This window comes from Oreochromis aureus, linkage group 9, assembly GCF_013358895.1.
Source record: "Oreochromis aureus strain Israel breed Guangdong linkage group 9, ZZ_aureus, whole genome shotgun sequence".
NCBI lineage: Eukaryota > Metazoa > Chordata > Actinopteri > Cichliformes > Cichlidae > Oreochromis > Oreochromis aureus.
In genome coordinates, this window is record NC_052950.1 from 38,077,908 (window position 1) to 38,364,870 (window position 286,963).

The 286,963-nt window shown below is 46.2% G+C and overlaps 7 protein-coding genes across 21 annotated transcripts in view; 3 read left to right on the plus strand and 4 right to left on the minus strand.

Moving 5' to 3' along the window:
• Positions 1-25,808: 25,808 nt before the first annotated feature.
• fars2 (phenylalanyl-tRNA synthetase 2, mitochondrial) lies at positions 25,809-153,020 on the minus strand. Of its 6 annotated transcripts, none has more exons than XM_039617460.1 (10): positions 152,890-153,020; positions 119,991-120,313; positions 118,641-118,727; positions 117,854-117,913; positions 117,606-117,774; positions 117,369-117,531; positions 117,167-117,298; positions 69,557-69,717; positions 63,668-63,843; positions 25,809-27,743 (listed from the first exon to the last, which is right to left on the minus strand). In XM_039617460.1, the coding sequence occupies exons 2-10, from the start codon at positions 120,293-120,295 to the stop codon at positions 27,605-27,607; spliced, it is 1,392 nt and encodes a 463-aa protein (XP_039473394.1). In that variant the 5' UTR covers positions 120,296-120,313; positions 152,890-153,020; the 3' UTR covers positions 25,809-27,604. The 6 variants fall into 6 exon arrangements, with proteins under 6 accessions (XP_039473394.1, XP_031615341.1, XP_039473393.1 ...); XM_031759481.2 differs by lacking the exon at positions 152,890-153,020 and adding an exon at positions 151,424-151,501; XM_039617459.1 differs by lacking the exon at positions 152,890-153,020 and adding an exon at positions 149,190-149,207.
• Positions 153,021-153,094: 74 nt separating this feature from the next.
• LOC116335720 (LYR motif-containing protein 4B) lies at positions 153,095-198,596 on the plus strand. Its single transcript, XM_031759472.2, has 3 exons — positions 153,095-153,251; positions 169,214-169,334; positions 198,205-198,596. Exons 1-3 carry the CDS (start codon positions 153,166-153,168, stop codon positions 198,250-198,252), a joined length of 255 nt encoding a protein of 84 aa, XP_031615332.1. The 5' UTR covers positions 153,095-153,165; the 3' UTR covers positions 198,253-198,596.
• A 4,361-nt stretch (positions 198,597-202,957) lies between these two features.
• ppp1r3g (protein phosphatase 1 regulatory subunit 3G) lies at positions 202,958-204,668 on the minus strand. The gene has a single exon (XM_031759471.2). It carries the CDS (start codon positions 204,488-204,490, stop codon positions 203,681-203,683), a length of 810 nt encoding a protein of 269 aa, XP_031615331.2. The 5' UTR covers positions 204,491-204,668; the 3' UTR covers positions 202,958-203,680.
• A 2,063-nt stretch (positions 204,669-206,731) lies between these two features.
• Positions 206,732-212,638, plus strand: LOC116335712 (protein phosphatase 1 regulatory subunit 3G-like). 3 transcript variants are annotated; one of them, XR_004200667.2, is made up of 3 exons: positions 206,732-208,625; positions 208,748-208,814; positions 210,988-212,638. XR_004200667.2 is itself a non-coding variant. In XM_031759464.2 (2 exons), the coding sequence occupies exon 1, from the start codon at positions 207,884-207,886 to the stop codon at positions 208,580-208,582; it is 699 nt and encodes a 232-aa protein (XP_031615324.2). In that variant the 5' UTR covers positions 206,736-207,883; the 3' UTR covers positions 208,583-208,625; positions 210,988-212,638. The 3 variants fall into 3 exon arrangements, 1 of the variants encoding a protein (XP_031615324.2); XR_005614387.1 differs by having other exon boundaries at positions 208,748-208,783; XM_031759464.2 differs by lacking the exon at positions 208,748-208,814 and having other exon boundaries at positions 206,736-208,625.
• A 1-nt stretch (position 212,639) lies between these two features.
• LOC116335713 (cytochrome b5) lies at positions 212,640-220,592 on the minus strand. The gene is made up of 5 exons (XM_031759465.2): positions 220,300-220,592; positions 215,355-215,483; positions 214,996-215,025; positions 214,459-214,493; positions 212,640-214,202 (listed from the first exon to the last, which is right to left on the minus strand). The coding sequence occupies exons 1-5, from the start codon at positions 220,432-220,434 to the stop codon at positions 214,124-214,126; spliced, it is 408 nt and encodes a 135-aa protein (XP_031615325.1). The 5' UTR covers positions 220,435-220,592; the 3' UTR covers positions 212,640-214,123.
• Positions 220,593-220,967: 375 nt separating this feature from the next.
• LOC116335717 (uncharacterized protein C18orf63) lies at positions 220,968-241,573 on the plus strand. 8 transcript variants are annotated; one of them, XM_039617018.1, is made up of 15 exons: positions 220,968-221,238; positions 222,433-222,568; positions 222,776-222,854; positions 228,564-228,620; positions 228,737-228,848; positions 229,879-229,920; positions 230,011-230,087; positions 230,381-230,493; positions 231,365-231,461; positions 232,569-232,654; positions 232,923-233,109; positions 235,594-235,780; positions 235,868-236,538; positions 236,808-236,891; positions 240,875-241,573. In XM_039617018.1, exons 2-15 carry the CDS (start codon positions 222,444-222,446, stop codon positions 240,995-240,997), a joined length of 2,040 nt encoding a protein of 679 aa, XP_039472952.1. In that variant the 5' UTR covers positions 220,968-221,238; positions 222,433-222,443; the 3' UTR covers positions 240,998-241,573. The 8 variants fall into 8 exon arrangements, with proteins under 8 accessions (XP_039472952.1, XP_039472946.1, XP_039472948.1 ...); XM_039617012.1 differs by having other exon boundaries at positions 220,973-221,238; positions 235,594-236,538; XM_039617014.1 differs by having other exon boundaries at positions 220,973-221,214; positions 235,594-236,538.
• Positions 241,574-279,862: 38,289 nt separating this feature from the next.
• The window catches only part of dipk1c (divergent protein kinase domain 1C), a 40,340-nt gene continuing 33,239 nt past the window's right edge, over positions 279,863-286,963 (minus strand). The window contains exons 8-10 of the mRNA XM_031753195.2: positions 283,847-284,011; positions 281,178-281,252; positions 279,863-280,669 (exon numbers count right to left, since the gene is read on the minus strand). Of these exons, the coding sequence (XP_031609055.1) occupies positions 280,448-280,669; positions 281,178-281,252; positions 283,847-284,011 (462 nt within the window). The 3' untranslated portion in view covers positions 279,863-280,447. The remainder of the gene's footprint in view (positions 280,670-281,177; positions 281,253-283,846; positions 284,012-286,963) is intronic.

A 286,963-nucleotide genomic window follows, 5' to 3' on the forward strand; every position in this document is an offset into this window, starting at 1 on the left:
CTGAGACGAGCCAGCTGTGCAGGCTGCTGCTGAACATTACTGTGCGTGTGACAGGCTCCAGAGAGGCCACGCCCACAGCGGTCTCATTCACACGTGTGACGAGGCTGCGGTCACGTCCTCTGAACATCGCAGATCCTCCTCTCACAGACGATGGCTTCAGCTTCAGGTTGTTAAAGCTCAAAACTATGAGGAAAATGCTCTTTGTGTGAAAATACATATTAGCACAGAGGGGCGTGTCCTGAAACCTCAGCTGGAAACAGGAACCCGGCGTTCCCTGCTGAGGTCACGCCTGAGGTCACGCCTGAGGCAGGGAGCTCCTGGAAGGTGAGAGCAGGGATCCTGTTCATTCAGAAGTGCTGATTTTAGACTAATTCTACATTTATACACACTAAGCGATGCTGCTGCTCGCCTACAGTCACAAACATGCAGTTTGGAAACGCCTCTGGACCACGTGTGGAACATCTTTAATGACATCATGTGACCAATAACACGGCTGCTGTGAGGTCACTGCACCAACAGCCCGTCAGAGAGGTGTGGTGAATTCAAACACACCTGCAGGTACAACAGGACTGCAGTGCAGCATTACGCAGACCTAGAATAACATCTTTAGTACCAGGGGCACGATGTGAGCGGTCCGACGGCGGCGATGGGCTCAGGATGGCGGTCTGCGGAGAATCACTCTGGGACGTTGTAAAAACAGACATTTAATCTGTGAAATTCAAAGCAGGCCGGCAGCTCGGCCTCTGTGAAGCCGGAGGACTAAAATAACCTCCTCTCTCTTCTTTGGGATTTCAGCTGGTGGCGTAAATGGGGCGCATATCGGCCCGTTCCCCCCGGAGCAGCACCGACTCCAGAAGACTATTATGTGGGAATCAGCGGGGACCTGAATCGAGGTTGTGAGCCGTGGCTGTTGGGCAGAAAAGGCCAACCGACGTAAACGTGTCCGGCTGCTGGTCACAGCAGACGAGGCTAAAACTGAGTTTGCTGATGTTTAAATGGGTCGTCGGCCACACTTCATCCCGAGGACGAGCTGCAGAAGTGGATTAGTGGGTTGGTGGAGAGTTTCTGACAGCAGAGAGTCACACAAACTCTTCACGGCGACTTTTAGGAACAAAACAAGTTGATTTCTGCAGATTTACATTCACCAGGTTACAGGAGATGGTCTCGGGTCAGGTTGATGAAGCCTTTAAGTTTGGAATTACAGATCAGGCTGCTGATGGACGAACCCTGGATCAGCACTACCCGGGGGCATGTTAAGGGTTTAATCTTATCAAAGAAAATTCTTACAGAACATCAGAATTTTAAGATTTTGCCTATAATTTCATGGCTTTTAATGCTGGGAGGCTTTGTGAATACAGGCCCAGGAAGCTGCTGGTCCCAGCCCGAGAACAAACAGAATACGAGTGTTTCCCCCAGATGTCAGACTCTTCCTTTAAACTCCAGATTACTGAAACCTGCACGGAGCAGACAGCCGACACATGACAGCCGTCTCCTCCGACGTAACGTATCAGACTCTGACAGGAAGAAAACCAGACGACGTCTTCGCTTCTGCTGCTTCCATTTCAAAACTGTCCATCATCCGTCTGACAGCCCCGCGGGAGTGCGGCGATAAATCTGCAGACGACTCCTTAAATGGTGATGATTCAGGGGTCAGACCGCAGAGGAAACAGAAGCTCTGTCTGATTACACTGATTTGTTCCCCGGTCCAGCAGGAACCAGCGCTCGCCCCTGCCAGCGCACTTTAGAACTGGGTCATTGCTAAATATATTAGTGCTCCAGCCGCCTGCACCAGCTCGGGGCGCCACTTTGAATGCAGAGCATGAACACACGGGCCGGGCCGGCTCTACGGGACCGCTGCAGCATCTCGGCTCCCTTCCAGCATCCCCACGTGAGCCGCACAGACCCGTCACGTGACGTCTATTGATAGAACTGCAGAGAGCAAAAAATAATCTGGGCAGCAAACAAAGCAGACATCCAAAAATCAGGCAGCCAGCTGGCAGGAAGGAGAAGCTTCACTGCGTCCCCTCGAAAAGGAACCAACCAAGACGCTCAGGCCTCCCCAGTTTACTTCGTACTGTGGGATTTCTGCCTTAGAAGAACTACGACTGCACCCTCTGCAGCTGCCAGCACTTCAACTCTAATATTCCAGCCATAAATTTAGGAATAAAACGATTTCCAGACTCAAACCCAGCAGAAGTGGTGAAGCAACAACACGAGCAGCACCTCCTTTTAGCCGACTCGCCAGGTTGTGGTGACTGATGGGTTCAGATTATTATGTAGTGTATGGACTGTGTAGGTTTCTGTTTCGTGCAACTTGGGCAACATCAGACAAACACACAATTTATGGAAGCACAACTGAAAATTATTCATAATAAAGTTTGAGTGCTGGGCGAAGACAGATGGTCTTAAAGTGAAAACTGGAGGAACCGGAGTGCTGGCAGGTAAGGAGGTGGTCGTGCAGGTGTCCTCGGGACAAAACAGGAAAAAGTGAGGAATAACAGCAGGTACAGGTTTGCATTCCTCTACACTGACTGTGCAGTTGTGCCTGCAGCTTATGTGCATGTTCCTGAGAGTCTCCAGTCAGGATGCACTGAGCTGGCAGCCAACACCAGCCTAACCAGCAGTCCTCACCAACCAGGCCTAACCAAGCAGTTTGTAGAGTCTAAAACTCTGAGAGATTACATCTCCTGGCTGGTTTGGGAACACCAAACCTTCCGGCACATCGGTATATACCAATGAAGACGTGGTTTGACGGCCATTAGAACAGGTTCCAGGTCTGATGTCTGATGCACACCCAGTTACTTTATTCTGACCTGAAATTAAACAGAAATGAGGGGAAAAGAGTTAAAGTTATTCTACGTGCATCAAAAACTATTTTTATCCAGAGATGCTCTTTGCTTTTCTCTAAATCACAGCGTTAGCGTCATGAGTGAAACAGGGTTGATGAGTTCGAGGACCTGCTTCTGTGGAACAGCTTCTGTCCTGCAGACAGTCGCTCATTAGTTGCTAAACTGCTGCAGAGAGCCTGCAGACTCTTTGGCTCCATTAGGAAACTTATGAGTTTGTCCTCAGTGAATAAACGAAGGCTGAGCTTTAAAAGATGATTTCAGTCCAGACGAACAGTTAGAAACAGACTCCTGTGAACGCATCAGCAGCAACTTTGGCATACAGACTGGAGCAGTCAGGGATTGAACCACCAACTTTCCAGTCAGTGGATGATCTGCTCTGCAGCCACAACTAAAAAATAAACTCTAACCTGTCAGTTTTAATGTCATTTTGTAACTTTTGTGATCTTTTTAGATGTTTTTTAAACGTTCTGTCATTTTTTATGATCCATTAAAAACTTTATTGGTGGTCTTGAACATTTTATGTGTTAATATTTTGTTTGTTTATGTCTTTGAATAGCTGTTTGTCTTTGCTGTCTTTTCTAAATTCAGCCCAAACCCGTGAGGCAGACGTAGTCACATATATTACTCATCACTGCTCAGCTGCATCGACGTGATCGTTCTCCTGACTGAATCTGCTCGACCTTAAAGGTCGGGGGGCTTCGTTTTGAATCTAAATTCCTAAATTGTTGAAGCCTGTTGGACCTCAGACTCATAAAAACTTTGGCTGTGACGCGACGACCAGCCGAGTTCAGTCAAAGAAAACAGGACGGGCCGACTCACCCCGGAGAGAAGAAAACCGCCATTAATCAGCTGACAGAGACGGTGAGAGATGAAGCCGGACACTGTAGGTCATATAGGACCACACACTCACACACACACACACACACACACACACACACACACACACACACACACACACTCTGGGAGTGTGCTAATGAGTTTATTACATTCAGCCCTCAGACAATAAATGAAGCAATCAATCACAGGGGGAACATCTGTGGAGCTCCTCTTAATTGCACAACAGCCTCATCAGCACTTTAACATAGCGAGGAAGAGGAGGAGGAGAAGGAAGAGGAGGCAACATTTGTACTCCATGACTAAAAGACAAGACGGAGGAAATGAATGGCTGCTCGATTTTCACACATTTTCACAGGAGGAGGAGGGGTGGTGTTAGAGAGGGAGGCAACATCTGCGGAACATTTTAATCACACAGCAGCTTCATCAGCACTCGAGGAAGAGGAGGAGGAAGAGGAGTAATATTAGAGAATATGTATTGCACCTCTGTAAGGCTGCACACAAGTCATTAGGGCTCCAACACATGATGAAGAGGACGAGGAAACATCTGTGCCACACTGTCCTAATCCCCCAGCAGGCCTGTCAGGACTGCAGTGCTGAGGAGGAGGAGGGGGAGGTGTGATAGAGACATCAGGTCACAGTTTAAGGGACGAGGAGGGGGGAGAGTGATGGTCCAATGTGAGGTGATGGTGGTGCTCAGTGTATTTGAGCCTCCACGTTCTCCCCAAAATGAGTAAAAATCCACCTGTGACCTCCGACTTGAGCCACAATTAGCGCCTCCGAGTGTGAGGCTGTGAAAGGGCCTGCTCCTGCTGAGGGAGGGCTTCAAGCACCTTGGGCTCCTTCAGGTGGTGGAGGAGGTGTGATAAAGACATCAGAGAGGAGCAGGACTGGCTCTGTGGTGAGTGAGGAGGAAAGTTTCCTGCTCTGTTATGGTGAAGACAGCGATGGCAAGCATGATGATCTGCGTTCCCACCCTCACCTGGAAACACCTCGTGGTCCTCCCTGTAGAGCAGGAGACGGTTGCCGTGGAGATGGAGGTCTGAGTCTGCTCTGAGACCAGATGCATGGATGGGTATGTGAACCTTGAATCATGCTGTTTCCGAGTTTTCTCCAGAACAGAGGGTTAGGATGACGAGCGAGACGTGACGGCGTTATTTAGAGGTGTAAAGTTACTTTCTGGAAACATCTGGAGCCCATCTGCAGAGAGTTTGTCAGCTAGCTTGATTACTAAGCTTCGTTTATAGATGTTAAATATTTCAAAATGCATAAAACAAGTAAAACCCCAGGCAGCTGTTATAAAGGAGGAAATTATCTCTAGAGACCAGTTTGTGTATGAGGCTGTGAACGTGGAGTCTGTAACTGTGCTGGAGCCCCTGCTGGACGTCAGAGGAACTGCAGCTTTTAGCGCTTCCACGCGTCATGTTTCAGACAAACTGTTGTGGACACTGAATAAGTCAGACATGATTTTTTTCATGAATCTGTCCAAACTGAGGTCCCGATGAGTCTGCAGGTTTCTCCTCCTCGTCCTCCTCGCCCCAGCTCTCATGTTTGGTGAAGCTGATTTCCACGTGTTCCACACGGCTCTGAGTCATACATGATATTTCCCTGTTCACACACTTAGCCCGGTTGGAAGGTGCTCACGGTACACGCAGTCCACCTCCTCATCGCGTGTTATTGGGTTACAGCGGCGCTAACTGAGTTAGGGGCGGTCTATACGGCGCTCATCCCTGCAGCTGCGCCAAACTGAGTTAAGGAGTATCTAAGAGTGCAGTGATATCTCAGGAAGCGTCTGCCTTTATGCACACATCAGCGAGGCCATAAATGAGTTAGGATCTCCGTCTTATGCTGCAGTTTTGTTTCCAATCGAGTTAGGGAGCGTCCACTCCCGTACAGCACATTAACGAGGAGATAAATGGTTTAGGAGGTGGTGACAACGGGGCAAAGAAGGGAAAAAGGTCCCCTTGAATGTATCTACGTGCAGGAATTTTATAAGTATAAAGATGATTTTGGCTGAGTCTGCTGGAGGCTCGGATCTGTGGTCCTGGAGTTAGCCTACGTGTGAGTAAAGTTGCTAGTTAACAAAAGTCAGTGCTCAGGAAAACTATGGAAACCGTCACGAACTGTTTACACCTGAGAACTGAAGAAGCAACAGCACGCCAACCTAACAACGTTAGCCGGTGGACGCTAAAGACCAGCAGGAGCCCCACAAAATCACCCCCCCGAGTTTCTGCCCAGACTGTCAGACTGAGGCTCAGGTGAGCTCACCTGTTTAAATGTAGGCTTAATGTTAGCATTATTAGGGGTGTGGCCTCTCTGACACAGGCGGCTGTAGCTGCCAGCTGTCTGCTAGCTTCACCTCAGCTAGCCTGAAATGGAGCTCTCGTGTTTGTGCTGTTGGAGCATTTTCAGTTACATCATCTGACCAATAATATGACAGGAGGAAGAGAAATCACAAGGTTCGATCCCCGGCTCCTCCAACCTTCATGTCCGAGTATGTTTGGCTACACAGTGTGAACATCAGGTCAAACACAGCACATTCAGTCTATGGATGCAGCTTCATAAGCTTCATAAGCACCTTATGGCTGCTCACAGTACGATGACCTCTAACCTTCACAGCGTTCACGAGCTGCTGATGAATCCTCTGCCTGCTGCTCTGTCTGCAGCTTTTTATACGTAGACCTGCTGAATGCAGTCCCACCTTTACACTCATCACACAAAACCTTGAATCATTCATTTATTATTTTCCCTGTAAGGAACCGCAGGACGACCGGTGGATAAAGATATCTGCTAAACCCTCCTTTTAATCTCAGCCCTCAGCAGCACTGGAGACCGGAGGTGGTTCATCTCTGACGTCTGTAGATTTTCTATAACTAACAAAAAAAGATGAGATGAAGCTCAGGTGGAGACAAAACCTGAGAGTCGTCGTTGGTTTATTTCATTAACTGTGAGTCTGTGACGCTTCTCGTGTCTTTAACCTGCATTTTTCATGTTTTTCTCTTTAATGAATTAATCTTTCATGTATTTATTAGTCACTAAGTGGAGAGGAGTCACAGCAGAGGAGTGCATGTCCAGTCACGAGTCTGCAGCTCAGTTACGCCTGGTTACGGCTCATTTGTTGATAATTAAAGGTTTAGGATTAAAAGTCGTGCTCCTCGGTAACGCCACTTCATTTAAGAGAACAGATCAGACCGCAGGTCGGCCACGGCTTCCTGCAGATGGTCTGCGACGCACTCGACAGTTTGTAGAAATGTTCTCGTGGCATTTTTGAAGCCCAGCCTGTGATTTCCCTCCAAACGTGACTTTTCCCCGGGTTCCCTCTCGCCATCCGTCAGACCGCTTCCCGCTCACATCAGCGGATAACATTTACCTCATCATCAGCGGCACGGGTGTAGCATTTACAGCTGACATTTAGCCATGTGGCCCACATGCCCACTCGCTGCCCACAGAGGAAACTCCAGCTGAACATTACAGGCAACTAATTGCGAGGTTAAAGGTCACAGTAGGATATGGCCTGCGCAGAGGTGTGGCAATTAGTCCCGTGGCAGGAGATCTTAGCGGCTGCTGTTGAAGTGAGGGAGGAGCTCTTCAGAAAGCGTCGAGCCGCCCGGGGAGGACTTCAAACAAAAACGACGAGTGGAAAAGTCAGAGCGTCGCGTCTGAGGGCGGCCTGACCTCAGACGTGAAACAAACCTCTTTGTCTCAGCAAAAAGGACTCGGTTTCCATGACAACAGAGTGCACCTCACCTGATCCCGGCCGCAGGTGAACCCGGGGTAGTCGCAGGCCTTTTGCATTCTCGCTCATGATTTTAAATCTCTGAGCAAAGACGTGAAGCAGGAAGACGTCCTGAGGATTTCACACCTGCGCTGAATGTATCTGAAACAGGTGAAACTGTTAGCCTGTGGAGGAAGGAGGATGTGAGCACTCAGCACTCCACCCTTTAGTCCTTATAAGGCCACTCGTGGTTCCCAAAATCAGAGATGTGGGACCTAAATGCAAACTCTGAAGCTTCTAAGGCTGATGGATAAACTGGATGTTAGTGCAAGAGTGAGACTGGCTGTGCTACGTCAGCACACACCATCATTTCAAGGCAGGGAATAAACCAATAAATGAGTGTGTGTGTGTGTCTGTGTGTGTCTGTGTGGTGTGTGTGTGTGTGTCTGTGTGGTGTGTCTGTGTGTGTCTGTGTGGTGTGTGTGTGTGTGTGTGTGTGTGTGTGTGTGTGTGTGTGTGTGTGTGTGTGTGTGTGTGTGTGTGTGTGTGTGTGTGTGTGTGTGTGTGTGTGTGTGTGTGTGTGTGTCTGTGTGTGTGTGTGTGTGTGTGTGTGTGTGTGTGTGTGTGTGTGTGTGTGTGTGTGTCTGTGTGTGTGTGTGTGTGTGTGTGTGTGTGTGTGTGTGTGTGTGTGTGTGTGTGTGTGTGTGTGTGTGTGTGTGTGTGTGTGTGTGTGTGTGTGTGTGTGTCTGTGTGTGTGTGTGTGTGTGTCTGTGTGGTGTGTGTGTCTGTGTGTGTGTGTGTGTCTGTGTGTGTGTGTGTGTGTGTGTGTGTGTGTGTGTGTGTGTGTGTGTGTGTGTGTGTGTGTGTGTGTGTGTGTGTGTGTGTGTGTGTGTGTGTGTGTGTGTGTGTGTGTGTGTGTGTGTGTGTGTGTGTGTGTGTGTGTGTGTGTGTGTGTGTGTGTGTGTGTGTGTGTGTGTGTGTGTGTGTGTGTGTGTGTGTGTGTGTGTGTGTGTGTGTGTGTGTGTGTGTGTGTGTGTGTGTGTGTGTGTGTGTGTGTGTGTGTGTCTGTGTGTGTGTGTGTGTGTGTGTGTGTGTGTGTGTGGTGTGTGTGTGTGTGTGTGTGTGTGTGTGTGTGTGTGTGTCTGTGTGGTGTGTGTGTGCACTCAGTTTGCATCTGCTTTTATTGCTTCTCACTCCAGGAGACTCCAGCGACGAGCCAGAAGACTGGCAGCATGCTGCAAACACGAGTCTTTCCCGTCATCTCCTCATCTCCCACATGACTCGAACGCAGCACCGCTCCGCCCGTGTGTCTCCTAATGGATGCAGCGAGGACTCCGCCTCCTCTCTGCAGCCGCTACATCGCACGGATTCCTCAGGAGCTTTGCTTCGCCTCCATGGCTAAAACGTCTTCATCACAACCCGTGTGTGTGTGTGTGTGTGTGTGTGTGTGTGTGTGTGTGTGTGTGTGTGTGTGTGTGTGTGTGTGTGTGTGTGTGTGTGTGTGTGTGTGTGCAGTACTCGGATGTGAGCAGGTATGCAGTGTGCAGATCATTTCTTACTGTAAAATACACGCTGAGGAGAACGTGAGAGTAAAAGCAGGGAGAGGGAAAAAAAATGACAACCCAGTTCAATTACCATGGCAACCACTCCTCATCCTCCCTCCTAACCACACTCAGTGATGTGTGGGGCCGCCCTTCCAAGATTTCCCAGCAGCTGTTTTCCTGTCAGCGAGGAGAGGAGGGCTGCAACGAAGGAGTACGAGTTCCTTCAAACCCACGGACGCGAGCGGGGCGTTTTATTTTGAAAGTGCTCTAGATGGGGTTTCTGGTGATGACAGCAGGCTGGATCAGAGAGGACAGGAAGTGCCTATTATTAGAAACTATTCTAATAGATTCTATTTGTCTTCTTTCATTTTTCTATTAATTCTTGTCAGTGCAGTAAACGTGTCATAGCTCGCTGAGCCTCAGCGCTCCGTCCTTTTGTTCGTGTCTGGGACGAGACCAGAGACAGACTCTGGCCTGTGCACTGACTTTTACAGGTCCACAGAAAAAGCTTGTTTCATTTATGAATCCATAATAATGCAGCATCATTTATTAGTAGCTGTGCATTTTATATTCAAAATAATTATTAAAGCTTCCAAAAAGCAGACCTGTCATCTGCCCAGCCAGGCCAGATAAACTTTACACGTCATAATGAGACTTCTTTCCTGTCTCTGTCAGTCTCTGCATCCTTAAATGTCTCCAGTTGTCCCGAGTTCTCTCTGACTGTCTCCTTGGTGCATTTAAACCTGTTCCTCCCTGTCCTCATCCTCTGTTGTCTTCGTCTCTGTTATCAGTCATCATAATTTTACCATCTCTGTGCAAGTCTGCAAATTTCTTTATTAAATCATAAGATTCTTAAATTCATCAAGTCTCTCTGTGCCTGGGTCCTCGTCACAAAACATGACATCACTGTTTTGTACATTTTAACACAATTTAATCCCCACATCTGTGAAAGAAAAACAAAACACTTTTTTGAAAAGTCTGTAACAAAATCATCAAATCTGATAAAGTTTATTTAAATGCTGCAAAAGAAGAATGGATTGGAATAAAGAAAATACATATCCTAACCTTAATTACTGCGGGAGAATAATGAATGATGCTCATAGTGAGTAAGAAGTAAACTGAGCGCATTATTTGGACAGAGATTCACTTTTAATGTGTGCGTATAATACAATACAGATACATAAAAAACACTCCCAAAACAGAATAAATTATTACAAATAAAAATCTTTACTGCAGATACTAATTTAACTAATTTAATAATACTAATTTTGTGTTGTAAGATTTATGAGTTTCATGCTTTCATAGTGGTACTTGGGAGACTTGACATTTTTATCAGGTGGTACACTGTAAAAGGTTTGAGAAACACTGATAAGTGTATGTGTGCTTTTGGAAAACATTTAAAGCTGCTGTACAGAATCTTTGAAACAAGCTTAAAACATGTTTAGAATATAAACAGAGCATCTGCTTCTCTTTACAGCTCCTCACTCCACCAGGGCTGTTTGGCACTTTCTGATACTGTACTGTGGCAGTCATACAGACAACTGGACAGTCCAAAAGTTGGCCTACGTATTACTGGCTGAGGTTGTAGTAGAGTTGTGGCTGAACCACATAAAAATATATCATTAATTTTAATCTCCCCAATCAATGATAATGTTATGTTGGAATGTTGTTAAAGAGGGTCAAAATGTTTCAACCCAGTTTGTTTTGCAGATTCTGTATAGCAGCTTTAATATAGGGAGAACACAACTTCCTGACTGTCTGAGTAAAATCAGGTTTTTTCTCTTTGTCAGTTTAACAGTTTCTGTTGTGCCTGTCACTATTCCCTGTCTGTTTTCTTACCTGCTTCTTCCTGACCTTGTACTTTCTCCTCATGTTCCCTCTTTCCTCTCTCCCTCTTTGGACTGACAATCATATACAAATAGATTGGATTCAATTAGATGAAAAATTACATTAATATGAAAAAACAAATTATTAAGATCACTAACAAAAAGTCCTCTCTCAGTGTACTTTCAACCAAAAGGCAAATAACCAAACCACATGAACATCTAATAAAAGATATAAATATGGAAACACTGATCCAACATTATCCTTTATTAACGGATCATTTGATTTTACACTTTTACCTGAATGTGGCTCCTTTTTTTGAAAAAACTTCCTTATATCCATTATGAACCTGGCTGTCTCTCTGTACACACACACACACACACACACACACACACACACACACACCACACAACAGGAGTTATAAGGTTAATGGGCATTCAGTCAGTTAGCTAGTTAGTATCCATTTCAAACAGGACAGTGGTAACAACAGAAGTTACGGACAATTTTAAGTTTTAGATTTTAAATAGGCTGTATACATTTCAGTGGGAGCAACAGGACGGTCAAATGTCGCTGATTTTACTACAGAGTAGGACGGATTGTAGGGTAGCAAACATCATTGGAAAACACGTTTTCAACCCAGCAGGTTACCTGGAGTAATGTTTTTCATCCATCCATCCATCCTCATCCGCTTTATCCGAGGTCGGGTCGCGGGGGCAGCAGCCTAAGCAGAGAAGCCCAGACCTCCCTCTCCCCAGCCACCTCCTCCAGCTCATCCGGGGAACACCAAGGCGTTCCCAGGCCAGCCGAGAGATATAATCTCTCCAGCGGCGTCCTGGGTCTGCCCGGGCCTCCTCCCGGTGGGACATGCCCGAACACCTCACCCAGGAGGCGCCCAGGGGCATCCTTGTCAGATGCCCGAACCACCTCAACTGGCTCTTTCGATGTGGAGGAGCAGCGGCTCTACTCTGAGCCCCTCCCGGATGGCCGAACTTCTCACCCTATCTCTAAGGGAGAGGCCAGCCACCCTTCGGAGGAAGCTCATTTCTGCCGCTTGTATCCGCGATCTCGTTCTTTCGGTCACTACCCACAGCTCGTGGCCATAGGTGAGGGTCGGGACGTAGATCGACCGGTAAATTGAGAGCTTCGCTTTTACACTCAGCTCCCTCTTCACCACAATGGACCGGTGCAGCGTCCGCATCACTGCAGCCGCAGCACCAATCCGTCTGTCGATCTCTGGCTCCCTTCTCCCATCACTCCCGAACAAGACCCCGAGATACTTAAACTCCTCCACTTGGGGCAGGAACTCATCCCCGACCCGGAGTGGGCACTCCACCCTTTTCCGGCTGAGAACCATGGCCTCAGATTTGGAGGTGCTGATCCTCATTCCCGCTGCTTCACACTCGGCTGCGAACCGTTCCAGTGCGAGCTGGAGGCCCCCACCCGATGAAGCCATCAGAACCACATCATCCGCAAAAAGCAGAGATGAGATTCTGAGGCCACCGAAGTGAAAGCCCTCCGCCACTTGGCTGCGCCTAGAAATCCTGTCCATAAAAATTATGAACAGAACAAAGGGCAGCCCTGGCGGAGCCCATCACCCACCGGAAACGAGTCCGACTTATTGCCGGCAATGCGAACCAAACTCTTGCAACGGTTGTATAGGGATCGAATGGCCCGTAGCAATGGGCCAGACACCCCATACTCCCGCAACACCTCCCACAGGACACCCCGAGGGACACGGTCGAATGCCTTCTCCAAGTCCACAAAACACATGTAGACTGGTTGGGCAAACTCCCATGCACCCTCAAGTATCCTCGAGAGGATGAAGAGCTGGTCCAGTGTTCCGAGACCAGGACGAAAACCGCATTGTTCCTCCTGTATCCGAGGTTCGACTAGCGGACGAACTCTCCTTTCCAGCACCCTGGCATAGACTTTCCCAGGGAGGCTGAGGAGTGTGATCCCCCTGTAGTTGGAACACACCCTCCGGTCTCCCTTCTTAAAGATGGGGACCACCACCCCGGTCTGCCAGTCCAGGGGTACTGCCCCTGATCTCCACGCAACATTGTAGAGGCGTGTCAACCAGGACAGCCCTACAACGTCCAGAGCCTTCAGGAACTCGGGGCGGACCTCATCAACACCAGGGGCTCTGCCACTGAGGAGTTGTTTAACTGCCTCAGTGACCTCGACCCCAGAAATTGGCGGGTCATTCCCCTCATCCCCAGACTCTGCTTCCTCCTTGGAAGACGTGTCAGTGGGATGTAATGTGTAATGTTTTTCAGCTAAAAAGAAACATGGTCTGACTCCTACCTAACTATATAAAGAGTAACTGAAGGTTAAATGCAGCTAATATGTCCTGTTTTAAGCCAGGCACTCCACCTCCGCTCCACTGCGTCTCAGAGTAGGGGAGAGGCGAGCTGGAACAAACCATTTTGCGAGGGGGGTTATCTATACTTTTGTTGTTAAAATGTTCTGTCTCAACCAAGTACTGTATGTTTTTTATATTTTTAGCAGTGTGTCACACAGACAGCAAATATTGTCCAAAAAAGTAAGAAATCTTTGGGGGTGCTTTGATTCATTTTGGTGCTGAAGCACCCCCCAAAAATGGGCTAAAATCGCCCCTGCCTGTCACATCACAGCGTTGCAGCGTCCTCATCACTGTGACGCTGCAACAATGCATCCGTCAGTCTCCTGCTTCCTGTCAACAAACCCCGAGACACTAAACACACTTTATTTTTTTATTTTTAGAACGACATCACCCAGAACACCTCCTCTGAAAATGAATAATTATGTCAGACTTAACAAGCAGATGTGAACACACACACACACACACACACACACACACACACACACACACACACACACACACACACACACACACACACACACACAGCTCTGTTGCTCCCTGCAGGTGCTGATGCGAACTGTCACCTGTCATCTGTAAGCCAATCGGCCGCTCGCTGCTTCTCACCACAAACAAACCTTTTAATTTATCGCCTCGTAATTCTGCTGTAATCACTCTGACAGAAAAGCGGTTGTAGCTTCTGCCAGGGAGGTGCGTGCGTTTGATTCCCAAAGCCTCGTTTAGACTCCGTCTCCCTCTCAGTTCTCCAGCTGTGAACATGACACGCTCCCAGCTCGCTCCACATCTGTCAAAGATATAAATATCACGTCTGTGCCCGTCACCTGGAAGTAAGTGCATCCACAGAGGAAGTGATGGGAGCAGACCTCCATCAACAAACCAAGGACAAACAAACGGTGTCATCAGCGAAAAAGCTGAACTTTAGCCAGTGCAAATCCTGTGATGCTGATACTTTTTCCCGCTTATACGAGCAGTTCAGCCAAAGATGAGATGCTCTCTGCCATAACAACCGTCCTGACTGCCTCTGTCACTGGAGCTTCACACTCAGTCCCTGAACTCTGGATCAGATGTTGTGCCTCTCTCTCACTTCTTATGTATTAGTAGAAAATCTATTATTATTTGAATGAATTTACTTAAACCGGACATGCTTGGTTTTACTTTTCTTTTAAAGCCGATGATGAAGCTGTTACAGTTGGACGTTTTTTGTATATTGTTATATTTCTGAGCTCCATCAGACTGGATTTATAGATCAAACGTCACCGTGTGACTGACAGACTCTCAGATTTAATTCAAAATGTTTAACAACAAAATATTTTAACTGTTTACGAATTTCAGTTATACCCAGTCCTCAGATGATCAATAGTAACTGGACAGGTTACTGACAGGTGAGGCCAAACACATACAGAGCTGCTTTTGCTGTCCCTGATCTGCTAATTACTCCTGAAAACTGGGAAAGCTGAAAGATGACAGTTCTGTGCCTATCAACACTTTCACCTCCACTGCTGATGAGGAGTTCATATACGATACATCGTATCACTTATTTTGAGGAGATGAAACACAATCTGTGTTCATCAAACCCTTAAGATTCATTACCTGTGCAGCAGGACGTCCAAGGACACAATGAAACCCTCTGCAGAAGGAATGTAAACAGGAACCCTAAACTCAAACCGAGGCTCAAAGCTCCAAACAGAAATCTCAGCTCTCCATGCAGAAAAAGGAATTTGATGAATGTTGCATCTGCAGCAACGAAGCATCCTGAATGATCTCTGTGCGGCCCCTGTGCATGCTTACTCTGTCAGAGGGAACAAAGCAGTTTCAGTTTGAACCTGACGATGATCCAAAGAATTAGCCACGAAAAGCAGATTTATTCTTGCTAGGACTCATGAAGTTAGTTGGAGGGATATGGTTTGTTTTTCTGCAGGGCGCCTCCATGCATGCGTCTGCAGTTGCTGCAGCCTAGGCTTGGCGCCACATCTGCAGAAATGCAGCTGTTGTTTCAGGCCGCTGTGGGAAGAGAGATCGGAGCTTGAGGTCGAGCTTCCTCCATTTCAGCCTTTACTCAGTTAATGCCACCATTAACAAAACAACCCTTAATGCAACATCATCTGCAGACGACTGTTATCCACAAAGATTATGCATCACACGGCTCAGCTTCCGTTTGGTTTGTAGGTCACACTCTGACCTTTCCTGAAGCGCCACCCTCAGGCCAGGTTTACAGATGTGACCCCAGAATGAAGAACTGGACAGTTCGAATGTTTGCTGTGTTTGACTCAGAGCCCTCACATGTAGAGATGACGATGACATGCAGAGCTTTAAATGCGGCACAGTTTGCAGGACAGTTGGGATTCAGCAGCAGCTTTTGTTATTTGTGTTTGCTCAAAGAAACGTTACGGCGGCAAAAAGACGGAAGAATAAAAATAAACCTCGTCTGTGGACAGAGATGAAGCCAGTCTTAGTGGGATTCTAAATAAAAACACACGTGACACCAAAATAGAAAAAGGAAAATGCGAAGAAAGAGAAACGATCAGATATCACGTTAGTTTCTTCCTTCCTCTCCTCCTCTTTGTCTCATGCTGTTTGAAGTGGAATGAATCGTCCACAGTTTCAGTCACGATGAATATGAAGCGAACCTGATGCCCCAACTGTGTGTGTGTGTGTGTGTGTGTGTGTGTGTGTGTGTGTGTGTGTTATAAGGTTTTGACTTGATCTTTGCAAATCCACCAAATGCATGCATCCACACACCCACTCGCTGTCTCCAGCGTCTGCTTCTGTGTGTGTGTGTGTGGGAGGGTTGGAGGGCCAGTGACTACACCCATCTGTCACAGCCACCACCCTCTCTCCCCCTCGTCGCCTCCATATGAGACAATAAGAACATGAGCTCAAAGTGTCTGGAATGAAAAATAAGAAGCCGCAGAGGCTGAGGTCGACTTAAAAGAACATCATGATGGTTTATGGTGTTTTGAGACTGAAAAACTTCACCAAAGCTAAAAATTCCCTCTACGCCGAGCGCGCACTGAGCTCCAGGATTCAGACGGATGTCTGGATCAGGTTTAATTTGTGGTATTTTCTTCAGAATGTCAAAACATTGTCTCAAGTTTTCTTTTTTCTTCAGTGTGGTGTGAATTTTTACACCAAATGTCTTCACAAGAAAATTCCACAAAAGTCCACGAGTTAATCACTTTTAGTCCAAATCCACCCGTAACATCCTAAATAATCCTTGTAACAACAGCAGTGCTCTCTTCCCTGGAGTGCCAGTTAATGTAGTTTTGTCAAAATCTGTTAATTAATGCTCGAGGTGTCCTGTGGCGTTATGACAAACTCCTCATTTATCAGTGAGCAGGGTGACTGCTGGGACATGCTGCTCCTGGTCCTTAAATTTAACCAAGTCATTGAAGGAAAATGAAATACAGGAACGCTAAAACATCAGGAACTCCAGGCAGGTTTGGAAAAGTGATGAAGAGTATGCAACGCACTTAAAGCCTGGAGAAATGCTGCACTAACCAGCACACCTGGAGGCCAAAGATAAGCATGCACACCTGCGGTCAATGAAGCTGTAACTGTTCTGTTTGGATATTTTCTACCTCTGCATCCTGAAGAAGGCACGAGCTGATATGCACGGGTGTAATTTTATGCCTTTAGCAATCTAAGAAAAAACCCCTTTTATTACTTTTGAAAATGTCGCTCGAGGGCCTGAACTTTTTTTAGTCACGTTTTCTACATTTTTGTTGAACTGAGCAGTTTCCAGTTCCTAAACCTAAAAAACAAAGGAAGGAATAAATGGGAGTGATAAAAACATCCATCCTAGGGATGGGTATCGAAACCCGGTTCTTGTTGAGAACCGGTTCCCACTGTTTCAATTCCTTGGAATTGTTTGCCACTTTTGCAAACGATTCCCTTATCGATTCCAGTCACCCCGAAAGACGTCACCACGTTGCGGAGCGTCATTTACCTGGCAGGGCGCCTAAGCGGCTCAAACGCTCAAAAGTTTGGTTATACTTTACGAGAACGGATGACAACGGGGCAACTTGCAATACTTGCAAAGTAGATATTTCATTTAAAGGAGGAAACACTACGAATATGCAAAAGCATTTGCTCACAAAACACACGATAACCTTAAATGAATGTCGTGTTTTTAATTCCACTCCGGACTCGTGAATCTCAACCCAGCAGCAGCGGTAACGTTTGCACGTCCTCTCCCGTTAATGCGGCAGGTAAATAATCAGCTAACAGTGCATATTATGTTAGCGCGATCTGCCTTATTACAAACCTGCCATTGCTGTGCATTTAGGTGACCATGATGAGACAGACAGAGTCTGGCTGGCAGTTCTCGCTGCAGTCTACCGGTAGCGTCTCCTTTCAGGCCAGGATAGACGAATGTCACCGAGCAGTGACTAAGTTTGTGGTCAAAGGCTTGCACCCATTTGCCACAGCAGATGCCCCCGATTTTCGGTAAGTGAATGTGTTTAATTGTAGGCAGGGACATTACTGGATATTCTTGTGTAATTGCTACAGAATAATTTATGTTATACTTTGTTATTGCTACAGAAGAATATTTATTTTATTGTTTTACATTTACAATTTTTTCCCTGGGGACCCTGTGACACCCCATTGAAGAGCCGTAGGCTGTGGATCTCTTAAGATCTCACTGTTGGGTTTGTAAGGCATTAACATGTTGGTGTACCTCAAGGCTCACCTTTGGGTCCTCTGCTGTTTAGTTTAGTTCAGAAACAGAACACTAGATCGACTAACGTGAAGAGAATGTTTGGTTTTTTAAAGAAAGCATTATTAACTTCAGCGGGTAGCAAACACAACAGGCGTACCTTAAAACAAAACATCATCCACCCAACTTAGACCACAAAAAGGTTACCAACTACACCTCAACTCTCCAGCAAGGAAAAAAGACGACATCATAATAAGGGCAGTGCCGCCCTCCAACCTTTCTCTGGGAGCAAAGAAACACATGAACTGTAACCGGATCATGAAGCAAAGACCAACAGAGAGCTCGCTGAAGGACCTGGAGTGCAGCTTCAGACAGCTTATTTAGGCCCTGGAGGTCGTCCATTGGATAGAAGACTCAGACCTCAGCCAATGACATGAAAGGCAGGAACATAAGAGGGAAGGGCGGAGCCAGGACCTGGACCCTCATGCTAAACATTAACTTAACGCCTCGCTTCTACTTAAGGATAAATGGAAAGGAATGGATGGATGTCTGGATAGATGTAAGGATGGATGAGTGAATGAATGAATGAGTGTAATCATGTACGGATGGATGAAGGTACAGATGGATGGATGGTGTTTGTTTCCTGGTTTTGTGTATCAACACTGGACTTTTGGGGTTTTTTGGTGTCACTTCTGTTTCTCAGAGTCCTGAATACGATTAAATATGACAGAAATCCATATTAAAGAAAACCAAATGTGTTTTCTTTAACTGGGAGAACAGGATCAGGATCAGACATTTAACAACTTCCATAAACATGATGACATCAACATTTTTACAAGAAGAGGTGCTTTATGTCAGTCAGTGTTTTCTTCTTGAGCAGATTAAACCCACAGGGCTGAATCCAACTTTCTGGATCATCAAACACGCTGTCCTATCAGATGTGACGGGTTTGTAAATGTGTCCAGGTGCTTTTTCCTACTGATCTTTGATTTTTTTAATCTTATGCGGTCTCTGTTTCATCGTTTTATATGCTTATTATCTCAGCTAACAAGCTTTGGCTTTCTGTTGCTGTTTATAAATGCCGTCAGCTTGGCAGTGACTGCAGGGGAAAATTAGCCTGTGTGGCTAAATCTTTCACACTTATGTGATGGACCCGCGCGCTCATGTTAATTAATCTGTACTGTCCCTATTTTTAAAAGAAGCAAACATGCAGAGAACCAGACAAACTGAACCAACTACAGAGCCTCCTTGGAAGAGGTTATCGATAGAAACGTCAGATTTAATAATATCTTGCTGGTCGCTTCAGAGTACAGTCAGCACGACTACAGTAAGCTAAAAGAGTTCAAATGAATGTTCTCACTCCTATAAACGGCCTCCATCAGCTATCGTCAAGCAGAGATGTGGCTAGCAGGAGCTCTCCTTCACCTCCTAATTGGCTCAGTGGGCCGTTAGCGCCTCATTAAATATCGCCTGTGGCACGATCACAAATAGAAATGTGACTGAAATAGAGGAAAACTCTGCTGGTGTTTGCTGGACTTTCACACAGAAATCACTTCCTGTGTTTAAATGCCTGCTTGGTAACTGGAGTCCACATTTAAACATCAACGCTATCATTGATTACTGAAGCCAGAAACAAACATATTTGGAGCCAACTCGCTCATCAAGCTGCATCCACAGACGTCTGTTAGTACAATGACCCCACAGCAGCCATATTATCGGTCAGACGTTGTCATCAAAACACTTTAAAACGCTCCATCGAGGTCCAGAATTCAAGTTCAGGGACTCCAGCTAGCTGAGGTGAAGCCTATGTCACCATCTACCTGTTAACAAGGCCACGCCCCTAAATTTAAAAAAAACCCTAAATAGCTAAAAACTGACAGCTGGCAGTTGATATGATGGAGGCTCTAAACATGTTTATTTAGGGGTCTGTGGGGACTGACTGGAGCCTCTGCTGGACATTAGAGGAACTGCAGGCTGGGACCTGCTTTAAGTGAAGAGTTAACTGGAGACTTGTCTTCCTTTTGGAGACATTTTTAGCCTGTAAAGAACCAAATGTCTCCAGTCAGGCCACAGCTGGTCTGATATTAATGTAAAAATATGAAAAGATAAATTGAAACTTGAGGCTGAGTTTCTTTTGTTATTTCAGGATCAGCTGACAGGCTGTGAACTGAAACTGAAAGGTCTCCTTGCTCACATGCAGAGTGTGTGTGTGTGTTTTGCCTTCATTGGGATGGAAATGATGCAGTCAGCCGTTTCTGTAACTAAGAACACTCTGTGACTCGTCCCTGCTGGAGTAATTCATTCACAACACTTTCAGGCGCACAATCAGACTTCTGTTGGTTTATTCAGAGAAGCAGCGGACCAGACGCTCCGCAGAAAGATCCACATGAACCAAAGCAAACAGAACAAATCCCAACATGCACGGGGGAAGTCATCGGGTTAGAAACATGGCAGCGTATTAGAGATTCATTTGCAGTGAGCTCGGTCGAGGCTGGAGTGGATATAACCAACCAAGTGTCCCGTGTTTCCTGCGCGAGCAGCGGGATCATGCGTCGGACCGTTTCACACATGTATTTGTGTGAATCTGGTTTTTATGAGCCAGAACCTCAGCTCAGCTCGTTACCTGCAGCACTCTGCAGCTGTTAAACAACTGCCTCAGATTTATTTACCGACTGCATGCAGCAACCGAGCCTGAGTCGTGTCAAGTATTCTTTTAGCCGCCCACAATTTCCTCAAATGTTTCTGGATGTCCATGAAATGCCCTTAAATCTCTCTGACGTGTCCTCAGATCTCCTCTAAAAATTAAGGCTCTGAAAATGTTTTCAGTGATTTACTGTAAATCCCATTTAAACAGGAACCATTAAATTGTTCCAGTGTTTGGGTCTGGTTAAACTCCACTGAATCATCTGAGACAAAAACATCTTCAAATCTGCCAGAGAGGCTTGTGGTATATGTTAAACTGCCGGATATCCTTAAATCATCCAGAAAGAGTCCCTAAAATCTCCTTGAATCAACTAAAAGAATTTAAATAAAATTCATTTGAGTAGTCTGAAAACTGTTTGAATAGTTTGAAATGTTCCTAAATCTCCTTAGAAGTTCAACATATCATCATCAGACAGAGGTGAGCTTCTGCGACTCGATCACAAACACGTGGACACTGATAAGCAGCAGGTGCACCTCAACTGTGACTTTAAATGAAACATCTTTGAAACCTACAGTTAGTGTTGAATGGCACTAACTAACTGAAATCTCCCAAAAGGTTCAAAACTCTCTAAGGGAGAGGCAGCCACCCTTCAGAGGAAGCCCATTACCATCGCTTGTATCCGCGATCTCGTTCTTTCGGTCACTACCCACAGCTCGTGGCCATAGGTGAGGGTAGGGACGTAGATCGACCGGTAAATTGAGAGCTTTGCTTTTACACTCAGCTCTCTCTTCACCACAAAAGACAGGTGCAGCATCTCCATCACTGCAGCCGCTGCACCGATCCATCTGTCGATCTCCCGCTCCCTTCTCCCATCACTTATGAACAAGACCCCGAGACACTTAAACTCCTCCACTTGGGGCAGGAACTCGTCCCTGACCCAGAGTGGGCACTCCACCCTTTTCTGGCTGAGGACCATGGCTTCAGATTTGGAGGTGCTGATTCTCATTCCCACCGCTTCACACGGCCACAGCCATGAAACGTTCCAGTGCGAGCTGGAGGCCGTCACCCAACGAAGCCAACAGAACCACATCATCTGCTAAAAGCAGACATGAGATCCTGAGATCACCCAGCTGAATTCTCCTGACGTGCTAAAATATTTTCTAAATCACTTGAAATATTCTTTAAACTGCCTCAAATTTCATCTTCAAAGATCCAAATCTGTCTGAATTTCCAGATCAACTGAAACTTACATGAATCACCTAAATGTCCTTTAACCATCGGATCGATTTCCTTTATCTGTTTGAATCTGCTGAAATTCCCATAGTTTTGGATAAATCTTCAAACATAAAAATGATCCTTGAATCAGCTTAAATGAAATCAGGAATGGTCAACTCTCTGGAATCAGCTTCTTCCTGAATCGCCTGAAAAACCTGAAATATCAGAATTTCCCATAAACCTTCTTATGTCCTTAATCTTCAAGCATCTCCCAGAAACAACCTTGAATCTCCCTGAAGTCACTCCGGGGAATCAGAGGAGGCCTCGGACGCATCAGCCTGCAAGCAGAGAATGAATGTGGACACAGAGTCAGTCAGTCTGCAAAGGTCACAGCGCGTCTGTGCGAGATGCAACCCAAGCTCTGAGCAGACACCAGAGGGAGAACCTCGCAGGGCAGAGGACAGGTGTGTGTGTGTGTGTGTGTGTGTGTGTGAGTGTGTGTGTGTGAGATTAAAGCGTGAAGGTGTCTTTAAAGCAATCCGCCCCTCCGCCCTGATGTGAAGGACGCAGGAGTGAGTCAGTGTGCTCCAAATACAAACCTGAAGATCAACGCAGACGCTGAATTCAATCATTAAAGTCTTCTCACTGTAATTACTGCAAATCCCATTTAAGCAGGAGGCTGTAATGGAGGGAGCTTCACACACACACACGCACAGACACACATGCACACATACACACACACACACACAGACACACACACACAGAGGAAACAATGATAGCACACCGGGCGCGACGCCTCCATCACGTAATGAGCTGTTTACTCACTTGATTACCTCTCACTCTCTTGAGCGTGCGCGCACACACACACACACACACACACACACACACACACACACACACACACACACACACACCATCCGTCGCTTGCTCTGGGAGTGGTGGGCGGGTCACTGGCTGACACATCGGTACCGTCCGAGTTTCAGCAGGACTGTGAGACGGCGTCTGAGTTCCTTTGGAGCCCTTTTTCACTCACACAGCCAACATCTGGACAGGAGTGGGCGTGGCCGTGTTGTAACAGCTGTATCTGAGATGGTAACGCATTAAATGTGTTTACACACAAACTCAGGAGCTGCTGTAAGCTGTTTCAGCTCGTTACACCTCCCCTCAGCCGCCTCCTCCTCTCTGAGTCCACTCCTCTGTGTCTTGGTTAGGCTACATGTTAACCATCACTCCTCATAAGCTTCCAGGAATGCAGAAGCAGGCTGGAATCACCATGGAAACCCTGAAAGTTTCCTCACGACACAGTCCTGCATCGACCCTCATTAAATCATCATGACACAACCTAATAAACTGAAGCATGTTTGAAACTTCACATTCACAGCTGTATCACCTCAGACCAGCTGAGAATTCCTTAAATCAGCCCGAGCTGCTGAAACATCCTCCATCCTTGAATCAGGAGAAGGAATACCTGGAAGTCTTTCAATGCAGTGAAACATCCTAACTCTTATAATTACTGTAGAATCATCTGAAACTGTGGGTCTACCATTAAACCTTTCCAAATCATCTAAAATCTTTTGAATCAACGAAGCATCGATGTCGCTCCCACAGTTCCTCTTAAATCTCTTTGAATTATCACCAAATTCCAATAAAGAGTCTTTATTCTCCTTGAATCATCTGAGATCATTTCAAATAATCTTTAATTACATTGAATTGCTCGAGATATATTTAAAACCTCCTGAAATCAGCTTAAATCTCCTTTAAAAATAATCCTTTTAGATATGTGAAACCAGCTTAAACAGTTACTGTTGAATCCTCTTGAATCATCAGGAATAAATGCCTTGAATTGCTTAAAAGTCTTTAAATCCCCTGAAATAGCCTTAAATCTCATTGAATCATCTGAAACCATTCCAGAGATTTATTCTTTCATCCCTAAAACTCACTGAAATGTTCAGTTCCTGAATTCTTTGGGTAACAAACTCAGTGACTCGTCCTTAAATCACTTTAATCACATAAAATTATTCCTAAATTATCCTCGAAGCTTCCAGTTCATCAAAAATCTCTGTGAGCCATCCAGGAATCCTGGATGTATTTAACTGAAGCGACACCTTCCTGCTGAATTTCAATAAACCGTCTGAGGAGAAAAATAATCCAGTCATATATGCTGGAATTAATGGTAGAAATATGAATGCAGGGTGTAACTCGTGCTTTTCCCTCGGTGTCATTGATGCTCTTCCCGAGCTGCTGAAGCAGAGAGCTGGTTAAAAATTCCAGTGTGTGTTTTCCTGTGTCCAAACTGTGAGCCTGGCCTCAAACTGTCAGAGCTCAGCTTTAACTCGACCGGAGTGACGAGCACAGCCATCGAAGGCAGACAGCCTCCGACGGCATGATTGGCAGAGTGGCATTTGCCTCTACACGTGTGTGTGTGTGTGTGTGTGCGAAGTTTCTGTGTGGCAGTGTATGATTGTAGCAGCCTAAGCCAGCGTATCGCCTCAGCACGCTGACAGAGCGCTGTCTGGTTGGGATGCTGTGTGTGAACGAGGGTGTAGGAGTGTGTTTTCTAATGAGCCCATTTAAATGAGTGTGTGTGTGTACTTGTATATCTGTCTTTGTGAGGACCAACGTGAGGTGGTGAGGACAGACCTTCAGAGGACCGTTTAAGGGATCAGAACCAGGTTAAAGTTAGACCAAGCTTAGAAAAACCCAGCTTTACAGCAGGAGACCATCTCAGACTGCTAACCTTGTTTTTTTTCTTTACGGTCTCTGTTTGGTGCAGGGACCAAAAACTAAGACGAAAACATCTGTTAAAAGACAAACTGCTGTCTCACCAGGCTTCTTGGCTACCATAATGAGCTGAAGAGTCTCGTAGAAGGATCGCTGGAGGAGTTCTCGAGCTGCTGTGTGGTGGTAGGAGGCGACCAAGTCAGAAACAGGAGCCTGAGCTCATGGAGTCAGACGCTCCCCTCTGAACTGTGCGCTCTTCAGAAACACTCCCTGAACCGCCAACGGCAGCGATGGAAGAGCCTCTGAGAGTAATGTCACCAGTCAGTGGTAACTTCTACACTGTGTTGTACTGGTTTGTGCATCTGAATGTTCACAGCTTTCATATCAGAAGCAGAGTTTGATTTCAGCTCCTCTCAGAGTTCGTCCGAAGGACCAGTCGCTGTGTAACGCCACGTTTTCAGGCGCCTCCTTCATCGCCACGTCTCTGCAGAACAGATGTCGATCTCAATGGGACTTCAGGTGAAATGAAAGAAGACATTTAAAGATTCTTTAAATATATTTGACTTATGTTATATTTTGCACAGCCTGGCGTTGCTCCACTGTGGGGACCTCCTCCAGCCTTACTTTGCCACCTCAGCATAACAGGGAGACAGGCGTGCAGTGAGGGTCCTCACAAAGACACAAGTATGAGTCTGTGTGTGTGTGTGTGTGCAGCTCCCAGAATTCATTGCATTGCTAAGTAGAGTGACAGGCAAAGCCATTTAATGCCTCGGCGCCGGCACAGAGGAAATGACAGAGTGGCATTTGGACAGCGGCGGGCGTGCATGATGTTTCTGTGTGGGACGTGAGGAGGAAGACCTCCGTCGGGCTGCGCGTGTCCATCGATCAGATTTTAGTGTAAAATTAATGAAACTCTCGAATGTCAGCGACCGGCCGTCCACTCTGACCTCATTAAGCTCCGTCCTGCGAGGCCTGATCGGAAAGGCTCAGAGGAGATGAAGCATCGTGTGAGGCGTCCTCAGCTCGCTGCTCTGATGTGTGTTTGGGTTCATCGCCGCCAGCAGGAGTCCAGCCTGCTCCGTGATTCGGCGTGGGCTCACTGGGATTCATCAGCGAGGAGACGCTTCGTCCTCGTTTCCTCTTCTGTTTAACTGGATTCAACCCATCAAATCTTTATTTTGACCATAAAAACACACGAGCAGGAAGTCAAAGAGAGCCATGAAAATACTGACCATTCTCAGTTTGAATGGAAGTGGGAGGAGCCAAGTGCTCATGACTTCCTGTATTTGGAGATGCTCTTCATCCTCGTCTTTACTTATAGTAAATCAACCAGTTGATTAACAGTTTTTATGTTTAGGAGTTTTTAATGTAAATATAATTATTATTTCTATCTGATCTGTCTGCTGTGAAAGATGCAGATGTGAAATAACAACACTCTCGAACAACAACGTGACCAAAAACTTTTAATGTTTGTATCTAAACTCAGACAGCGGCTCGTTAAAGCTCTCGTACATGAAGGAAAGAAAGACGGAAACTTTGGTTTGTAAATATCAAACTCATCGTTCGCTGAGACGCAGAGAGAGTCCGTCGGACTTTGGAAAGCATCCCGACGTTCCCGGTGGTGATGCTGGATTTCATGTTCTGAAGCTGTGAACGGGATTACACGTGTGACCTGATCCAGTGGGAGGTTTCATATTCTAACTAAACCTGGAGCACGATCAGCGTTTGATGGAAACGTGCTCATTACAGGATCACACTGTAATGTCAGGGAGTTCTGCAGATGCTGAACGCATCAGTGAAATCTGACGTGAGCAGATGAAGCACCATGAAGCTGTTCGAGTCTCCAGGAACGCTCCTCTGAAACGAAGCTCCTGTTACTGAGCTCGCCCATAAACACCGGCTGCACAGCAGGAGCTGAGAACACGTTTATTTTCATTTCACATCAGCTTTCTTCAGTTGAGCAGAAGCAGCAGATACGCAGATGATCTGACCTCCTCACAGTAACACTGATCCTACATGTTGCCTGTGGTTGGAGGGTTAGGGATGCGTCTTATCACATGACCACCTGTGGTTTTGCTCTCGACCTTTTCACCTTCGAACATCCTCAAACATCAGCACAGTGGACTTCAGAGAGTTTCTGGCTGCTCGCCCACAGGTCCAGATGTTGACATCTGTTTATAGAGATTACTGTTTGGACGAGGATGACACGAAGACCTGCCGACGTCCATGTCGCCTCATCTCGAGTTAGATTATGGTTCCTTTTGCTAAACAGGTAAACTCTTCAGAGACTAGAAGATGGAACCTCAGGCACTCATTTTGAAAAGCATCTGTCAAACAGGCGAACGTTACCCCAGCCCAAACCTGAACCCCTGGAAGTGAGGTCTGCGTCAAAGGTCAGTGCGGTCCCTGTTCGGTCCAGCTAACTTAAACCAGAACAGGCCCACCCCCCACGCTGCTGAAGCCTTCCTGAAGTTGCTGAAACTTTTGCAGGTGCAGAGTTTCCCCTGCATCCGTCTGCTGCTGATTTATTTCTGTATCTACACATCATGTTCTTGCAAACTTAAAAATAAGAAGCCAAAAGCTGAATTTGCAGGCTGCATCTCAGAATATCATTGTCACAATAACGATGGAAACACAAATCACTGAAAGTGACTCATTCTCATGTGCTGCAGAGGCCGTCACGTCTCAACGCGGCGAGGTGTTTCTGCGTCCGCCCGGCGAGCACCACCTCGTTATTAACGACGGAACAAACCGGAAAACATCCGAAGGATGTGCAGACGGCGCTCGGCTCAGTCTGATGGATTTATTATCCGAGGCAGGGATGATAAAGATGCTCTGATGTTCTCTGTAGTCCGAGCAGCTGCCGAGGTCCAAACGGCTGACCAGGTTTTTGGGAAATTAAAAGTGACACAAGTGAATGTTTCAGCCTTGGGAGGAGCCGGCAAAGGATGATATGTGTGTGTGTGTGTGTGTGTGTGTGTGTGTGTGTGTGTGTGTGTGTGTGTGTGTGTGTGTGTGTGTGCGCAGCATCAAAGACGGTGACGTCTTTATTGAAATCAACGTGTTTCCCCTCACAGTGAAATCTCACAGCTACGGGGATGTGACGAAGCTGCTTAACAGCTCTGAGGTATATAAATACATTTATGTGTGTGTGTGTGTGTGTGTGTGTGTGCGTGTGTGTGTGCGTGTGTGTGTGCGTGCGTGTGCGTGTGCGTGTGTGTGCGTGTGCGTGTGCGCGTGTGTCAGAATCGGCCCTGCACGCCCAGCTCGCTCTCAGCAGCTTGTTCGATTTGCTGGTGGACGAGTCGGACCTCCTGCTGGGTCAGAGTTCGCTCCATGTGGCGGTAGATGATGCGGTAACACTGACTCCGCCTCCCGGTCCTGAAAGACACACAGACACACACACACACACACACACACACACACACAGAGTGAGGTTTCCGGTAACAGAGTGTATGTGATTATGTTTAAACCGTGCTCGAGAGCGAGTTTCCGACTCTTTCGTCATGTTTCTGTGAGCTGCTGTTCCGGCTCGGCTAAAAGCTGTGAGGTGGATTTCTGGGATGTTTTCCCACCTTTCACACTTTCCTGCTTTAACAGTGGAGATCCGGGTCGCTCCAATCAAACGGATCAATCTCAGGAATCACTGTTATTATTAACTGTGCTGCAGTTATCTGTGCACGAGCGAGCAGACCGACGATGTTTCTGCATCGTTATTCTGCACAGCTAAACACAGACTGTATCCAAAAGATGGAGGCCGTCAATCTGAAGCCTCTAACTGAGCTTCATGGCAGACGGCGGCAGCTCGTTAGTCACCCCCAAGTCACCCGTTTTATTGTTTGACTGTAATGAAGCCATAAAACTGAGCATCATGTTTTATTCAGACCTGACAGTAAAACCGACACCATGAAACCATCAGTCCAAACTTGTTGGATCTTATTGGATGTCAATCGATGCCGAGGAGCAACAGACTGTGTTTGTAGTGAGAATTTGATTGGTTAAGAAAACAGGAAGGAAAAACATGCAGGAGAGTTCTCCAGAAACAGGAAGTTACATCAGAAGACAAACCAGCAGTGCTGTGTTCTCACGTCAGCTTCATCCATCTTTACAATCACTTCCTCCTCTGCTGCTCCGCCTCCCACTACTCTGATTACAGTTAAACGTTGGTCATATTTATGACATCATCGTTTTATCGTCCAAAGCAAACAGAGAGAAACGAGGCTCAGCGCTGCGATTCACCGTGAACCCCCCGAGACCCACGCCAGGTGTGAACAAGGCCACAGACACCTGTGAGTCACATGACATTAAATCACAGTCAAAGGGACTAAACCCAACACTCTCTCTCTCCATTCATTCTCTGTATCGCTCGCCCGCTCTCGCTCTGTGGCTCGTGAATAATTGATCATCGATACGTTTGGAGGAAATGTCACAGAGAAGAGACACAAACACAATTACACATTATATTTGTGTACACACACACACACACACACACACACACACACACACACACACACACACACACACACACACACACACAGAGTGAATGGTATTTCATGTGATAGACTGTGTCGCTGCTGAATAATTGATGTCTCCATTATCCAGTCACAGAGTGGGAGAGAGAGGGAGGGCGATCGATACAGTGACACCTGGACACACACACACACACACACACACACACACACACAGCAAAGTAAACAGGAGCAGTGTGATAAATATGCATGTTACATTAAAGATGAAAAACAAGCGTGTAGTTTGCTGCCACACGTGTGGAAACAGACACACAAAGATTTATGACAGAATATAGAAAACACGAGTCCAGCAGAGACGGAGCATGTTTACAGTCTGCATCAGGTCTGAAGGATCAGGTTCAAAGAGACTCGTGAGGCTCAGGCGCTGCTGTCTTTAAAACAAACACCAGTGTGAGCAGCAATGCAGACTTCACAAAAATGAACACTGTTTGGGACTAAACGTGTCTGAGTCAGCATCAGGATTTCATGTGTTGCAAATGTGAGGCTCATGTTGTAAATCAGCACCAAATAAAATGTTTCATGGAGACACGAGAAGAGACAGCAGCAGCTCCGTGGAGAGCAGAGTTTAGATATCTGTGAGAAACACCGGCTCAGTGTCCTTATTATTCAGCCCCACACAGGAACTCCTGCTACGCTAGGCCCACCCAGCACCCCCCATCACAGAGCAGGGAAACACCTCAGAGGCAAAACACTGACGTGCAGCTTTTTGCAGATGAGCTTTTTCCACAGCATGTCTTTATCCTGTCTTCCTTCTCTCACCCCAACTAGTCGCAGCAGATGGCCCCGCCCCTCCCTGAGCCTGGTTCTGCCGGAGGTTTCTTCCTGTTAAAAGGGAGTTTTTCCTTCCCACTGTCGCCAAAGTGCTTGCTCATAGGGGGTCATATGATTGTTGGGTTTTTCTCTGTATGTATTATTGTGCGATCTACTGTACAATATAAAGCGCCTTGAGGCGACTTTTGTTGTGATTTGGCGCTATATAAATAAAATTGAATTGAAATTGAATTGAATGATATAGTTCTGTTCATTTAGTCAGACACGGGGACGCCATTTTCAGCACCATGGACCTTACCGTAGCTTTGCATGACTCACAGCTCAAAATAATCCTTCTTTACTTTCTACTGGGCCTTTGTTCAGTCACTTAGCTCATCCTCCTTCTGAACATTTAAACCCCCTTTCCACCAACTGCATGCCATAAACTGAACGTTTGAACCCAGTGGGTGGGGCTTGTGCATTTGATATTGCCATTTAAGGGTCTCTGCTCTCTATGACATCATACAGATCTAAGAGTAGAGAAAACTGCATGAAACAGAGAGTTTATCAGATCAGTCTGCAGCCACGTGGCTCACTTGACCTCATAATTTTAAACTTTGGTCATGTTTGACGTGAGCACCTATAGATCCAGTTTGAAGGAACAAACTGCAACTCTTCCAAAAGTACTTCACTGGGAGCAGCTGTCAGTCACAGCTATGAATTATAATCACATAGAGCTGCCCACAAAGTACTTCAGCCAGTGAAAATCTGAATCCTGCCCGAAAAACAAGCCTTTAAAATCACAGCCCCAAAACATAAACATGGTGTGAAGACGTAGAGTTATCTGTTGGACTCAGACAGGACTGTGGCTGAACCAATCAGTGTGAGTGAGAAGAAAAAGAGAAGATCAGCTTTCCTGGAACCCACAGGACCCCTGTGTGAAGTCCTCCTCCGTCATATTTATAGGCACACACACACACACACACACACACACACACACACACACACACACACACACACACACACACACACACACACACACAGATGTGTGATGTGGGGGATGGAAAAAGAAAAGTTGAGCTGTTCTGTTTCAGTTGTGTTTTAATTGCAGCATCGAGTTATTCATAGGATTTTAATTGCTGGAGGTGAAGATCCCCCCACTCTGTGTTTGCCTTTCTTTCACATGGACACACTCATTCACACCACCACGCTTTCATCCCGTTACCTTTTGAAACGCTCCTCCTCTCTCCATGCTACTGAGTTTTGTTAGTGACAGATTTAATCATGTAAGCGTGTTCACGAACACACGGTACGCAGCTACACGCCTCACACGGCTGGATGTGCTCTTTGTAAACGTGTCCTCTGTAACTTTAAACAAACCGACTCTGGTTTGTGTCGATAGACTAAAAACCTCCTCGTGTTTGGAGAAGTACGCACTAAATAAATAAGGTCAGAGAAATCTAAGCGATAACAAGGAGTGGAGATGGCGAGGGAGGCTCGTTAAAGGGGACCTACCATATTTCTGTCACACGCACATACAGTTACAATGCTGGATGCACACATTACACAAATAATGAGGTCAGTTTATGTGAAAGCAATCGCACTGAGCCAAAAGCTCTACACTCGCTCTACTCACAGAGAGGGGACATCCCTGCTGTCTGAAGCTATCACAGCGGCCCCGCCCACCTGCTGTGCAAACCTTTCATTTATGAGGGGCAGCCAATCAGAAAACAAGCTCTATTAAGGGGACTGTGGCTTTAAAGGAGGAAGGGAGCTTCAGATCCACAGGGAGAAATACTGATCATGTTATCACTGAGTGTGGGAACAGAGAGGCAAGCGAGGAAAGTGAAGGGTCGCTGATTCAGTGAAATCAGGGCGGGGCAAACGGTCACAGAAGAGGAAGCAAAACACGGACTTTCAAATTAAAACAGGAAACAAACAAAACACCAGAGGCAGGAAATCAGACAGACGCTAGCAGCTACAGTCACCTGTGTCAGGTTAGTGGCCACGCCCCCTAAACTCCAAGGCTTGGTAAACTTTAAATTAATGAGTTACTAAATACTTTACGACTGTACAGATGTTATGATGGGGAGAAATAATCCACAGAGACCAAAACAGTTTTTGTATCAGGCTGTAAACATGTTTATTTCTACTGTAAAGTTTTAACACAGCGGTCTGTGGACTCACTGCTGGAGCCTCTACTGGACATTAGAGGAACTGCAGCTTCTGTTCTATCCTGGCTTTGAGGAGTCATTTTCAAACTTGGAGGTTTTTGGTTTCGCTTCATGTCCCGTCAGAAACTTTTATTCAAAAAATGATTTGTAAGACTCTACTTGTACTTTTAAATGTTTTTAAATCCTCAAACTTTCTAATTATTTTCCAGGTCCACATGATAATAAGGCAGATTTTCAGTACTGACCCCTGAAATCTGGTCGTAGTCTCAGGCTTGTTTACTTTCTCTTTCAACAGAAATGAGTGATTTCATTCAAAAGTCTGTAAAAGTGAAGTCATTGAATTGCAGCATTTGACAGTGGAGACCTTTAGCTTTCTTTAAAAAACAAAAGACGCTTCGTAGAAAAACATGTTTATATTCCACAAATGGAGGCGCGAGCACCGAAGAATAAAATCAAACGGTAACGAGCATCATCGGTGTGCCGTCTTGAACCTGCGTTGGAATTGTTTATTCATGCCAGCAGTAATGAGAAGGAGGAAACCGGGAAGCCTGGGCGAGGTCAGAGGAGGACAGCAAACATGGCCGACGGCATCACAGCCCAAACATTAACAAAAAGACAAAAACATGATCGATTTGATGTCAGGCTTCAGCAGATGGTGGGATGGAGAGACAGAGAGATGGAGGAGAGGGACTGAACTTCAAAGAGGAGTGTAATGTTTCACTGGGGGGAGGGCGAGAGACACCGGAAGTGAGTGAGAAACAGAGAGAGAGAGTGGATGATGATGGACACGCTTGAAAGAGGAGAGCTGGGTTTCATTCAGATGGAGAGAAAAACGAAGGGAAGCAGTGGGGAGGGCGAGCGAGATAGAGATAAACAGAGAGAGAGGGATCGATAGATGGAGGGGGGTGAAGATGAGAGGAAACTGAAGCAGCTGCCAACGCCCTTGAAAGCACCGTGCTGCCTTCACAGAGACACGGGAAAACCAGGAGATCTGACACTGTAAAAACCCCCAAGGAGGGAGGAGGGGCGATGAAGAGAGGAATTAAGGAAAGAAGTAAAGGGAGAAAGGAAGGACGGCTCTCCCTCTCCTCCCACACCCCCCCCTCTCTTTAATCCTCCTCATCTCTCGGTTTGATGCAGATCTGAGTTTTTATCTTTGACACTTTTTTGTTTCTGCCGTGAAGAGAAACAAACCCTCCGAGGTTTATCCGCCCTCCTCAAACAGATCCCACTTTGTTCGTCTCTTCTTTAAATAAAGTGAATGTGTGTAAATACAAGCAGACCTGAGAACAGATGCCCTGCAGGAAGACGGCTGCAGCGTTTATGTAACATCATTGTGTCTGATGGATATTATAGCCTCAGATCGTCTGCTAATTACACAGATTCTTGAGCGCTGCGAGAGCGATCGCTAAAACTTCTCGCCGTGACACTTAATTTGTTGTCGTGTTCAAATGTGGGGCTTAATGTGCCACCCTTTGCAACGCTGGCTCTGAGAAGTCATCTTCATACATCACCAACTCCTCCCGCTGATGCTATCGTCGCCCGCTGGATCATGTTCACAGGCAATGTGGACGAATCAGAGCGGGAGGAGGTCGGGGCAGTGGAGGCAGGGGCGGATGGAGGTCGGGGCGGTGGAGGCAGGGGCGGTGGAGGCAGGGGCGGATGGAGGTCGGGGCAGTGGAGGTCGGGCGGTGGAGGTAGGCGGATGGAGGTGGGTGGAGGTCGGGCGGTGGAGGTCAGGGTGGGTGGAGGTCGGGCGGTGGGGGTCGGGGCGGTGGAGGTCGGGGTGGGTGGAGGTCGGGGCGGTGGAGGTCGGGGCAGATGGAGGTCGGGCGGTGGAGGTCGGGGTGGGTGGAGGTGGGTGTAGGTCGGGCGGTGGGGGTCGGGCGGTGGAGGTCAGGGTGGGTGGAGGTCGGGCGGTGGGGGTCGGGCGGTGGAGGTCGGGGTGGGTGGAGGTCGGGGTGGTGGAGGTCGGGGCAGATGGAGGTCGGGCGGTGGAGGTCGGGGTGGGTGGAGGTGGGTGGAGGTCGGGCGGTGGGGGTCGGGCGGTGGAGGTCGGGCGGGTGGAGGTCGGGGCAGATGGAGGTCGGGGTGGGTGGAGGTGGGTGGAGGTCGGGCGGTGGGGGTCGGGCGGTGGAGGTCGGGGCGGATGAAGGTCGGGGCGGATGAAGGTCGAGGTGGTGGAGGTTGGGGCAGTGGAGGTCGGGGCGGTGGAGGTAGGGGCAGATGGAGGTCGGGGTGGGTGGAGGTGGGTGGAGGTCGGGGCAGTGGAGGTCGGGGTGGCTGGAGGTGGGTGGAGGTCGGGGTGGTGGAGGTCGGGGTGGCTGGAGGTGGGTGGAGGTCGGGGCAGTGGGGATCGGGGCGGTGGAGGTCGGGGTGGGTGGAGGTATGGACGGGTGGAGGTCAGGTGACCAAAAGCAGAAGAGCTCAAAGTGTGCTTACTTCCTGCCTCGGGTCCCTGTGTGCTCAGCCATCTCACAGAGAGTATCTGATGCCACAAACTTGTTTTATGACATAAAGACTGAACCAGGCTGGTTCCTCCTCAGACATCAGGCACAACTACAAGTCTGACACCAGCTGAGGGCGTAGGCATGGACTCTTCAGGTGGGGGTTTAAATCAGAGTCAGGGTGTCAGAGGTTTAGGGTCATCAAGGTTACACCACTGCACCTATGAGCACATTACTTAGACTGAAGGCAAAGCTGTTGAATCATAAATCACAAAAAAGTCCAGTTACCTTCATTTCCAGAGCTTAACACCTGAACGACTGACAACCTGACAATCTAAAATCTAAACAGGTAAAACTCACACCTGTCCAGTTGCCATGGAGAAGGAGATCAGGTGGAATAAACTTCCTTCCTGCTGTAAAGTCGGACTTTTTGACACAGTTTTGGCACAGGCCTCTGGTGGACATAAGAGGTACTGCAGTTTTTGGCTATTTTCAGCCTGATTGGACGAGCTTCATCCATTAAAAAGTTCCTCAGAACACGAGTCATTGATTTTGTTTCCACCCTACATAACATGAGACGGGCTGTTACCGAGGAAAAGAATTAGGTCTGAATATCGACCTGCCCTTTAAACCTAACAGATTCACCATAATGGGATAAACTCACTCACAAGGAAGCCAATTCCAAAAAATCTGTCTTTTCAGTTTTTTTAATATTCACAGAGTTTTCTTCCTGGCAAACGCTTCAGCTCTGATCTGATTTATGCAGCTTTATGAAGTCGTTTTATTGGATTTATCTGCTTTTAAAGGTGAACTCGTGATACGTTACTGAAAGAAAGCAAAGACACCCTCTGCTCTCTCTCACTGTTAAAAATGGCTTTCAAGTATCTTCAGTGTTTCTAGATGTCTGTGTAAACGTGTATGTGATTAGTCTGGAGCTGGAAATGAGCCATTTATAATGAATAAATACTGATTCTCGGGGCTTCTGTGACTATATTATGGTGACAGTTTGGGGAAGATCAGCACCTGAAACCAAAGCTGAAGGAAATCAGACTTTTAAAGATCAATCTGAGATTTCTGAGAAAGAAGCAGCGAGGACGGAGAGAAGCGAACAGAGTTAAATGAAACCGTGTGGGGAGCGTCGGGCTGCTGTTTGCTCTGGATTCGCCTCGTTTGTCTGATTAAACTAAACAAAATTAAACCTGGATTTTAAACGCTCATTGAGAGCAGCTGTCACAGGTTTTCATCACACCTGTGAACACCTCTGCTCTCTTTCAGTCGTTTCCTGGTTTGAGCGAGTGGATTAAACGCTCGTCCTCCTGATTCTTCCTTCAAAGACCTCCCATCCCGCTCTCCTCCTCCACCCGTCCATCCCCTCCGCCGGGCCAGCACAGAGCAGAAATCAATTAGTATTCTATTAAGTGGCTGTGATGTGTGTGAGTGTGAACCGGAGGCTCTCCGCTCTCGTTAATCTCACCATTTAGATCCTTCCTAATTGGGACGGACAGTCAGATGGAGGACGGGAGGAAAACCGGAGGGCAGGAAGGAAGAGGAGCTTTGAACCACCGTCGTAAACACAAACACGCCGAGAATGAAACGTAACGCCGCTAACGACACAATATTCATGAGAAAGTCTAAATAAATGTTGATATGAATAGTAATCGGCTCAGCTGTCATCTGCATGCGCTGCAGAAAACACTCACAAGTCTTCAGTGTCAAGCTGCCAAGTAGTTCACATCTCAGACGTCATAAAAGACAAAGCTGGATATTTAAAGGGACATTACTCCGGATGCATGTGCAGATTTAATGAAAAGCCTTCATGGTTTATGGCTTTTGGCCCAGCGTGAGGACAATCAGCGTGAGAGTGCACACAGGTCACACAGATTTACCAGCAGTTTTATCTGGAGCGGTTCAACAAAAGCAGACTGCAAACCTCCGTCAGGTTTTAAAATTCCTCCCACATTTACCGGGTCCACAGATCCAGAAGGATGTCTGGATCCGGGCTGGTTCGTGACAGTTTCTACGTTTCCCAGTTTGAACATAAGACAAAGAAAGGAAAGAGTTTTCCACAAACTCCTGGATCCAGATCCACGTCCAAGCCCAGCCTTTCCATCCAAACCAGTCACGTAACATCACATCCAACAGACACTAAATATCTCGTGTTGTCATCACTGCATGCTGTATTAGAGCCGGGTGGATGTTTCAAACAGTGTCAACACTGTCCTCCAGATTAGTGCCTGAGTGGTTTCCTTCAATGATCAGCTGACTGAAACCAGAGGACAGAACGAGGACTTCTTTAAGTTTATGATCCAGGAGACTTCATCCATCCTACAAACAAACAGACAGGTATTTAACCTCTAGTAGTGAGGAGTAATTTTCAGTACTGACCATGCAGCAACCTTTAATGAAGCCCCAAACACTGCAGTTCCTCTAACGTCCACTGATTACAGTCGCTGCAGATCAGTAAAGTGACACCGAGTCGAGCACGAGTTTGTTTCTTGATTCACATGAAAAATAAACTTCAGTTTTTAAACCAGCTCTGAAAAATGTTCATGTTCAACAAAGAAAAAACAGACGTGAGCCAGAAAACATCTTCCAGCTGTAGGAGGACAGCCTGCCCTCAAACCCTAACTGTGACCTCTGACCTCTGTCCTGGAGGACTGGTAGAGATGGTGCGAGCATGGCACTGAGTTGCCGCCACCTCCCTTTGTCAGCACCAGATTGCGGACAGAATCCTGGTGGATTTTCCAGACTAGAGCCAGAGCTCCTGCACAGCCGGCTAACTGCTACAGAGCGGCTCTGACTAATTTATGCATATGTATTAATAGATCAGAGGCAGCTCTCTCCAGGCCGCCGTGCCTCTTCTCCTCAGAAAAAAAGGCCAAATAAACAACTGAAGCAGAGCTGAGCTTCCACTCTGCACACTAAAAGGCCGGCTTCAGAAGCAGGCAGTCGTTTTGCATTTCCGCCTGCTGGATTTGTTTGATTTTCTTTGGATTCATTTCTTTCCACACGACCAGCACACATCTTCAAATACCGTCACTGCTCCCATGATAATAAGAGCGTCATCACCAAACATGGGCAAAAATGAAGCACATTAAAGGAGAAACTGAACCAAAACCTGCAGCAAACAAAGACGTCACAGTGCCACATCCAGATGTTTCCTCCTGCCCGGTGATCCACCAACAGTCACGAATGCCTCGAATCAAAGATCAAAGGCTTTTTAGGATGATTTTAAATATTAAAATCCGATATTATAAAAGTTATTGTGCTAGAAAAATTATGAGTAAAAGATGAAAGTAGTTTCTGGTTAAACGCAGGTCTAAGAAGTGATTAGCAGCCAGTAAGCTACAAACATGTGAAGTGTAGATCTGAATATCACTAAACAAAGTTATTTGCTACAAACAGTTTGATTGGAAACGACTAGAAAAGGAGAAGGTTGTAAATACCTGCTCATACCTTCTGCTACCATGACCCAGTTTTAAATAAGCAGAAGAAAACGGCAGCATTGGTGGATGACACCTGTGGAGCTTCACCCTTTTTTACTCATTTTGCAGCTGTGAATGTTTGTAACTACCTCCAAGAAATGATCTGTTTAAACTGGTTGGAGAACAGGAAGCCCTGCTGTACTCTCTGCTCCTCCATGTTGAAAGAAACCAGTTGAGGTGGTTTTGAAAAAGCTACATCCAGATGTACAGAATCCACTTTTTGAATGGATCGATGAATGGATGAATGTGCAGATGGGTGGATGTCAGGATGGATGGATGGATGGATGGATGGATGGATGGTTATGGTTGGATGGATGAATGGATGGTTACGGACGGACGGACGGACGGACGGATGGATGAACGGACGGACGGACGGATGGACAGTTGGATGGATGGATGGATGGATGGATGGATGGATGGATGGAGGATGATGGATGGATGGATGGATGGATGGATGGATTGACGGATGGATGGATGGATGGATGATGGATGGACGGATGGACGGACGGATGGATGGATGATGGATGGATGGATGGATGGTTGGATGGATGGTTACGGACGGACGGACGGATGGATGAACGGACGGACGGACGGATGGACGGTTGGATGGATGGATGGATGGTTATGGTTGGATGGATGGATGGTTGGATGGATGGTTACGGACTGATCTGGCGGACAGGAGGATCAGATCTGATGGATGAATGAAGGACGGATCAGACGGATGGGCGGTTGGATGGATGGATGGATGGATGGATGGATGGATGGAGGATGATAGATGGATGGATGGATGGATGGATGGATGGATGGATGGATGGATGATGGATGGACGGACGGATGGATGGATGATGGATGGATGGATGATGGATGGTTGGATGGATGGACGGATGGACGGATGGATGATGGATGGATGGATGATGGATGGTTGGATTGATGGATTGATGGATGGATTGATGGATGGATGGATTGATGGATGATGGATGGATGGATGGATGATGGATGGACGGACGGATGGATGGATGATGGATGGTTGGATGGACGGACGGACGGACGGATGGATGATGGATGGATGGATGGATGGTTGGATGGATGGATGATGGATGGATGGATGATGGATGGACTTGTGACACACCATCTTGTGTAAAATCTGCTGTTCGTAATCGTTCTGTTTCAGACTGAACTGTCAAACTTGCTGCTTGCAGCCTTTTCTATTCACACAAAATGTTTCTCAGCAGATTCACTGTCATATAAAAATGTCCTATATTTGCCAACATAGAAGAAAAAGAAAACGTTCATTTATTAACCCGACTAAATGAAACTGAATCAAACTTTGATGGAGTTCTCTGCTCTTTAATCAGAGAACATTGAAAGATGATCTAATTTAATTTCACGTCTTTAGTGGAACGAGTGTTGTGGAGTTTACACGAGAAGTCATGAAACAGGGAGGACGTGACATCAGGCGGTAACAGAGTCCTAACAAACTGCAGTATGTGGTTTCCACTGCGAGGGACAGTAAAGGATGGAAGGACAGAAGGAGGGATGGGTGTTTCCTCCTGGTTCTCTCTTGCCTCTGGGCATCCTGCACTTCAACCTCCAGAGAGAGGCAGAGACAGAGGGACGAGGAAGAGGAGGACGAGGAGTGTGAATTATTAACAGCTCTGTCACTGCAGCAGGGTCTGTCAGAGCAGGTAATAATAGACACGCACACAGGCTGGAGTCTGATCACCTTATCAATGCTTCAATACGAGAGGAGCCAAACTGAGCTCGTTAATTATTCACGAGTCTGGAACCAGGGTCCAGGAGGACGCTCAGAGATTACTTTTGCTTTCTGTTTCAGTCGTCTTATCTGATCCTGAGCAGCTGACTGTCTTCTGTCTTTCTTTGGGTTTTGAACTGAGAAACTTTTATTTTGGTGACTAAAACTAACGAAAAGCACGTGACCAACATTTGATTACAACTCAGCTGACTCCGTTTGACCCTGCTGGGTCGCACTCTCCTCTTCAAACATCACGCTAACACCGACCAAACGGCTCGAGCGCCTTTTCACTGGTCCGAGTGTGTCTGTGCCTTTGTACTGTATATATACAGTGTGTGTGTCGCCTACTGTCCATCTGTTGGAGCTCCAGCAGACACGATGAGTGTTCACCATGACTCACGCACACCGTCCCCCTCCTCCTGGAGTCTTACAGCAGGTTTTCTTGATCCATCAATCAGTTTATCAGAAAGAGGCGAACATGAATCACGAGGAAGCAGATGTGAGGCAGAAAACAAAACACACTTATTCCTCCCATCAGAGGCCAATCAATCTCCAAACCGGTGGCTCACATGAGTCATTCGAACAACAAAGTGCCCCGGTGGCACCGAAGATGAAGAACTGTGTTAGAAAATATCTGATTTGTTGGTTAAAAAAAAAAAAATCAAAGAAGCCTTTGTAGAAAATAAATGAAGCGAGCGCGTCTGTGAAGGTGCATTTCACCAACAAACATCCAAAGAAACCTTCAGACGCTGCTTTGTTGCTAATTTTCATCATGTTTTGATTTCTCGGTGAAATGATCACAGCAGCTCCGGCTGCTTCAAAGTGAGAATGATGGATTTATGTGATTCATTTTACAAACTGTTTCAACTGTTTAAACATTCAACAGTAAAAAGTTTATGAGAAAACGAGATAATGGATCCGCAGCCTAGCTGTCGACCTTTACAAACCACCGCCAGTCAAACTGGAAATGCATAATACCAGGGGGACACTGTCTTTACCCATGATTCCCAGCTCTCAATAACGCAAACCCACTTGACATTAGCGGCGTGCGATTGGCTGCTCAGAGCGTATGGGCTCCACTTCCTCTCTGTTATCGTACTGAATAATTCAGGCGGCTGCTTAGCTGACGGCCGCGCTGGCATTTCCCCTCCGCTAATTGCTCGTTAAGTGTTCCACTTGACCTTTAGCAGGAGAATAAAATTTTGAGAGGTTCTGTCACAGGCGTCAGTGATTCGAGCCACCCTCCGCGTGTTAAACTCTGACTGAGCTACGTCTCCGCTCAGGTCCGAGGGGTGGAGGGACATTCCCGCTGGATTACCATCTGGTTCAAACTCCAGCTTTAATAAAAAGACTATTTAAAATTGCTGTAACGGAGTGAGTGCATAATGGACCTTTTTGTCTTCTTGAGTTGTGGGATTATCAGATTAAAACGTCTCGACTGCTCTCCCAGCCTCCGTGACGGAGGCGTAAGTGAAACAGCAGTCGATCGCTACGTTAACACATGAAGGTCAGTCACTCCAGAGAATGTCAAGGGTCTTAAAAAGTGTTGAGATGAAACTGACCCTCAAACGTGAAGACCAGCAGCTTATGGTTTAAACCCACCAGCCAATGGGAGCAAGGACCAGAAGAACTGCAGGGACTCAGGGAGAGGACGTTAGACCAGAGAAACCCTGGACTGATGTGATGAGTCCAGATGTGACAGTTCTGGTTGAAGCTGCAGAGTCTTTATGAAACGAAGGAGGAAGAGCTGTGATGGAAATTCACCTGCATGGATACCGAACATCCCAACTAGCTTGAGTTTAGCGGATCCATCACTGATTTTCAGTCGAGCCAGATCACCTCCAGGAGGTTCAGGGATGGAGCGCTGTATCAGACCCAAACCCAGCAGAGCTGCTGGGACCAGCGAGGAAAGACGGGGCAAAGCTGCAGTTCGGTTACTCTGGTCTGAATCAGTTGATGAGTTTGCGAACTTGAACTTTTCCTCGTGGTTTGTTTCGTTTTCACAGAGAAAAATCCAAGCAAACCAAAATACGTCACTACAGACCAGGTGATAATGTCCTGCCCGCTCACTGGCCAGATGTGTCTGGGGTGGAGCAACAAAGTAAATACAGGAAGACGGTGCTGTAACGTCTTGGCAAATTTAGGGTCACATCATAGCTAACTGCTAGCCTGTACAGATGTTTGCACATCTGTAGTATCTTCCCCTGATGAGGATACAAAGCATACGCTGCTATGGGATGGTTTTTACCTCAAACTCACACTAAAAGGCAAAATATGCATATTAATGATTAAGGAACTGACCTCACAGCCCATTGTTCCTTCAGTGGGCTGGTTTCAGTCATTGTGCAAATGTACTGTTTATAAGATTGAGGAAACCTGCAGTCAGCTGAGACTGAAGAAGTCACTTGGACGTGTGACGAAACGTTTCTCCCACTGAAGACGTCCAGATGAACAGAATCAACCTTTTGGGATTAGTGTGTTCACCAAGGAACCAGAGGCGGTTCAAACAGAGTAAATGCTGCAGGTGTGAAAACACCTTCAGAGAATCCTGCAGGTGGTTTTGTCCCAGTGCCAGCCTGCTGAGCCACATAAATCTGTGGGAACACGGCCGTGCTGCAGAGGAGACACCGGGACAAGTCTTTACTGCTCCATCCTCTCCTCTCATATTACACCTCTAAATTTACACCAGCTCGTGGAAAAGAAACTGACTCCTTCCTTCACTGCTAAAAAGTGACTTTCTGCAAACTAGATTTTGTCCGGAGGCGGCAATGAAAATTTAACAACAACACATGCAGCTGTGGGCACACACACACACACACACACACACACACACACACACACACACACACACACACACACACACACACACACAGAGTACAGTGGAGAAACCCATCACTGCCACAGAGCTGCCATTAAACACAGCATCTGTCACTTCCCGTAGCCGTGGTCAGGAGAGAGTACACATAAAACTGCTGCCTTTGTGTCTCGCTCGCACTAAATGATGAATATTTAATGTGAAGGTGGCACTGCACTGAAACCAGCAGCAGCTACTGCTGACAGCTTGTTTGTGTTTCCTGTGCTTTACTTCCTGCTCGTACCTGAGTGAAGCCGCGTCGCAGTGAAATGTAATTAAATCAAACCCAGCGCGTTGGGCTTGTTTGGCGTGTTTGACCTGACGCGACACGCTGATGTTTGCGCGGCCCCGTGAATGTGACACGGCTAACTTGGACCTGACAACAACGCTGCACAAGCTGTGAATGATGGAGATTTAAATACCAACGTGTCTAAATGATTGTTTTTAAGTTCAGGTTACAGCTGATGCTGCGCGCTGCTGTTTGCAGGGGCGGATACTTGGATCCTTCTGCTGCATCGTTCTACACAGGTGCTCCACGTCAGAGGATGTGTCCATCTGAGGAGCTGTCCAAGGTCTCAGGAGCTGTCCAAGGTTGAGATGCAGTTTATCGTCTCTTGGGGGAATTTGTTTGGGACTCAGAGTTACTGCCACACAGATCCTTGGGCTTTAGCCAAAAATAAGACTTCAGGTTTGTCTACGACTGATTTAGCTACTCGCAGACCGGTGCTGAGAGCAGAGGTGCTTCATGAGGTGATTCACCCACCCAGGTGTACGGCAACATGAGCGCACAAAGTCAGCTTAAAGCTCAAACAACTGAACAAAGCCACATCAGCTCAGGTGAGAGCTCACAGGTGGAGCTCCTCTGCAGACTAACGGTGCCTCCACTGCTTCGCTCAGGCGAGGAGGGTGGTGACCCTGAGAGGTTACCAGAGCTCTTTGAGTCCATCGGCTGCAGCTTCAGCCTGTAGCCACTGAGTACTACTCGGTTAGGAGTATTTGTGGTACATGTAAAAACACACTCCTAAATAACGACCTGGGAGCGACAGCATCTTAATCCTCTCCAACGAATGCATCACACGTACCTAAGAAATCATGTGATACCTCAGGAATGAGAATGGCACAGATATTTGGGCACAGAGGCGACAAAAGGTATCCTGCAAACGTCACGGTGCAGGATAAACATCCACGCGATCATAACGAGGCCGAGGAAACCAAAGCATGCAGGGTGACGCTCCAGCGCGAGGATATTTTCTTATTCTGAGAACTCTCACAGGAAGTAAACAAGCTCTCTCTCTCATTCATACATTTTCTCTCATGCTCACTTTCATTCAAAGCCACTTCACTTACTGCAGATGTGTGTGTGTGTGTGTGTGTGTGTGTGTGTGTGTGCGTGCGCGTATCTGTGTGTGTGTGTGTGTGTGTGTGTGCGTGCGCGTATCTGTGTGTGTGTGTGTGTGTGTGTGTGTGTGTGTGCTGTGGGTCGATACAAGTTGAAAGACAAACAGGAAGCTACTTGAGTGAGTTTGTGTGTGTGTGTGTGTGTGTGTGTGTGTGTGTGTGTGTGTGTGTGTGTGTCTGTCTATTATTTATATTAGGATGGAGGGAAAGCAGGGAGAGAGTATCATCATCAGGAAAATGGAAGCTGCGTTTTCCCACAAACACTAAAGCCCGGCTGAGAGTTTCTGAGTTTGTGAGGACACATTTCAAGGTTTGAACCTGAAACCTCTGCAGCAGGAGTAGAGATGGGAATCGACAACTGGTTCCCAGTAGTCCAATTCCTTGGAATCATTAGTCTGCCTGCCTATCGATCACTTTTTACACTCAGCTGATTGCACTACAATCAGCTGATTTCAGTTCACGTGTCAGAGGAAAACAGTGATGCAGTCTAGAGCGTGGATGTGGACATCGATTTTATTTTTACTGAACAGAAGGACGAGATAAACGGTAAAGTGAAAAACTGCATCCACGATGCACAAGACAAGACAGTATGCTAACGCTAAGCTAACCAGCCAGCATGCTAATGCTAAGCTAGCCAGACAGCATGCTAATGCTAAGCTAGTCAGACAGCATGCTGTCTAGCTTAGCGTTAGCATGCTGTCTAATGCTAAGCTAGCCACACAACATGCTAATGCTCAGCTAACAATAAACCAAGAGTGAAAGCTAAACGTCCACCCCAGCCCAGACAGACCCCGAACTTCAACACTTGAAGTGTTGAAGTTTCTAAAGCAGAATCACCATGGTGATCGTTGTGCCACTTCTAATGTTTTCTTTGTGCCGTCAGCTTTGTGTCTTAGTTAATGTCCTCATTAGGAATCAGTGTTGGTGTGTGTGGCTGCAGCCTCAGGTTTATAGTGTTAAATGGTGATAATGAGACTGTGTTTAAGCTACTTTCATGTTACTCTGTAAAATAATGTAATATGTAGTGCAACAAATTACTTTCTCCTGGCAGTAATTCAGTAATGTACTGCATTACTTTTAGAAAAGTGTTCTGTGTAACAATTACTTTCTTTGAGTAATGACTCCACACTGATCACAACAAAGAGCAGATATACCTCCACAAACACGCACTGACATTTGACCCACAGCGTAACATTAATGTGCATGAATGTGAGAATCGATATGTGATATTGATAATCACTAAATTCTTATTAATTCCCATCCCTGGTGAGGACGCTCCGGGTTTGGGTTCAACCTTCAGACTAGATTCAGGATCAGGGAAATGTCACTGAAGTCCTCAGAGTGCAATATAGACCAGTGTGTGTGTGTGTGTGTGTGTGTGTGTGTGTGTGTGTGTGTGTGTGTGTGTGTGTGTGGTAGGGTTGGGCGATTGGACGAATACATCGATGATAGGCTGAGCCCATCGTCGATCATTTTTACACGGGTGATTTATTTATTTATTTGCCCATGAGTAAGTTTGCTAATAATGATGGAGTTAATAGAAGCAGTCAGGAGAAAAAAAATGATAGCGCTGTTTTAACAGCACCCTCTTTCATGTGCGAGCAAATGCCCCCTCCTCAGAGAGCGCCCAGATGCTTGCTGCTGCAGAAGCTGGTGATAGCCTAGCATACTCAGCCGGATGGTGGACACGTGCATGGTCATGCATGTTAGTCGTGTTTGAGTACTTTGTTCGCACTATACGTCTGCACAAGCTGCTTCGGTTACATCCTTAGGTTTACCTCCTTCATCCCAAATTGGCAATTTTATATATTTTTTTAGTGCTGTGAGCGTCAACGCTCCGTCATCACGACTAACACGATTACCAATTAACCCATCTGGAGCGCAGACTGAGTCTAAATCCCTGAAATGTCGCTGTCAACGCATTTCAGCAGTTTGTCCAAAGTTTGGTCATTCTGCGCTCCAGATGGGTCGAGCACGCTAAAAGTTTTAATCGCGTTAAAGCCGCATTAACACGTTAACGCTGTGAGCTGTAATTTTTTGGGGAAATTAGTTTGTCCATGTTTGTTCTTCTGGGTTGTAAATGTGCAAATCAGTGCATGATTACATTGCTCCGCCCATCAAAAAATCTGTGCATACATGAATATATCGCCCATCGTAGATTTTTGGACTGACGATTGTCGGTTGGAAAATTTTACATATCGCCCTCTGTGTGTGTGTGTGTGTGTGTGTGTGTGTGTGTGTGTGTGTGTCCGTTTGCCACCAGTGGGATCATTTATAATACATTTTCACAATCTCTTCAGTAACATGAGCTCTCTCTGTGTGCGTGTGTGTGTGTGTTTGTTCAGTCTCAGTACGTGGACCTGTCTCTGTTTTAGGGGCACACAGTCCTCACACGGTAAATGATGTAATGTTAGAGTGCAGAGTTTGTTTAAGGCCACAGATGTCCTCAGAAACATGACTCTGTGTGTGTGTGTGTGTGTGTGTGTGTGTGTGTGTGTGTGTGTGTGTGTGGAGCAGAAACAAATCTTCCCGGATTCAAACCCACATCTCATCAGATTAAAGAGCAAACATGAAACAGGAAACAGGTAAGCATCATCGATTGGCGATGACTCAGCCTGTCCCCCGGACCAATCACATCCATTATTTCCACAACATTTGTCAGCATCCAATCAGGAGCCCCGACATGAAACGCCCCGACACAATCGATTCACCTTGCAGCTTCACTAACCTGCAGCTGGAGGTTCGACTCTCAGCGTCTCCTGACTCGTCTGAGAATCAGCAGGTTTGCAGAGACTTTGACCTGCGGTGAGCGAACACAGAGACCTGAGAGGATCCATGCACGAGGAGATGCTACCTGTGGACCACCTGCTCACCTGTGCATGCCCTCACCTCAGCGTCCAGCTCTAGGATTCATTCTCTGATGCTTTAATAGAAACGTTCATCTTACACGACTCCCGGGTTTGGACGTCACCCCTCCCTCTGCGCTCTGATTGAACTCAGATTTCACTTTTGTACACGAGCGTCCCCGAATACCTTGTGGGTTTCACCCGTGCGGCCCGGGTGGATGATCACATGATCTACAGAGAAAACAGAAACTTAAAGCTCATTTGAAAGGAGCTGAGTCCACAGAGTGACGTCTGTGGACTCTCAGCATCAATCAAAGCCCAGCAGAGGTTAGGAGTATACATCAGCTGTGAGGAGCTTATTTTTGGCCCTGACAACACAGAGCTCAGCTTTAACTGCACCGGCCTGGTGCCCCGCCTGTAGGAACAGCGGTCTGCTCCTGTCTTTGACTTATTATGAAACGTGAGTGCAAACGTGTTGCTGCTGCAGCGTTCACCAACTTAAACCAGCCACTTTACGACCCACATGAGTCGCAGTGAGCTTGGAAAGCAGCAGAGTCAGCTGCCTCTGTGGGGTCACTCTGCCTCTGCTGCGCCTCTCTGGGGGGATGTGGGTTACTCGGGTGGGGGACAGCAGGTCTGATAGAGTCCAGAGCCGACGCTCAGAGTCTCGGTGTCTCTCTGCATCAGACCCGAGGTTAGTGTTGCGAGACTCCGAACGCTGGAGCAAACAAAGCGAGCGGGAAACGAGAGAAGATTCATGTTTCTATCTGTGCGTCTGACCGTTAGCACGCCACACGGGCTCTGCTTTTCAATTACCCACTGCCTCGCTCGCCTGCTCGCTCTCTCTCTCACACACACACAAAGAAACAAACACTTTTATTGTAGACTTCCCTTCGGCGAGTGACTCATCCCAAACAACTCTCTGACACTCGCTGTGTGTGTGTGTGTGTGTGTGTGTGTGTGTGTGTTTTTAAGCTAAATTATGACTGAGGCAGAAACTAACATTCAAAGCGAGTGTGTGAGCGTTGGAGCAGCTGTGGTGGTTAGCGTCTCCGTGTGCTCTGAACCGCCGTGGACATCACGACGTTCCCACTGATGTGTGCGGCACCAGATTCCTCCCCCAGCTTTATGTTTCAGAAGTGATTTGGACTCGGAGTACTAAGCTGTTCACTAACGCCCGCCACTGTTTCAATGTGCACCACAGCTGGAGCTCCGCCTTCTTGGACAGTCTGTTACCACAGTAACCTCACAGCAGCCATATTATTGGTCACATGATGTCATTAAAAATGCTCCAAAAGGCTCCAACAGCACAAACACGTCCAGAGGTCCAGTTCAGGTGAAGCTAGCAGACAGCTAGCAGCTACAGCCGCCTGTGTCACTATCCACCTGCCTCACAGAGGCCACGCCCCTAATAATGCAAAGTGTTCATACAGTTTAAACAGGTGAGTTTTAAAGCTGTGAACAGGTTTATTTCTGCTGTGAAGTTTTAACATGGGGACTGACTCTGTGCTGGAGCCCCTGCTGGACACCAGAGGAACTGCAGCTTCTGTTCAGCAGAAGAAAACATAAAAACAGGAAGTTATAGATTGAAAGGACATCAGAGATAATGATCTCCTCAGGAAGTGTGAATCTGCATGACCCAGGGTGTGTTTGTTGTCCGTGCGCTCTGAAGTATTCCTCCCACCTCACACAGGATCATGTCCTCTGATGATTGGCCGCTAACACATGATCAAAACCTCAGAAAATGCTGCCTTTGGATTTAGAGCCCAGTGTTTGTAAAAGCTGCAGTGCTGCTCAGGTCCTTTCATCCTCCTCCTCACCTCGGCCCCTCTGGAGCTTTGACCTTTGACTGAGATGATCTGCACTCAGAGGTCAGCAGAGGAAGCTGAGTGTTGGTGTCTGAGGACTCTGTCGCTGTCAGTTTGTGCTGAGAGAAGGAAAAACCAGGGACAGCGAGTCCTGGTGCAGACGCTCTCTGGGGTCTTTAGCATTCACTGTTTTATTTATCGTCTGCTTTGACCTCGTCTCCGACCTCAGACTGCAGCTTCAGAGCACGTTTGTCAGCTTTATATAAAACATCCACATTTAGCCTGTAACACCACTTCCTGTTTTATTTTGTAATTCCTGCTGGTCTTCCCCTTTTGGGACCATCTGTCCGCCCTTAATTAGCATCACCTGGTTTCAATCAGCCTTCAAGTAGTGGAGCAGTACTCTCGTCTATCATCCAGTGCTTGCTGGGCTCGTCGAACTTTTATCTTCCTGCTGCCAGTTTTTAGGCCCCGCCTTTATCGCATCCCCTGTACCTGACTGCCTTTCTATGTATAAATGGACAGGTACCTTCCCCGCCTCCTGGTGTCTCTGTTTGGGTCTTCTTCCTCTGTACCATCCACAGGCCTGCCATACACCATCCCTGTTTCTCCTCCTTTGAGATGTGCATTGATTTCATTTACGAGGCAGAGATGATGTAGCGTGAGTGCAGAGGAGGAGAAATACCTGCACACACACTTCGATAAGCGGGACAAACCCATCGATGCTTCTCGTTCATAGCGACAGTCGACCTCTATGTCTACGGGTGGAGGACGTGGGAGCAGGGTGGAGGACGTGGGGGCGTCTGAGAGCTTCGTTGCATCTGTCAGCATTTCACGTGGGAGAATTCCCAGATGTCAGGAGAACCCAAGCTGTGCTGAGCCTCAGCTTTGTGCAGGCTCGCTGGGATTCAGAGGATGATGTAACGATGAAACAGCTCTCACAGCGAGCAGGTGTGTGTGCCCAAGCTCTGAACTCCATCGCAGTACGAAAGACGCTGGAAGCACTGAGGTGCTGAAAGTTACGTCTCACTGAAGCAGGAATACAGCCTCATCAAAGATCCTGCTCTGAGCTCCAGACTCGCTGCCTCGGCCTGGAAGCCAGTGCTGTTTACACGCCCGTACATCTGTCCCGCCTGCAGCGCCGCACGTCTCACTCCTCGGATTTATCAGCTTTAATTGACTCGTCCAACCTGACCTACATCTGCTCACCGAACCTCTGGTCAAAGGTCAGATGCCAAGTTGCTGCATCCTCATCGTAAAACTGCTGCTGTGAAAGGTTACGAGCGAGGAAAGGCGCAGAACGCTGAGCGTCTTTATCCTGAGTGTAGTTACGCCATCGCTCACGATCAGGTCATGTCAGGTCTCAGGGCCCAGGATAGGCTTCACTCGCTGTCAGCTCCAAACCAAACGACAGCAGCTCCAAGCCGTCAGCGTGGCTGCTTTTAATAGAGTCAAGGCAAAACAGCGACGCCTCAAAGTGCTGCAGAGACCCCCACACACCCTCAGTGCATGATGGGAAATCCCCCAGCAGCTGGAGCCTATAGCATCACAGCTCAGAGATGGTTCAGGGTCAGTTTCTCGTCATGTGACCCAGCACTGTGTATGCATCAGGTTTTCAGAGACGATCAGTGGTTTTGGTGCCAAATCAGCGGCTCAGATGTTTCCCACATGTCTGAATACGAGTCTGCTGCTCCTGCTTCACTTACAATAACCAAGGCAAATATATTTAGAAGGCCACAAACACTAACTCTGTGTGATCATCTATAATTCACCGAGGCCAACAGCACCAGATTTACTCAAACAACCAGTCGATGGACTGATGATGTTAGCGCCCCGAGGGTCTCTGTGATTAACAGCGTCCTGCTTGTTGTTCTGTGGGGTCTGAAAACATTTCTGCCCCACAGTGACAACGAATCTGAGAAACTGCAGCGGCCAAATGCTCCACTCGCTCACCTCGAGTGACCGCCGCAAAGCTGCTGGCGGTATGATTCACCAGGGCAGGACAGAAGGCGTGTGTGTGTGTGCTGGATCTGGCAGACGACGCAGGCACGACCCTCTCACCGGCGTGTTCTCGGTTGGTCCATATGTGTGTCAGCTGCGGCGGCCTTGGCTCAGAGCGCCACGTCAGAGCGTAAAAATAAAGCGAGGCCTGAGACGAATCAGCGTCCTGCTGGGTTACAAACACGAGCGCACCTCCACACGTCAGGAGCACTTCCTGTGATGAAGAACGTCTGCTGCTGTTATTTTGTCTCTTCCACTCATCGTCTCAGCAGAAGCTGCCAAAGTTAAACCGGGTCAACCGAAACACCTCCAGGGCTGAGCGAGTGTAGAGGCGCGTGATCGTCGCCTCGCCTGTCAGGACGGCAGCCTCCGTGTGACAGGAAGGATCTGTGGCTGCATTCCAACAGGTTGTGGAAACTAATTTTAATTACAAGGTGAATGAACAGGTCTGCTGCAGGGAGGCAACCTGTCTCCAACCAATCACCTCTGCCTGCAGCCTGCACCAGCAGACTGATGGAGGTTTGCACATAGTTGCAGTCTAATTGCCAACATGTTGCAAGCAATCTGAGTCAGTCTTCAGAGACTTCAGTGGCTTCAGATCCACAGACAGGGAAGGACGCGAGAGCACGAACACACAGGTGAAGACAGACAGGAAGTAAAACCCAAGAGGAAACCTGACTACCAAAGTAAAAAGGAAAGAACCCAAAAAACACAAATTAAATCCACAAAGATGTGACGGAGATAAACAAATAAAATCCAAGAACTCAAACACAAACCAGCGGAACCGACTAAACAAGAACCGAACGTGGAACAAAGAACGACGCAGACTCACAGGAAAGCTTCAGACCCGCTCGAGGATGGTCACACTGAGCTACGACCACCAGCAACACACGCAAGAGACAGCTGCCTTTCAAAATAAAACAGGAAGGTGGGGTTTATGCTTTACGTTAAATCTGCACTGTAACCTGCCTAACAGCACAATCGTGTCAGAGGAGCCGGTATCCAGGAAACATTAGTTTCTGTGTCCTTTTATATTTATTTTGTTTGATTGCTTTGTTGTCTATTGCATGCATGTTGCTATGACAACCCAGTTTCCCTCTGGGATTAATAAAGTTTCCCTGTTTGTTTGTTCTTAATTGTTCTTCTGCTAATGTTTTTCAAATCGACTGCAAGAGGATGGATCCTCTCAGTGAGAGAAACTCCACCTAGTGTTTGAACAGTGGAACTGCAGAGCCACGCCGTCAGCTCAGGATACACAGACATAGACCTGTCATGGCGGCCTCAGGGCTCGCAGCCTCGTCCGATGACAGCCGGGCTGTGGCCGACCCACACACTTTGGTAGTTCTTATTTATAGTTCAGTCCCGAGTGTGTTTTTCCCGCCCTGCCGCGTTCTCTGTGTCAGCTACTTCCTGTTCCGTCTCTCATGCTTTGTGCTCACATGTCTTGTTTCCCAGGCTCGGCTCTCCTCTCAGGTGTCTCCTGTTTGGCCTTCTGTAGTTGTTCCTCAGTGTGTCAGTGCCGCGTCCTCCCTCACGTTTGTGTCTTTACGCTCTTGTTGTTGTTTAGTGTTTTGTCGAGAGCACTGTTCAAGCTGTTTTTGGGATTATCCTGGTTTCCCACGTCCTGTCACTCAGGTGAGACAGGAACCAGGACCCCACAAAGACAGAAAAACCAGCACAGCGTCCTGTTGGTTTGTCTCATTTATATTTCTTGTGTTTGTTTTCAGCGTCGATGCGCGACACGAAGACCTCTCAGTGTTTACACCTGCGCTGTGTTTGCCGTCTGTGCGTACCAGCACGTGGAGGAGTTTGATGTGTTTATTATCTTTGTTTGTGTGTGTGTGTGTGTGTGTGTGTGTGTGTGTGTGTGTGTGTTTGCCACCGTAACCTCCATGCTCAATTACACCCAGATTACCCAGAGGCCCTTGGGGCTGTGGCAGCCGGTGAGCTGGCTGACATAAATCTGGCGTGTTGTTGTTGATACACCAGCTCTCTAATGCCCATAAAACATTACTGCTGCACACACACACACACACACTCCTAAACTAACTCCGATCTGGTGCACAAACACACAGGATACTGGGACACTCCCGGGAGCGAGTGCTGCAGTAAGCGAATATGCTAACACTGCAAGGTAACCCAGATAGGAGGAGTAGGAGGAGGAGGGAGGAAGCATATAGACAAGGAAAAGAAGGAGGTGAGGAGAGGAGGAGGCGACATTTTGAAAAGGTGAACAGGATGATGTTGGCATTTAGAGAAAAGCGAGATAAAGTGAAACCTAGATCCCATTTAGAAAACATGGAGGTTCGAGCACCCCGGAGACACGTGTGCGTGTGTGTGTGTGTGTGCGTGCGTGCACGTGTGTGTGTGTGCGTGCATGCGTGCACGTGTGTGTGTGTGCGTGCACGTGTGTGTGTGTGTGTGTGTGTGCACGTGCGTGTGTGTGTGCGTGCACGTGCGTGTGTGTGTGTGTGCATGTGCGTGTGTGTGTGTGTGTGTGTGTGTGTGTGTGTGTGCCACACAGAGTCCATTACCACTATTGACAGCAGGGAATCCAAAGTTATTGTTGCGGTTTCTTTTAATTTAGTGGCGATGGCGGATCCTCTGAGGAGCGAGCTCTGAGACAAAGAGCTGTTGTGCTTTTTAGCTTCATGAAGTAAATTATATTCCACACATCGATTCCACGGGAGGGCAGGGCCAGAAAGCTGCGCCGCGTGAGCGCCGTGATTGATGAGAGATTACTTCTCGCGCTTTTAAAGACAAACCTTGAGCTGCGTTTTCAGAGCAAGCCTTTCATGTGGCTAATTTCCTTTGTTGAATTTAATTTAATGCTTCCAGCGCTCGCAGGAGCCTTACAAAATAAACAACGGCTTCGAGAACCAGCAACACTTTCACAGCTCGGTCCTAAAACTACAACTGCAGCACATACACAAACGCACACGTGTGGGATGGGAGGGTTTATTCCATGTTAGCTGATCCCTGGACAGCTGAACTCACCTCGCTGCGTCTCCTCTAATTTAAACCCAGTCCAGAGTCACAGTCAAGAAACTTTGTGTGAAAATGGAGGAAATAACCGTGGAGCCGGTTTGGAACCAACAGGAGAAGCTGCTGATGTTGACCTGGAAATATCAGAGTTTTAATAAGAGCCTGGTTTCTTTATCTCACTGACACCGGCTGCTCGAGCTGCTGAGCACAGTTAGGATCAAATGAAAGCTCAGCTGCTGATTAAAGAACAGTCGGAAAATCCTGCATCCAATCAAACGACTGATGCTGCAGGTAAATCATTTTTAATCAGGTTTTGATTCTTTCAGTGGACTCGGACCTGAACCCTCAGGAGGCAAAACCACCAACACACGATGACATTTAATCAGCTGTTAGATCCACTCGCTCGTTCGCTCCGAGGGACTCTGCAGTGTAAAAGCACACCGACTATTTATACGGTGCAGAAATGCAGCTAAATATGAATTATATCTCAGTCAGGGGTCGAATGATCACGTAAACCTGTAAATCCAACACGACTAACACGAAGCACACAAACACGCTCGGCTGGGATTTTAAGGGTTTTGGTAACAAATCAGAGATTAAAGGGAACAAAATGCAGGCGTGTCACACAGGTATGATCCATACTGCGCCCCGGCAGCGTAATACTGCGTATTTATGATGTAAGAGGGAGAAATGTAGTTTTCCTGCTAAGTTTCCAGGAAATTACACAGTGTACAAATTATTTCGTTTATTTAAAAACGCGTCTCTTTCCTGTCAGACACACAGAGCTGAAGCAGTCCTTACATGTACTCACAGTACAGGGTCACGCACTGTGATTACCTCTGTTGTATTTGTAGTAATGATACTGTGAATTACAGCCTCGGTCACGACTGTGTGATGAAGAGTTTCCCTAAATGTTCACCTGTGTGAAGCTGAAGCTCTGTGACATCACAGACACATTTATGGACTGTAAATATGTTAATAATTGTGGGCGGGGCTTTAGTTTAACACACTTTTATTAGTCCTGCTTCCAGGACTCGCAGACCACAGCGTGGGAGTGGGGGGGAAGGCCGGACCCCTGTGGGAGCATCACGACTGACCGCTTGATGCATCGTGCAGAGGTGCAGTGAGGGGAGATGGGCGGAGACGGCGGTCCCTGTCTCTCTCCATCAGGCTGATTGGTTGTAGGAACAGAAAACAATCCTGCATAATTCAGTGGCAGCTCTCTCTCTCTCCCACTTTCCCCCCACAGGTAACAGCACTCACTCTACCGCTCCCCCCTCCCATCCTCCTTTTTGTCATCCGCCTCCTCCCCCTCTCCCTCCCTCTGAGGCATCACTCTCTTTCCTCCTTCATCTTTTTTGGGGAGAGGGTTCGTCTCTCTCTGTTAAATCATTGATGGAGCTGTGGTGGGCGGCTGCCTCTCCGTCTCCTGCTGAGCCGGCAGAGAGGGAGAGGCAGCGATGACAGGATGACAGGTGAAGGGAGAGGAAGGTGGAGGGAGAGGAAGGTGTACGGAGCGCTCTGCACTGCAGCTACAGCTGGCGCTCTCACGTCCGTTTGCGACAGATTTACAGTCTAAACCGACGCTTTTTAGTACCAGCCAGCTGTTAACCCTCCACCCACCTCCACCCACCTCTGAAACCTGTTTACTGAACTTTACAGTGTAAGCTGTGAGAAAATCAGCCTTTCATACCTTTAAATAAAGTCACTGCTCCTGTGGACCTTTTACTTTGCTCATCTACTCGTCTACGCCTGCAGGGGTACAATAACAGTCGTCACCATCGTCAGCGTCTCGGTTCATGAACCCTCAGGGTCAGGCTGCACTTTAACACGTCATAAACAGGCGTGTTTGAGAAACACGTTTTCCTAACCCCACCATCGATGGATCGTTGATGTCCTCGTGGATTTTAGAAGGTTAGTTAAAGTTTTCTTGCGCTCTTGAACGGCACCTAAAGATGGCGCTGCTTTTCCTGTTGCATTGAGCTGGACTGTTTTCAGATCACGTCTCCACGGCCGTGACCCGTGAGGTCACCGGGTCCGGACCCCAGTATTTGTTTTCCAAAACAAGGCAGTCAAAACTGACCCAAATCAATATTTAACGATCTGAAACACACAATAACTGTGTGAGAGAAACTGAAGCCGTAACAAACCCGTTACCATTCTGATCCATCACAGACACATATCTGATAATTAGAGCTCAGCAACATCCAACTGGAGCTCAGACCTCACAGGAATCTCTATGATTCGGATAAATACAGGAAGTGTAACATGAGGAATATGGATCATTGGGGTGTGTTGGACTGATGATGGCTGCTTGGAAACATATTGATCCACTTCATGTTCAGCTCACATGCACTGAGCCGGGAGACTGGCCTCTGAGTCCACCTGGAAACATATTTTTAGCCTAAGTTTAGTTTTCACTGTTTTGTTTTGTTTGTATTATAAACATATTCACTGAGATCTCAAGTTCATGGGTGATGGAGAGCTGGACTGCAGGAGGAGTTGTGGTTAACACAGAGCTGCTGAAAGGCCAAGCTCTGAGTTACTGGTGGATGTCGGTGTTCCTGCCTTCACCTGTGGACACAAACTCCGGAGCGAAAGAACGAGGTCGTGGATACAAACAGTCAAACACATTTCCTCTGCAGGGTGTGTGAGCTCAAAGCAGAGACACGGCTCCTTCACTCCTTCACAGGATATGTGAACTGATCAGGGTTTTCCAGCCAAGCGCAACATCATCATCATCAGGAGGAACTGGGAAGTGTCCTTTGGGGAAAAAAGATGCTGGAATTCCCGGCTGAGCCTGCTGAGACAATGATGGGCAGAGTGGGGCGTTTGCACAGCGCTACCACTCCGACTAAAGCAGGAGATTACTCCACAGCATCTGTCTAAACTACCACAGTCAATCTTCACCTCACCCGCCTCCTCTCCCTCTCTCCCCTGAGTGTGGAGGGGGAGGGCACTGTCAACTTGACTGACAGCTCTGTCGGCTTATCAAATTAGTCCCGGCCCGGTCGCGGCTGACAGTGTTACCGGCCGATAAATGCAGATTTGTGGGGGATCATCGCGAGCCATCAGCTTTGATTTGCTACTACACGAGACGTTTATGGCGCAGGAGAGAGAGCCACTCTGTTTCCTCTCCCCTCGCTCTCTCATTCGATTAACTTTGGAAGTACTTTGGAGGAGAAATATATTTGAGAGGCTGCAGTTTCCGGCAGCTTTAGAGGGTTTTAGATCAATTTGCAGCCATAATGCACATTATGGTTTGTTTGGAGATGAGTCTCACATCGACACTCGTCCAGACTGCAGTGGCCACTTATGAAGTCAGACTTTAGCACTCGACACCGACTGCACTTTCCCCTGATTTAAAAAGTACTGAGCAAAAACACGAGCACCTAAATGATGATTAAACATCCACAGCAATGATCAATAATGAATCCATAAGTCTTTGTGTAATACAAACAAATAGAAACTGACATCAAGCCTCAGGATCTAAGGACTTAGTACAGAAAATGTGGCATAAATTAATATTTAAATTTTAAGTTTTGCACCACTCAGAGGATCTCTACCTTTCGTGGTGGAGGGGTTTGTGTGCCCCGGGGATCCCAGGAGTTATGTTGTCAGGGGGTTTTTGCCCCCTGGTGGGGTCTCCAAAGGCAAACTGGTCCTGGGTGAGGGACCAGACAAAGAGCGATTCATGGGGCTCGGCCTGAAAAGGGACATGAGTCCGTCCCCCTGTAGGCCCACCACCCACAGGAGGCGACGCAGGGGTCGGGTGCAAAGCGTGTCGGGTTGCAGCCAGGAGGGGGGCCCTGTCAGACCGCTCCCCGGCTACCGAGACTGGATTTTAAATTTAAAAGAGAAATAATTAATACGGTGGTCCCTCGCTATAACGCCGTTCACTTTTCGCGGCCTCGATGTTTCACAGATTGTTTTTGTACAAGAATGCGAAATGCGTCCACCTTGTCAAATTTACATAAATCTTTGATCCCAGCAGTGTGACTCTGAAGTGCTGTATGTTTGTAAGTTTATCCCCAACAAACACAACGTTTTACACCGTCAAAGGCACCTGTGGGTTGGTTTCATTCTATAATACTGGACTTATTTTTCTACGAAGGTTTGAACTGTGAGTTTAAACAAGAGAGAAAAGTGTGAAAATGTTCATGCCTGTCTTAGAAAAGTGTATAAAGCATGTAGTGAGGGGTTTTACAGCCTTAAAACATCTATAATAATTGTAAAAAATAAAGTAGGCTACTTCGCGGATTTCACCTATCACAGGTTTTTTTTTCCACCCATTTGTTAACTTTCCTATTTAAGTTTTAATTTTATTAATTTATCATTTAGTTTTACACTCATTTCTGTATTTTTACAAAATAAAAACAGTTTAAAAATCATATCTATCTAATAGACTCCAATTTGTACATGTAAATGGAGAGTCCTCTTCACACACTAAGGTCAATTATGGTGTTCCACAGGGTTCAGTGCTAGGACCAATTCTGTTTACATTATACATGCTTCCCTTAGGCAGCATCATTAGAAGACATAGCATAAATTTTCACTGCTATGCAGATGACACGCAGCTCTATCTATCCATGAAGCCAGGTAACACACACCAATTAGTTAAACTGCAGGAATGTCTTAAAGACATAAAGACCTGGATGGCCGCTAACTTTCTGCTTCTTAATTCAGATCAAACTGAGGTTATTGTACTCGGCCCTGAAAATCTTAGAAATATGGTATCTAAGCAGATTCTTACTCTGGATGGCATTACCCTGGCCTCCAGTAACATGAACCTGTCTCTGGCTTCTTCCTATTAAAAGGGAGTTCTTCCTCCCCACTGTAACCAAGTGCTGCTCTCGGGGATCGTCTGATGTTGGGGTCTTCTCTTTACCATTGTGGGGTCTTTAAAATAAATAAAAAGCTTCAGACCAATGTTGTTGTGAAGCAATGACAGATAAATAAAATTTAACTGAAAAATAAATAACAGAAAGATTGGATAAAAAGAAATAAAGGTAAATAAACATTTGCATTAAGTGTGTACAACAGAATTCCTAATATACTATTTACTAATGTAATATTTTAAATATTAGGAGCATTAAACAGCATTTTAAGTGTAATAATGAAAGGATGTGTGTTCATATCCTCACACTGGAAAAAATAAAGTCAGTAAAGGTAAAGCTCCTCCTGGGAGAGTCGACCCTCTCAGCTCAGCGTCACAGACCTTTATTGTAAATCACTGCGACAGACGAGCATCGATCAGCGGGGGCACTTACTAAACGCCGATTGGTTTGAGGTGATGCAGGCGGAGACGGCGGCGCGGCGGGGTTAAAGCGAGTCTCTGACGGCCGTTTCGTGTTTCTGACAAGAACAAACAGTCTCGGCTTCCTCATCACTTTTTCTGGATCCAGTTCAGGCTGTTAGCAAAATTTAATATGCTGACTAATGACAGGCGAGGCGGAGCAGCGATCTGTCACAGCAGGGCGAGCAGAGAGGGAGGGAGCCGGGGTTGGAAAGGGTGAATACGTTAACACGGAATAAATGTTCAGTTTGTCTTTCGGAGACTTTACTCTGGGAAAAGAATAAAAGCTCAATAAATCACCGAACGTCTGGGAGCAAATAGACGGCTCACTTTTTCCACCTTTGCATCCAAATTGAGCTTTTCCCTCCCATATTTATGCTCCTCTGGGACACCTTTCTACCCACTCACACACCTGCAGTGGTTTGATCATCAGTATCATTAATGCACCTGTACAGGTGTGAGGACTGGGGGCGCAGACCGACTTCAGGTGTTTTTGATGGCTGAACTTGAACAAAGGCAAAAAAGTAGTTGGTGGATGTTGAAATATGGAAATGATCACGTATCCATCTAATGATGTGAGAAACATCTGAGCAGCTGACCGTCTTCATCCAATCATCGTCAGGCTCGGCAGGTGTGTTGGTCGCCGTCTTTGACACCTCGCCGTCTTTGACACCTCGCCGTCTTCCTCACGTGTCTGACGCACGATGATGTAATGGGTTTAATGGCGTAGCTGTCGACTCCGAGCACAGAAGTGAGGTTTTTAATGCTGCGTTCACCGTCCAGCCAAACGGAGGCGATCAGTCTGTGCAGCGTCGCGTACGTCCTGACGGCATGCAGAGGCTGCGAAGATGACATTTGGTAGCATCATGTGACACCAGGAAGCCGATGTGTTTGGTATTCAGAGTACATCGATCATACTGGAAAAATACCAGTCCATCCGTGGACTGTGGGACCTCCTATGATGACAGAACGTGTTCGTCTGAAGAGCTCTTAGATTTGAATCTTGAGCCTCATAAAACTGAAATATGCATCATTGGAGGTAAAACCCTGAAACATTTTTAAAATCACTACCAATCAAATTTCTTTAAAGGGAAAATCAGCTGATCGTTTAAACTAATTTAAATGTTTATATTTCTATAATTATTATAAACTACAAACACAATCAGGCATTATTGGGACACACTGGAGGGAAATGAGTCCTTCCTGGTGGTTTTTAAACGTCGGGCGGTAAAGTCGCTGTCCACATACTTTTGGTTTTTGGATTGTCTCCTTAAATTAGTGCTGCACGAAACACCTGCATTGCACCTTTCCTCCTCCCTAACCTCCCCCCTCTCCCCCACACGCTGTCATTTTCTCTGCTGATGGCTCACGCTCGTGTCTCCCGCCTCCACCCGTAGACAATCTGGTCGCCGGCCTCACAGCCTAATGATGATGATGATGATGATGATGGCGGAGGGAAAGTTTCACGTTCTTAATTGCAGTTATCAGCTCGCTGATTAGTGCTGCATAAAACACCTGCATTGCACCTGTTTTTCCCCCAAAACCTCTTCCTGCCGCTCGCTCCCTTTGTCTCCCAGCCTCACTCTGACTCCGCTCACTTTATCTGCCTGTCCCAAACAGGAGCCCCAGCTCCTTCAAAATAAAAGCTTTTCTCTAGAAAACCCTTGACTTGTGTGCTACACCTTTATTTTCTGGATTATTTAAGCAAACGTGCATCAAGATAGCGGACCGCTCATCCTACAGAGAAAATAAGTCCCTGAAATGCTCAATACAAACTGCAGCTGTGTGTTTGTGAATAAATGAAGAGTCTGAGAGTGACCTGGCTGAGAGGCAACAATGTTGTGGCAACATCCAGAGCAACCACACCAACAACCAGGACAACTTTTACAGTCGACTCGAACTCCCGCACTAACGAGCTCCAACAGTTTCAGCTCCGACTCTGGGAAAAATATCGTGAGAGTGAAGCTGCACAGATGATCATTTTTTTAGATAAGAAAGAAAATGTATATAGAAACCAGCCAATGGGAGAGTCTGTAGGCAAACAGAGAGCTTTCCCTGGAAACTTGATTGTTAGCATAACTAGCAGGGGTGTTGGATTAGTGTGGCGAGCAGTATGAGCCAAGTCAAAATTAAAGTCTCCAACGATCTCGGGATGCCGACTGCGTTACAGAAGCTTCGTTTGGGCCGAGCTTGGATTCATGGACACTTTACGTCAGTCCACATCTGAAGTGGAAACGCTTTCAGCAGAAAACCCGCCCACAGGAATGTGAGGCCTCGATCACCAGGCCTACAGACAAGGACCCCGGAGACACCAGTTGGCGAGTGTTTGCAGACAAGTTGGCGTCTCCGTGCAAACTGCAGGCGACAGCATCAAAGCTAACACAGGGAGGTTTCTGGTGCAGCCTTCTGTTCATTCTGTTCATCATTTTCCCTAGCAACTAGTGGTTGTTGGGAGGTTGCAAACCAGTCTCTGTCACTGTCAGGGTTTGGTGTGCTTCAGCCACCTGCTGAACACACACATTTTTAGACCCAAGAAGTTATTTATCACGTGCAGTCATACACCTGAAGGCTGGTGAGCCGGTCAGCATGCAGAGGAAACACTGTGGTGGAAGTCGACGGGGCTAGCAGGTTAGCAGCAACTTGTATTGGAAATAACAGCGAGGACATTACAGATTGATTATAGATTATAGATTATAGATTTCTTCCAGAACGATTAACGTTCACGCCGGTGTAGATGTTAATTCACATGTGAAAAAGAAGAAAAGGTTTCTACAGTTTCTTTAGAGCAAAGCTGTCGTCTGCACGTCTGCTGTGGAGGTTAAACAAACCTGGACGCTGCAGCTAATTGAAACGCTTCATCTATTTGCAGCGCTCCAGCAAAGGTCAGCTCTTTCCGGACGTTTTGGCACCAAATGTTCGGATCTGTCTGTGAAAGTTCACTGCAGCTGTAAGTTAATCCACTGTCTGCAGTGATTTAGCTGAACTCTGAAATCTTACTGTGAAACGCTGCTCTGGCTTCAGCTTCGGGCCTCTCACCTCTCTGCCCATTAGCTGCAACGCAAGAGTCACTGGGTATTAATGTAAGAGTGTGTGTGTGTGTGTGTGTGTGTGTGTGCACGCTCTGTGGGGGAAAAGGTCGCTATTTAAAAGACATTAAAATGCTGAAAGATGAATAGTGTAGGACATTTTTACGCACTGCAGGGCCCTCGCTGCACACACACCAACACAAGGTCGGGCGAGTGTGTGTGTGTGTGTGTGTGTGTGTGTGTGTGTGTGTGTGTGTGTGTTACAGTGATGTGGATTAGGAGTTCTCAGCCATAAGGTACCAACCTCCCACTGCTGCCTTTACACACACACACACACACACACACACACACACACACACACACACACTTGTACTTCCTAAAAAATGAGATGTCAACAGCAGGCACTGCAGACTCGAAGGTGCACGCCAAGGACAGCTGTGTGTGTGTGTGTGTGTGTGTGTGTGTGTGTGACTCTGCCATCAGTCACCAGCCTTCAGCACCACAGAGAGGATGACCTTTGCTCCTGTTTCTCTGCTTTTGTTACTTTTTCCTTCTTATTTTCCGGTTTTCATTTTTTTTCCTGCAGTTTTTGTTTTTCCATCGTTGGTTTCTGATCCTATATTTACTTTACGATAAGTACTTTACTGCTGACTCTAAGCCTCTGAGGTGTAGAGGCTCTATAGTCCCTCTGGGCCACGCAGTGCAGGTGACTCGCTGATAGTAACTCCATAGACTGTAAATAAAAGATGTAGCCCATTGGTTAGTGGCTCCTGAGTGTTTTGAAAAGGCCGTGATGAGTGAGGGGCAGATATGACTGATTTCACTCCAATGGGACCAAATTTAAAAAAGGAACTTGGCTTTGGATTCACAAAGATAAACTGATAGCTGTGAATATGAACTCATCATGAGGTCATAAAGTTAGGGCTATTTTTCCATGCAAGTTTGTACATTCGCCCCCTGCTGGCCAGTAAATGCAATGCAGGTTTGAAGCACTTCTGCCTCAGCGTCACCTGCATCAGTTCCATGTAACAGAGTCTGTGGGAGCAGCACAGCGGTGCAGTGGTTAGCACTGTTCTCTGGGCTGTAGGTGTGAACCTGTCCAGGTGTAACCTCACCTCAACCATGTGATCGCTGTGATAGACTCCAGCGCCCTGAATCGGATAGGCAGTTAAAGATGAATGAACAGTGAATAGGAACTGCCCACTTACTGGTTTACACTTTTAGCACAATGCTAACATGATGCATTAGCCAGCTAGCAGTTAGCATAACAATAACTGGACTACAACCACAGCAATAAGCAGCAGGATGCTGGTTGCTTGATGTATTTTGTGCATTTCATGATAAGTGATGTGCAGTTAAAAGCACCTGTTGCACTATTAATATTTAAAATTTTAATATTATATAAGGAGCTACTAAACTCAGAGTGGACTGCAGCTCCTGGTGCCAGCTAGCTTAGAAACCCGACTAAAGCTCAGAGCTAGCATCACAGTAAGAGGCTTTAATGCTAAAATGGCATATCAATAATGGCATAGTAATTCTTTGATAGTCTCTAGCTGTGGTAAATACAGATCTGCTCCACCAGCAAATACCCTCAAATATTTGTTATATCACAAATGAACCAAAGTAACACAAGCATCGAGTTCATCGAACCTCCTGGTCCCTCACAACCAAACAGCTTGTTAATCACTCTTAACCTGGGATATCAATAAAGCCAGTCACCCCAGCCGCCACTGATGTTTGCTTAATCACAGGGTGTACCAGCAGCACTCTGAGCAGGAGGAGGAAATTTAGCCAATAGCACCATAATGACCTGTGCAAAAAGAGCCAGCAGTTACTGACCCTCCTTCTCTCATTGGGACATAAAAAGATGAACCACTGCACTTATTTCCTGGGTTAAAGGGCAACTGCGTTGTAATCCAATCAAACTTGGATGATGTGGATGGGTTTTCTTACTTTGGGTGTGTAAAATTGTCCACGAGAGACACTTTCTCCACCAGGTCTCCTCCAATGGAGCGCACCAGCTCGTAGAAGTCGTTCTCCGTGAAGCTCTCTCTGCCTGCCTCGCTCTCTTTGTCATCCGGCAGCCAGAAGGAGATGTCGTTATGGAGAGGTGGGTACTTACTGAGCGGCTGAAAAACAAATGTATAAAATAACACTGACTGACAGCTCAACTTAAAAATGTTCACTGTAAGCAATGGTGGAAATATTAACTGATAAATTCTCTTTATAAAAAAGTCCCTGAAAAACAGAGCTAGGCACACGATTGGTTCATCGTGTCGATAGGTAGTTGGTTGCTTAGGTAAGTAACTGATTAGCCATGGAGGTAAGTAGGTAGGTGGTTGAATGAGCATCCAGGTAGCTGGGCACTTGATTGGTTCATTAAATACTGGTTAGTTATCTAGGCAGGCAATTATTTAGTCGTATAGGTGAGTAATTGATTACCCCAAACAGGAAGGTAGAGAACTGGTTGATTGCATAGGCTGGTAATCACATGATTGGTTAGTCATGTACATAGGTGGGTGGGAAAGCAATTAGTTGGTTGCGTAGTAAAGCAAAGGAAAGGAATTGGTTGTTTAGATTGGTAGTTAATTAATTACTTAATTAGTTAGCCATACAAGTATGTAGCTAGGTAGTTGGTTAAGTGTCTACGTGGGTGGGTACTTAACTGGTTAGTTATCAAAGTAAGTAAGCAGGCAAGGAATTGGTTGGTTGTGTAGTTAAGTGATGAGCCATGCTGGCAGGTACACAGATTGGTTGGTTGCATAGGTGGTAGATGAATGTAGGTGAGTCCTTAATTGACAGGCACGCAGTTGGTTGTTGGCACAGGTAGACTGGCAGGTATGTAACTGGTTAGCCATGCTAGCAGAGAGGCTGGCTGGCAGGCTGGTTGTGTAAGCAGTTAGGAGGGTGGATGGGTAGCTAGGTCGTAGGGAGCTGTTTGCTCAGCATTAATATATCTTAACTAAATAATGCAATGATAATTAATGTACCCACTTACTAGTTGCAAACTATATGATGGATTATATTTGTAATAGTTTTATGTTTAATTGATTCAGTGCTAATGTGGCATAACGCTGTTGTTTTTCTGCTGGTTCGCTGTGGTTTTAGTTTTGTAACGTCTTCATCTGGATTCATTTATTATGTGCAGACGCGTGGCTGAGGTTATCTGTGGCTGATGTTTAGGCCCTGAAGAATAGTTTAATTTCACAATAACACATTATGAGTTATTAATGATCCTCAAAGATGTTGAAATTTTACTTTGTGCTCCACATTGACTAGTTTTGCGTACATGTACATTTATGGGATATTTGGACTGGAGACTCATTAGAATTTCAAAGGAAACCAAGCATAAACACAAAGATGTAAGGACTGAAGGGGTAATCAGCACATCAGCTGCAGAGATTGAGAGATGAGGTGAATAAAAATGAGCTGAAAGTGCAGATTCAAGCAACAAAAAAGAACTCAAGAATAACAGAAGAAGAAATGTGACAGAAAGTGGAGAAGAGAAACAGCCCGACTGTAGGAAGACAGAGGAGAAAGTGCAACAGCGAGTAAAACACAAAGACAATAACACATTAAAACTTTATCGAGACGACAGAATAAATGTGATGTTTTATGCAGCGACAGACTGAAGGAGAGATTCCTATCATCTGTCACTTGTTTAATATGCTCAGAATAACTTACACAGAGTGAGAGAAGCGGGCGAAGCTGCTGTTATTCCTGCTCCTCAGTGATATTTTCTTAATTTTCTCTCCATCTTAATGCTGTTCATTCATTGAGACACATCAATCTGCGTGACACTGTTTTTTCCATCTTTGAAACAAAAGTCAGAACAAAACAAGGAAAGGCGAAATATGCCAACTTAATGTTATTTAGTTATCTTCTCTTAGCTCAATTCAAAGGTGGAGGTAAAGAACAGCAAGGTGATCAGTTGGTTGGTTTGTTTGATACGTTATCAAAGACTAGTTTACTTTAGGTAACTGCAGGAGGAAGGCAGGTGGTTCAGTGATGGATCAGTTAGCTGCTGTTTGGTTTTTTTGTCAGTGAAGGCTTGTCATTGGTTGGACAGTCAGTTGGTGGTTGGTAGATTTCTGGTTGGTTACCCAGGATGAAAGGTATCACCAGTTAGCTGTAAGTTGTTGGTTTAGGCAGTGGTTGGTTAGTTGCCGACACATGTAGGTGATTAGTTAGACAAAAAAGTCAATTAGTGGTTAGTTTGTTGGTTGGCTGGTTTGCAAGGTAGATGGCTGGTTGCAAAGGAACAGACAACAACTGGTTAGCTGTGTAGGTAGACAGGCAGGTAGGTAAATGGTTGGTTACACAGGCAGGCAACTGCTTGGTTAGGTAACTAGGAAGGTAGGTAGATGAAGGGTTGGCTGGTTAGCAAGAAAGGGGCCTATTGGGCAGTTAGTTGGCAGGTAAAAGTTGGTTGGTTTGCTGGGTATACAGGTTTGAGAAAAAGATCAACTGGTGATTAACGTGTTAGTGACGTGTTAAAGTAGGTGGTTGGCTGGTTAGATAGGTTAGTTGTTTGGGTTGCTGGTTGGGCAAGCAGAGAAGTAACTGATTGGCTGATTTGCTAAGTGTTAGTTAATTATAAATGAACTGGAAACCTAACTTTATTTATTCATCTATTTGTAAAGTAGTAACATTTATTTATTAAGTGCTTTTCGTAGACAGGCAGTCACAAAGCGCTGCACACGAAGGTTAAAATAAACCATTCATAAATATTTGAGTAAAGGACAGAAGTAAAACTGGCAGGCACACAGAGAAGAACGAGTCTCATTTCATATTTTTATACTCAGTCGAGCGTCAGTGAAAGACTTTGGCACAGCAGGTGGTAGGTGAGGAGAGAGGAGTATCCACATATTTCTGACCATACTGTGCAGACGTATGGAGGGAGGTGAGCCGTCTGTCTACACTATAATAGTTTAGTGGCACTGCACAGCTCCCTGAAGCCATTTGTGTGTGTGCGTATACAAACATACACACCGACGCCCAAGCAGTCTATTTCCTGTTAGGCCCTGGGCGGTCACAGTTCATTACCTGTGAATGTGGGGGCCAGCAAAGGCTTTAGGGGGGAGAGGTGGAGAGCCTCGGCCCAGGAGAGGTGAACTGACCCTGGGCAGGAGATGAGCCATGCTCCCCTGGCCCCTCTGGAGAAACAGAGTTCATCAATAAAACTTACAGGACTGTGAGGAGGACAGCAGGGTCGCTCCTCACTCCCTCACTCCTCACGTCTTCAACTTATTGATTATGTGTTTATTGTAATTTGTCAGATACAGTTAAACCTTTATTGAATGCACTCACTGTGGGCTGTTTCAAATGCATTTGCTATTTACAATTTATTTCCTCCCGTTTCCTTCAGTTTGTTCAGATCAAAAGAAAATGAATTAAGATTATAAATAAAGTTTGGGAAAAGATACCAGCCGACTCATTCAGAGGACGACATAAACTCAGTTTAAGAGTAAAATTTTGTTGATTCTGTCACAAAAGCACAAAAAAGTAGTGGGCCAGATAAGTTCTGAAAGTACCGTGCACGTGATTTCAGCCATCACTTGTACTTTGGAAGGCGGTAGTTCAGGAATCAACTGGTTGTTTGGTTTGTTTGCTAGTTTGGCGGTTGTTGGATAAAGAGGTCAGTTGGTCTTTCGTTGCATGTTTCATTGGTGCTAAAAGTAGAAGATTGGTCCGCCCGCTAGAAAGAAAGGTCATCAGGGTCAGGTGGTAGGAAGGTAAGGTTAAACAGGGACGTGATTGGGCTGCCAGGTACGTGACGATAGGTTGTACTTTGGGAGGCAGCGGTTCTTCTCATCAAATGTTTGATTGGTTTGTTGGGTATTAAGGTAAGTTGGTAGACTTCCTTGCTCGGTAGGTGGTTGTTGGATAATGAAGTTAGTTGGTCATCAGCTGCTCTTTTTCATTGTTGGTGAAGGGATGGGATTGGTTGAAAGAAAGATTGTGTAGGTCAGCTGGTAGTTAGGTGGGGTAGATACAGATATTAGCTGTACATTGGAGGGAGGTGGTTCTCTGCTCGGTTGAGTTTTTTGGTTTGTTGGTTGGATTTTAAAGAAGTTGGGTGACTTCTTTGCTAGCTAGGCAAGTGGTTTGATTGGACAGCGGTGATTGGCTGCTTTTCATTGTTAATGAAGGTTTAGCATTGGTTGGCTGAGTGAGTTGAACACTTGTTGTGAAATGGTTCATGTCGTTGTTTTCACAAACCACCCTTCCAGCGTCTCCTCTCTCTCTTTCCTCGTCTCTTCTTCATTCTTACTAAAGTATCTTTGGACACTTTGTTTCTTGCATTTAATCGTTGCTCCTCCACTTTCCCCTCTCAAACTTTGGTGCCTCTTTAGTCATTGAAATGTTCCTTTGTTGCCTGTTTTCCTGACACACTTTAATCTGTTTTCCCTCTTTTTCCTTTTTCCCCACTTTATTTCTTTTATTTATTTCAAGCATTTCTTTTTTTAATCACTTCCTCAAACTCGCTTCAGTATATTTTTTTCCATTAAAGCTGTGTTTTGTCTCTCATTTTTCCTCACTAATGTCACTCCCTACTTTCTCTCACCTTACGTTTCACTCAATCCTTTTATTTTTTTTACATCTAAAAATCTTTTATTCAAATAACGGCATTTAGTCAGATTCTGCATCTATTCTTATCCTCTTCTTTCCTCTGTCCTACCTCTCGCCTCATTTATTCCTCATTCCCTGCTTCCTCCCTCTATCCGTTTTCTGCCTCATCCGCCCCCACCATCCCTCCTCTTCATCTTCCTCCTCTCTTTTCTCCTCTTTGCCCTCCAACAGTCAGTTGAAATGTTCTTCATTAGTGAAGACGAGAGTCGACAAAAAGCACCTTTAGTGGGGACGGAGTAACCGCTGTGTGAACCTGCACACACCCCACAGTGTGTGTGTGTGTGTGTGTGTGTGTGTGTGTGTGATGATGGTGGTGGGGTCAGTGGAAGTGACTGGTGCCGGCTGATGTGAGCCCCCACTGTCAAAATGTTTTATGCAAGAACACACACACACACACACACACACACACACACACACACACACACACACACACACACACACAGGGAGCGAGGGTGTGGAGTGTGGTTACAGGTAGGTGGGCTGCTGCTTTGTCATTGGCTGGTAGGAAGTATGTGTGACTCTCGATCACCACGGCCCACAAATAAGAAACAATCTGTTTGCAGCTTTTTTAAACGGTGGCTGTGTAACAAGGAGAATGTTGTTAACGGCAAATTAATTTCTGCATTTGTGAATTAATTCACAACGGTAGCAGATTGTTTTTATTACGAGAGACTCGGGCTTGTTATTGCATCTGAAGGTAAACTAACCGAGCGAGCAGTTATTACAGGTTAGTGATGAACACACAAACACAGACACGGTGATGTATCTGAAGAGAGACATGACTGAACACTCAGTGAAGCAGAGACACAATAAGACTGCACGGACGGTAAACAGGAAGCAGAGGAGGACAAAGGAAATGAAACGAATGGAAGAAGGGAAATGAGGAGAGAAGAGAAGAGGGAAGAAAAGATAAGGTGACGAAAGCAAAATAATGGGACTGAAACAAAAGGAAACAAGATCAAACTAAGGGCAAGGGGAGGAACTTTCATTACTGAATGAAAGGAAACAAGAAGTGAAAGGAAAGGACAAAGGAGAGGAAGGGAAGTAAACAGAAGAGGAAAGAAAAGAAGACAAGGATGGAGAAGAAAGAGAATACAAAACAGACTTTAGCTCTTTCATTCTGCAGTCGGTACATTCATCCGTCTTTGGGATGGGATCGTGTTTGTTTGTGAAAATCTGCTTCCACTCAGGTGTGATGTTTGTGTCTACCTGGAAGCAGATGGGTTGGTGGATGTCCTGAACTCTGAACTGTTTGAGGAATCGCTCGTCCTGACTCCAGAACAGCCGGATATCCGGGATGCTGTAGAGGACCATCGCCAGCCTCTCCAGGCCCAGACCGAACGCCCAGCCCAGCTTGTCCTCCGCCCCCGCTGCACAAACACAGAACACAGGAAACAGCCGTCAACAGACAAGCTAACGAATCACTTTAGTCAGTCAGGCAGAGGAAGTGCTCTGTGGAAAATACATACAAAATAAAAGCATCACACTTCTCAGTCTAGCACCTCGCTTTCATCTGACCTGAATGAATGAGTGCTGATGAACAGCGCTACAATAAAACAGTTTAAGACCAACAAAGAAGCACTTGGTGGAGCATTTCACCAAAAACCCAAACAGACCAGCAGCTCTCGGGTTGTCTGGGGTAAAATCTACTGGTTTTATCAAAGCAGTCTTACAGCTTTGAATATAGGATGGCAAAAATATTCCAGCCACTGTCAGCCCAACAGCACATGTTTAAGAACTGACGAAGACGTAAGGTTCACCATCAAATAAGCAAAGGACCCTCACTGATCACTTATAGTCTAAATATGCATCCAATCACCCGAAGCCTTCAGTCTGTGAAACTCTAAACTCGCAACGAAACACAAACCTAGAATTATTCATTTCTATTCTAGTCCTTCTTTATAATAATGTGTCAAACACATCTGACCTCGTCCAAAGAGAGGCCATGCTGACCCCATCTACATCACCTTTAGGTAAAACATGGACTACCGATGAACCACCACACCATCCTAAATCAAACACGACGCAGCGGGTCTGTCATCAGAGTCTGAGAGGACAAAGGAGGAAGCAGAGCGTCTGAGCACGTCTCGCTCAATTTACAGGAAGAACAGATCTCAGCACCGAGGGTATTTTTAGAAACGGGGACATTTTGACCAGTCAAAACGATCTGTGAGGCTTAAAAACCTCAAAGATTTGACAGCTCGAATCATAATAGCAAATTTTATCCAATTATCAGAAATTGTAAAAGTATACCATAAAACCCAGGATGTCTCATTGTTCCTTCTAATCCACATATTTATGCTGAAAGTTGGGTTAGCTTCTTCTTTAGGACTTCCTTTGGCCTCAGTGGAGACTGGTTGGTGACCCCAGGCGGTTGGCCGAAATCATTCATAAAGAGGGGACCGCACCAAAAACCTTCCTGTTATTGGATTGGTCATGAGCAGATTGTTGGAGTTGCCACGGTTTCCATGGAAGACGCTGCAAACTTTCCAATTACTCATCAATTAGTAACAAAACGTAAAAACACACTCCTCTTCATTACCACTCCGACCAACAGGGTTCAAAAAGCTGAACCTTTACTTTCGAAGCGAATGGTTTCTGTTTTTTTAGTTTGTGTGGCACTTTTCACAGTTTCACTGCTGCTCCATGAGTAGTCGGCAACTTCCATACAAACCATGGGCGACCGGAGCAATCCGACATGGACCAAAGACACTGCAGGGAAGCTTTTGGTGCAGCACCACCTTTGCACCCACTTGCCGACCCGTTGCGGAATTTAACCGTATAGTGACCGGTGGTTGCTCGGGGGTCTCAGGTCTGTGAGACTGTCCTGTTTTTATTTTCAGTGGCATTTGTTAGGACACGTGATGTCTGTGAGGTTTTCTGATACTTTGGTTCAGGAATTGTGAGGACATTTTGTTTGGTCCTCACCATAACAGGAAGGCATACGTGTGTGTGTGTGTGTGTGTGTGTGTGTCTGTGTGTGTGTGTGTGTGTGATACTTCAGTGGACTCCTCTCTATTATTCAAGACTTCAACTTAATCCTGTCAATAAATCTTTACAACCTTTTGTGACCGCCTACAACACACACACTTGTGCTCTCACACACAAACCTGTGCTCTCTCTCTCTCTCTCTCTCTCTCTCACACACACACACACACACACACACACACACACACACACACACACACACTTTCCTCAGTTATTTTTGATACTTCATTGATCGAAGGGGAAAGCTCTCCTCCGGTCTCTCTGTGTGATTCCCTGAAGGCAGCAGATGGACTAAAGCTGCTGTTTGTGGCTTTGCAGCACTTCAGCAGGTATGACCGCCTCCTCCTGTGTGTAAACTAAGCCACGTGTAGACAAAATGCCCAACAAGAGTTTGGGCAACTCAGCCCGACTCCTCAGACTCCTTTAGGCTTATCTTCACAGAGCAGAGCATGGATGAAATCAGCACGGTGGTATATAACAGTAACAGATACAGTCATCATCGTTTTGATCAGGATTAATCAGGCGATAACTTGACCTCTGGATGTCTTCTCATGTCCTCGTTAATCAAAGTGTCCTCCTGTCAGCAGACTATGAGCTGAACTAAACCTGCTCCTCGTGACAGCAGAGAGTTTAGAGGAGCACAAAATCAGGAGGCCAATGAGAGCTGCACTGAAAAAAGGAATGCAGAGAAATAATTGCTCTATCTTGATTATGTTGCTTCCATAATTGCTGTAAGCCATAATTGTAACTGAAAATAAATTTCCATGGATTGCACAGTAATAAGCGGGGGTAGAGACCGAGTCCAGCAGGACTGCACTCTGAGACTAGAGAGCAGGCTGCCGGCCAAAACAGCTTTAGTGCTGCTTAATATTGATTCTGCAAGTCTGTGAAACTCTGCTGGAGAGACGGACAGCGTTCCTCCTAAAAACATTCCCACATTTGATGTTTCGCGAGTCAGAGGTGGACCGCACCGGCCCCGAATCTCTCACAGGTGTTTGTTTGGGTGGAAGACACATCCCAATAAAATCCTGGAATTTCAATCCTCAGAGCCGGAGCTCAGACGGGAACACACTCCACGGGTCAAGTTCAGGAACTCCAGTTACCACAGGTGAGTCAGAGAGGCCACGCCCCCAAACATCAAGTGGTAAGAGAGACACAGAAGCCCAAACTGTTTTTCTATCAGGGTGTAAACATGTTTATTTCTGCTGTAAGGCTTTAACATGGGAGTGTGGGGGGACGGACTCGCTGCTGGAGCCCCTGCTGGACGTCAGAGGAACTGCAGCACTGGCTGCTGTAAACATGAGACCGTTCAGGTGTGTCAGTCGGAGCGCTGTCATCAGGTACTTTTTTCTTTTATAAATCGAACGTCTGACATTTATTATTATTGAAAACCTGAGCTAGAGCAAAAACTCAGAGCAAAGTGAGTCGATTAAATAGTTCAAATGTTCATACTGATGTTTTCTACATGAACACTCCGATATCTAAAATGACCTGAAATGATCTCTGAGCCAGACGCTGTCAGTCAAAGAGCGCTCCGTCTCCACTTCCTGTCAGTCACGGTGCTCGAGATGCTTTTCAAACAGCTGATTTCTCGTTTCAGAACAAAACTCTTCAGCAGCTTCGAGGCAGGTCAAAGCAAAGGGCGAAAACGCTCGGTGGAATAAAGGATTATGGGTAAACCCGAGGATTTCAGGCGTTTCGGCCTGGGACCCAGATGAGAGGGAAGGCGTTCCTCTCCCTGGGATGGAGACTAATTGAGACAAACCTGTTTCCTTTCTGAAGCACAGACCTTCCAGAAATAGAGTCTATGACCCCGTCAGGGTCGAAATCCACAGTTTAAGAAACAAAGAGCGGAAAATTTTCATCCAGAGAGAGGAAAACATCCGGGATTTAACTCCGAGGAGAAGAAGAATCCGGCTCTGCGCTCATCACTTAAGCTACAGAGTTTGTACTGAAGATATAGAAACAACATAAAATAAAGCATCCACGGATCTGGGTAAAAACAGCGGGAAGCAGGAAACAGATAACAGCTGCTTCATAATAAAAGCCTCGTCTCCAGAGGATAAAACAAATTAGAGTCCCTTATGATGTCACAGAGGGCACTTCCTCACACGTCACAAAGATACAGAACTGAAAACAATCAGTCTGAATCTGTTAAACGCAGTGACCACAGGGTGGCACGGAGGCTGATGGGCGGGCCTTTGGACGTTTGCAGGTATTTAGCATAGAGTTAGTTTAATCCAGCGGCCCCCAGCTCCCGGGCCACGGACTGGTACTGGTCTGTGAGTCGTTTGGTACCGGCCCGCGAGAGTTGAGGCTCGGATGTGAAATTTATGGTTTTCATGGTTTTTATTGTTAACTCGGTTTCCCTGGGTCTTTTCCTGTGTTGTAGTTGTGTGTCTTATTTTGAAAGAAATGCTTACACGTTACCGTAGCGACCAGAGAGCATTAAGGAGCAGAGGGAAGGATGTTACTCTCAAGGTTGTTTGTGCATTTCAGGAGGACGCTGCGAGTAAAGTTACACAATCACACAGTGAATTCATGTTTATTATTATATTTACAAAACACCACAGTTTGTGTCTCAGTCGTATCGTTTTATTTTGTTGGATTTATCCGCGACGCCTTAAAGGCCGGTCCGCTGGGGACCGCTGTGTTAAGGAACTGGACACGATGGCTTCACTGGTGTAATTTTACCAGTAACAGTGGTTTAAATGAAAAAAACCCCACAGACACCAACCAGGTTCACCAGCTCAGCTGAATCATTCATTACTGTATGTTAACCAGGTGAACAGTATTATGACTGCAGCATCTTTACTATATAAAGTGCTCGAGGTAGCCGTCAGTGTATAAGTGAATAAATCCCTTTAAAACCCGTCTCCAGTCTGAATTCTGTCTTTGCTCCATTAGACCAAACTCAACATTAGAGCAAAGATAAAAGCTCCTCATCGATTCATCCTGAAGGTTTGCCGGTGAATCGAGCTTCAGATCGGCGCGTCCACCTTCAGGAACACTCGTCTCCACTTTAATCCCATCTTGTAGGTCCGTGTTTCACATGTGAAGGCTTCAAATCCCTCTGAGCCGCCGCCTCCTCCTCCGCGTGGCTGAAGAGGATTTAAGCAGTGAAACCGGCTCACGGCTTTTAACTGGATTAGACCGGCCGCTGTGTCACATGGAGCCAGAAGGTAATCAGCCAATCAGACGTTGTTAATAAAAGCTAAAAGGTAAAAGCTTGTTGCCTTCGGGACTTCGGTCAGAGGAAAAAGGTTGAAATACTGAACGATGAGATTTACTGTTCGTGCTCCAGTTTGGAGTCCATTTGTGGATTTTGTTTGATGTTTTCACACAGTGTTCCCGAGGACACGGAGTTCCACCGGAGTTTCATAAATGGGAAATACTCAAATAAAGCACTCGAGCATGCACTGCTTTAATGTGCGTCACTAAACCTCCTGGCGCCACTTCCAGGGTGCTGTGGTGGCTGTAAAGTGAAACTGGAGTGAAAGATTGCAACTCCCAGCTCATTAGACCAGGACCGGGACCGGGTTCTTCCTCTGGTCTTCATCAAACAGCCGGAGCTGCCAAAAATTTTAACCTTCGCAGACGCAAAACAACAGACCAACCAGCTCCACCTGCACGAAAACAGGTTGTTATCAGTCCCACTGAGTCCGTGAAGAAACTCAAAGAACACGCAGCACCGGCCGACCGGGAGAGATTAGATTCTTATCAGTTCTGCATAAATCTGCAAAAACAATTAGCAGTGTGGCGGCGGTGGCGGCGGCGTGGCCTCAGGATGTTATTCGGCTTTCAGACTCATTTTCTGAGGTCAGCCGCTCGGCGAGAAGTGGGCGGAGAGGCTCGGGATGTAATCCCGCTATTTTTCTAAACATTTGTGAGTGGCGGCATTCAAATAGCTGTCTGTTAATGGAAAACACACCCACGGGTACACACACACAAACGCACGCACGCACGCACGCACGCATGCACAGGTGGGTGGACGCAGAGCGAGCTGGAGAAGAATTACCTGCTTTGATTGGAAATGTTTCTGCTTATTATGATGATGTGTAACCTTCCTGAACCCCCGTGGGTGCGTGAACGAGTGCACGCCGCGCCTGTGCACGCCAACACGCAAACACATTTCCTCCTTTACATCCTGGTCCCGTCAGTCCCGGTCCAATCAGCAGTCAGGGAACGTGGTTTCTATGCTAATGAGCGCGGGATCATGGGGTCGAAGAGGATGAGGGACCGCACTGGAATAAATCTCCACTTCATGATAGCGTGCGATCAATCAGACTCACGACACTTCTCCTCCTCATCTCTGCGTTTCTTTTTCTTCTGCCTGCTCCTCCTTCACCTCCCATCTCTGTCTCCTCTGCATGCTTCCTCCCTTTTATTCGTTCACTAGTTTTCCTTCTCATAAAACTCTCCAGCATCTTTCCTCTCACGTCTTTTTACTCCATGTCAGATTGAAGATCTTTCATCTCGTCCTCTTGTCTCTATCTGCCTGCAGTTTTGATTTAATGAGCAGAAACCGATTAAAATCCTGACTGACGACTCTTATTCCACAAAGAAAACAAGACAACATCAGAGCTCCTACTAAGACAGGCAGGACGCATCATCAGGTGCACTGCATGGACTCCATTATTCACTGATAATTCACCGATGAACTCCCATCATCTCCAGAGAGCCCAAAGATGATATCTGGCTGCCCTGCAGTCCAGATGTTATCTTTCCTCTCCGCCTGCAGCCAGTTGTAGTCTTTTCCTGGAGCTTGTCAAAGTAGTAAAACAGCCCTTTAAAGGGTCTGTCCACAGAGTGCCGTTTATTTCAGATGCCTTGTAGTCGATGCTTCTTCATCTTGCATTCATAGATGTGGTTTTGCTTGGTTTATTGAGCGATGAGCTCCAAGTTGTCCTGAGGTAGTTTGGAGTGCAAATGCTTTAGGATGGAATGAGAAACCTTCCAAGTCTGAAGCTGGATAAAGCTGGAGGGACCACTCTTACTGGGAATGAGCTGCTGCCTCAGTTTGAATGGTTCAAGTATCTCAGGAGGTCTTACTCACGAGTGGAGGAAGAGTGAAAGTGATGATTGCCAGATTGATTGGTTTAATGGTCTGCTGTGGTGAAGAGAGGTCTGAACACCAAGGTGACACCAAAGTCCCGAGCTGCAGGTACTGATCAAAAGGATAAGATCCAGGATACAGGAGGCAGAAATGAGCTTCCTCTGAAGACTGAACTCTCTCATAGACATAGGCTGAGGAGCTCGGTCACCCAGCAGGAGATCAGAGTAAAGACACATCGACAGGAATCTGACTGGGATGGATCCTGAGTGACGGGTTTCATGTATGACCAGCCAGGAAGAGAACCTGATGCAGATGCTGGTGGCCGGAAAAGTGTCATGTATGTATGTGGACGGATGGATTGATTTTACTGTGACTCAGGATATTTGACTGAGTTCAGCTCAGTGAACAGTTTGTGAACTTTTGGTTCCTTCTTTAATTTTATTGATGTTCTTTCTTGTGGTCCTGATGTTCTCGTCTTCTCTGTGATACCTTCAGTGTTCCCCTCTGACTCTTATCATGTTTCTGTCGAGCTTCATGTCTCCCTGTTTATTTCTTTTTCTATTTCCTGTTTTACTTTCATAATCACTTTTCTCACATGTCTTTGTACTCTGTCCCTGTTTACAGTTGGATTTTGGCTCATTTTGGTCTGTTTGTGACAATAAAAAACTAATTTTCCTCAGTTTTTTCTTTTAGTCCTGTATTTGGTCATCTCCACACCTCATCCAAACAGTCCTGAGCTCCATCACAGTAGCCTCTGTTGCACAGGTAACCTTCCATGTTCTTGTCTCCAGGTGGAGGTGGTGTTTGGTAGCTGGATCCTCGATGGTGGAGAGCGTCATGCGTCGGTGGGACACTGTAAGATTTCGTGCTGCTTCAGCAGGTTCAGCTGTGCCGACTCCCTCGTATGTTTTCCCACGCCTCCGGTTGCGGCACTCTTTAGGTTTCTGGTAAACCTACGCCTCCTTTTTCCTTATTGTTGCCCTCCAACAGTTTTACTCCAAAGAGCTGATTTTGCAGAGCACACTGCTCCGGGTGGGGTGGGGGGTCCGGCAGCAGCTGTTCCCACGGCGACTCCTTCAGATTCAGTTAAGGTCGCGTCCAAGGTTGTCTTTGTACTTCCAGACTCTTCTGTGCTGACGGTCGGGTCCAGATGTGTGATAAGTACTCTGACCTTATTATAAAGACCTAATAACTAATAAGTAACTGTAAATAATCTGCATACTTGCATACAGACAAAATTAAGTACTTTTCCATCTTGTCTTTAATCTGTTCTGTATGTTTTTCTATGCTCTCCCCTCCTCCTCGCACCTCTTCTTCCTCCCCCTGTCTGGTATCAGTTCCTCCTCCTCTCTCCTCATCTGTCTCCATTCCCTCCTAATTATATTTGCCATGAATATATTTATGACTGCATTATTAGAGACTGTGCAGCGGTGGTTGTGGTTTTAAGCTGCAGGATCTTGATTAAGCGTAATGATTACACAGGCCGCCGTGACAGAAAACACCACTTGTAATTGGACAGGGTGACTGCAGGTTTGTGCAGATGAAATCTGAGACTTCTTAATGGCTGCTGAAATGACTGTAAAACCAGATTCGCCCAATAAAGCCAGAGAAAATAAAGCAAATAAAAAATAAGGGGATTTTTCAGTGAGGAGTGAAATGCTTCCTAACAAGAAGAGCATTTCTCTCATGGAGAAATATCGACCTTTCCGAAACCTCTGAAATATAATTCAGCATTATAATGCTGCATTAAAAGAAATAAGTGCTTTTATCTACAATAAAAACATCCTCTTGAACCAAGGAGTTTCTTTGAACACACACACTCTTTGTGAAAGAAAGAAACTCAAATATAAACCCCTGAGGCTTAGAAGAAAACCAGCCTGAGTGATGTCAAAATCTGGGATTGTTTTCAGTTCGAGCTGGACAGAAATGCCAAACTATGGGACCTAAATGCAGTTTATAAAAGAACAAACAGGTGGGAATAATGTGCTTTTACATGTTATTTAAATATTAAATAGTAAGAGTTCATTATTTACAAAGTTCAATCCTCAACAAAGTCTCAAAAACCAGCTGGTGATGAAACTGCAGATATCCAATATTTATTCAATCGCCCTGCAAGCAACATCTGACCCAAACAGTCCACAGGTGACTGTAGGACTTTCACGCTGTTTCACATCGAGGTCTGCAGCATTCATTTATGCACAGCTCTCTGAGCTCTGGACTGTTGCAGCAGTTTTTGCTCTCTCAGCCGTTCTGTTGCAGATTTGCTGCTGTGTTTGGACCATCGTCCTGTTGATGACCCAGTTTGGTCCAAGCTTCAGCTGTGGGACAGACAGCCTCAGCCTTTAATGGCCTCAGTATCAGCAAAGTGATCTGCAGTGTGTACGGTATTTGTGAAATATAGAAAAGCTTTGTAAAGTTAACATAAATCCTAAGGACCTCTTGTGTGTTCCATTCCCTTTACACCAACCATCTGTGTGTTTATGTGTTTTTTTAGTTTAGTTTTAATAAATTACCTTTTATGTTTTGTCATTACTCAGTCTTTATCACTTACTTTGAACCAATTTGTGACAAACGGGGGGCCTGTCCGGGATTCAGAACGGGGGACTTATCATCCTGAAGAGAAATAAGCATATATCTATCTGATTAATAACTTTCACAGAAACCTACACTGTATTTATACCTCATTAGTCATCATGGTGTGAAGAGCTGTGCTGTTCTGTTTGTCAAGGGTTGAATCTCATCCATAAATTTTAGATGAGTGGAGGCTTGCAGATGTTGAAGCGGTTTATCAAAGAGGTTTAGGGTGTGCTGCCTGCATCAGCGGAGTTCAGAGTTGGATTTGGCAAAGAACCAGCTGTCAGGGGCTTTAGTGCAGATTTATATACTGGAGGTTCGAGGTGCAGGACGGGTCTACGAGCTGGAGTCCTGTAGGCGGGTGATAGATCTGAACTGGGGGGTTAGAGGTTTATGATTGGTCGATAAATGGCAGTGCTGCAGGTTAACTCGCTGCATACATTTAAGGGTGCACAACTGATCGGCTGACTGATAATCTGAGATGCAAATACAGCCTCTAATCTGGGGTTAAAGGGGTGTGAGGCTGTTTTTAAAAAAAGCATTTTGGTGTTTTACGACCAATCTTAAATAGACTGACCTTAACCCAACCATGTTATTCCACTGGGTGTTTGGAGTCTATCAGGTTCAGGTTGATCTATAAAGTAGGAAATCATAAACTAACAGAGCTGGTTTATAAGCAGTGCTTAAGGGGAAATTTGGGTTTCTATAAAGTGAAGGTTACACTGTTATAGGAATGATTTATGAATCTGAGGTTTTACGCTGTGGACTGGTCCATAAAGTGAGCTTTTATGTTGGTATAAACTGGAGATTTTGGGATATAAGGCTGTCTGTACACCTGAAGTTTCAGGCTGGTGGACTTGTTTACAACCCGAAGTGTCACAGAGGTCAATAAGATGCAGATTCCGGCTCTAGACTCCTCCTCAGCCCCGTGGAGGGTTTTTGAACTCAGCGAGTTTGTATTCATCGGGTTTGGAGTGTCGACGAGGGGAGTCTTTGCCTTTTTGCCGCATCAGATCTGAGGTTCTTGAGCCTGTCAGCTTGTCTGGATCATTTCAACCACAGGGATCAACAGCGAGAGCCTGAGAGATGCTGCACATCACCCAGAGCTGCCAGCAGATTAACTGACGCTGCGGCTAATGAAGAGCTTTCAACATGAGAAGAATCACACATCTGAACCACGAGACAGCCAAGCAGCCGAGGAGAGTGACGGCAAAGACGCTCGACTGACGCTCAAGAGCCAGTCTGAGTGTGTGTGGGCGGAGCATCACTGAACTAAGCTGCAGTGTGGTGCAGACGTCAGCCAAAACAGATTGCACGACACCCATCGAAGATAGATGGCCCGAGAGCAAATATCAGTGTGTGTGTGTGTGTGTGTGTGTGTGAGATGAGACAACCCTCTCCCCTCCCTCCTTCTACTCACACACAGCTCTGCAATGCCAGACCTGCTCCCTCAGCCAATCAGGAAGGCTATACAAAAGAGCGGCGAGGGGTGGGTGCACTTGTGTGTAGCTGTATCGCCGTCTGTGGATGACGTCATTGTTTTATGATCACATGACCCCAGCACTGACGCGTTGGCGTGAGTAATGTGGCATCTGTATGCAGACTGATGTGTTTATGGGGATTTGTCATCAGTAAACAAGAACATGTCAGTATAAAGTAACATCATGTCATCACTCTGACGACAAACCACGACTCAAACATCTAAAGCATCAGAAACTACTCAACCAATGAGCATCTGAGACACCTGAGACACCTGAGGACACCGGGCTAAACCACCATGAAGGTCTTTCTCTCTCCTGTGTTTCGTTCACTCTGCTCTGAATCAGCTGATGAGTTTGTAAATGTGCATTTTCCCAGCGTTTCGGTTTCTTTTTACACACAAAACTCAAAGTGAACTCCAACCAACTGTGAACCACATGAGGCCGTTCGGTCCACATGCTGCAAAAAACGCAAATACAGGAAGAAGCTGAGGCTACACACATGCAGTGAGGACGCGGTTAGCTGGTATTATGTACTCTGCAGATCTGTGGTCATCTGCAACATCCCAGAATACAAAGCTAGAGGCTACAGGAAGCCATTTAGCTCAAACTTGTAGCAGTCGAGTCGAATGAAAGTCAAATTTAAACAGACTGAACAGTGAAGGTGTGGAAACGCCTGAAAAAGACCCTAAAATCCCAAAGAGTGGAACCAAACATGGCCTCAAAGAACCAAACTGCCTGAAACACAAGAAAACAAATCAAATCGAATTGAAAAGTTAGAAAAAGAGGACTAAAGCATTAGAGAAGAAATGTGTGCGTCTATATCAGAAACACTAAAACCAGCCATTAGAGCCAAAACACAGAAACTCAGGTACTGAACCAAACGGGCTAATAATACAGACAACATTAAACTTAAACATGAGTGAATGTGTTTCATTTGGTGAGAAGACCAGCACTGCAGAAAACTATAGCAGCGTTTAATTATCAGTAAATACTGAAACCCGGTGGGATTCCCAGAGTCCAGAAAAAGCTCGGCATGAACACCAAACAGAGCAGACAGCAGATGCACTTTGGTAAACGAGGAGAGACGGCGCCAAATGGATCCCATGATGGGCACCAAAGACACCAGTAACACCGTTAATAACACCAGAGTCCAAAATAAAGCACCGAACCTGGAGAATACTGGACCAGAGCAGGGCAAAACCACAAGTTTTTAAAAAACCACGAGAATATCTGAACTCGGACGAAACAAACCAAAAACTGGAGCAAATCACAAGGTTGTGAAAAAAATCCAACCCCCCCAAAAATAACAACGAATATCTGAGAAGCTAATAAAACTCCAGCGAGTGGCCGTGCAGCCTCACTCGTCCTGCAGTCTCACAGAAGAACCTCGGAGTAATTACATGAAAACTTGATGGATTATCATTGAAACTTGTGCTGATTGTGATGTTATTTAATATGCACTCGCTGCGTTTATGTGCATATATTTTGTTCTTTGCTTCCCACAATCTCATTTGCTATTTGTCAAACTCCATTCCAACACGCCCTCATTTTTCATTCACTTCATATCTTCCCTCCTGCTCTTTGGCATTCGATCACTCCACACTTTCAATTATAGTTTCTGTCCCTCTTCACCTCCATCACTTCCTCCTCTCTACACCTCCCCTCTCCGACCTCTCTCCTCTTTGCTCTCCATTTACATTTTTCAACCACCTTTTTGTCGCGCTTTTATCCCCCCGTCCTCTTCCCATTCATCACTCTTCTTCCTAAACTGATCCCTGCTAGTTCTTCTTTCCCTTCGGCACATTTCCACCATCAATCCTTTCGTCTCTTTTGATTCGACCTCAGCTCGCTCTCTCAATCCATCATTCTCCTCCTTTATCCCTCTGTTCGCCGATCCTTTCCACGTTGCTGCTGCTGTTGTTCAGCTGATGGTTAACGTTCAGATTAATCCTGAATTCAGTTAAAAAAAAAGAATCACCTGCAGAACTCAGCGTTTCATTGGCCATCATCCACCCCGAGCTCCTCTCTTTATGTGGCTGTTTTCCGCATCTGTCGGTAAGTGAAACATTTCAGATTGTTGCAGATAATTACAAATAATCCCTGTCTGCATTTCAAAATAAAAGCCTGGTGCCAAGAATAAATAGAAAATTGGTTCTTCCATCAGCCCCAGTTTCAGACAGCTACTGTATTGGACCAGTTAGAAAAACAAGTTAATGTGAAGGCCTCGGAGGCTCGTCTTTTCACCTCCCCACGTCTCACTCAGCCACACTCTCATCCGTCACCATTAGCAGTCCTAAATAGACTATTGGCAGCCTCCACCAGTCTCCCAACGCTATGATTTATAGATGGAAACTCTGGCTGGCAGCTCTCGAGGAAGGAAATATGACTGCAGTGTAACATGGGAGTCAGACAGGCAGAAAAAAAAAGGGCAAATGGACCTTTGCTCGTTAAATAACTGAACTCAAAATGATCATCTGCTCCACAAATGTTGCTGTTTTGCTTTTTTATATTTATGACTTTGTGCTGTTGGACATATTTAGGCTTTAGGCTCTGCACACATAAAAAAACTAACTGTAAAGCACAAAAATACTGTTTAATGAATTATTCATGTATAAGGATGTTAGCTACAAACAGAAAAGTGGAACATGTTGAAGTTTTTTCTAACTGAATCTCCAAACATTAACTTTTCATGAAGAAAAGAAAGGCTGCCTTCATGGTGGCAAAACTGGGATTAGATAATCCAGTGGGTGCTGGAGCACCTTCACTTCATCCACAGCTACAGACAGACTATAAGAGACCACGTATGGAAGGTGCACACAGCCAGCGCTTGGTTAGCAAACATGAACGCAGTCCAGTCGTCCAGTTAGCTGAGGTGAAGGCTAGCAGACAGCTAGCACCTACGGACATTTAAACATGGGCGTCTACAGGGACGGACCCACTGCTGGAGCCTCTGCTGGATGTTAGAGGAACTGCAGCTTTTCAGGCCCAGAGGTCACTGCATGATGAACGTCCAGAATCTGCCAGTCAAAGATGACACTTCTGATACTGGAAGCTTTCTGGTTTCCACTTGTAGTTTGAAACCAGACCAATCATCTTCCATTGGGCGTTCGCTGCATGCAGTACGTGAACAGACCACACAGAACAGAAAAAGCTGGCTAGAACTTTAGAGCTCCAGATTAACACTTTAAGGCCTACAACAAAAAACCCTACAATAACATAAGGATAGGAAGGTCAGTCGGTGGGGAAAGGTGTGTATACCCCAACTGGTTAGCAGGTGGTTGGTGTCACTGGGTGAAATCAGTCAACCAGCAAGTTTCAAAGAGCACAACCTTTACTTTGAAGGTCTCCGTTCCAAGTTTATGTGGTGCTTTTTCAGTTTCACTACCACTCGGCGAGCAGACGGCGAGTTCCAGATATGAAAAAGAATGGTCGCCTTCAAAGTAAAAGATGCGAGGAATGTCCATCCACAGAACTAATCAGTGGTTATGTTATCCGTCACTTTAGGACAAAGAGCTTCAGACGGCGTGCTGGACCGGAGCACGCCGTCCAGTGTTTGCTCGTCCGTGACAGGAGAAGCTGAGTCCGTATGACTCATCCCTCCTTCATTAAAGTTTCCTTCACAAAGTTGCAAAGTGCTGATTGTACCAACACAGATGGATAAATTTCATTCTGCGTGGCAGAGTGTCACTCTGGATCCAACCGCAGACGACGTGTCTGAACTCTCAAGCGTGAGCTCTCCCAGCGGCGCCCGACTCGGCCTCCAGTAATGAATATGGATCACGGAAACAATATATGAAAACAGTCTGCAGTGGCCGCCTGTTATTGAGCCTCGCTCTTGAATTAGTAATGAGGGCGGCATAAATTATGCAGCGTGATTAGTAACCAGGCAATGTCCAGGTTTACCTCGCCGTTTATAGATCAGTGGGGTGGGAGGGGCGGGGGCGAGAGACGGATCTAGAGGTCCGAGAGGGAAAAACTGTGCGAGATCAATTAAATCAGCCCAAAGCAGGCGGCGTTAAAATGGATGTCAGAGTGTTTCAGATTCAGTTTTCAGTTCTGGATGCAACGCTCGCAGCATGGCGATGAAACTCGGGCGCTAATTAAAGACCCCTGAGAGCACCCTGCACAAGTCCCTGTGACCTTTATCTCTGAGAGTGAAACACCACCTTAAGAAGTTTTTGATCACATTGGCGTACGGGTGCAACCATGCTGTGTTTACCTGTGGAATATTTCCAGGGTATAAACAGATAAATATGTGGAACGTGGAGGGACGGATCCTTGGAGTCAGACGGCCACGACCGAGCTCGATCGAGACGGCTCTGCGTGGAGGGAAATCGTACTCATGGAAAGAAAACGTGTGAGCTGACTTATTAATATCCACCATCAGCAACACCTGAAGCTCCACCTTCTGGTCCCTGACCTCTAACCTCGTGTTTGTGCTTTTGGAGCATTTTTACTGACCAATAACATGGCTGCTGTGAGGTTAGCTCACAGCTAACTGTACCAGCATGGACCCTGAATAATCACTTCCTGTTTTATTTTGAAACGACCAACGAACATTTTCCACAGTTTGACTTAGTTTGTTGGAATGTTTTAGTTTTTTCTGGATTTCTGACTTTTATTTTCCGTGTTTTTCCTTTGTTTGCCACACGGACCTCCTACCCGAGTGTTTCATCAAACTGAGAAAAGGAGCCGGTGTCAACGGGCTGCTGTCGTGATGGTTCGACACCACGAGGAGGAAATGAAACTAAAAGAAACACCACCCAACACAAAGAGCTGCACGTTTGTGGCTCCTCAGAATAAAACGGACAACCACACCATCATCACTTTGTTTTTACCTCAGTCATCGTCTTCCTTCCTGAGTGGGCGACGCACACAAACGTGACTCATGAGTCCACAAATACTGCAGTTGTTCTTTTTCACCACGATACCCACTCCACGTTAACACAGACACTCAGGTACGTGACGCTGCTTCCCACTGCTTTCCAAAAATTCACCTCCTCCTCTCACTCCGTTTGTTTTCCTGTTGATTTCACCCGTGCACGCACACACACACACGCACGCACACACACACACTCTGCAGGTGTGTGAGGCGATCGGTGGCGCCGCAGAGATCAGGCTGTAATTACAGGTGGATTACTGCGAAATGGCCGGGCTTTGGCGAGGTTAGGTGGCGAGATGTTCACACAGCTTATCTGCCTGATCCTCTGTTTAGTGGAGGTTAAGACACTTTGCCATCTACACGGCGATAATCAACAGTCCCCGAACACCCGGCGAGGTTTCAGACGGACTAATGAGACAGGCCGAGAGCTGCGCAGGTTAGACAGAGGAGGAGGAAACGCGAAGACGGGAGAATTTCTGCAGTGAAAAACGAGAAAGTCACGACAAACAGACGGTGACGGACGTCTTGGGTCTTTGTTCCGTCCCAGGAGGCAGGTTTCAAAGAAGGCGCCATCAGTCAGTCAGCTGATTCCTGGATGTCACGATGCTGCACACAGCTCTGAAACACGTGTTTGACATTAACAGCTACAAATACTCAAAAAGGAAGTTTGTCGATATTTAACGGAGCGCCTCTTTTAACCTCCTGCCCGTCCTGCTACACTCAACTAAGAAATCAAAATAAATCCTACACCTAATTATGACAGAGTTTTTAAAAACCACGTGATCCTCCAACCAGAGCAAGTTATTGTGGGAAATAATGACTTTATAACCAAGACGTGATTCATGATCCTGTAGGGTCTCTATGACTTTATGAGCTCTGGGTCGGCTGTGACGGCCTGTGGAGTGATTTTTATGTGAAGGATGAAGTTTCAGCGATGATTTAGCTACAATGCTATTTTGTTAGCTTGATACGTTACCCATCACCAGCTGATATGAGCCATGACTCCAGCTTGCGTCCTGGTTTTACTCTAACTAATGAACCACAGCAGTGCTGCTGTTTCCTACAGTTTCCATCCTGCTGCCACTGAGCTCGTCCGTGAAGGAGGGGCGTGGCCTCTGTGACTGACAGCTGGATGGTGACACAGGTGGCTGTAGCTGCTAGCTTCACCTGAGCTGGACCTCTGGACCGTGTTTGTGCTGTTGAACATGTGACCACTAACATGGCTGCTGTGAGGTCACTGTACTAACAGGCCACGTCTCACTGCATGGCTGCAGGACTGAGACGCCACCTGCTGGTCAGTTTCACACATACGCTGTAGCGCCTTCGCTAAGCAGCGGCTTCTTGTATGGCTCTCGTTGCCCTTTGACCTCCCTCGGCAGCAGCCACTCCTCCAGCTCTGATCGTGCTTGTTCTCTGCCTGAACTCGTCCTCATCACTGCTCAGATTTAACCCTTCGTCGTCCACGCCGACTCCGTGTTTTTCATTAAAAAGCGAGACCATACGGGGGATAAACTGCGTCCTCTCTGGACCACAAACTGGCTAATGAGACTCCGCAACGTCGCCAGCAGGAGGAGGGAAATCCCCTCAACTCCAACACACCTCCACACACACATGCACACACACACACAGCACAGAGTGTGTGCTTGCTCGCCAACATTTCTGTGTGTGCGTCTCCCTCATGCAGATCTAAGTGTGTGTCTGCCTCTCCATCTGTCTCCCTGCAGCACAGTTGGGAATGTTGGGGTGAAAACAGTTTTCCTGCTCACGCTGATGGCAGACCTCGTATCTGTGCTAAAAGACGTTTTTTGTGGCGTGTACGTTTGGATTGGCTGAGGAAGGCTGGCGTCTGCAGGGAGCGACGTCAGGAGTGCTGGTGGTGCCGAGGCGTGCTCCGGTTAAACTCAGGGATGGCTTCCTTCACGCCTCTCGTGAACCATCTGTCTCCTCTGTCCTGACCGGTTGCTTTTTTCAGAGGAGAGTCCCTCACGCTTCACAGAGCAGGAGGACTGCTGAGCTCGCTCTCCTGCCTTTGTCTGCTCTGCCCTGTAAACACTGCAGCTCTGTTTAACTGCAACCGTCCAAAGGTGCTTTATACAGTCAGGAGGACACACCCCGGTGTTAGAGACGAACCCCAGCTGGCTTATGGCCTCCTGTGAGTGGGGACGAAGAACTTCCTCTCAACAGGAAGAGACTTCCAACAGAACGAGACTCAGTGAAGGGCGACCATCTGCCTCGACCGGTTGGAAGGTGAAGGGAAAGAGAAAGTGTCATCCAACACCAACGTTCCCAGCTGATCCTCAGAATCAGCCGACCTTTAATCCACAATAACAAAGCTCATTTAATCCAGAGTTTCACCTCCAGACTAAGAATAATCTCAGAGTTACGGCCTCAGAGTGCAGGAGACATCCACAGGTAACTCTCAGGGCTGAAGAGACGACATGAACCATGAAGCTTTACCCACAATGCACTATGATCAGAAACAGATCAAACGTTTTGCAGACGCTGCAGTTTACTGGGACTGTATCCCAGGATACTGACGTGCAAAGCTCAAAGAGAAAGCAGATGTTTTCAGTCTTTAGACGGTGAAACAGAGTGGGCGTGGAACGATTCAGCCGCAGGTTTTAAATCTGATGTTTTTAGAGGTGAAACTTTCACATGAACGTCTCACTCTAAAAACCTCTACCAACCACAGAGCGAGCAAAGCGCTCCGCTGAGGTAATGAGATACTGCGAGCTCTTTAAGAGATGACGGGTTTGATCATTCAACACTTTTTATGAGAGGAGAAGGATTTTAAATCAATTCTGGATTTAACAGGAAACCAGTTTGCTCCGTGTGCCTGTCGAGTACTCTCGCTGCAGCGTTTTGGACTTCCTGTTCGCCGTCCAGGGTTTCTGCCTTTGAATTCAGTTCAGTTTTATTTATACAGCAGCAAATCACAATAACTTTATATTGTAAGGTCGACAATAATACATACAGAGAAAAACCCAACAATCATATGACCCCCTATGAGCACTTTGGCGACAGTGGGAAGGAAAAACTCCCTTTTAACAGGAAGAAACATCCGGCAGAACCAGGCTCAGGGAGGGGCGGGGCCATCTGCTGCGACTGGTTGGGGTGAGAGAAGGAAGACAGGATAGAAGACTTTGGGCTTCTGAATCCTTGTTTATTTAATATTCTCAGTTGTACTTCCAGGCCTCGGATTGTGTTCAGTCCCGAGTCCTGGATCCTGTTTGGTTCTCTCCAGGTTTAGTATTTATATTCCCAGTTTGGTTCTCTGGGTTCTGCTTTGGTTAGAGCATCTTATCTCTTGGTATCAGACATCCCCTGTCCCTTATTGTCGAGTCTTTGTCTGTAAGTGAATCCTTGTTTAGTTACTTCCTGTTTTATTTTGGTAGTCTCTCGTCTTTTGTGCGCTGTGTTTAGTTTTTAAAAGCTGCCGTTTGAGGTTAAGTCCTAGATTTGGATCCACTTCCTGCCTGCCTCACTGCTGATCCGTGACAGACATGACGGATTACAACAGTCCAGCCTGGAATTGATGAATGCATGAAGTAGTTGTTCAGCATCGCTCTGAGACCGGACACGTCTAATTATTGAGTTATAATTATAATGATTGCATCTATACTGAGCACGTCTATTGAATGTGCAGATTAAAGGACGCTCAAGTGTTTCTCCATTTCCTCCCATCAAGCAGCCGCTGTATGAGCAGGAACTCAGGGTAAATATGAGATTCTTTTTCAAAATAAAAGTCTCAAAATAAAACCATGAAACAATACAGGACATTGTTAAAACACAGAGACAACACAGTGAGAGTGAAAGTGGGTTTACTCCAGTGAGCTCGTTTCTGTCCAGCACAAATGGAAGTTTGTGTCCAACGAGCTTTACGGGGATGTTCAGGTTAACATGGCAGCCAGAGCACTGAGCAGGAAATCAGCTGCTCCTAGTTTACCTTCGTAGCTCCGCCTCCATCTTGGACCAGAGAGGAAAATCAAACAGTTTGTAAAAGATGAGATTATTTTATAAATTTAGAGTCGAGTCCAGCGGCCTGGGCGGTGCGTGGGGGTGATGAGGGGTTCAAACGTGTGGCTTAATGCCGACGGTTTGGTGCTCGGCCTGAACGCTCGCTGTGACGCCACGTTCTCCGGTCGGAGCAGGTTTCCCGTGTGTACACAGGTGGCGTTACAGCTAAACTTGTTCCAGGGTTCGTCTCCCGAGACGTCACCGGCGTCCAGCTGAACCCTTCATGTTTTATCTCCTGTTACCGACTCCTCCTCCATATTTGTTTTAATTACTCTGGCTCGCTTTGACCTCTCCTTGTCATTTACTCCCACCAATATCAAACTCCTCGACCCCTCCTCTCTCTCCACGCCGATTACAGCGACACCTCGCCGACCTTTCCTCATTTTCTCCCCGTGTGATGACAGCTATGAAAAAAAAGAAATAAGACGACACGTCTAATGGCGTCAGGCGTGATTAATCGCTGGCAGAGAGGTGAAGTGATTCCAAACAGTGATTCAACCTGAGCGCTGTGTAATGAGAAAAGAGCCTGGCTGCCTATTACCTTAATAAAGATGTCTTCCATGTTAATTAGACAGACAGAGCGGAGTGAAAGATGTGTGTGCGTCTCTGAGGACTCGCTGCTAAATAACGGCACGCTGCACACGCTCCCTCTGCAGGTCCGGAAAAATACGGAGTAATAATTAATATCGCAGATTGGCGGCTAACAGGGCCCAGCCTCCCTCTGAAGAGGTAAAAGCGCCGCCCCACACGAGGCTCGGCGGGACAGGAAGTCCTGGACAAACGGGACGCCCCAGATTCGCTCTCCATGATCTCCGTCACACCTAATGTAGGTGCACAGGTGCATCACAGTGAACACCTGAGGCACGGCTGGGTGTGCATCACTGCAGACAAGATTAAAGCTCAGAGAAGATTCATGGAGGTGGTGAAGCAGCACATGCAGAGGGCTGGTGGGACAGAGGAGGATGCTGGGACAGGAGGAGGTGCAGGAAGGTTAGCGAGCTGTGTCCGTAGACTGTATGGCTGTACTGACACACACACCTGTGTCACCATCCACCTGTCAGTCAAAGAGGCCACGCCCCTAATACAGCTATAAAATATTCCACCCACGGAGAAACAGTTTGTGTGTGGAGCTGTAAACGTGTCTATTTTAACATGGGAGTCTGTGGGGACTGCCTCACTGCTGCCTCTGCTGGACGTCAGAGGAACTGCAGCTCTGTCTTATTCAGATATCGATGCTCAGCCCGTTTTTCTTTTTCCTTTCAGCGAATGAAGGCAGAGGGAAAACCAAATAACTAAGACTTTTATTACTTTATTCCAAATATTGGCCTCCATCCAGCAGAGCTACATGGATCGTGGATGCAGGTGGAGAGCAGAATGAATGATCATAAGTTTGTCCAAAGAGTGATCAGTAAGGAGAGTGCTCTGTGATGTCATCGTCCTGCAGGGTGACTGTTCAGCAGCAGGCGTCCAGGGATTCGCTGAGATGGTTTATGTCACACGTCCCATCCATGCTGGAGTCTACACGGAGAGCTCGGAGCTCAGATTTCCCTCCAGTTTCATTAAGTGAAAAGCCGATCTCTCCTCAGCAGAAGTCGACTGTGTTGTGCTGCTGTTTCCAGCGCTCTGGTTAATGACAGCTGGCTCTGCATTGCAGCACTTCATCGCTGCATGTAAGAGTGAAAATGAGTGTCTGGATGTGAAAAACGACGCGTTCACACCGAGGTATCACTACAGCACATACTCCACTTCAATGAGGGAAACGGCTTCAAAGCTGGTGAATCATTTTAGATTAATGGAATTTCAGGGAAACTTTCCAAAAGGACAAATCCCAAAGTGTTTCCCGTTCTCAGAAAGACTTTCTCCCCATCAAATACTGGAAAGAGGCAGATGGAGAATAACTCGGCCCGAGAGCTCAGCACAGTTCATGCTGAACTTGCTGACCTAAAGATCTGGATCGACAGACAGCGTTAGCAGGAAATGCTCCCATTTAGCATTTTTGAGGTGTTACAAGCACTCTGATTGGTTGAAATGTAAACATGTATCACTGTTATCTGATCTCTGATCAGGTCAAAGTCAGCGCTCTTCAGGAGTCAGTGAGGATCGTCACGTCAGAGGAACATTTAATAAACTTCTAAAAAGAGGAGTTGCTGTTAGCTGCCATTAAGAGACGGCTAACAGGGGATCTAACTAGGACACCTCCTGGGTGAGGTGTCCTGGGCATGTCCCACGGTGTGGAGGCCCCACAGGAGACCCAGGACGTGCTGCAGAGATTATAACCTTCCGCTTGTTTGGGAACGTCAGCGGTTCCCCCTGGAAGAACGGGAGGAAGTGGATGTGAAGAGGAAGGTGTGGTCTGCTAAGACTTTGCCCCATGACCTGGATAAGAGGCAACTGATGGATGAACGGACTAAGAGATGGATGACACCATCAAATGAGGACTTTTATTGGTCCGCTATTGACAAGACAACACTGAGAGACAACTGGAGTAGGAGAGCTTCCAAGGTTGTTCAGTATTTTCCTTTTTGGGATCCCTCCTCACCCTGATATTGAATGTTTGGTCCAAATAAAGCTGCATCTGCAGTTTTCTTTAAGCCACATCTGGTCTGGACTGCCTCACCCACAGATACAACACAGGCCAGAGGCCAGTTGTGTGGGGACATCTGGGCTACACATAACATGGACCACGTCTCATGTTGATCAAGACCTTTGGGCTACATGTGGCTCAAACACACTGATTGAGAAATAAGTGCCAAAGTTATTCCAGATGAGTCTGCCACCAAAGCGTGGAAGTATTTGTCCGTTGAAAGGTGTCAGATAATCAGGAGTGCGTGTGCTTATTCACACGTCTCACCGAGCGCTGCTGCCAAACGGGAAAACTCACCCCTCAACAAACACAACTCTCAAATAATCTGCATAAATATCGACAGAGAAAAGCAGAGACGCAACGAAGGAGGTGAGAAAGACGTTTTTCTTCCAGGGATCAGATAAAAATTACTTTCACATTACAGTTAAATCCTTTCATGACGTCAGTGCAGGTTTTTATCACGACACGTGCACTCTGCAGACGTTACCTACAGAGACGTGAAACACCTTCATGACGTCAGAGGAAACTAGTAATTGATTCGTTGAGATGAGGAAGGTGCTTTTCCAATGTGTCTCTGTGGGAGGAAGCCCTGCGTACAGGTTCAAGTCCTGATGAGGTCTGAATCTGTAAGCATGATGGTCAGCTGACAGCCAACATGACCTAATGTAAAGCTGTGAGTCATGTGTGATTCATGAGCTCTAATTGTTTTTGTGGCACTTTACTTGTCAGTGACATTTGCTTAAAAGCATCATCCATATAACGTTATGGCCATCAGCACATTAAATGCATCATCGGTGTCTGATTCACAGATTATTCACGGTGATTTATCTCTGCAGCCTGCCTCGCCGTAATGACCAACCAATCAGCTTCTGTGTTCCAGCGGACATTATGAATAACCAGTCGGGTCTGTTGTTTGTCTGTGTGAAACACCTGGGGCCCTCATCCTCGTCATCCTCGTCTACTTCCTGTTTTTCCTGGGTTGAACTTCTCAGTTCCAGTGAAGTAAATCTTTAATGATGACGACTCTGACCAACATGTCAAAATCCATGAACAGAAAAAACACTTTTGTTCCCCCGACCTTCACTCAGACCAGAACCCAGCAGCTTCTGGGAGAACTGGAAGGACATGGAACCATTATGTGACAACCAAGAACTCATTGACTGAAAACCACTGACAGCGAAACATCTCCACTGATGCAAAAGTGTTCACTGCACAGAGGTTTCACTGGTGAACAGTTGAGCTCAACTTCCTGCATACAACATCCACACTGGTTGGCAGGAGCCCGGTGGTATGTGGAACCAGAGAGTCTGAGCAGCCCCTCGGCCCCGGGGTCGGTGGGCGGCTCCATAATAAGCCACACAAAGCGCCTCCATGACGGTGCAAACGTCACGTATTCAGCTGTATTGTTAGTTACACAGGGATGGCGAGGAAGTAAAAAACTCTGTTTTTCATGGGTTTTTTTCGACTTCCTGTCATGAGTGACATCACTTCCAAGTTACCTGAGGTAACTGGAACGTGTCACAGGTTACTGACTGCTGTCGTTCTTCTACTTTCATACTGTGGCTGTGTTCAGCTGTAAAACTAACGTGTTAACGTGTTACTGTAATCTGATTACATTTTTCAAGTAACGAGTAATGTAAGGGATTACTATTGCAAAAAAAGTAATTAGATTACTGTTACATTCCTGTAAGCATGCTGTGTTACTCTGTTACTAAACTGTGATTTTGTGAGAGTGTCTCATGATGATGACGTAAGCGTGCGACGTCCGTGGTAACACACGTGTGCAGATCAACAACGGATAACATGACCATGCAGCGTTTAAAGTGTGGAAGTAATCACATTACTTTGAGTTTGATTCTGTAAAAAGTGACACAAACATCAGCGTCTGCTGTTCACTCTGCGTGGGAAGAAAACTTCAGCTCAGAGTGAGCAGCGAGCACGCCGCCACGGGAATGTGACATTCACAGAGGAACCCCCGGATCCCCCCCCTGACATGACCGCTGTGGGCAAACCTCCACCCGCCCCACTCCTGCTAAACAGCTGACAATAGATTTAAGAGCGACAGGAGCTGCTGAGGCTGTGATTTTATTTATTTTCTGCTGTGTTTTACTCGCATCTATTTGAAAGAGTGTAAACACAAAACATTTTGTTGATATGCTGGAATACGCAGACAACAGGTTTAAATGTTAAACAATTTCTTCAAGTCAAAGATAATTTCACTTTTGATGCAATGTGCAAAACTAATAAAACTAATTTTTAAAACAGACTTTTTATTTGATTCAATTTTATATGATGCAGAAAAATAGATCTGAGCTTTATTACGTATTCAGGTTGTGTGTCATGTTTTTAAAAAGAAAGTAACTAAGTATTAAAGTAACTAATAACTTTGAAAAATTAGTAATCAGTCAAGTAACGGGATTACTTTCCTGGAGAAGTAATCAGAAGTTAGTAACTAATTACCTTTTTGACCAACACTGTTCACCAGCCTCTGCTGACACCTTGCTGGAAGTTTTCACAGATCTCTGTTATTTATTACTTACTGGGTCAGTACCAGTCTACCCTGATCTTCACCAGCATCTTCGTCACCTTGAAGCTGACAGCTGGTTGCTTGCTCCGGTTGCTAGGTAACCCTCTAATGTTTTTACTACCAGGTCAATCAGCGGTGCCCTGGAGCCTCGTGTTTGTGTTTCATCGCCTGTAGTCTAAATAAAAACGTTCCAGACTTAATTTAATAAGCCGAGTCTTTCTGACATAATAAAAGCTTCGTATGTGATGTGGCAGATACGACCCTGCCAGGGATTTCCGTCTCCTCCGGTCTCAGACTGAGGATCAGGGGGTTGGGATGTGTTAATCACCACACTGGATCCAGAGCCAGGGAGAAATATTCCCTGCATCCCGGATCGATGGCTGGAGGATTCCCTCGTCCTGCCGAGGTGAAACTGACTGTTTAAACCTCAGACTTCCACGTGTTCTCTTCGTGACCCATCAGGAGCACCACGCTGATGTTGAATATTTCACAACAATCGGATGAAACGAGCACAGACGTGCAGGAGCAGAGATTAAAACTCAGGGCGTGCGAGGCTGCAATTACGATACAAACGTTTGCGATGATCAGCCAGAATCTGATGGAAGCAGAGGGAGGAGTATGAAACAGTCCTGAGGGGAGCTCGTCTGTTCGGGCCTTTAAACTCAGCGTGAGCCGAAGGGTCGGCGCGCTCACTCGTGCTGCTCTTAGCTTCATAACCTGATCTGTGGGAGCTTCCTGTGAACAGCTTCATTGTTTCTCAGTCGCTGCTTTCCACAGTGTAGCGGGTGGTGTTCTGAACCCCACCCCCGCGCTGCACAGCGGGACGCGTTTTATCGTCAGCGTGGAATAACTCTGCCTCCCTGATCGCCTCTTTGCTCTGCAGCACCGCCTCTAATAAAGTGTTCCTGTTGTTTTTGGGTATCTCCCCCGGGGTGAGTCAGCACTCGTACGCGTCTTCAGCCTGTCACAGGCCGAAGCTGCTGCTTTGTTTCAGGTGAGCAGGAAAAGCAGGAAGTGACAGGACCAGACGGCAGGTACAGACTCCTACCTGGGAATAACTCTGACAGTTACAGCGAGTCATGATGGGATATTAAGACTTTCAGGAGGTCGTTATTATAAAGCAGTTAATGAAGTCTTCAGGTAGTTAAGCAGCAGGATCAATGATGCACGCTTCGTTACGCTGCAGACATCACGTAAGAGTGACATCATCTCTGCAGGTCCTCACGTATTCCACAGCATCAGTCAGACCGTCGCTTACAAAGATCAACGATTCATTACTGACTGATCGTTACGTCGTTTTTAAACACACTAACATGTGACTGTCAGTAGGTTTGATCACTGCAAACACAGACTACAATTACTCGAAGCTGATGTCTTTAAATATAAAGGTTACGTTTATCTGCATGATTTAATCTGAAGGTGGACTCAAACAACACAAACCGGGTCACTACAAACTGGGTCACATGGTTCATCCAAACGAGCCCTGCGAGGTCACAACTTTGAATTTAGAACCTTTGGATCTTTCAGCTCAACAAGTCGCCAGAAAAATGAGATTTTTTTTACTGGGTAACCATGAAAATTCATTCTCAAGTGACCAAATTCAGCCAATGAGAGGGCAGCGAGTCCAAACTAACTCAAACACTAAAGCATCTTTTTCGATGTTTGGCGAGCATTCAGTCAGATCCAACAAACAGCACCACCAACCACAGACGATCTCTCTAGAACCAGACAACTCTGAACACGGTCACTGGTTTCGGCCTTTTGAGGCCTCAGTGTTGTCACCACTGGGTTGTTTCTGACGTGACCATATTTGGAGAAAACAGAGGAAGCTAAAGAAAGCTAACGACGCCTCGTTAGCTTGTTCTGAAAGCAGCATCTATAAAGTGTAAAAACCACAGACACACCTGCTGATCACAGCTCAGTAATCCTACAGTTTCACTGTGGACCACAACTCTCGCTCCGTTACTACAGTAACCTCACAGCAGCCATGTTATTGGTCAGAGAGCAGATTTGTTAGTATCATCAGAAACTGCTTCACATCTAAGACTCTGCACAAACACTGCAGACGTAAGGTCGGCCTGAGGAACCAGATGAGGGCTCGTTGGTGTCAGTGAGCACTCTGGCTGCTTGCTAAACGTAAGGTCCTCCCTGCTGTGTGAATAAACATCGCTTCCTCGAGCTCCACCATCAGAGTGGGTGTGGATGCAGATCGAGTGAAGCCTCCACGGTGAGCTCGGCGGGGCCGTCTGAACGTGGAGTCAGAGGATATTCGTCTCCTGCTGAGCAGCTGCTGCAGCCGTGAGTTAATCATGGCAGAGAGTTTCAGTCCTGTAGCCGCTCATATCCTGATTCCAGGTATCGATCACCTGCTTCCCTTCCTCCTGCTCTTCCTCCTGCTCTTCCTCCCAGCTCGCTCACTTCATGCCTCCATCTTCATTTCAGCCTTGCACCCCTTCAGAGGCCGGCCAGCAATGAACTAACTCTAATTACTTTAAGCTTGTTATTTAGCTTGTTAACACGCATTAATTAAGCCCAAATAAAAAAAGGCGGCGTGTGGAAAAATAAATCCTCTCCACGCATCATTTATTCATTTGTTCCTGAGCGCTATTACCTCATTACGCCTGCTGAGAAATGACCAGGAAGAGCTCCTCGCGGCGGCTGGTCAGGTGTCTCACCTGAGCCCTCAGAGCTGCTGCTCACGCTCTCACCTGTGCAGGTACTGCTCGTGCTCGGTTTGTGCTTGTGTATTTGCTCCTCTCTCTGTCGCCTCCTCTTTCTGCACTTCCTGTTTGTTCTGCTCTCCAGTCTTTGTTTGCGTTCTTTGAGCTCGTTGTGTGTTTTTACTAATTTGTTTGCTGATTGTTCCGAAGCTTCTCTCTCCGCCCTGGAAACTGAAAACATTCCAGACCCACAGAAACAAGTCGGAATATTTTTACTTCACATTCCTTGTTTACTTTGTTCTGGTTGGACGGTTTTGTTTGTTTGTTTACTTGAATGCAAATATTTTTGTTCCTTTATGGTCGTTGTTTATTCGTGGTTTCTGTTGTTTGTTTATTAGGTTGTTTTGTTTGTATATTTGTGCCTTTGCGCTTGTTGTTGTCTCTGTCTGAAGCTCGTCATCAGCTGACAGAGACGTGAAAGTCGTGGCTGACAGGACGAAGTGGACGTGGTCATGTGACCTGTGGTATAATGTCCCTGAGGCGATGAAGAGCGTCGCTGCGTGACAGGATCATGGAGCCGTTGAAGGTTTTTGTCGTAAATATTAAAGCTGCGTTACGTATTCCTAATCTAAACGCAGGTGTGATTAAAACGAGCTCGGGAGGCTTTTGCGTGTGTCGGAGCTCTCTGGACGAAGATGAAGACGTCCTGAGCCTCACGGGTGTGTTAAGGTGGAAACATGAAGTCAAACAGCCCGAGCAGACACATCATTAAGCCCCTCTCGACTTCATCCGAGCTCTTTCTCCTGTCACAGGGAGGAGAAGCTACATCCGTGACCTTCCTCTTCCTCTGAACCTGACAGTGAACATGTTCCTCCTCCCAGGCCTGACCGCTGCAGGCAGACGTGCCAAACGCCAAACACAAATGAGCCGAAAAGGTGAAACAGCGATTCACCCGAGCGGGATTTACTGTTCCTGCTCATCCACCTGCTGCTGAGGAAGCGTCCGGCTCCCAGACTCCTGATGATTCGATCCCGTCACACGCACCCACATTACAAAATCAACAAATGACTCGACTGGCAGAGACGTCCAGAGTGGCGCCCACACCGAGGGTAAAGCCGGCGTGAACACGTCCACGAGAGCTGAGCGAATCATGCCGCTCTCCCCGTCTGCCTCGTTATGTTTTATCTCATAAAAAGAGGAAGTTCGTATAAAAAGACATTCAGGCTGATGTGAAATGTCTCCATCTGGGTGCTTAATGGTTTTACTGGTGCGGCGGGCTTTAACAGCCGTCCTTACAGCAAGGTAAACGCCCAGAGGCAAACAGGCAGCGCGGTTAATGGGCTCATTACAACCTGCAACAGCCAAGGTGTAAATACTTTAACGTCAGCAACCTTCACTCAAACCGAAGCCCTCAGGACGGACAGACGAGGAGACGAGGACCGAGGAAACCCAGGACGGCTTCAGTCTGCATGCTGCAGGACCTGATCTCTGAGGTCACAAGGACACAAGGTCACAAGGTCACAAGTCTGTGGACTCTCCCTGACATGTCTGAGAAACCTGATACCATAAAGAGGGAAACTACTTAAAAAGCACCAAGTGAAGAGCTTAGGGTGAGGATGAGCTTCAGAGCACGAAGCTAACGAAGCTAATGCTAGAGCACCTGCAGTTCCTCTGACGTCCAGCAGGGGCAGCAGTGAGTCAGTCCCCATAGACTCCCATGTTAAAACTTTACAAATGTGCCTTCAGCTCTTTTATGTGTTACCATTATCCTCATCCCCCTCCCAGAGCTGATTGTGCTGAAGGTTTCTTCCTGTTAAAAGGGAGTTTTTCCTTCCCACAGTCGCCAAGCACTCGCCTGACTGGTGGTTTTCTAATAACGTAGAGTCTTCAATATAAAGCAACTGCTGTTTGATCCATATCTATAAATGACTCTGAATTTAACTGAATTTGAAGCATATCCAACAGTAAACCTGTGCAAGGATCCATAAACAGACTACTGCTGACACTGCAGCACCACATACTGAAGTACAGACTTGTTCCTGTGAGGATGCTCCGCCTCAGCCTGCTCTGAGTTTCCCACACAGACGTTGTTCGGTTACACTAACTGTATATTCTCTGGACCAATCAGCCGGCGTTCCCACGTTATGCTTCCTCATCAAATCACGTACTAGCACATACGGTGTTTGTGCGAGGTGGATGGGTTTGTGTTTATGTGATCAGGCGCTTCAGGTGTTTTCTCACAGAACCAGGACTCATAAATAACTCGTTGCCTCCTCAGACGAGCGGCTGAGTTCGACCTCCAGCTGATTCCTATTTTTCCCAGCAGCCTCTCTGTCTCTCAGACATGGACGTGTACAGTAATTGTACTTTACGGTATCCGAGGGTCTGGTATGTCTCGTTACTCTCGCTCTCTGACATGAGCGTATCTGCCGTCACCGTGGAGACGCAAAGAGAAAACATGGCAGCTCCTTTACATCTAAACAAAGACATCAAACGGCGAAACATGGGTGATGGCGGCACGTGTGAACGCTGTGTGAAGCTGGGGGAGTCGCCGACCTCCGACATTACAGCGGAAAGACGGTGGAAAGTTTAACCTCTGTTAAGTTTGAAGGATGAATAAAACTCAAATCAGCTGCTGCATGGATCAGACCACAGCTGAATCAGAGGTCAGAGGTCAGAGAGCTGCAGAAAGCATGGCCGTCTATCTGAGGCTGATGATCCGCAGAGCAGAGACTCGTGCAGCTGGAAGCAGAACGCTGCTCAGACGTGACTCACGGCCGTGTTTGCTGTGTTTTAAGGTGGATTTGTCCTGCGGCGCTCCAACATGTCACGTCGTGTTGTTCCGGCAGCGTTTCTATGGCATCAGCATGATCCGCGTCCAATACGACAGGATGGCGCTTACCGAGTCAAACACAGAGAGACGTCAGCTTCAGACAAACAAGCGCAGTCTGCTCGCCGGGCGGCGCTGCGAGAAAAGTTTGGATGTAACTGATCTCTGCATCGATCCTCAAACGTGGCCTCATCACAGTCACAACTACAGCCGAACACACGCTGCACGTTATTCACGGCACGGCGCCGTCGCTCACAGGGCTGCATATCAGACCACCTCATAAATGCAAACGACGTCCTCTTTAAATGACTTCAGTTATGCTTTTTAAAATTCACCTTTACTGAGTGACTCTAAGCTGCTCCACGCACACGGAGCTAATGTTACAGCAAACAGACTCACAGGAGTGTTAGCGCTTAGCTTCCAGTTGTTCTCTTTGTTTCAGCTGTTTGTGTTTACGCTGAGTGAGGCGGTTTCCAGGGTTACAGCCAGAGTCCCGGTCAGTGTTGGCGTTTGGGGCCAGCACAGGAGGCTGGAAGCGCAGGTCTGTAAACACGGCGTTACAAAGTGTGGTCACTGACAGAGACGCAGCAGCAGGAGGCCTCGTCCACGCTAACATGAGCCGTGCATGCAGAAACCACCTGATGAGGTCTTTATTCAGCTGTTCACATTTACACCACGGAGGTTAGCTACAGATCACCTGGATGTTCCTACAGACGTCTCCAGGCTGCGACCTGATGGGAAACTGAGCATGCTCAGTGAAGACTACACCTGTTTGTTCCGTCAGTGCGATGGCGTGCCTGTAAATGTGATGAAAGGCCCGGCTGCACGCTATGAATGAAGCCACGTCCAATTCACAAACTTTTCCTTACACATGTATTACACACAGTACTGTAGTAGATGTAGTATCAGCCTGTATAAACACACACACACACACACACACACACACACACACACACACACACACACACAGTCCTTTTTTCTCATCTCATTATTTTCATTACATCTCTCTCCTGCCGCCCACCACATACCGGAGCCGACATCAAACGCAGCTGAAGAAGACCCCTCCATTAGAGACGCCAACCTGAGAAACCACAAACACTCTGCAACACACGGCTCATTAGACAAGCCTGTGTGTGTGTGTGTGTGTGTGTGTAACACAACATGAATCTCACATTGTGGGGACCTGCCTTTCTTATGGGGACCAAAACCAAGCAAGCCATCTTGTAACATCCTCTGTAGTGACAGAAACAACTCTGTGTGTGTGTGTGTGTGTGTGTGTGTGTGTGTGTGTGTGTGTGTGTGTGTGTGTGTGTGTGTGTGTGTGTGTGTGTGTGTGTGTGAGCGTGTATTCATATCGTTGTGGGGACCAACAGCCCGTCCTCACGAGTTTGAAGACATTTTTCAGACTCAAAATGTGGTTTCAGTGTCAGAGTTACAGTTGGGTTATGGTTAGGGTTAGGGGCTGTGTTAGAAAGATGTTCCCAGAAGACATGAATACCCAACGTGTGCGTGTGTTTCTGCTGCCAAACGACTGTCTAAGTATTTAACTGATGGATGGATGCTCGCGTCGCAGATTTTGTTACCAGGACACAAAAACAACAGAAACGACTGATCCAACACAGGCTAGCACACAGACGTGAGATCCAACTGTGGCCACAAGGTGGCAGTAATCTAAAGGACAGATGCAAACAGCTGGATGCACTGAATAAGAGTTGTTACGACACATATCACACATGCCCCAGCAGAGCTTTGAGTCTAACCACATCTGTGCCCATGAGTGCTGACGTAGGTGGAGTCACCTTTCCCGACTGCTTCAATAAAACAATGTCGTTTAACAAACACTCAGAGGATCTGTCTTCCTTCTTCCTGCAGTCTCAGTGTCCAAGCCCACCGTGAACTGTCTGGTTTCTAAATCGCTCCCCGGTGCGTCACTGCGCGGTGAGACAGGCCACCTCTCTACAGAACGCCTGTATTTACAGGTGAGGGCTCACACAGGCGGTTCAGATGCCACGCAGAGAGGAAGTGACTGTTTCTGCTGAACGTTCCTATCATCTCAAACATTACTTAAAACATGACCAGAGCAGCAGCGACGCCCCCTTCAGTTAGCTCAATGTAAAGCTCCACACTGAGCACGTTCACAGTCACATCCTGGTGTTTGAACCCTGGACCAGAGAGGAAAATGAAGGCACACCTGCCCACGGCCTTTCTGACTCTATCAGGGGAATCATTTACAAAGTAAATAAGACCTGAAGCTAGCCAGCGAGCCCATGAAGAGCTCACTGAGCTCACAGATCACACCAGCAGCAGGCTTGTTTTCTAACAGACGTCCTGCTGGCCACTCAGTGTGTTTAACTGAGAAACATTTCATGTCAAGAGAAACCTCAGCCTTACACAGGTAGTGTACCTGTGTTCACATAAACACAGGTGTGTGTGTGTGTGTGTGTGTGTGCCTCACACAGGTAGTGTACCTGTGTTCACATAAACACAGGTGTGTGTGTGTGTGTGCCTCACACAGGTAGTGTACATGTGTGAGCGGTTCGAGAGCTCTTCCTGTGTCCGGCGTTAATGTGGAACGTGTGACGATGGAAAAATGTGCAAGAAGTTTCAAGAAGAAAATGAATTCAGAGCAGGAGGCTGCTAGGACAGATGTTAGAGTCCACACACACACACGTAAACTGAAACATGTGTGTGTGTGTGTGTGAGATCTGTCACATGACGGACAGCCTGTTCTGGCAGAAAGCTGGGCTGACACCAGCTGTGCAACACACACACACGCACGCTGGGTATTCATGTCTTGTGGGGACATCTGATATAATTCTTTCCCAGCCCCTTACCTGAAACCTAACCTGACTGTAACCCTGACACTAAAACCACATTTTGCGTCTCAAAAATGCCTTCAAACTTGTGGGGATGGGGTTTTGTCCCCATAAGGCTGTCAGTCCCTACAAATATAGTAAACTTCCACATTTGGTCCCCAGAACGATATGAATACAAACACACACAAACACTGCTGAGTCAGGTGGTACAAAGTCTGATGAAGGAAGTGTGGTGAAGTGCACAGATGGTGCCACACACACACACACACACACACACACACACACACACACACACAATAACCATGGCAACAGGCAAACATAGACGCAACTTCACGTGTGCCATACATCAGTGTGTCATATGTGATGATGAAGGTGTTGCGCTAAAGAAAGACGATGATGAAGGTGGTGCAAGGTGTGGTGGCGATGATGCTAAGAACGAGGATAATGGCGGCGCAGCCTGGAGCTGGTGATGAGGATGATGATGGAGAACGGTCATGATGATGAAGACGAGCAGTCGGAGAGGACAGAACAGCAGATGCGGCGAGATTCATTCATCCCAACTGCTCTGCACTGAATAATGACCGGCGGACGGAGCGGCCTACACACAAGCTGATGGAGCTGAGTGTGCGTCCGTTGGATCATCGTGGGTTAGCTGCCAAACGGCGAGTCACCGGATAAAAATGGACGCGTGTGATGTGTCACGCCGGACAGACCGAAGCAGAGACTTTGTTACTCGTGTTGTTATTTCAGGAGAAAATCACACTCCCACGTCTCTGCTAGCAACAAAACACATGCACGAGTCCTCGCCGCCGCGGCTTCCTGTGCGCAGGTTGCACACCTGCTCGGCTCTTCCTCACTTCCTGTCAGATATTTTCTGCTGCAGTGGTGGATGATGATGTCAGTGCATGAAATGATTATTGCCAGTAGGTGGTGCTGTGAGTTCCAGCCATGTTTATGGTTGCACTGACAGTTACCACTTATACAGGTGAGGGGGTGGAGCCATCAGGTAGCATCACAGACAGATACCTGCGACTAAGTAAAATCCAGAGTTGGAGCTCCGCCTATGTGGATGCTGTGTTGCTACAGTAACTTCACAGCAGCCATGTTATTGGTCCAAAAGGTTCCAACAGCACAAACACGGTCCAGAGGTCCAGTTCAGGTGAAGCTAGCAGAAAGCTAGCAGCTACAACAACCGCCTGTGTCACCATCCACCTGTCAGTCACAGAGGCCACGCCCCTAATAATCCAAACTTTAAGCCTTAATACGATTTAAACAGGTGAGTTAATAAAGAAGTTCTCCGTCATGGATGGATGGAGGTGGTTTGTCCACTCACCTCCATCCATCTTCTTCCACATATCTAAATCAGCCTTGGGGCGGAGACCCCACGGCACTCCGAGGACAGGTGGGACGTATAATCTCCTCAGTGAGCTCCGAGTCCATCCCGGACTCTGCTGGAAGTTGGTCATCAATGAAAAACCTGATCAGACGCCTAAATCATCTCTGACACGAGACAGAAGGAGAAGATGAAGATCAACTAGAGGGAGATGACGTTCCTCACCTGCTGGATCAAAGCCGGAAAACAGGACGTGGAAGGAAGTGTGGTAGGAGCCACGGGGCTCGCCGGCACACCCTGAGTGGGTTTGCTGCCCTGTGGGGTCACAGGGCTCGGGTCCATGTGAGCCGGTTTTACAGGCAAAGGTGGGGACCTGGGTGTTGCGACCTCTGACTGGTTTGTTTTTTTTAACTTAACAAAGTTGAAGCCGCTGCCCTCACAGGTGGTGGAGTACCAAAGCTCCTCCGTCAGCACAGGTGTTCTCACCATGTTAGTGTGATATACTCTCTGCCCTCTCAGGCCTCAGACACCATCTTATCGACTCGGCCCCTCTCCACTCGTCCCTCACGCCTGCATGTAATAACGCAGAGCCCTGTGACTGGAGGAGCAGGTTGACAGCGGAGACGTTCTGCAGACCTGCAAACACAAGCGAGCGTGCCTGAAAGCAGCAGAGGCTTCCCAGGACAAGCCTCACAGACGGCGGTGAGGACACTAAAGCCCCGACAAACATCCAGAGAGTCTGCAGAGCCTCTGCACGGCAGCGTCGGGGATTTGTCCCGTGGTGATGATGTCACAGGAGGATCGACACGCATCTGCCGGCTTTGAGCGGAGGAGCTGCAGGATGAAGGTCGGCTCTGCAGGAGCTCAGTCGGCTCGGTGAAAGCAATAAAACTCGACTCAGCGTCAGCGCCCGAGATCTCCGACACACATCAGAGCAAAAGGCTTTGTTTGACTTCAGCGATTTGTTTTAATAAAGAAGGCGTCACTTTTTATTACATTTGTAATGCTGCTTTGGCAGGTGCACAGATTACACCAGCGCACTTCATCCTGTTATATTACAGCAGATTTTCTTCTTTTCCTGCACTGCCGTTAGAGGGAATCCCACATTTATCCGACAGCTGCAGCGTCGGGTTCAGTCGTGTTACGCTCGCACATCTGTACGAGTTAGCGGGACGGCGTCCTCTCACCGTGCAGCTCTAACCTTTTACACATGCACAGTGTGAAGGCTGCTCACAGACTGCAGCACAGTGAAATAAGTCAGGATTAGGGACAAGTCAAGAAACAGGAAATCAAAGGCTTGGACAGGAGGACGGCGAGGAATAAACGAGAACAAACGCCAAGATTAAATTTATGAGGAAACAAAACTGTCAAGAGGAACTGGAAAGTTTAAAATTGCATATTTAAAAGTTGAAAGAAACTCCACCAAATTCCACCTGTATGAGAAAAGAACAACAACAGAAAGACAAAAAGAAGAAGCTGGAAAATCTACGGTCACACTTTGACAACGCTGCGCCCAAACAAAGGGTTTCTTTAAATAATGTTAGATAGTTTAAACCTGACCTGGGAAGTTATCTTCTTTAAATTTGTGAACTTTTTTCTATAATTTCACTCTCGTTTGCTGTACATCCTCCTGTCTGTTTCACCTTCAGTGGTACTAACAGTGCTCCAACATTATAATCATGTTTGTCCAGGATCAACTGACCAATCACACTGTGGTGAAGTCATAACTTTACTGTTAATTTATACAATCTACTTAATATTGTGAATCAAGTTCCTGTTAGCCAAACTTACTCATGTTTGCTAGTAATGGTTTTTAAAAGCATTAGCATTAGCCCAGAACTTAGCTAACTGTATGCTCAACGTGTTTGGTCAGCTGATCCTGGACCAACATTATTCGGTCTTTAAGTGATGACGTATGAATCCTGCTTCCAGGTCCAAACTACTCTGAGTTCATTTTAAAGCTGAGTTTTTAAACCCTTCTGATGTAATTACAGCCCAGCAGCAGTATATTAATGACTAACCTCGTATTGTGGATGGATTATCTCAGTTGTTCTCCTGACTGAAGTTTGGTCCGTTTACAGCAACCTGCCATGCGATTGCATTTGTCCCTAACCATCGGGAACCGTCACGTTAACTTTTATCCAGTGGAAAAAAGTTAGCGTTCATCCTCCAGCTTCACTGTGTTTATTATGCTAACATAGCTGTGTCGCTAGCGATCACGTAGCACATCATTATATAGCAGCTAGCCCAACTTCAGTAACCCTACAAACGTCACTGCTGTTTAGTTTTCTGTCTTCATTTATGTTGGAAGTGATAGCAGAGCTGTACGTTTGAATGTTTCAGAAATCTCTCAATTAAACTCTGTTAAATGTAATAAATCCTGTTTTCATGGATGTTAAACTTCATAGTTACACCTGGTAAAGCAGCAACGCTGATCATTTTATTAAAGATGAAAGAATTTAGACAGTTTTTAACTCTCAGTGATGCTGCAGAGTTCGTTTGTCAGACTTAAAAATGGTAAATGGCCTGTATTTGTATAGCGCTTTACACATCCAGTCATCCACACATTCACACACACATTCACACACTGGTGATGGCAGCTACATTGTAGCCACAGCCACCTTGGGTCACACTGACAGAGGCGAGGCTGCCGAAAACTGGCGCCACCGGGCCCTCTGACCACCACCAGTAGGCAGCGGGTGAAGTGTCTTGCCCAAGGACACAACGACCGAGGCTGTCCAAGCCGGGGCTCGAACCGGCAACCTTCCGATTACAAGGCGAACTCCCAACTTTTGAGAAGTCAAACATCGCAGCAGAAACATGCCTGAAGCTTGTTGCATACCTAAAGCTCCTGGTCAGATTTCTGATCCTGGATTTGTTTCTTTCAGAAAAAAGTAAAATTTAAATTTCTGCACCAAAAATATATTTTGGCCCCAGAAAAAAGAAAAACTGTTTGGTTCCTGTCTGTGGCTCAGACAAACAGACGAGGGGAACGGACCACCGTCGCACTATTTTTAGGGATCTCGTGGTTAATTTGCCGCCAGCAGGCTCCACGTTAGCTGTCCTCGCTGATTAAAGCCGACCTCATTCTGAACAGACACGGAGCTGCGATCTGAAAAGCGAGCACGGGCACGTTTTTGGTGTGAATGAAATTAAACCCTTCACCGTGACATGTGATCTATTTTTATCTGCAGGGGTATTTTTAGCAGCAGCGGGGCTGGATCTCTGCAGAGCTCACTTACACTGCTTCAATATTTAAGAGTCAGAACGAGGCTGTTCAGCCAGAAAACAGGCTGCCTCACACACAGACACACACACACACACACACACACACACACGCACACGCACACACACACGCACACACACACAGACACACAGACACACACACACAGACACACCGCACACACACACAGACACACAGACACACACACACACAGACACACACACAGACACACCGCACACACACACACGCGCGCATGCATTAAACATCAAGCTAACACAGAAAACACATGCTAACAGCACGCCGTCGTGCTTCACGTCCGCTCTTTTACGTCTGACTTCTTAATCTGGTCCTCGAGTTTGGACCTGAAGCTGGTTCCACAAACACGACAGCCAGTCATTAAAATCATGTGAAACAAGTTTCAGATAACGAGGTAAGAAGGAGTCTCTGTGCGTCTACAGCTCAGCCTTCACACCGCTGCAAATACTCGATTTCATGCATTGTATCTGCTTTTCTTTATGTGGTCGTCTATTTCACGGCACGGCTCATGAGCTCTGCCCCTTGGCAGGCTTCCAGAAGTCAGCCAGTTAGAATAAAGTTACCAGGATAACGTAAAGATTATTCTGTACAATGTAAAGCTACTGTAGTAGAACTAAAATATGACAGATGTATAAAAAAGTAATTAGTTGGTGCCAACTAGGTGAAGAGCAAACTCTCAGATAATTCACAGGTAACTGAGGGGAGGGAACTAAACCAGAGCGATCTCTGTTCACGGTTCTGTTTCACAGATCCACACGCCAAACCTTAACGTGTTTGCCTCTCCAGCACACGGTATCCACTGGATCGGTCATTTCTTTCAAGGTTACACAGTGTTGGGAGACGATTAGCTTCACAAGGAGATTCAAAGTGAAGAATAAATACAGTAAAATTACAGGTAATATAGTAAAAGCAAAAATTTAAGTTTTCTTGAAGCAGAGAAGATTAAAAAATATAACAGGCAGCATAAGAAGAGCTTAAAGAGAAGGCTTGTTTATAAAAATCGGATTTTATTAGATTTCAAACCTCAGGTCACGGCCGGGCGTCAGAAGATCAGCTCTGTAATGAACAGCTAACCAATGAGGAGAAGCTAAAACGGAGACGCTCCCTGTTTGGGCTCATAGTGCAGAGTCTGTCGAGTTAGTTATAATCATGTGATTCAGAGGAAATGAGCTGCCTGCAGAGTCAAAACTGATGTGCACGCTGTGCTACAGGGAGTCACATGTTAGCATTTAAAGCTAACATGCTAACACAGCTCGGCCTTTAAGCTCCTAGAAAACGATCAAAACCATCAAGTCCAAAACTGCCCAGGTTGGTTTTAAATGGTGCGTCACCTGACGGTGTCAGGTACTTCTCTGTGAAAAGGTCAAAGCGTCATGATTAGAGGTTAGCGAGCTGCTAACATCGTTAGCTGTGTGCAGGTTTTAGGAGCGTTGTTAGCAGATAAACCTGAGCTGATCCTCTGCATCACACGTGTAATGTTTTCAAACAAACCCTCCCTCTGCTTTTTACCTGTCAGGTGAATCCAACCTTCCTCCATCACCCCCCCCCCCCCCTTGTTTGTTATGGAGGAAGCAGGCCGGGCTGAGATGGATCGCAGCACAAACAAATGTTTGCTCTGCCCTCTGCAAACCCCAGAGACACACACACACACACACACACACACACACACACAGAATGGAGTTGTGTGTTTATTTTTTTGTTTCAGTTTTTTCTTTTCTGGATCGTTATTTCAGGGTTTCGTTTTTTATTTTTATTATTTTCTATTTATTGGTGTGTGTGTGTGTGTGTGTGTGTGTGTGTGTCCGTGTGTGTGTGTGTGTCCGTGTGTGTGTGTGTCTGTGTGTGTGTCCATCAGTTATTGGTCTCTATGGGAGCACTGAGGGTGAAGAGTGATGGAGATACAACGGAAAAAAGTGTAAAAAAATAGAAGTGATCGAGGGAGGAATGAAAAGAGGAGAGGAAACAGAAACAGAGGAAGTGAGAGTGAAATGAGAAAAGTCAGAGAAAAGAAAGAGGAAGAGGAAGGAAAAATGATAGGGTAAAGATGGAGGGATGTTAAAAAAGAAAGGTTACGAGTAATGAGAGGAAAGAAATAAAAGGATAAAGATGCTGTAATAAAAAACAAAAAAGGAAAAGATGATGAAGTAATGAAGTAATCAAAGGAACGACGAAGGAGGGAGGACGAGAGGATGTGGGGACAAACACAAGAGGAGGGTGAAAAGAGGAGAAGGATGACTGCTAGGAAGGAAGAAAGGAAACAAGAAATGATCAAGAGCACAAAATAAACTGAGTGAATGGATGGATGAAAGAAATGATGGAGGGATGAAAGAAATGATGGAGGGATGAAAGAAATGATGGAGGGATGAAAGGAAGGAAACAGACAAAGAAGAGGTGAATGAAAGGTGAGGAAGGAGAAAAGATGAAAGAACCACAAGAAAGGACACGAGGAAAAGTTGCTGTTGGATAAATGAAAACAGAAGGATGAACGAATCAGGAGAGAGGAAAGGAAAAGAAAGACCAAATAAAGTGGAAGTGTAGGAAGAGAGGAGGGGTGAAAGGACAGAAGGAGGGAAGGAAGGAGAAAGGTTACTGAAAGAATAAAAGATCAAATTACTAAACGATGGAGGACGGACAGGAGCAGCGAGAAAACCACAGAAACAACAAAAAACAGCAAAGAGGTCAGAGGTCAGGAGGAGGAGGCGGGTCTTTACAAGCCTAAAAACACAGGGGAGGAGAGGGGTTGCCACGCTTGTGAGCCATCGCCGTCCCTCCATCCTAACAGAGAGGAGTGTGGGAATAAAGTGTCGACTCATCAGGAAAACAAGGCGAGCAGCGGCGACAGACGAGGTTTAATGAGAGCAGGATGGATGGAGGGTGGGGAGGGGTCACATGATTTATTCAGAGGTGGAGGGGCGGGGGGATTAAGACTGAATACAGCCACCTGAACCTCACACACACGGCGTCCCACAGGACGCCAGGAGGCGGTTTGAGAGGCCGTTAATTGTTGCCAACATGACTTTAATCAGATTTCAGCTTCCACACACACAGATGTAGGCACGTGCACACACACACGCCACCCTGTCCCCTGGGGGGTGGGGGTGTGTCTGTGAGTCAGAGTTTGGCAAGGAGGTGTGGTCATTAGTGCCAAGTCCCATATGCTGCACGCTGACACTGCAGGGAAAACCCCTGAGACACACACACACACACACACACACACACACACACACTTCACTGGAAGAATCAAACAAAGACACACAAAGCAGCACAGACTGTATATTAAAGATGGAAGCCAACCAAGCCAATCAAACACATCATCAGGAATAAACGAGTGTGAATTTAATGAACCTTGAAATAAAATAAATTTCCTTGAACACTGAATGTTTTTCAAAGTGAGGCACAGGTGCAGCGCAGGTACACGGGCTGAAAGACTGTACATAGAAGATGGATGGAGCCACAGTGATGTCACTGTTTTACAGTCTCAACATTTGATTAAATCATTGCTACATAACGTCCAACATCTTTGGGTGGAGGGGGTTTGACAAGCAGCTGCAGACAGATGTTAACGAGCTCCCGTTAGCTTGAGAAACATCTGTGACTCTGACGTCCTCCACAGTCTCTCTCGCCATCATCCGGCCCCAGTTTGAGCTTTGACCAACACGAGCCAGAACGACAGCGTTTTAGTGAAAGTGAGATTTAAAATAACTATTTGATGGTTTTGTCGCGGTTTCTTAGCCTCAATTTGATTATTTTGACCTTAAACACCATGTTGGTGATCAAGGGGAAACGGCACGTCCACAGGGCCCCGCCCCTACAATCCAAGAACAAGTTACAGAGGAGTCGCCCCCTGCTGGCTGTTAAGAAAGAGTGCAGGTTTAAAGAGCCTCAGCGCTCAAAGCTACGTCCTTCTTTTATGTACAGTTACAGAGAAACTGAAGCCAAGCTCACACACACACTTCTCTGTCATGTGTGTGCGTGCGCACGCGTGCGTGTGTGTGTGTGTGTGTGGGGGGGGGGGACTCCTTCTCCGGGGAACCCTGATGAATAAATAAGCAGAGAAGAAGAAGAAGAAATAGCTGCCCCCTCCCCCTGCCCCCTCATCAGTGAATTAATGAAGACATTCATCTCTCTCCCTCCACCATCCCTCCATCCCTCCGTCTCCATTAAAACCTCATTTTGTCGTCTCCATCCATCACTCCCTCCTTTTTTCTCCACCCTTATTTCTCCTCCTTCCTTCCTCCTCTCCTGGTTTCCTCACCTCCTCCTCCTCTTATTAACGCGCTCCCTCATCACACGGGGCCTCAGGCAACACATATGGCAGTCACGCTTCCACACCATTAAATAACACACACACACACACACACACACACACACACACACACGCCAGCACCAACTGGTGTCCCCTGTTGCCGCCTCCTTGCGGGGATGAGGTCCTGCCACTCGTTTAATCCCTCCTCCATCCTCCTCGTACCGTAATTGCCTCCTTTCTGTCCTCCCTTTCCTTCATCTCTACTTCCTTTCCTATCCTTGCCTTCCCCACTCTTCCTTAGTCTCCCCCCTCTCTTCCTCATATTAACTTCAAGGCCTACCCGCCCTCTTCATCCTCCTCTTCCTCACATCTTTTTGTTCTCTTTGCTGGCTCTTCCTCATTGTCTCTCACTCTCAGTGCTCCAGAAACGTGTGTGTGTGTGTCTGTGTGTAGGATAGTGGTGATGGGGGGGGCTGAATGAGTGGTTTCCAAGGTAACGGAGGCACACTGCCGCAGTGGATATGTCGAGGAGGTGCAGAGGGTGAGGAGAGTTTGGAGGGAGTGAGAATGAAGGAGGCGTGTGTGTGTGTGTGCGTGTGTGGTGTGTGTGTGTCTGTCTGTCTGTCTGTGTCTCTGGATGTCAAGAGCATTGCAGCAGAGCCAAGGGCAGAGAGAGAGGGGCTGCCGATGTAACCCCCCCCCCCCCACACACACAGAAGTTTCACGTCTGACAACCATGACTTTAATTCGCCTTAAGGGCCCAAACACACACACACACACACACAGACACACACAGATGTTTTTGTGAAGGAAGTGACATCGTGTGCTGAGCCAGCACTCCCGATGAGTTCAGTTTCCACTCGGAGTGAAAGTGAGCTGAAAAGCTCCTCCACCCTGAACATCCATGTAGCAGGTCGGAGTGTGCACAGAGGGCGGGGTGCTGCGGGTGGAGCTCTGCCAGGTTTAAGTCAATTAAATATCTGTTAAAGTCAGCCAACCTTTAAAAAGTGTTGAATCTGAGCTGTTCTGGAGCCATCCACCCACCCCGACCTCCTCTGCACACATGTACGTGAAGCTGCTGCAAATTAACACCAAAGGAGAAAAATCAAAGTTTCTTCATGTTTAGACAAGAAACAAAAACCCGACTTCCTCTTTGTTCTGACATCCTTCGTTGGCCCGCACTGACTGAACCGACATCATTTTACAACCAGAGGAGTCGCCCCCTGCTGGTCATTACCATGCATGCAGGTCTGTGTTCATAATAAACTGCTGCACATTAAACTTTTTCTTTAAAGGAAAACTCTAACGTCTTATAAAAATCTGATTCTCCAGAGAAACAGACAGAGGAAGCCGGAAGGTGTTTGATGGCGTTCAAACCAATAAAACCAGTAAGTTTCCCAGTAATCCCTATGAAAGTATTTTTAGACGAGGGTTTTACTCGTGCAGCAACACCCTTTGAGGACACACAGATCTCACATCCATTTCATCGGGTTTACCCTCCACCCTCTCTGCGGTGTCGACTCTGAGGTGATGGGGTTAGGGCGGCGCACTCGAGCGTGACCTCTGAAACTAAACCTGCGAGGTGTTTCCGGACTGAGTCTGTCGTGTGTTCAGCTCTGATGCGGTTACTGAAGGGAGATCCTCCAACATGCTTTGCTGCCACAGAGGAAATAAATTCACGGCGAGTGAAGTGAGGAGAAAATCTGCCGGCTGTCAGAGGCGATGAGACGACAGCAGTTTCTTAAAGGAGAATCGACTCGCTGCAGTAACTCGGTGACCCGCAGGACCAACACACCCGCTGGCGATAAAACCAAGCGGCCCTTTCACCTCGCGTCACGCCGCCAGCAGCTCAGCTGTACTCACAGAGGACATGTTTGCCCCGGAGTAGAGGCACACACAGCTGCAGTCACGTGTAAGCTTTCAAGCTTTCATCGCTGCTCATTACAGGTGGAAACGCCTGTATGAGTCTGAGATGCAACAGGTGAGGAGCACATCGAGGTTCCAATCATTGCACCTCCTGCCCTGATCGTAGTGGAGGAGGTGGTGCAGGGAGATTCGTTGAAGGCGACTCAGAGAGGCAAAAGGACGGAGCGGGACGTCCAGGGAGAGATCTGAGGAGGAGCAGTGCTGGGAGGAGTCCCGAGGAGACCCTGAGGGGAGCTGGTTTGAGTCAGGTGTGGTTAAATTGTTACTGCGACGACAACTCGGCGCTTCTTTAAAACAAGTTTAGGATCATCGCCGTGACCACTTTCCAGTTTCTGCTTCCTAATTAGACCAGCGAGGAAAAAGGAAGTTCATTAAAAATGTATTTCTGTTTGAGTTTGGTGCTCCGAGAGAAACTCCAAAGCTGTTGAATCCAGTCGCCGGTAACTTTTCGTGCTCTCGGTTTCCTAATAAGGACGTTTGCTCTTGCAAATTATTTGCAACAGTTCAGAGATTCCTAAGGAAGAACTCCCTGACAGTCACGACTCAGGGAAAAGACAAATTTCCTCCCCAGATGGTGACAGCTGGACGCCACACTCGAACATCAGCTCACGCTTTAGCCGCTAACACAAACCCCGACTTTCAGGACACGAGGCGACTCGAAAGTGACGGCGGGGAAAAAACGGACGCGCTGCGACGTCAGCGAATGCAACATTCACACTACTGATGGAGTTTCTACTCCCTCTGCCTCTGCTGGGACCTCAGCATCAATTTACCCTCCAACTGCTTCTACTGTCAGGCAGAAACACACACACACACACACACACACACACACACACACACACACACACACACACACACACACACACACACACACACACACACACACACACACACACACACACGGGCGCGAAGTGTCAAATGGCCAAAGGCGCTTCCATCTCGCTGTGTGTGTCCTGAAACAGTCTATTTCAGTCATGGCTCACTGCAGGAAATGGATTCAGACGCGTGTGTACACACACACACACACACACACACACACACACACACACACACACACACACACACACACACACACACACACACACACACACACACACCTGCAAACTTGTAAATGAGAGTGAGATGATGCAGAGCGTTCAATAATAGAAGCAGTGAAAGTGACAGGGATTTCTGCAGTGTGATGCCTCCACCTCTCCTCCTCCTCCTCCTCTGAGCTGCAGCCCCCCCTGGTGGCAGGGCTGGAAACTGCCGCGCTGACGTCACACTCGTGATTTCAGAGGACAAATAAACAGAAGACAAAGATCATTTGATCATCGCTGAGCTGAAGGACGCGCTCAGAAAAATAAAACCTCGTCTCTGTAACCACAGATCTGCAGCCATTTGAAGATCAGCGTTCCAGGACATAAAAACATGACCTTTAACCTCCACAGAGCCACCACAGGATCCACACCTTTTGATCTTCCAGGGTCCAGTAAACACACTTAAGAAGAGACTGTTGCATCACACCAGGGTTAATGATTCAAACCCAGGCGTGTGCTGATGTTTAAATAATAAATCCTAAAGCAGACTGTCATGTGTGCACAGGTTGGATCACGGATAACCTCAGTCAGTCCAGGTCACACAGGTCGGGCTGATTTTGACCCGTCAGCGTTTCAGAAGCAGCACTGCGGCTCAGCACCGAGTCACAGCCGAATACTCTGGGGACAGTGGGAAGGAAAACTCCCTTTTAACAGGAAATAACCTGCAGCAGAGCCAGGCTCAGGGAGGGGCCGCACCGGGTGGAGGTGAGGGGTTAGGACACTAGTTCAAACTCCAGAATAGTAACCATCATCATCATCATCAGTGTGTGATGCAGCGGCACACCTGGGGTTCAGAGGTGACTGTAAAACAGCTGTAATGCTGCTCCAGATGTTGGGCTCTCAGCTCAAACACTCAGGACGGGATGGAAGCTCGTAGGTTCAAACCTGGGCTCGGTCTGATACCCTGCAGCGCTGCGTTAGCCTGTGTTAGCTCCCCGACGACGGGCTACAGGTCGCTCTCACTCAGAGCAGCTGTTTGCTACAGCGCCAGGTTACCCTGCACCATCAGCAGCTGGATCAGAGAGGGACGTCACATGGAACGGTAGCACCCAGGCTGAAGCTTGATGGTTTTAGTTTCTTCCTGTTTCTTTATTTTTTGTAGTTTAACTTTTTGATCTGCTCATTTCCACATTTTTATTCTTGGGCCCTGCCAGACTAGCTTTGCATGAGTCTCACTGTGCGGCCCTTCAGTTCATCCTCCTGAAACAGGCAGTTTGAGCTCCTCCCTCTTTAAACCAGCACAGCTCTGATTGGCTGCCCCTCGTTATGAGCGACTTAAACAACAGGTGGGTGGATGTCCCAACTCTGTGACATCACAGAAAGTCACTGACTCATGTGGGGCACACACACACACACACACACACACACACACACACACACACTGTTTTAAACTGCGACCCTTTTTAATATGGACATCCACCCTGGAACATCAAACGCACGACTTCATACAAACGCTCCCTCCGGGCGTCCCATGTGACGGCTCCATGAAGCTGCTCCACCTCCTGTGTCAACTTCAGATAACCCTCCACCCAGATGTGCATATCTGAAGTGTGTTGGTAGCTCCGGAGCATACACACACACACACACACACACAGCGTGGTGGTGATAGAGCGATCGGGCCGCTCTTTGCGTTTTAAAGCATGTATTATTGATTAGAACAAGCAGCAGTGAAGTGCAGCACAGAGCTACAGCTTTGTTCAAGGGCAAAGCAGCAAGTTAGCCACTTAGCAGACTGACAGGAGAGAGAGGGGCGAGCGACAGGGGGCGAGCAACAGGGGAGAGAGAGAGAGAGAGAGAAAACCCTAAGAAGAAGAAAGAGAGGGAAAGGTCTGTGTGTGTGTTCTTACACTGTGAAACGTGTGTGTGTGTGTGTGTGTGTGTGTGTGTGTGTGTGTGTGTGTGTGTGTGGGTGGAAATCAGCTGTTAACAATGTGTACGACAGGTCAGACGTCCTGAGAGGCTGAACTGCATCGAACACAAATCAGCAAATCAATCACTGAGCTGCCTGTTTACACACAGGACTGTGTGTGTGTGTGTGTGTGTGTGTGTGTGTGTGTGTGTGTGTGTGTGTGTGTGAGAGAGAGGGTAGATGTGTAGATAAAATAAAGAAGCTAAAAATAAGTAAATAACAAAACTATTACATGGACTAAAAATGTACAATAAATAACTAAGAGGTCCAACTCAGAGACGCAGCTGAGGTGAAAGAGGCCACGCCCCCAATACCGACTGACCGACTCCCTGCTGGAGCCTCTGCTGGACGTTAGAGGAGCTGCAGGTGCTTCAGTTTTCAACACTGGGAGGAAAGATTTACAACCACTCACAGCAGACACGACCTTTGACCTTTGACCATAAACCTTTGGTAGAAAGGTCAGTTTGTGATTTTGTTTTTAAGACCTGAAGTAAGGTGAGCACGCTCCTCTGATCATGTGACCGAGGTCAAACTAACAGAATCATCACAGCGCCCTGGCTCGTCGCTGCCTTGCACAACGGCTGGAGGCAGTGTGTGTGTGTGTGTGTGTGTGTGTGTGTGTGTGTGTGTGCGTGTGTGTGTGCGCTCTGACCAGAGTTTAGCAGCTCCTGCTCCATCACGCCACAGCCCAGCACCTCCATCCAGTCGCCCTGGAAACGCACCTCCATCTCAAAGGACGGGTGAGTGAAGGGGAAGTAGCAGTTGACCCACCTGATCTCCAGATCTGAGGAGTAAGACGAGGAAGTTTGAGGAAGAGCAAACCTAACCAGACGTCCTGGTGGGTGGGGCCTCACCTGCTCCGAACAGGTAAGAGACGAGTTGTGTCAGAGTGCGTTTGAGGTCGAACTCCACCAGCTTCACTGCCTCCAGAGTGTGCGTCTCCTGCTTCTCGGGAGTCCGCCGCCCTCCTCGCTCGAACAGAGACAGCTCGCCGCCGTTCTGCACCCGGGAGAACAGCTGAGGGACACGACACTCCGGGTCAGGCTCACGTGATCACTACATCACCTGTCTAACTTTTTCATTCTGAGCACCTGGCGGTTGGAGAAGAGTCGCACTCCCTCCATCTGGTGGAAGACGGGGTAGTGGCTGGCGTCGATCTCGTCCCGCCTGTAAACGTCTCCGGCCAGCAGGAAGGCATCCAGCCCCGCCCTCACCAGGTCCCTCTGGTGGGCGGAGGTGTGAGCGCGAAGCATCGTCGTCCTGGCCCACGTAAAAACAGGGTTAGTGACGCGCCGATGGAGGACGCCGAGCGCTCGCAGCAAAAGACATCGGCTCTCACCTGTTCAGGTAATAGTTGTCTCCTCGTTTCCTGCTGGGGTGTCCGGGCGGGATCAGCAAGCTGTCAGCAAAACACAGACTCACAAATGACAAAGTAACACTCGATAAATCAGAACAGGACGCGAGCGTTTTATTAAAATCTAACGAGACACAGTCGTCCTCCGAGAAACCGGCCAGGGTCGCGCTTCAAACAGTTCAAACACATCTGCAGCTTCTCACAGAGCTGACGTTTGACTTTCAGCCCTGAGGATTTCATCTGTATCAAAAATGCTGCAGAAATCTCCAGACTTGGACCCTTAATTACTCGACCACGGTCGACACTCAAAGATCTGGTCTTACCAGAGAGTTCAGTTACCATCTGCATTTACAGATCCATCACATTCCCTGTTTCGATGGAATCTGGGCATTTAATAAGTCGGATAATTAACCGGCTGACCTCCCCTGCAGCTGAGGGGTCACGCACATTTGGCCGATGATCTGCACAAACTTGTTGAAACGTGTTGTGGAAATCAGGGAAAAGAGCCTGTAAGGAGGAACGTGACCCGCCAACAACTCTGACAGCGCTTAGTGAGAACACTTAATAAAACATGGATCTGGAGGACGTCCTCTGTGTTGTTGGAGTCGGGTCGCTTTGGTCATGAAGCCGCAGTGAAAAAGTGCAAAACCAGAAATGTAGAACGTTCACCTTCAAAGCAAAAGTTGTGTAAAAGGATAAAGAAGACAAACTAAACCACAGCAGCGTCTCTGTTTAGTGATATTAGTGGATAATGTGACAGGAAGCTGCCGACCTGTCAAAGTTCTGCTCCGTAGTCACCACAGGACTCAGGTTGTCGTGGACGGAGAAGAGGGGGTTTCCCGATCGGCCGATGTACGAGCTGCGGGTCAGAAAGCAACGCTGTAAACATAACAGTTTAATCCTGCTGATGAAGCAATAACCTGCAAATAACAGGATGAGCTGCATCAAAACAAGTTCACATCATGACTGTATTTAGATCCATATTAACTTCTTATATAAACAGATTATTTAAGGTCGACACTGAGGAAATCTGATACTTTTGTAGCAACAAATCTGTCAGCAGGAACTGCAGCTCAGCACAACAATAACATGTTGTGTTTAGCTCTATGCTAGGTTAGCTTACTGACTGTTGGACCAAGCTCTCACGTGCTGCCTTTAACACATACATGATACACACACATAGATGAGCTTCTCCAACATCAGTATCAAAGACGTGTGTCTGCTCTGTTAGATTGTTCTTGTTTCTTCTTCCTTCAGCTGCTCCCCTCATCTTCCTCCCCTCCCAGCATCCTCCTCAGTCACACCAACCTTCTGCACTTCACTACATCCATGAACCTTCTGAGGTTTCCTCTCTTCCTCCTGCCTGGCAGCTACAACAGTCAGAGTCTCCGCTCTCACCTCCTTCTCTCTCGCTGCCTGCTAACATGCTTTCCACCCAAACCTCAATAATAAAGTAAAAAACTGCAAACGTGGGCCCTTTGTGAGTGGAAAGTTTGTGACAGAGGGGTTTGCAATGGATTAAAAATACCTCCAGAGGTGTACCTAATAATGTGGCCCAGCTTCTGCAGATGTGAAATTTGATGGTTTTCTTTGTCACAAATAAACATAAACTAAATGCTTTTTAGATGTTTTTAAAGTTTTATCGATCAAACAAGGCTGGTGGGCAGGGTGTAAGTCAGGGAGTAACGAGGAGCAGCTCTCGGTCTCCTCGTCATCTGCTGCCATCAGAGCACACAGGCTTTTCTAAAGACTACAGTTCACGACCTGCTAAAAGGCAGAGCCATAAACCAATGTCAGCTCACACTCGCAGTGACTGCTCAATGACTTCTGAATGCAGCATTAATGCGCTTGCTGCAGCTGCAGCTGTGTTAGATTTCTGATGGGGAGAATCATCAGCAGCTTTAACGATATTTCACTGCAGCCAAATTTACACTCGACAGTCCCCAGAGAGCCACGGAGCCTGCAGAGAGTTAGTCAGCATTTAAACTCTGACAACAGAAACGCTACGAGGAGAACGCCGAGAGGAGGACACACTGCTGTTAGGAGAAACGAGGATTCTGAGCTGTGATTAGTTCCCAGGTAATCTGAGAACACCTGTCTGATGACCGCACTCGCTGCCTACCTGTAGAAGTGAGCTTTGATGCGCTCCTTGATCAGCCAGAGAGGATGATGGGATTGGTTGTGGAGGTTGCAGCCCACCTTTTCCAAGATCTTTGGAGTGACGTTGGTGAAGTCATCACGCGGGTATGACTGGCCTAACACCTGCACCGAGTCCTGACCAATCACAGGCTGAGGGGCGTGGCCCTTCGTGCTCAGCCGTCTGCATGACGCTGCGCAGCCATTGGGCCAGAACTCTGACAGGAGGCGGTGAAGAAGAGGGCGGGGCCAAGGCTGAAGATAAGGGAGGACTGACGGGGCGAATATCATGATGACAAATCCATGAAGCTGGAAGGACAAAGTCAATAAAATATGTGAAAAATTGTTGGTTTCATGTTATAAACACATAAAAAAGCCACAAACATCAGCTGTAGTTTTATCGCCATGAAAACATCACCTGAAAAACACGAAGGACGTTTGTTTAAAGGTCTCTTTGTGTTTCGACAGCTTGGAAAGCAACGAGGAAATAAACTAGGAAAAAAAACAGATGTTGCCAGGCAACAAGGTCACCTACAGATGGAGGATGTTGTACTTTTGATCGCACCGGTCGCCTGGTGGGAGGCAACCAGTCTCCAAACAGCTGCAATCACTCTCAGGTTTGCAAACAGCTGCTGCTAAACACAGACTGTCTACACAATGCAACAATCTGTTTGTGGCGATGGGCGTGGCTTGTCTGTTTTATCTGCAGTAGGGCTGCGAGTGTGCAACATTGCATGATGACTGCACAGGTTGCCTCTCACCAGGCAACCCGTCTCCAAACAGTCGCAGTCCAACTTTGACTGAGATCACTGAGGTTTAGTGATGATTTGGAAATAACTGCAGTCTCATTTATAAACACAGGCAGGCTGCAACACGTTGCAATCAGTCTGAGTCAGTTTGTGGTGATCAGGGCAGCTTGTCAGTGACGAGACTCTTGGGAAAACTATAACAGCTATAACCTCATAGCTGTTGATTTTTCAGATCCATCCATCGGCAGTCAGAGCAGAGTCGGAGTGAATGGTGTCAATCTCAGCAGGTACTGGACTTTGACAGAACTGCCTCCCTTCTTATTCTATGCCAAATTGATAATAATAATGATAATAATAAGTCCAAGTAGCATTATTTAATCATATGCCATCAGCGTACTGAAAACAGCTTTCCTGGGGCTGTGTTGGGTCACTAAAGGGCAGCAGAACTCCTAAAGATGCTCAATTTCTGAATGAAATCATCTGCAGGGACAGATTCACGGTTTCTCGATCTGATTAGTCGTATTTGCTTCTCTTAAGGTCTGCTTAGGTCTCGGCCTGCTCCTGAGGTAAATATCTGTCTCTTCAGCTCATAAATGCTCCGCCGTGTTCACCCGCTCCTCTCTGACTGCGACTGCCTGCTGTTTGCTGCCGGGTTCAGGTGTTCGCCGATCAATCAAAGAGGCTTCAGTCTCCGAATTTATCATTTGCGGTGAAAAGGGCGGGGAGGGAAATGAGGAGGATGTGAATCAGAGGCGTAAAAACAAGACGGCAGCGTCTCAGCAGAGGTCAGATCAGGTGAGCACTGCGGCTGCCGGCTTCATTTATAATTGCACTAATGGACAAACATCGAAAACAGCAAAGGTTAAAACGAGGCGCCATCCTTTTACTTCTTTCCATCATTTATCCTCTGACAGGAAGCGACACAATCGCCCTTTTATCCACCCCCCCTCAAATATTTGTACACACACACACACACACACACACACACACACACACACACACACACACACACACACACACACACACACACACACACACACACACACTCTTGAGGAGCATCCCTGAATAAGACAAAGGGTGTTGCATTGCAGTGGCATTGCAGCAGAAAGGATTATTGTTCCTAAATCCAAGAAGCTTTTTACCTTTCCTCTGCAGCTGGTGTCATATTATACTGGAACGTACAGGCCAGCACTGAGGTCTCACACACACACACACACACACACAAACCTGTTTCTTCCAGAAAACACATCTCAAGGTTATTCTGACTTTAACAGGATGATGAAGTCGAGAGGTATTACTCTGAGGTGACACAGCCTGAATCGCCCACAGGCTTCACCGTTCATCACGCCAGACAGTACCAAACAAAGATTGAATAAAAGCCGACAAATCAACAAATTCTTCCTCAGAGGAGCATTAATATATTTGGTAAAGGTCACGGCAGCTCGACCATGATTTGTCTTGTACACACTGTTCATAATTTGTTTGAAAACTGGCGCTAAAGGAAAGGTTATGTAAAGACCAAAACAGACAAACGTCCTCTCTGTGGAGCTTTAATGTGTTTGTGGGCTTTACTGTCAGCGTCATAGATATTAATACACTTCTGTGAACTGAAACATTAAGCCTGAGGGGTAAAGAGAGGAAAACAAGCATTGGTTTAATGATGGGAGGTCAGTGTGGGTCCAATCTGAAATGGTTTGCCTCATATTTGTCCTCAGACGGTCAAGGTTTCAAGGACAAATTATCAACAAGTTAACATCTGACATGTGGAGTCCCTCAGGGCAGCGTTTCGGGTCCTCCTTTGTTTCTATTACATGGTAAATGGTAAATGGCCTGTATTTGTATAGCGCTTTACTAGTCCCTAAGGACCCCAAAGCGCTTTACACAACCAGTCATCCACCCATTCACACACTAAAACATTCACATGTTTTAATAACTTAGCATCTGGAATTCATAAATTACTTTCTGGATGTCTGTGTGACCTTTACTGATGACAACACTCGGTTTTTACACTAACAGCATTAATATATACTGCCCTGTCCACTCTGCTGCTGTGACAATGTAAACAACTCTGTGACAAATAAGGGCATCTTACCTCATCTTAAACCACACAGTTAGATTAAGCTGCTGAGCAGGTTTACCTCCACAGTCCAGGCCAGCACCAGTCTTTGCAAGTACAGAAACTAAAAAGCTTCTTGTTCAGCATCAGAGATGGACGTAGAGGACGCCAACCTCTGGTTTACTGCATCCTGGATTTAACTGTGACACAAAACACTCATTGGCTAACAATTTGTCAATTGAAAGTCATTAACCAACGAGCCTACCCTGGATAATCCTGTCTGGAGCCTGACTGCAGGCCTCGCCTTCAAACCTGGAAACTACGTTCATGTTTTAACTGTTTATGTTCACAAACACCAATGACTTAAATGTACTGAACTCCTCCCATTCCCAAATACCAGCAAAAAGCTGGTCTTTTTAAGCTCCTCCTCCTCTGTGACCTGTTTGGGGTCAGCATCAGGTTCAGATCCACCTCCTCACAGGTCATTTTGAACTGTTTGGCAAACACTAAAAGAAATGTTAAAACAAATGAAGTGTTAGAGATATGATTTGAAAGGCAGCATCTTCTAGCTTCAGCCTAGCTCTGACTCCACCCAGACCAGGTTTAGTGAGTGATACTTTCCCGATCACTGAAATGCAACATGTCATAGAAAGTCCAGGTCGGCCAGTCGATCAAATAAATACATAAAAAGTCACTTTAATAACGTCCTGATATTTGCACTGATTGGTTTTTGTTACACTGATTTTATTGTTTTCTTTTGTTTTCTTAGGTTTACTGAGCTTCAGAGAGATGCTTTCTTGTATTATACCAAACTTTTTTTGACACAGCTTTTTACTGATTTATTGATCAATGCCACACGCTGGAGTAAAATGAGTAAAATCTTAAATCTCTCTGTGGACCTGAGAGAAACATGACGACGTCTGTCATCCTTCTCTATGACTAAAGGTCACGTGACCTCTCCAGTCGACCTGCAGTGGACGTACCTGGCCCTGTCCCTCTGTGGGGGTTCACTCTAATGATTTTTAAGACATGACACCTCCATCTTTTTTCTCTTGAGCGTCACTCTGAAAATGTGTCCAAAACTTGCCTCCGTCTCAGCTTCCCGTCTCTTCCTTTTTCCTCTCGTCGGAGCGGACCTTCCTAGCATGTGATCAGCACCATATGCCTGTTCCCATGGCGCCAAACGCCGCCGCCACACATGCACATATGAGCGCCCACACACACGGACACACATGTAGAGTAAATACACATGGTTTATGTAATAAACTGCAGAGCTGGCATTAATCTGCAGTTACCACAGATGGACAGAGACACGAGGCGCTTTACGGACGCCGGCTGAACCTTTTATAAGTTTGCAGCTTCCAGAGAAGGAAATAAATTATTGTGTTTTTAGAATATTTCTGGAGTTATAAACAACATTAGACAACGCTTTGGCAGTGCCTCCGATTTTCCGATGACTGTGGCAAAAAGAAATCCATCATAATCATATTAGTGTAATAGCATCAGGAAGTGTGAAAATGAAGAATCATACCCAACGAGAAGATTGTCAGAAGATCAGAATCAATCGATGAAAACAACGATGGACACACCTCCTGTTGGGCTCATGAGCTTTGTGAGGCTGTTGTTTCAGTTTTTTTAATCTGGCTGTGACGGTCTAAAGTTTGGAAGAGTTCAAATGTGTCAGCAAAACCTCAGAGAGCTCCCTGTAGGTGGAGGAGGAGGTGGGGTTGGTGGATGGGTCAACCAAACATCAGACTGTAACGTCAGAGTTCATGTTTCTTCATTTCCTTTATGTTTTAATATCACTTCAATCTTCAGCCTTCAAAAAAAAAAAAAAAGCTGCTCTTAGTTTCTATTTCAGGCTTCACACCTGAGTGACCTTTGAGTGAGGTCAAAGGTCACTCATCATAGTGACCAAAATAATATATCTGAGAGCAGCAAAAGGAAGAGAGAGACTTTAAAGAAGGAAAGGATTTTTTTAAACAGAGTCGAGAAGTCGAGCAAAGCAAAATATTAGATCAGATCAAATTTTAATGAGTCCTGTGGCAGCGCTGCTGTGTACGGGTAAACACGCCGCTCTGCTCGCAGCTCCATGTTCATTCACCCAGAGCCGTGTCCAAACACACACACAGATTAGGATGTTTAACAGCTGGAGTCGGCGTGTCTGAGAAGACTCTGACATGGCTGTTGACCTTCTGGAACATTTAATTTGGGAAAACGGGATGGAGAGAGTGCCAGGAACTCGTTTCCCCGAGCAGATGATTTCAGGGAAACGATGATTCCGTCCAGCTTGGAGGCGTTTACCCAATAAGAGGTCTGTTTAAACTCAGATGTTTCCCACGACTCACGGCGTCGTGGGACCTTTTTGTGTCATGCAAAGCGCACAGAGATCACAAAGCTGCTGAGTTTATTCCTCCAGAGCTGCAGATTTTACCCACTTTCACTTCTTCTAACCCTTGAGACTCTCAGTGCACTCCGGGACAGACTCCAAGTCCTCCATCATGGACTGCAGTGGGTATCTGCAGTCCTCCCTCTGACGTGGAGGTCCTCTGAGGTGCAGCAGGTGGAGGACTGGCTCTAGAGCTACGGCAAGCAGAGTGAGGGTTACTGTCACAAACTAAAACGGTCCACAGTGTGCCTGAAGGATCCATCCACCCACCAGCGTCCTGCCACTCATCGAGCCAAAATCAGGATCAGTCGAAACGACCCTCCACCCACAGGAGGGGCAGATTGATGAGGATCAGGCGGAGGTTTGGTGGACCTGCTGAGACGCCCCATTCACAAATGTGTTTGTCACAAACAATCTCTGATTTCCTGACGTACTCAAGCTTTCATTACTTTCACATGCAGAGGCCTGCGATGTCCACGTGCGATCAAGAGACTTGGACAAACTCTTTAGCCGAGTCCCAGCAGAGGGAGGCGTGTATTCAAACACCCTTTTCCCAAATTCAGCACAGGCTTCAGAAGAAGGAACACGTACTGGAAACAACAAAAATAACTTCCCACATGTCTTTTTGTCAGCTGTGGGTGAGCAAGTCTTAAGGTTCAGACCAAGAATAGTCTTTTAAAGATGAGCACACGAGTGGCTGAGTCAAAGGAGAGCGTCCAATCTGTGCGCGGCGGTGGGTAAAAACCGTTTCCACACTCCGCTGTTTCTTTAATAAATGAACAAATAAAGTATCCAACAAGAGAAATGTGACAAATTACTGTTGCAGATAAAATGTGTGGCGATGGAGGAAGTGAAACATGATTCATCATGTGTGAAAGTTGCTGAGAAATTCCCTTGTTTGGCTGCCAGTAAGTTGTTCTGACTAACCAGCATCGGGCTGCAGCCAATGGTGAAGCTGTGATGTGACTTCTGAAGCTGCCAGCCGAAGAAAGGTGGCAAGAGAGACGGCGCCAAGGACGAGTTGCGGCGCACCGTCCAAACACGACAAGACAGGGAAAAAAGTCCAACGCGCGTCAGAAAGACGGAGAAAAGAAGTCTGGATGTGACAAAAAACGAAGACAGCGGGAAACACGATGCCTCAGACAAACCCGACGGGCGCCGAGGTTACGGTGTCGCATGAACACGCACACGCAGGTGCATGTGATTAAGCAAACGTCAGCCAGACGTGAAGTTCAGCACCGTGCGAGTGACACAAAGACGTAAAGCGACACACAAACGCACACAGAGGCGTTCTCCATCAGCAGCTTTAGTGCAGAGGGATTCATTCAGCCTGTAAAAAGTGACGCTGTGATGGAGAGAGGCGATAATTTACACACTGCAGAGGGAGAGGCCTGCAGGCACAGAGACGTACTGTACCTAACCTGTACGAGCAGGAACCGCTCTGTGCACACGGACAGGACATAAATTCATCCAGCAAACGTCCACCCGAGGCAGGACGCTCTGTGACGCCAGCTAAACTGAGGCTGCGCTTAAAGGTGAGAGAAATTCAACTTCTGCAGATGGCAGAGTGGTCAGCAGCCAATCAAATCACCGTATGAGAATATCCTGAAAGAGCGAGGCGATGAAGAAGTTCAGCACTGAGGAGAATGAAAGGCTGTTTATGAAAGTTAGAGGCGAATAGCATCCATCCATTTTCTGCAGCTTATACAGTACAGGTCACGGGGCAGCCGCCTCCTCCAGAAGAAGGAGGCGGCTGCTGCAGGGCCTCCTTCTGGTAGGACATGCCTCACCTAGGAGGCCTTCTAGTCAAATACCCAAACCATCTAACTGCCTCCTTTTGATGTGGAGGAGTAGTGGCTCTATTTTGAGCTCCTCTGAAAAGATCGAGCTCCTCATCCAGTCCAAGGCCGAGCCCAGACTCCCTTCAGAGGAAACTCATTTCTGCTACTTTGGTCTAATTTGGTTTGATCTCATTGTCATGGTCACTACACAGCTGGAGGTGAGCATAGGAACGTAGCTCTAGAGGTTAATCTACAGCAGCATCACTGCCGTTCCCATTCACAGGCTAATGCTAAATGCTAATCCAACCAGCTGGCCAAGCGTTCATTTGAATCCTGCTTAATCAAAACCCTGCTGCATATACAGGAACCTGAGTGATCACTTTAGACCAGCAGGATAGTTTTTATTATTCCTGTGCAGAAACCAAAGAAAGAGACAGCGGTCAAAGTCAGAGGTGTGGAAAATTTTTACATCAAACGCAAACCAACACAGTGACATTACCAACTCTAAAAAGGTAAATTAGCCAACTGCAGACGGTTTGATTCAGGTCGGGCTGCATCTAAATAAAACTAGAAGTATAATGTTGTGCACGTCTGAGGACAGCTTGCATGTAAACAGGTGCTTACTGTGAGGACCTTTTGACGTCTGGTACGTCCCCGAATTCATGTAAATCTATTTGTTTCTGTACGAGTCTGTGTGTGCGTCCGTACTGTGTGTGTCAGCGTTAATGCTGAGAGGACAAAGGTTATTTTTAAAGGTTAAACTTCAGTGACGGCCTGATGGTGGTACCCGTAGGCGGGAGGGCTGCAGGTCAATGATGGCGGCTTTCCCAATTATTGACCTGTTTTGTTTCCTCTGCAGGAAATGAACAGAAGTCATGTGATGTCCTCTGAAGTGATGGAAACCCGACGGCGTGTGAATGAGCAGGTGGCGTCTCTCTCGCCGCCTCTGCAGGAGCATCAGTGTCACTCGCCCCCTCCCATCAGAGGGAGTCCCTCTCTGGCACTGTGACCACTTCCTGTGGCTCACGTCTGTCTTCCTGTTCACGACACACGCCACTCCCTCGCCAGCACAGACAGTTACACAACCCGGGACGCCCGCCTCGCGCCGTTATTCTTCCTGAATGAAGTGCAGAGTGGTGACGGTTTCACGCAGTAAAAATACACATCGATTAACATGTTTTATGAGCCGTAGAGGAGCATTAAACTCACTTCTATCCTTATAATGACAGATTTTTAAAGATGTTACCCTGTGATGCATCACTATATGATTTTTTTTATATCTACAGTAAATTATGCACCCAATAATGGACTAAGTATATCATTTTTATCTTACTTTGTAGAAACTAAACCTTCTAGGCTAGTCTACTGCCATGATAAACGTGTACTTTAAAAAAATTTTTCATGTATTATTAACTATTTTAATGCAATAAGACCTTCCCTGAATCTCTCTTCTGCCTCCAACAGCCTGTGGAGTCTTTTCTGTACAATACACAATAAATTTGAGTGCAGGGTTAGACACTCAGACCCACTCAGAACGCCTCTATGTCCCCCTTTAGCTCCAACAGTTAGCAACACTAGCTAGTATTAGCTTAGAAATAGAGTTCACTAATCACAAATGTCACGAAATGACACACAAGAGGAAAAAGGCCGTCTTTCTTGCGCCTGATTGTTAGCTAACATCAGGTTAGCTGCTGTGCCTGATGTTAGCTAAGTTAAAGCTAGCAGGCTAACTGGAATATAATTGGCTAGCTACTTTCAGCAGCTAAACTGATCCATGACACATATTTCAACTAAACTACACAAGATTTTAGATGTCAGTGGCACAAAGCAAAGATGTGTAAGTAACACTTGCTTTCCAAAGTAACAGCCAACATGGTGGCAGTTAGCCAGCTAGCTGTAAATTAGCTATGCAGCATCTATCTGACACTGATGGGACTTTACATCCAAGTCAGCTTTGCTATTACTGCACTAATACTGAGGTATACACCACACTCACCACTTCAGCAGGTATCAGGTGTTTAGCTGCTTGCTAGCACAAATATCTTATCAGCTAATCACATGACACCAACTCGGGAGTCGCTAAAGTTCAAACTTTGCATCAGAATGGAAAGAAATGGGAATTCAGTGACTTTGAATGTGGTATGGTTGTTGATCCCAGATTAGCTCGACAGAGTACTGCAGGGATTTAGGGACACAACCGTCTCTAGGGTTTACAGAGGATCGTCCAATGCCTGTCCGCTAAAAACAGGAAACTGAGGCTAGAATTCACACAGCTCACCAAATGCCGCCTGGCCTGATGAGTTTTTGATGCGACATTCAGATAGTAAACTGGTTTTAAAACATGATGACGAGCTCACGGCACTCAAATGGCCTCCAAGGTCACCGGACCTCAGGAACCTTTGGGCTGTGGTGCAACAGGAGATTCGTATCACAAATGTGCGTCAGCTCTGTGAGGCTGTCGTGCCAACATGGACCCAAATCCCTGAGGAACATTTCCAGCTCCTCACTGAATGTATGGCATGAATAATTAATGCAGCTCTGACATACAGTTCATACGAGACTCCAGGACAGTGCGGCGCGACTCACTGCTCAGGTTCGTGCGTCCTGAACACAATGTGTGTGTTCTTCAGAGATAATAGGTTGTAAGCTTTATGGATTATGTAACTGCAGCAAGTTTCAAATCTTGTCAAGTTAATTATCACAGAAACGCAGTGAAACCTGGATCTGCCCGAGGGAAACGAGGCCGCCCAAACTCTGATGGATGGTTCAGAAAACACTCATGAATCATTTCAAATTTGTAGCATCCTGTCGAGTTTAATCCACTTTAGCTTCCTTCGTTTCACTCCGACTTCCAGCTTCACACTGTTGTGTTTACATTTGATCTGTCCTCGTATCGGCTTAATAAATCCCCCGCGAGGCGCTCTGAGTCATGCTGACCTGTACGAATGTGTTATACTAATAAAGTTTGACTGACTGATAAAGTTTTTCATGTGCGCGCGGTTCTGCTGCTGCTGAGGAACGTCGGTTATTTCATGACCCGCGGTGTGAAGGAGGACAGTTATCAGCCTGACACGCTGTATATATGCAGTCATAAAGCAGCGCGACTGCAGCATCTATGCATCAGAGAGTGTGTGTGTGTGTGTGTGTGTGTGAGAGACATGATAAGTGTGCCTGTGGGGCGGCCGGGCTGCAGCAGGATTTACAGGCGCTGTAGTCGATACAGCGACATTTATTTAAAACAGCACGTCCCGGAACGACCCTGCATCCATCTTCACTCCTCCTCCTCCTCCCCAAGCTTCTCTTTAACCCCCCTACACTGTCACCTCCTCCTCCTCCTCCATCTTTGTTGCATCTGTTGAAGCAGCACCCCACACACAGTGCTCACAAAGGCTAAAGGTTCGCTTGATTTACAGATGCTAGCGCAGAAGTGAGCTGTCAGGAGAGGCTAACAAGAAAAACAAAATAAAACTGATGGTCTGGGAAGTAAAATGTGCCTCCAAACTGCTTTGTTTTAAACTGAGATAAACAACAAACCGCCGCTCTCGCCACAGAGTGGAAACAAGGACGTAGCCACCGTGCAAAAATGAGCAAACGCTCCCCTTAAAAGCTTTCAGCTTGATCTCCAACACCATCATAGCTTTTTGAAGGTCCCACGTATGAGGCTGCGGTAAGGTTCTCATCACGGTTGTATTTAAAACACAGCCTATAGCCACTGTGACGCCATTGGTTTATGGCTCCATCTTTAGTATTTTCAGGAGACTGATTGGCCGTTAAAGAACATCTCATCTCTTTGTCACATGATCAGTAAACACTTGCATCGCGTGTTGTTCCTGCGTCGTCATAATGAAGTTTGTCCAGGATCAACTCTGCAACTGACCAATCATGCTTCAGGATGTGGAGGAAAAGGAAGAAAAACCGTCTTTGTTTATCTAAAACTTTGGAACAAACAGGAAGCATCCCAGTGTTAAAATAAATACACGATGATGTCTGGTTTGCTGTTAGCCAAATTCAGGTTACTCGTGTTGGTTTGGTACTGATAGTTTTTAAAAGCATTAGCTAACTTATATGCTAATGCTAACTGAATATCCAGACAATGTGATTGGTCAGTTGCAGCGCTGAGCCCGGACAACACTGTAACGATGATGTAGGAAAAACGCCAACACAGGGACATTGGATCACGCCCATGACGCTGCCATCACCATGTTACAGATGATGTGATACGCATCATATCAGGAGCCGTTTCTCAGGAGTTCTTCTTCTCAGTGTAACCACAGGTTAAACCTTTTGGGTTTTCCTAATCCGTCGATGCATCGACATCTCTATGAGCCTCATTGTGAGAGGTTCAGTCAGCAGCTGACACTGAGAATCACCTCCACATCTTTGATTTGCTTCATTTGTCCTGATCTAATAAGACCAGGCCTCAGGTGCGGTGAACTCTGAGCCTCTGAAAACGAGACCTGAGTATAAAATGTTGTCATTCCTAAAACTGTTAATGCAAAGTTTCTGTTAAAGCCCTCAAATCAGAGCTGCACTGTGACTACTGTGACTACTGCACAGAACTGCAGCTCAGCGTCCATCATGCTGTTTGTTCTTCCTCTCCTGCAGTCTGCTGTCGTCTCTGCTCACACAGACTCTCCTCTGCAGCGACAGAAACTTTACTTTTTTTCCTGAGTCCAGTTCAGCCTTCACCACACTGAGTATGATGGAAGAAAAAGGAGAAAAAGTCTCCTCCAGCTTCCTGTTTCCCACCTGAACCAGTCACATGACTGAAACCAGCTTTGAAGAACAGATGTCCAGTTAAACCTGCGTCAGCTTTAATCATGGCTTTAAAAAACCTTTTCCAGGAGCCTCCGGGTCACTGCAGGAAACACCTGAGCAGTGCCGGCTTCACGTGAGGAAGTTTGTGAATGAAACAGCAGCAGAGCTCGTAGACGAGCGTCGGTGAAACTGCATTATTTATCCTCCCTCATTTATTCATTTTCATTGTAACACTCCTTTTTTCCTTCTCATCGTTCATTATTATTTCATGGAGGCTCTGTGCCGTCGGCAAACTCTTTGTCTTCATGGAAATCCAGTCCGGCAGCGGCGGCTCGGAGCTTCTTTATGAATGTAAGAAGCCGGCCTGTCGGTGCATCGATCAGTCGCAGCCGTCGCCGTCCTGAGGGACAGCGAGGGCCGACCCAAATCAATCATCCTCTGCTGTGACAGCTCAAAGCTCGGTTTTTCTCCCCCGAACTGTCAGATTCAGCAAACAGCAGCTGGAATATGTGGAGCCGGCAAAACAAAGTTAACTGAAGCTCCCGTACAGCAGGTCGCCGACCTCCACTGCCAGAGCCGGAAATATCTGCACGAAGACCTGAAGCTTATGACAGCGACAGAGTCTATCCAGCTCACAGGCCACCACAGTTCAGAGGACACCACGAACACCACCGCGAGCATGGACGAAGCCCATCGGGTGACCGGCGCCGCGCCGTCAGCTGGATGTATTTATCAGCGTGCAGCTGCAGAGCCCTGCAGGACACTGTGAGTCCGACCTGTGCTGCTGCAGAGACGCCCAGCTACACGAACTTTGACAAGAAACTAAACTTTTAGCAAAATAAAGACAAAAATAATGCAGGTTCAGTTTGATTTGACTGAAGTCTCAGAGCCGATGGAGCACATCAAACAAACCTCTCACACACTTGAACTCCTTATTTTCCTCCACAGATTCGGTTTTTGTTGTATTTGGACTCCACGGTTACGAGGATTTATCCACGCTAGCAGCTGTTGCAGCTGTTGCAGCTGTTGCAGCATGCGCAGTGGTTAAATGTAAACAAACTCTTGAATGCAACAGAAACATGAAGATGAGGCATTACTGTCAGGAGTATGCAAAGTTTGGGTTAAGGTAAAGTAAAAAATGATCACCCACAATGCACTGCAGGGTCGCCACACATGGAGAAACATGATTTACACCCGTTAGTGATGTTTACACTGAATCACCAGCAGTACAAGTGTCACAACAGCAGCTCCTCTGATGACAAAGGTCGTGACCCCGGATTAGAATGAAGTAGCCGCTGTCAGCTGGCGTGCTTTAGGCCTCGGACCTGCAGACTGGTTAACAGCCAGTGTTGTTCCCTTACTGGTTTTGACTGGTACTGGAGGTTGCTGGCAATCAGTGTCAAACTGATGGCGAAAGGCCCATTCAAGATCTACCTGGTAACCACTGGTTACTAGGGAAACGCGGGTGTTCCGCAACCGCTACCTGCAATCTCCAGCAACCAGCAAAACCCTCCACTGGTTGCTAGGCGGTGCTCTTTGCCTTCAAAGTAAAAGCGGCGCCTTTTCAAATGTGTAGTTTATCGTGGAAATGCAACTTAAAGAGGCGCCGTGTTCGGTGCTGTGGGCGTAGCGGTACGGGCTACAGCGTCTCCATCTGCGCTCACTGCCGCCATCATGGACCGACTGGGCTGTTCCAGCGTTGTGAGCTAACAGACCAACGTGAGGGTGCGCTCCTGCTGAAACCTCAGACTGGGAACTCATGTCAAACATGATGCTAAATAATCAAGATTTCAATTAAGACAAAATCAGAAAGATGATTATTTTGCGACCCAGTCGGCTGGCGTGGGTCAGAAACGAGCCGTCAGGCTGTGAATCCTGAAACATCCAGAGCTGAACAAAGCGAGCCAAGTCCAAGACAAAACATCTCATTTCTCTGTGCCGCCTGCTCGAGCGGAGAAACCTGTACGGCTTAAACGTAATTGAGATGAAAGGTGTTTGTAATATTGGCGTTTTCTGCCTCAGAACGTTCAATAATTCAGGAGGCGAAGCACCGACAGCAGCTCGCTTTAAAGTTACCGTCATCGCTCAGGTTCTCAGCTTCACTGGTAAAAATAACTTTGGATGGAGCTTCACCTCCGACTGCAGGACGACCTGAAACACCGACCACCTGTGTGACTGTGTGTGTGTGTGTGTGTGTGTGTGTGTGTGTGTGTGTGTGAGAGACAGGAAGTGTGTAGGCGTGAGAATCCTGGCTGCGATACAGTAAACATATGCTGAGGAGACACTGGAAAGAGTGCAAATTGGAAATTGAAAATATGCTGAAAACACACACACACACACACACACACACACACACACACACACACACACACACGGAGGGGTTTTTAGCCAATTTCGGAGCTTTGCAATTCATATCTGCCGTGTTTGGGGATTTGACGGAGGCAGACGTTTAGCTGTCACCCACACACGGCGGCGTCCTCTGGGTGTGACGGCAGGCAGGAATCTGCTCGCTGATAATTATACAGTATTGGCACGACGCTGACACATTTCAGCAGCTTTATGAAAACACGCTGCGGCTGAAAATAGACAAAGTGTTTGTATGAAAATAAAATGCAAAACGAGCCGTGAAATTATGAACGAGACAAATGGAAGACGGTTCATTTGGAGGCTGCAGATCCCCGACAGAGACGGGTTATTCTTTATTTATTTTTATAAAACACAAACACGTCGCAGATGAAGGTCTGATTGGTTCACTTTTAATGTTGGCAGATAAACTCAGTCACTCAAAGCTTGTTGGAAGTCAGATTGAACTCTATGAGGAACGAAACGGCAACAATAAATAATATACAGAAATGAATGAGTGGCTCCTTAAAGAGGCTCTAAGTATTAGAATATATTATGATTCATGTTCTTTGTATGAAGTTGTCCCCCAGACCCTTTAAATAAAAAAGTTTGGCCTTTTTTGCTGTAATTTAAAGCTGGATGACAGGAAAGTGTGGAGAGGGAGGACGACGGGCTTTAAAGCAGGCTCTTTATTTCTATTTTATTACATTTCTAATTTTTTAAAAATGTTATATTTTAAGTTCTTAACTTTAAAAATGAGGAAAAAAATGTAAACTATTTTTTCTATTTTTATACTCAGTTTCGAAACTTTTTACTTTTGAATGTTTACCTTTTTTTAAATTTAATTTTCACTTTCTTGCATTCTATTTCTTATTTTTTTTATTTTTTACATGTAAATGTTCCATTTTTTTCCTTTTGTTTTCCTTTTGGATTCATTCACGTACTCACCAACTCCCTACTTTGATTTGTAATTTACTGCTGATATTGCTGATCATCGATCTTTGGTCCCGTCTTTCATGCACCAAAGCTGCATTATTAGCATTAGCCGACTCATAAAGCTGACATCACAGACTGCTCTCCTTGTTGGAGCTGATTATGACTCGGATCAGGAAAGTGTTTAACGAATTAGCAGTGGGATCGTTTCCTCCTGGACCTCCTTTTACAACCAGAGGAGTCGCCCCCTGCTGGCCACTAAAAACGTGCAGGCTTAAGGCAACCATACTGGCTTAACTATGTCCATTATTTCCATGGAGTCAGTGGTTGAAGCCGCTCGCTGAGCCTGGTTCTGTTGCAGAGTTCTTCCTGTTAAAGCAGAGTTCTTCCTCCTCACTGTTTGCAGAGGCTGCTCTAACTGCATTGTTGGGTTTTACCTTAGAATAAAGCAGCTGCAGGTGACTGCTGTGAGCTACACTCTGAATGTGTTTATTTCTGTTAACATGGGGACAGAGTCACTGCTGGAGCCTCTAGTGGACGTTAGAGGAAGTGCGGTTTCTGACCCTTATTCCCTGCCTTGAATGTCATCTTTAGACCCACAGTCAGACTTTGTGGCTCACGGTTCCTCCTGAACAGCAGAACGGCTCAGATCACAGAGGATAACGCAGAGCGCCCAATGAAATCGAAAGCTTGTTATTTATCCACCTGTCTGCAGATAAACTCTGACTCTCTGGTTCTGGAGAGCCAGCTTATAGCATGATCCTTTAAAACCGAGTCGGGATCTTCTTTATGCACAGCAGCTCTTCTTCACTGGAAACGTCTGTAGAAACGAGAGCGGCGCAGGAAGCGCGCGAAGCCGGTGGCTGGCAGGTGCGAGCCGTGTTGAGAGGTAATTGGCGGCACAGTGAGGATGAAAGGCTGATCAGCTGACCTGCAGGTCGGCCCTGACTGACAGCACAATCCTCTACGTGCAGGCGTGATCTGCCTTGACAAATGTGACCGAATCTCAGGAGGAAGTAGAGCGAGTGATCCGTTCTGTGATCTAAGTTCAAACGTAAGACTGTAGTTTAACAAAGACAGATCAGGAAGGTTGTAACGAGGGAGGGGGCTGCTCTCAGGGAGGGGGCTACCACACAGGGAGGGGCTGGTCTCAGGGAGGGGCTACTCTCAGGGAGGGGGGCTACTCTCAGGGAGGGGGCTGGTCTCAGGGAGGGGGGCTGATCACTGAAGCACACATGAACACACACCACACGTGTGATTTTCACTCTCATTGATAATTCATTAACCCTTTAAAGGCCACCAGAGCTTATCTTCATATTTTTACCTGCTGTAGTGACGTTTTTGGAGCATTTCAAGTTGCTATACATCAATACACCCGTTATATCCACATTTTCATTATATGGATGCATTAAGTCCAGAGTAACTACAGGAACATCCCTACTGAGGTACGTCCCTCAAAACTGTAAATGCAAAGAAGTTCGAAAGTCCAACCACAGGAGATTTATTTTGAGTGTCTTCATAGTTTCATTTTTGAGATCCACAAATTTTCATAAACTGTGGGAAAAACAAAAATATTATTCTGCACAATTTGCAAAATAAAACAGCGGAAAAATAAAGTATTTCCAACAGAAAGTCAAACAGGACTTTCAAAAACAGCAGGAAACCTTTGAAAAGCCCTGCAGGGAAAAAACTACGTTTCCCATGAAGGACGACATCACTTCCAGTTTTTGCGGGAAATAGCGGACATGCGATAGTTCGTACTGATGTTTATTCCAACGTAGGAAGTGCTGTGAACAGCTGATCAGATCGGCGTGTTTCTGGAAGGAAACCGTGACCTGGGACAAGCTGAATGCATGTTATGTAAGTACAACTCCTCTGGTTTCATATGTAAAAACCATATTGCACTAGCTGATGTGGGGATTTCAATTAGTTACACAAACAGGAGCGTGCCTGCTACGATGGGCTTAAAGGGGCTTTAAATAAATGACTGAAGCTCTAATGTTTCAGTTCAGTGTGTAACAGGAACTGTGACAATAACAGTTTCAACCTGACGCACCTGAACACGGATTCATGCTGCATCCATTAAAAAAAACACACAAAGATTTATGATTGACAAAAAATAACAAATCAAGAGTCAGAAGTTTGACTTTTGTCTTGTATTTTTATTACATTTTATTTTAACTTTGTCTAATTTTTTATCTTGTAACTTGCTTTTCACTGAAAAATGACTTTAACGTGCAGCGTTCTGACTTTGTATCAAAGCGAGACAATTAGAATTTGAAAAGTATGATTTTTTAAATCTTTTCTTATGTAATGTCAGCTTTTTATTTCAAAATTAAGAGTTTTCTTTAATCACAAGAACGTGGTTTATCTCGCAGTTAAGACATTTCAAAATAAGATTTAATGCCGACTTTCTGTCCATTGAAGGAGTTTTTATGTTGTAATGTTGACTTATTTACTTAAACTGATGATGATGATCTCACCATGTGAGATCTTTTTTAAACCTGACTTTTCTTATGTGACTTTTTGTTGAGTAATTTTGTTTCAACAGTTTAACTTTTTGAGCTCAGAAGTAGACTTTAGATGTCACGTCAGGTCAAACGTTTGATGTTTTATTCTGTAATTTAGACTTATTGTGTCAAAAGCATGACGCTTCCTGTTGCAGTGTTATATTTTATTTTGAAAATCCTCTGAATTTTTATTTCAGTATTAAATTAAAATTTTTCACATTCACTGTTTGGTTTGTAATTTTGACATTTCTGTCACATCTGTGACACAGTGATTGCTGATAGACTGAAATCAGCTTCCACACTGATGGATCAAATCTCTGAATGTGCTGTGGTGATCCTGTTTATGTGTCTTGTGTTGCTCCTCACAGACACGCTGCTAATATGAAACATTATGAGGCTCTGGTAAAACAGCCATCGTCAGCCTGCAGCCATGAAGAGACCGAGTGCGAGCACAGCAGCAGCGTCACAGAGCGCCACTCGGGCTCTTTTATATTCTCCTGTAATCTCGTGTCAGGCCCTCAGAGAGCCTGACACACTTCGCTGCCTCCTTATTAGCGCCTGAATGTTTTATTTTCACACTTTTACCAACCGCTCGGATCAGGACGGAGCCGGCGCTCACTTTCAGAGACCCACGAGGCCTTGCAGGTCATAAAACATGGATTCAGATGAAGGGAAGCGAGCGAGTACCGACGAGGGTGCGAGGACAACAGCAGGAAAACTCAGAGTTGTGTTTAAAATCTGCACAAAGCCGAGGACGAGCATCATCCCGGTGTGTCAGAGGCCACGATGGGAGTCCAGGAAGTGCTTCACATATTATATAACAAAGAGTGTGTGTGTGTGTGTGTGTGTGTGTGTGTGTGTGTGTGTGTGTGTGTGTGTGTGTGTGTGTGACTGTAAGGTCTGCTGGGCTCAGCAGGTTCAGGAAGGGCTTTCTTGAACAGATGGAGGACACACACACACACACACACACACACACACACACACACGCAGAGCAGGGAAGCTGTACACACCAACATGCCAGAGAAATCAATTTAACATCCTGGGTGATATTTGGAGAGCAAAAGATTATCACACACACACACACACACACACACACACACACCTCTGTATCTCCCCTCACCTCACAACAATTAGCGCAGCAGCTAATTTGTCCTCTCTGACAGCAGAACAAATGCTAACGCTCCCCAGCGCTAATACAGTTAGCATACCAGGCCGGGTCATTACTCGAGTCGGAGTGACTGTGTCTGCCGCCTCGAGCTCGCCACACGCCATTAACAGTGATGGCGGCAGAGGAGCTGGATGGCACCCGCACAAACATCTGGTACTAAACTCCTGCTCAGAGGTACGTCGGCACAACATCTGCAGGCTGATACAGGTGGAGGCAAGGCAGCAAGGAAAAGGAAAGAGAAATGAAGGAAAGGAAAGGAAGGAAGGAAAAGAAAGGAAAGGGGAAATAAAGGAAAGAAGGACAATGAAAAGAGAAAGGAAGCAAAGGAAACTAATGGACGATTCAGGCTCTGGTTACCATGGCAACCGGAGCCTGAATTGTCCATTAGCGACCAACTATCAGCTACAAAGCGATGCTCGACTCTTCCATGTCTTTAGGGCAGAGGTGGAGGAGGAGTTCTGGGTTTGTTTATTTGGCTCCGCCTCCAGCTTCCTGTCGCTGTGTTTCCTTTCAGGAGCGTCTGGAAGGAAAAGCTTCACTCACTTTTACTTTGAGTACTCGTGATGCTGCACTGCAGCTGCCAACCAATTCCCAAATCCCTCCAACCTGATGGAATAAATTTCTTCCCTACTGAGTCACGTCGCTCATTTCCCTCCACATCCACAGTCTCCGCCCACAGGTGACCTGCAGCACGCTAACATCATTACATCGATGCACTCTGATGATAGCGAGGAGCTCCACTAAAGCAGTTACAGCCGTACACCTGGGGTCTGACCCCATTTACAATCCCATCAACAACGGCACGTAAGAAGACTGGCCTTCTGGGAAATGTAGTTCAGATTCAGAGACCTGAAGGATGGCGAGGTCTTCTGAGCTCGACGGAGCGATGGATGTGAGGAAGGATGGACAGAGAGGGGTCACTCAAGAGTTTTAAAGAGGAAAACCAGCGAAGAAACACACCTGCTGGTGAAGTGTGTGTGTTTGCAGTGTGAAAGGCAGCAGATGGCGTCGTGAAATAACAGGATCAATCGTCATTTTCAGTCGACAGCTTTCCCATTAACTTCTCTTCTGTTTTTAAAGCGTTCCCACTGTTTGAATGGAGGAAACACACTGATGTGAGCTTAGAGCAGAAATATGAAGTTTGTCAGCATCAGTGGAAACTTTTCATCATCCTGCTGAAAATTCAGCCAAAGTCCAACCAAAGCAGAGCAGGCTGGTATAGGGCTTTGGAGTTGACGTCACGCCGCAATGCATTGTGGGAGTGCAGCGCCATCTTCCGGGTCCACAAATCAAAACAAACACACACACTGTGTTGGAACGACGACTACAAGAAACATGCTTAAAAGCAGCTCAAAAGAAAACGGACGGTACAGAGACCGATTGCGTCCAGAGGCAAAGCGGCGGTACTTGCAGAAAATAGAGTGCATCGCAAATGTGGACCCATATGAAATACCGCAGTGGAGTAAAGACCCCGACAACTTACCGCCATTGTCCTACCCCGATATCTTTACGTATCTTGTTTGTGAAGTAAGCGCTTCCACTGCGAACCAGTTTCATAATTACAAGTCGCTGGAGGCGCACATCCAATTTACTAACGGCTGGGTGCAAGATTTGGCTATTTTCAAGCCGCCAAACTGTGAGTACGTCGTCATTCAAACCAAGGTAAGTCAGCTGGAGTGCATCGAGTGTAATAGCCATGGTTCACCCCCCACCACAATTAATGTTATACATTTATCAATGAACTGCTAAAATCTCGTTGTCATATTATGTGTCCATAATTGTAAAGTTGATGCAAACTCCCACATTGATAATCGGGCAAGATATTACATACATTTCATAGGCAGGCTTCCCTACAGTTGTGCGAAAGAATTAGCGAATCGTTACATAGCACGTAAGTCTGCACAGTCACTCCATTCGATGTTTGTTCGCAATTTCTATAACCTCTGAGACCACCGACGATAATATTATTAAGCTATAAAGAGTGATATGCACATATATAAAACTTACCGGAATGAAAATGTCTGGAGCACCAACAGATATCTGGAGATGGAAGCGAACTGGATATCAGCTCGTCTCACGGCTGCTATCCAGGGTAGACGCATTCGTTCGGTAAGGTCCGCTATATGAGCTCCCTCATGTTGCTTCCACGTTGGGAAAGAATAATAAGACAAATCTTTTTTAAGCTTATTCCCGTGCCGGTCGTGCGATCGAACATTGCAGTACGAACCATGGCTGTTGTGTGTGCCTCCGCTCCTTTTTCGCTTGCGCTTTGTTTGGACCCGGAAAATGGTGCATCAGGCCAAAATCCTTTCCGTGCCCACCCCCGTGACATCACGCTCCAAAGCCCTATTAATGGGTGACAGAGGAAACGCCCACAGGAACACCTGTTTCACACCAAAACAACCAGCTGTTGCAAAGCAGCACAATCTCCTCCACATCTGGAGCAACTTCTCCATCAGACATCAAACTGTTTCATTTCCTTGATATTTCCTGTCTTTAACTTTCCTCAGTTTGATTCTTTAGCTGGAAATGATGACGACACCACCGTACGACAGTGCAGTGCACCTCAGTTACATCCTCCACCCACTCACCACGGATGGTTTTAAAACACTTCAGAGCCCACAGCCTGCTCAGAATATTACAGTGACCACTTCAAATCATCCTGCAGTCAGAGGTAAACTCAGCTTCTACATAATCCAGAACATCCTGGACGAGCCCCCAATTTATGCGAAGACTGGACTCACGAGTTCAAGGACTGAACGTTTTTAGAAAGACAGGTTTGGTTTCATGACTGAGTCAAGATGTAGCAGAGAAACAGAAGTAAAACTTTAAAGTTAGAAATGAAATGGAAACAAAGAAAATGGAAAGTGTTACTAATGAGGAGAAATAGAAAAAAGAAAAATTAAGGAAAAAGGAAACAAAAGGGAAAAAAAATGAAAAGGGAAAGAACTGGAAAGTGAAGGAAAGGAAAGGTTTCAGCTGGGACACCACTATGAGCAGTGTGATTCCCTCTAAAGCCAGAACGGACATGCCAGTGTTTCCTGTCAGGTGTGTCAAATTTGCAATAATTCCCCCCAAAGACTCGAGCCATTAAAGTGGCAGTGTCAGGTATCACAGTAGCTATGTCCACCTTTAATATCTGTACCTGTTATGTTTCACCTCACACACTGTGACCCTGGTGGTGCCCACAGCCGACATAGAGAAAAGCTTTGACCACATTCAGAGAGCCACTGCTTCACACGTCCATGAACGAGCTGCACACCAAACGCGCTAATTCTAATGCGAAGCCACAGAAACAGCCGTTAGCAGTTAATCACCTTGGCTGCAGCTCTTCAGATTCGCCTCTGATGCCCAAGTTTTTACCCCGCTCAGGTTTTAGTGTTTTATTATTCAAATTAAGCACTAATGAATTCAGAGGCGGGCAGTAAAACATAATGCACTGCTGGGCCGGCTTTTTGTTTTATCACTTTATTTCTGATTACAGCCTAAGCTTAACTGAGTTCACAGCAGATTCACCTGTCAGGAGGCTTCAGCGCCCCGTCCACCCTGCTCTCTGAAACACCTGCAACAGTTCAGCCGCATCAAAGGCTCGTGTTAAAGGTATCTGTGGTGCTGCGGAGTCAGAAGAGATCTAACAGCAATGAGGCAGGAGCTGGGCGGCCTAACAAGCTTTATAATGAATTTCAGTTTATTGTATCGGTTCATGTCGGCACTCTCACGGTGCTGCTTGGGCTGCAGAGGGGAAAAAAAATTCCAGTGTGCATCCTGCTCAGCTGGAGACACAGCTACAGAGGAGCTGCAGGACACAGCCTGGTGGAGACCAAACACCAGTTCACACTGCAGTGATGCATCAGTAACGCCACAAAACACATGCTGATTGGTTGTTTGTGTAAAGAGCTGATCCACTGCTCCACACGGCTCTTAAAGAGAGCTCATAGGTGGTGTAGGATGAAGCATCTGCAGTGTTCAAAACAAGCAGCTGACTGTGCTGTATGTGCCGCAGATACACAAACAGTGTTCAGTGTGCAACACAACAGACCAGGCCACAAACCACCATAGTCTCTCCCAGTAACCTATGACTGCAGCCCGCGGTGCTGGCTGATTACCACATGTGGCTGAATCCAGTCCAACAGAAAAGCTCCAAAGTTAGAGGAGCAAAGCCGTCCTCATGCCTTCATGGGTTTTAATATCCTCCAGTTCTCCACATCAGCAGCATTCAGGCTGGATTTAAAAGTCTGTCCAATCCACACGTGGGCCTCAGATATTAGTTTTTAAGGTTGTTAAATCCTGCAGGAGCTCAGTGAGCATGAACCAAACAGAAATCATGGACAGGAAAAGACTGAAGATGAGCTCTAGCACCAAATCCCACAGTGCCAGTTCACAGTTTCACCTCTGTATGAAGCCTGCCTTCAGTTAGTGACATTATCATTTAGTAAAAGCCCCAAATCTCCACCATAATAACGCCAGGTAACTGGTTTTAAATGCCCGTCTTTTTTTCCCCTCACCAAGGGAAGCAAACTCAGCCTCCTGCGCTCCTGTGAGAGTGTAATACCACGTTTTACCATCTAAGTTCTGCGGGGCGCTGTTTCACTCCTTCTACAGTCAAATACTGTGTAGAGCAGGCGTGTCCAAAGTCTGGCCTGGGGGCCAATCATGGCCCTAGGTCAGATTTTATATGGCCCTTCATGTCTGCCTTAAAAAGCTTCATTTATGGCCTCCACCACAAACAGAATCAATAAAGTGTCATTTCTCTGTCACCTCCTGCTGTCAGCACCGTGAGACGCAACCAGTGAGTAGACAAAAGTTTTACACACTCACACACAATGCACACAATAGTAAGTCTGGTTTAAATGAACCTGAGAGTCTGATATTCAGCAGCTTCACTGAAGCTTGAGCTCTGTGTTATTTTACTCTCAATATTTTTTTAATAAAATGACAAAATGACAACTAAAGTCTGAAAAATTGGGATTTTCAGGAGAAAACGTCACTACAGACACAACAGGGGTCCCGCCCTCGCCCTCCACACGGCGCTGCAGAGGCGTGTCAACCAGGACGGCCCCACAACATCAGCACCACAGGCTGAATCTCGTCCAGTGAAGATGGACGTCTCAGTGATGGAAGACCTGCATCCACAAACTGACGACGGCGAGTCATCAGCATAAAGGAGACTCCCAAAGTTCTGCTTCCACCACCCGACTGTGTCCCTGTTAGAAGTTTCCTAAATCCAACCAAACTGCAGCTGAAAACCCAAAGAATTCAAATCGAATCTATCAAGTCAACTACAAATAATCAGTGATGAGTGGCTTTCTGCATCACTCAGGACTCAAACCCCACCCTGCAGGTGAAAGTCTGATCAACACTGCCTCGCCCGACATCGCAGAGTGAAGTGTTTCTGCCAGAAATCTCTGAGATCAAACTTCTCCCTCTTTTTCCACAAGTTGCAAAGTTATTACATCACAGCGACGTGATTGGCCAGCGGCAGTGACAGTCCTGGAGTTTGTAGGAAAGACAAAAACACGTGGATATCACCTCAGATTCCTAAACGCCGACCTCTGATCAGGAACAAAACCTGCTGCTACATCACATCCTGCTTTATTGGACTATCATTTGCTCCGTTTAGGAAACCTGTTTTCATTTTCCAAACGTATTCTCTGGGAGCAAACAGCGGCCCAACAAACACAGTCAGCCGCTCTGAGACCCAGAGGCGATGTCTCCCCGGCTGAAATCTACGATGGATGGTAATTACCGGCGAAGGCAGCGAGCTGGACGTGGATGGCCCCCGTGTTATTAATGAAAGCTAATGAAGGCTGCGGCTCTGATCTCCTCTCCTCCCTCCATCACTGAAGGGTGGAGGGAAACAGCCAGCTGGGTTCACTTAGACTCACACAGACGGACTCCTCATGCCTTCATATTTCTCTGAATGTGTGAGTTTCATTAAAAAACACTGAGTGCTGGGTTTCACCCAACTCAAGAGCACGATGTCCTGCCCGAGCGCCGTCACAGCGGCAGAGACGTGCCCGGGTTTGAATTCAGCTGGTACTGAACGTTTACTCCACAAACCTGCCAAAGTGGCCCGTCCCATATTTAAACGCCACAACTTTGATAAACACTGACAAGCATTGAAACCAAAGAAGCCTCACGAGCCTTTTCAATTAGAGTTGCAGTATCATGTGTGGGTCCACGGTGTAGTCGTCCACATGTTTGCCTGACAGATCAAAGGTTTCCAATATTCTCTCCATTCAACTCTTTATTACTCTTTCTGCTTTGTACACACTTCTTCTTCTGTGCCTTAAAAGTGAAGCTAACACTGAAGTGTCAAAGCTGCATTCTTTCTAATGACCAGCAGAGGGCGGCTCCTCTGGTTCAAGACCATCTGTTAGTACACCAACCTCACAACAGCCAAGCTATTGGTCAAATAACAACCAATAACAGCGCAAACACGCTCCAGAGGTCCACTTCAATTAGCTGAGGTGAAGCCTAGCAGACAGCTAGCAGCTACAGCCACCTGTCAGTCAAAGAGGCCACACCCCTAACTTTTTGCAGTCTGCCTCTAGTGGACATTAGAGGAACTGTTTGCTTTTTCACTAATAAACTTGCTGAAATGTTTTCAGGAGTTAAAAAAAGGAAACTTATTGTTAGTTTGTACATTTTAACCTTTGATGCTAACATCTGTCCTCTCAGTAACTAGAGCAGGCTAACAGAGAGTCAGCTCAAACTAAACCCACGCCTAATCCCGCTGTCGTGGATCGATCGTGTCCTGACTGTGTGAAGAACTTATCATAAATAAAGTGTGAATCATCGCCGCAGATGTTCCCTTCAGTCCACTTCCTGCAGCCCTTTGAGTTGGACTTTCTCCAGCTTCTCACCGACACTTCAAAGCATCACCTCGTTCTGACGCTTACTTCCAGTTTTTCTGCCAATTAAAGCAGAGATCGGGTTTGTTTACAACGGCCGCGCTCGCTTCAATCCCCTCAGCCCGAGTGTGACATTAAACACAGCAAATACAGCCAAATCCCAGGAAAGCCTGCGCCGTAAATGTGTCTGTGTGCAGCGCGACGGAGGTCAGAGCCATAAAATATTCATTCAGAAATAAATGCAAAGGCCCGATGTTGTTGCACTTAATGCCTGGAATGACATTCAGGAAATTTGGAAAGTAGTTTCTCTATCACATTCAGTCGTTTTAAACTGTGAGCCGCTCATGTTTTATTCAGCACTTTGGCTAAATGTCAGCTCACATCATCAGTTAACCCGCTGATGTGTTTGGGTGCAGTCTGGATTTTTCTCTTATTTTCTTTTTATTGTCGATAAAAATGAAGAGAAAACACTCGGAGTGGATGCAGAGGGCAGGACGCACACACACAGACACACAGACGCACACACGCGCGCGCACACACACGCGCACACACACGCACACACACAAACACGCGCACACACAAACACGCGCACACACAAACACACGCACACACACACACACACGCACACACACACACACACACACACACACACACACACACACACACACACACACACACACACACACACACACACACACACACACACACACACACACACACACACACACACACACACACACACACACACACACACACACACACACACACACACACACACACACACACACACACACACACACACACACACACACACACACACACACACACACACACACACACACACACACACACACACACACACACACACACACACACACACACACACACACACACACACACACACGCACACACACACACACACGCACACATGCACGCACACCTGTCCAACTGCTTCAGGCTGCAGGTGCAGAGGAGGAGGCCTGAGGAGTGGAGGTGATGGATGGATGGAGGGGTGGAGGGGTGGGTGGGTGGATTGGAAGTGATCAGTTTCGGGTCACGGGCTGATGTGTCCGAGACGGATTCTTCCGCTGCTCTGAACGCGGGAGGAAGCGATCGATGGGAGGAACGTCGGGGGCCTTGATCCGCCAGGCAGAAAGGAGCCGGAGAGTGAAAACTCAATCTGCAGCTCACAGCGTGATTCAAGGTGAGAGCGAAGCGGCCGACAGTTCAAACAAACTCATACGGACTCAGCGAGGAGTTCCTCCACTCTCAGCAGCACCATGCAGACAGCTTTGTTAGGCCTGAGACGAGGCGAGGATTGCACGCCTGCCTGATCACCAAACTTACTTCTCCCAAAGTTTGCAGAAAGTTTGCACACCTTTAAAATTCCTGCGTTTTGCATTCATTTACATTTGCACTCATCAGTCCTCCCGAGTTTCCTTTTCCTCAGGATTATTGCTTCATGCTTATTGAAGATGGGGATGAATGTATTTAATGTGTGGGTGCCACGCTGCTGCTTGTTGCGTAGTGTGGAGACGCAGGCCGAGTTTCTGCTTTCAGATATCAAAGCCTCGGTCCTGGTGACACTGAGCACGAGGACGGGACGACATTCAGCAGAAACAACCAGGCCTGCGGTCACAACACAGTTTCACTCCACCTGTCCTAACCCGTGACCTCCGAGCTCAGTAGAGAAGACCTACGTCCACAACGAGCATCATTTTAAACTAAACGACTCGAGGAGCCCGAGGAGACGAGAGGCTGACGGTCAGCCCGGCGGAGAAACCTCCAGGATCATCACACTTCAAACACGTGGTGAGCCCTGAGCTCTGAGGACACGGTCAGCACATCATGTGATGAAGAAAGGACAGAGAGGCTGTCCAAAACGACATCTCAAGCTTTGCTCAGCTTCTCCTCGCTGATCGAATCAAAGCAGGTGGGACTGAGAGCGAGCGAGTGGATAAAAAGCGTTGAGGAGGCCGGCGTGGAGCGCCTGCTGACAGCGGCGTCCACTCATCTGCACGATTCAGGCTCAGAGCTCAGATGAGTCACGGAGAGTCGGCCCGGTCAGACGGGCCCGCAGGAAATCCTCCTTTATTGATCTCCCGCTGAGCCGTCCATCAGTCGGCGCCATGGCGAGGACCCTCGCTCTCCTCCATCGCCTCAGAGATTCAACCATGTCAGATCAACAGTCTGTGTTTCAGACCAGCTCACAGCTAAGTTATCAGGCAGAGCCAATCATGGAAAGTCAGGATTTTCAAGGCAAATCCAAAACTTTCTTTCTGTTTGGAGGAGACGCTGCATCTGTGTCTGAACGTCTGAGCTCGAATCAGAACCAAGATTCACCAATGTTTCAGAAACAGCAGGAGGGCGAAGAGCTGGCCGAGGCCGCCGCGTCACGGTCAGCACAAAATACCACAACGTACAGTCAGGGGCCAATCAGCTCGCTCCAGAAGACCACCGTACAGGACACGCACACACAGACACACACGCACGTAAACTCACACACACACGTGTACACACACGCACACACAGACACACACGTGTACACACACACAGTGGACTAAAAATACAGACATGACAACCAATGATATCGTCAGCTGTTTCTTTTTGTAACACACACACAAACTAACACATCAGCATGAACACACACACACACACACACACACACACACACACACACACACACACACACACACACACACACACACACACACACAGCAGTGTCATTGACCTTTCCACTCAAAGACAGCAGGGCATCAACAAACAGGATGAGTCTGTGACCTTTCACACATCCACTGCTAAAGATCATACTGTACACACACACACACACACACACACACACACACACACACACACACACACACACACACACACACACACACACACACACACACACACACACACACACACACACACACACGTCCATCTTTGTGAGCGCGCTCAGTGATGTGAGTCACTCCCAGTGGGGGGCAGTGAGGGTGGGAGTCAGTCGTGGCGCTGACGGTTACAGCAGCGATCTGATGAAGTTTTTCTTCTCGACCATAAACGACGACTACGTCACGTTTACACCACCCTCAGCTCCGCTCACACAGCCTGACTCAGGACAGCAGCTAGTCTGCAGTAAGGGCTGAGGTGGTCTGTGAGCACCGCGCCATGACGAGCTGCCGTGTCTGTAGTTGCCTCTGACGATATCCGTCCCCGTGAACGTCTCTGTGTCCGTCTGTCCTGCAGGAGACGTTTGAAGGCTGCGTTGGCAGCTCTGAGTGAACATTTGGACGCCGTTCAGGAGGTTTAAATCACTGAAGCTGTCGCTGTGCTTTCACTACACGACGAGTTCACAGCATCTACAGAATATTTAAAAACTGGTAACAGTCACATTGATCCTCTCTGTTCACTTACTGCTGTCTAATCAGGCAGGGACACTGTGAGGGCTAAACCAGCCTGAACTCAGCAAACCGAGCAGCAGAGAAGACAGCAAACGCCTCATCACCATCCAGACTTCACCTGTGAGGAACGCCGTCTGACGGCTTTGTTAGGGAAGCCCGAGAGAGGAGAGGGAACGCCTCAGCTGATATCAGTGAGCGAGTCTGTAACACCGACTGTGCTGGTGTTAATGATCGAGACTCCTTTAGGAGCAGACTCACATTCATCTGAGTTACACAGGACGGGAGGAAGGAGGCCGAGCTGAAGACGCTCACATGTTCACTGGGAGATGGAAATGAGTCCATCAGAGGGACGACTCAGAGTCTGCAGACACGACTGCAGTCGTGCAGAGGAGGGAGGGTCATGGATGTAGTGAAGGAGAACCCCGAAAGGAAACAGCTGGAAGAAGGAGACGAGACATCCTCCATCAATCTGCTAAGAGGTGATGTCAGCGTTCCTGACGGAGAAGCAGATGAAGCCAAAGAAACAAGAATCAGAGCGGGACTGAGGCGGTGCTGGGTCTCCATATTTAAATATTCAAACTATTCCCAGTGAAACATCCACACCTCATGGAGTAGAATAGATATTTTTAATCCTTCGTGACCATTTCTGTACTTAAAAATGTTATTTTTCCAGTTTCCAGTAAACTCAGACTTCACAGTTTAACCAATGAAGTAAATCCTCAGATTTAGATGAAAAATTCAGAACATCGTCTCCAACGTTGTCCTGAAACTGTCCCGACATGCACAGAATAAATTACAAACCCTGCTTTAAATAAAACTGTGTAAACTTTAACATTCAGCCTTCGTCTTCTCAGCACAAGCGCGTCAGACGCTCGAGAGAAGAAGAACCAACAACCAGCAGGAAATCCATCAGACAAAGAAGAAAAGATCCAAAATACAAACGTAGGTTTTTCTGCAGCGTCTGTGAGGAAGTGACATCACGCCTCTCATGAACGTTAGCTCCTGTTTATGCAAAGCTGATGTTTCACTGTGATCTATTAGTTTATCACATTCAGCTCTCGCCAATAAAAACATATAAAATTAAACCAGTGTGTGGCGGCCTGACTGTGTTTGTAAGGGTTTCCCTCCATAATCCCAAACTGGTGTGTAGTCTGAGTGTAAATGTAACACACTGGGATGAGAACGCAAAGTGAAAGAGAATAAAAGACTGAAAGTCTACGACAGATAAAGGAACACACGTGACCACATCAGACGTAACACGATGACAACAGGTCGGCTATTTCACACTTCCTGTCACAGTCAGGCTGCAGGGGGCCGTCCTTATACACAAACCACGACCAATCAAACTGCAAAGCTCATCAAACGTCATATCCTATCACAGAAAATACATTTACACCACATTACAGGAGGGACTAGCTCCACCCTTCAGCCAGCAGTGGACACATCCACCCAGACTGACAGCAAATACAAATACAGCATAACTGTATAAAGACTTCGAACAAATGACACATGCAGATGTTAATGTTACTCATACAAAAGTCATTCACACATGATGACTGTTTAATATCAATAAAGTTACAACCCCAAGTTAACAATGTGGCTGTAATAGTGCTGCGGTCAACAGGCCATAGGAGGCATGAACACCTGGAGCACACGGCCCGCCAGAGGAATTCTATCAAGTATTTCAAAAGACGTTCGACGTGGATGAAGAATGATAGAAACTGAGAACACTCTGAGATGATCTACAATAACCTAAAACCAAAGCAACCCCTGACCGAGGGCACCTCCTGCACACAAAGATCAGGCTCTCTGTAGACCAGCGGAGGGTTAAGGGCTGCCATAATACCAGCAGACTTCTAAACATGTTATATGAAAAACACAGCAGTGCGAGCTCTAAACACATCTCCAGCATTCAGAATTGAAACTGCTTCCGAGGTACGGATTAGCTCAAACATTCCTCAGATGGAGCCAACTATTACACACAAATCCCAACTAACGACAACATTTCAGAACCTTTTACAGCGATGAGTCAGAGCTGTGCTCCATCACAGAGCCTGTGGCCGCAGCAGTGTTAGCACTGCAGGGAGACACCTCCTTATTACTTTGTTTGCAGATATTATTTTCTTCATGACATATAAAGTTTATTCCCAATCCGGTGAGGTTACCTGTAGATATTGGAGAGTTCTGCCCATCATAAACAATAACAACAACGTCTGAAGGTTTTTGATACTTAGGCATCAAAATTCTCCAGAAATTAAATCATTTTTTTCCAGCAGATTTAAGATCTCCTGTTAAACATCATGGAAACATTAAGCCGATGATCAAATTTACCTTCATCTCTGACTGGACGAATAAATATTACAAAATCGATGATCTTATCTAAACATTAATGCTACTTCCAGACATTTCACCACCATTACCAGCTTTGTTCTGTGATGAGTGAAACCAGCTGTTTGGTCACTTTATTTGGAATAACAGGAACGTTACTTTACCTGCCTTATGAGAGGGGAGGAGTTAAGCTTCCCAATCTCAGGTGGAATTACACGGCTGGGGTAACAAGTCGTTCACACCTGGTAAAAATGTATAAAATCAAAGATTTGTATATGGATATTGACATGTATCCACATCCAGACGGATGAGGAATATTCCAGAGGCGTCAAAAACAGAAACATCTGCTGGACACGTGGAAGGAAACGTCTACTTTCTTTATAATTTATTAATGTCTGCTGTAAAGATTCAGCAGTGAACAAATTAAAAGCCTCCAGAAAGACAAGAAGACACAGATGGAACAGGCTGAATGAATCTACCCAGTGGACTTCACGCAAACACAGAAACAGACTAAGCAGATAGTGTATTTACTTGGTGCATAATGAGACTTTTCAGACCACTCAAACCATTTTTGTTTTGCTTTTTCACTGCATCCCTCTTTCTGCTCCCTGAGCAGCCACACAGACTCTTTCCTCAGATGTCCCGAGGACACAAAGGTTTCCACCCTCTCCGTCTCACAGATGTGTACTGGAGTGTTCTGCTGAATCCTCCTGCTCATGAGACGAGATGGTGAAAAGCTTTAAATTCCCCGGGACAAACATCAGTGAGGATCTCTGCTGTGCTCCGACATCCAGCAGCTTCTGAAGGAATCACATCAAAGGCTTTAAACTCTTTACTTTCCAAGACAGCTGACGACATCTGGCACGACGACCCAAACCTCAGCAAACATCTACAGACGTACAGCCGAGAGCGTCGTCGGCACCTCGGTTACAGCGTGTGGAAGCAGGAAGTCTGCATCCTTCCCATCACTACAGGTTTACACCACCAGGCCTGGCATTAGGACAACACACACCTACAGCACCACCTGTGCACACGCCTGCCCTCAGGTCCAGTCTGACTAACAGGCCTGTAGGCTGGGCATGGAAAACATTTGTTTTTGTTTTAATGAAAGATAATCTTCCCTTTCTGTCCAGGGAGCAGGTGTAGCTGAAACTCTGAGTCAGTTACCATGGTAACAGACCAGGTGACTGACAGGAGTCACTCTTGATTAATGACGTCAGAGTAGTCAAAGCTCAGAGGAAGAAGTTTGCACCACAGATCAGCGTGTCAGCTACAGGTGTATGTGTGACGTCAGACCTGATGGAGGGTTTAGATAACCCCAGAGGAAGCTCACACAGGGGTCCCAGACACGCGCACACCTAACGCCACGTGCACGCCCCCAGTTTGTGCCCGTAGAGTTAAAGTAAAGCCTGACATCCCCCCCAACACCACACACACTCCCCAGCTGTCAGGTGAGCAGCTGCCATGCTGACCCCTAAAAAGCCCTCTGAGCGTGGAAGTTCCGCGCTGCGTGGGCGGGTATGCTGCTGTCCCACAGTGGGGCTCGTGGACCAGCTTGTGGTCCATTCACGAGCGTGGATTTAAAGGCTCACGTGCGTTATGAGAGGTTAGAGGAGCACCGCGAACTCACCTCCTGTCACTCCAGCGCCGGATGCTGTGAGGGCGTCGGGAGCGCGCCTGCGTGATCACTGCGCGTTCAGGTCAGAGTAAATTAAACTTCCTGTGAGCGCGAGGCTCTTTGTGACACTCACAGCTGAGATTCTCGCGTGGGGCAACGCAGATAAAGCGGAAGCGGAAAACAATCTCCCGGCGTCTCGTATTTTTGCGCAGGCGCTCCTCGGTCAGCCTCGTGCCCGGGTCCTTCAGCTCAGAGTGTCGCGGAGAGATCTGCGCAGTCGCAGACAGCATGGCAGCGGCTGCACGATCGCAGGTGATGTCTCTGTACAGGACGATGCTCCGAGAGAGCGCGAAGTTCCCGTCATACAACTACAGGTGAGACAAGTCCGTGTGCGCGGGCCGGTGTGAGCTCGCTGACAGCCTCGGGAGCGACTCTCGTACCTGTGTTTACGTTGAGCGCTGTGCTGACGGATTCGGGGTCACGTGACTGCAGGGCTCAGGCTGCAGGTTCGGGGCGTGAGTACGCAGGCGCTCAGGTGTTTCATCCTCGGGGGGGAACCTAACGCACGTGTTGCACTGTGACTGTCTGGTGGAGGTGATGGAGGCAGGTACACGCAGGTGGGTCTTGTTGCAAAGTTGAACTTAATGGGTCCAGATGACCGGGAGACCTGATGTAGACACGTCAGAGATGACACAGAACCGGGATGCACATTTTCTACAAACATCCCTCCTCATCCTCCTGCCTCACCAGGAGAAGGAGAACTTTGAAAGCTCTAGTAAAGAAGTTTGTCTCGGAGCGTCTGGACCGGCTCTGGTCTCGTTGGTAATGTGACAGGATTAGTTCTGATATTTGGAACCAACTGCGTCCTGAAGGTGGATGATGAAGATGATGCTGTCCTTCATGTAGGTCACATGACAGAGAGGCAGGGCGGTGATGTCACTGAGGCTGGGATTTCAAAGGAAGTGACTAAATTGTCTCACAGTCAAAGTAAACTTTATTGTCATCTCTGCCATATACAGTACAGTATATAGAGAGATGAGACGACGAGGCTACATCTGAAGTTTGTCTCATTTCCTCCTCCTGCTGCACTGTAGCTCCGCCTCCATTCAGTTTCACTGCAGGCAGAAGTAACGGTGAACCTTGAACTCACCGTGAACTTTATTAGTTTTAAAAATGAGGTTTTATAACAGCTGCAGGTTTGACAGCGTGCAGCTGCAGACAGGAGGTGATCCAAGGATCTTTTCCATCCTTGGCTCCTGTCCTTTCATGAAGGACGCTCCCTCATGTGTCCTCGTGTCCTCTGCTGTAGGAAGTCATGAAGGAAGCACCTTTGTTTGGAGCCGTGGGTCAGCTCCATCATTTCAGCCTTCATGTGGAGTGGCAGGGCAAAAATCCTGCGTGTTTTTGTGTTTGAGGATGATTTTTATCTGTTCCTGATTATTTATCAGCCCGACCTCTGTCTGTCTGTCTGTGTCTGTCTGTCTGTCTGTGTGTGTCTGTGTGTCTGTGTCTGTCTGTGTGTCTGTGTCTGTCTGTCTGTCTGTCTGTCTGTCTGTGTCTGTCTGTGTCTGTCTGTCTGTCTGTGTCTGTCTGTGTCTGTCTGTGTCTGTCTGTGTCTGTCTGTGTCTGTCTGTGTCTGTCTGTCTGTCTGTCTGTGTCTGTCTGTCTGTGTCTGTCTGTCTGTGTCTGTCTGTGTCTGTCTGTCTGTCTGTGTCTGTCTGTGTCTGTCTGTCTGTCTGTCTGTGTCTGTCTGTCTGTGTCTGTCTGTCTGTCTGTGTCTGTCTGTGTCTGTCTGTCTGTCTGTCTGTGTCTGTCTGTCTGTCTGTGTCTGTCTGTCTGTGTCTGTCTGTCTGTCTGTGTCTGTCTGTCTGTGTCTGTCTGTGTCTGTCTGTCTGTGTCTGTCTGTGTCTGTCTGTGTCTGTCTGTCTGTGTCTGTCTGTGTCTGTCTGTGTCTGTCTGTCTGTCTGTCTGTCTGTGTCTGTCTGTGTCTGTCTGTCTGTCTGTGTCTGTCTGTGTCTGTCTGTCTGTCTGTCTGTGTCTGTCTGTCTGTGTCTGTCTGTCTGTCTGTGTCTGTCTGTCTGTGTCTGTCTGTGTCTGTCTGTGTCTGTCTGTCTGTCTGTGTCTGTCTGTGTGTCTAAAAATAAAAACTCATTATAAAAAACTGTAATAACAGTAATCAGACTCTGAGGCTCAGGTAAACTTCACTGCACCTCACATCGTCACGTTTTTAGACCCTTTTCTGCGATTTGTATAAAATTTCTACAATTCAAAGTTTGAAAAGCTGTGAAATTTTCTCTTCTTATATTAAAAACTTTTCAGGATATATTTATTTTTAAAATCAGTCTTTTGACCCACTTTCAGCCTGAACATGAAACCAAAACTTTAACAGTTTTTCATGTTCATCTTCAAACATGCTGGATGTGGTCCATGGACCCTTTCAAAAACCTGTAAATCAGAAGTGATGGAGCAGAAGCTCCACGCTGGGCTCAGGTGGAGCGATGAGTCTGCCGACCTCTGCTGTCCCGACCTCACCTGATGGAGGATCAAAGCAGCAGAGAGCTTCCTTCCTCCTGCTGTGTTCACACCAAACAGGAAGTTCCTCCTCTGACAGTCGAGCAGACGCAGTGAGCAGGGGGAGGCGGAGAACCGATCAGGCTGGTCAGGCCTCGGTCGCATACAGAGGTGACCTGTGAGGCTGAACAGGTGAAGGTGGAGTCCACGCCCGGCTCCACCTTCAGCAGAGACCCGTTCGTTCCTCCTTCCTGTGCACATGATTAAATCGGGAGGAGTTGGAGTTCGACTCTGCCTTCCTGAGGTGAGTCTGGGACGCCGTCTGCGGCTGTGACAGCATCTCGGTGCTCTGCACGGACATCAGAGAGCCGCCGCTGCCCGCCCGCCTCCGCGCGGACCGCCGCTGTGTTGAATTATTGAACGGCCAGATGAGAGGTGGCCTCCTCCTGCTGCCTCTCCAAATAAAATAAATTCATCCCGCCTGCCCAGAGGCAGACAGCTGGCTCGGCCCGCCGCCTCAGACGTGTGTGTGTGTGTGTGTGTGTGTGTGTGTGTGTGTGTGTGTGTGTGTGTGTGTGTGTGTGTGTGTGTGTCTGCTTGAAGGCAGGTTTGAGGAGAGCTCGTGGAAATCAAACTTCGGTTAGTTCATTACCACATCAATAACGCTGGTGTCTTTCTGCGGGTGGAGTTCAGCTCCTTCAGCTGCACTCCTGCTGAGAGGACGTGGTCCTCCATGACTACATGTACCAGCATGCTCTGCTCCTGAAATCAAGTTATTCTGACACCAGCTGCTAAAGAAATGAAACCATAAATCAGAGGAAGCTCGAGTTTGAAGAAATGCATGAAACAGAAGGGTCTGTCCTCCTGGGTTAGACGTGTGCCGAGGGTGCTGCGCGCCCACCTGCGTGAGCGCGCAGCTGAAAGCCTGGTTTACCTGTGAGTGCATGAAACCGGGTTCTTACAGAGTGTTGTTTTTTATCTGGGAGGTTAAAACCTTTGTGGGGGCACCAAACCTTTTCATATGGAGGAAATAAACTCTTTAAAGGTTCAGCCTGAAGCCAGACTCCACCCAGCTCCACCCAGCTCCACCCAGCTCCACCGTGTTTCTGCTGCTGGTTTTAGTCTGTGACTTTGGACAGTCTGAACCACGATGATGCATTTACTGCCTACTCGTACTTTGCAAACACCCGGTTAGCACAGCTGTCTTACCTGGCATACCTGTTGCTCCAGGCCCACCAATGATCTTCCTCACAGGGTGGACACACCCTCAGTGCTGGATGGTCAGGTCTCCTTACTGGACAGGAAATGGGCAACCTGAATGTTCATTACATCATCACCGATACCTGAGCTAACTTCCTGAGCCAGGATCGGACTGATAATCTGATCCATGGACCAGATCAGGGCATCTTTAGTTACTTTCAGAGTAATTTATTACATGTAGCCATTGGCTAATGAGAAGAGTAATCAGAGTACTTTTGCCCCACCCAGAGTAAACTCCCTGTAGCCGTTAGCTTTTGTGTTAGGCTTTGTTTTTTTTTAACCACTTCAGTTTCCAGAGAAGGTTTTCTTCTCTCAGTTTAGTTTTTATTAGTTTCATTTTAGTCTTATTATATTATTATTATTGTATTATTGAGGGCATGTGTCAGGTGTTGCAATAAAAACTTAATGCCATCAGTGACTCAGTCTCAGACCCCAGAGTCTGAGTAAACACGTCCATCAAAGTCTCGTCAGGAAAGTTTCAAAACTACATTTTTACCAAACTCACAGATAATAAAACCAACAGATCGTTTTGTTGTTTCAGCTTGTTTAAACATTTTTATTAGTTCACTCTAAGAACCTGTGTTCTGGTCTGAGGTTTCTTCCTGTGAGAAGGGAGTTTTTCCTCCCCACTGTCTCCACCCTGTGCTCACAGGCGGCTGCCTGATTGAGTCTCTCTGTACTGTTGTAGAGTATGAATATGAATGAATGAATATGAGGCGACTGTAGTTGTGATTTGGCGCTGTATCAACAATATTACAGGGTGTAACTTGCAGTGTGTACATGCTGTGAATAGTGTCAGAGCACAGGGGGGCGGAGCACAGAGGGGCGGGTCCAGATGTGATGCTTTCTCAATGCTTTCTCCATCATTTCTGAGCTGTCATGGCTTCATTGGTTCAGATCCACGTGAACATCCTGCATGTTTAAACGTGTGTTTTTGGTTGAGCTTTGCAGGCTGGGGCCGCCGTGTGTGAGGGCGGCTGCTCAGAACAGCTGATAGGAGATCTCTGTTGTACTGGTGTTTTGATAGCAGGCTCATTTTCTGCTGCTTCTCCTTCTGTGTCAGAATCATTTTCACATAGAGTCGTTTTCTAACATTAAGAGGACCCTCAGGGTGAGAGCGAAGCAGCAGGTGCCTCGGTTTACAAGCCGGTCTGCTTGCCAGTCACAAAGTGGAGACATTACTCCGATCTTCCAGGAAAAAGTGCGTGAAAACAAATGAATAAAAAAGAAGCGAGAGCGGGAGAGCGCCATTTAATCCTCCTAAGCCTCAGCTTGTGCTGAAGCTGTGTACCTGCGTGCTCGCCGGGTTGTTGTGGAATGACCTGAATATGCCAGACGTTGCTGCAGGCTGTGTTTTGTTGTTTCGTCTTCCTTCCTGGGAGGAGAGGTGGGAGACTTTGGCTGAATTTGGAGGGCTTTGCCAGAGAGGGAGAGGAGCGGGACAAACAGACGTCGGATGAAACATTAATGATTCTGTGCAGGAAAATTAGATCGCTGCTGCAGCTGAAAGGTAGCAGAGCTCGCAGTGAAACCAACGCGTGAAAGTGAAAAGGCCAATACATTAGGAACAGTGCACAGGTTGGAGAAGAAGGTTGCAACAACGTTCCTGTGATGGCAGGACAGAGTGAGCAGTGTGGGGGATGACACCAGGCTGACAGCTGTGGGGCTCATGAATATTTTACTGCAGTGCACCCTGAGACCAGCAGGGGGCACCGCTCTGTTTTGTTTTCTAATTATGTAAAAATGTAGATTTCTCCATGTTTTTATTTCTCTGGGAATTCAGGACGTCTGCAGGTCCTTGAGCAGCCTTAAAACAAATCTTTGAATATTGTTAGAGACGGAATTTCATTATGATTCCCAGAGCTGGGAATAATAATTATAATAACTCAAACAAACTAACAGCCTTTAACCACAGAGCGACACACCGAGCATCTCTGACCGCTCTCCCGTTTAAGCTCAGTCCTGTCATGTCTCCTGGTTCCTCGCCGGATCTCCTTGCTTGGATTTCCATTTCTGGGAAGCGGATGAAGGAGCAGAGAGGCCAGTGTGGCGAGGGTCCAGGCCCCGAGCGGCGTGCTCGTGTGATTTCTCTCAATGTAGAAAATACATGTTAACACTCTCACCCTCGGACACGACTCAGTGACAAGCTCACAGACTGTGTAATAGATGGACACGCCCACTCTGGTGACCTCGCGCTGCCGCCATCTTGGCAGTGAGCGAGGCCTGGTTGGCGGAGAGCTCGTGACAGACAAGTCGCATCCTTTGCGTCGTTCCTCCGGGATGAAGGCTGACGAGAGCTCATCAGCACAGGCGTGCAGTGAAATATGAAGGACGGACATAAACAGAGTCAAAGACAGAGAATCTGTTCTGTAAATAAATGCGTGATGATCGTGATGGTGGCAGCTTTAGCGCTGCTGTAGGCAGGCGCTGCACGGGTGTGACGGAGGCCTTCATGACTGCACGTTGCAGTTAAGGTGGATGTTACACAGGCTGAGGAGGCGGTGCCGTGATGGGAGCTGGTGATGTCATCGCGGGGAGGAGGAGTTTATACAGGTCGTAGTAGATACAGGCGTGTGGCGGATGCATCACTGTCAGCTGTCTCCTCCTCTTTGACCCCAATAATTATGATTTTTAAAAATGAAAATCCCGTTTGACTCTGTGACCTCAGTAACTCCTGATGAGTTTATGGAGCCTCTGGTCGGAGGTCACAGAGCGAGGGAGCCGAGGCTCGTTTTGTCTTGGGCGTCTGCAGTCGCCCCCTGCAGGCCGTTAGAAATGGTGCAGGTTGAAGGAGCGCTCTCTGCAGTGTTGGGGTTAAAACCCAGCAGGCAGCCCGCTCCGTGTTTTATTTGTTTGTTAATTATGTAAAAAAATGTGAATTTCTACATGTTTTTATTTAGAAAGTGGATTCAGGGCACCCGAGGGTCCTTGAATAACAAGTCCGTGTTATTGTTCGTCAGGATTTAACGATTCTCCTGCCTGCTGTGCTGCTGCAGCCTTGTGCTGTGCTGGTTCTCCGACATGTGACCATCCGATTTATCCGTACCGCTCCGGAAACACGCTGACGTCTTTCATTCAGCCGATCTCAGAAACTTTATCCGTATCATGGCTAACTTTCCTGCAGTGTCCTCTCCGCTCACCTGTTCCAGCTCAAACACTTTTAAAAGCAGGAAATCCCTGCAGGGCCCAAACCCACAGGTGTGGCAGACAGACACGAGGAGAGAGGGAGTAAAGTGAGGAGGAGGAGGAGGAGGAAGCAGACTGTCAGAACTAGGTCATCATCTCTGCACAGGAGCAACAAAACGCCAAATAACAAACTGATTCAGTGTTTTTGTCTCAGAGTCTTTCGCTCTGTCCTCATCAGTATTTCTCTCTCTCGCTCTCTCTCTCTCTCTCTCCTGCCTCTCTCTCTCTCTCTCTCTCTCTCTCTCTCTCTCTCTCCCCCTCTCCTCTCTCTCTCCTGCCTCTCTCTCTCTCTCTCTCTCTCCTGCCTCTCTCTCTCGCTCTCTCTCCTGCCTCTCTCTCTCTCTCTTTTTCCTGCCTCTCTCTCTCTCTCTCTCCTGCCTCTCTCTCTCTCGCTCTCTCTCCTGCCTCTCTCTCTCTCTTTTCCTGCCTCTCTCTCTCTCTCTCTCCTCTCTCTCTCTCTCTCTCTCCTCTCTCTCTCTCTCTCTCCTCTCTCTCTCTCTCTCTCTCTCTCCCCTCCCTCTCTCTCCTGCCTCTCTCTCTCTCTCTCTCCTGCCTCTCTCTCTCTCTCTCCTGCTCTCTCTCTCTCTCTCTCCTGCCTCTCTCTCTCTCTCTCTCTCTCTCTCTCCTGCCTCTCTCTCTCTCTCTCCTGCCTCTCTCTCCTGCCTCCCTCCATCTCCTCCATCTCCTCCCTCTCCTCCCTCTCCTCCCTCTCCTCCCTCTCTCCTCTCTGTCCTCCTTCTGTCTTCTTCTCTCCCTCTTTTATAAATACCTCTCCCCCCTGACTTCGTCAGCCGTGTGCTGACAGCAGATAACAAAGCCTTCTGATGATTAAGTAATTGTGGAAATCTCCTGTTTTTCATTCCTCCAGCCTTTCCCACCCTCCTCTGTCCTTCCTCATCTCCTTCCCTCATCTCCTCACCTCCTCTCAGTTATTCTGCTTCCTTCCTTCATCTCCTGGAGATCACACGAGAGAATTCCCTCTGAAGTGACGAGACGACTCGCCCGAGTGCAGAGTTGGATCGTTCGCACAGGAAGGTTTCAAACACGGGAGTCTCCGTCAGTGCAGAGTCGCTGATTAATTATTCATCGATTACAGTATCAGTGATTGTCAGTATTGATTCATAATCGACTGATCACTGAACAGTTTTAAACTCAGATAACCTGATGCTTTAACAAAGTTAAACTTTGATTCTGCTGATCGGTGTATTAGTGAGTCTGTAAAGCACCATGAGGCAACTAAATGGTTGTTTTTGACAAAATATAAAAAGTGCTGCGTCCATCCATCCAAGCCGAGCCTCGTCTCTCCAGAGCTTCCAGGGGCTACGACAGGGTCTGCTCCCAGTTAAAGAAACCTTTATAAGCCTTGTCTGGGAGGCGTCACAAACACAAACCAAGTGTCTCCTTTCGATGTGGAGGAGCAGCAGCTCTACTCTGAGCCCCTCCCTGGTGTCTAAGAGCGCTCCGACATCATTCAGAGGCTCTGTGAGCCCGGCTCACAGGGTCCTGTAGGACTGGACGGTGGTCGAAACTGGCTGCTGCAGGAGGAGAATATAAATGTTTAATGGACTTTTTAGATTACAGTGTTTTAAAGTTCCTCTATGAACAGAAAACAACAGTTATTAAAAGACAGGACTGAATGCTGTATGTTAGTAACATCAGCCGGCTGGTGCGAGGTTTGAGACTTCAGCGGTGTTACCTACGTGCTGATGGATGCGCGGCTACAGCGTTGGCTGCAGCGTGTGTTTCTGTGCTGATGATACTGTGCTCATTGCTTTCAGTTTAGTTTTTAAAGCCACAACAGGCAGGTTTAGGTTTCTGAGCATGCTCAGTAGACCCTTTATCTTGCTGGGCAGATTATCGGCTCTATCCTGGGAATATCACAGGATTGAAACTGTAGCTTTGGATAAAGGATGTCTGGAAAACATTTGCTGACCCTGCATGAGCCTGACTTTGGATAAACAGAACAGACCTGGATTGGATCAGTGGTCCATCCCGTCGACTGTCTGCTGCTCTGCTCTAACCTGTCAGCAAACAAAGAGTGAAAAGCAGCCACAGTCTGAAGCTTTGAAGCTGCCCAGCAGTCAAAGCTTTGCCATAAAGGACACTGGGAGCTACAGTAGTTATAGTCAACAGGTGATTTACAGGTGTGTGACCCTAGTAGCTGTTACCTGATCATAGGATGCTTTGGTTATAAATACTTAACTCGAAGCCCTTTTATAATAAGGTTATACTCAGTGTGTCTGTGTGAAAGATCCAAAGCAAAGTTTGACTTTGAGACTTCGGCCTTCGGTCCATCATCCTGTGCCACTTCCTGTCCAGAGGAGATATTGAGCTGCCTGGCGGGCGTTTCCAACACTTTCTAATCTCTTTGTTGCTTTTTTATTTATTTATTTTCCTCTCGTCTGTCTTTTTGTTTTGCTCATTAGCGCAGCGCTCATTACACCGGGTCCATTACAGCTGAGGGGTTGGTATGAATCAGTGTGATGGAGAGCCCCGAGACCTCGTCTCCGGCCCTGCTGAGCCTGAAAGGGGACGGAGGAGGAGGCCGGACGTTTGAATGACAAACTCTGAGAAACTTGGGAAGATGTTTGTCCTTCCCAAACCCGTCATCCTTCATTTTCTCGTTTATACTCAGTTATACTTCCCTGTCACTGGTTTCTCTCTCGATTTATCGTTCTTTCTTTGTCGTAGTCTTTCTATTCATTCTTCCTTCTCTGTATTCTTTAGCTTGGTTGTGTTTTTCTGTTGTGCTTGTCCTTACTCTTCAGCCTGTAGGGATACTTTCAAAAAAAAAACTGCATTTGCTTTGGCCGATATTTGCAGTCTCAGTTATTTATCAGGTTAACTCTTTAGCCCTCGAAGGCCTGTGAGGGAAACCCTTGAAGCTCTTTTCTGAACTGAGTGGTTTGTTTGATATTTCAGGCCTGCGTATAGAACAGAATGAGTCTGCATCAGACGCTGGTGACGGCCTCTGCCTGCAGCTAACCTTGGAAAAACCTGAGAACTGTTCTGCTGGTCGTCAGACCACGTCTGGCGTGTCCGAACTCGTCAGTCGGAGTGCAGCGAGGTCGTCATCTTTATAGATCAACGCGTTAAACCGTCCTCATGCAATTATTCAACTGCTCATTTGACTTTAGTTTAAACGAGTTTAAACCTTCCAGAATGACTAAAACTATCAGCAGAATCAAGACACGGCTGCTTTGGATTTATGTCGCAAACGTCTCTGATATCGACAGCAGGTGAACGACTGCGAGGTTCTACATTTGTGTAATACCGCTTTAAACCACACGATGGTGCAGAGAGTTTAAACAAGAGCACTTTCCTGCTTCAGCGGCGGTGAGGATAAAGACACGGGGTTAGGTCGTAACGTCATCACACACTTCCATTTATGCTCGCCGTTACGGCGCAGTTAGCCGAGTGATAGGTGTCGCCACTCAGACCGAACCATCAGCGCTGATCTCGGAAGTAAAGATTGGGCGGCGGTCGACTCGCACAGTAACCAGAGAACCAGAGCTGGCAGCTTCAGCTGCTCGTCTTCACCTGCTGAGAAACAGGCAGCTGCGACCTCTGACCTCAGAGCGCTGTCATAGGTGAACCGGTGACAGACCTTTGCTTCGTTCAGGTGGATCTTGAAGGCTTTCGGACAAACTTTCAGTGTGTTTGGAGGACGAGGTGTTTGTGATTTACAGCACGGACAAACTTCATGTTCAAAAATTGGAAAATCATCCGGATTGTTTAATGTCCAGAATCCTTGAAGCTTGGATGATGACGATGATGATTAGGGCTGTGCGATATATCTCATATCCCGATATAAGACATCTATCGTCCCGATAACGATATAAATCACAAAAATGTAACATTTTCTGTAAATTCTGTGAATCTCGGGCAGCTCGACTTGCGGGAAGTGTTTCCAGCTGAGCGTCGTGTACCTGCAGTCGAGTGGTTTAATTGAAACGATACATTTTTAGTCATAAGTTGTGACGGCGCCGTTTCCTTTGTGAGTATTTATTACACGGCGGGGAAAAGCCTGTTACCCGACGGCTCTTTTTTGCTTCTCATCCGTAAACACTCTGCAGACTCTTTCATGTGATTCAGTTTATTTTGAAAAGTCTCAACAGGATCTTGAGCTTTATTGTGAAAGGTTTATGTGGAAAATAAACAAGCGGACACGCGATGGTTTTACCGTCGTTGTTGCTAACGACAACGCATAAAAACAGGTCCGTCTGTAGTGTGGTTATATTACATATAAGAGAAAGAGAGAACTTTAAGACAGTGTCAAGAGATTTATTCTAAATAACACTTCTTCAGCTGAGAGTCAGAGAGGAGAAACACACACTGCAGTTAGTTTACTCACAAGCAAGGCCGGTCACAGCACCCGCACAGAAGTGAGGGCTCTGAGACTCACGCCGTGCCACTGCCCTGGTCTTTATTTATACATCACTGGGTGAGTGTGTGTGTGTGTGTGTGGTCAGAGTGTGACCCCATAAAGACTTCCCTAAACCTGCTGGTCTGGAAGTCCAACAGTTCATCTAAACAAAAGGCACTTAGCCTAAAACAGACATATATACGTTTATCCTACCATAAAACAATAAGAGAAGGTACGCCCTCTCCCAGGCTCCCAGGATGTGGGTGTGAAAGCCAGAACACTCTGGAATGCACATAAAAGTCTTTGCAGCCTTCTACAGATCACACATCCTATCACTACACCATCGATTATACACCTCTAAGCATATATTGAAACTTATATCATTAAAAGATTATACTGACTACTAAGTACAATTTTCCATTGACAGACATTAATATAGCCGCTACAGTGAGCATCAAACCATGAACAAATATTGCTGTAAACAGTTTATTTTGCGACACCGCGAAACAAACGATAGCGTAAAATGATGTTTTTATATCGTCACCAGATATATATCGTTATATCGAACAGCCCTGATGATGATGATGATGATGATGATGCAGGTCATTGAGAACAGGCTGGGTGATTGTCTTCATTTCCTCCTGCCCTTTCCTTTCATCCTACACTAAAACATTTTTCCTGATTTTTCTTCCCGACTTCCTTAACTGCTCATTTCCTTCTCCAGCGTTAGCATTCCCGTCCTCGTCAACCTTTTCCTGTTTATGCTTCATTTCCTTTGTTTCTTCCTTTTTCCTTCATCCTTCCTTTCTTTCTTAGTTTTTGTCTTCTTCCATCACAGCTTCATTTCCTCCATCCTTTCTGTTTCACCTTCAAACCAATCTCGAGCCGTTTTCCTCGCCGCCCTCCGTCACGTCCTTGTAATGAGCGTCGTATTTAACCGCGGCATGTAAATCTGATCCATCACACTTTTATTGGTTCTGTCTTAAATCCTAAATGAGCTCGAGACACAAAGACAGACAGAGAAGACGAATGGCTTTGCTGTAACTTCCCAAGGTCGGCGTTGTACTTTCTCCATATCAGAGGAGCTGCCAGCTGTAACGAGGCTCCGAGACCATCGAGACAGAGCGCTGGAAATTAAACCAATAATCATTTTCACTGCTGCGGCTCCCGCCAGAAAATTCCCCGGTGTTTGTAATTTGTCTGTTTGGATTTGCTTCTCGGTGTGTACTTTATTATCTGCAGCCACCAGGCTCTGTGGTCCTGGTGGCTGCAGATGCAGCAGAAAGCCGAGGGAAGCGTTGGGGTGCGGCGCTGCTCGGGTTTGAGGTTAGCGAGGTCCCGAGCTGGCAGATTTCTAACACCTACGCTGCCAGCTGCTGCCGTAGCTGCTCAGAGTGTGGAGGAGAGAGAAACCGTTTCACTCTGTAAAAATAATATCTGAGAGAGGATATGTCGGGCTCGCTCCCTGGTGTGTCGGGCAGGTGATGCAGAACCGCAAACAGTCTCACAGACTTTGACCTTTCACATATAAAATGTCGCAGCGTTTCCCACACGCTGACTTTACCTGGAGGGGCTGCCCAGGTGTGTTTCAGAGTTATTCTTACTCCTTCGTGTGTCCAGGAGAACCGTGCACCAAAGTTAACTTATTGCTAACCAGTAACCGATCGCAGCGAGTCATCAGCAGCTGCATGGATCTGGTGTCTCCAGCCGTCTGTGTCCACAGCAGACGACAGTCGAGGAAAAAGTCTACTGACAAACCCCGGCTCGACTGTCTTAGACTGGAGATGGAGGACCACGCCACCCAGAACCTGCTGGTCAGAACTGGTCATCAGGGACAACCATCATGGACTGTAGGCCAAGATGGGGAAGGTGGAGTTTGTCCACAGGATGAGTTCAGTTTAATTGATCGACATCATTAAGAAAACATGGTTTCACCTCCTTTTTGCATAAACTGATATAAACACTTCTGTGGGAAATGATGTCGTCTGTTCATCACTTTCACATCGCGGGCGTTTGTGTGAAATATTGTTGACATGGGGTCTGAAACATGATCCTAACCTTTGGTCGCCAAATTCCAACGAAAAGTTGGAAAAAAGATTCTGGTGGACAAACAGAAATCTAATGCCTCTAATCCAGTCATCCTTCAAAGTGTTCAGTTTGTGTTGCTTTAGAGAAATATTTATTCAGTTCAACTCCAAGAAAACCTACACAGTGGAGGCCAAAACGCGTAGTTAAAGGAGTTTGTGCCAGTGATGAAGACGCAGGAGGGGACCAAGTCCAAAATCCAAATCTTTGCTTAAAAACAAGCGGAAGCAGGCAAAAAGGCAAACTCTGTAACACTGTCCAAACATGACAAGATCAGGAAAAGCCTGAGGAGCCTGACAGGTGAGCTCGGTGTGTGTGTGGTGATTGGCAGATAGGGAGCAGGTGTGGAATAATGAGGGCAGGACAGACGTCTGAGGGGGAAAATGACAAAGGAAGTAAAAGCAACACAAGAACCAATGATTAGAAAACAGGAAATAACTGTGCAGTGACCGAGAGAATTAAATCAGTGATGCAGGCGGCTGATGGGCCTCTGTGCAGAGACGGGCTGACGGATGAGTCGGGATGGACTCGGAGCCACAGCTCCTCCACATCCAGAGGGGGACGCGTGAGGTGGTGAGGATCCTTCCTGGTGAGACAGACGTCCTATCAGGAGGCCCCGAGGCAGAGTCAGAACACACCGCAGAGTTTCTCTTCGACGGACGGACAGACGGCGATGGTTCGAACCAAAACATCACAGCAGTCCAAACTTTGAGAGACTGAATGTCGCTGTCCGTACCTCTGGCTCAGCTTTTTCTACATTTCAGTGAAATGACTGCAGTTTTTCAAAGTTGGGTTCAAACACGTCTGATTATCGTTGATGCAGTGATACAAACTGAAGACTTTGATGAGTTTGTTGTTAGAAGCCCGTCTGCCTCTCGCACATCTGAATAAACGCTGATGAAGTTTGAGAGAAAAAGACCCGACTTTGAACAAAAGTATCTAAAAAAAACATCAATAAATACACAAAGACGATGAAGACTGGTGCACACACACGTAATCGGAGCTGTCAGAGCAACACACACACACACACACAGTTGTCTGCGGTCTCTCACACTGACGTTTCCTCTCAGCGAGCATCGGTTTATCGATCACGGCGCTCTCTGGACGTTCTGCAGCTCTCGTGTTTTCTTGTGAGAATCTGCAGGAAATCAAATCAGCGCAGGTCAGGGAAGCGTGGCGTGGAGTCCCTCCGGCTCCAAACACAGCCTGCAGCCTTTACAGCCGGCAGTCCGGCGAGTGCATCGGGCTGTCTGACCGGGAGAAACGAGGGGCTGTCAGGTCGATGTCCCTGCAAACAGAGATTTAAGTACCTCAGTTTCACTTCTGATAAACTCCGTGTTTGTTTAACTGCTTCTTGTAGAAAAGGTGTCATCGTGGAAATCAAACTTCCATTCCCGCTCTCGTTAACGCTGCGCCGTTTTGACGTTTTGAGACCCCCGAGATGTGAGAGCGCTCCCAGAGTAACCGGCCCTAAAGCTGGATTTTATGGCCGAATGCTAGAAAATAACGATGTTGTTCGACCACAGAGGGAAGCAAATCTGTTTATGGCTGCTGCAAACAGCCACACTCGAAGGTGGAGTGGGAAGCTCGCCATAAAAGCAAAGGGAGGCAGAGGGAGCCATGACAGGGAATAAAGCGGCAGAAATATTTATGTAGGAAATGAAAACTCCGGCTCATCTTTCAGCTCCTCACAGATCGGGAAGCTTCAGTAGAAATTCCTCCTGAAGAGTTTCTGTCCCCACTGAACATCTGAGAAGCTTTTCTGATGATGTTCAGCTTCACCGCCAAACATGGACCCACACCAGCGTGCAGCCGCGCTCTCTCTGAAATAAACGTGTTGAAAACTTTAACTGACGTCTGATTTATTTTCCATTTCCAGAGTTTCAAAAGAGGAGCTTTGATTAAATAAATAAATAAAAGGTGTCCAAACCTTTTATTTTGAAAAATTAATTATATTTACTCATACCACTTCCTGCTGTGCTTTGTGCAGCACGACTTGTGTCGATGCGATCGGCTCCGGCTGTGTCAGAGCTGGAACGCCGTATTCCCGGGATGATGCTACACTAAGACAGGACGCGGTGATCTGGTGGATGTGAAGGGACTCCACATCACTTTGTCACTGGAGGTTGGTCTCTAGTGGACATTCCAGCCTCTGGCTGCTTAAGTAACCCTCTACTGTAGTCACAGCCCTCATATGTCATCAGTGTCCTACACTCTCATTGGTCACTTCAGTCACTCCTGAAGTTTAGAAAACTTTGTTGAACTCGGGCGTCTCTGTTAGTCACTTTCTTCATGGTGCTTCCTGAGGAGACCAAAGCTTGACGGTCTGTCTGGAGTGCACGTCTTCCAGATGTCTGATAGGACACCATCCAATCCAACATCTGGACGCTGGGTGGCTATGAGGTCATTTTGAGACCAGTTTGGATCTGAAACAGAGCTGATGGAGGCTTTATTACTTCATTAAATACACTGCAGCTCAGCACTGACCCTCAGCCTGGAGACGAGGTGTCCTGTCTGGTTGCTGAGGGGGTCGGGGGTTCAGGCCTGTGGACGGAGGATCTGTGTCATCTCTCCACAGCTGTGCTGCTGTGTGGTCAGGACTCTGGACCTGCTGGTCTCTGATGTTGAGGTTCTTCTGTTTTGCTGGTTTTCCGCTCTGTTGCTGCTGTTAGCTTGCAGCGCGCTGCCTGGAGGTTTGTCATGTGCACTAATTTGTCTTTTTTATTTGTTTGTTTGTCGTCGCTCGTCTGCAGGTCCCTCCTGTGCTGTTGTTCAGCTTTCAGAAAGTCCTCCGAGGCTTTCACAGTCTCTGCTGCACAAACGTTTCTGTTTACTGCCACGTTTCCTGCAGACGCGATGAATGAAACTAAACTCTGTGTGTGTGTGTGTGTGTGTGTGTGTGTGTGTGTGTGTGTGTGTGTGTTGCAGAAACTATGCACTACGGCGTGTCCGTGATGCCTTCAAGGCCAACAGAAATGTAGAGGATCCAAAGGCTGTGGAGAGGCTGATGGAGGAGGGACGGCAGACTCTGGCACTGATACAGAGACAGGTGTGACACACACACACACACACACACGTTTGTACTGCTGTTGTTGTGAGGACCTGACTGTGATCGTGCCCTCCACACTGACACTAAAACACCGGGTGAAATGAAAAGTCGAGAAGAGGAAGTGAGATCATCGAGTAGTTTTCCCTCCGTCAGTGTTTGTTCTGCTTGGTTCAGCCCTGAGGATGAACCAAACTAGAAGTTGGGAAATCATTTTTGTTCCAGCAGTTAAAAATGAAGTTATCACAGCAGTGGAAGAGTTTGTGACTCAATAACACAAAAACTGCCTGGAAAAAAATTAAACTGAAATCAAAATAAATACAGTAAGAAAAATAATTAGATTCACAGGTCAAAATATGAAGTAATAATGTATAAACATCAGAGGATGGTGAGGTGTCACTGCAGCAGCTTTACCTGTGACGCATTTCTGTTACACGATGATGTTTTTCTTCACTTTATTTTTCCTCTCTGAAGTTTTAAAGCTGTGAGCAGACGCTGACATGAACCCAGCGTGAGGCAGATTATCCTCAATGTCATCATGAAGTTGATGCATTCATGGAATAACGAGCCAAACACGTTAATATTGATCAGTGATCAGCTCCACCCTGAGCCCTGCACCATCACTCTGTCCTCACACTCTCAGGTTAACCAGGTTAACTAGAATGCAGATGAACACCTGCTTACCGACTCACCACCTGTCCCGCGCGCACACACACACACACACACACACACACACACACACACACACACACACACACACACACACACACACACACACATTATCTTGGCAGGTCAGGGCTAATCACCTCACTGTTGGTCACTTTGTTCCCTTAATGCACCAGCAGCCTCTCAGCCAATGCCCATGGATGACTGAGCGTCTCCCAGTCTGCCTCTCTCACACACACACACACACACACACACACACACACACACACACACACACACACAGTGTTCACACATTCTGAAGACGGGGACATGTGCGATTCATTGGATAATTAAAGTTGCTGCTCTCGCTCATACCTGTGATTTTTAGCTGCTATCTGAGGCTAACCGCTGCTGACAGATGGAGCACCGCTAACAGACGTGCTAACCAGCGGGTGTCTGGATGTGGAATTTACTGCAAAGACAGTAAAAAACACAAAGCCAGGGCTGAAGTGTGTTTGAAGGCCAGCAGGGGGCGATAGACTTCCAGCCCTGCAGAAGTTTATGGGTGGATGAAGTTTGACTCTGACGTCTGTAAATACGGTCCTGATGTGGGTCAGTCGATAGACTGGTTTCACCATCACACCTTCCCGTCCCCGTCACATCCAGTTTGTGCTGCCAAAATGGCGATGAGGAATCGCACGTCTCACGGCGCTGTCATGGTAGACTGATGCACAGTCACATGGTCACAAGTACTGAGCCACCGCCATGCTGCACCTGCAGGAGCTGCTCAGCTGCTGGTGCACAGTTGTGTGCTGGTGGTGGTGCCAGAGGTTTGATTCACCCCGTGGCCCCGCCCCCTTACCTTTACGCGGTGGTTGAGTCGCTGTGGTTTCGTAAACACTTTTATTATTATTATTATTATTGTTAGTCTGTGAGTTAGCCGTGCGTGGCTAACATTCAGTTACTGAGGAACCTGCTTCATGGTTACAAAAACACCTTAAATAGAAACATGTGTAGGGTCACATGACTTTCAGTCTGTTTGTTTAGTGTGAATCAGAAACTTCCCACCAAACGTCACTAAACTGAGTGAGCAGAAAGTCAGAGAAAGTTCTTTCATTGCTGGTTTTTTGCCTTTCTGCTTCTTTCTCAGGTCATTTTCGGAGGGACTGATGTCCACTTCAGAGCAATTATCTCTTTATTTCCTCGCTGACTCCGTCTTCCTGGTTATTATCGAGTCAGACCGCTCTGTAGCCAGACTCTTTGTGCTGACTGCACACTTTGTTTGCTGCTCTGATCCTTCGCGACTGCTGCAAATCACAAATGATGAATTATGCACGCTGACGTGTCACGGCGCCGCGAGGCCACAGCCTCGTTGGCGTGCTCCGTGGGGCGCCGTCACGCATGTTACCCTGTCATGTATTTACCGCTCACATGTCAGCCGGCCACGGTGTTCACTCCTCACCTCAGAGTTCAGAGAACATTTGATTGAGGACCCGCTCACCACGTGTTTCATTGGCTTTACCTGATCTGTGATGTCACTTCCTGTGTGGCCAGTTGCAGAGCCCAGGTTTAAGGCAGATTTATACCTCACTGTTAAACATGCGTCACAAACTCAAACCTGTGTGGCCTCCTATACATTTCCAGCTACTTCTACTTCTGCCACATCTTATTAGGACATGGTCATGACCCCATGACCCATGACCATGTCTCCCAGGCGAGGCATTCCAGGGCAGAAGCTGAATACAGATTACTTCCTGGTTTGCTTTGGAACGACTCAGTGACGTCTGCTTAGACTGCTGCCTCTTTGACCCAAACTATGGACCATGGAGGTAAAATGAGCTGACGACACGATGGAGGTTGCAGGAAAGAATAACGTGTGAGCTTTGACAGAAGCTTGTTATGACCGTATAGCTCCATCTATCCGCCTCCACGTGGAGCTCGCTCTGCACCCGGAGTAAGACCTCCACCTTTGTTCACCGACAGTTCCAGTAAAGGTTATTAAACGTGGCGATGTGTTTCACGCTTCAGAGTGAACTTTATTTACTTAAACAGCTCAGAGTGTTTCCTGAGTGACGGCTTGGAGGGTCTGAGCACCTGAACAGGTAGAACTAAGGCCCGTTAGACACTTCAGAACTTCCAAAAATGTAAATTTATGGTTTTCTGAAGGTTCACACCAACGTCTCTCTCTGTGTGTCTGTAGTGTTTTCATCCTCTGTGAGATTAAAGGCTGCAGCCAGTTTTCACACATCCACAAACGCCGGCGTCAGCACAGCGTTCTGCAGGAAACGGCCGACAGCTTTGACATACAGCGTACGCATCAGCGCGCTCCGATTGGCTGGGAGTACCCGAGGCTCAGAGTGTTTTATGTTCCCATTTCACTACAGCAGACCTGTGTGTGTGTGTGTGTGTGTGTGTGTGTGTGTGTGTGTGTGTGTCCCGCCCACACTGACTCACAGATTAAGTGCATCAGAGCAGGAATGTGCTCCTGTTACGTCCCTGTTGCAGTACTTCAGGCTTCTGGAAGAATCCATCCCGGCTCCTGCTGGATGAGCCTGTGTGCTTCATGCAGGCTGGCTTTAAGGTTCCCTCCCCTGTGCACACATCCATACAGCGTGTTATATAAGAGGCGGAGCAGGCGGGGGCAGAAACGTCTTGCTTTGGTTGACAATGAATAATAAGCCGACTCACTTTAAAGCATCGCGCCTCGTGTTCATTATTCATTCTCTGATGATCAGATCGAAGGAGGAAGCAACAGGTAAACACAAACAGTCAGATACCTTTCATAACAACCTCGGGCTACATCACATGTGCACGCACCCCTCATTACCAAACCCAGCGTGCAACAGGAAGCGGTAACCCCGTCGAATGCCCGTGGCTAGCCTGGCGGCAGGTTTAAAAGTCGCCCAGCTGGTAGCGTGCCGTCAGTGCTCAGGCTGGCTGCAGGTGCTGCTCAAACACCTGCACACCAGGTGTGTCCCTGAGAGGCTTCCTCTGCTCCAGGATGGAGGTCAAGCGAAATATTCCAACAACAACGGGCGATGTTACCGTGGCTTTGTCTTCTCTGTGTTGAACCGACCACCGAATGAAGAACGCTGCAGACTGAAGTGTGACTGGTTTAGATGGTTACCTACACAACCAGAGCACGAAACGTCTTTACTTTACACTTCAGCTCTGAAGTGATGCACCAGGAGAGTCTCCTTACATGTGGATGAGACTTTATTTACTGTCAGCTTTGGGCACCACTCCCCGGCTCTCTCCCATCGCTCCTGCCCAACTCTCAGTTTTCTGGGCCAGGTTTGGCACTAAAGCTGTTTGTTGTGGGTGAAAATGTGCCGTGTCCCAGCTCGCCTCACTGAGGCTGTAACCCATCGGGCGTAAACCAGCCTCTCCTGCAGTTTGAACAAACAGCACTGACTCACAGCTCGGGGACGAGCTGAAGCTCCAGCTTCTGCTCACGGGGATGAGTTGAAACGTAATGTTGGAGTTTGAGCGTCGCCCTATAACAGGTCAGAGCGAGGTGTCACTCTGGCTCCGCCTCTCCTCTCCCACTGACCCGCTGACCTCCCTCCTCCTTCATTACGTGGCACTCACTGAAGCAGCTCAATGAGATTGAAGCGAGCGGATCTGCAGCCGGGCTTCGAGCCGCGCTCATCTCTCATCGCCGCGCTGCTCGCCGTGGTTTTGTTTTTTGTTGTTTGTGTTTATATTCATGTGTGGGCGTACAGTGTGAATTCATCTGCCGCATGTGGGCGTACTTCTGTGACTCTGCAGCGCTGATTGTGCGCATACGCTTAAAAGCTGGAGTTTGTTCTTAATTGTCTGTGTGTGTGTGTGTGTGTGTGTGTGTGTGTGTGTGTGTGTGTGTGTGTGTGTGTGTGTTTGGGCTTTTGTAAGTTAGTTAGGGAGTAAAGATGATGGATTGCAGCTGCAGAGCCGCCTCTGTTTGTAGCAGAGAAACTAAAGCAGTGTGTTGAATGCGAGTGCAGACTCACTCAGACTGAATGCAAACAAATAAGTGCTGCAGGAGGAGGTGAGGGGCGCTTAGCATGAACAGGGCCTTCATGTGACCTCAGCATTTTCTACTGTAACCAACAGAGAGTGAACATTTCAGGCATCACACTTCCTTTGTGTTCTGATTGGCTGACCTTCCTCAGGTGGACGTCTTCCAGGTAGAACACAGTAACACTGCAGCTGGTTGAGGCTGAACGCTCAGCAGGCTCATGTTGCTTCAAACGGTCCATCAGGGGCTCCGGCTCTGACTCAGGCCCCACAGACACACACACATGTTTACAGCTGCTGCTGTGGTTGTTTTGGTCTCTGCAGATAAATTGTCTGAATTGTATTAAGGCCTAAAGTTTGCATTATTAGGGGCGTGGCCTGTGTGACTGACAGGTGGATGGTGACTCAGGCGGCTGTAGCTGCTAGCTGTCTGCTAGCTTCACCTGAATTGGACCTCTGGACCGTGTTTGTGCTGTTGGAGCCTTTTTAATGACATCATGTGACCAATAATATGGCTGCTGTGAGGTCACTGTGGTAACAGATCGTTCAGGAAGTCTTGGTGACTGTAAATGGAAGATGGCGCCGTGCCGAATAGATCTGTACCCAAATATTTGAAGGTTTGTCTTCATGCTCACTCAAAAATACTTTTCTAGTGAGTTTACTTTTTTTTATTTTGGCTCCATCTGTCGAATCAGTTTGTCTCCTGGAGCAGGAAGGTTGAAGGTTCTTGAGTATTTACACATCTTGATGGACGTCCACCATGTTTTCATGGTTTCAGGGGACACCAGTGATTCTGTCGTATGTTATTGTAGAGTGGAGCAGCTTTAGCTGAAAACAGCCAAACTGAGGCTCGTGTGACGGATTTCCTGCTCTGCAGTCACCAGAACAGCGTCTGAAACTCCACCAAACACCAGGAGGATTCAGCTGTTTGACACCAGGAACCAGTGAGGCCAGACACACACGTCACAGCCAGTAACATGATTCAGTCACACTGACAGGTCTATTATAGATGGATGCAGCGCCATCTTTAATGTGTGTGTGTGATTTACACGCACATTTATACAAGTAGTAATTCTGTACTTGTTAATGTTGTAGCTTCACTCTGTCATCGTGTGTGTGTGTGTGTGTGTGTGTGTGTGTGTGTGTGTGTGTGTGTGTGTGTGTGTGTGTGTGTGTGTGTGTGTGTGTGTGTGTGTGTGTGTGTGTGTGTGGCGGCCTCAAAAGAGCCATTTCTCAACGATTACTGCTGCTTAATGTCACCGCAATGTCACGCCGCCTTCGGCCATTTTGGCTCAATTGAGATTAAATGCCACAGCGAGCGGTGAGTTATACCTGCCAGGTCTTGGTGGGGGTGTTGTGTTGGGGGAGGGGTTTGGGGGGGCCCGTTACAGCTCTCGGGGGGCAGACAGAATCTCAATGAGCCCGTTCTCGCCGTTTAACAAACACATGGAGGACTTTCCTCAGCGTTTGATGGAAAGACTCGGAGGACGTGGAGGGTCAGTCGCCTCTCAGGTCTGCTCGTATTCAGCTGCAGGCTACTTTCAATTTAAATCCCTCTCTGGGACGGCCGTGCTAATATTTAAACAGCTCTGCGACCATGGAGGCATAAAAGCCCCGCTGACCCTCCAGCTGCTGTGACACATCTGTATCCAGAGCATCGCAGCTGAGGCCACAGACTGTATATCAAAGATGGACTGAGCCTGCAGTCTGTGACCAGCAGGGGGCGAGCTCTTTTTGCGACTGATTGAAAGCTTACATGTTATATGGCTGACACGGACCGCAGTACACCAGACATGATGTGTTTTAACTAAACATAAATAAATATGAGCTGAACTGAGCACGCCCCCAGCTGGCAGGGACTGAATTTAGGTTTAAATGGTTAAAATTAGACCTTAATCTTTTACCTCAATTATGTTTATTTAATAAAAACTTCAAGCCAAAATTGTGCAGATCTGGGATCTTCCATGCAAAGATGCAGGTGAGATTAGAGTGGGTAGGTGGAGGCTGTCTTGCCCTGTGGCAGCTGGAATAGGCTCCAACCCCCCGATGACCCTGAATTATGGATGTATGGAAGCAGGTGGAGGTCGTAGGAGCCGGGCTGGCACTGTTTCCCCGGGATGATGTAATGATACGGGGGAGACGGGTCACATTTAACCCTGACAGCCTGAATTTTGTCAGGTTTAAAGACTTCCAGGAACATGTAGGAAGCTTTACTTTCAGAAAGAGGAAGTTTATTTTAAAGACACTTGTGTTTTATAGAAGAAGAAGAAACCTGCCACTGACTTTAATAAAGAGAAATTTCAACCTGTTAGTGCAGCTTCTCTGCAGGAATCCCAATAAAAGCACAGCAAGTCCTGAACTCGTAGTTTCTGCAGTTTAAATCATTTCCGTGGAGAGATCGATGAAGTAACTGTACGTTTTTATGGTGAGCAGCTGCTGTTTGCTGTGTGATATTCGCCATCAGGTCTCCTCTAAAGGTTAACCACATTGGCCGAATTATCTCCGGCCTGAACACACGTGAACATTTCTGCTTCGGCTCTTATCTTCAGTCACATCCAGATCTGTTGTAGAGATTTATCTCCTACCTGAGTTAATATCCCGTTTCCTCCAATCTGAGGCTTTCATACTGCCTGAAACTGGATTAAACTGGACTATTTCCTCTGCGGCTGCCTTAGTGTAGGCATCTTTGCATGTGTGTGATTTATGTGGTCAGTGGTTATGGATTTTCTTCAGGGGGAAGCAAACAAACAAATTATTTTCTTGTTAGTTTAATTGATTTTGGTTTTACGGCCCCTTTATTGAGGATGAACTTGCTCCAAGTTTTCCAAATTATCCCTGTTAAACTTGTGCTAAACGTGGCTGTTAGCAGGTCCAGTTTACACAAAAACACTATCACTGTGGTAGCCGGGCTTTTTCCCCACCGAAGTGGTCCTGGTCATTTTTTAAGAGGAGTTTTATTCCCTCAAACATCCTGAAAACTTTTGCTATCAAATAGCCAAAAACAACACGAGCCTGTTCGATCATAACCATAACTCTGTCCTATCAGAATATGTCGGGGTGACGAACTTCAAAAAATCCAACCCACAAAGTGCTTCTTGGGTTTCCAGAAATCACAGGGTGAGGGTTTGGTTACCAGTGAAGACCTTGGACCTCAGATGGTTAAGTGAGGTAACAAAGACTCGTCACCTGAACTCTTTGTGGATCAGTCATGTTAATATGTCGTTGTGGCGGGGCATGGTCTGTGGTGCCGTGCAGGGGAGGCAGACGCACCTACACGGCATCTGCAATCATGCCCAGCCATCTTAAAAATTGTAATGGGTCCTGTGTTTGGGGTCGGTTGTGGAGATGTGTGGCTGGCAGCGGGAGAGCTGCAGCCAACTGTGTAGACAGCAACCGTAAAGTGTGAAATAAAGCATGCTGAAAAGCTTGACAATGTCATCGGGTCTGCCGTGGTTATTTACAGTTGTCATGTGTTCAAGCCAAGGCTGAGCGCAGCCGCTTTCATCCACGACCTCTTGGCTTTGGTCTCCACCCGAACCTCGTGACCAGACCTACCAAATCAAAACCTTCTGCTCTGTTTTCACCACAACAGTCCAGTACAGATTACCTTAGATGCAGAACAGTCAACCGCGTGCTCTACCTTCCCGTCATCTTGAGGTACTTACTTGGAGCAAGTACCCTTTCTTACACAGAGGGTCCAGAGTTTTCTGCCAGAGAACTCTCTGAGATCCCTGAAACAGACACGCTCCTCAGCATTGGACTACTTTGTGCCAAGGACCGCCCACACCTCACACTTATACAGGGACTTGATTGCATATAACGTTATCCTGCTGTAACCACCACGTTAGCTTTTTCCAAGACATGAAGACGAACCACACGAAGACTGATGCTCAGGCTCACGACCCCTCCAGAAGACCTGGGAAGGTAGAGAGCTGGTCCCAGCCAGGTCGAACAGCGTCTTCTGAATTCAAGGTTCAACAATCAGTCAGTCCTTGTTTTCCAGCACTCTGGAGTAAACTTTCCCAGGGAGGCTGAGCAGAGTCTTCGGCTTCTTGGAAGTTCAAGAATTCGTCCCTGCTTTTAGTACCACTACATCCACTAGTGCTGTGCAGTAGGTTGTTAATCTAGTAAGATCACGTGTGAGCCTATCACGTTACACCCCGCTGTGAGAGCGTAATGCATGGTTTCATGGTTTCATGGTTTCATGGATGAGCTCCAGCCTCACCGAGAGCCTGAAATGTGACTGAAACCAACTCGGCTAAAAGTCCTCAAACTTTTATTTGTTATTGTATCTTTATTTCAGACATATACAGAAAAAAAAACAATATATACACAAGTACACATACTTGTATTTACAAATACGAATATATGTGTAAATACACACACGTATGTGCTCAGACAAAACAAAAAAGAAAATAAATAAAATAAAACCGAGTCTAAATGACATGAAATGACAATTATTAAGTCTGAAATGGAGTAGGAAGAAGTATAACATACTTATTAGTCCCTACCCCATGCTCAACATTCTGTTGAATCCCACTGTTCATTGTTACCCCTAATTCCCATCATCACTTACCCCACACAATAAACAAGGAGGACATGTATAAACATAGCTACAGTGATCAGAGATGGTAACGCGTTACTGTAATCTGATTACTTTTTTCAAGTAACGAGTAATGTAAGGGATTACTATTGCAAAAACGGTAATTAGATTACCGTTACTTTCCCGTAGGAACGCTGCGTTACTGCGTTACTAAAACCGTGATTTTTTGCGAGAGTGTCTGATGACAGTGACGTAAGCGAGTGCGACGTTCGTGACAACAGCTGTGTGCAGATCATAATATATCGAGTGCGGAGAGAGCATGAGCATGCAGCATTTAAAGCGTGGAAGTACTGACCTTACTTTGAGTTTGATTCCATAAAAAGTGACAAAAACATTAGTGTCCGTTGTGCGTGGGAAGAAAACTTCTTTTTAAACCCCTAAACTTCCAAGCAAGCAGCGAGTGCGCTACGACGTAATGTGAAATTCACAGAGAAACTCGCGGATTCTTCCACTGACCGCCGCGGCACACCTGCACCAGGGTAAACCTCCGCCTACCCCAGTCCTGCTTTACAGGTGAAAACAGAGCAACAGGACCGCTAGTCTTTGATTTTATTTATTTTCTGCTGTGTTTTACTTGCATCTATTTGAAAGAGTGAGTGTAAACACAAAAACATATTTTATTTTATGTGCTGGAATGTGCAGAAAATAGGTTTAAATGTTAAACACATTTCTTCCAGTCAGAGAATGTTGCATATAATTTAATGTTTGCTTGATGCATAATGTTAAAAGATTTAAAGTTTAAAGTTTTAAAAAGAGACGTTTCCATTTGATTACATTTTGTATGATGAATTATGCAGAAAAAGTAGAATTGGGCTGAAAGATCTATCACTTTATCACCTATTCAGGTTGTAAATCGTGTTTTTAAAAAGTAACTAAGTAATTAATTACTTTTGAAAATAAGTAATCAGTAAAGTAACGGGATTACTTTTTGGGGGAAGTAATCAGTAATTAGTAACTGATTACTTTTTTCAAGTAACTTGACCAACACTGACAGTGATAGATATAATTTAGATACAATTTAGCATAGTTATATATACAATGGCTCATCAACTTTATCAGTTTCATATTCTTCCAAAAGCAGTTTTCGAAACATCTTTATGAACTGACTAATGCCTGAACATTGCTGTAGGTCCACAGTAAAACTGTTCCACAGTTTTACCCCATAAATAGTAACACAAAAGGTTTTAACCCTTGTCTGTGCTTTAAGAGTCTTCAGATTTAATTTTCCCCTCAATTCATAGTCCCCTTCTCTGTCAAAAAACATCCTCTGTACATTTCCTGGTAACATATTGTATTTGGCTTTGTACATAATTTTTGCAGTTTTATATTTTATAAGATCCATAAACTTCAGAATTTTTAATTTCAAGAACATGATGTTAGTGTGGTCTCTAAATCCTGCTTTAGTAACCCTGAATGCTTTTTTCTGAATTTTACATAATGGTTGAAGTGAAGTTTTGTATGTATTTCCCAGATTTCCACAGTATTCCAAATATGGCGATATAAGTGTTCAGTAAACTGGTTCTGAGATTCAAAGAAAGCCTTTATTTCTAATATTTCAGAGCAGATTTATGGACATTTATTCACAATAGAAATCAGACAAAGTCACGCTGCATCTTCAAATGAGGATATCACATGTATGTATTCACTGAGCAGCGACTCAAGAAGGACACCAGTTTGGATGCAAAGTGTTTGGAACCAAGTGTGTTGACAGAAGCAGGAAAGTGTTGGATTCATGTATCTGAGGATTTTCAGGAAGTTTCATATACATGAAAATCTCTGCTTGGTGTTTCAGTGAAGGTTTGGTATCTGTGATTAGATTTTATGAACAGCATCCAACATCCTCCAGAGTCAGCCGTGTTAGAGATGAGGTTTTAAATAACTTCAAGCAGGACCAGTGAAGTGTTTCCCGATGCAGGAGATCAGTCCTGCGCTCCCCTCAGAGCTCTTTCTGACGCACTGACGCTCCGTTTGGGGGAACCAGAGATTTTGGGAAAGCCTGAGCCAGACAGAAGCTGAACTGAAAAGTAGGGCAACACCCTGCGTGAAAGCCTGCATCACCTCCTCCTCCTCCTCTTCACCTCGCTCTCCCCCCGTTTCCTCTCTCGCTCTTCCTCCATATTTTGATCGGTGAAAATCCGCGGCCTTCCTCCCTCCATCCCGCAGAAATCCCACACCTTTATTGCTTCTTTTACACCCGGCTGCCCCCACGGGTCCTGATAGCTTTACCTAGCTTTAGACACACACACACACACACACACACACACACACACACACACACACACACACACACACACACACACACACACACACACACACACTCGTGCACACACACACAGGCTACAGAGCAAACTCTATTAAAAAGAGGAGGGAGCAGCTCAGGTGGATGAAAGCAGACAGGTTTTTCCTCACTCTCCTCTTCCTCCTCCTCCTCTTTCTCTGCCCCAGCGAACATCACACAGACGCTGTAGAGGAGGCAGGTCTGCAAATCTACAAAGGAGACCTCTTAATTAGAGCTGGAGCTGCAGTTTATGTGCTGAATTATGCATTTATCACAGCTGAGAGGGGACACGAGCGTTTCATACGCTGCATCATGTGTTTGTTAGTGAGTGGCGGTCATTATTTACTCATGCACAGCATCGTCTGTCACCGTTGCATGTTGGAGTGAAATAACCAGAAAGTTTCCTTGGAGACATTTCTGCTCTACTGAGATCACTTTAAACATTAAAGTTTACATGTCATGGACTGTAAATGTGAGATGTAGACTGATGGCGGTATCCATAGTGACCTGGTGATGTCACCTACCAGACTGGGGCGCCACATTTTGAACCTTGAGGCTGTTAAAGATGATGCTTGAATGCTACATCACTATAAATGAGGTTGGTTTGGTTCTTTACGGCGGCTGAGGAGGACAGGAAGACTGGCACAGAGAATCCTGTCACTTTTCAAAATAAAAGACCCCTGTGAAGAGACGCTGTGCTCCTGGAGTGATTTAAAGACGAGGATGAAGAAAAGTCGACGACACGTCAAAGCCTCGGTGTATTTCAGGGCTCAGAGGTGGTTTCTGGGAGATCAACTACGTTCATGTCACGGACATCTGAAAATAATCGTGACACGTTCCTAAAGCGGCGTATTGGTTTGTCCGAATGTTCCACTCGAGATGCACAACAAAGTCCCGATGAGCTGCTCCTCAGAGATCTGCAAACAGGAGCTGAAAAGTCTTTATTTCAGTCGCTCTGAAGAAGTGACGAATGCAAAGATAAAAGTGAAATCCAGACTCTGTCAGAGAGAGCTGAACCGTGTAACCTCAGATCTCGTTCCCCTCTCATCTCTTTGGTCCTCCCATCATCGGCAGACCCACAAACTCCCCCAAAAACAGAGCGAGAGCTGAAGTATTGATTTCTGAGCAGCGAGGCCCTCAAAGACTCAAACCCTCGCTCCCCTCTGAAGCCGCCAACACGCAGAGCCGCCCTGGGCAGCTTTAAAGAAAAAAAAAAGGCGCATTACGAATCACACATGAAGCCTTCGGGATCCTTAAAAACACGCTGGGCAGGATCGGCGTGAACACTCGACGGGATCGGGCTGTTTTCGATGATTGAATCATGTGTGGTTTTAATTTTCTGCTAAAGTAAAATAATCATGTTTCTGGAAACTACAGACAGCAAATCTGTTGGTGTTCAGCAACATTTCCCATGAATCTTAGCTGCTGGCAGCCATCACATCAGCCTGAATGCTGACATGATTAGGTATTAAAGATGTTATTATTATGGAGGATCTCCCAGTTCGGGCGATGGGAAGGTGGAGCGTGAGGTGGACTGGTGGGATGGTACTGCAGACGAAGCTTTGTTTGTACCCCGCCACACCGTCCTTTACAGGTCTGACTGTAGCGGCTTCATCAGGGCGCTGCTGTGTGAGCCAGAGTTACAGTGAAGTACTTCCTGTAACAACCAGCAGGAGACCAGAGATGGAAGGGATTCTGGAGCGTCTCAGGTTATCTCTGTAGACGGTTCCTCCACACTCGTCCCATCCATCCATCTTCTTCCGCTTATCCAGGGCCGGGTCGCAGGGGCAGCAGCCTAAGCAGAGAAGCCCAGACCTCCCTCTCCTCGGCCACCTCCTCCAGCTGGTCCGGGGGAACACCAAGGCGTTCCCAGGCCAGCCGAGAGAGAGAGGAGAGACCCCGGGAGACCCCGGGGCAGACCCAGGAGGCATCCTTGTCAGATGCCCGAACCACCTCAACTGGCTCATTTTGATGTGGAGGAGCAGCGGCTCTACTCTGAGGCCCTGCCAGATGGGTGAACTGCTCACCCTATCTCTAAGGGAGAGGCCAGCCACCCTTCGGAGGAAGCTCATTTCCACCGCTTGTATCCGCGATCTCGTTCTTTCGGTCCCTACCCACAGCTCGTGACCATAGGTGAGGGTAGGGACATAGATCGACCAGTTGAGAGCTTCGCTTTTACACTCAGCTCTCTCTTCACCACAACAGACCGGTACAGCATCTGCATACTTCCAACAAGTCATCATCATTTTCATCAAACCGCCGAACCCCGATGGCCAGAGCTCAATTTTTACAAAACTGGACTGGTTGATGGTTAAAAAATGTTAATTATGTAATAATGAATTTTAAATATGACTTCTACTGTTACACACCGTCCCACCCTGTAACAGTGTGTGTAAACAGGAACTTTTTAAAGTGGGCGTGTTTCTGTGATGGTGTGGTTGGTGTTGCTGGTCAGGCCCTAAACGTGAATCATTTCTTCCTCCTGTAACTGAAGCTGCTCCGGTGCTGCTGCTTTGTCGTGTTAGATGTTTGCAGATATGTTTCTCATCACGTTTCGTCCCTGAACACTGCAGAGACTGCACATCGTTTTAGCACCTCCCCCCCCCTCCTCTTGTTGGGATATTTTCTGGTACTTTCTTTTGTTTGTTTGCTTTCTTCTATTCTTGGAAATCTGGAGCTGACGCAATGATGATACTCCATCCTCCTCAACACACACACACACACACACACACGTGCACACACAGACGCATGCATGTGCGCACACACGCTGCATGATGAAATTCATTGACTGGAGAAGGCAATGTGATGTGAGGACAACAGTGAGCAACGAGAGGAGGAAGAGGAGGACGATGGGAAGAATGAGGGAGGAGGAAGAGTTGTGTTTGTGCTGATATTGGAGATGATGGCTGCACGTGTTCGTCAGTTTGTCTTTAATGATAAAGTAATAACACGCCCGCCGAGCTTCATCCTGCGGTCGAACTCTTGAACCCGAAGGCTGCGGCGCCATGTTGGGTTGGACAAGCAGCTCATGAGCCGATTTCTAGAAGGAAATTCAGCAGCTTGAAGCAGTGACGGAGGAATGAGCATCAGTCATGCAGCCTGGTTCTGCAGGAGGTTTCTTCCTGTTCAAAGGGAGTTTTTCCTTCCCGCTGTCACCGAGTGCTTGCTCATTGGTGCGGGGTGTTTAGCTCAAACCCCTCGAGGCGCCTGTTGTTGTGATTTGGTGCTCTGTAAATCAAACTGACGTCAGAGTCAAACTCTCTACTTCAGACAGTGTTTGTTTAACTTGTGCTTCCTGAATTTCCTTCAGTGATGTCCTCCACATCATGCGAGACAAAAGGCTGTGATTGGTCGGGCACCGGCTTGTAGCTCGTCACGCAGAAGTATCGACAATAACTCTCTAAAGTCTTGCCAGCTGAAGTTGCTTAGAGGTTAAAGGTAGTGTCTGCAATGAAAATATTAGTGAAGGTGTTCGCCATGTGGGGGCGGAGTCTTAGCAGCCTGCAGCGCTTAACTCTTTTTAAACACTTTAATTTACAATTAATATCTTTAATGTTGTGACTGTGAAGTAGAGGAAAGGATGTGCTGTGGCAGACCTGCACAGGGTCAACGGGTCGTCTTTAAACCAGGCGTTTAGGTGCAGGTTTAACGCAAACACGAGCTCATTCTTTCACACACTCGGGGTTCAGTTTGTGCTTTGTGATGTCAGCCGGTGTAAACTGATGCAAACCTACATTTCTTCCTGCTGGTGCTGCTTCACATTAAAAGCTCCGCTCAGCAGGAGGCTTTTATTGTGATGAAACTTTGTTTGTTTTCTGCAGGAGTAAGAATTCCTGCTCTCTCCAGGATCCCGCTGATGTTTGGGACAATTAAACCCCTAAAACCACGGCCCTGTGACTCAGTGCTGTGGCTGTCGGTGGAGGTTTGCTCGCGAGGGCGTGCTCGTCCTCTCCGGCGTTGGTCTGAAGTGCTCTGTCGTTTCATAACCTCTCGCTGGAGGACTCGGCCTCAGCTCGTCTGCTTATTGAGACTCAGTTTTGTTTCTCGAGTGTTTCCTTCATTTGTCTCCTCTTCAGCAACTTTCCACCCAGCACATCGATCTGTGTGTGTGTGTGTGCGTGTGTGTGTGTGTGTGTCTGTGTGTGTGTGTCTGTGTGTGTGTGTGCGTGTGTGTGTGTGTGTCCTCTGCAGCAGTTAATGACAGAAGCCGAGCCCGCTGACACTCTAATGATTGGCTGTTGTTCCCCGTGTGTGAACATCACAGCTGCAGTGCTGATGATGGACACAGACAGGTTTCTGGGAGGTTGATTGCACACTTAAACATGATTGGTCCACACGTGTAATTACAACAAACACTCAACAAACAAGAATGTCTTTAACACTTAATTAAACTAAAAAAAGTTTTTACAGCATGCTGTTGGTTCCTCGCACTAAAGCCTGCATTTTAGCTCCGCCTCCTTGGACAGTCTGTTACTACAGTGACCTCACAGCAGCCATGTTATTGGTCACATGACGTCATTAAAAAGGCTCCAACAGCACAAAGACGTCCAGTTCAGGTGAAGCTAGCAGACAACTAGCAGCTACAACCACCTGTGTCACCATCCGCCTGTCAGTCACAGAGGCCACGCCCCTAATAATGCAAACTTTTTAATCCTTTGAGCACCAAAATGTGATCACGGTTTTGTTTCCATGTAAATCTTTCAGGATATAATTCAGCTTGTTTGAAGTGGGGTTTTACCTGTGGGTGTTAACTACAGGCCACGCCCCCAGGCTGACCTGCCTGACACACCTGACGTAATCATAACAGGATAACTGGCTGTTTTCTGGCAGGGACGTGAATCTGTTATTCTCCACCAGACTCCATTCAAAAAAACATGAATTTAATCTCACAGCCTCTTTGATGTGCTGCTGCTGGTTACTTTGTTAGCGGGTTAGTCTGATGGAAGCAAAGCAAGCAGCAGCTCTCGCTTTCTCTCCATAAATCACACTTTTCAAACTGAGAGCCAGTTTTAATTGGAGGACAGAGAAGGTGCAGTTAATGAGGTTTCATGATGTCAGCGTGTATACATATAATTCTGTGTTTACAGTAATCGGTGTAGGGTAATGGCCCGGCCCGAGCCTGCCTTGTTAGCGAGCTGCTGTGAGGCTGTGCTCCTGCTGGGAAATCAGACTTTGGCCAAATAAGTGAAAGTTTTTAGGTTTCAGTCCAGATTCTGTCAGAAGTGTCGAGACGTCGCTCAAACGGACGAATGAACAGGCGTTTTTATCCTCCCTGGATCTGATGAACAGAGGAGGAGGAGCAGGGAACAATGGAGGCGTAACGACACTCGCAATTTAATACCAGCCGCTCTTCCTCCTCGGCTCTCCTCCTCCTCCTCCTGCCGCTTTCATCTCCTCTGCCTCTCTGTGCCGTTTGGGTGTGACAGACTGAAACAGGAGATCGCAGCAGAGACCGAGGGAACTCCACACACACACACACGGGAAACACACACACACACACATACGGAAACACGCACACACAGACACGCATGCACAGAGACACACACTAATTAGACAGTGAGACAAAGATGAAGGCAAACTGAAACATCCTGCTGTGTGTGTGCGTGCGTGCGTGTGTGTGCGTGTGTGTGCGTGCGTGTGTGTGTGTGTGAGGCGTTTACGCCGCTGCTTAATCTCGTGTCGTGTAATTCGTCCTTTATTTTTTCAGTCATTTCTTGATGGCGGATCTCGAACGGTGACGACTAATTGGTTGCAAATGTGCCGAGTGGGCGGGGCTTCTTGAATTATTACAGCCAGTTAACAAGATGATATGGCAGTGTTTGTTAAAGCTGGTGGGCGGAGCCTAGAGTAAAGGGGATTTCCAAGGTCACCCACACAGTGACAGCAAATGAGAAGTGTAAACGAAGACGTCCCATTGGTCAGTTTTCAAGATGTCTGTCGCTTAAAACTCACAGGATGAGCTGTGTGTGTGTGTGTGTGTGTGTGTGTGTGTGTGTGTGTGTGTGTGTGTGTCTTCAGAGGTGCAGTATCAGTTTCTGGGGGGTGTACCGTCATGGCAGCCTGTTTTCACACAGCATCGCTGAGCCGCTCGGCCTCTGATTTCTTATAAAATATCACATTGAATAGAATCAAAGTTCATCATTTTGGTGAATTTCACCTTTAATTTTACTTTTATTGGGTTGTAAAGTTAGCGATGGTTTTAGAAATTGTTTTTATCATTTTTCTGTGGTTTGGGGAGAGTGACGAGCAGCATTTCTGCACCTGAAAGATGACCGCAGTTCCTCTATCGTCCACTAGAGGCTCCAGCAGTGAGTCAGTCCCCATAGACTTCCATGTTAAAGCGAGGCAGTTCATCCTCTGTGATTAAGACCCAGTCCAGCCCGTGATCGAGCAGCTCGGAGAACTTCCTTCAGCAGCGATGCTTTCCTGTGTGATGTTATCAGTCTCCGTCATCACTGAGGAGGAATTGCGTTGCTTCAGCTCGTTGAAGTTTGCAGCATTCGTTCATGCACAGCTCTCTGAGCTCTGCACAGCAGCTCCATTCTCTCCTCTTTCAGCCGTTCTGTTGCAGATCTGCTGCTGTGCTCGGATCCCTGTCCCGCTGACTGGTCCGAGCTTCAGCTGTGGGACACAGGCTGGTTTACAGAGGAGCTCATGGTCCACTCAGATCATCATCGTGCTCACTGCTGTATGAGGTGTTTGGTCTCGTCTTTTCCAGCAGTCTTGTGCTTTGTTCAGATGCAGCTCTGCAAACTTGAGCCACGCTGCCATGACCTTTAACCTTTAACATGCTGACCGAAGCCTGATCTGACCTCGATGTGAATTTGCTGCAACATCCACACAGACGGAGTGGACGTGGCTGTGTGCGCATTAAGAAGCAGCGTCTGATGATGTGATGTCGGCCGGTTCAGTAGAGCCTGCAGGTGTAAACGTGCACATACGGTCTGTGATGTAACGGATGATCACACGCGACATGTCACATCATTAACAGGTGATATCGAGGATATCCACCACAGTTGTGCCGCCCCCGAGCAGACGGCACAGAAGAGTTTAAAATTGATCTTTTGTGTCGATGCAGGCGGACCCCACCTCCACAGTGTTTGGGTGAGAAAATGATTCATTCCTCTGACAAATTAATTTTCTTCTTTTATTCCCAACTTGATAACAAAAGGACTTAAAACAAGGCGGGCGGCGGGTGCAGGGAAAACGGCCTGTGGTGCTCCTAAACACTCATGAATGCTTAACGAGGACGCGGAGACTGTTGCACTGTGGGAAACGAACACAGGACGTTTGACCAGCACGCTCGGACAGCACGCCGCCGTCGCTCGCATCACGCACACAGAGCAGCGAGCGACGGCGGCAGGATGGAGAAGAAAGACCGAAACATACGGGGAACAAAACAAGAGGATCTGACAGTGCAGACACACACACACACACACACACACACACACACACACACACACACACACACACACACACACACACACACACACACATACAGAGACACACACTCTCTCACTTGGTCAGCAGAAGGGAAATTAAGGGAGGCAGGCAGGGACAAATGAGGGTGACGGGGGGTTAAAGGGAAGAATCACAGTGGAGGAATGTGATTGGCTGGATCGGCACAAAACGAAGCTGCAGGTTGTTTCAGATTCAGAGCCGCCGACCTTCGAAACATTACCCCGCCATGCTGATGTGTCCTTGAGCAAGGCGCTGAAGCCCCGCCCGCAGTGATCAGAGGCGGCGTGCAGGAGATTTAAAGCTTTGGTTGATCAGACCGAGCTTCAGCGAGCCTCCGAGCTCCTGCTGGTTCAAAACATGGACGCAGCCTCCAGGCCTGAAAGAGCCGCTAAAGGAGCGCCTCGTTTAAAATGTCCAGCAGGAGGCGACACCGCTGGCTGTAATAGAAGTGGAAACTGCTCTTTTTCTTCCCCTCGCTCATCACCCAGGCTTTAAAACATCAACATTAAACCTCATCTCGAGTGTCCATGGCAGGACTTCGCTGTGAGACGCTCGTCTCAAAGTTTTCAGGGTTTTTTTGGATAGATTCTAAAAGTAAAACAAGCTTCAGGTCCACACTCGTCTACACGGACACGTAACAAACTGGTACCAACGCCAGCTGAGAACGGCTCACACCTCCATCTTCATCTCTAAACCATCAACAGTCAGCTGGTCAAAGCTAAACTCCCAACAGCCAAAAACCCACAGATACAAAGGTTCATACGAAGGTTTTTGGAGGCTGAGGACAGGACCAGGATGTGGCTGCTGTCAGGAGAAGAAACCGACTTTTTAAACAGCGAGACGTTACAAAGGAGCCATTCAGAGGCAGATATCTGATGATGGAAGCCAATCAGACGAAGAGGGGGCACAGGTCTGTGACGGTCCGAGCCGTGACTGTGAGCTCGAATCTCAGAGGAAATGTCACAGCAACAGTTCAACATCTGTGTCCAATCTCACGGCTCATGTTTCTCTTTATTTTATCAGGTGCTTCTTTATATATAACCTTAATTAAGGCTGGATGATTATGGCCAAACTGATTATCACATCTTTGCATCAAAGTAAAACTGATCTCCGTTGTTGACATGAACTCGGTGCACGTCTTAGAAGAAGAAAGGATAAATTATAAGACCAACCTCCTGCAGGATGGACGTGACTAAAGGCCGAGCGTCTCTCTCTGCTGGCGCCTCCATGTTTAGCGTGCAGTGCAGGTTTTGCCTCTGAGCGAGGGGATGGCGTCTTTAGTCTGGGAAGTTTTCCTTTACTGGACGCGTGTCCTTGGCCTTTGGTGTGTCCGTGAGCTGGATGGGTACACCGATGCGCTGCCTCAGTTTTATGGACGACTGAGTTGATGTTGGATGGCTCCCGGTAACACCCACTGGTCTTCATGCATTAATTATCCTGCAGGTTGTTTTCAGGTGGTTGAAAACGTCAGTTCTCGGTGATCATCGTCTTCTCTGAATCTGAAGCGCTTCCAAACAGCAGGCGAGGATCTGCTTCGAGGAACGAGCTCTAGGCCTTCTGCTGTTCCACACATCCGAGATTTGTTGTATTTGTGTCTTTGAATGCAGCGTTTCTCGTCCAGGAGACTTTGCGCTGCACACTGCAGGGAACAGCTGTGATTGGCTCGTGCAGGCGTGTGGTCAGGTGCTGACTTAGGGAGCGCTTCATTTGCTTTTGCATTCTGTTGGTTGAGTGGGAAAGGCGCGAATCCAAAATCCCAATCGAGACTAAATTGGTGTTAATGGTGCAGCCCCAGTCTGCACGCGCTCTGTTTAAAGCTGCCACACGGATAATCTGCATGTTTCAAGGCCCTAACGTGCACCGAGGCCCCGGCCAGCTCAACCAGGCTTCCTCTGGAGAAATAACAGGTTTTAAAAGGAAAGTGCTGAACAGAGTAAACTGTATGTGTTTTGGTTCTGAGCTTCAGGCGATGAAGTTTATGTAAACTGATAAACCTGAAAGAGCCCAGCGAGAGAGAGAGCGCCACAGAGAGAGGGAGGAATGAAAGCAGATGAAAGTTTGAACTTCCTGAAAAGTTTGGCCTTGATGGAAGACGCTCCCGTTAATTGTCTCGGGCTCCTTCTTCTTTCTTTCAGTCTTCGTTGGTCTGATCTAAACGCCTTCGTCTTCAGCGTGTCGTGTGGAAGCGGTGACAGAGTGGCTTCACCTCTCCACACATGATGCATCTGAAGTTTACATCATCTGATGCAAAAGATTTCACACAGTAATGAACCCTAACGTCTTTGTTTCTGTGGCAACTGTGCGGCCAGAAAAAAACTCGCCTGCCACGCAGATATTTGTGTGTGCGTGTTTTGAATATCGGTGCGTATAAATAGCGGTGAAGTGCTTATATTTCTTTACATCATCTGACATTTGAAAGTAGGAGAAGATGAACTCGCTCAACCGAACTTTGTCTGCAGTCCGTCAGCATGGAAATGTGGTGATCTCCGTCAGGGTGTGGTTGCATAAAGGACTGCGAGGGAGGCTCAATAATCAGATGACCCTGGATGAACAGCTTATCATGAAAAACAAAAGAGAGTAATTAAAGGGAAAAATTCACTGTGTGTATTCAAACCAAGCTGGAACCTCCAGTGCTAAAAATCAGGTGAGCACAGAAGTGGGTCAGTCCCCACAGACTGTGGGTTAAGTGAAGGAGGTTATCTGACAGGCCGTCCTCGCCTACAACCACAGTCAGATCAGGGACGAAAGCCTCGCCCCTCAGGGTTCCTGAGGTCTGCTTTACAGACAGGGCGAGGACCTTGGCCATTCAGACTAAAGGTGGTTCGAGTATCCGATAAAGATGCCTCCATGACACCTCCTGGGTTTGGTGTTTCAGTCACGCTGTACCAAGAGGAGACCCGGGTCTGTAAAGAGGACGAGTTTACAGATTCAGCTTACCAATCAAACTGTTAGCTGATAACTTGCTCTGCACCTTTTCCTCACCTGCTGGTGACGTTTGAAAGTGCAGGTGGTTCGCTGTGGCTTCATCCATGTTTGATATGAAGTCTGTGCATTTCAAGGATCTTTGAGACAATAATGAGGTCAAAGGGCACCAGGACTACATATCCAGAAATTGGTTAGTGTCATCAGCAGTGTCCCTGCTGTGGTTCATTGGTTACTTTCTCAGGCTAAAACTGTGGATGTGATCAAATGAACATGTTGAACACTAAAAATAACCTTCAGGAAATTTGAATGAGTTTTAGCAGAGACTGCAGCAGCCTGATCAGGGAGATTGGTGGTTCGGTCTTGGCTGTTTTCTTTCCTCCTGCGGCGTGACTTTCAGGACTAAATATTTATCCGAGGCGCTGGTGTTCAGAGAGTTAAATGTGTTTTTGCTGCCTGCTGCTCTGCTCTCATCTCCTGACAAATGGAAAGTCTGAAACAGCATGGAGCGCTCCTTATGCTCAGTTTATTATCTACCTGAACACCTCTCATCCTCCGGCTTCCCTCGCTCTCCATCTCTTCCTCTCCAGCACTCGGAAGCCTCCATGAATTTCAGTTTGACAGCGTCGTGACGTCCGAGGCCCTCGGTCTTTTCATCCTTCTTCCCGTTTTTTTCTCTCACTGGAGAAAACCTCATTTTCTGTCTGAGCTGCTCTGCTGGCCACCTCCAGGTTTCCCTCCGTCGCTTCGTCTCTTTCCTCCCACTTTCAGCGGCTCTTTAACTTCGATTTTTGCCGTCTCCTGCTGTTCAGGGCAGCATTTCTTTTTTAACCGCACACCACTGTGGAGGATTTTCACCGAGATTAGCAGCTATTTCCACAGTTTCACCATCCGCCCACCATCCAGGGATACAGCATAGTACAACATCCCAAATTATTTTGGGGTGTTGTTAATGCAAACATGACCAGCCCACTTACCATGTTAGGACGCCAGCTAGCGTCTGTAAAGGCATGAGGAAACCACACATACTCTCCTTTGCTGTCGAGATCCCATCTCCGAAATCACGACTGATTGAGAAGTCGATTTTTGGGAACTGAACTATAAAATTAAACAGCAAACATGAGGAAGACTCTGTTCGGTTTTCAGTGTTGGTCCCAGTAAAGGAGTTTTTGGATGTACCTCACACACCATCTGTCTGCTGTTTAATATCACCCCAAACAACAGCCTCCAAAATGAAAATCATTTTCTGTGGAAAAAGGTATAATGTTTATGAATGGTGGATTTACTGCAGGCTTCTCATGGCTGTTTATTGTATATTTTAGGATAAAACCACAGGTTGTTTGATGTTTATTGGCTTTAACCTTCATAAATCAAACAGATATTTTTTTATCTCAGTGTTAGTTTTGCAACCAGCACATAGCTCTGTAGTGTGGTGGATTAACATTCACTGAGCAAGCTCGTTCAATTCAAGGCAAGGACACAAATCTATGGTTTGTGTCACGAAGGGCATTCGGTATAAAACTCCTGTAAAAGCTAATATTCACATCTACCTGCTACAGCGACCGCCACATAGACACCAACAGATCAGCCCGAAGTACCTTTGTTAGTTTTGCAACCAACAGACTGAAAGTAATGCAGGTTTAGACTAGATGCTAACTTTGAAACAGCAACCCGCAAGACTTCTCTGCTGGGTTTAGACCCTGAAGAGTTCTCGATTAATTTTAGACCCCGAAGAGTTCTCGGTTTGGTTTAGACCCCGAAGAGTTCTCGATTAATTTTAGACCCCGAAGAGTTCTCGGTTTGGTTTAGACCCTGAAGAATTCTCGATTAATTTTAGACCCCGAAGAGTTCTCGGTTTGGTTTAGACCCTGAAGAGTTCTCGATTAATTTTAGACCCTGAAGAGTTCTCGGTTAATTTTAGACCCCGAAGAGTTCTCAGTTTGGTTTAGACCCCGAAGAGTTCTCGATTAATTTTAGACCCTGAAGAGTTCTCGGTTTGGTTTAGACCCCGAAGAGTTCTCGGTTAATTTTAGACCCTGAAGAGTTCTCGGTTTGGTTTAGACCCTGAAGAGTTCTCGGTTAATTTTAGACCTCGAAGAGTTCTCGGTTTGGTTTAGACCCCGAAGAGTTCTCGATTAATTTTAGACCCTGAAGAGTTCTCGGTTTGGTTTAGCCCCCGAAGAGTTCTCGGTTTGGTTTAGACCCCGAAGAGTTCTCGATTAATTTTAGACCCCGAAGAGTTCTCGGTTTGGTTTAGACCCCGAAGAGTTCTCGATTAATTTTAGACCCTGAAGAGTTCTCGGTTTGGTTTAGACCCCGAAGAGTTCTCGATTAATTTTAGACCCTGAAGAGTTCTCGGTTTGGTTTAGACCCCGAAGAGTTCTCGATTAATTTTAGACCCTGAAGAGTTCGCGGTTAATTTTAGACCCTGAAGAGTTCTCGGTTTGGTTTAGACCCTGAAGAGTTCTCGATTAATTTTAGACCCTGAAGAGTTCTCGGTTAATTTTAGACCCTGAAGAGTTCTCGGTTTGGTTTAGACCCTGAAGAGTTCTCGGTTTGGTTTAGACCCTGAAGAGTTCTCGATTAATTTTAGACCCTGAAGAGTTCTCGGTTAATTTTAGACCCCGAAGAGTTCTCGGTTTGGTTTAGACCCCGAAGAGTTCTCGATTAATTTTAGACCCTGAAGAGTTCTCGGTTTGGTTTAGACCCCGAAGAGTTCTCGGTTAATTTTAGACCCTGAAGAGTTCTCGGTTTGGTTTAGACCCTGAAGAGTTCTCGGTTAATTTTAGACCCCGAAGAGTTCTCGGTTTGGTTTAGACCCTGAAGAGTTCTCGATTAATTTTAGACCCTGAAGAGTTCTCGATTAATTTTAGACCCTGAAGAGTTCTCGGTTAATTTTAGACCCCGAAGAGTTCTCGGTTTGGTTTAGCCCCCGAAGAGTTCTCGGTTTGGTTTAGACCCCGAAGAGTTCTCGATTAATTTTAGACCCCGAAGAGTTCTCGGTTTGGTTTAGACCCCGAAGAGTTCTCGGTTAATTTTAGACCCTGAAGAGTTCTCGGTTTGGTTTAGGTTTCATAGACTTTTCTTGGGTTTTTTTGTTTTGTTAGTTAATTGGTTTGTTTTTGATTTGTTTTGTTAGGATAAGCTGGGTTTTGGGTTCATCTTACTTATCTCATTTTGACAGTCTAACAGTTTTGTAGCAGGGCCTTCGCTGATTGTTGCCTTGCTGATTGTTACATGATGCCAGGAGCTCCTGGGCTGTTTCCATCTGAGTCGGCTCTTTAAAAATAAACATCATAAACACAAACATGAACACAAACATGTGTTCATGTTTGTGTTTAGCTCGTTGTTTCAGAACAACGTATATTTTATATAGTTTTACTGAATGATGTTTGTCGGTGCGTTTGAGATTTGTCACTCTGAGCCTTTTTCGTTGAATACGAATGAGAGAGATTTGTTGCACATTTGTCCCCATGTGCAGCTTTGATGGTTAACTGCACCTCTCATAGACTGTTATGAATATGGATGCGGTTCCATTTGACTTGACGAGGCTCGATTAAGTTTAGAGCACATGTCTGGATTGCAGAGACGCTGTCAGAGCAGCAGCTGTGATATTTCAGACTTGGCATACGGAGGCTCTTCATTCAGTCCTCCTCAGTCTGCCGTGCGAGCTGGATCGAGTGCAGCAGTGTGATGTTAATCTTACACCTCCTGCCTGGTGGGAGTGGGACTGAAGGTCAGCCAGTCACGACTCAGCAGGGAGAGAGGAGTGCGTGCTCATGGTTTCCATACGGCTCCCACTTGTTCTGTGTGAGCGGGTTTGAAGCTGAGCCAATGGATTTGAAGGTATATGAGGAAGGCTAAGTTTAGCTTCCCATTATAACTCTCATCACTGTGATTGTCTTTATGTAGGAGAGAGCTCTCAGGAGGGTTCGGCGTGCCAAGCCTCGCTGCATATGTTTTACAGAATCCTCATATCTTTCTAAATGAATGATAATGAAAACTTGAGTTCAGTTTTATTTAAATGTGGTGCTTCACAGTGAGACAAAGACCCTGAAGCATCAGAGACAGAACCCCGACGATCAGACGATCCTCGTTAACAGGAGTAGACCTCCAATAGAACCGAGCTCAGGGAGGAGCGTCCTTCCACTGAGCCCGCTGTGGCAGGTCAGGGAGGAAGAAGAGGAGAGAGAGGAGCTTATCATAGTGGACAGATATCATAGATATCAGACCTGTAGCTGGAGCTGTGGTTGGAGCAGCACCAAGTCCGGGAACAGGAAGAGGAAACGTTTAAAAGTGCAGCCGTGCACACCTCTGGTACCCAAGCTGAGCGGTCCTGATTACAGGGACCCTTACATCAGTGTCTGACGACGGTAAACACTGTCATGTCCTTAAATATAATATTAAATACATCTCAGTGACTCATTCACACTCATTCGAGCTCAGGGTTCACTGTCTTGGCCGAGGATACTGTAATCTGGAGCAGCCACAGATCGAACCATCAACCTTCCAGAGGACGTTGGGATTGGAGGAAATGATGGGTCTGAACGGACCAGTCACAGGTGGTCTGCATCGATGTGATGTGTGGTTACGTTTCTCTGAGCGGTTTTAGGTTTCACGCAGAAGCTGAAATGTTGTTCTGCAGTTCGCTCGTGAAACACTTCCTGTTACAGACGCCGAGCGCCGCGGCACATCACGTCGTAACGTCTTAGGATGACGGTAACAGCAGATTAACGTTAGTAAGTAACTCTGATCTCTGAAGTGTTGAAACTTCAAGTCGAGACCCAGAGTTACTGTAGTGTTCCTAATAAAGTGGCAATAAGCCATGAATGTCATTTCTAATGTGAGGTTAAGACCAGTGGAGGTGTGGCCTGATGGCCTTTCCCTCATCATCAGCCTCTGAACTCACCGTGAACCTGTTTGACTCAAAGCCTGAATTTCCCAGCATGCTCTACTTTCATGAACCCTGCAGTTTGAACTGAGAGACAATGGTGAAGCATTACTGGGTTTACTGGTGTTTATTTGGAGCTGCTCACCTTCTATTATTCATGAAGTGACGGCAGCTGGAGCAGAGAGACGGATGTGAGCAGATGTGAAACGGAGGAGAGCGAGCGGCTCAGACACGGCGAGAGCGAGCGAGGCCGTCCCTTTGTTCGAGCTCAGCCGCAACAATTTACATGAGAGCCAAGCCTCCTCGCAGCCGATTGGCTCACAGAGCCTCCCGCCTCATCTCGCCTCACCACCACCACCACACCACCCTCCCTCCCTCCTACACCACGCTTCAGCCAATCAGGACCTCACACACTCTGACCGGGCGAGCGAGGGGCTCCTCTGATGGAGAGAAAGTGAAAGAGAGGGTTTTTTTTATTTGTGGTGTATTAGGAGGAGGGTGGGGCGGAGGGGGGGAGGCGGCTAATAGATGAGCTGGAGGGAGGTGCAGGAGACAGTTGTCTGTGGAGTGATTGTGCCCCCTGGTGGTGCTGCAGGGAAATAACCACACACATAAACGATCCCATCACGGGAACCTCGTTAATCCTCTAAGCTTTAAACATGAGACATCGATCCATGAGCTCTTTAATCAGGTAATCAATCAGTTAATCAGTCAGCAGCACCTTCACAGATGGCAGACACAACAACATGTCCTGATAATCAATTTAAAGTCAATCAAAAGGTGAAACATCAAAGTTTCACATCAATTTTAATTAAAATTTTAAGTGATCCATATACATTATAGATTTTATAATTAATCTATCAATAAATCATTTATAAAATATCAACTAAATAAAATAAAACCATGTAAATGAAGAAATAACTTAATGAATAAAAACCCTGAAAGAAAGAATAAGGTGGAATAAAGTTTGAGTGATTCTAACAGTTATAAAAACAAAGTGAATCAGAGAAATATTTTCGTGAGTTTTACTTTTGTCGTTTCATAAATCTGCAGCCCGTCTTTCCTCCGCTGCACTCGCTCTTTAGTTCAGAGGAAGTGTGTGTGTGGACTCGTGTTTGAGCTCAGCAACTGCGTGAGATCATGGCGCTGATCAAATGCAAACCGTTACAACGTTCAGCCCGGGCGTCACAGGGAGGAAGAGCATCTTTCCTAAACAATAGCGTCAGATATTTTGTGTTTTGTGTTATATTTTGTGACAGCGGCTGAAATCCTTCTGGGGAGTTAAAAGTGTTAAAGCTCTGCACTCAGTCTAACTACGGTCCAGCTGTGTGGACGCCGTCACTGTCAGGATGATGTTGTTCAGGATCTGCTGTTCTGTCCTCGAGCGTCGAGTGAACTGAGCGTTCAGGCGGAGGCAGCGACAACGTCCGAGTGTTCTGGGCCACGCTGTGCCGCTCCGCCGTGCTTCAGCACAGATAAACACAAAATCAATCATGAACTGTGGCTCCAACACACACACACACACACACACACACACACACACACACACACACACACGCTGCATTTGTACATACAGTCCAGCTGTCCACACTCGACTATAATTGGCTCTTCTATTTGACAACAAAGTTCAGCTCAGCACTGTTGACATAACACAGCAATGAGGCTCTCTGGGCATGAAACACACACACACACACACACACACGTTGGGTATTCATATCTTGTAGGGACGTCTAATTGACATAATGCTTTCCTCAACCCTAACAATAACCCAACAACTCTGACACTAAAATCGCATTTCTCAAAAATGTCCTCAAACTGTTGGTCCCCACAATTATAGGAACATTTTTGGTCCCCACAAAGATTTGAATACACACACACACACACACACACACACACACACACACACACACACACACACACACACACACACACACACAGGCTTGCAGAGCTCGGTCTGTGGAATCGGCGAGCGGTGACCCTGAGGCGGGGAGCGATATTTCCACGTCTGCGATGATTCAGACGAGATTAATAAACATTAAAAAGTTAAAATCCTTCGATGTTTGTGTCTGTGCAGGTCTCCATAGGGAAGATGTACGAGGCCCAGAAGACTGTGGTCGATTAACAGGAGGCGGAGTCAGACAGGATGTGACATCAGCGAGCAAATCACTGCCCCGACCTCCAAAAGCACCCAGCAGCTCCTCATCTGGATGAAACTCTTTAATGTCACTGTGAACGGGTGAGGGAGGGGGAGATGCATTATGGGAGATGTAGGAGGGTAGAGGTGGAGTTTAGTGGTTGAGTTTTGTTTTCTGGGACGCACCAATCAGAATGTTTGATGAATCACGGGTCAGCGATGATGCGTTCACTGAGAAACTGAAACATGCGTAAATAAATTCACTTTAATCAGAGTTGGAGCAGATTTTCAGTTTAAAAGCTTCCAAATGAAATAAAGACGAATGAAGCGATCGAGTGTCTGAGTCTGAATCACTGTCTGCACTGACGCAGCGCTCAGCAGGTTGCTGGTTCTATCCCAGCTGTCACAGGTGAGAGGCGGCACAGGTCGTCCTGCAGGCTGCAGCAGGGAGCTGTGGAGCTCAGGGAGAACATGCTCCACACAGACAGGCCTCCACCTGCTGGGAGGTGGTGGTGCTAACCTCTGCACCATCGCACCTCTTCAGCTGCTGCGAGGTTAATGATGCTAACACACCGCTGGAGTCTGAGCTCTGAGACGTGATTGGTCACAGCGTCCGTCCTGCTGTCCGAACATGAAGCTGAGGACTCGCACTTCTGACAGGTGACATCATGGCGGCTGAACTCGACCCCTGTGAATCCAGCTGAAACCGGCCAATGAGCATGTGTTTGAACACACCTGAGTCCAGCTGTGAGCTGAAGCGTGGTCAGTGGGAGGAGGAGGGGGTGGGGCGCTGCTAATAATAGAGCCTTGTTGGTTTAAGAGTGACCCAGTTCCACAGAAATGCGGTGTGAAAGATCATGTTGCTCAACCTGCGGCCGCCGTTTCATCAGACGAGCACAGGACGCTCCGCGGCGGTTCTGCAGAGGCGCCATGTGCACGAGCTGCTTCCACACACAGGACTTCAGACCCACGGCACGGCACGTTCAGCCAGAATATACACATCAGAGCCCAGCACCACCTCTGTCATCCTCCACCATCCTCCACCTCAAGCTCAGGATTCAAATACTCACTCTGTTAAAGACAAAAACGCAGCCATGATGAGACTGATCAACCAATCACCTCTCAGGCTGAAAGAGGAAGCAGCATCAACTGCACTTCCTCTAATGACCACTAGAGGCTCCAGCAGTGGGTCAGCCCCACAGACTCCCAGGTTAAAATATACAAGTTTACATCCTGATAAAAAACTGTTTTGGTCACTAGAGATCATTAAAGCTTAAAGTTAGCATTATTAGGGGCGTGGCCTGTTTGACTGGCAGGTGGATGGTGACACAGGTGGGTGTAGCTGCTAGTTGTCTGCTAGCTTCACCTGAACTGGACCTCTGGATGTGTTTGTGCTGTTAGAGCCTTTTTAATGACATCATGTGACCAATAACATGGCTCCTTTTTCCTGGAGCACAAACAGAGAGGAGCTCAGACAGGTAAGAAGGCGCTCGGACGTTAAGTGACTTAAAAACAAAAAGTTTAAATTGGATCCTGTAGGAGACAGGAAGCCAGTGTAAAGCTAAACCTGGGGTTATATGCTCTCTCCGTTTGGTACCAGTTAGCAGGCGAGCAGCTGCATTTTGGACCATCTGAAGACGATGAATGGAGGCCTGGTCCAGACCAAAATACAATGAATTGCAGTAGTGCAACCTGCAAGTAAGGAAAAGGTGAGTGACACGTTCAACGACGTTAGCCGGGAGGCTTTACCTTGGCCAGCTGTCTTAATCTCCTAAGATCTGAACTCTCCCATGGCATGAATTTTTAATTTCTCTTTGACATTTGGGCACGTTGGGACCTGATGAATGTAAAAACAAAGAATTTCCAGAGTTTTTTTTTTTTACCTGATTTTTGTTTCTGAGAGAAATGAGATCCACAAATAAGGACATTTATTTTAAATTTTGATAGAACAGTGGCAGTATAATGTCCTCGTATCTGGATATCAGGCCCTTGTAGAGCAAAATGTATTATTTTGGTCTAGACAAGCCAAATTGTGATGTCCACATACGTGGACGCCAGGTCCTAGGAGGTTAAAGAAGCAGGACTTGAAATATTTTGGAGGCCAAAAAAGTCGTAAAGGTAAAGTTTGAGTTTAAAGATGAGGCCTCGCCGTCCACAGCCTGCAGCAGAGGCTCATGGGTACTGTAGTATTTGGGGCCTTGCCAGCCTGACAGACTGAGACTAAATTCTTAAATTGGCTGATTTTCCAGTAGACTCTGGCAGCAGCAGATTATGAGATGATCCAGCTTCGACTGAAACCTTCCTCCATCGCTGGGCGCCTCCGTCCGTGTTGACAGACCAAACAGATGTGCTCAGGTTGGTCAACAGCAGCAGTTCGGGAGGACCTCTGGACTTCGGCCCTCGAGGCCACGGCGAGCATCAGACGCTGCATGTTTGTGCAGCGTTGCTGTGTTCTCATCAGAGCAGTGAAAAAGTCTTGAGCCACCTCTGATTTTGTTCCAGCTCGCTCCTCTGATATCTGAGGTGCTCTCCATCAATGGCGTATTTAGATATCTGATTTTAAATCTCAGGGTTCCAGCCTGTAACAGCCATAATGAAAATGATGCCCGCTGAGTAAAAGTTTTCCAGCGTGCTGAAACCTGCACGAAGCTCCAGCCTGGCTGGACATCGGGCCTCTTCGGGCAGCGGAAAGGAGAAAAACTCTTTTATTTGAACTTCTCGAATAAAGAGTTTCTCTCCTCTGGCAGACTTCAACCTTCAGCGAGCTCCATGATCAGTTTACAGGGTCGAGGTCAGGACTGTGGAAACGCTGCTGAGTCATTCTGTCACATCAGCGTGGGTCTGCTGCTCGACCGCCGCTGGGACGTTTCAGCTTCTGCTCAATGTTAATATATCGAGATGTTTATAAATATGGATCTATATATGTCTCAGTCCATCAACCTATTTTCAGGATTTTTGTCTCACACATCAAAATCATTGATCATTATTTAAATATGTAAACTCAGGCCTGTGTATCTGAGTACTGACCAGTTAAATATAAAGACAGTAAAGACGTCCTGTTACGGCTCATGTTTCAGCAATAAAACAACTTCATGTTGCAGAAAATTATCAGAATGTTATTTGTTTGAATTTCACTTTACTGCAAAATAAAGCATGCAGAAAACTTTTAACACTAAAATATAGAAAATGTTGTTTTCATGTCATTTTCATGCTGGACTGAGTGACTCTCACAGGCTGTAGCACAAACACAAAAATATCAGGAGACGTTTGAACCTGAGTGTGACGTCTGCAGATGGTGCTCGGATTTATTGGTTAAATATGTGCATGTTTATTTCACGACCCGCTGCTCTGCAAGAGGCTGATGCTTCAGGTTAAAATGCACTAAAAGTTATCACACAGTTATCCTCTCGGTATATGTTGGAAAAGTATTTGATATATGAAATTAAAAATTGACTGCATTCATTATAAACATTCAAACTTTTTGCCATAAAAACGACCCGCTCCAAAAACCTGCAGCTGGACTGTAAACGGGACCAAACTGCAATCATTTCATGGAAAAAGGAAACTTTCAGAGCTGCAGACCCAAACATTAACCCTGCAGTCTGACCCCGCCACAGATCTGTGACCTGCAGCTCCATCACTGAGATCATCTCGCTGTAGGAGGAACTGAAGCCAAACACCAGCTTCAAGTGGGATCTGAACCCTGAACCTCTGAGAGGAGGCCCAGAGTTACCCAGCTGAGCTGGCTCTCACTCCGACCGGCTCTCACAGGACAAAGACACAAACGCTGTCGCGCACTAATGAGGAGCTGATCTGAATCTGAGGTGTGAAACATCTCCTCATGTTTGAGCTCAAACACAGAAAAATGATTCAGTGAAACTCTGAATCCAAACCAACAGATAAGGAGGAGTTTACTTAAGCTGAACTTGAACCTGAGACCCTCACAGCTGTGACCCTTCTCCAAACCTGCTGAGCTGCTCGCCTGTGTCCACAGCAGTGTGGAGGTCCCACTGTGGCAGTGATGGGAACCATTACAAACTCACTTTCTAGAAACAAGAAGCTGAAAGCTGGATTTGAACCTTCAACCTCTGCTCAGAGCCTCAAACTGATCTGCTCTGATGAAGACTCTGAAACAGGCGGCTCTTGATTGGTCCAATCTGTGTAGGAGAAGACTGAAATGATGCAGGCGACGCCCACTTTAATGTGAGCGCGCTCAGAGGCTGCAGCAGAGCTCAGACAGACGGCGTGTTTGAGAGTCTGAACCGCCTCCTGCAGCTGGTGGAGAAGCTTCTCTGTGGACGACCTGCACACACAGACACACACAACACAAAACTAACACACATGGAATCAGAAACAACGGCCTCAACAAAGGTTGTTGGGTCCAAATAAAAAAATGTATTGAAAAATTTACGTATGAAAGAAACTCTAAATGCAACCAAAGCACAAAAGTGCCACAAAAGTTTGGTTTGAAAAGTCCTGCTGAAATAAATCAGGATGAATCTGCACACTGAAGAAAAACAGAAAGACTTCCGGCTTCCAGCGTCACTTTTATTTGTTTCAAAGGACACACCGCGTCACCTGCTGAGAGAAACGTTTGGTGAGAGTGTCATCTCTGCTTTTAAACCACACACACCATCAGGCCTCTGTGTCAGCTCGGCCGAGCATCGACTGCTTCACAGACAGACGTTGAAGCTCCAGCAAACATGGAAAACTTTATTTAGAAACATTCACACAGAAGCAGGAAGTCAAAGTTTGGCACTGACCATGAAAGCACTGAGCAGCAGCAGCAGCATCCACTTTGACCTCAGGGTCAACAACACTGAGAGGAAACCTCTGAGCTCTGCATATAAAGCTTAAAAACTTTATTTAAAACTCATCCAGGAGACATTATTGATCAGCAGAGAGCAATCAGATCGTTTCAATCAAGTTAAAATACAAAACTGGACATTCTGAACATGAGCAGCTTAACTTCATTTTTAATCAGGTCACAAAAATCAAACAGTTTCATTACACTGATCTGTGACGTCACACCAAGCCCACGACAGAAAATGTACTCAGCAGTTAATCCATCTATTATTCTAATCAAGAGCTGGAGTCCAAGAGCGGATGTGAGACGCAGATAGTTGGTTACCTGTAAAAACTGTCAGCAGTTTAAAGCGTCCTCTGGGACAGAGAGTCCGTCTGCTTCAGAGAAACATCTGGAACTGTCTCTGAGTTGTACTGCGGGCCTCTAAACACATCAAAGGCTCAGTGTCAGAGGTCGGTTTGAAAAAAGGCACTAAAGGTTTAAAATCAAGGAAACAGGGAGGTGAGGCGTGCTGGGCCTGCAGCCTGAGACTAACTCAGGTTCACTGATCTGAGAGAGACAGGTGCACAGCAGTTGGTTTACGCAGGGGTGGAGAGGTTTATGCACGGCTCAGGTGGCGTGGAAGGCGGCGCTGACAAAGGGCGCGTGGCCGGGCACGCAGCGGTACCTGACGGTGTAGTTCTGCCCCTCGTTGTTGTCCCAGAACTCCCCCTCCTCGCACTTCAGGTAAACGGCGAGGTGCACGGCGGAGCCGGGGTCTGCGAGAGGCGGGGTGTACACGGTGAAGGCGAAGCGCTCCCCCACCAAACCCGGCTCGTTCGCAGCCACGGGCACCGCTTGCGCGTCCACGTGGGACAGCCACTCGTTGAAGGTGTACCTCACTCCGACCTCCTTGCCGGCGCAGCCGCTCAAGACCCGCACGTGCCCGCGCACGTCCAGATGCGTCGCGGCGAGCCTCTCTAGGCAGACCCGGAGCCGCCGGACTCTCCGCTCCGTGTCCCGGAGCTCCGGGAGGCACGCGAGGTCCGCGCGCAGGCTGGCGGCGAAGCTGTGGCATAGGCCGCTCAGGAGGTCCTGCTGCTCCAGGGGGAAGCTCCTGTGCCGGGACAGGACCTTGCTGGGGATCTGCGGCTCATCCAGGGAGCTGAAGTGCTTCACTCGGGCCAGGCTCAGCCCCATGGAGTCCGCGAACTTCACGCGCTTCCTGCCCTCCTCCGCTCCGTGGGGACCGTTCAGCAGCGCCGGGTACGCCGGCAGGGACTTGGCTCTCCTCCGGTCCCGAATGAACCTCTCCAGCTGAGACGCGTCCAGCTCGTCGTCCAGGTCTTCCTCATCCGCCCCCTCCTCCTCCTCCTCCTGCTTCATTCCGTTCTCCGTGGGCTCTCCGCCGGCGTGGATCTGAGGGGGTGAGCGGGACATGGGTGCCCGGCAGCCAGGCGGCCTGTGAGCTGCGGGCGGGTCCGGAGTCCGGCAGCTTGTATAGAGCCCCCCGCCCCCTCTGACAGCAGAGCGCGTGCAGTGTCCTCGGGGCGTAGCAGCTGTCACAGAGACAGGCGCGGCGTCACGTAACAGACCGTCAACCTTCACCTGTTTGTGCACAAAGAACACAACAACAACACAGACCCTATGACGCGAGAGGCTCCGCCCACAAACACCTTATCCAGCAGTCTCTGTCAGGAGCCCCACGTGGCTCCATGTGCGTTCTTTGTGTCCCATACAGTCTGTGACAGGCTCAGGGTCAGAGGTCACAGGTGCGTCTACCTGAAGCATCCATATCTGCTTCTTCACTCAGGGCTGAGACAGATGTTCCAGACAGATGTGCAGCTGCAGCTCGCTGAAGCTCAGCGTTGATGAAACTTCAAGTCTTCTTTTGTATTTTTACTTTGATCACAAAAAGCTTTCTGTTTAAGAAAAAGTTAGAAAAAAGGTCACACACACACACACACACACACACACACACACACCTGTCTGACGTCATGTGGCTCAGTCAGTAGCACTGTTACATAACAGTTGTGAGCGTGTGCAGAGGATATTATTGGACCAGAGGCAGACCTCAGAGGAGGTCCGTGGAAGTGGTGGCGGTTATGATGAGTGGGGCAGCTCTCTGGGGGCAGAGTGGGTCATCATCACTTGGAAGGTCGATGATTCGATCCCCGGCTCCTCCGCTCTGAACCCTGGATGTGTGTGAGCGTTACAGGCACAGGGAAAAAGCCTGTGACAGGTGAGAGGTGAGGAACACCTGGACCGGTCATCAGTGAGACCGAAGGCGTCATTTCTTCATTACCTGTGTTTCCTGATTGAACCCTCTGAGCTCTGAGGCAGATCCTGAGGTGTGATGGTGCTGCTCCAGCAGAACTCTGGCTGGTGGCGGAGGTTCTGTTTCCAAACGGACCAATCACAGTTGCTGTAAGGCTGAGGTCACCTGACCAGGGACAGAAAAAAACAGAGGAGTTACCTGAATCCTCTGTGGCGGCTGGTTGTGGCCCCAGAGCCACATGTTTGACACCATAAAGTTTAAAAGAGGTGAAAGCTGCTCGATGAGGTCACAGAGAGCTGAACTCCATCCACAGTCTCGCTCTGTTATGTAACGATGCGCCACGTGGCTCCACAGCTGCGTCATCCAGACTGCCAAAACAAACACGTGACATCATCATCACCATCATCCTGACATCATCCCATCGTTACCTTATAAGGAGGAACAAGCATGGAAGATTTAACCTCAGGTGTTTAGATTTGTCACAAATCTCTCTGATCACTTCCACAGGCTGCAGGAGGAGGAGCCTGTGGAAGTGATCCCGTCTGTTTCTATAGCGTTACACGCTTCGATTGACATTAGACGGTCAAATCAAATCAATTAACTGGATTTTTCTGTGTTCAGATGAGCTCCTCCTCCTGAGGGTTTTTAATGTTCTGAGCCTCTTTACCTGGCCTCACACAGGAGGTGGCCAGGTCATTCTGCAGCTCTGCAGAAACCCTGACAAAGCCAGGGGTCGGTTCCCGCTTGGGATGGGGTTAACAGGGTCGGGGGGGGCTTGAGGCTGAGTCTGGTTTGGTGTGCTGTGGACTGGGTGGCAGTGACAGCAGAGGTCCTGTTGTTGATCAAAGACTCACCAGTTCCTTCATATTTCAGAGTTAAAGTGACAGTAAGCTTAAGAAAACCAGTATTCAAAGAAAAAACATTAAATAAAGATCAACCATAGTTTAAGAACAGACAGTGAAGTATTTATGAATGGATGATAGATTTTAAAGCTTCAGCGTAAACAGAGAGAGCTGCAATATTATTTTCTGTGAATCCTGTCTGAGGAAGAGGAACTCAGACTCCTCTTCCTACATTCTTACTGTGAACACCTCCAGGCTTCCTCAGACCTCTGATCGATCTCCTCCTGTTGGTTTTTACCATCTACAGTCTGGACGCAGAGACATGGAGATATTTTATTCTTAAAGCTCCTCATAATCTGAATAAACCAGTAACATGTTGGTAGTTTGTGTTTTCCAGATAAACTGATGAAAGTTTATCTGAAAGCTCCACTGCAGATGGTAAAGCAAATGCTGCCCCCTGCTGGTGTGCTGCTGAATCACACAGAGAGCTCATGTAGTCCTGTTTTCATTGCTTAGTAACACTTTATTATAACCAGCGTGGATAAATGATAACTGCCTGTTTGTAAGGCAGCTGTGACTTTATAATAAAGCACACAGATAATCAGCAGGCAGACGCACTCTCACTGCTTTATTTAGCTTTTACTTCACCTGAAGTGCCACAGTGAAGGGCGGCTGTCAGGAAGCTGATCTTAATGCAGGGAAACAGGAGGACAGACTGAGGTATGAAGATGACACAAGAACTGGACTGAAGATCAGAGGAACAGGTCTGATGGAGAGATGGACCCACATCATGCTCGGTGTGTAGGAGGAGGTCAGGAGGAGGTCCAACAGCGAGAGTCTGCAGCCATCTGTGTCATGGCTTCAGTCTATCCCAAACACGCTGCCGGTGCAGTCAAAGCTCACCTGGATAGAAACTCTGTCAGAGCCCGGACCTCAGCATGACCGGAGCGGTGTGGGATCATCCTCACAGAGAACAGAACAACAGAAACATCCAACGAAGAGCTCCGAGTCTCCGTCCAGAGGCCTGGAGATCCTCACAGCTCAGAGTTCAGATGGAGCTGCAGACTCTTCTCCTGTCAGGATGTTTAGAAACTTTAAACGATGCTTCTGTTTTCGGATCGGTCTGACTCAGGTAAACAGATTCAGAACGACTTCCTCACACCTGTACAGGTGTATTTAGCGCTGGTTTCATTGGTCCCGTGTGCAGACTCGGAGACGTCTGAACTACAGAAACACCAGCTTACTCCCCCACGTTTTCTCCCTATAAGGGAATCCCGACTGCAAACAGAGTGACGTCAGGATTGCGTCACCGTTTGTTTACTATCCCCAGGAGTGACGCAGCTGTTACATAACGGAGTCTGACTGAGCTCGCGCAGTCAAAACGGTCAGAATTTCAAAATAAAACTCATAAAAAGCTCAAAGTGGGGCTCGCGGAGGTCATGTGACATGTCAGAGTCCAGCTGTCCGGAAACGTGAGCTCACAGCGGCGCGTGGCTCTGTTGTTGTTGTTGTGCGCACGCAGGTGTTTACGTGACGGCGCGAGAGTCTCTGTGACAGCAGCTGGTGTGAGAACAGCGCACGCGCTCTGCTGTCGTCGAGGGGCGGGAGTCTGAAGACAGGTTGAGATAAGCGAGAGGACTCCTGCCGGACACGAGCGTCGGCACCTGGCAACAGCTCTCCTCCACAGACCCGTGAGAGAGCCACGGAGAGAGGATGGAGGAGCAGGAGGAGGAGCAGGACGAGGAGGAGGAGGACCTGGACGACGAGCTGGACACGTCTCAGCTGGAGAGGTTCCTGAAGGACGGGAGGAGAGCCAAGTCCCTGCCGGCCTGCCCGGGAGGAGCCCGCGGAGCGGAGGAGGGCAGGAAGCGCGTGAAGTTCGCGGACTCCATGGGGCTGAGCCTGGCCCGAGTGAAGCACTTCAGCTCCCTGGATGAGCCGCAGATCCCCAGCAAGGTCCTGTCCCGGCACAGGAGCTCCCCCCTGGAGCAGCAGGACCTCCTGAGCCACAGCTTCGCCGCCGGCTTGCGCCCGGACCGACCGCTTGCGTGCCTCCCGGAGCTCCGGGACACGGAGCAGAGAGTCCGGCGGCTCCGGGTCTGCCTAGAACGGCTCGCCGCGACGCAGCTGGACGTGCGCGGGCACGTGCGGGTCCTGAGCGGCTGCGCCACCGGCAGGGAGGTCGGAGTGAGGTACACCTTCAACGACTGGCTGTCCCACATGGACGCGCAGGCGGTGCCCGTGGCCGTGGCCGAACAGGGCTTGGTGGGGGTGCGCTTCACCTTCACCGTGTACATCCCGCCCCTCGCAGACCCCGGCTCCGCCGTGCACCTCGCCGTTTACCTGAAGTGCGTGGAGGGGGAGTTCTGGGACAACAACGAGGGGCAGAACTACACCGTCAGGTACCGCTGAGTGCCCGGCCTTTGTCAGCGCCCCCTTCCACGCCACCTGAGCGGTGCGTAAAACCTCTCCATCCTGCGTAAAACCTCTGTATCGTAAAGCTGTCCGTTCGTCGCAGAGCTCCTTCCTTGCTTCTGTCTCTGACCTTCAGCTCTGATTTTCTGCTCTCTCTGACAGCTGGCAGCGTTTCTCTCACTGTGCTCAGTTCCTGAGGTCAGTCACAAAGTTTCACATGTCGCAGCAGGTAAAATGAAATCCTGGCAGAGAAGTTTAAACTGTTCTTTTTTAACTGTGACGTGGACACTGCTCACTGATGGAAAGTAAAGATTCCTGAATGTTGTCACATGATTCATGTTTAGTAAAAGTAACTGACATCAACCACAGAACCAGGTCTGACTGTAGAGCAGCGCTGCCTGCACACCAGCAGCGGTCAGTACTGGGTTCTTCTAATAAGAGGAACAACAAGTTCTTTATCATTTTATGAGAACTGTTGTCACGTTGCTGGGCAGAGGTGAAGAACCTCTCTCCGTCTCCACTCTGGGATGATTTTTCTACACGAGCATGTCACTGAGGAGCACATCACTGCTTCTCTTTTCTCTTACTGAACTTTTTAAAAGTTTAAAATCAGTAACTAAACAGTAAAATATCAACATTTATGCATTAAATGTGCAAAAGATTTTCATAAACTTAAGCTCGGTCTGTGTCTTTGTTACCTGACGCAGGAACAAATACTCCTGTTTTAGTCGATGGTTGTTTGACCTCTGTGACCTCAGGACCTGTGAGCATGAATGAAAGAGGAGCTGTGATGTCACACAGCCGCCCTTTGTTAGGTTAACACGTCATCCTTAAGCTGTATGGACGCACTACAGTGAGCTCCTTGAGTTTCTCTGAGTAAAGCTGGAGCTCTCAGACACTGTTGCTACAGTGACCTCACAGCAGCCACGTTATTGGTCACATGATGTCATTAAAAATGACCCAAAAGGCTCCAATAGCACAAACACGGCCCAGAGGTCCATTTCAGGTGAAGCTGGCAGACAGCTAGCAGCTACAGCCACCTGTCAATCACAGAGGCCACAGACTGTATCTGTTTTCTGTATCAGGCTGTAAACGTCTTTGTTTCTGCTGTAAAAGTTTAAGGTGTGAGTCTGTGGGAGCTGACTGAGTGCTGGAGCCTCTGCTGGACGTTAGAGGAACTGCAGGTTTGGTACTTTCAGCTGGAGGGTGGGGGTGTATGGATGGGCCTGGGGGTTCAGGCTCATCACAGAGGTCACAGCTGAGCTCTGCAGCTACACGTTAAATGATGTCACACAGTTTGGTGATGGTAGAGCGAGGCGTGCACGTCGCTGTGTAGGTCCTGCAGCTCTGCAGCAGAGTCTGCAGGTCAAACTGAAATCAGCAGGTGCAGCCGTACTGATTGAAACAAGTATTAAGCTTTGCTTTCAGCTGTTTTGTCACAGATTTGTGAAATGATTTTTGAAAGAGCTCACAGATCCGGGTGTGACATCGTAACAGGAAGCCATCGTTGCAACAAGGCAGGTTGTGAAATTTCTTCCCTGCCAGATTTTCCACAACCAACTGTCAGCAGTGTTACTGCAAAGTGGAGACACGGTGCAGCACAGTGAGTGGAAGTCCCCAACCCTCCATCACTGCAGCGTCCACACAAGCTGCTCACCAGGAGCTTCGCCTCAGCAGCTCCTGCAGTATGACCAGTACTTTTAAAACAAGGATGTTTGATATCGTTATTTTATATTGTGGGTCACATACAAGGTTCTGATAGCTGATTGGCCAGACTGTCCCGTAGCCATTTTCTCACTTTGGCTCCACTGTGACAAGCCGGCACATGTTTCTGTCATTGGATGGTTTATCTATACCTCAGTGAGTCTGGAGTACATGAAGGGCCGGGCAGCGTCTGTATCTGCACAGGAAGCTGTAACAATCCTTCACATCCTCCAGTGGACCAGACTGGAGTCATTACCAGGCCATTCCCTGCTCCCAGACCTTATGTTTGACACCTCTGTTTTACAGCATGACCTCACTGGGTTCACTGTGCTGGTGTGTGGTGACATCACTGACGTTCCTCTGAGAAAACGTCTAGTTTTGTACACGATGCAGTCTGAGATGAGACTGCTGCAATTTAATAACAGAGCCTCTGTGTGTGTGTGTGTGTGTGTGTGTGTGTGTGTGTGTGTGTGTGTGTGTGATGCACGCGCTTCATGAGCATCTCGTTTACCTTTAAACCTGCTGTGCAGCCTGTAGTTGGTCTATTTCACCTCTAGGTGGCAGCATTTCTCCTTTTCACCTCCCTCTGTGAGCACATTCATGCATTTACTTCCATAAACTGTTTATATTTATTTTCATGGCACATATTTAGTTTCTGTCCAAATGATCTCCTCATTTCCTTCTTGTGTTATATTTAGGTTCCTGCGTGTGTGACAGCGTGTGACAGCGTGTGACGTGAGTGGCTGTGTCCTCCGTGTGGCGCTGCCGAGCTGTCAGTTTATCAGTGCAGCTGCTTCCTCTCAGCCTTCATCTCTGAATGCTGATGAGCTCCAACATCTCTGCTTCAGCCCAGAGGAATCCCAGCATTTCAACAGGAAGCGACACTTCAAAATAAAAGCCACAGCCTTTTATAACTGAGAATGATTTAAAGTTGTGATTTCTGACCTTACCTGTATTTCTACACATTCATCCTCCAAACCATTTAAATAGATTTCTGTTTTGATCGTCTCATTTTGAGAAGCTGCCAGGGAGCCATGCAGCTCCACTGTTCCCCACATTCCACAAAAAACCCTCAAATAACTTGAACTCTTTCCTGTGACCTCGTGTGACCTCCTGATACCTCAGCTCGTGTTCCCACCATGATTTCATAAACAAGTACAGCAGGTGTAAGATGACCAACGAGCACGATTACCTCACGAGTCTAAAATAACTGAGACAAAACGTCCACTTGTTTCTTTAAAGCCTTCAGCATCCACAACAAGATGTTTTAAAGAGCAGAGGAATGTCAGGAAGTTCTGGTATCAGAAGGAAAACACGGAGCGTGATCGGAGTCACCGACAGACACAACGAGTCCCGATCACAGTCTGCTCCTAGAGCTCGTCGTCCTCATAGAGGAGGGAATTACTCCAGCATGGAGGTTTTGATGCTCTGTGCTCGGTGAATTGTAATGACAGAGACTGAGGTGTGGGCCAAGCTGCTTTCTGATCATGTGTTTAGTAAACAGATGCTTCATCAGCCTCAGACTGAAACATCTGGCTGTTTGTTCCCATGATGGACAGCAAGTTTGACACTCCCAGGTTAGGATTGGAGCGGCTGCCGCACCGATCCTTCCAGGTCGCTGCGCTCGGTTAATCAGCTTCAGCTGAGACCACAGCAGACCCTGTTTGGAAAAACCCTCTGAGAGTGATCCACGAGCTGAAGCACCGATGCTGACCGGACGTACCTGGATAAGAGGAAGCCGAGGAAGAAGCAGACGGATGGGATCGTAAAGAGAGGAACAGAAGAAGAGTGCGGAGATGACTCTGCTCTCTGAACAGCGTTTCAGAAGCTTCAGTGAAAACCACGAAAGCAGCTGAAACAGCTTTGTGTGGCTCGTTGCCCACGAGGATGACGGCTAGCTGAATGTTTGTGTGATAATAACTGTGTGCTTCTCTGCTGATTTACAGTTGGAGTGTTTTTGTCCTGATGCCGCTCCAAACGCCCAAAAAGTCGATTCTGTTCATCTGGACGATTAGCTGGAGGATAATGATGATGATGATGATGAACACAGCGTCCAGATAAACACAGTGAACTTTTGGGGAATCCTGGTGTTTTTTCTGCCATATTCAAATATTTAGTGCCGGTCACATGACCTGATCACGTGTCTCTGTAAATCAGGACTCAAACGGCCGTGACTACGACTGGATGAGCAGAAGCTGTGCGATCCCACGAACGCTGCTGCTGGTCTGGAGATCCTTGACACCGTCACATCCGTCACATCCATCACATCTGCTGCTTTTCTTTAAACAAGGTCTCATGTTTGCGATCTGGCCTTGCAAAGGCACTTTGAATAAATCTCAGTTAGACAAACTCAACGTTTGAATGTTTTTATTCAATAATTTCCTGCAAACACAGCAGCATGAAATAAAAAACGGCAGTAAATCTGACCTCGACTGCGACTGTACGTAGAAGATGGACGTGTGCGTCGGTCTGAATGAGTCAGCTGCATGTAGCAGCCAGGCTGTGGGAAAACGAGCTGCTTCTCTCTTCATTTTTAACCTCAGTAAAATCTTCCTGATGGTCTCAGTCTACAGTTTTACTCTTGTTTAGATTTTGTCCCAATTCAGGGTCAAATGATTTAGGGTGTGGCTACTCTGTGATTGACAGCATCCTGCTATTTCTTACATGAACACATTGGCTGGGTCCATCTTTTATGTACAGGCTCTTCAGGCAGTCTGAGAGGCGTTACGATTGGACGGCAAATTCTGGAACATTTTCAGAGATCATGTTTTTAATCTTCCGCTTATTACTCTGTGGATCATTTTTCAAAGTGTTCAAACAGAAGCTTTGAATGTGTGTGGTCTCAAACAGGCTGATAATTAAAGTTACAGCACATGAACGCTGAGATCAGACTCACAGTTTCAAAACTGGACTCTGGTTCCTGCTCAATAATTACACAACAGTTAAGTGGACTCATTCTGCTGCTCCTCGTCCTCCGTGTCATACTTCCTGTCCTTTCCAGGACAGGAAGTATGACACGGAGGACGAGGAGCAGCAGAATGACTCACAGACGTCATTATTAAAAGCTTTTCCAAGCTTTTAATAATGACGTCTGTGAGTGAGCTCTAAAGGCCCCGTTTACCACACTTTCTCTACTTTTGGGTCTCTCTGATGTCACAGAGAGGAACTTGTATGGTCATCTCAGGAACAGAAGCTCCACCCACCTGTTGTTCAAATCAGCCAATCAGAATAAATCTAGTTAAAGGTATTTTTCACCACCAGGGGGCAGTGTTAAGATGTGTGTGTTCACGTTTTTGGACGTCTTTGTTTATTTGACTAACAAAAAAAATGGTGGAAATGAGCAGAACAGGTCCACTTTAACAGGTGAGTGTCATGGCGGCTGTGACGCAGTCACATGATGCGTCGTTAGCTGCTGATTGCATGTTTAAAATTTTATTTACATTCAGATACAAACATATAAAAAGTTCTAACAAATTATACATCTGCTGCATTTCTACACAATTTCAGAGCACGAGGTGTCGCTGCGGCGCCCGTTGTCACGGTGAATTCAACAATGTAAATTACTTCATTAACATAATGCCACGTGATTGGTTGATAGGTTAAACAGGATGAAATGAATTACAGGGTCATTACTGGCGTAGAGTCAGTGATCCTAGAACAGACGCTCCTGCGGGGGGGTGTCTATTTGGTCAGGTGGTCCGCAGCCGCCGCTCGTCTGCTCTAAAAACGCCACCCTACGCTGTGAGGAGGAGCCATGGCAACCTCTCACTGCTATTGGCTGTCAATCAGAAGTCGGTGCCCGCTGGTGACATCACATCAGTGTGTGTGATGACATCATTCAGAGGAGTACATGTGGTATATCACCGTGACGATGAGCGCAACCAGTGCGGGGATCAGCATGTTCGACCACCAGCTGCGGGACAGATGCATGGTTAGTGAGTGCACAAACCCACTGTGTGTGTGTGTGTGTGTGTGTGTGTGTGTGTGTGTGTGTGTGTGTGTGTGTGTGTGTGTGTGTGTGTGTGTGTGTGTGTGTGTGTGTGTGTGTGTGTGTGTGTGTGTGTGTGTGTGTGTGTGTGTGTGTGTGTGTGTGTGTGTGTGTCTGTGTGTGTGTGTGTGTGTGTGTGTGTGTGTGTGTGTGTGTGTGTGTCTGTGTGTGTGTGGCTCACCTGGGCTCTTCCTTCACAGTGGTCACCAGTGTTTCCTGTAAAACACAAAGAGAGTCACTCCTGTGGCTTCATCGCTGTGTTTACAATAAACCCATCAGAGGGTCAAAGGTCACAGTGCTGGCTGTGATAAATACACCAGGGGCGCTCCAGCTCGCCCAGAATGAGCTGCAGAACACAAATGTGAACTTTGGCAAGTGTTCATCTTGTTTTTGAAAGAAGAGCTCGACATCGTGACACGCTGCTTCGTCTACACCTGTGGAGCTTTCTGTTGGGCTTTAGCCACGCCCCCTAACATCTGCCAGAGTTATCCTTTGGAGATTGGTGCAATCGAAACCTTAACTAACCAATCAGCATGCATTAGCATTATCCTGGTGTTTTCTGGGGAAAATCAGCTTGTTCTTGTCGTATGTGAGCAGCTCTCCTCGTCTCCTCAGATCATCACCTCTTTAGATCGTCTCAGTTTAAACGTTTGACATGTTTCTGTGATTCAAGTCTTATTGTCATCAGCCTCAGTCTGACTGAAACGGCTTCACTTACCGCAGGCTGGGAGAGTTTGTGTCTGTCGTCCTGCAGACAGAAACACAGACAGTCAGTGATGTCACAGGCAGCACGTTCCACAGTGCAGTCAAGTCTGTCTCACACACACACACACACACACACACACACACACAGACACACACACACACACACACACACACAGACACACACACACACAGACAGACACACACACAGACACACACACACACACACACACACACACAGACACACACACACACACACACACACACACACACACACACACACACACACACACACACACACACACACACACACACACACACAGACGCGCACACACACACACAGACACACACACACACACACACACGTGCACTGACCGGGTGCACCTCTCCGATCACCATGCTGCTGGCCATCTCTCGGGCGTCGGTGGAGTGTCCGACGTCCTCGAAGCTCTCCGTGGCGTTTCCTCCCGCCTGCTCCCTCAGCACCTCCTCTCCTCCGGGGTGCTGACACCACAAACACACACAGAGCCGTCAGTCCACCTCCTCACGCACACATTCACACTTTTAAACACACAGTTTCTAACCAGTCACTCGTTAAAGTCGAGGCTAAACACAAATCCTCACATTGCTTTAGGTTCCAGTTGCGGTCGGCACGGTAACACGCTGTGACAGGCCCGCGTGCACGCTCACAGTAACACTGATGCTGGTCGCCCTCATTAAACGGAGCCGTGCGTGTCCCTCTCTGCCACGAGAAGCAGCGAGATAAGCCGTCACAGACGCAGCACACAGACGCGCTGTGAGTCACAGTCACACAGCTGAAGCTGCAGAGCCAGTTTCAGCGCTGCATGGTGCAATCAGGCTTGTAAGAAGCTGCCCACAGGCAGGCTGGGGAAACATGGCAGACATGACGTGCACACCGCAGCTCGCCTCTGCCACACTCACAGACACAGGTTGTAGTCGGACGGCTGTAGGGTCGCTTTACAGGACCAGATCTGATGAAACGCTGTAAACCTCTCTACACATGAGTTATGTTTGGGATCAGATGTCAGCATAGACTGAGACTCGTCGGAGGCCCGCGGTCTGTGATTGGACCGTCCTCCCCATCGTCTCTTCGTCTTTACCTGCGTCTCATTAATGAATGATTCACAGGTTAGCTCTGACCTGCAGTGAACCACGGCACTCGGCTCACCTCTGGACAGCTGCTTTAAAACAGCTGGATCCAGAAATCGCTGCTGAGCATGTCTTTGCACTCTGAGTGAACCGGAGCAGTGAGACGAGTCCGAGAGGCCTCAATCTGTCCGCTGACTGTTGGCCAACACGCCCACACCCTGAACTCTGTACAAGGAGACGCCATTCATTCAGATAAGCTGTGACCAGGGAGGAGCTGAGCAGCCAAAGGTCCAGGCTGTTAGTCATAACCAAGCAGGCATTAGACTGCACATCTGGGTCTTGTATTAATTTTTTCCCTGTAATTGTCTGACAGGTTTAGTTACTTTACAGTTTAAGATTTTCTTCACATAAAACCAAAAACAATATTCATATAAATTTTAAAGCAAACAGTTTATAACCAGTTGAAGCCATTACTCATCCCTCTAATTACCCAGGGATGAGTAATGGATAATTAAAAGGAAAAAACCCGTGACTGTTTCACTAATCTGACCTTTGTAAAGACATTTGCTAATCAATAGACTTCTAACCACAATCCATGAAATAATGGACACAATATTCACACATTAGTCCTTAATGATTAGCGGCAGTTAGCTTTGTTACAGTAAAACTTTAAATTGTATAAATTATTGTACTTTTGCAATATTTAGCATTTTACATTATTTTTACAGTCATGATGAAAAACTGGACTAATTTGAAACCAGATCCTGAGGACATGAAGCCTCCTTTGTTCTAGTCACCAACATGGACCAGCGCTAGCTAACGTTAGCTTAGACTCTAAGCCTTAGAGTCTGCTAACCGCTAACATCAATTAATGGAGGAAACTCCCCATAAAAATAAAAAATCAATGACTTCAGGTGAGATTTTTTTTAATAAGAGAGGAAACACACTCAGGTTAGCTAGCTAGCTGTTAGGTTTGGAAGTTAGCCACTTTGTGGCTTTTTACTGGTCATCAGAACAAACCGCGAGCAGGCTTACTCTGGCTAATGTCTAGCTCCCTTACTGCACTAAAGTAAAATCAGTCCAGCAGTTACTCATCAGAGGTATTAGGTGCTGTCGGTGTCAGACACAGACCGTATGAAAGTCAAGAGAAGCCAGCACAGCCTTAAAACAGCATTATTTTTAATGACCAGCAGGGGGCGGTTGCTAGCTGTCTCTGGGTGAAACTAGCCACAAAGAGGCGACTGAGCTGAAAACGTTCTTTTGGTTGTGAGCAGATTGTCACATTTGCCCGTAGCTTGCATGGAAGACACTGACCTCTCTGCTGACACTGGCTGACTACTCGCTGAGCGGTACTGAAACCTGAAACTGTGGCACAAACTGGAAATCGAGAATGTTCACTGTCAAAATAAGAGCTCCACCGCAGTGCTGCAGCCGCCATGTTTCAAAGGGTGCTACCTTTTGTTTACACAGTACAGCGTCTATCACATTACAGGTGACACAGCGGTCTGCAAGCCTAGCAACCAAAGAAATCACAAGGAAGTGGTTGGTGAATACATTTTTTCCCTAGCAACCGGTGGTTTCCAGGCAGTCAATGTCTGGCCTTCAGGTCTGCCAGCACCCTTTGGCCAACCAGTTGGAGAATAATCATTTTCTCCCAGTGACCTGAGGTTGGCAGATGGTTGCAGACTGGTCCCTAGACCTTTAGTCTCTACACTGTTACATGTCCAAATCATTCACATCATGTGACTAGCTGTCATGTGACCACAAAACCTCATAAGTCTACAGAAAGAAAAAAGAGAGACTACCCGGGGTATGCTCATTGTTTCATCATGCAAAGCAAACATGGACAGCTGTGCAGCATGTAACTGATGCTAACCTCATCAACTCCAATCAGCTCTGCTATCGAGTGCTTATTATCTGTATGTAAAGGGTGTGAACACTTCCACCAGTGAATCCAGTTTCCTGGATATTTCTGATTTGGATTAAAAACTTCCTGCTGTTCATCTTTAATTGAATAATTCCACACATATGCTGACGTCTCCAGGATTAAATTAACAATGAAAACACTTTTAATCTGGTTTAGATCTGAAGTGAGTCAGAGCGAGTTCTCTCTTTGTGTAGTCACATGTTATAAAACCCTACCCCCCCGCCTTTAGCTCCATCACAGCAACCTGCCAATGATTCACCAGAGTCTGCAGCACAAAGCCAGAGAGCAAACTGTGACAGAGTTCATCCCAGTGAATCAGCAGAAAACTGAAGCCTGACGATATCTGAAAGCAGAGGGACGGTGTAAAACTGAATGGAGGTGGAGGTGAAGGGTCGTGGGGCTGACGCTTTGGGGTCAGTGTGTGCAGCAGTCACATTTGCTGCATGCAAACTCAAGCGATCCATGTTTACGGCCTTAGATCGCTCTGTGCTTCAGAGCAGCACGTTAAACCTGCAATAAATCTGCACGCAGACGGACAGGTACCAGGCTCCAGGTGGAGCACTTCATTATATCAATCATCACACCTTTTCTAGACCAATCAGAGGCAGTCAGACGCATTTACTCATTCATATGTTTTCTAGGGCCAAAGAGGCTAAACCTCCCTGAGCCTGCTTCGGTTGGAAGTTTCTTCCTGTTAAAAGGAAGTTCTTCCTCCCCACTGTTGCCATGTGCTGCATACAGGGTCATCTCTCTAATACTACTAAACTTGAGTCTAAAACTTTTATTTAAATGTTGCAGGTACCCAGAGTAACTTCACCTTAACTTAATCAAAATCAGTCAGCTCAACAATCGGAACAGAAAATTCCACAGTGGATACAAAGTTTAGTGACAAACACTAAACACAGGAAACGAACAGAAACAGAGGGTTGGATATGAAAATCAAAAGTATTGGTGTTTGTGATAAATCGTTTTTAAAAACACATAGATGATAAGAATGGTTTCACTCAGACTGGCCCAACAGTGAAGGAGGAAATAGGTCACATACAGACATATAAACATGCACATGCTACGATCATTATAGTACGGTTATTGACCAATCACTGGTGCCCAACATCACAAAACCAACAGCCTGAAACACACACACTGAGTTTGGTGTCAGGGGGACAAACAGGAAACACTCAGGTCTGAGCAGCTTGAGCTGCTAATATTTGGCTTTAATGAGGAATCACTCAGGTTTGCAGGGATAGCTTTATTTCTCAGGTTTAATACGATAATCAATAACTTCTCAGGGGCTGCAACTAAACTGAAACTCTTTCATGTGACCTTTGACAGATAAATAAGCCGCTGACATCGCTAACGCCCTTTTAATTTGCTTAAATACAGATATCAGGCCGATATTAGAATTTGGCTGAGCGTCCTTCGTCAGAAGGATTTATTTTATATATTGATCAACTGGAAAAAAGTCCTTTCAGATTTACAGTTCAATGTTTAAAAAATAAATCTGCCAAAATATGTTTTAATTAAATTTTTACATTTTACATTATTATTATTATTGTTATTTTTATTATTATGAAATATGCTTTTTTGCTGTTTTATTCCCATTTTTGTTCCAGTGAAACAAAGAAATCATCACTAAATGTCCCAACATCAGTAAACACCATTTCATTAGGTACAGACAGACATTGGTCAGTGAAGCTGGTGTCTGGCCAGTTTAAAGGCTTTTGATCAATGCAAAGATCAATACCATCATTTATTGTCACTAAAACCTTTTTGATCAGAAATTGAAACTGTTGAGGATCACAATAAAACGTGATCATTTAAAAATGAAAAATCCAGGATTGAATCTAAAAGTCTCGTTCAGTCTGACAGTCCCACAAAACGCAGACATTCAGTTTCTAATCAATAATCCCATCCATCTATGTCCAGAGTCTTTTGGCATTTCTGGGCTTCCATACAACCACAAAACCCAAACAAATCCCGTCTCCGTTATAACTGAGACACCTGCACTGATTTGGATACTTCTCATCTGACCTTTGACTTATTGTTTAAGTTTGTCGGGGTTCCTCTGGGGCCCTTCCTGGGACCCCTGCACTACTGAGAAGGCTCCGGTCTGTACTGTGAAATTAAAAGCTGCTAAACATGCATTCAAAAGCGGTTTGGTTGGATTTTCCTCCCTCTCAGCGCAGGGTGTCTAGTTTCCTCATTTCCTGTTTTGGCTGATTTCCACAGACACGATATACCTCTGCACCCCCACCACCTTCAACACCCAGACACTCAGCTCACCTCCTCCAGAAACTTGGTCACATCGTAGACTTTGTTGTGGATGATGATCCACGTAGATTTGAAGGAGTTCTGCTGCTCTATCTCTGCCAGTCTGTAGTATTTCACTCCCTCGGAGCTTTTCTTCTGTTCACCCATCTGTGCGACGCTGTGGGAGCGAGTTCTGAGGGCTGAGCAGCCTGTCCGAGGTTATATAATCCCAGGGAGTGTATCAAGACGGTGAGTCCACAAAAACACATCGACATTTAACCCAGAGAGAGTCCACACTAACTTCCAGCGCTGGGCAGACCTCAGCTGCTGAATTTACCTGAGCTCAGTGTCGCCTCCTGCTGCTGCCTCCAAAATAAAAGCCCCCTCCGGTTAGTATAACGGACTTCTTCAGAAAGAATGCATAGCTCGGCAGTTATCAGCAAAAAGTTGAAGTATTTTATTTTCATAACCTATACATGTTTAAGCTATACATGCAGTTTTATGTCCTATTTACAAAATAAAATAAAAGTTAAGTAACATAATGCTTCAAATGATTCCTCAAATAAGTGCCCTGATATGTATAGCTTATATATTTCAATGTAAATATGGTGGTGTACTTAACCTATACGTTTTATTTCTTTATGTCGTTATTATTATTATTATGCTGCATTGTGCTTTTATTATGAAATACTGCTTTGTAATTTCCGTTGTGGTCGTAGTTATTACAGGCTGCTTCATGATGTCTCAAAGTTCCTGACACACTGGCGGAGACCGCCCTCCCTACCGCCCTCCTAATATGCTATTGGCTATTCCTTCCCTCCTCCAGGATAATGGTCGTCTGTGATTGGCTCTTCCCGTGCCAATCATCAGTGAGGCTATAGGCGAGGACGAGGGCAAAGTTCGCTGGAGTTCAACGGCTGTCAAGGAAACTCACTTCTCACGCAACGGGTTGGGTCTTCTCACGTAGCCCACGTACTGAGATTTTTTTCCTAATCTGAGCGTTTCAGCGGGCAGCCGGACATCCGGTTGTAGTCCCAAATCCCATTTGACCTGCATAACTTTGTTAATGTTGTCATAAATTGGCATTCAGAGTAGAAAATTTAGACTGTTACTGGAGCGGCTCTGCGGCGGGAAAACACTCGAACCCGAACTCAAAGTTCGTCTATTAATACAACTCATCACTATGCAGCCAAAAAAAAAAAAAGTTTAAATCAGACAAAACATTAATCAGGCATCATGCTCCACTTGTTCTGCTAAGGAGTCTTTAATATGCATTTTATTAAATAGTTATTAATATGAAGTTTGTAAACATACACATATAAACTGCACCCCATCTTCAATAGAAACGATTTATTTCACTAAACGAAGAAGAGTGAGAGTTCCTCTTCTTCTCTCACTCATCTTCGACTACTGTTAAAGAGAGTTTTGCTAACCTTATATGTTGTATTTACGCTTTTTGAAATGTTTCTTTCTAATAAAACTATTCCCAGCAGAAGATAAGTTTTATTTTGTTGTAGTGTAAGCATTAGAACAAGGTTAGTGACTGAGATATTAACTTTAAATTTAAAACAATGCTAAAAAAAAAGCACAGCTCTAACTTAGCGTTAGCTGCTACTAGCCTATCAATAGCATTAGCTTTTATAGTTTTCAGGTCAGAGGCACAAAAATGTGACAGAGACCCATTTAAAACTTTAGCTTAACGTTTAAAAATGATTATTGTGTTTTTTGTGTTTACAGTAAGTCTTTAAGCGGTTATAAAGATGATTTTAAGTAATTTGAACTCAAACTATAAATATGGATCAACATTAAGCTATTATTTATTATTATTTATTTAAATTATAATTATATCCTCTTCTCTTACCCTTAAATTTTTTTAGCCAACAGTTTTTTGTAGATTATAAAATTTTCTTTGGCCTAAACGCTATCTGAGCATTTTTCTTCTGTGTAGGAACTTTTGACAAGTAAATATAAATTAAAGGACTTAATAGATCATTAAGTTGACAGAACTGTCATTTCGAAACCTAAAACGTGTCTGTTTGGTCATATTTGGAGTGAGAATCAGCTGCTGTAGGCTTATCTAAAGTATATTTTGTCTGGTTGTGTCTTATGAACCTCACAGAGGCTCTTTGAATTCACGTTATGACTCTGGTCATTTCCCTGTGTCAGCTGTGTGCAGGATGAGCAGCGGCCACCAGTCCCTGTATTTCCTCAGTCTTCCCGACCCAAAGCAGCTGGTCTGCGTCACCCTGACTCTGCAGGATGAAGGCGAGGAGCTGAGGAGCAAACAGATCAAGACCTGCAGGTGAACGGTGCAGAGGACAGGCCACCATTAGTGTCACACCACAGCAAACAGCCAGAGCTGAAAGTTAATTTAAACATGTGAAAGGTTTATTTATGCACATCTGATGAGGGAGGACAAGTGTGACGCAGGTTTTCAGGCACTGATGAGCCAGTAGAACCTTAAATGATGCACACATCTGTAAATAACATTGAATGTGTGTTCTCACAGGGAGCTGGTTCTGCTGTTCTCTGATCTTCTGGCTGCTCCTGCTCTGGACTCCTTCGCTGATATCACAGTGGTCATAGCTGTAAGGAACACACACATGCACACACACACATGCACACACACTCCTACACTTTTAAGCATCCACCTTTCAACCCTGATGTCAGTTCGCCATATCAAACTAACACTGAGGCACTTATTGTTGTCGTTTCCCTTATGAAAGTGCACAAATGCCATTATAAAGAAAATGTTGCATAGTGTAATTTCCTGAAAAGTTATAAAATAAATTTCACTTATTTTAAGTTAAATAAGCAGTAAAATAATCCACAGTAGCTTGTGCTTTCTCTGAGCCCGAGCTCATTTAAGGCGGACTGTGGCTGATTGGAAAATCATGGCTACTGCATTCCCCGTGTTAAAGCGGAAGCCGGCACTCCTGATGGCATTGAGTAAGAGAGGCCAGTTAAGCAGGTTTTAATTTCAGTGAAAATTTGAGCCCCAAAGCACTGAAAACAAGATAGACTGGGTTTTATAGATTAAACACACTGCTTTCCTTCACATGTGCTTTTGTCTCTCTTTAAAAGTCACTGTTAGTTCAGCTCGAGCCAGGATGACAGAATGACAGCGTTGGGTTGGCTGGCTCTTTCTACCAGTGAAAGTGGTAGAAAGGTCGGGTGTCCCCTGGTGGACGCTGTCCAGTCTGTACAACCGCAGCGAGACTTTGGTTCACAAGGCAGACTGGTCATGCTGGGTGTCGGACCCCCTCCAGGGTTGAACTGATTTTATTTCTTGATGAATTTCTTGGCGGAGGGTTCGGTGGGCTCAAGATCAATGTCTCTGCTTTTTACTTATGATGTGGTTCTGTTGGCTTCATCGAGGCTCGACCACCAGCTCGCACTGGTGTAACTGTAACTCCACACTTTTCTCAGCTGGAAAAGGGTGGAGGGGGAGAGGGATTGATGTAGTGATGCAGAGCTGAGTGTGAAAGCATATCTGTGGGTATCCCTGCATTTCTGCGCCCTCCTCCACGGTCACCTGTGACCACAAGCTGTGGGTTTTGGACCAAAACAGATCACAGATACGAGGCTGGAAATGAGCTTCCTCTGATACGGCGTCTGGGCTCAGCATTAAAATGATTGTGAGGAGTTTGGCCTGTTGGGAGAAGTTCAGGGTAGACCCACGTCCTCCACACTGGAAGGGGGCAGTGGAGGGGGTAAGGGGACCAGGATACATCCTAGGTGCCTGTTTAGTCGATGGACATTTGGAGCTTTATGAAATCAAGACAATGTCTGAATCGTGTTTTCTCGCCAGCTTCCAAACACAGAGTTAGTATCTCTGTATAAATGCACAGAAACTGTGACCGACGACTGTGTTACATGTCACATCCGTCACATCCACTCAAAGTCATGTTTTTCTCCTTTGAATCATTCTGTGTGCTGATTGGGTCAAGAAAGAGACTTCCTGCTTTTATGTCAGAGCTCGTGATGTCGTTTATATGTGTGAGGTTTCACGACAAGCACTGGATCCTCACCCGGTCCTCCGGTCAGCTGCTGTGCTACGATGTCTTTGCTAGTTAGATTTAAGTCTGAATTGATGTAGCAGAAGCTGTTTTTCAGCTCTTTTAAAAACAGATAGCTGTGGTTGTTTTGTTTTCTTTGGTGTGTGTGCGATGTTTTTGTGTAGCTTCGGGTGCTTCAGGTTTCGTGTGATGGTGACTGATTTATAGATTTTGACTCCATAAACTCGACAGACTGCACGAGTCGACTCTGTTAGCTGCTTTAATGCCGCACGCACATATCAGGCTCTGCACGCCACCTTAGCCTGCACACACGCTACAGGCCTTTACACACACACTTTCATCAACACACACACACACACAGCAAAGACAGCTCACTCTCAGAGCAGATAGTAATCAGTCCTGACAGATGTGATTTGTCCCCGCTGATTCGCTCCTGCTCGCAGTGATGAGTGTTTCTCAGAGCAGCAGCCAATCAGGAGATGTGACTGACAGATAACAGCTGCTCAGCTTCAGCCAATCAGCGTTGTTTTCTTTAACAAAGTGAAACAATCAAGGAGAAGTGACACCAGAGCCGAGCTGTCAGAGATGCTCTGCAGCCTCAGCTTCCCCACATGACATCAGCCCGTCTTCAGCCTGCCAAAGACTGCGTGATGTCAGATTGTGCCGATGTGCCATTATCTCGTCCACTTACCGTTAATGATCGGACGTCGTATTTCTTACCTTCTGTATGATCATCCAAGCAGAGTTCTCTGTAGCGCACACGCCTGCTCGATGCTGTGAGACACAGTTTACTTGTTGCTGTTTCCAGTGTAACATTTCACACCCGCAGCTTTTAACAGAAGAACTCTGATGCAGAAAATGAACATGTGAAACATGTTTTGTTGTCTAAAAATGTTGCAAAAACAGTGACAGGTCGCTGTTGACCTGGTGGATGATAAAAGGAGAAAACAGGAAAAACTCAGTGTTTTGGTTGGAACTTTTATTAGATTGAAACGCTCAGATTTCTGTGTGAGAGCTCACAGATGATGATCCCTGCACAGACGCAGCACTGTTACAGCTGCATGCTTGTCTTCTCCTTTGCTTTTTCACTTTGTGTGTGCGGGGCTCACATACACGATTGCGTGCCGACACCTCCCAGGCAGTGACACGCAACCTAAATAGTTGTTCTGAATTCCAAACATTCCTGGTATGACTGCACACACACACACACACACACACACACACACAGTGGTAAAATGCTGTCTTTGTGAGGACGCTCGTGCAGACCCTTTTGTTAAGGCCAACCCTGGTTGTAACCGGAGGCCTGAGAGCCCTCACTCAGCTCCCAAAGCTCTGTCCCACTGTGACAGTGGGAGCTGTCCACAGTCAGCAGCTCAGCGCGGTCCTCACAGAGACACACAGACCAGTAGATTAGTGACAGCCCACATTGTTCCAGGCTAAGATAAACATGTGTCTCACGCTCTGCTCTCATTGCTTCACTGTCACGCTTGAATGAAGTCACTGACTGTAAGTCATAAATAATAAACAGTAAAGTTTCTGTTAAAGTCGATCTGCTCTACTCGTTTCCAGCTCCATGGTTTTATTTCTGGACTTGACTAGAGTAGCTTTGCATGAATCACAGGTCAGAAATAATCCTTCTTTATCTAAAAGAGGGGCTTTGGTGCAGCTCCTCTAAGGCCACCCACCCTTTTCAGACAACTTGTGTTCTGATTGGCTGACGGTGGGGGCTGGTAAGCAGGGAAATAAATCCCAAGTAAAAGACATTAAATCAGTCAAATTTGAAAAAACTTCCAACCAGAATCAGCTGATTTATTTAATTCGGTAACTTGAATATATTTAATGAAGTCATGAAAAATGTTACCCTTTTGTATGAATATTTGAGGCCTCGTAACTTAACACGTGTAGGAGATTTATTTTTCAGGGCTGAACTCTTGTATTCGTGGCCTTGTGTTCTAAGACACCACGAAAGCATTAAACCCTGCAGTTTGTTATTTTATTATGAATTGTGTTATTCTGTCCATAGACTGCATGAAAAACCCCCAATAAAAACAACACAGGCTGGTTTGTGAACTCAGGTCTGAAAGTCTCAAGCTGAGGATTTGAACAGCTGCCAGATTGGTGGCTGAGCCGCAGCCTAAACGTAACCCTGCTCTGTCACCAATTTTACTTAAAGCGAGATCAAAATGTACAAAATAAGCTTCATGTGCTGTATTGAGTAAAATCTGACTGTAGACAGAGACCATAAACTCATCAGAAAACAGTTTAAGTGAGCAGACTGGCAGAGGAGTCGCCCCCTGCTGGACACTGCAAAGGTCTTTAATTGACTATGTGCACGTTAGCATATGCTACTTCCGGTGCAAAAACTCCTGTGGGGAGCTTTGTTTCCGGTGTCCTATTCGCGCCTTGTTTACGGTCCAAAACAAGTTAAGCAAATGAATGAATCAAGCGGCGATTTACATTTCTATAGATGTCTTGGGCATTTACGCAATATATCTGTAAATGATGTTCATCGACTTGTCGATATTTTTCCCCCACGCCTCAGAGCAAAAGAGAAAAGGGATTCAAATGTTATATTTGTCAGCTGTCCCTCGTTTATTGCGGGTGTTATGTTCTAAAAATAACCAGCGATAGGTGAAATCAAGTAGCCAATTTTATTTTTTGATGCGTGGACATCGTGGACATCCAGTACTGCACTTCAGAGTCACACTGCTAGCAATCGATGCAGCGATTCTGTACTGTACAGAGAGGCGTCCACGGAGGAGATCGTCTGCAGCGATCAGGACGCAGGACACAATGTGACGTAAAAATAAGCATGAAAACTTGCACTAAAAAAATCAGCAAAACAGCGAGGTGAAAGGTGAACCACGTTATAACAAGGGACCACTGTAATTTTGATGGTAAGTCACAACATACCCTTCATACATACTAATGTATAGAAACCCTCACCAGCAATCGTTCATTTTTTGTGTGGCTTTTTTCACGGTTTGTTAACATGCTGTGTAGGTGTGGACATAACGGGAAACATCTGTGACTGTTGTTCACCTGTAGTTTGAATGCTGAACATTTGCCTGTTTAAAGAATAAGACCAGTCACTATACAGAGATGTGCTTCTGAATGTGGACGATGTGTCTTATGCTGCAGTGATGCAGTTCTGCTTGTGTTGAGTGATGCAAACAACCGATCGATCTAAACTCTTTAAACGTCTATCACGTGGTTACCGGCTACCGGCGAAAATAATCGGGACGGTAAGCCAATTTCTGTTTTAGCGCATTTGCGCCGCTGTGTGTTTTTGTGGTCTTCTTTTGTGGCTAATTCAGTGAATTTTGGTCTGATCGTGGTGAAACTTGGTGTGTGGAGTCAGTGATAGCTCTGGGAGCTAACCAGCCTATCTTTAACCGGTTACATGAAGTCTGAAGAATTTCTGGTTCGGTTTTGTTTGTTTAGCGGACTTCGAGCGTAACTGCTCGTTTAATCGCGGCTTATTTTCGGTGTGTTTGGTGGTTGTAGAAATGGTTTATATGACATTTTAGCTGAGATTATGAGGTTTCTGTGGATACCACACATGTCTGGACTTATATTTCTCAACCGGCGTTATAACCGATTAAACGTGATCGCCTCCTTTTTGCCCCCGGTACCGGAGACGTGGGGCTTAAGTGGTTAATCGTCAAAATCTATCATTAGATTTTTTGTGACACAACAGTGGTGAGTGTTCCCACCTTCTGCTCTTTGGAACTTAACGCAATCTTTCCGTTTTCGAGTTTTGGACATGATTTTGGAGTATATCTTCGCAGTAGCGATTTACCGCAAAGTAAAGCTACCGGAAGTGTGCAACCCCACATCCGGCCTCAAACCAGGAAGTTAGCATTTTCTCGTGCACATAGTCAATATGAGCTCCAGTTCTTTTGGGACATGAGGACCCAGAAACACCTGAAGAAGCAGCAGTTCAGCTCTGGAGTGGAGCTCCTCTGCATCCATGCGTCACACCTGCAGTCATTACCTGGCCGTAGGTGAGGGCTGGAACTTCTCAGTACACATACACCCATCCACCTCTCCATCTCACGCACCACCTTCCCATCGCTCCTACTCCTGGGGTAGAAATTCCGCCCCACCCAAAGGGAGGAACTGGCTGGTTTACAGAAGTCTGCCATAACCCCGCCTCCTCATGTGACTTCTGTTACTTCCAGGCTTCTTTTTTACTGACAAACTATTTTAGGTATTCAGCACATTAATGTTTTTTTCTAGCATCGCTTCACCCTTCACACTGTCCTCTTCCTGCAGACCTCGTTCTTACAGACTGGCATCCTCCAGGTGTTTGGACACAGACACCGTCTGCAGGTGGGACTGGAGACCTGGGTGGAGTCCCATAACTGACACTGTCCATGTTTATTCCTGGTGTTATTTTTCTGTTGTAGTTGATGAAAAATGTAATCTGTGTGTGTGTGTGTGTGTAGCTGGGCTCTCCTCAGTGTGTGCTTCCAGGGGACCTCCAGCGTTGCCTGTCCTACTCTCTAATCAGCAGACTGTCCCCCAGCTGGAACAAAGTCGGCCTCTTCCTCGTCTCAGGTGCTAACACGCTGCGTGACACGTGTGGAACAACTTGATTTGTTCTCGTTTAATTTGGACGAGTGCAGTCTTGTTTGATAAGGTTACATCATTAATGGGGCTTTGAGAGAACGACTCTGACTGAATGAACTGTCCCACATCAGGTTCCCCCAACGTGGTGCAGTTCTGGTTCTGGCCCCTTCTGATTTGATTCATTTCAGTCACAGTGTTCACTTATCACTCGTCATGAAAGCGAGATAATCTTGACGTGATTGTCGGTGTTGACACGACACCTCCAAATGCAAACAGGCTCAGGTCTCCTGCAGAGCCGGGAAAACGAGCCGTTATTTGTACAACCTCGTCTCAATGCAAAGTCAACAAAAGCATTTGTGAGCAGCTCCGTGGTGACGCCCTCCCCTAACCTTCTTTCATCCACATCAAAATACTCCAAAGCTGCGTCTCTTATAACCTTTTAGAGTCACATCTCCTGACTCTGCTACTCCAGCTGTGCTACAGGAGCACGAGGGCCTCGAAGTGCTCACAAATGAATGTCTTCATGTTTTAAAGGAGCAGGTTTTTGATTTATTCACCATCGTTTTTAAAGCAGAACCTTGAGCAGCTGTCAGGATCAGTACTACAGACTGGCTGCAGCTTTCTTCACAGCAAAGTCCAGCCTGTATTCGCTGCTCTCACTCAGCATGTTTGCAGCCCAAGGCTGAAGTGTCGCAACACACAAACTTTCACCTTCGACCGAGTCTGAATAAAGCAAACAGTTTGAAGTCAGCGCACAGATCTGAGTCTGAGGCAAAATCAGCATGTTGTAACACCCAAACAGCTGCTGAATAACACATGTTAGTCTTTACTCATCACCACCTGAGACTGAACCGAACTGCTGTGGTTCAACTAATCAGATATCTGCAATATATTAGTGTGATAGAGGCGACAGAGAGCAAAGTGTGATCCTTTTGCTTCCTGTCAAACTGCAGCTCGCACACATGAAAGTGTCAGAGTCTGTGCAGTGATGAGCTCTGTCCTCTGTGTTTGTTTCCAGGAAAAGACTTCCTGACTGAGAGCGGCAGGCTCAACGCTGTCAGTAAGTTTCACTCTTTACCTGGCCTCCCAGTGACCTGCGCACACAGTCACACATTAAAATCATTACTCTGTGTGTGTGTGTGTGTGTTAGGCGTGGAGCTGAGTGTCACTGAGGCCCACATGTGTTTCAGCATTGAGGCCAGCGCTGTCCGACTGCCCCTGACCACCGTAAGAGAACAAAAACACTGCACCTTCAAAAAAACCTTTATGTAACATGTGAGTAACATCGCGAGCTGAACAGACCGTTTGAGTTTTTCTGCCCTCTGTGGCTTTTATAATAACCACTGATAGTTTTAAATTGACCCTCACTGCTGGGATTTAAACTCACAATTTAACTTAGTTTCAATTAAAGTTTATTAAAGAAGTATAAAATGCTCAGGTCAAGTCTTCCTTCACAGAAGTGCTGTTAAAGAGGAAACACACTGTAAAAATGAGACTGAAGCAGGATGTTTGTGTTTCAGCTGGGGGACTTCGACCTCCACCCGTCGGTGCTCCGGAGGTTATGCAGTGACCCTGAATTCGTCCTCGACCTGGCCTCCACCGCAGGAGCCGTGTGGTGTCACGTCCTGCCCAGGTACGATGACTCCACCTGCTGGACAAACTCAGACAGCACCAAACAGCCACTGCTCATTCACTGTAAAGATTTGGATGAAATGTGACCCAGTCTGACGTCACCACATTAAACTCCTCCTGCTCTTCAAAGATAATATCACAGAACCGTGCACAGAATTTTATATCATAGTTTTTGGGTAAAAACCAAAGGGTAAGGGAACATTTGTGAAGACGTCCTTCATGTCATCAGAGATTCCCACAGCTTTAGAACCAGCTGATGAATGCTGATCACCCTCAGTCTGCCCAAACAGCTGAGCTGTCGGGGGATGGACCACCTCTGGGGTCTGACAGGAGAAGGCTGAGGGTGTGAATAGAAAAAAACAAATCTTTATAAGTTTGTTTAACAAACAGCAAACCTGTGAGCTGACGGCTCGCACCACAGAGCCACGTTGTGTTGTGATTGTCCCGAGGCTCGTACAGATGAGCTCACAGTGACACGCATCTTCATTTACATGGAGCTAAATGTGAGTCACATAAACAAGAGTGTGTGTATGTGCAGCAGGTGTAGTGTGGGTGTGTGGTCACAAAGCCAGAGCGTGTTTGGAACAACGATGAGGCGTCATGTTCACTGCTTTTACTTTCTAATCACACTTAGATGTAAAGCTGTGATTACCTGACTGTAATCAGCAGATCAGTGTGTGCTGTTAGTCAGTGTCACTCTCGTTCACTTCACCTGTGGGTGCTTTAAAGTTAGTGGGTGTTATCCTGGCTGTGAGCAGCAGGTGGAGCTGCAGCTCTGTTTAATCACAGCTGGTGGGGCGGCTGCAGACTGAGCTGTGGCTCTCTGACAGCTTCAGTGTTCACTGACAGGCTGGTTTGTGTCTCTGCGCTAGCATGAAGAAAGGTCAGATCATCTTCATCAGCCGCCAGCTGCCCAAACATGGACCATTCAGGAGCTACAGAGACCTGCAGAACCACTGGAACCGTATGGTACACTCACTCACTCACACACACACACACACACACACACACACACACACACACACACACACACACACACACACACACACACAGGTACATGATCTCAGCCTCTTCTTAAACTCAGGAGCTGAGTGGACAGATCTTCTGTGGAGCACATGAGGCTGGCATGGCAACGTGACTCAGACTGAATGTGAGGTCATTCTGAGGCAGGAAATAGAAAAGCTTTAGAAACACGAAGGAAAATCAAAGCAGTGCTGAAAGGTGCACAGACTGCTCTGCTGAAGTCAGAGTTCTGCTCACATAAAGACCCGTTTGGACCAGAACAACGCTCCAAAGAAATTTGGGACTTCTGAATATATTATTGTTTTGCAGACAAGCACATTATAAATGGTCTGGCTCACTAAACCAAAGTAGATAAAGCATTAAATGACAGATATTTAGGTCCACAGGAGATCACCTTATCCCTCACATCCTCCTCAGTCACACCAACCCTCTGCATGTGCTCCTTCTCTCCACCCTGAAAAACAGCACAGTTCCAGTTTTTTAGGGTTTCCTGTAGAATTTTGTTGTTTTCTGCAGTGAGTCTGAGACATTTTCTGTAAGTTTACACAAGAATCTGTTTGTTAATTACAGTCCACAGTCTGAGTAATGACCTCTCAAACGTTTAACTTCATACTAGGAATATTTACAGGGTTACAGGCCTCAGAGTTCATAGAGGTGGGTCCAAATTCTTTTTTAATGATGTTTCTCAGCAGTGTTTGAGCCATCACAGTTCAATATTTCAGGAGAAGCAAATTACCTACTGCTTTTTAAAATTAAGTTAAAAAAACCCAATCAAATCAACTTTACTACGACACTCCAAGTGTCCCAGTCTAAATGCAAACTCAGGTCTTTGTTCTCTGACCAGCTCTGAGCAACAGTTTCAGTATGATGGGATAGATCACAGTTTGAATCAACAGCAGGAGCTTCATGTCTGTGATGTCGAGGAGCAGACACGAAGTTTGATCTGTTTCTGATCATCACGACTTGGATGAGTTAGAGCAGTTTGACACAGGCTCATCTGCCAGGCGTGTGTGTGTGTGTGTGTGTGTGTGTGTGTGTGTGTGTGTTTTCCAGTATGGGTACAGACTGCCTGAGCTGGCAGAGGATGAGGTGGTGTACTGCAGCGTCTACTTCAGGCTGCTGGGAGAGATACTCTTCAGGTATCCTCAGACACTCAGAGTCACTTTAAACCACATTTAAATCAGTGTTTGTCAAACGGCAGGTAGAGATAAACACCTGTTCAGTACGATATACTCTCAGAGTTTACATGCAGGAGTAAAGATGACCCTCGTGTTTTACTACAAACATAAACAAGGACGGAGCAGCAGCATGAACCATCACTGTTCTGCAGTGAGAAGTAAAATCTCAAATCTGATAAAGTTTGATCACAGTTCACCTCAGAGTTCCTTTAACCTCCGTCCTGAACAGCTACCCTCTGAGCTGCATCTGCCTGCAGCCGGTGCAGCGTTGTCCTCGGGTCGACCTGCAGGGGGCGCTGGGCTGCTTCCTGTCTGACGTCAGGCACACACTGAAGACTGTGTGTGGCTTCCCTGCACATCTGAGCAGCAAGCCCTCTTACCGTGCAGTCAGCCTGAGCACCGCTGCATCTGTACAGGTACACACACACACACACACACACACACACTGTGTATAGATGTGTGTTACGAGGATAATCTCACTGTGCTGCAAACGTTTCATGGGTCTGTCGTGTGGCGGTCAGCCGTGAGCTCTTCAGCTTGTAGGTGCATCACTTTGTATCACTGCTGCATCCAAACTGACGTCAGTAATAACATTTGTAAGCTACATCTGGTCACCTGCTTTCAGTGGAAATGTCACAATCACAACTCAGTGCATGTAGGCACTGGCTGTAGTACAAACCACCATAATCATGGCGTGGTTGGTGGTGTCGGATGGGCTCCTCGGAGTGGTTGACTAATCTGCTGGGATTTTCCTGTAAACCATGTCTGGGGTTTACAGAGGATGGTATGAAAACGAGGAACTATCCAGTGAGCTCTGGTTCTCTGGGAGAAATGCCTCGTTGATGTCAGAGGTCACATTAGAATGGCAGCAGTAACAACTAGTCATTACAACCAAAGTATACGGGAGAGTATCTGGAGAAATCCAGATGTGGAACCTTGAAGCAGATGGGCCACAGCAGCAGAAGACCACACCGGATACTCACTCCAGAAGACCGATGAGTCTCGATTTCTGCTCAGTGCAGATGGCAGGGTCAACATCTGGTGTAAACCCCATGAAAGCATGGATTCATCCTGCCTTTATCAGCAGTTCATCCTCCTGATGGTGTGGGGGTTACGTTTTGGGCACACTTTGGGACCCTTGGTACCAGCTGAGCATCATTTAAACCCCACAGCGAACCTGAGTGTTGCTGCTCATCATGTCCATCCCTTTATGACCTCAGTGAACCATCTTGTGATGCTTCTTCCAGCAGGATAATGCTCCATGTCTCAGAGCTCAGAGCATCTCAAACTTGAACCTGAGTTCACTGCACTCAGACGGCCTCCACAGCCGCAGAGCTCAGTCCAGGCGCAGCTCTGGGATGTGGTGGAATGGGACATTCATGGATGCAGACGGTCAACGTGGACCAAAACCTCTGAGGAACGTTTCCAGCTCCTTGTTAAATCTGAGCCACGAGGACTTAAAGCAGCTCGGACAGAAAAAGGAGGTCCAACCTGGTGTTCCAAACAGAGTATACCTCACAGATCTTTCTTTCATGGCCTGGTGAGCAGGTTATTTTATGTGAGGGTGGTGTGAGTGTTGGTGTGGGCAGAGCAGTGATTTCCGAGCGTTCCCACCTTGTAAACTCTCCACAGGCAGTTTTATGAGTGCTGAGGTGTGACGCTGAGGAGAAAGAGGAGGAGAACAGCGTCTCTCCGGATCCTGCGAATAAATTTTCATGATACAGATGTCAGAGCGAAGGAGAAAGAAAAGTCCAGAGGTCCCATTTAATATAAGAAATGTGTTTTCACTCAGCAGCCATAGAAAGGTTCGGCTTTGTGTCCCTGAGCAAAGAAATGATTTCTTTTCTTTGCAGAGGAAGAAGATAACTCGACCTGTTAACCACCTTTCCAAGGCCTTGTTGTAATGAAGCAGTTAGAAAGTTTTTATCATCTTTTTAACAGACTTTCTCTGAATAAAATTCGACATTTTTTAATCCTCCCCAAAAAACCTTTCATGCACAGGAGTCCAACAGGTAACATATCTGCCTTTAACAGCTTGAATAAATGTGTTTTCTGCACAGCTCTTTCCTTTCACACAAGTCAATAGATGAAGGGATAAACTGCAATAAAGCAGGTGGGATTCAAGTTATTTCTCATTTTGTCCTGCAGATGATTCTTATTCACAGGCTGCAGCTGTGCGAGCGATCGATTCAGCGCTCACAGGGTGAACTAAAATATTTATGCTGCTCCGCAGAGCTTATTTCCATCTATAAGACCACTTATTCTTTCTGTAGGCTGAGCCGAGGCTAAAACTGACGCTCAAAGAGGAACGATCGTTTATTCACCTTTATAAAGATTTCTCCTGACCAGCATCCATCCATCCACCCATTTAACCATCCCTCCACCCATCCCTCCCTCCATCCATCCATCCATCCATCCATCCATCCATCCATCCATCCATCCATCCATTTAACCATCCCTCCATCCATCCATCCATCCACCCATCCCTCCCTCCCTCCCTCCCTCCCTCCATCCACCCATCCCTCCCTCCCTCCATCCATTTAACCATACATGCCACCATCTCATCCCCAGGTTGTTCCAGGTTGGTTCATCGGGGTGTGACTGTTAGATTGAAAGCTGGTATGAGTGACTGAGTGAATGAGATCTTCATCTCTGCTGCTTGAGAACTTTGAAACTTCATATTTGGAAACAGGATGGAGGTTTTGGTGTGACTTCATCTGCTTCCAAGGGGAGTTAAGATGTTAAATCTGCAGCAATACTTACTATGAAGAACAATTTTTGTCACTGGATCATTTCTGTCACCTTCGATTATCGACCTAATTCGATATTTCAAACATTAACACATTTCCCAGTCCAACATTTTGATTATTCTGCTTCACTGAAGTCTCCTCTTCATTCAGGTGTTGAATGGTTTGGAAATCAACCTGACCACCTCCTGCTCCATCAAGCCGGTCCTCACCCAGCTCGCTCCACCCCCTCCTCCATCCCAGCCTCTGCAGCCTTCAGCCTGGACCCCTGTGTCGCAGCAGGAAGGAGCTCAGGAGCTTCTGGAGAAAGGACGTGGCTTCAGAGGAAGACCTACACAAAGTCAGGGGTGTGAAGGAGGCAGAGACTGGCCTTCCTCTTCCTCCATCTCCTCCTCACATGCTGCTTTTTCCTCTTCTGACTCCTCAGATCAAGAATCACAACCTTCCTGCTCCTCCTCTTCTTCCTCTTTTCTCCTGCACTTCCAGCCAGCCTCATCCCTCAGCTCCTCCTCCTCCTCCTCCACCTCCTGCTCTTCTCTCCCAGTCTTCCAGCCTGCTTCCTCCTTCAGCTCTTCCCACTCCTCCTCCTCAACTCACTTGTCTGAAGCGGCGGTGAACCCTTCTCCCAAACTTGTTCCAGTCTTCAGGCGTCCATCGCACCACGTCACCATTTCCCTGCTGCGTCCTCAAAATCAGAAGAAGCAGCTGGGTGGAGCTGTGGAAGGGTCAGAGAGGGTGACAGTGCCTTCCTTTGGGAAGAAGATTCCTGCCACTGCTTCTCGCCTTTCTTATTTATCAGCTGCTTCCCTCCCAGTTCTTCCTTTGCCCATCATCCCTCACTTCAGCCGCCATCCCAAACTCCACATTGGCACTGCGGCTGCTCACCCGCCTCCGGCTCACATCAAGCGCATCTCCAGCCTCAGTCCTGTAATAAAGTTTAAACGGAGGATTATCATCCCTCCAAAGCCGGAGATCAAGAGCGGTTCCAAAACCAACCCGAAGGTCAGCTCTGAAAGCGACGCTGTCACTGGCTGCAGAGATGAAACACAGACAGCCACTGAAACCTCAAACAATGAAACCTCCAAACACAGCGCAAAGGTGAGTCTTCCTGAGTAAACACCATGATGGTGTCACTCGTTTAAAGAGCCTACAGAAGATGAATTTTAGGTAGATTTTGAGTAATTCTGCTGATTAACTCACAGACAAACAGCACTGAACCTCTCGCCTTTCAGAGGATCCAAACAAAAAACTACAAACACCTGTGTGATGTGTGACCTATGACACCTGTGACCTTTAGGCCCCACCCCTCCACTGAACTTTCAGGTGTTTCCTCACTCACCTGTTGCTGTGCTTCTTTGATGTTTCAGATAGTTGCTTTTGACCTAAAGGCGAAGAAATCCAGAGCCGCAGTTGGAGACGTGGACGTGGAGAATATGGTCAAAACCAATCAGGTCAGAAGATGAACTTCCTGTTTCCTCATCTCCATTTCTCTGTTTTTACTTTCTCCTTCTTTTTCTGACCTTCTCACCAGTGCACACATAAGCTGAAACACGGTGAGCAGAATAAACCCTCACACGTGACCATTTAACAGCAAGCTGGATACAAACGTTTCCTGTTTTTGGGGAAGTGTGAAGCACAAATTACAGTTAGTGTAACAGAGCATCTTCTTCTTAGTGGCGTCTGATTTGTCTTAAAGCTGTGATCGGACCAGCACAGAAACTAAAGTCGGAGCAGATTTTACACCGACAAGAATCAGTTTGGGTTGAAGTGGACCTGTGAACTGTGCTAGTCTTACCTGCTGTGAGGTTAATGTACCCACAGACGTCTGAGACGTCTGAGCTCCAGTTTTGGATCTCCCTCCATGTGTTTTAAAGCGGGAGCTGCTTCTCCGGTCTGTCTGCAGTACATCGCCATTAGGGCTGCCACAAACGATTATTTTGATAGTCGACTAGTCACCGATTATTTTTGCGATTAGTCGACTAATCAGATCATCATCCATTGGACGTACAACGTACAGCTGATTGCACCAGCAGCATCTGCTCTTATATAACTATCATTAGCTTACAGCTTTAAGTGTTTAAGGTATGTGCTAACTAAAAATAAAGACAAGATGATAGTTTATTAAATTTTAATGACATTTGCAGATTGTCTCGGTGGAGTTTAATAAACGCAGCTGTCTGCTCCTTGCTATCTAAAATATAACAAGACACCGGAGTATGTTCTCGAGCAGCTCACACTTCTGATAATCAGTCGTCTGCTTGACGTTTATTCAGCTGTGTAAAAACTATAACTTTAATCTCAGCCAAACCGATTTACTCAGGAACAAATAAAATACTAAAAAAAGCAAAACAATAACATTTTAAGTTATCTAAGTGACTTATATATCATGTTTAACCTGAGTAGGGAAAGACGGCGGTGGGTTTGAAAACGATTTGCCGGGAGTCCGGTGTTCTCACCGGCTCTAGTGAGCCTTCAACCCCGGCTAGCTATCGAGCTGGTGGGTAACAGACGTCTCCGAAAATGTCGGAGCGATTTTGAAAATATGTGGTGTCTTGATAAACCGAGCAGATATTTGAGGTTTACACAGCTACATTCTCGCATGAAAATATGTTAAACGTTTATTTTGTGACCCAGAAAGAATAATAAGAGTAATATTAAAACTAAGTAGCTGCCGCCATTGTTGAAAACTGAGCAGGGCCGCGCTATGAATTCTGGGACACAGCTTCTTCTTCTTCTTCGGGGTTTAACGGCAGCTGGCATCCTTGTGCATGCAGTGCTGCCATCTTCTGTTTCAGTCCGTTACTACACTCTTAAATCCTACTACTTATTCCTGCGTCTTTGGGATCTTACCAAGCTTCAAACGACGCGTCGACTATTAAATCAGTCGTTGACGATTTTAATAGTCGACGTAATCGTGACTAGTTGACTAGTCGTGGCAGCCCTAATCGCCATGTTGGGTCGGTAAAGTTTGCCGTCTAACTGACCTCACAGCCTCAGTCTGTGCTGTTTAAGAAGCTGCAGAGCAAGGAAGAGGAGGCTGATGAATTTCCACTTGTACTGTATGTACAGCTTCAGCTTCCTCATAAACATCCTTGAGGAGGACCGTGCACATTACTGTGATGTATTAAAGCACGTTGGCGTGATGAATAGCAAACACGGCATCCTGCACTGTCTGCCTCGGTTTCCTCAGCAACGCTGCTTCACGGGAGGGCGAGGACTGTTAAAGTGATGAATGGGCAGGAGGAGGTGGGAGCCCGGAGGGCACTGAGCACATTAATAACAACATTCATCAGTTTTACAGCCCCAACCTGCAAGTTTTCAGGAACAATACGCCGCTTACATTTTCACTGTGACTCTTATTTACACACTGCCAGCACATTGTTCACAAAAACAGCTCTGTTACACCAGCACGGGGGAATTTTCACACATTTGAACCTGTTTTCAGTCTGAACTTAGTTTAAAATCCAGTCCAGAGGCTTCGATGCTCTGGACGTATCTGAAGGTATTTCAGCCTTTGCACACGGTCACACTGTTAGATTAGATCATAAATCTGATCTGTGCTCTCTTTCCAGGGGGAACGAGAGGGTTTTATTGGTGTTCAGACCTGCTGTGACACACACACACACACACACACACACACACACACACACACACACACACACACACACACACACAGAGTTTCAAATGTGTTGATCTTTAAGGACAGAGCTGCACATCAGTGCCCTCTTCCCTCCATCTAACTGTTGTGAGTTTGAACTTTTCTGTGGAAGAACGTGTGATGATGAGTTGATGAAGAGGCAGTGAGTTGTTGAATGAAACTCACAATTTTCGAGTTTTTTTCTTGAGTTTTCTTCCATGTTTGTAGTCCGTGCTGTTTTCTGCTATGTTTCTTTGCTCTGTGTTTTATTTACTTCCTGCTTTGTTTAAAGATGGGTAGATCTGGTCTGCAGTAGATGAGTCATCCACACATCATCACGTAGGATAGAAACACTAAGAGTTGTTAATCTGAGTTCTGGGACCAGAAGAAGAAACTGAAACTCTGTGTGCAGAGGATTCAGTCAAAGCAGCTGAGCAGGAGCTGTGCAGCATCCTGTGCAGTCTGTCTGCTGTACAGGATGCTGAGTTCATCTGTGGCTCAACAATCAGCCTGTTAGATGCTTTAACAATGAGAGTTTCTTTCTGGGGCTTCACTTCTTTACGAAGCAAAATCCAAACATTGGCATAAAAAAGGATCAAACCAACTCAGTAGAAGCACAATAGAATAAAATCCTCATGGTTTTATTCATGTGGAAATATAAACGTTTGCTCAAACATAGTAACTGCTCCAGGATCTTTGTAAGACTGAACACAGTCTGACGTCAGCTCGTGTGGATGACAGAATCACTGATCATATATTCTGATACGTTTAACTGAAGATCGGACTCATCAGACCATTTAACAAAATCACTGATCCGTTTGATCTGAAGGACACTTTAAAGAAGGGATGTGTGCGACTAGTTGACAAGCCGACTAAATTACATAATTTGCTTAGAGATCATTAGTATTCTGATAATCGTTACTGTGTCACTGGTCGGTGTCAGACTTACTAATCATTTAATCTAATTATCCAAATTTTAATTCATGTCCAGTGCTGGTAAATTACTGTCCTAAATTTTATGCAGCCATCTGCCACCAGGTGGCGCATCATAGCTGAGAAACACCCTCGATCTTATAGTCTCAGCCTGATTTTAACGGTGTTAGAAGGAGGTTGTGGATACAAGTGGCTGAAACGGGCTTTTTCTGGGAGGTGGATGGTCTCTGCCTTAGCGATAGGGTGAGATTCAGAGTGGAGCTACTCCACATCGATACGACGCGGCTGAGGCTGTCGCCTGCTGGGTCAGGGGTTCCAGCCTGTCCTACCAGGAGGAGGACCCGTTGTAGACCCGGCACACGCTGCAGAGATTACCAGATGGAGGTCTGGGCTTCACTGCTGAGAAGCAGAAATAAATAACTGGATGATTTATTGTTTTGTAATTTCAGAATTGAATTTTCAAACAGCGTGCATCATTCATAGCACACGGCACAATACGCCACACTTTTCAGTCGCAGTTTGTTGGTTAGTTTGTCACATTGTGGCATAGATGACCATATTAGTGACAGGTCTGTGACCTCAGACAGATCCAAGAGTATCTGAGAGAGGCAGAGTGTACCTGGACAGCTTTTACACAGACCTCCGGCACTGGAGGAGATATGACAGGAAATAAGGAAAACTGATGAATTGGCTGGGAACGACTGCTGACGGGAACTTGACAGCACATCTGTCTTCATTACCGCTCGTTTTCCTTCCTTCCCCTCCTCTCATCGCTCTTCATCTTCACCCGCCACTCCTCGTTCTGTCGCTCGCCGCTCGTCGTTTCTCTCGCCTCGTTCACCTTTTCCTTCTTTCTGTCTCCAGTTGTCCAAGCTGAACTCTGCGACTCTGCTGCTCTGGCTGAAAGCGAGAGGCGTGAACGTCAACGCCAAACACAGGAAGGAGGAGCTGATGATGAAGGTCAGGAGCTGCCTGGCTGAGGCCTGAAACACACACTGACTCACAGCCTCGCTGCATTTACTTAATAGAGTTACTTTGGAGTATTAACGCTGCGCTAAGCTCTCCGTTTAAGAATTTGATGTAAAATCTGGCCGTCTTATCAGCCGGGACAGATGAGAGCTTCTCATCCTCGCTAATTGAGATGCTGAACATTTGCCAACGTTAGATTTTGGTGTCAGATGAAGTCACAGCGGGTCCAGAGGAGGACCTTGGATAAAATGAAAGCACAGACTGTTGGAAGCTTTCTCTTCCTCCTGTTTCTCTTCCATGTGACGCCTTCACTCGTGTTCACTTTGCTTTATTGTTCAGGTTATTAACCTTAAAACTGTTCATTCACTGGAGCGGTGTGGAAGGTCCTCAGTGTTTCTACAGCAGCTGGTTCAGAGTCTTATACCTGTGAGCCTCTAAAGAGCCACAGGGAGGTTTTACAAGCTGTTCACAAAGGTCATGTTTTCACAGAAAGCACCAGCGTGTGTTTGTTCTGGAGCTGCTCACCAGTGTTCACGACTGTACTGTTATAATTCTTTTTGAAGTTTTGAGAATAAAAACTAATTATTAACAAGAGCGCATTGTTTTTTTTTCCCTTTCTCTTTTAAAGGTTTGTAGCTGTTTGCAGTACACACACACGTGCGTTGGGTATTCATATTTTGTGGGGACATCTAATTAATATACTGCTTTCCCCTAAACCTAACCACAACCCAACTGTAGCCCTGACACTAAAAACACATTTTGTGTCTCAAAAATGTCTTCAAACCTATGGCGACGGGATTTTAGTCCCAATAAGTATAGTAAACTTCCAATTTTTGGTCCCCACAAACATATGAATACACGCTCTCTCTCTCACACACACACACACACACACACACACACACACACACACACACACACACATGTGCTCATCCTTGTGTAAGTTAAGATGCTTGGGGCGTTCTCTACTAGCCATCGGGGCGGGGGGCTGGGAGGAGGTGTTGGCTGTCCGATTGGCCTCCCTGCTGCTGCGGAGCCTGGGGCGGTCTGCTTGCCTCCACCCCGGGGGAAAGGGTCACATCTCTTGGGTCTGGGTGCCGTTTCCCCCTCTGGGGGCGAGGGTACCTGGACCCAGGGCATAGGATATGTTTGGGGAGTGTGGAATTACAGGGATTATTTTATATAACCATCATCTTATCATTGCATTAATTATCATTTCATCAAAGTGTTTATTGAAGCTGCTGGCATTATGGTATAATTTATATTATAGGGGTTATCATAATCAAATATTAACATGTTTATTACAGGTGCAGTTATAACTACTTTAAAATGATTGAGTTAAATATATATATATCATAACTCATATGCTGAGTATATTGGTATAGTAAAATAGTAGCTGAGCAAAGGCCTGAATGTATTCAGCTTCTTGTGGTATTTGAGTTTGCTTAGTTACAGGTGACGGAAGGATGTCCAGTCCATGGTGACCTCAAAGGCCTTAGATCATCACCATATTCTTAAGAGTATGCCACAAGGAGGAACCTCTATGTTGCAGTTAATTCTTAAAATACATGAATGTTCTGTACATGCAAATTATGTGCTTGTAAACGCAAGAAGGGCGTTACAATACCCTGATGTTATAAAAGCAATCTAGAGTGTATTTTGGGTAGAGATGTACAACTGCTTTGCAGTTTGCACCTCTCCACGCTGCGTGCATTCATTAAAATCAATTGTTTGAACGGCCTTTTCTGGACTATCATTGTTTTACTCTCGTCCTCAATTTCGAACCCGTAACATTTGGTGCATTGGCCGAGGGTTGAGGGAGAAAAGTTGGAGGTTGAGACTGAGAGGGTCCAAGGTGCTCAAACAGGCAGACACGAGTCAGTGGTCGAAGTGAGTGGACATAAGCCGGCTTATTCAAAGGTAAGGCACTACCTGTTGAATTATTTCCAAACAGTGCTGAATTGGTTCTGACAAAATTGAAAGTCTACTCACTGAAAATTACTGGTGAAGGTCTGTTTTGGTTTTGGTGAAAATCTCATGAGAAGTTGAAGTTGAAGTAAGGATAAGAAAAAGAGTAAAAGTGAGTTAGAGTCTCACTAAAGGTACCGGGTTAAAGTCCCAAAGGAATAAGAATAAAGAGGATTTAGGATAAAGAGAATTTAGAATAATAGGTGATTGGTGAAGTTTGTGACATTAAAGTCTCAATTGAATATAAAGCCGGGCTTGGACACCGATATGGTGGGTTTGTGATTTTGGGGTGTCTTCAAAAAATTAAATTGTATAGAACGGGACTCTGGGAGTCTAACAAGTGCATTTGTCGGAAGGTGACGCTTCCAATTTGTCGGTGACGATCGACATCTTCCTCGGGGAGGGATAGTTCACTTGGCAAGTGTGGAGAACTACGACACTCCAAAATAGCCACTGACTGGGTCAGTTTGCCGTCCGGGGCGGTGGTTTGCACTTTTTTGGTCAGTAGAAACCGGGTTTCGGGCGTGTAACTTTTAACTTAAAACTTCGGGGAAGCCTGGGATGTGAAATGTCCCCAAAACAGAGCTTTTCGGCAGGGGTTGAGTTGGTTGACGCTTTTAAATTGTGTAGGGTCTTAGATATTTGACCACGGTCCGGGGCGAGACTGGTTAAATTGATCACAAAAACTCAGGGAGTTTGTCCCTTGGAGGGTTAATTTAAAATTGTCTAAATTGTGTAGGTTTTGGAATGAGAAGCCTAAAATCTGTGCAGTTGTAATCATAGGACGTCTGTGTAAATATATTAAGAGACTTGTCTGAGTCTGAGAGTCAGGCTGGTATTATTTTTAGATTGTGTGTGTGTGTGAGAATGCAAATAAGGCAGCTGAGAGGTCAATAGAGTATGAGGAAGTTTATAGAGACTGCTAGACATTGCTGATGCATGTACGCTGGTTTTGTTTATTACAATATGTAAGTAAAGTTTTATTTCTTTCCATGACTGTATGACTTTTTGCGGGGTTTTGAGATAGGATACATAAACTGTTGATACTTAAGACCGTTACCTGGGTTCTGAGAACTGAAATTGAATTTGAGATAATTTAATTAATAAAGATGTCTGTAAGCGATGTGTGTTTTGGGGTGTCGAAGTAAGATGTTTTAGGATTTTTAGATGGGTTTTGTTTCAGTTTGAGATAATATATACAGTTACATTTTCTGTGTGTGTGTTGTTGAGTGACAACATGCGCAGTTTAAATTGGGCGTTGTTCCTTCCTCTTTTTAGTTTTAAAACATAAAGGCTGTGAGATTAAAAATTACTGTGAGTAACGGTTTGACTTTTGACTAGGGAAATAATATGCTTACTTTTGGGTCTATGAAGATATTTGACCTTCAGTGATGTTATGAGAGGTTTCAGTTTTCTTTTTCTTTTTCTTTTGACTTGCTCTTTCTGATCATGGAAGGCATGTCCAAGATACTCGTATGAAAGCGTATTTTGTGTGATTTTAACTGTGTGAATGCTGTCAGTATTTGATTTGAGTGACTGGGTGATTTGTCTGAGTAAGTGAAAAGGGGAAGTCTGAGAGAGAGAAAGGCAGTGCGTGTGAGACGATTTATGGCGTCTGAAAGAGGTTAGAGCATTTAAAAGGTGTGTATGGAATAAAGGAGTGTGAAATATATTTCTTGTGTGATGAAAAGTAGGATGTGCTAAAGTTTGAAAGTGTTTTTAATTCAAGAAAACAAAAAAACAAAGGAGTTAGATTAGTTTGAGGAACAGGAAATATTGCTCTGTGTACCGACGCTGCAGCGACAGGAAATAGTGAACAGGAACTGTGCATGCCCATATATGGGAACTGAGTGTGTACAGAAAGAACACAGAGAGACAGATGAGGCCCATGAAGCAAATGAAGCCTTTAAGAAAAAATGAATATAATACTAATTATATGCTTTAGTGTGTCAATACAGGTGGGCGTCTTTCAACTTTGCAACCTTGAGTTCAGCAGCAGAAGAGCAGATTAACAGAATTGGGAGAGAATAAGCCAGTTTTTGGCTCGAAATTGTGCGGCTGGATCTCTCACTTTGTCCCTGAAGCGGAGAAGAAGTTCAAAGGACAGTCAATCGCCTGATGAAGACCGATAGAACATTGTGGACTTGAATACAGCAGGCAAACGACAGTGCCACTGATCCATTAACACTGATGACGACTGACGACCAGCAGCAGCATGTAAGAGTAATGTAACATGTACTGTGAAAATACAGGCTGGGCAGTTGAACAGTGGGATAAAGAATTGTGGAAGAGCACTGGACATTGAGTGATATTTTGCCATGCTGGGACTTAATCTGAAAGAAAGACTGTAAAGAAACAGAGAAGAAGACAACAGCTGAGTTGAGACTGTGTTTGCGGGAGCTTTGAAGCACGAACAGGACATTGTGCAGAGAGGACCAGTGAGAGATGAAGCTGGACGAGTTTGACTGCGAGAATATAGGATATAATTGGATTGAAAATTGAAACCTGAACTCATGAATTGTTTAGGGATGTCCACCATAGCATAACAAAGAGGTAAACATTAGAAAAGGTAAGAATAATGAAAGAAATAATTGTTATTACCTTAATGAATAGAAAACACACATACAAATTGTTACATGTGAGATTATTTTTGAAATGAATCAGAAGTGAGATAGTTTGAATCTAAAGCTCAGTGGTGAAATGCATGAATTAAATATGAATATATAGGATGCAATGAAGAAACAGCTTACACGTAGTGTACATTAACATGAATACATAGAAATGCAATGAGAAACTCAATGAATTAATTTAATGAAGAAGCAGTTTACACCCAATTAACATAAAATGCAGGGAAGAACACGCTTACATGCCTGGCATAATTGGTGTTTCTGACCAGAGACAGAGAAATGGGTTATTTAACCACTGGTGATAATAATGAAAATGTCTTAGTTTTGTTATTTTCAGGAGTAAAGCAGACTTGGACCGGCTCTCCACAGCAGCAGTCGGAAGAAAGTTAGAGGTTAACATCTATGGATAAGTTAAGGCAAGTTTCTGGTTGAATTGTTCACAGCAGGATGTGTCCAGGAACCTGAAAAGCAAGCCCCAGCTCCTGGCTGAAGACCAGGAGGGATTTTATTTAAGGTGGGAAATCAAAATGTGGGCTAGTAACTCGGGGAAAAAGAAAACTGACTGCTTAACTGGAGAGTTGGGAAGGAGTCTGGGAGACTGTGAAGTCATAGATGCAAAATAACATATACCCATACACACACAAACAGAAAATGCATTAACCTTATAAAGACAAGCTCCTGAAGCTTAATGAACAGATATTGATTAAAAACCTGGCTAAGAACATAAGCATATGCAATGAAGATCTGCTTGCTGCTTGTATGAGTGAGAGAATGGTGTGAATGTTTCATAAAAATAGATGGAAAAAACAAAAGAAAAGTGTCTATAAGAGTGACTCAGGAGTGCTTTTGCACTGATTGATCAAAACAAGTGATTAGTATAGAAAGAAAATGAAAATAATTCAATAATGTGATAAAGTTTAAACATGTATTTCTTTTGCCAAGTTAAATTGTTGAGATATGGCTGAGTATGGAAAAAGTTTGAGAGCTCGTGTGAATGTGGACAGAGGAGGTTGCTGTGTGTGTGTGATTGAGGCCTTAAAGGAGGGGTAGATTGTTCAGAGGTGCAAATTTGATTAAGAGGTTTATAAATCAGTGTTGACATATTGTGAGAACGTGCTTATATGTTAAGGTTGAATGTGAGTTTGGTAAAGTGCTTAAAGGGGGATCTCGTGTACAAAACGGTGTAGCTTTTTTTACGTTTTGGGTGTGTTCTATGGGTGAAATTTAAGATTGTTGAAGATTTTTGAGGTTGTTGTTTTATTTTTAAAGAGGGAGTGTTAATAAACATGGACATGTTTAGGGGTTTTGTAACAGTGCACTTATAAAGAAAAACCTGTCAGGTGATTTTGTTTTGTACTTTGATGAGCTAATACTCAGCTCTCTTTTTCTCATTTTTGTTGTAAGCAGGCCTGCAAAAGAGTGGATAACAGCGCTGACAAAGTAAAAGGATTGCCATGAGCCAATCCAGTCTAAAAGCAGAAAGAACTATTTTCTTAAAAACAAAGTAAAACAAATAAATGAGTTGATGTTGCTGAGAGTGAAGACTGAATATTTGCGAGATAGTCTCCACTGTCAGCAATACCTGATGGTAATGCATGTGAGTGAATGTGTGGGAATGGATGGTGACTGGACGGACGAGGCAGACCATAGGTTGGACCGACTGGACACTGACAAAAGACTGGACTAAGGTTGGACATATGACTGATAATTGTTCTGTTTTAACTTTTTTTATATTACAGGTTGGATGAAGTGGAGAAACTGAGTATAAAAGGTGATGTTCTGGTTAACACACAGGTTTTTGTTTCTAGGACGTTTCAAGGATGCAGGCTGTGGATGGAGCCAAGAAAGGATTTGACATGATGATTAATTTGATTTCATTCCTTAAATACAGGTTTGAAGGGCCGGAGCATGAATATCTAATATGATAGGACTAACCTTTTTCTTTTAATTTCCTAAGCTCGAGTGAAGGATTTTGAGTTTGTAACACATGAGATGTGTCACAAAAAGGGGGGTGTTAATATATGCGATTAGCTACATGAAATGTGTTCTTTTAGGGTTACTGGGCAAATGTCTACGTGACCTTTGCCTAATAACCTTTGTGATGATAAACTTGTTTACCGACTTGCTCTCTTGTAGAACAGACAGACTTAGAAAAGGGGAACCTCAGCTCTGAGTTCTGAGAATAACTCTGTTAAGTTGACAGGAAACACGTCGAGACAGCAATATAGGGCAAATATGTTTGAGCTTGTAATTAAATGTGGGACTTGAAAAGAGGAAGTAAATTTGGTACAGGACGTGCTTGAGACGATCAGACGAGAGAAGGAGAAGGTCAGGAAGAGTTTAAACTAAGATTGAGAAAGTAAATTGGGTGAAAGGGGGTGTAGCTTCAGGGCAGTTCACAGCCTGGCGTAGACGCAAGGTGCTGTCACACAGCTTAAGTTATTTGGTTGATTTATTTTATGACAAAATAATAAGGAAATATTAAAAATATACAACACGTTGAGAAGATCTCTTATGTTATATTTTAGTGTTTAACATGGAAGATGCCTCTCTGGAGCTTCTTTCCTGATGCTACTCCACCAAAAGAAGTTCATTTATAGAGACTATGTCAGCTCCCAAACAGACAACAACAAACCAAGACTAGCAAAAACAATCTGAATATAAATAATAACAAATAAAGAACAATACAGAATCCAAATCTGAACCAAAGAACAAAATAGTGAAATGTGGATTATTGGGTTTTTCTCTGTATATATGAAGTATTCGTAATGTGTATCTGCTAATGAAGGCTTGTAGAGGCCAGTTTATACTCACAAACAAGTGCTCAGCCAGACTGAAAAACAGGAAGCTTTAGTGCACAAGGCATATTAATAAATATAGACACAAAAGAGGAACTCCCCATATAAACAACGTTCAAAAATGTGTGAAGTATAAAGTACCGAAATAACACTATATAAGTCACAGCTGATGATTCTAATGTTAGAGAGCTCTTGCAACTGGCGTCTGAGCTGTGCAGAGGTCTCTCTTAAGACAGGTACTTATGTAGGTTAGCATGAGGTTGAGTTAATTTTATACACAATGCATAACTGTGCTTGTTTAGAGTTGATGTTCTATCCAAGAGGGTTTTAAGCTTCACTGGTGAGAGTGTCCAGGTGATACATGTTGAGGGAAGATGAGAACATAGCAGGTGAATTGCACGCACGCTTACAAACACACATGATTTAAATATAGGCCAGGCCAGAGGCCTGGACTTGATGCAGCTTTCAACTTTACAGCTCCTAACTTGTAGGAATGGCGTGGAGTGTAATGAATGAATGCAAAACATGCTTACAGACACAATCATAACAGGGGTTTATTTTACAGGGTAAAGGTGGACCAAAGGTTGCTTTGTTTCTGCTTAGCAACTACTGAGGTAAATGGTGTTAAAGATAAATATGCAATAAGTGAACAGGAAATGTGTGAGGGTGAGCCGGGTGAAACAAAATGTTGTAGATAATGGAAACTTGTCTAACGGGCATTAACAGTAACCTTTGCATGTTATGTATATGCTTGAGGCCAAAAGAGGCGTAAATCCAGATAGAAAACTTTGAAGTGTGCTTTTTAGCGGAGAGTTAGGCTGACATGGGGATGGTGTGCATTTTACTTGGGTTGTGTTTAATAAGACTAAAAGCGTTGCTCACACACATAAAGAGTATTGAGATTAAATAAAGTTAATATAATGGATAGAGCCCAGAACAGGATAATACATAAGTAAAATCAAATGTAATGTTTGATTTCACTTTTATTGGGAAAATAATTAGCCAAGAAATGTGTATTGAATTCTCCACATACTTTGAAACTGCGCAACTCTGAGTGGGCAATGTAATGAAGCAACTGTTACATATTTGCATTAAACTAGCCAACATAGACTCACCACCACATGATGTTGCCCTGCAGCGGGGGCAGAAAATCATTTGCAAACCAGGGATCTTATGTTGATTATTATATTCTTACTTATGTACATACACACACACAGAAGAGAAAAATTTCAAAACAAAACAAAAAACAACTTTGTTTAACCTGTCAAGCACAGGAGTAAAATAAAAATCTCTTTGGGCTCTGTTAAAATTTTTTTAGTAAAAGTGTAAAAGGCCAAACCTAGGAAGTTCGGCAAACAGGAAAGTTCCTTGAGTATCAGGAGTTAATAGTCAGGAAACATTTCTCACATTAACGCCTTATATCTGACAAATCATTGACTCATAGATGCAGATAGACATACAAGTGCACATACATCCAGATGTGCATTTAGACATTAAAAGTGTAGAGACATGTACACACAGATTGGCAAACCGGTACAGAGTCTAGCTGAAGAGCTTAACAAAGTAGACGTGGCAGGAGGGTTTGTGATTTTGCTTGATATGATATTGTGAACCAACTTTGAATAATGACAGGAACCTTAGATGAACAAAGTAGGTTAGTAAGGTGTAGCAGAGAAAGGTTGTTTGTTTTCTATCCCTTACAGGAGAAGATTTCCACTAGAGAAGGACCCAGAAAAGGAGCGGAGATTACCTAAGCATGAAGTGTTTTCAAGTGGGAGCTGGTGTTTTATTGCTGGACCACCTAGAGGACAGGAGGTTATTGTCGGATTTGCTGAGTCAGGGGGCGACTAGAGAGGGTCAGAGCGAAGGTAGTGGACCTGGGAATAGTGTAGTGACGTCTCTGGAAGAGACGTCAAAAGGGGGAATTGTGGAATTACAGGGATTATTTTATATAACCATCATCTTATCATTGCATTAATTATCATTTCATCAAAGTGTTTATTGAAGCTGCTGGCATTATGGTATAATTTATATTATAGGGGTTATCATAATCAAATATTAACATGTTTATTACAGGTGCAGTTATAACTACTTTAAAATGATTGAGTTAAATATATATATATCATAACTCATATGCTGAGTATATTGGTATAGTAAAATAGTAGCTGAGCAAAGGCCTGAATGTATTCAGCTTCTTGTGGTATTTGAGTTTGCTTAGTTACAGGTGACGGAAGGATGTCCAGTCCATGGTGACCTCAAAGGCCTTAGATCATCACCATATTCTTAAGAGTATGCCACAAGGAGGAACCTCTATGTTGCAGTTAATTCTTAAAATACATGAATGTTCTGTACATGCAAATTATGTGCTTGTAAACGCAAGAAGGGGCGTTACAATACCCTGATGTTATAAAAGCAATCTAGAGTGTATTTTGGGTAGAGATGTACAACTGCTTTGCAGTTTGCACCTCTCCACGCTGCGTGCATTCATTAAAATCAATTGTTTGAACGGCCTTTTCTGGACTATCATTGTTTTACTCTCGTCCTCAATTTCGAACCCGTAACAGGAGTATGATTGTGTGTACATGTCTATGTATGTCTGTCCCTACGTTGGGTGAGTGCTGAGTGTTTGTATATGTGTGCATGAGGGTGGGAAAGCATGTTTATGTCTGTATGTGCCTGTTTGTCTGTGTCTATATGTCAGGTCTGATCTTAGACTCCACCTCCCTGGGTACTCCCAGGCCCTCCAAGTGTGGAGGCCTATCTCCCCTCACCACACTCCCTGCTGGTAGCTGATGCCCTCAGGGGTTGGTGCATTGGTGGTTCTTGGTGTCCGGGGCTGGGCGCTCAGGTATGCACCGGCTCACTCCCGGTGGCTACTTGGCGGGGCCCGATGCCTGTCGCTCGGTCAGGCCTCTTCCGGGCAAAGGGGCCCTCGGGCCTCCGGCCTCGGGCCTGCAACTCGGTTCACTCTGGCACAGCTGGCTGCCGGCAGAGCCGGCGGGCACGCCGGTGCAGCCCCCTCTGGCTTCTGCTCCGTGGCTACTGGGTGACCCCCTCGTCTGGGGATCTCCTCAGCCCTTCCCAGGAAGGTGGCACGGATGCCCCTCCGGTGGTACTCCTTGGGCTCTCGCACTCTGGGTCCTCTGGATGTCTGGAGCCTGGATCTCCTCCATGCCTGCTTCATGCCCTGGGGACGGGGCTATGGACCTCCACACCCTCTAGCAGACCGTTACATGGGGAAACCCTTTTGTATACAAGCGTTGATCCACACAGGTGTGCACACGGGTGTTCACTGTTCGTGAGACATAAACTACACCTTTCTTAGCTGCTACTTCAAAGCACATTGTGCGCTGTCTGTCCCTGCGTGCTGCACAACAACTTTCAATATTTAGTATTTACTGCTGTTCACACTCAGCTAGATTAACGTGATGGTGTTGTGTTTAGTATGTTGCTTTGTTTTTGTTTGGTTTTTTTGCTTGTCTTCTCTTTTTTTCTCTCAACAGGTGATCCAAGAGTTTTTTTTTTTTTTTCTTTCTCTTTGTCTTTGTAAGTGCCCTTTCTCACTGTCCCTTTTCCCTTCTGTTTTTCTTTTCCTTCCTCTCTTTCTTTCTCCCTTTCCTATCCCCCAGTCATGTCTGTCCCATCTGTAACAACTGAAAATAAAATAAATAATAACAACAAAGTTTGATCAAATGGACCAATACGGCAATGCCATGATGATCCATTTGGCAAAATAAATCCATTTGGTATCCTTGTTGGTCTTCAGACAACAATTCTGACGGCTTAAGAACCAAATGGGACAGACAAAAAAAAAAAAAAAAAAAAAAAAAAGATGCTTGGGGCTTTTCTCTCATTACGTATGAAGGCTGTCAGATTGGATGAGGTGAGCTGGGTCTTGTTCTGACTGCAGTGCAGAGTAAAGAATATGCAACGTTTGTTTGTGTGTCAGGATTTTACACAACATCACAACTTTCTGCACAGCAAAACATTTCGGCCCGGTTCCTTGCAGGCGTCGTTCACGTGCACCTCTGTCCAGCAGAGAAACATCTGTGCTCTCTTATTTCAACTCTGTACCGTTTGAAACCACATCAACATGACGGGGCTGAAAAACAACCTGCTGGGAAAAATAATGCAGTTCCTCTGACGTCCACCAGAGGCTCCAGTAGGGAGTCAGTCCCCATAGACTCCCTTGTTAATAACAGTCCATTTAAGTCTCTGCAGCGGGTTTGGACATTTTATTTTTGCACCAACCTGTGTGTGTGCGTGTGTGTACGTGTGTGTGTGTGTGTGATGCTCTCATACAGTCCAAACTAGCAGGCATGACCTCATCCAGATGTGATCATAAAGAAAAAGGTTGTAATGGCCTGAAGCTGAAGTTGTTTTTGCTGCATCCATCTTTCATATACAGTCCTTGCTGACAACATAATGAGTGAGCAAAGTGCAAAGATCTGAGTGTTTGTGTGTTTTAAAGACCATCACTGATCCTGATGCTTCACAGCAGAGCATTCACTCGTTCCTCAGGTCTGTGCAGCGTATAAAACAGTGAAAAATGGTTTCAGTGTAGAATGAATCAAGAACTATGATGAAGGCAGACTCCTGCAGGCAGACATGATCTGTTCGTGCTTACATGTATACTTTATAAATCCATCTCTCCCTGGGAACAACTTAAACTAATCTCTGTCCTCCAGTTACAAATACACAGAGCTTGGATGACGGCTGATGATGATTGAGAGGAAATATTTGCGCAGTGTAAACATCTTAAAGCTCCAAGTAATGAGGCAGACATGGAATCTGCTCTAAATTTAACTGTAATAATAAAACACAGCAGCATTAGTTATTGGAGGAGATCGGTGTGTGTTTGTGTTTTGGATATCAGCTTCCAAATGTGCAGTGAAAGGAAGGTTTTCAAAATAAACCTCCGTCTGCCAGAGCTGCCAGAGTGGTGGGTTGGACTGCTTGTGGGAACGTCCTAAAGCACGCCTGCAGAGGGGCTCTTCCACCCACACAGACCCGATCCATGTGTCCTGGGGCCTCACGGTATACAGATATTGCCGTCTAATGTATAAATGCCAACACACTGCAACCCACCGTGATTACTGATGAGTGTGACTCGTCTGCAGCGGAGGACTCAGCCCAGCCGGTTGTATTCTGCTTATTTTCCTATACAGAAGCAAGGTTGTTGAGCCTTTATGTCATTTGGTGGTTCAGTTGTTGTCCTGTAAACTGTTTTCAGCTTTAGCCGGTTTATCACCGTTAATCACAGACAGACAGATTGCTTGTAATTGCCAACCTGAGCCCATTCAGCTGCACTGATAGCAGACCATGTTTTATTGTTATCTCGATGCACTGCAGTTGAAATGAACAGTCACAGATCTGGTCTGTGTCTTAGTAGAAAACTCATTGCTCAGAGGTCGAGTAGTTTTAGCTGTGCCGTGACCTCTGACCTTGTTTCCTGCTGTGGCTGCAGGGTGAGTTAGTCACATGGTTGATAGATGTTTCCTGTAAAAGGTTTAAAGTGTTTGAATGTCATTGCGTCAGCAGACACCTGTTTGTGTATCGTGTGAAAAAGCCCACGTCCAGCTGAACCCAGAGCTGTGCCTGCTGTTTCCCACAATGCATTCTGATACTCTCCCCACGAGGAAACTCTATCCTGAGCAATGGCACATTTGGGACGAGGTGGAATTCCATTATTTTAGACACGCTGTGAGTGTGTGTCCAGTCAGATTCCCCGGAGGTGAAATCACTGCTCGCTGTCAGGCGTTCCATCATTTTTCACTCTGTTCAGCCTCGGCTCGATCCCCCGAGTCAGATCTGACCTGTGAAACGATCCAGCACACACACACACACACTTTGTTTTTATATCTTTGTGGGGACATATCATTGACATAATGCTTAACCCTAACCCTAACCATCTAAAATGAAAGCCTAACTCTCAATCTATCCCTAACCATAACCTGACTGTAACCCTGACACTAAAACCACATTTTGAGTCTCAAAAATGCCTTTAAACTTGTGGGGACGGGATTTTGTCCCCATAAGGCTGTTGGGCCCCACAAGCATAGTAAACTTCCAATTGTTGGTCCCCACAAAGATATGAATACACGTTCACACACACACACACACACACACACACTCTGTGTGTTTACATATCAGCTGACAGTTTGAAGCAGAGTGTGACAGAAACCTCTCGAGCTTTAAGAGCCTCTTAAGTCTGAGAGACTAAACTACAGCGAGAGTGACCTCGCTGATGGACCAGGAGCTGAAACCACATCATCGTCAGCTGTTATACCTTCAGGGGACCCTCAGCTTACACTCGCCTAAGTGATGTGGTCTAATGCAAATGTGACGGCAAGGCTTCACACTCAGATTCAATGATGTGCGTTACATATACAAAACAGATGAATGTCCCCACAGCATGAGTAATACGAGCAAACACACACACACACACACACACACACACACACACACACACACACACACACACACACACACACAGTGTAATGACTCTTTTGTCTGAGCTGTCTGAGTTTAAGTAATGATGGTGATAAATGATGATAATTACTCTGTACTACATACTCAGTGCTGCAGTGTTTGACTCCAGCTCTGAGTGATTTTTCTTTTTAAGGCTGAAAATTTTTTGTCCAGCATCGTCTCCTTTTTCTGAGAAGTGCAGTGACTGAGTGCTCCTTTCTACCAGGAAATCTTTTCAAGGCTTGAAGCCTGTAAAGAATAAGAAGGCCGATGCTCTCGAGCTCAGACTGAAGCAGCCTTCACTCAGAGTTATGGGTAGTTCGGGACATAAAAGCAGCTCTTCAGGTTGACTCGGAACGAAAGACAGTAAGCACTCTCTGACGTAAAGTCGTAAAGTTTAGTGTCTCCACCCATAAAATAAAGAAACTCATTTAAATCTGGACACCTGCCCTCCTGACACTAATGTGTACTCCCCTTTGTCTGAATCTAGAGATATGTGAAGTCCATTTGCACTTAGTAACCTTCAGTCTTATTGGACATCAGCAGGTCAGCAGCACAAAGGTCAGATTCAGCTTGTGCGTGCAAGCAGAGGAAGCAGGCACACTGAACAGGTTCAGGTTTTTGTACCAAAGGTCAGGTGGATCAACATTACCCGAGAACCTGAGCTCTGGTAGCTCTGTGCTGCCTCAGAAACACACACAGCTCCACAGTTTGTGCTTTGCTTCAGCAGTGGTGGTGGTGGTAGGTTTGATTGGTAAACGCTGGGACTGCCTCCTTTTTAGCCTTAAATCTTTGCTGCAGAGAGGAGAAAGACCGAGTCCAGATCCAGGACAAAGACTGCTCTGTTTCTGCAGAACAGAAACCAGGACAGAGTCAGAGTGATGGATATGCTCTGGATAACTCTGTGCTTTCCAGTGTCCATGTGAGAGACACAGGGAGGGGATTTATTGCTTTTTATTCAGAGGTAGTGGTCAGTGAGAGCGTCCTCCATCCAAAAGGCTGAGCATATTAAAGCATAAATGTCTGAAGGTTAATGAGCAAAAGTAGACGTGTCCCGACGAGGTGAACTCGGGCTCGTTAAAAGTTACTCTGATATGAGAGGAACCTACAGAGGGACAGATGTTAACACCTCACTGTTGAACCCTGCTATCAGCTCTTAGCACATAAACCATCCTGACGTTTGTCTGTAATTACTCTTCCAGTTACAGTTACACTTTAGTCGGGCCATAAAGTAAAGCTCACCATCCTGGCAGACTCCCTTCTACACGGCCAGCTAGTAAATATCCAAACTATTAATTATTTTATCTTGTTTACTGTAGATATAGGTACTGTTTTTATTTAAAAAATACTCTTAGTTACCTGATTTCAGCTAAACTAAAACAAAAGTAGAACCATGTAGTTGTTGTAGCACCGTTGTATCCGCATCAGGCCGCGGTTTAACCTGACGATAGCCGTCAGAACGTCACGTCTCCATGTGTGAGGAGCGCTATCACATCAAAAATTGGAATAAAAGGTTGACGTTTGTCTTGATGATGTACTCAGTGGGCATTTACGGGAATAAACTGACTGATGTTGCTGTCTAAGCTTCTACATGCTGCCCACAGTTGTTGGTCACCTGCAAGCTGCTTTGCAACCCACATCTATCCTGTGTCTCTTAAATGAAGTTAGAGGAAGCAGTTCTTGATACTCAAGACTTTTTCTGCCTGTGAAACAAATGCATTGGGTGCTACTGTTATATGATAAACTCTGGAGTAAGTGAACGAGGAAGCAGCCCGTCCTCCGTCATGGAAATGTCCCTTAAGAGTCAGAGTCTCCGGGAACTAGCTGCAAGGCTCTTTCACATCTGCCCGGCTGAACAGTGCGCTGTGAAATAACCGTAAATGTCAGATTGTGTGTCTCAGCCCTGACGCCGCACGTCTGACAGCAGACAGTCGTTGGCAGAGGACCATAGAGACTACAAATCCAGGTTAATGCACATGCTCTGTGGGGCCCAGAGGACCTTTACAGGGTCTGCACACAGTTAGCAACTTGAACCCGTCTCTGAGGAAATCCGACCTTTCCTCAGAGACGGGTTCAAAATGAGGCTGTGTGCAGAGACGTGAAGCTGGAGTTATGTAAAGTCTCACATGGAGCAGACTTACTGTAGAGTTTATATCTGAGAGTCCAGCACCAGAAAAACCTCTAATTAAAGAACTCCTCCGCCCTTCTTTCTTTCTGGCTCCCTGTGAAGTGCAGCTGATTAGCCCGAGCTCCTTCACAGTCCAGCGGTTATCATCTTTCCTCTCTGCTCTTTTTCCTGCCGCTCATTACTTTCTGCCTTCTTTCTGATGTGAAGGCCTCCGCTGCCACCGCAGCAGCAAACAGTCGTTAAAATCAGGTCCACTCCACTTAGATCTCCTTGTTCACCTTCCACTCGTCTCCGTGATGTTCCCTGATGTTCATGGAAAGCGTCAGTTTGATTTTGCAGCACATTCTTGTGTGTACGTCTTGATTTCTAAGAGTAAACACTTTGCTCTCACTGGTAGATGCTTTAAAGTCCAGACTCACTTTATTTCCGCTGCCGTCGCTGCAGGTCATTTGTTTTCGGGACACGGTGTTCAGATATTTCCTGTAAACTGAGGTTAGATCTGTGAGTGCCTCATAAATAATAATGCTGTCCCGACCCAGAGACAGAGCCGAGGTGGTCGGAGCAGGGACGTCCCGACTGGTTTCCAGGTTTTCCTCGCTGTGCCAATCTGCTGCTTTTGTCCGCTGACATTTCACTCTGAGACGTTTCAGTCCTTCCTCCAGGCGATGACTTTGCTCCTTCTTTTATTCAAAGAGCACTTTTTCTTTCCTCCCAGACTGCCCCCCTCCCCCTCGGGCCTGAAATGGATTCTTCGTCCTCTTTTATTCCCTTCTGCTCCTTTTTTCTTTCTGTTTATGCAGACGTAGAAAAGGAAAACAAGCAAACAAAAGAGTCCCTGACAGTTGAGGACAAAGAGAGAAAAGTCTGTGTGGTGCTTCTAAAACGTCTCCTTTCACCAACGCTGTGTGTGTCCTTGGACTCCACCTACATGTCTCATTCATATCTCAGCCTTCCTGGAAGTTTGGATGTCATCTCTTTGATAGACCCACCTTTAATATCAGGAGTGTGTTTGTATACGTGGACAGTTCTTTAAAGGCTTCTCTTTCAGTTGTTGTATTCAGTGCACAGATTGAAACTTTAGGATCTAAAAGGTGCGATCACTTTCTACATCCAAGGTGTTTGTGTGTAATACATAAAGTAAAACATTAGCAATAAATGTTGTACTAACATATAAAATGACTGAAGCACCTTTGGTGTGTTATTTATATGTTGCTGGGAGTCAAACAGACTTTGCCCATTTAAAAATAAAATCGAAAGCCTGATTTAACTCTGGCCGAATGTCCCCGTGTGAGAGCTGAGCTTAATCTAAAGCACTGGAAACTGAATTTTTCAGTGGCAGGATTCAGCTTCTAAACCCAGTAAGGAGCTTTTCTCTGTTGTTTCGACATTCATGTTTGGCCAGACTGATAACAGCGAGGTCCACTGTAACATCCTCAGATATCTGTAAGTGGACGTTCAGCAGAAATGGCTTTGCTCTATTGTGCCAGAACATGGAAAGTTTGTTTTTACTGGGAGACTGGTTCCTGCCCAGTCAGCCGGTCACCGCGGCATCAGACTGTCGTTTGCTGAGGTTTCTGATGATGAACAATCATTTCAAACCATCTAAAACTGAACTCACAGTTTTACCTAAAAAAGCTGGAGTTTGTTCGGTTTCACAACAACTCTTCACTCACCATCCACCGACCATTTTACAGCGATAGAGGACATCCACTGTTATCACCTTGGAGCCTTACTGCCAGTCCACCAGGTCAAGCACAAGGATCCTGCTGCAGAAATCAAATAAACAAAATGAACAAATATAAACTTGTATGGAAACACCAGGAGAACACAGCTGAAAATAATCAAGGAAGACGAGACAAGGGAAGTAAAACTAAACAGCGCACAGAGGATGAGAGATGTAAGGACGTCTAAACATGGGAGCATCCATACAGCCCAGTATCAGAGCAAAGCGTGTAATAGACACCAGCCCACCAAAGCTTGAAACAAACACGCGTGCAGACGTTGCATTACCAGCAGGGGGAGATAATATATTTACATATATTTAAAGCCGAGTAGTTGGTAGTGAGCAAGGAAAGTATGAAGTATGTTTCAGGAACAAGGAAGCTAGGCGGCTAATATGTGTTAATAACGTCTGTTTAAACACTTTCACATGATTATTTTCATGTTGGCCTGAAATAATTCCTCTGCTGGTGCTGCAGCGTACTGCAGCACCAGCAGTCCACTTCATACTTTGGAGAGGCATGAAAGGTAACAAACTTGGTGGAAGTCTTCATTAGTGTTGGTGGGTACAAAGAAGATCGTCCATCTGGTCACCACTTTGAATCTGACTGGTTAAACTATCTTCAGCTGGAGCTCCAGTCTGCCGTTATTCTCTATTAGCATGCAGAACTGTAGAATATCTCTATACCAGGTGTAGGTGGTGCAATCAGAGCGCGCTCAGTCTGCTCTCGCTGGCCTGCTAAGCGTCTGGCATAAAGATGAAGCTCTTTAATTGCTGGCAGGCTGACCTGCTAATCCGAGGCCTGTTTAAAATGGATTTAATCACTTCTCCACTTCGATTGACTTTGTCTGGAACCTGCACCCCCACTCGCCCTGCAGAAACTCGAGCTGAAGAATTAGAGCACATTTTAATAGATGCATGAGTGCACTGCATGAGCTTTGCCTTTGGATGCATTATTGTCTGTGTTTTTTACTGCTGAACAAAGCCGTGAGCCTCACTAACGAGCATCCGGCTCTTCATTATTCATGTGACTCCGCGTATTGATTTCCTCTCAGCGATCGTGTCTCTTTATTTTGAAGCTGCTCCAGAGGAGAAAATCAAAGACATTCAAGCGTTTTCATCTTTGCAATTATTTTCTCTTAATCAACCATTCCCAGCTGTGAAGTTGTGCACATCATCACTGGCCTGAAGAATTTCCCAGCAGATTTATTTGTATGCAAAGTTCAGTTGCCTGAAAATTCACAATTGGACTTTTTTGTGTGTTTCTTACATGTCTGGTCAGGTTTGGTGAGTGTTACGCTGCACTAGTCAGCAGGTGCTCTCTCACTGTGGATGGAGCTCTCTCTCTCTCTCTCACTGAAATGGTCACTTCTTCCTTCACAAAGCAACACGATATGATTGTGTGTTCAAAATGTCTAAAAACCAACAAGTATGTCTTTACTTTTAGTCTCCCTACATCAATACTTTTACAGATATTTGAGACTGTTTTACTTTGAATTATTTGGACCTGAGTTTAGATCAGTATGACCAAATTCATGTTTTTCTATTGACCAGGAGGAGGCGATTCTTTGGTCCCAGAAAGAAGTTAGACCTGGGGCTACCTGATCAGTAGGGGTGCAACGATACACAAAATTCACGGTTCGGTTCGGTTCGATACTTTGGTGTCACGGTTCGATATTTTTTCAATACAAAAAAAGTTTGTCTTTTTAATTTGTCATTTATGTGTGCAAAACTAGGAAGTGTATTATATGTAGTAAATACTATGATTGCGCCATTCCTTACTTTATTTCTGTTTTCCTTTTTTTAGTTGCTTTATCTTTATCTTGTAAAAAGTGTGACTTGACCTGGAGAGCTCTGCACAAGAATTCCAATGTGCATGGACTGTTGGTCCTGTGTGCAAATGGCAAATAAAAATCTTGAATCTTGATCTTGATTTGAAAACACTAAGATGTTCACAGCAAAACGCCAAAATTAAGGCTTCAAAGCAGGAAACAAACCAACAAGTACTGGTGATTGTATCCATGTTACATAGACCGCCTGCAGCTCCAACATCTCCATGACTCAGGGACAGAAGCAGATGTGACCACGTGTCTAATCTTTGGATGTCGTGCGCTGACAGCGTGTCAGCTGTAGAGAGCTGTTGGGCCGCAGAAGTTTAAAAATGTGCAGCCATATTTGAAGCGCTGTTTCCTGCTACAGCTCAAATTTCGCTGGATTTTGCAACCAAACAAAGACGTTTTACTGAGTTGCTTCGAAGTCTTCGGCGCTCTGACAGGGGACTGCAGTCAGCTCTGTTAATGACCTCATTTAAACCAAAGCAGATCCCAAACTTACTGAACTGCTTTAGATTTAAAGTCACTGTGTTACTTGTATAAAGTCACTAAGAAGACTTCAGAGTTTATATGCGAGCATCAAAGCGTCTGTGTGGACCCTTTGAAGTTTTATTTTATCAGTGATTCTCTGCTGTTTCCTGGAAAGAGAACCTCTGAGGTTTCACTGCCGTTAGCTCATTATTCCTCCTCTGTTCCTGTATTTTTAATATCTCTGCACACACGCTCTTTGTCCTCCGTCTGCTCTCACTCTGTCTCCTTTCCTTACCCTTGGTCCCCGTCCTCCCCTGTGTCTCCTCCTCTCTGTCAGGGATGTTCATCCTGCCGTCCTCAGAGCTCTGGGATTAAACTAAAGCTTCCTAATGGTGTGGATATGATTGAAACACACTCACTGACATTATCTAGCACCATAATGGCAGCCACAGTTTCACACTTGTGTTGGACACGGTGTGGTTAACAACCAGCTGTACTCAGATTCACAGCTCCCATCAAAGAGAACAGATCAGCCTGCTCTGATCCAAATAACGTCAAAGATCGAGGCGCCAAGGTGTCCTTCAGCAGCACAGCACCCAGTTACAGCGTACAGGGTCACTGCTGTGAAGGGCTTATTGTTGCCAGCACACAATCATTTCCTCATCCAATCAAAAGGATTTATTTGGAAGCTTAAACCTAAACGAGCGATTTTTAGTGTCTCATTTCCACCTCAGTAGGTTTCAGTGCCTTTGTCGAACTGAGGACTTTCTGCGGCCTGATGCTAACCTGCGCTTTCACTCCAACCCCAAATCTGATCAGCTCGTTACAAATGTAACCATCACACGTACAGTCAGGCATTACGTTTAACTTTAGCTACATTTGTAACTAGTTTGTTACATTTTATGGCCTGTAAGTCTGTCAGTGTCTGAATGCAACTGTCTACACCTGGGACCTGGGAGTTACACCAGCCCTCCACCTGCTAATGTGGTCACAGCAGGTCTTAATCAGGCCAATTATGTTTGTGGGGACGGTTTTCCTGCAGCTGCTCGAGACACTGACACACGCAGCATCAGACTAAACAGTACCATAGGGTACCCGGAGTGTTTCAGACTTATTTCTTTCTGCTATTTAGAAAGTGTGACAGGCTTGCCTTTGTGTCTCAGTCATGTTCTTTCATGTAAGCTTGTTTTGTCTGGTCACAGTGTCTATGTAAGATGTATGAATCAAATCCAGGAGCATATCTGTGGGAGATCTGGGATGCTGTCGTGGAGAGGAGGGTCATGAATCTGCCTGCCCTGCTGAACAGGTCTGGCTCTCTGCAGCTTCAGGATGAGGATATGTTTATCGATCCTCTGACTAACCCCAGTTAATCCCAAGTATAAGAATCAGCCACCGTGTGGTGCCCGGAGACCAGCTCCAGATGTAAAGCGTGCCCACGTTGGACTCTGCTGATGATCTGACGAGTATACCACTGAGAGCAGGTTTGCAGTAAACTTGTCGCCTTTCTGACCGATCTGCTTGGTGAGATTTCTGACAGAGCTGCTGCTTTGGCACTATACTGTACACGTGTTCCTCATAGAGTGCACATGGATGGCCTGAGAGTAATTTGGAGTAAACTGTGAACCCTGAAGGCTCGCTGTTCATTTTTCCCCAGGATTCCCAAACTGCACACCGGCTCTCGGGACAGACCAGAGCCTCAGACGTCGGCTTCCTCGTGTTTCTGTGCACACAGCCGCTGTTTCCTCCTCGTGGTAAACCTCCTCTTCCTCGCCGCTCACAGACAGGACGTTTTATCTGCTCTTTCATTCATTTGTTCCATCATAAGCTGCAGAAAATGATTCCAATATTTCCCATGAAGTCCTTCTGTTGGCCTCACAGCGGGAACGTTCGTCATTTATTCAGCTTTAAGTGAAAATAGTCCGTTCAGTCAGGAAATAATAGACTTAATAATAGAAAGAGGAAGGCGCCACAATGAGGACAGTGAGAGGAGGAAACCTGCAGGCTGCTGCTTTCTCTGGTCTCTCTGCCTCCTGATGCTGCCTGATGCTTCATATCTCTATCTGAGCTTCTCATCACTGAGCACTAACGATCTGAACTGACTGACAGGGTCCGTGTGAGGTCGGGACAAACCAAAGCGGATTTCATGTCAGTGTGAATCCCTCCAGAGATAAAGTTTTATCTGCAGCTGCTGCACAGACGGGGGCTCAGGATCTCACGTCCACAGGTGCTCCTGCATCTAACTGCACAGCTGTGGGTGGAGCGGTGGCGGTGCTGCTCAGCTCTCAGTCTTCTTTGGAAAGTCGAGCTTTGCTCTGGTTGTTCTTTTAACATTCTGCATCTTTGGATGCTGGAGGCGCGAGTTTAAAACCGCCCTGCGTGTTTCCCCTGCTCTCCCGTCCTCAGCTGTCCTGATAAACACCTGGTAACACCCGGCCAAAACATGGGGATGGAATAAAATCAGAGGCTCTCGACTTCTGATTTTCTACACACCAAAGATGACTGAACGTTGTGTTGTATCTCTGTCATTCTGGAGTTTCTGTGAGAACACACACACAGCCTCTGGTTTGGTGCCTGAGTCATGATTTTGGCTCTGAACTAACATGAAGAAACATCAAAATATGAAATCCTAGCAGCAGCCTTCTGTGACGGTCTAAGCTCCAACAGCAGACTCTAGCAGCTACAGCCACCTGCGTCAACATCCACCTGTTGGTTAAAGTGGCCACGCCCCTAATAATGCTAACTTTAAGCCTAAATACAATTTACACACTAGTCATGAAAGAGGAGAAATTATCTTTAGAGACCAAACAGTTTGTGTATCAGGCTGTAAACATGTTTAATTCTGCTGTAAACTTTTAACATGGGAGTCTATGACTCACTGCTGGAGCCCCTGCTGGACGTTGGAGGAACTGCAGCTTCTGGTAACCTGTTAGTCCTTACTCATTACCATAGCTGGACTGGCCATCGGGCATACCGGGCATTTGCCCGGTGGGCCGCTCGTGATTTTTCGTTTTTATGGGCCGATGGGGTTTTATTTCTTTTATTTTTTCAACGGTATAAATGAATAGTGGTGTATTGGCCAGTTGGTCATGATCGACTCTGGGCAGGACCAATTACAGCCGAGGAGGTCGAACTTTAAAGTTGAGGTGAAAAGCAACGCGATTTGTTTCTCTCTGCGTCAGAAAGAGCAAACTAGCGGAGGTCGCGCTAAACAACAGAAGCACCTTTAAATTTGATGAGCTGTTGTTAGAATTTATTTAATATTAATTTCTAGTATCAGCTGATGTTTGCTGGAGGGATGAAGGGTTGAAGGAAGTTATGAACTGTTTCTGAGAGACAAATAACACCAGGATCCTTTTCTAAGTAGCTGACAGCTGGTAACTGTGCAGGGGCGGGTCTAGCAAAGTTATGCCAGGGGGCAGGTAGGGCATTAACAGGAAAAGGGGAACAAAAAAAATACGTTTCTTTCTTATTCTCATTTAAAATTTCTAGCTTTTAACAAATAATTATCTGAATCATACAACCAAAGTATTCATCTGATGTCAAATGTACAGAAATCCATTATTGTACATAGTAATTTTTTTCAGGGTCCCAACATAATTTCTTCAGAAGTCAGTACTGTATATGATGCCAGTATTTTCCCACATTTTCTAGATACTGTACCAGTACTGTGTGTAAAATACCATCAAAATTAAGTTTTGATGGTAAGTTTTGAGTGAGGAAGTTTTATTCTTTCTCACCTTTCTTTCTGTCTCCTTTCACTTTTTAAAGGTTGCCATGTTAGAAAAAATATTTTGCCCTGCCATGCTGTTTATTGATGTGGTAAATAAATAGTTTATGAAAATATCACTAAATCTGTCATTTATTATTTTTAATATTCAGTAATGATCATGTCTCACCTCTAGTCTTCTCTGTCTTAATTTCAGGTTTCCACCATGTGTTGTAGAAAGTTCAGGAGGTAAACTAAGCAGTCTTTGGGTTTCGGCTAAGTACTGTTTAGAATACCAGAATAGGGAGGATGGTGTAGGTTTAAGTTAAGTTCTAGATTGATACATATATACCAACAAGACAGTGTACATCACTGTCACAACGACGTTTGTTTTCATTCAAAGGCTTTATGGTTTTTACCATAATACCTGGTGGGCCGGTCTCTAGTCAAAATGCCCGGGCCGATATTTTGTCCCAGTCCAGCCCTGCTCATTACTCATTATTAGACAGTTTTCATTTGACAGTAAGTTAATTCAACATTACATCAACATTAAAACTTGACATTACAACGAGCTTCAGCATGAGAGTTTAATTAATTTGATGGTCTAATATTTTGACATTTGGAACATTTTCATCACATTTAAGCTGATTTTGGAACTTCAACGTTTCCAAATGAGAGTTTCTTTAAATGTTTATCTGTTTCTGCAGCTTTGTGATGTTTATATGAGCCAATCACGGCTTAGCAAGGAAACAATATGCTGACCCGGTCTGAGCATGTGCAGTGAGCAGGTGGTTTATCTGATGGGAAGACATAACTGCCTTCATCAGTCTGGAATGTGAAACCGCTGCCGGCCAATGAGTGCATCAAGTAAAGGTTACACACACCCTCTCACACACACACCCTCTCTCACACACACCCTCACACACACCTACACACACACACCCTCACACACACACACACCTACACACACACACACACACACACACACAGTGGTTTTGTGGGTTTGGCCGGGTTTTGGGCAGATCTGCTCTGATACGAAACCAAACCTGACTGAACCGTCTGTCGTTACAAAGAACGTCTGTGTGTTGTTCTCAAGCCTCGACACGTTGGACTGAAACAAATAGAAAACTAATTCCTCTCCCGGGACGAGCACAAACACAGATCAGGAAATAAAGGAAAAATCACGGAAAAAAATCCAGCTGATGTCATGCTTGGTCGGCTCCTTTTACGGTAAAGTATTTGTTCTACAGCTTCACATTCATGACTAGATGTTAAACTATAACAGAGGACAGAAAGCTGTGGTGAGAGCTGGAGCAGCTAAACCTCATATTGGAGATTTTAATGTGCCTGAACCAAAAGAATAAACTCCAAATGAAACCGAGCGAGTGAAAACGAGACAAATCAGGTGGGCTATGCACTTACCTGCTGCTCTGGCAGGTAGCTCCATGCCCTCCTGGGTTTTAAATGCACCTTAGTACACACATGCATCAACACTACATATGAGCGGGTGGAGGGAGGTTTGGAGTCTTCCTACACCCCCGTTCTCTGCGGCCTGTTGGAGCGGGGGGGCTAGGAGGAGGAGTTGGCCGTCCGACTGGGGTCTGGAATGTGGGGCCTCCCTGCTGCTGCGGAGTCGGGGCGGTCTGCTTCTCCCCACCGCAGGGAAAAGGGTAACACCACCTGGGTCTGGGTGCAGTTTCCCCCTCCAGGGGCAAGGGTACCCAGACCTGGGGCTTAGAGTACGCTTGGGGAGAGTGATTGTGTGTACAGCGTCTCTTTATGTCTGTCTCCACCAAGGTTATTATCGTTAACGAAAACTAACGAAATAACGAATAAAAAACATTTTCGTTAACGGAAATAAAAATAAAAACGAGACTTTGCAATAAAAGGAAAACTAACTAAAACTGAAATGACCGTTCACAAAACTAACTAAAATTAACTGAATTTATAGAGAAAATGTGTTTAGTTTTCGTTGATGTGTATGTGTCATACGTTAGTCTAGGGTGAGAATGAAGTGTATTTTCCAGGTTATGTTCTTGCTGTGCCTTATTATGCCAGCAGGTGGCAAGTACCTCAGTCGGGTCGTCTGTGTTGCCGCTCCGTCCACGCGTAGCATCATGTCAACAAAAGTCGGGAGAAAGCGTCAGAGTCCAATTTGGGATTACTTTGAATATGACTGTGTTTTGGATAAAGCAAGTGTCTTGTAGTGGAACGAGACAAATTATGAGGACATTTCTAAAAGGAAAAAATCCCACAAACCTTAAAGTGCACTTGAAAAGCTCACACAAGAAGGCTAACCTAGCTTACCTGGAGAAGGTAAGGGAGCACGCCCAACCCTCATCCCCAGAAACAGAAGCTAACACCAGGCAAGGCAGCGTGATGCATCCCGAGACAACAGGACTGGGATATCTACATAACTGTGTGAGTCAATTGCCTTAACACCCGGTGCTGCAAGAGTTAATAGTCTCATTGGGGCCAAGATATACATTTTATAGTTGCCTGGTATCAATGGTTGTTCATCTGCCTTTATTTATTTATTTAAAGAACCCATAGGTGGGAATGTGAGTTGTCTGTCTCTGCGTGTTAGCCTGCGACAGACAGGTGACCTGTCCAGGGTGTAGGGTATGGTAGCTGGAATAGCAACATACCCAAGGATAAGCAGAAGAGAATGACTGATATGATGAAACTGGGATTTTGTTAAACTTTATTATTGCAAACACAACTAAAACTATAACTGAAACTAATCAAAACTAAACTGAAACTAAGGATTTTCAAAAAAATAAAAACTAAACTAAACTAGCAAACAATTGGTAAAAACTAATTAAAACTAATATAAAATTGAAAATCTGAAGTCAAAACGAAATAAAAATAAAAACTAATGAAAATTGCAAAACTATTAAAACCCTGGTCTCCACGTTGGGTGAGTGTTGAGAGCATGAGGGTGAGAATGGATGTTTGTATCTGTGTGTGCCTGTATGTCTGTGTCTATATGTCAGGTTGGGTATCAGACGCCACCTCTCTGTGGACATCTCAGGCCCTCCAAGGTATGGAGGCCTATCTCCCCCCACCACTTCCCCTGCCGGTGGCGGACGCCCTCAGACATCGGTGCGTTGGTGGTTCTTTGTGTCCGGGGGTGGGCGCCCAGGTACCCACCGGCTCACTCCTTGGCGGCTGCTTATCGGGGCCTGGAGCCTGGGGCTCGCTCGGGCCCTTCGGGATGGGGTGCCTCGGCCTCTCGGCCCGGGGCTCGGTCACTCAGGCACAGCTGGCTGCCGGCGGAGCTCACGGGCACGTCACTGCAACCCCCTGGCTTCTGCTCGCGGCTGCTGAGTGACCCCTCATCTGGGGCTCTCCTCAGCTCTTTCTGGGATAGCATGCTGCTGCCCCTCTGTTGGTCTTCCTTGGTCTCTTGTGTTCTGGGGGCCTCTGGATGTCTGGAGCCTGGATCTCCTCCATACCTGCTTCATGCCCTGGAGGACGGGCAGTGGCCCCCACACCCTCTAGCAGATCATTACATGAAGGAACCTTTTTAAAAAAAAGCGCGTTCATGCTCACAGGTGTACACACAGGTGATCACACACACAAACTACACCCTTTTTGGCTCCTACCTCAAAGCACACTGTGCGCTGTCAATCTCACGTGCTGCACAATAATGTTTAATATTTAGTATTTACTGTCATATTCCCATAGATCATTGTGATGATGTTTATTACTCTCGTTTTCTTCTGCTTGCTTTCTTTTTTCTTTCTCAACAGGTGATCCAGGTGATCGATATATGTATTTTTTGTCTGCTTATTTTGTTGGTTTTTGTTTTTTGCCCTTTTTCCCCGTCCCTCTTCTCAGCTGTTTCCCTCTTTCTTTCCTCCAGTCAAGTCTGTCCCGTATTCAGCAAGTGAAAATAAAATAAACAATAAAAGATGAATCAAATAGACCATTACGGCAAGGCTGGGATGGTCCATTTGGTAAAGTAAATCCGTTGGGCATCTTTCTTCACCTTTAGACAATAATTCTGATGGCAAAAGAACCAAACGGGACAGGTTAAAAACCCAAAAAGAAAACGAGACAAACGAGACAAACGATCCTCCCGAGCGGGACATGACCCACAGTCTCCTGAGATTTACTCCACTTCAGGAAACTGGGCAGTTATTTCTCACCCTTTAATAATAATAGGACCGCTTCCCCGAGGCACCAAAGGATGCTTTGTATGTGTGAAGAGAACAGCACAGCGCTGGTTTCCTGTTCCACATCGGACCTAAACTCAACACAGCTGAGTTCAGAGAGCAGAATTAACCAGCGTCTGCATTCAGGTGTCAGTTCTCTCGTCTGCGGCGATCTTTTCTGGCCGCTGCTTGGATCTAAAGTGAGTCCAACACGTGTGATTGGGTAAAAAGAGAAAACTGATTAATGCTAACAATTTGCAGGCCATCGCAGGTTCAGCAGCGTGACAAACGTCCTCCTCTTCTCTCGTCTGCCGCGTGACTGAATGTTCCCCGGCTCAGCTGATTAATTAAAAAGCCAGCAGGAAACTGAACTCTGCTGCTGGAGTTTGATTAATTAAGAGGAGCGAGCAGATGAAAGTGGAGGCCCCAGGCTCTGGATCCTCTGCGATAAACCTTTTCTGTGGATCAGAGGAGCCGCTCTCATCCTTCAGAGGACACCGCTACTGCCACGCTCACCAGGAAGTGCTTCAAATCACAAACTCTGCTTTACCTCAGGCCTCTGCATCTGACATACACGTTTTGAGCCTTTGGGTGTGTAAGAGGCTTCCCTTAGAGACTTCCTGGTCGGTGACACAGGGCTCTGCTGCTCTGGCTGGATGCTAGGTCTCGTTGTCCTGCAGCACAATAAATCTGGGAGGAGTACAAGTCTTGGTACAGTTGTGTAGTTGGTGTTACAGCTTTAAACCTTATGCCGGGTTCACTGGCCTGAAGTCTGAACATATATCTCTATAAAGTCTGTAAGAAGATTCCTGGTTTCCATCTGCAGTGTGCTCCTGGTCTCCTCCGTCACACAGACTGTCTTCATGGAGAGCTAAAGATTTCCCAAGCTGGGAAACCACAGTTTCATTTTGAAAATGTGTCTGAGATATCTGACATCCGGACTCCACCAGAAGCCCGGCTGAGTCTCCCCGCTTCAGTATTCAGTCCAGCTGGCCTCAGTTTTATTTCCTTTCAGCGATGCAGTTAAATTCATAAAAACATCCAGTTTAAGTCCAACAATGAAATTTTAACCTTACTCAGATTACTGAGTCCAGACTTCTGATCTGAAGTAAAAGTTCTGCTCAAGTTTCCACTGAAGACACACACACACACACACACACACACACACACACACACACACACACACACACACACACACACACACACACACACACACACACACACAGCTGCAGCAGGCGTAGTCTGTAGAGTTAATAGAGCCGATGGAGCATCAGTGGCTGGTGGGTAATGCAGCGCTGTCTGATGTAAGAACATTTCTGAGGGAGGAGCCACCAGGCTCAGGTGTTCGCTTTGTTCTGACTGAATCCTCTGAAGAAAGAGCACAAAGTCGTCATGCGGAGCAAAAACTCTTCAAAGTGTTTCAGAATCAGGTTGTTTCTGTTGCATGAAGCTGAAATCGTCTCTCCTGAGCTCGTGTCTGTAACCTCTGCACTGATGGCGTGCACATGTTTCTGCAGGCTGAAGTCACACGGGTCACTCGGTGTTTCCGTTACTGGTGTTTATGACTTTAAGATGCAGGAATTTAGCAAAACTTTCTTCATGAAAATTAAACGTGTGGAGGGTCAAAGGTAAAATTTGTAATAATAAAAATCTTGTCGTGGATCTTTTTGACTCCGTCAGGTAAACTGTGACTCTCTCAGGCCATCGGGGCCTCGGTGTGGGTCAGGGTGGTGAGCTACAGCCCGAGGCGGCTGTAATGTTACACCGACTGTTAGTTTGACCTTCTGGCTTTAAAGGGTCAGGAGTCCGACCAGTAATCACCCCACTACACTCACTGGTCACAGACCACTGTGGGAACTCTGAGGGCCAAGACACTGACATCCATGCGCTTGAAGAGCCGAATGATTAGAAATAAAACAAAAAGCTGCTGCCTACTGTTGATCTTACAGCTGTAAAGTGGTCAGAAACCATCAGCCTATTTCTTCACTGGGAAGTCTTTATTAGCATCAGGCCTCGCCGTGGCGTCACCAATCACCCTGCACCGACTTCAGAAACATCTGGAGGCATCGTGGACATCAAGGGAAGAAGGACAGATGAGAAATGATGTGCAAAGGTGGCTGAAACAAAGCAGACTGTAGTGCTCTGACTGCAGGCGTCCTCAGTTAAACCTTCACCATTTTAAATTCTGGCTTCTTCCCCAAAAACCTCCAAACTGATGTTTGAACTAGAAATCGCCCAAACTGCACCTCAGATATCTGACAGGAAACATTAAAGCGCTGAGCAGCGGTTCTGTCAGGATCACTCCAACTAAAGGTTGATTGTTATTCCATCTGTAATAACACGTTTGTAGAGCTGTTCTGGGTTACACTGCCTTCACTGTTTCCTTCATACATGGAAACACTCGCTGGCAACAGCAAGACGATCATATCCTGTGAGCAGCACTTAGCAACAGCAGGGAGGAAGAACAGTGAGAGACCTCCAACAGAGCCATGCTCAGAGACCGACAGCCACCTACCATGACCTTAACTCTGTGTTTTATCTGTCTAATCCACAGACAGGTGGATGATGGGTCTCTGGTGGGAGTATGGAAGACTTTTGAGTCCCACCATCCACCCTGCTGATTCCAGGACGACCTACATGTAACCGTGTAGGTTTCACTGTAGCAGGAAACAACCTCTGGATGTGCGAGGACATCAAGTCTGCCTAAGCTGTTCTGCTTCTGTCAAAGGTAAATCTGATCTTTGAGCAAAATCAGGTCCGTCGCAGTATCCGAGTAAAGCAGGAAACAGTGGCTCACAGAGTCTGTTTCCTTTGGGAGATCTGCTGTCTTTAGCCTTTTTCATCCTGGCTTTGCGTTCTGCACTGATGGTTGAAACATCCTTTACTGCATCGTGGATGGATCTGTGGATGAATGTGAAATCAGAGCAGCAGCAGCTGGTTTGAGTCAGCTGCAGGAAAAATGGATTAGTGATGGAGCATGTTTGTGTTTCATGGTGCATAGACTGTGAATTGCACATGGTGAGGTCACTGCATGTTAATGTATGCTAATGTCAAGCTGTAACTCTGAGGTTCTCATGCTGTGAGCCCCAGTGTTGGTTTTTCTGCTGCAGACAGATCCTACAGATTTCTGTCCTTCATATTTCAGTCTTTATTTTGCATTCTCACCATGTTTCTCCCCACTCCCTCAACCTTAAAATAGAAACGACAGCAGGCTTTACCTACATCAGATATGAACAGCCGGCTCAGCTTCCGTAAGAACACTTATGGGTTACATCTGTGATCCTACATGAGGTTTTACCCTGATCATCATTTTTCAGCCTGTAGGCACATGAAAAATGGTTCTCTTCATCAGTGGCATTGCAGTTCACACACTTTAAACAAGGAAAATATGGGGCCAGTGGGGGGGGGGGTTCTCCAGAGAGAGGCCCTGTGGGTGTATCCATCTGAGCCACGGGGGTGGCTTTAGCTTATCCTGTCTGCCATAAGCTGAAACCAAAGGCAGGTCATCAAACCGTCACAGGGCTAATACAGAGAGACAAACACCTCCCACACCTACGCCTACGACCAGTTTAGCTTCATCAGTTCACCCACACTGCCACAGGGGGAACGACAGCTCCACACAGAAGGACCCCAGAACACCAGGAAGGTCAAACCCCTCCTGCTGAGTGTGAGCAGCACTTCGCTGTGCCTGATAAGAATCACGTCATTGCTACGTGCTGCACTTCATCTTATTGCGTACGAACATCCTCCAGGCAAAGTGACGCAGTCTGGATCGCGTCAGGTGTCAGAAAAGCTGAAACAGCCCAGCGCGTGTCTGAACTCATTAAACCATTTACTGAGACCACGAGAGCTCACGCGTGTTCATGAATACATCAGTATATCTGTGCCGGGGCCTCTGGTGTCAGGTCGTGTCGAAGGACCTGTAAAAGCGCAGGTTACATTACACCACTCCCACTCTGATCACTCCCAGAAACTCCACCTCAGACCCCAAAACCAGCAGAGAGAAACCACGAGGTCCAAAACCAGTTTCAGTCCTTACTGGAGTCTAAAGACGAGCAGCTTCAGTAACTCTGTTCTTTAAATGCTTCAATGCTCTGAATAATTTGTGCCTGAAACAGGAAGCGCATGTTGGGCAGATTTAATGCACTGATCTCAGACAGGCTGCTCGGTCAATATGATCATCAGTGAGGCATCTCATGTCAGGGCTCTAGCAGAACTGTTCTGTAGTTTTAGATAAAGAACAACTACATTTTCTCTCTGCAAGTCGATCTTCTTGTTTTCCTCTTTAAGCTTCTTTCCCTCAGTGAAAGAAGCTGAATACGGAGCAGCTCCTGCACTGTAAAGAAAATTGTAATATAAAAGTATTTTACAGTTTTGTACTGTTTTTCTAGAATATCATTAAATTCACATAAATAGACTGATTTCACATTGCAAATGTAAAATAACATAAAATCACTGTAAATGTAATAAAACATAATTTTCTTGTTTATTAAATGTATCTGTCTGTACATATGCATATGTAGATTGTTAGAATACATTCACAAATGTATCATGATTTCACAAATATTTGTCTGTTATTTGAAAGATTGAACTGTTAAATTCAAACGTAATGCTCTGGAAAAATATATAAAATGATTCTTATAAACCTTTTTACAGCAAACATTTAGGGTGATCGTGGCTCAAGAGTTATATGTAATCAGAAGGTTGCTGGTTCGAGCCCCGGCTCGGACACTCTCAGTCGTTGTGTCCTTGGACAAGACACTTCACCTACCACCTACTGGTGTTGGCCAGAGGGGCCGATGGTGTGATATGGCAGCCTTGCCTCTGTCAGTCTGCCCCAGGGCAGCTGTGGCTACAGCTGTAGCTGCCTCCACCAGTGTGTGAATGTGAGAGTGGAATTGTAAAGCGCTTTGAGGGTCTCGAAAAGCGCTATATAAATGCAATCCATTACTGTTATTTAAACCAACTGTTAACTGTATATTTAAGTATTATTATTCCTATTGCTGCATTCATTGACCTTGTTTATAGGTAAGTTCATTGTTCAGTCACATTAAAATGTTCCCAATTTAATGTTTAAAAGCACTTGAAAAAGGCAGAATCCCAGTAAAATTAGGGCAACAAACTGTATTGTCATCACTGAAAATAAACGTATTTTTATGAGAAAGTTATTTTCTGGTATTTTCTGGTATTATTTTGGCGCCCCAGCTGCTGGAATATTACTGTTTTTTTAGGATTTTTTTTTAACAGTGTGTTTATGGAGGGTTTTCCATGACGCTCCGTGCAGATGAAGCCGGACACGGTGAGTAACTTTAATGTTTCACTGCTCGCTCGCTCCTCCTCCTCTTCATCACAGCTCAGAGGGTTTATCGCGCCCAGCTCGGACCTAACATGCTGTGAAATGAACTCGTGTAGAACAGAAGCAACACGCACTGTTATCAGCTTTTATCTCGTCAGCTTTAATTGAACGCGAGCAGAGCGGCAGAACTCAACCAGACTCCATGATTGGTTAATTAAAGGCACACAGTGATGCAGAGCACACAAAGTGGAAATGTGTGGGACAGTCATGGTGGGCCTAACAGACTGTACATAAAGGATGGACACAGCCTCTGAGCTGAGAGTTCATCTTTGCTTTTTCAAAGCTTCAAACCAAAATGTCCGTTTGATTTGAAGACGTGGTAACGAGCAGATGTTAAACTTTGCTGAAAGTGGGCTCCACAGATGTTTGAGCGTTCATTACTTCAGCTCTCCTCCTGCTGCTCTTCTGTCATTGACGTCTCCATGATCGTTTCCTCCTCTGCTGTCGGTCTGCTCACGTAAACTCTTCTCTCTCGTGTCACTAAACTGAAGTGATTCTGTTGTTATCAAAGCCCAGGCGTGGCTCCTCTCTGGGATCATGAAGACCAGTTTATGTGGCTGCTGGAAACATTAGATATGAGGAAATTGGATGCAGATGACTTCACTGATTTCTGATCCAGGAAAACGTCCGGGCTCTCTCAGGCCAAACTGGCTCACATTTCTTCTTTTATTTCCACAGAAAGTGAAATCCCATCTGGGGCTGCAGCTACGTACTGACCCGGAGATGGAAACAGATCACATCAAATATCATTGATTAGAAATCTAAAAAGGAGCCAAGAAACCTTTTAAAACAGGAAGTCCGAGCTCACTTCTCTGATTTGCAGCAGCAGCAGCTGTTCAGACGTTTGGAGAGGCTGAACAAAGCCCGAGGACTGAAACAGTAAACCTCTCACAAACAGCCTGGACAAACACTCCCACTGGAGGCTTCTCTGCAAATAGTTTGTCTCCATGTGGGGAAAACATCCCTAAATCCAACATCACACATCAGACACTAAAAATCACACAAACATAAATCTGTTATGATCTCATGCTGTTAAAGAACCTGAGAAATATTTCTCTGGCAAACAGCCGGAGTTGCAACAGCACAGACTGAGCTGCTCTCACTGCGTGGACAGGTGCAGGTCCAGACTGGAAGATAAACTGTGTTAGAGACATTGTTAGTGTGATGCACCCTGCATGTTTCATCTCTCTGTGCTCCTTCCTGCCTGAAGAACATTTACTATTATCTATTATAGCTCAAAATGATGGAGTTTCCAAAGCCAAGAAGAAATTAAAAACTATGAAAACAGCTCGATACACACAAATCTGTATCTGTAATGTCTGAATATAAAGCTGCTGCCTCTCAGCAGTCGTTGGAGGCGGACACGCCTGTAAAGCTGGGTGACCTTAGCTCACCTGCTTGCTGACATTACTGTCAGCAAAATAATACCTGAGGGAAGATGTCCCATCACTAGCCGTACTAACGATATGATGGTCACTTATCTGGAGCAACTGGTATGAGACAGCATGTTTCATTTAAAGGTGAGTGATGTGCAGGATCTAATGCTGACACATCACAGCTCAAATCAAATTCAAATTTTTATTTGTCACATACACAGTCATACACAGTACGATATGCAGTGAAATGCTTACACAACTGCTCGTGACCTAAGGAAAAAAGAAAAGGCTATGAATAAGATAGGAAATAAAAATTAAAAAGGGTAAATTTAACTAGGAAGGAATAAAATAAAATATATATATGAATTTGTTGAAAATAAAATAACTGTACAACACAAATTAGAATGAAGGGTAAATTTAGCTGGGAAGGAATAAGATAAAATATATATGAATTAAAGTTTAAAATAAAATAACTGTACAGCAAAATACACAATACACAGTATAGAATTATATAAGAATGTATGAAGAAATATAAATATATATACAATAACAGCAGCATTTTACAAGTATTAAATGGAAATGGAGAAATATAATGTCCAGTGTTGTGCAAACCACATTGTAGGTGTCTTGTGCAGTGCAAATATGCTTAAAGTGATTAAGTGTAAACAAAGTCCAGACTGTCCAGTGTGTGTGTGCTACAAACACCTGAAGAGAGTTCGCTCACAGGTGGTTGGCAGCTGGGGGGGGGGGCACACCTGTCATTATGACTGGGCTGAGGCTACGTCCACACTAACCCGGATAGATTTGACAACTATGCTCCGCGTCCACACTAGCGTTTTCAGTCGTTTTCACAGAGGTGCGCGTCCACATTGAAATGGCCGAAAACGCTTACGTTCCAGTCCTGCGCATGTGCAAAAGAGAGTGAGAATGAAAGAATTTGAAGAAAAGCTATCTGGAGGGTTATCTGCTGTATAACGCCCTCCGCTATGAGGAAAACGCCGTCTCAGTGTGGACGGGAGGCCAAAACGGAGAGAAAACCATGCATTTTCAAACGAAAACGCATTAGTGTGGACGCAGCCTGAGGCAGCGGTGTTAACAGGAGGTAGCAGCAGAAAATGTCTCTGAGGTGTGCAGTGTTTCTTCAGATCAGGCCCATCATGGGCATCATGGATTAACACAGCGGTCTTCTCGGGTGTCTGGACCTCCTGTGCTGCACTGATTCATCAATTTTAATAAATGTGAAGTTGTGTTGTGTAGACGGGGGTGAAATAAAACACCTCTGATCTGCTGTGAAATAAAACTGTGAACAAGACAAACCGGCCTGTTGCCAGAAGGGGAATATGAACTTAAAGCAGCAGCTTAAGCAGCTTTGCATGCCGGCAGCACAGACACAGCGTGTGGCCCAGTGTTTAGCAGCGCCACGGTCGGCGTGCTGCTCAACTTAAATACCCACAAGGCTGTGCTTCCACCACAGGGAGGCCTGTGGTGTCTGATATGACAGGAACGAGATCAGCGTTTGAATCTGCAGCACACATCATGTCATGCTCTCCTCTCTGCTTTCCAGTAAAGTCTCTGGAGCGTTTTCAGTGTGAGCTCTGGCAGCTCTCCAGCTGAGTCCTCTCCATGAAGCTGCTGTGGTGACACGTCCAGGAAGCAGAGTGCAGTGGAATTAAAACACGCCAGGGACGCATCAGCAGCTCGCTCACATTTCTACACCTGTAACGCGAGGCCTCAGACGCCTGGAATTCCCTCTCTGGGGCTCCGAGTTAAAAGAGTTAAACAAAGAAGGAGTTTCCTGCCAGAATGACCGAATCCCAGCTCGGAGATCTGTGAGTGGACAGTCTGGGCAGTTAGTGTTACGAACTCTTACCATGAGGTCAAGTTTGCACGTGGCAGATACGTGCATGACAGCTTTCCACAGGTACCACAGGTAGTGCATGATTGTTGGATGTTTCAGATCATCAAATGAATATTACTCACACAGCCAGCATCAACTTCTGCTCGACCGTCTCTGGTTTTCATAAAAATGGTGAAAAAGTTTAAACGTATGTGGAGAAAATTTTAGCTTCATGTATCAAATCATTTTCAAGATCTGCATCTTTTTGAAAAGCAGTCCGTCGAGTTTCAGGGCTTTATTTCCAACATTGAAATCTGTCTTTTCTTTTCTCACCATGAAATGAATCTGAAACCGAATCCTATCATGTCCCATGAAGTTGGGAAGCTTCAGGTAAATCTGGGGCAGGTTGGATGAAGCCTCTGACATGTTGTGTCTACCTCGTGTCTCCTGCTGCTTCTTCATGTCTGTTTCCTTCTTTGATTTCTGCACAAACGCTGAAACTCGACGAGCCCGGGGCCTTGCTGTCTGGATGAGGAAATAAAGATGGATGTTGCTGCTGTCAGAGAAAAACCCACAGAGCTCGAGTCCTGATTCGTTTGCTTCTTCTCAAATCTCGTCATTTTGCTTGAACTCAACCACCTGAGAAAAAGACGTGTTGAGTTATGGATATTTGTTTTTCAGTGGTGGAAACAAGCCTCCGTAGTTCAGTTTTGAGTTGGTGTTCTGATCTTTACAAAGCTTTGCCTGTGTAAGAACATTTATGTCTGATAATACAGTTCGTCACATTAACGGGAGAGAGCGGCGCTCGGTTTGTTTAAACTCATTGCTGACATGCTTGGTTGGGTTTGCTCAGACGCAGCAGCTGGAGGAGAGTCGAACACATCCAACACGTCCCGGTCTGCTGTCTCAAACTGAAAACAAAATATCTCGAACACCTGTTTCTGCTGTACAGCTCAGACTGTGAAACACAGAAATCCATCAGTGAGCACAAACTGCACACAACAAAGGTTTGATTATTCAGCTGGAGAAACCCAACACTGCTCGTACAGAGGTGAATATCTGTGTAACTTATTCAGCTGGACTCTACTGAGGCTTTAAAAAATAGGGGCGTGGCCTCTTTGACTGACACCTGGATGATGACACAGGCAACTGTAGCTGCTAGCTGTCTGCTAGCTTCACCTGAACTGCACCTCTGGATCGTGTTTGTGCTGCTGGAGCCTTTTGGAGCATTTTTAATGACATCATGTGACCAATAATATGGCGACTGTGAGGTTGCTATAGTAACAGACCATCCAACAAGTGTGAGCTCAGGTTTGGTGAGAGAATTTCGAGGATTTTTACTGGACGTTGCAGAGCAGTAATAAGCAGGTACTGTGACCTCTGAGTTTGTGCTGAGGCGCTCTTCCCTTTCGTGCAGATACATGTTGGTCTTAAACAGAAAAACTTCCCAGAGGCCTCGCCAGGTGACAAGATGTCTTCTTCACTAAGACATTTGACCAAACTATCAGTGTGTTTTCCAAAATCTGTTATTTTAATACAACATGGACACATTGTACTTTGTAGGACAGATGTTTTGGTACAAATCAAACACACTTGGGATGGATGATGTATGTTTTATTGGTATCTGTCTTTGGAACCTGAAAACAGTCAACAACAGGACAAAAACATTAAAAACCTTTAAAAGAGGCCAAAACAGCCGTGAATCAAACATCATTAGTCATACGTGTTACTTTGTATCTCAGCATTTATCATTTAAACAGTCAAAGGAGTTTGCAAAGAAAGGCGTCTGGACTTCTTTAAGTTGCTTGAAGACGTTTCACCTCTCATTCGAGAAGCTTCTTCAGTTCTAAGGTCAAATGGCCGAGAGTCCCAGATTTAAACCCAGTGGGAGTATCCCCCCAAGGAGGGACAAAGGACCCCCTGGTGATCCTCTAATCACATGCGCCAAGGTGTGAAAGCGGGTGTGGTACCTAATCAGCCAGGGTTTCGGGTGAGCTCATTGTGAAACCTGGCCCCACCTTGTCATGTGAATTCCTGAGGTCAGATGGCCCAGGATGTGAGTGGGCGTTAAGGCGTCTGGGGAGGGAACTCAAAACTGGATTATAGATGGCAGACAGTTGGTGTCGTAAACCACCGCCTCTGTTCAAAGATGGTCGCTCACAGTGGACATAGATGGCCTCTTTCACTCCTCTTTCAAACCATCTGTCCTCTCTGTCCAATATGTGAACTGTCCACTGTGAGCGACCATCTTTGAACAGAGGTTTTCTTTGCAAACTCCTTTGACTACGATGACCTGGATGACTGAGAACCTTCACAGACATCATTTAAACATGTTTATTTTCTACAGTTTCTCTTCAAATGAGAGAGCTTCTTTTGAATAATCTCACTGAGACTAACCGGTAACGTAAAAGGAAAATAAATCTGCACGGATACACGGTTCTGTGACGAGATGACACGTGAGGCGTCGCTGAATGTTTCCACACCCGCTGTGACCCAATCAGACGTTCCCAAACGAGCACCTGGATGCTCTTGAGCTAAAGGTGATGGATGGAGGTCAAGTTGTTCCACAGCAAACCAGTTCTTAGATCAAAGTTCTCTTTGTTGGAGGTAAAGTTGGACCTGTCCTGAACTCCACCTTAAGTTCTGCTTAAATTTTACAAACTGGGAAGGATGAAACGTCCTCCACGGGGAGCGTGGCAGCGAGAACACCGTGATTTCTGTGTGTGTGTCCAAAACTGTTCATCATGATAAGAGTTTGAGTCACACTGAGGCCAAAAGTTTCACTGTGTGTCTCTTTGAGATGCAACCTCCTGCAGGAGTCACTTTGAGTTATACTCAAAGAACAGGAGTGGCTCAAACTCTGGTTCTGGACCCAAAAATGTGTCAGTGGATGAGCCTTTTGCCATCAGTGAGGGGCCAGTCTTACCTGGGGTCTCTGCCCATGAAGAGACCTGTTGATGGTTTTAAAACGTTCTCTGGTTTTCTGAGATGCTCCGCCCATATCGACCTTCTCATTACAGCTCAAAAGTTCAGCGCAGTGTGGGCGTGGCCTTTCCCCTCCCACGCCTCTACACTTTCATCTGAAGTTCCTCCCTCCTGGATGAGGCGCTTCAGGACGCTGAAGAGGCGCTGATGGACGTCCCTGCCTCCTCCTCTTCCTCCACCACCACCTACGTCCTCCTCTGACTCCTCCACGCCCCCTTCAGTTGCTGAACACTCCTGCAGAGCTCGCTGCAGCTCCACCTGATGGAAAAAAGACAGTTTCAACACCAACATCACATCTTAGTGTCTAATCCACAAAACTCAGGACTTTAACTGCTGTCCTACATTAGATAATTTGCAGTTCATCAGTGTTTGCAGGAAAGCTGGGATTAAAGTCAGCTCAGAGTCGGATTTCATCCCTGAAACCAAATTATTATCCCTCCATCACTGGAATTCCAGAATGATGCTGGTACTAGTTTCCCTTTAACGTTGGAGCTTCCTGGCTGAGGTTGTATTAAAATGATCTCTGAATCTACAGAAACACTACTGGCTGCTTTGATTGGCAGGAGTCCTCCACATGTTGCTGTCATTAACCCGGACCTCTGCACTGTGGATGTGCTGGAGCATTTGTAATGGCTTGGTGTGGAGTACAGTCCAGCTGATATGGTTCACAGACACAGGAGGACATGCTGGTGTGACAGAGCTGGATGCTGGGATGGGGTGAGATGGAGGCAGAATGAACCTCTGAAGATGTTTTCAGATACATTACCTGCAGAGGGAGCGCTGCTTTGGCCCCAAGCAGCGTGGGAGAAAACCAAGGTCTAAAAATCTTCTCACAGATCACCTGAAGATGAAGAGGAAAAAGTCACAAATCACACATCAGACTCTCCAATTAGATGAAAGAGCCAAACAGGTGCCAGCTACGTAATCACAGAGGAGAAGAAGAAATCAGCAAAAAAGGAAAGTTTACACGTAAAGAAAAGTGAAGAAAAAGAAGAAGGAGAGGTAATCACGGAGGAGGAGCAGTGAGTCTCAGCAGCACCTGATTGGTTCATCTGTATGCAGATGACATCACACACACACACACACACACACACACACACACACACACACACACACACACACACACACACACACACAATGACTTCTTTCTCTGCAGAGATGATTGGCAGGTTGAGGGTCATCGCTGGGTGCGCCCAGGAGACACCTGTGGAGCCTCACTTCGGCCAATAGGAAGGCAGCATGTTGTCCGCATGTCATCATCACTCATCTTCATCTTCTCCTTTCTTCTTCGTCTCTTTGTTCTTCGCCTCCTTTCTTCAGTTTTGGTTCAGTTGTCAGTTCAGCTGTTTTCTCTCCTCTTTTGTCTCTTTGTTCTTTTTTCTTCATCACCTGAACTCTTTCCCACTTCCCTCCTCTCTGCTCTGACTTTCTCTTATTTGTGGTGATAACTGATTTTGTTCTGTCTCTGGTTTCTGTTACTTTCTTTTAAATTTCAGCTTCCTGTCCTCTCTCCTGTGATCCGTCCACTCCGTTAGCTTCTACGGTTCCCGCCTCAGACGTCGCCGTGTTTGCGCCTCCGGTCGTCACCTGTTAGAGAAACAGTTTCCGTCCGTCTCATATTTAAACGTCCTCCTTTGGTGGATGAATGCAGGTATCACGTATCACGAGTCATGTGATACGGGGCGATGAGAGTCTGTCCTGGTGTTGTCACGGCGATGGCGATGATGACGGAAATGTTGGGCTCAGCTTCTTGTGTCCTTTGTCCTCCGAGTTTGACGGGCCAATGAGTCAAAACAACTTAAAACTAACACAGATAATAATAATAATAAATTATAATATTATTATAATATACTACTACTACTAACAATAATAATAATTCTTATTATTATTATTATTAGACTTTAGATTTGTGATTATAATTTGATTTAAAATAATTTAAAGGTAAAGTAATTTATTAAAAGTAATTGTAAATGATTTAGAGAAATTCTCGAGATTATTTCACTTTTCTTTCACGTTTCTTGCTTTAATTCTTTAAAATTATAAATAATGAAAATACTCTCCTAACATCCTCAGTTTAATAATAAAATAATTTTGAACAGCAATGAAACAACAATAATCATAATTCTGTAAATAAGTAAAGAAAAGGAGAAACCACAGCACAGCAACTGTTGGAATAATAAAGACGACAAATATCTGATGTGAGACTAAATCATGACCTCGTGCTGTAACTCATTCTGTGTTTTTGTTTCCAAGCAGATGACAAATATAACTCTGTCATTTGTGATGAAAACTTAGATTTGTTAATAGTTTTTTTTCATATCTAGAGAATAAAAATGTGTCTAATGTGAAGCTGCAGAGCGACGAGCCAGAAACTCCAAACTTATGCAAAAGTTTAGATTTAAAAATGGACTTTTTATGTGAAACACAATCAGATGAAATATTAAGAACATAAATATTTTATTCCCATCAGAGGATCTCAGACATGTGAGAGCAAAGGTCACGACCCCCACACGTCGTTAACCGCTCGTTAACAGTCATAAACAATTAAAAAGAAGTAGTTCATAAATTAAAGTAATAAACTGCATGAATCTGAATCGTGTCGACTCTTCAGGTTTTATTCGTAGATACAGAAGTAAAAACGGCAGAAATGAAAATTAATTTTTCAGTATAAAATTTTTCACTTTGTTCTTTGAAAGTTATTTTATTGATCAAATGCATTTAAAAAAGAGAGAAAATCGCTTCCTCAGCAGCAGTGAGCCAGCAGACAAAATCACCTGCACAGGTAAATAAACAGGTTGAAACTCTGCCTGTCAGCAGGATCAGGCCAGTCAGTAATTATCATTCCACACTTTTCCACACGTGTAATTAAAAGTTGTGGACGATCGACGGTGGAAGAGGAGAAACAGACCAACCCTGTAATTTGCTGCAGAGCGAGCCGACGGCTCAGCGCTCGCTCCGAGGAATCAAAAACATCCACACAGGTGGAAAAAAGACTCGGAGAGGAACAAAGACACTTTTAATTTTAGACGCTTTTGTTCCTCAGAGTTCTGCTTAATTATACAAAATGATTTTTATTTAATATAAAACTTTTTAGTCAGTTTACTTTCTCTGCAGACTGAAAGTTTTATCATTAACTATCATTTTACAAAAAACACAAAACTCGTCACCTGATCATTTTGTACAGTAAATAAATAAACATAAATAAATACATAATAATAATAATAATAATAATTTCATAAAAAAAGGACTCAAAGTGTTAAACTGAACGGACTTTGATGGTTTGGTCATGTGACCGCTGCATTTGCACGAATAAAATCACACAAAATTAAAATGTCACAATAAAATACATTTTCAGCAGATTTTTACAAAATAAAAGCCTAAAGCAGGAACAGAAGAGCTGAAAGGGTCACAGTGAGGTCACAGGGCCTCGCTTACCTGCAGGTTGCTGTTGCTGCGCTGCGGGCTGCACCTGCGTTTGCTCAGGTTACACCTGGACGAGCAGTCGAAGAAGTTGCAGTCGTCGTCGCTGCTGCAGTTCTGTTCCAGGATGTCCCTCATCTTCGGCTCGAAGAACGCCATGTCCACATCGATCGCCACCACCTGCAGGACACACCAAAGGACACCCACCCGCAGGATAATCCACACTTTATTTTTTTAAAGGTGCAAAACTTTAACATGAGAAACAACCTGGATGTGCTCACGACCATCTCAGCACACTAAATAAAATAAAAAACGTGTTCCACATGACGAGCTCAGATCTGCCCGAAAAACCTGAAAATTCTGCCCTGGAGCTCAGAAACCTTCAGAAGCTGCGGCTCTATGAACACGGACTCTGTGGGCTGAGCACAAACACAGAGTGATGTGTTTGTGTTCCTCAAATATTAGGATGTGTGAACTGTGACGGCAGAGTTGGAGCTCTGTAGAAACAAAGCTTACTGTAAAAAACTGAGGATGCATGAAGTGAATGAAATCATGCTGAAACAATCTGTGTTTCAAACCTCAGACTGAAGGAATGAATTAAATCAACATCACAAAGTTTGGATACAATAACAGAAAATAGGTTAAGTGGTGTCACAGCTGAGGAGTGTCACAGTGAAGTGGGTTCATTTAAATGTTTACACATCATGAAATAATTATAAAATTTTTAATTAATTAGAATTTTAATTTGCTACCACAGAGAAGAGAATCCAATAAAAATGAGCCACTGACAACAAATATTCACTCCACTAAACTCGATCCAGTTTTTAGGACATGAAATTAAAATAAAAGAAAGCTTCTGATAAATTTATAAACTTCAAAAAGATTCTTTTCATTTCTATCACTCACTGTGAGACATTACAGATTCTTTTGTGTGGAGGAAAAGTGAAAGGAGTTTGAAAGGCCAAATGTTCCCCAGCAGTAAAATATTAAAACATGTTTTTCACATTTTAAAATCAATCAGATGAGTGATAAACACACCTCACACTCACACTTTAAATGTGTGTGTTCCTCCTGAATGTGGGCCTCAGGTGACTCCACAGTTAAAGCACATGTTTACTGCATTAATACAAAGTCTTCATAACTTCATGTCTCATTTTTACTTCAATGAGTGTTTTTCGTGCACATTTATGACTTCATCGTCTCAAAGAAAACTCACATCTTTCCCGAACTTGTGAGATTTTTTCTTTCATATTTATGACATCAAACTGAAGTTTGGAGGTTTTTCTGGGAGTAATAATCTGCTGGTCTGTAATTATTTAAATCACCCCGCTGCAGGAGAGACGCACTGACAGATGACAGATGAAAATCTTCCACAGACAGTTTCAGTTTTTACAAACAGCTTCGATCGTCTGGAACTATTTTCCGTGGTGGATTAATCGCCGTGCCGTGGTGTAGTGAGAGCCGCGCGTGTGTTGATGTCCTGGATTTTATTACCAGTTTGTAAGCAGCAGTTTGTCTCTGTGGCACAGAGCCTGTGTTTGGCAGTGCTCGGGAGGTCTGCTGGAAATAATCTGCAGATAAAAATCTCTTTAACGAGATGAAATGATTCCACTCACACCTGGAGTAAACGAGCGCAGGCTGCACGGTGGTTTTACGGTGCTGCCATTATTAAGTGAGGGCAGTTAAACATGTTCCATGTCAGCACTTTGACAGGAAAAACATTAATCCTGCGAAAACCGGGAGAACAATAATGAGCCTCTGCTTTACTTGACTTTTGTTGGCACTACAAACGCCTCATTTTTTCCCTTTAACTGCTCATTTTCCAGCGATCAGCGGCTGAACAATGAGAGATAAAATAGCTCAGGCTGAGCTGTGATTGTTGGCTGGAGTCCAGCGCCGACCTGAAGTGCTGCTGATTTAACAACAAACCATAAAAGCTTCAGATAACGCTGAGAAACCAAACCCTGCTCGGTTCCCTCCGTCCAGACGCTCCGGCTCTGATTTATGACCACAGGAAAAACACCGATGTCCACTTCTCATTCTAAAGTAAGCAAGCTTGTACTTTTAATTTTTACATTACAGATATTAATAAAGATGGATGAGAAGTTTGATTACGGGGTGATTAATGGGGACTTGGAGACGAGGACGTCTGGCTCCAGCTCATGGAAAACTTTATTTTTAGTCTTTCGAGTTTATTTCAGAAAAACCCGCCTGGAGCTTGGTCAGCGGGCCGAGGATCCATCAGAGGTGACAGCCGCTGGATTTGACTCCAGGCACGAGAACAAAGATGCTGAGAATATTTCATCTTTCTCAGAGTTCAGAGATCTTGTTGAATTTGAGGGTTGAATGAATGAACAGTCATCAAAAATCATAAACAGTCCTAAAACTCCACCCTCCAAGGTCTCTGTGTCCTCGTTCATATCTGGACTGCTTCCAGGCTGCTGCCAGTTCCTGGAAATCCCCTCTGATTGGTTCCCTCTGTGAGGCTGGATCGCCTCCACTCAGGCAAAGCCACGACCTCCACCCTGGACTTTATTTCGATGGTGTCCGTCAAGTTTTAGGGCGGTAAATCTGGGCAGTGACTGCAGTGCTTCCAAAGCAAAGGACCCAGGAGGCAGCAGTCACATGACTGTGGAGTGCTTGTCAAGACAGAAAAACTCATCATCCAGAGAAAACAAACCTGACACCTGATTTAAATTTGACCTCGGCTTTCTCAACACCGCCTCCTGTTTCACTTGGATCACTTCCTGAATTCCTCCCAACGAGCTGTTGAAGGTGATTTGCAGATGCAGACTGTGAGCGGTGAGGATGGGGTTTCAGAGAGACCTAAAAACACCTGCAGCACTCGAAGTTGTCCAGAGGTGCAGAGAAAATCATTTCCACATCAGTTTGGCCTCTCAGGTTGTCCCATCCTCTTGGTATGACTGCATGTGCTCGCCAAGGTGTTAAAAAGCTTTTCCATCTCCAAACATCTGCTTATAATTTCTGGTTATCCGAGATGGCAGCAGGCTAAGTGCAGAGGTCCTTTCAGCTGCAGTGTTTTTCTGACACACAACCTCGTATCTGCACGTGCCCAGAAAACTAATTAGATCCTTAAACTAACTCAGCTAGCTCCTCTCGATGCAACGGAGT

Coding starts and splice junctions, on each gene's coding strand:
- LOC116335720 (XM_031759472.2), top strand. CDS start 153,166: ATGGCAGCGGCTGCACGATCGCAGGTGATGTCTCTGTACAGGACGATG. Junction 153,252..169,213: donor TTCCCGTCATACAACTACAG/GTGAGACAAGTC, acceptor TGTGTGTTGCAG/AAACTATGCACTACGGCGTG. Junction 169,335..198,204: donor TGGCACTGATACAGAGACAG/GTGTGACACACA, acceptor GTGTCTGTGCAG/GTCTCCATAGGGAAGATGTA.
- LOC116335713 (XM_031759465.2), bottom strand. CDS start 220,434: ATGGGTGAACAGAAGAAAAGCTCCGAGGGAGTGAAATACTACAGACTG. Junction 215,026..215,354: donor TGATCGGAGAGGTGCACCCG/GTCAGTGCACGT, acceptor TTCTGTCTGCAG/GACGACAGACACAAACTCTC. Junction 214,494..214,995: donor ACAAACTCTCCCAGCCTGCG/GTAAGTGAAGCC, acceptor TGTGTTTTACAG/GAAACACTGGTGACCACTGT.
- LOC116335712 (XM_031759464.2), top strand. CDS start 207,884: ATGGAGGAGCAGGAGGAGGAGCAGGACGAGGAGGAGGAGGACCTGGAC.
- ppp1r3g (XM_031759471.2), bottom strand. CDS start 204,490: ATGTCCCGCTCACCCCCTCAGATCCACGCCGGCGGAGAGCCCACGGAG.
- LOC116335717 (XM_039617012.1), top strand. CDS start 222,444: ATGAGCAGCGGCCACCAGTCCCTGTATTTCCTCAGTCTTCCCGACCCA. Junction 222,855..228,563: donor ATATCACAGTGGTCATAGCT/GTAAGGAACACA, acceptor CTCTTCCTGCAG/ACCTCGTTCTTACAGACTGG. Junction 229,921..230,010: donor CGGCAGGCTCAACGCTGTCA/GTAAGTTTCACT, acceptor TGTGTGTGTTAG/GCGTGGAGCTGAGTGTCACT.
- fars2 (XM_039617459.1), bottom strand. Junction 117,775..117,853: donor GACAACTATTACCTGAACAG/GTGAGAGCCGAT, acceptor TACGTGGGCCAG/GACGACGATGCTTCGCGCTC. Junction 69,718..117,166: donor GCAGGAGCTGCTAAACTCTG/GTCAGAGCGCAC, acceptor GTGTTTGTGCAG/CGGGGGCGGAGGACAAGCTG.